The 256,805-nt window shown below is 33.1% G+C and overlaps 7 protein-coding genes and 1 long non-coding RNA gene across 13 annotated transcripts; 3 read left to right on the forward strand and 5 right to left on the reverse strand.

Moving 5' to 3' along the window:
• The first annotated feature begins 1,768 nt into the window (after positions 1–1,768).
• LOC124359463 (BMP-2-inducible protein kinase) lies at positions 1,769–72,736 on the forward strand. Of its 2 annotated transcripts, none has more exons than XM_046812220.1 (15): positions 1,769–2,209; positions 9,230–9,348; positions 12,955–13,088; positions 20,392–20,503; positions 20,749–20,952; positions 21,326–21,458; positions 25,285–25,388; positions 35,333–35,651; positions 35,929–36,091; positions 37,701–37,824; positions 40,301–40,463; positions 40,920–41,009; positions 42,090–42,140; positions 56,934–57,164; positions 62,515–72,736. In XM_046812220.1, exons 1-15 carry the CDS (start codon positions 2,065–2,067, stop codon positions 64,092–64,094), a joined length of 3,672 nt encoding a protein of 1,223 aa, XP_046668176.1. In that variant the 5' UTR covers positions 1,769–2,064; the 3' UTR covers positions 64,095–72,736. The 2 variants fall into 2 exon arrangements, with proteins under 2 accessions (XP_046668176.1, XP_046668177.1); XM_046812221.1 differs by having other exon boundaries at positions 56,937–57,164.
• LOC124359464 lies at positions 27,916–33,913 on the reverse strand. Its single transcript, XM_046812222.1, has 2 exons — positions 33,004–33,913; positions 27,916–28,022 (listed from the first exon to the last, which is right to left on the reverse strand). The coding sequence occupies exons 1-2, from the start codon at positions 33,792–33,794 to the stop codon at positions 27,959–27,961; spliced, it is 855 nt and encodes a 284-aa protein (XP_046668178.1). The 5' UTR covers positions 33,795–33,913; the 3' UTR covers positions 27,916–27,958.
• Positions 72,737–74,089: 1,353 nt separating the features above from the next.
• Positions 74,090–98,595, reverse strand: LOC124359465. Of its 2 annotated transcripts, none has more exons than XM_046812225.1 (5): positions 98,445–98,595; positions 89,430–89,641; positions 88,751–88,885; positions 85,494–85,653; positions 74,090–74,339 (listed from the first exon to the last, which is right to left on the reverse strand). In XM_046812225.1, exons 2-5 carry the CDS (start codon positions 89,624–89,626, stop codon positions 74,100–74,102), a joined length of 732 nt encoding a protein of 243 aa, XP_046668181.1. In that variant the 5' UTR covers positions 89,627–89,641; positions 98,445–98,595; the 3' UTR covers positions 74,090–74,099. The 2 variants fall into 2 exon arrangements, with proteins under 2 accessions (XP_046668181.1, XP_046668180.1); XM_046812224.1 differs by lacking the exon at positions 98,445–98,595 and adding an exon at positions 95,321–95,427.
• LOC124359467 lies at positions 95,489–113,448 on the forward strand. Its single transcript, XR_006922155.1, has 3 exons — positions 95,489–95,637; positions 103,686–103,808; positions 113,323–113,448. It is a non-coding gene; the product is annotated as an uncharacterized LOC124359467 (long non-coding RNA).
• Positions 111,640–130,396, reverse strand: LOC124359466 (mitochondrial import inner membrane translocase subunit Tim23). Its single transcript, XM_046812226.1, has 5 exons — positions 130,228–130,396; positions 126,894–127,137; positions 124,521–124,690; positions 116,687–116,810; positions 111,640–111,823 (listed from the first exon to the last, which is right to left on the reverse strand). The coding sequence occupies exons 1-5, from the start codon at positions 130,274–130,276 to the stop codon at positions 111,811–111,813; spliced, it is 600 nt and encodes a 199-aa protein (XP_046668182.1). The 5' UTR covers positions 130,277–130,396; the 3' UTR covers positions 111,640–111,810.
• A 20,685-nt stretch (positions 130,397–151,081) lies between these two features.
• On the forward strand, positions 151,082–196,007 carry LOC124359468 (protein O-GlcNAcase). Of its 3 annotated transcripts, none has more exons than XM_046812227.1 (17): positions 151,082–151,404; positions 164,495–164,546; positions 165,864–166,197; positions 168,515–168,677; positions 169,564–169,839; positions 170,781–171,112; positions 171,523–171,723; positions 173,901–173,974; positions 174,801–174,981; positions 175,361–175,535; positions 181,277–181,330; positions 185,120–185,205; positions 188,765–188,943; positions 191,938–192,133; positions 192,236–192,398; positions 195,238–195,386; positions 195,682–196,007. In XM_046812227.1, the coding sequence occupies exons 1-16, from the start codon at positions 151,128–151,130 to the stop codon at positions 195,366–195,368; spliced, it is 2,874 nt and encodes a 957-aa protein (XP_046668183.1). In that variant the 5' UTR covers positions 151,082–151,127; the 3' UTR covers positions 195,369–195,386; positions 195,682–196,007. The 3 variants fall into 3 exon arrangements, with proteins under 3 accessions (XP_046668183.1, XP_046668184.1, XP_046668185.1); XM_046812228.1 differs by having other exon boundaries at positions 171,526–171,723; XM_046812229.1 differs by lacking the exon at positions 181,277–181,330.
• Positions 196,008–206,026: 10,019 nt separating this feature from the next.
• LOC124359469 (general transcription factor IIH subunit 3) lies at positions 206,027–249,948 on the reverse strand. 2 transcript variants are annotated; one of them, XM_046812232.1, is made up of 8 exons: positions 249,712–249,948; positions 236,676–236,853; positions 234,838–235,047; positions 232,126–232,249; positions 227,710–227,838; positions 226,817–226,952; positions 206,400–206,436; positions 206,027–206,173 (listed from the first exon to the last, which is right to left on the reverse strand). In XM_046812232.1, the coding sequence occupies exons 1-8, from the start codon at positions 249,722–249,724 to the stop codon at positions 206,104–206,106; spliced, it is 897 nt and encodes a 298-aa protein (XP_046668188.1). In that variant the 5' UTR covers positions 249,725–249,948; the 3' UTR covers positions 206,027–206,103. The 2 variants fall into 2 exon arrangements, with proteins under 2 accessions (XP_046668188.1, XP_046668186.1); XM_046812230.1 differs by lacking the exon at positions 249,712–249,948 and adding an exon at positions 246,180–246,354.
• On the reverse strand, positions 248,704–249,705 carry LOC124359470 (ADP-ribosylation factor 2-like). Its single transcript, XM_046812233.1, has one exon. The coding sequence runs from the start codon at positions 249,469–249,471 to the stop codon at positions 248,929–248,931; it is 543 nt and encodes a 180-aa protein (XP_046668189.1). The 5' UTR covers positions 249,472–249,705; the 3' UTR covers positions 248,704–248,928.
• Positions 249,949–256,805: the final 6,857 nt, after the last annotated feature.

The following is a 256,805-nucleotide window of genomic DNA, read 5'->3' on the forward strand; positions in this document are numbered from 1 at the left end:
AAGCTGGTTTACACGACTCTTTGTGATTTAGATTTGCAATTATTGAAAAAAATGTTTTGCAAGACAATAAAAAAACATAATACAGTACTACAAATGTTCAAGTGATTTATCACATGATCTCTACAGGTCCATTTATACTATTTTCAGAGTATTGAGAGACACCAATACGAGCATGATTGGTTAAAATAGCAATCACCAATACCTTGTCGAATTAGAATGCTATTTATTACAAAATATTTTTAAACTGTACAGCAGGTCTGCAATGCTGAGGAAAGGCTCTTGCTGTTTGTTCAATTATACTTTGGAAATCCTCTGCATTTCCCCTACACTATTAAAAGCTACATGGAGATAAACCAAGAATGTTTCCACAATTACATAGTTTATCTGTTCATTAATCTATTGTTGATGTAATCAGTTTTCCTTTAGGACAATATTGGTCCTAAAAAAAAAATCATCTAGTAAAAGTCCATGGCATTTCCACCGGGAATTTCATAAAGCAGTATAACTACACTAGTCGATTGGTTTTTAGAACTGATTGGTTCGGATTTAATATTGCTTATTAAGCCCGGTGAATGTTTTGTGGCATGCACGGTAATATCCTCCATCCGTATATTCTTTCGGCAAAATAGCATTAGAATATTTGAGGCTATGTGTTTTTCGAGCTTTCAAAACACTGTGACACTTTTTTTATATTTTTCTTCGGAAAATAGATTTATTTTTCCGTCACTCTTGTCACATACAAAGCAACGTAATTGAGCTCCTTCTACTTCCATGATAGTACTTTTTCACAAATGCACCACGATTTTAATAACAATAAATTTCTTAAATAATAATACACTTATTATACGCATACCCGTTCACACTACTATGTATTCAAACAAACGTTCGGAGTATAAGACAGCTAATGCGCAGTAAAAGATCGCCGTAGACATTACGTACTATCTCACTTGCACCCGCTTGTATGTATATCTCTCGCGCTCGCACCTAGAGTAACTTTTGAGGTGTCTGGCTGCATGAAGGAACCATAGAAAGTGTCTGGGAACTGAGAAAACATCTTTTTATAGTTCCCCTAATAACATATATAAATTTCAGGTTTTATAATATGACGAAAGTACTATTTTTATTAATCGTACTTTAGGGGTGTCTGGCAGGGGGTTGGAACTATACTAAGTGTCCGGCATCGCACATGCAGCTTTCTATCGTTGTTTAATGTTGAAATGTATAAAAACTGAGCTTTACACTATTACGAATTTAAACTGTGATTTCACTCACCTTTACTACCTGTTACCTGTCGAAGCCACCGCGACCCAGGCTCCATACTCGAGGTACGTTTATACCTGTATAGTACTCGTATACTGACAAGTTGTCAGCTTTTATGAAATAACGAATGTCTGGGCGTCGCGGGCTCTTAGACTAATTGAGCCTGATGAAAAGAAAAGGCTGGATGACATATGAACTTGATTAGATATTTTACAATTATGGTCTGGCATGGCTTAATTATTATCTTATGATAAACTAAGCAATGGGGTTGATTGGTCAATAGAATAACCTCCTCACCACTACCCTAAGAATATATTCAATTCAAATTTATTTTAAAGATTTGGCGTTGATTTGTAATAATTAAATTTTTATTAAATTTAAATCCTAATCCTTTTATGCATACTATATTGAGCCACGCTCAACGGTGCCTGGAAACTGTTTATGTTATTCTAAAGGCTTTGAAAACATATGTTTCAGTGATTTTATTTGACACTTGGAATTCATTTGGTGCTCTTCACTTCAGTGGGGAAATTATTGTAACTTCTACTACTGAACCAAAATGGTTGCTGTTCGTGATTTTGAGATTTCGTGTTTTGTATTTTAATTATTTATTTATCATAATTATCTGATAGTTTAGTCATTTAAGCATTTCCAACTCTTTTAAGTTAAATCTAATGAATTATTTTTCTTATTCCAATCTTGCGAAGTGGCATGCTGAGTAAAATGTAGGGTATCCATCTTCCAGAAGTGGTTTACATTAGTCTGTGTAAATTACATTAGTTTAAAAATTTTTGTTGAAATCACATGTTATTCACACGACAGAACACTCCAAAAATGAAGAAACTATTTTCTAAAATCGACAATACTGCTAAGGAGCCTAATAGTTATGTAGGGAAGGCCTTCACTGTGGGAAGGATGACTGTTACTGTTGAAGATGTTTTGGCTGAAGGTAAGTGTTTTACTGAGATATTCTACATGTCAGTATCTCAAGTACTCATATTATTAAAAAATGTACTATGTCAAATTTATGTTGTGTTGATTACTTGTAGAAATATGTTTTAAATATGATCTTACTGTATTCAGGCTTACAGAATAGGCCTAGGGACTAGATTTATTTTTGAAGCTTCGTTTTGTTACTATTTGACGTAATACTCATCAGCAACCCAAAGAACCAATTTGACAAAATAACACTTTTTATTAGTACACTCTAAAAATTGGTATTGTCGTTAACTTATATTAAATAGCCTTTGGAGTAGCTTAGACATACTGTACATTCCTTCATACTATTATTTATTAATATACATATCATTTTTATATAGGTTTGTTATTGTAACTCTCTGGTAGGTATGCAAGCTACATATTAATCACAGAGTAAATTTCATTTTTGTTGTAGCCCTAGTGATGAGAGAATCGAATTGTACTTGAATAATGCATGGGTATTCGCGTATTCAAATAGGCCTAGCCTACCTTAAAATGAATTTGAATACCTACTTTTGAATTGAAAACAAATTTCACTGAAAGAATTGAATTAAAACCTGCAGTATTCGTTCATTCGGTCTAATAGTATTAAAATAAAATATACAAGAGCTCCATTCGTATTCATTGGAGGTTTTGAAGTGAATATATATATATATATATATATATATATATATATATATATATATATATATATATATAGGTATATATAAAATATATGGAGTCTGAAAAGAGGAGATTCATAATTTGGAATAAATGAATACAAATTTTCAAAATGTATAATTGCACAACTATTCAAGTAAGAAATAAATTTGTAAATAATAAAGACAAAATTGATGTTTATTTCATGTTATTGCGTAAAAACAAAATATGTTTGAGGTTTTTGGCTTTAATGTATTTCTATGATCATCTAACATTCATAAATCATGGGTATGATATGTTTATAGGAGGCACAGAGACATATGATTTTTAAAGGAATGAAAGTTAACAAGACCATTTTGAAATAGAGGAACAGTTTTCTTACAGTAAAGGAAGTTAAACCCAAAACAATTAGTCTTATTAGTCTATCAGGTGATTAATCTGCCCATTTATATGCCATTATTCCATCAGCAAATTCGGGAAAAATAAAATATTATGAAGTTATATAAGATCAACCTATCAACAACCTATAAATATGGCCAAGTTATAGGATTAAATATTCAACTACAAAGAAGAATCTGGGTGATTCACCTACCAGGACCAAAGGGGAGAGCTGAGGTTAAGACTTGTTGATTGTTTCTATTCTTTTAGTACAGTAGCGGTTACTTCTACAAAAACATATAGTCTCCAGTAGGCCTATATATCTTATTAAGTACAAATCCACCCCAGGTTGAAATGCTAAAAGGGTAGGTTGTTTTGGAGTTTGTCTTTGTATTGGAATGTTGTTACTTTCAGGGAGATTAGACCAGCCGGAAACACTATGAACAAATTTAGGATTTCCACAGACTATGGTGCTTTATTTATTTCAATGGTTTCCCATTACACGGACGTTATTCAATATTATCCAGTAAATAAACTTAACTCCCTCCGGATGAAACATGGCAACTACCCATTATGGTAGCTCCAAAGGCACTGCACGGATGACGTAACATTTATATAACTCTAGCCTTGCAATCCAGTTGAATTGAGCAGCAACAGCGGGTGAGCTATCTGCACATGAAGACATCAAGTCAGGATGGCTGTGTGGTCCAAGGCGCTACTCTCGGGCGCAGGAGTTAGCCTAGGAATCGTGGGTTTGATTCCTGCATCTGACGTTAGGGATTTTTGCAGTCTGGTATACACTTATGGGAGTCACTGGTCTGCGGTAAAGCTGATGGGAGAGCTCACCTTAAATTAATGGTGGTTAGTGTTTAAGTTGACGGAATCTGTGATTTTCTTATATAAGTGTACCAGACTCAAAACACCCGTTTTGCATTTTTGCTTATTAAAAAAACCACTTTTTAATATTTATATTATGCTCTATGAAGCATTTATTATTGAATAATGACCATAATAATAGTTTTTAAGAGTTAAAACGCCATTTATACTACTTATACAATATAAGAATATTTAAATACAACCAGATAGAGAAATTAGCACTTTTTAATGAGTCCCAAAAGGGTTAACAAGCAAAACAGCTGGAGTTGTTAATTCAGTGTGACGAATATAGTTCCTGTAGCATTCCTCTGCCAGTTCATCGCATTGTGCACGAACTATGCCAAAATGATTGTTGTCTGTGAAGTTTAAAGTTGACTTGTATGTCTTGTGTAGGACCTTCTTCAGAATTACTAATTGCTTCAAACCATTAGTGAAACATGGTGGAAAACTGGATCTGCAGTAAATCCTGAGCGGGGTATTGAGACAAATAAAATTATGGAGCTGATGGGAAAAGTTCATCAATAGTATTTCAACGTTGCCTTGTGAGCTTATTATCAGGTAGTCAACTCTAGAAGCCAGCAAAGGACCGCTTTGATATTGCATTTCTTGAAGTCGGGTGTCTGCTAGGATACATGTTCTGGCCTGTAAGTAGTAGTTTTGAGAGAGAAAGTCAAGGCAGTGATCAATTGCTAGTAACATGTCATAAGTAACAGAAACTTAGGAGATGGGAGAGTAAATACTAGGTCAAAAATGGCTCCTCTGAAGTTAGTTAAGGGTAGAGTATGATAAGCGGATCCAGTGTTTTGTATCGATTAGTACAATCATCAATACTACATTTTTCATCGATCTGATTCATTTATCGAATATGCATTTATAAATCATATTAACATATCTATAGTCATATTCACGATCATATTTTAAATTAATATAACCTAATATAATGCACATAGTAACAATCTCATATAATAAATGAGCTCTAACGATCAAACAAACGATTAGAACTGGAAGTAGGAAAACCTCATATATAATAATGATAACAACGTAAAAAACACTTCTAACAGGAAATACAGAATATGCTTAATTATTTACAGGTTTTCTTCTGGGTAGCAATGATTAACCGTTTTTGAGAAGTTGTTGAAGCATCTTCTCTAAAAACTGTACTTCTCTTCTGCACAAATAGTCACAGAGATGATCTGCAAGCAGGTCGCCTGATATGCCACTTTTTAAACTTCGTTTCATGGTTCTCCACGAGCTTTCGACTGCCTGTTATTACCTCTAAAATAAAATATGTTTATCATATGAAAAAATGTTTATAGTTGATACAAGTTAGTTATTGTTCATATATCAGTATCGGTTTGTTATATCGAAAGTTATAATTAAGTAATATTGTTTATCAATATCAATATAAAAAACCAGGTCCGCTTATAGTACCCTACCCTTTAAAATCATAATAAATTGCATTATGAAATAAAAAACAATTATTTTGTAAATAACACAATTTCTGTCTTAGGGGCAATCCTCTTTTATCCACTGAAGTTATAATTATGATAACAATCACCATTATAATGAAATTAAGTAAAGTAAGGATACATAGTGTGTTAGTGATTTTGAGAATCACTGACCAAAAATATAAAGTATTTATAATAAATTGTTAAAAAAACCAAATTTTTTATTTGATTAAAAAAAAGTTGTAATATAGTATGTTGTGTTGCAGGCTATATAAAAAAAGAGCATTTCAAACTGAGCTATATGACACCACTCCCATCTCTCTAGCTCAATAAATTAGAAGAAAAGCTATGGTGATTTCAAAATATGTTGGTTGCGGTTTATTTTGTTGATTTTGAGAAATGCAAAATAGACGTAAATTTGAAATATTTGGAGGAAGATTGGAAAATTTCATAGTCTATATGAGGACTAGCCTACCTTTGTACCAAATATTTTCAAATTCTAATGTGGTCAAGTAAATTTTTTTATTTGAGTGTGTTAATTTCATAAGACGTGACCCTAAGCCTATAAAATCATTCCTGTGCTTTTCACAGTAAACACACTTGTTTTATAGTGTCCAAAAAAGAAAAATGCACTTTGTTTTTGATATCAACTAAGATTGACTATACAGTGGAGTCCCGCTAATTCGAACACGTGTAATCCGAACGTCGGTTAATCCGAACAGGTCCAGGAGAAATTATTTATAACGATAGTGAACAGTTATAGGAACTAATTGCATAAAAAATGAAAATGGGAAAACTTTAATTAAATAGACATACAGTATTTTATTAAGACAAATTGTGTACGGTACAGTACATAAATAATGAAGTTAAATACAGTACCAAATTGAAACTTATAGGTTAAGTATGAGTTAAATTAGGCCTACTGTATTAAGAAGTAAAATCAAACAAAAACTGGACGTACAGTACTGATATTATTATTGAGTACAATATTAATTGTTAAAAGACATAAATTCAGTTATTGTCTTCTGTCGCATTAAAGAGAGTCTATTGGATGACGCGTAGTTTCGTACAACTATTGAACGCGTGGACCCGTACAATATCCAGTACGCTCACATTGCTTAACAATAGAACTCTCACACTAAATACGGTAAATGTGCTTAGTATTTGCAAACACGTTTATTTGTCAAGAAATACAATGCAACAGTCAGAAAACATGTTTTAATAAACAATGTTGATAATTCTATAACAAAATAGACCCATTCTCAAGTTTAAAACCGTATTTTTATGTAATTCTGGCTAATCCGAACAATCACATAATCCGAATAGGGCTCGGTCCCAATTAGGTCGGATTAACGGGACTCTACTGTACAATCGATAAATGATTCTGGACCAGAACAAATGTCAGAAATTGAGTCAAAAATTGGAGTAGGCCAGATGCTGTTGACCAAATGTGTTCAAAATACAATCTCGTTCAGAACACAACTTATGCCAGTGGTTGTCTTCTTTGAATTGGTAAATATCACAATGCATTTTGCATTTAAAACTTTCATAATCCTAAAGCTAAACGTATGACGAGATAATGAGAATTCCTTAAACATGTTGCTTGGATCTCATTAAACCACAGATCACTCCAGATGAAGAAGTGAGCTTGTAGAAATCTAGAAGATGCAGGACAAGAAGTTAATGTCTTCAGGACAATAAAGTTTTGGCTGCTAACACAGTGCTAGGTCAATAGACAAGTAAACAGATAGAAAGAATAGGAAAAAGTATAACAAAAAAAGCTTGTGGTGTGCACTCTGCAATAAATGTTTGTAATTTCATTGTAGTGTCCATTTGACTGTGATTTTATACATAATGTATAGTCCTTTATTGATAGTTTTTCATTTAAATGTTTATTTAATTTTTAAAAGTTTTTAATGTGGCCTAATATTGTAATTAAGTATTGCAGTTTGTGCAAATTATCTTTATATATAAAACTTAATTATTTTATATTACTGTAGATTAGATTAAAAGAGGAAAAAAGGACTACTAGTTCCCAACCTAAGATTATTGCGTACATCAGATTATGTTACTAAGATCAGCCTATCCCAGTACATTTAATGAGATCCAAGAGTATCTTTCCAATACTGATGTTAAATTTATCACCTGTCTGTGAAATTACAAATGGGATTCTTCTCCAATACTTGCCTCTCACAATCTGAAATAATGTGTTTTATACAGTCTCCTCCAGCTAATTGATTAGTATGCTTCAAGGATCTTCAGTAGTGAGTTCTAAGGTGCACAAATATTTCCTTAATTAATCATGTCAGAAGACAAGCAACATTACCTGTTACAAAAAGGCCTTTGTTTAACTCCATCATACAGTTTGTGAACTGGATATTAGTGTCTCTAATGATTCTCTTACCAAATGATTGCTGAGATTTAAAACAACGCTGTAACTCAAAATTGGTACTTCAGTACTATTTGGAGGCTACTATTTTTGAAAGAGTTTCTTACCAGCGACCTTAAAGAACTACATTATTAGAAAGACTATTATTATTTATTTGACTTACTTAAAAATTACATGTCATTATGATATCAGTTCTTGTTTGAATTTTTTTGAGAGGGAACCTTTGCAATCTATGTATCTTAATTTACATTATTCTTCTGTATTATCTACATGAGCAGAGCAGGTGTTTGTTTAAAAAAAAAGTGTTGAAAAAGTTATTTAATCATAAGTTTTTTTGAGACTGTGTAATAAATAGTCTGATACATTAAGTATTTAATGAGCTCATGTTGTTTTAATTTATTAAGTTTAATGCCTTTTTTACATATAAAAAAATGTTTTATAGTGTAAATTGTACATGTTACAGAGAGATTGATTGATTTATTTATTTATTTCCAACGGTAGCAGCCAATTAACAAAGACAAGCAAAGATGGTAGAAATAAAAAATACAAAATCCAAATAAACTTCGGGCATGATTAAATTGCTATCTGGTGGTGAATGGTTTTACTTCGTTTATGAGTCCATGGATAATTACTGGGATAATTAATTGGATTTAACTGGTTGTGCATTTATGTCGTACTTTATGTAAGTCCGATGGATGTTAGTGATGAGATTAGGAATTTTACTTTAAAAAACCTGATGTTATAGCACAATGTAATGTTTTCCTAATTCTAAATTTATTACCAAGCTAATCTTAAATTTCATATAATTTGTCAAATTCTGGTTTGAAAAGAAATTTACTTCAATATTAACAAGTAATCTGCTAAAATAACATTTCGCGAATGAGGGGTTAAAGGCATGTAACTAAATAATTAAATAAGATTTAAAAACTATTCTGTTCATGGTCCAAAAGCTTGAATGAAGAATATTAACCATAAAACTTGCTTGTTATACTTGGACAAAATATCACTTGTTTCCCACTTATTCTGTTATCAGCTATCTGATAAATTATCAAGTGGTTTACCAACATGTGATATATTATAAACTAACTATACCAAGTAAAAGTTTGTTTCATTGTTAATTATAACCCTAGTAATATGGTAAGTTTTATTTTTTTTCTCTCTTTGTACACTGTATTAGAAGACCAATAGCTATAACATTCTATAAATCCCAATTTCTATATTTACTGCCTCACTAAAGATTGTTATTCTCGTAATTTTTCAGGAGGTTTTGCTGTAGTGTTTCTGGTAAAGGGGAGCAACAACAAGAGGTTCGCACTGAAACGCATGTATGTCAACAATGATCATGACTTAAACATCGCTAAGCGGGAAATCCAGATCGCTGTAAGTAAATTATTTTTTATATATATATATATATATATAATATATATATATATATATATATAAAACATACAAAGTGTTTAACAAGTGTTTTTACAAGTGTAAAATATTTATTATTGAACTAATCTGTCTGAAAATTTGTTTGTATGTTTGCAATAACATGACAAATTAAATAAAATTATATCCCACAGGTTAATTAATTGTTTCTTGTTTTATTTCTAAAAAAATTTTAAATGTAACTTTTTCTTTTTTTAGTTTGCACATATGCGTTATTTTACATATATAAAAGTACATACAATTTTTTTAGCCCTTATTGAATTTTTTATTTTTAAAGTACCTTATTCCAAATATTTTAATGTATATAGGCCATTAGCTAGTATATTAGTGATGGTATGATTTTTCAAATGAAATCGTACAAAATCTCTGAAAAGGCCTTGGGGTTTTTAGACAGTTACATGCAAAACTAGACTTGGTAAAAATTTGCACAAACTATATTTTTAGGTCTGGGGCTCAAAGGGTTAAAAAACTAAAAACAGCCATAGTTATATGAAAATTAAGCCAACTGCCAGAAAGTGTGTTGTATGTCAGCCTTTATAAATTCAAAGTAGTCCTTGGCAAATTGTTAAAAGACCAAACATTCTATACAATTGACAAATATTTAGTAACCAATGTTGAAAATCTAAAATGTTAACTTCTGTGTTACCTGTCTGTTTGAAATATATTATTATGTTATTTCAGGCTCATTTTTTATTGTTAAAATTTGTATTAAGAAATATTAATACATTATTATTTATTGTTATTTTTTGTCTGCTTATTATTACTATTTGCTATTTTTAATATTCTTATTTTATTGGACCAAGTAATGTTATTCTTTAATTGTAATAACAATTTATATACTTATTTATTTTTGTTGTTTAGTTATATAGAAATATTTCTATAATTTAATACTAGTTGTGTATGGTGTGCACATAAGAGATTTTCATCATTCTTATGAGTATTATAGACTGATTGTGTAATCTTTCTTCTACTCTACCAATATAGAACAATGTCACCAAATTTTACCATTTTTTTATGCTTATTTTATTTACTTTGATTTAATTTTATTCTACACTTTTATTGTTTCCATGCTGACAAAGTCTATGTAACAGAATTGTTATTTAATGACAAATAAAGAATCTTTCTCTCTCTCTTTCTCATTCTTGAATCCATATTGAGTATTTTCTTAAATCATTCAGTATACACTAGAGTAGAGGTTCTCAAAGTGTGGGGCGTGACCCTCAAGGAGGGCGTAATGAAGGTTCAGGGGGGGGGCCAATGCTTGCTTGAAAAATTAATTTTATTTACACACAAAATATTAAAGCACATCGATGAAGCTACCGATATTCATAGAGTTATTTATTTAATATGTTAGCCTATATAAGATTCATCGATGGTAGTGCGATGCGGGAAGAGTTGCTTTTTTGTGAGACGTTTTCGCAAATACCACTGCCATTTTCCGAATGATGATACATTTTTGCAGGATAATGACATATCTTGGATCAAATGTATAGGGATTTGCACAAATGGAGCTCGGGCTATGTCAGGAAAGTACACTAGACCTTGAAGGTTGATCAGAAAGTTAGCTCCAGAAGCTATATGGACATACTGCATAATTCATAGAGAGGCTTTAACAGCAAAAGGTATGACTTCGAAACTTAATGAATTTTTTCACGTGGTCGTTTAAAACAGTCAATGTCGTTAAAGGGTGGCCTTTAAAGTCTTGAGTTTTTAAGGTTCTCGGTCAAATTATGGGCTCAGAACACACAGCTTTACCATTTCATACTAATGCTCGCTGATTATCGAGAGGAAAGGCTTTGACCAGAATATTTGAGCTTAGACATGAAGTTCTTGCAAATTTGCTTGACGGAAACCACCAAAAACTCAACGTTTTTTACTGACCCAGATTTTTTTTCTGTGATTAGCACACATGTCAGATTGGAGAAAATAAATGTACTAAACAAGTATTTACAGACAAAAAGATGCAAACCTTCTACAATGAACTGAAAAGGTGAATAGTTTTGTAAAGAAGCTAAGTTTGTACGAGGGCGGTCTGAAAAGTGACAATATTGAGTTAGCTATTTCTTAATCTTAAAAATTATGATTAAAGAAATGAATCTAAAAACTATTCCAAAGAAATTCTTTCTTAAACACTTAGAAATCCTCAAATCTTGTTAATAAAATCTTTTGATGAGGACTTGGATGGTTTAACGTGGATTCAAAACACGTTCAAACCATCTGTTGATGAGTGCTCCTACAACATGATAAAAAAAGAAAATCTCATTGACCTCCAGGGTGATACTGAGCTTGAAAGTAAGTTTAATAAAGAATCTTCCTTCTGAATTGGTGTAGAAAAAGAAACACCCAATTTTGAGTGAAAAGGCATTGAAAATGAAAATACTCCATTCGCTACTACCTATTCTTGTGAAACTGGGCTTTCTGCTCCAGCTGCCATGAAGAGTAAATATCGCTCAAGACTGGTTTCGACCAAGGAATTCAGAGTAGCGTTATCAGAACTGACACTATGTTTCGACAAACTATGCGTAAAGAGAAAACAAGCACATCCTTCATGTTGGAGCTTTATTATTATTATTACTTTGAGTTATAAATAACAGTTATATACTGTAGTAGCTAAAATAAATTGTAATTGTTTGTATAGAATTTGTTGTTTGATTACGATTAAACTTATTGCCCCATTATGCTCTAATGTAGTTTATATAAAATGTTCAAAACTAAGCAAATAAAAGTTGGTGTAAAATTTCAAAAGCGATTCACTAATATAGTACACTTACATATAGGGGGAGGGGGGACTCGGCTTACAGCTGGATTATGCAGGGGGGCTCGAAGTAAAAAGTTTGAGAACCGCTGCCCTAGAGCGTTTGTCACAGTCAATGTGTTACACTTATGGAACTGCATTTAAATTGCAAACTAGAAAGGATTTTATGTTCTTTAACCCTTTACATATCATGAATCTATTTAGATTTATAATCCTGACAGTATGTTGAGTAGTGGTACACCTTCACTATATAGTGCCAATATATAATAACAGTTTTGTGTAATATATCCTAACATATCAGATCAATGATATTTTGTATTAACTTCAGTGTTTTGTGTGTCTAAAAACAATTGCCTGCTTACTCTGTTATCAAATAAATATTAAACTCATGTATTAGTAAACATACATTTCATACACAAAATCATCAGCATTAATTAAGTTTATATCTATCTATTATTAGTTTTTATTATTTTATCTTTTGATCGTAAAATACCCATGTTTGGTTCATTCAACAAAATTTGTATTAAAGAATTGATTTTATGATGACACCTTAATCAATACCTGTTATATCTGTTCCTTAATAGAAGTAGAATCTCTAACAATAAGTAGAACTCTACTGTTTCATTTCTTCAAGGACATTTATTATGTAGTTTCTCTGATGTATAGATGTAAATAAAAGTGATACTGAAATTGAAACTATTTCTCGTTATGTTTAGGCTATTTATGGCATTAACAATTCAGTTTTATGTCGTAGAATGTATATACCCTCTAGTAATTAGGTCTTGTTTGTCCATCAGAGCAACCTGAGCGGACACAAGAATATTATCGGCTATGTGGACTCTAGTATCACTCCTACAGCCAATGGTGTGTATGAGGTTTTACTGTTGATGCCGTACTGTCGCACTCATGTACTGCAGATGATGAATGCCAAGTAAGTCTGACCTAGTTAAATAATTTTTTTGTGTGTACTAGTGTTTTTCAATGAGAATACTAATCTCAATTATTTGTTGAGTCCTGAGTTGTTGCAGTACAGGTACCCCTGCTGACCAAGGTTTTACCTGGCACTTGATTATTATTGTGCATTACAGTTATTATTTGCTGCTGGAATATCATATGCCTATAAGATTTATTTAGATATTTATTTAATGTTATTGATGTTCCCGCATTTATATATATACATAATTTTATTATATATATATATATATATATATATATATATATATATATATAAATTCATCGAGATAGCATAGATCGTAGCTGAAGTCTGCGTCACGAAATAGCTCGTTAAAAATAAAACCGTCACATCTTGCACAACTGAAAATATCCACTTCACTTTCTTCGTCACTACAGTTAACTCACTAAAATCATGACACAATATTGCATTGATATCTTTATATTAAAAAAAACTCACATTTACGTGAAGCCATATTTGTGTTTATAAACAACATCTGCCGGCTGAAACGTCTCAAAGTTTAGAATAAAAACAGGCTTCTAAGTACTGTAGTGCAAAATGTATTCAGCTGTGAATCCCAGTATATTGAACATCATTTAATTTAGCGAGGTGTGTCTAAGAAAACCCGAAATTAAGAGGTATGCAAGCGGCCGCAACCCTGTGCCGACGGGCCACAACTGCACATTTCTCTTTCCTGGAACTGTGTGGCAGCAGGATCCAACAAGTTAAATATATGGGGTTTTGGTTAATTTACACTTAAATTAGAATTTTTTTATCAGAAGTAAATTTAATTGTAACACAATCTATTTTATATGTTGACATATATAACTTTTGTACACAACCTGTTAATTAGTTTACACAACCTGTGTAAACTAATAATATTGTTAAATGATATAAAAATATTAAACATATTGTAATTAGCGTTATAAAATTTGCTAGAACTATTCAGTTATTCAGAAGAAGCTATCAACTCATTATTTTAAACAATCAGCAATAAAAGATTAAAACAATTATTTGGTTAAAAAAATGTTACAAATGATTGAAAAATATTTTGTTAGTCTTTAAAACTATGTATTTGCACTTTACCCCGTTCATTGTCACTCAGTAGCACATTATAGCGAGGGTGACAATCTAAATTGTTATCTTGAGATTAAAAAATTTTAACATTTTTAATTTTTAGTAGATAGGTAGAAGTATAATTTAATTAAAGTTAAGTTGTAGAATAATACAAATTTGTTAAAATAAGTTTGAAATCAGTAACGGTTTAAAACTATGCGATTGGGTGTGAGCTCAGGCAATAACATCAATATTAGTCTTCAATCTCCAGCAATAATGCTGTAAAAGCATCAGTAGGCAGACCTCCAGTAAAAGATTTTAAATTCGTTTCATCATCTCAGAAATGTTTATAAATTTTGATAAATGTTCTTTTTATATTTAGCATTAACAAATGCTACAATACTTACTTAATAATATTTATTTATACATTGAAACTCAACTTCAAAAAGTTGCACTGAATGCAGTGTATTAGACAGAATGAGAGCAAACCCATTTAGTCTTTTCTATAGTATGTCCCCTAATATAGAGAGCTAACAAATCTGTAGTAAGAATTTAAGAAGCTGTAAAAATGTTTATTTTATGTTTAAAATAGGGAAAACTGCTAAAATTTATTTAAATTAAAAAGTAGACAATTCAGATAAACAAATTAAGAAACATTAAGTAGAAGTTTGGAAATATTATTATCTCTCTCTCTCTCTCTCTCTCTCTAAATCCCTCCCTCCCTCTCTCCCCCTCCCCGATATCATTATTAAATCACCAGTATTTCCCTACAAGAATAAATGCATTCATATAACTCTCTGATATCATTATTAAATCACCAGTATTTCCCTACAAGAATAAATGCATTCATATAAGATATGGTGATAAAACTATCTTAGCCTTTTTGTAGTCTTGAATTTGAGGGAAAACTATTTCCTGCAACAAATGTAAGTAGGTTACACCGTTCAAGTTTAATGTATAAGGTCCTATAACATGGCTACCTACAATTCCTTCCTAAACGTTAAATTTCAATGGATACTGAGTATTGTTCTCACAGAAAAAAGAGGAAATTTAATATCCCAGTGCTAACAATTGTGTTGGTTGGCCAAAACATTTATAAAAAAATTCCATCACTAAATGTTACTTGGTGAAATTGTTGTTAAGCCTTCAGTTTCTTCTGAAAACTGAAATAGACTGTTGGCTTCAGGCATAAAATAAGAGTTTAATTATTAACACACTGTCTTATGTCATAGACTCATTCTGGCTGAACATTACAATTAATAGTATATTTATCTATCCTTGGTGAAATTGGTTGAAAGGTTGCGAAGTAGATAAAAGTGAAGCTTAATTTTATCTATGGAACAACTGATGGAAATTTGTTTAAAACTGAAAGATGGTTTAATGCACTTCACACGGACCTGTGACAGTTAGACACACACACACATTATTTAAATTTTTTAAGTTGTCCCCCACTCATCCATTTTGGGATAAGGGGAAATAATTTTAAAACTCACAAAAAAATTCATATTATGTTTTTGCTATTCCCCGAAGACTTTTAAAAGTATTCTATCATTCAAAAATTTACAGTGAAGGTTTACTTTATTTGTATACTATATATATATATAAACATTGAACATTTTCTTCTATCCTGATTCTTTACACGTTCGAGCCCAGCCCTATTTCGGGATATAGCACGTGATATCCCAAACATTTATTTAGCCTATTCTCTTCATTTGCATTATAATTAGGGAATATAATCACTTTTATGGAAAAATATGTATTTTACATTTTAAAAAACTTAGACGTCATCGGTACTAACGGTATAGACACGTGTCATCAAATGACAGAATATTTGCATTGAAACTACTTACATTAACCCTAGATTCGTAACCATCTGATTTGCCTGCAGTTATTCACAACCATTAGTCTACGAGACTACTCCAGGAAAAAATACAAAATATGTAATGTAATAATAATTTTATTGCTACAACTGTTTTTTATGTTACTACAGAACTTATTAAAAGTATTTAAAACAAAAATATTTAAAATATATGTCTTGTTTAAGTAATATTTATGAGTTTTGTTCATATAATAAAATAAAAAGTACTTATGAAAATAAAAACACGTTAATAACTATGTAAACTTAATAAGTAGTTGATAACGACTGGGTTTTACACATTTTACATTCTTATCTACTTTATAACATGAAGTAAATGTATAGTGTTTTAGCGTTTATTAATAGACAAAAAAAGAACAAAAGTCATATTTAAAAAAGTAAAAAAGTAAAAGTAAAGAATGTCTTATTTTACCAGGCGAAGACATTCTGATGGATATTTAGTTAGTGATCATGAATGTGTTTAAAATTAAATAAGTGGTAATAAGTAATCAAAGTAAAAAGATAAGTAATAAGTAAATTTAAGTAACATAACATTGTTTTGACCTGTTTTGTTATTATTGTGATTCCTCCGCACAGTTAACACAGATTTTCGCCTGGTGCTCAAGGCACATGTGATGCTGGCAGTTATAACACACATATTGTGTCATTCTTCTTTTTTTTTGAGGGGCAAATAGAACATTTTTTTCTTTTCCATGACGATTTCTTCGACTGGAGGTAGAGCATCATTAGCTGGAACTAGAGACGCGGCATCAGCGGCTGGATCTGGAAGTGCGGCTTGATTGTCTGGGCATGGAGGCACGGCATTACCGGCTGGAGGAATAAACGATACATTTGCAACTGGTTCGTGTTCCCCTAGGATTTCTGATATTTTTGTCTTTGAATTTCTCGGTAACGTTGTAATTGTAACCCTTTCTTGCAACCATGGTTTCATGAGCTCTTTGCTGAGTCCTTTAGCAAAGTCACGGCGATGAAGTGGTTTCTCATTTTTCATAACCATCATGGACACATACAAAACATATGCGTCTACCAAGGTACTGATCAACACGCCATAAAAGTAGCATAGAGAACATCTTTGAGTTTTCCTACTGCATGACATAGTACTGGACATTTCGTCAAATGTGTCAACTGCACCTTTCGTTGAGTTATAAAATTCAACGATATCTGGTTTCCCTGATTCTTCAGATATGGTGCCTGACTCATGACAAGTTGAAAGTAAATAGACCATCTTCTTTCTTTTGCCTTATATGAAAGCAATACTACTAGCTCATTGTCATAACAAAACATTGAACTGTTAACTCTTCTAGACTTTTGGTCTGTCAATTCAGGGGGAATCTCTTTCTTGTTGAGCGCAAAGTACCAACAATAGTCAACTTATGGTTCCTCAGCATGTCCTTAGCCAGACCAACTGAAGTGAACCAATTATTCATAGTTACGTTCCTGTTAGAACCACGGATAGTTTCAGTTAGGCTTTTAACAAAATACGTTCCAAGAGGAAGCCTGTTAGTGTTAGTATACTTTCCTAAATAAGGCATGGCATCAATCATATACTTAGTCTTTACATCACATAGCATAACTATTTTAATACCATATTTATTTAGTTTTGAAGGAAGGTACATCCTGAATGGGCATCATCCTCTGAAACCTAGCAACTGTTCGTCAATTGTTACGTAGGAACCAGGAATATAGTTATCACTGCAAGCTTGAACAAACTCTTCCCATATCTCTCTGATGGGTGCAAGTACATCTTCAGAATTCCGTGTAGCTCTGTGGTCAAATCTTAGGCAGTTTAACAAAAAAATCGATTTCTGCTCATGACACATATGTACCTTGTGCCTCTAAATGAAGGATCAAACAGCTCTTCCGCTGTCAAATGATTGTCTTTCATGACTGCAGACATCACCAAGAGCCCCAAAAGAGCGCTAATCTCCTTAGATGTAATAGGCATTACAGTTGCTTTGGTACTTTTGACATATTTCAATAGTTTTTGTTCAATTTCTACATTTGTATGAAATACTATTTTATCCACAATTGATGGAGTAATAAAAATCTTAAAAGAATCTAATGGAGATTGAATGTTTTTGGCATTATTTACAGGTCTCTGACGGAAATTAATTATGTTCCTTCGACTACACCTAGAAAAACGGGTTTTTGGTTTTGAGCTCCAAATGTGCCTATTCTTACCTTACAAAGTCCTAGTTTTAGGGAGAACTAAGTTTCTATGACGCTTGAGATTAGACAAATATACTGGTTCATCAGATCTATTTGATACAACTTGAGCAGAAGAACTTCTGATAATTTCCATTACTTCTTCAGTGTTTACTCCAGTATCACTATGTGGAACAGATGAAGAGGAACTTTCTTCATCGGACATTTCATAATTAGGGTCATTTGATTCTGAGTCATAAAAATCAATTGACATTATCGTATCAGTTTGAACATTGGTGTCATAATTGTGAGACACATCTTTACCTTCTACAGGATCGTTTTGACGAAGTCTATTCAAATTATTATCGCTAGTCTCAGAAGGAAATAAATGATGTGTTACATTACATTTGCTTGTAGATGGTAAACTGAAATCATTACCTGGCCTTCCTTGTGAAACTGAGGTATCACGGATTGGTTGTCGTAGTCCTACCCCGTTTTGGCTGTCATCATCTTGAAGATCAGCAAACAACTGAATTCTGTCCGTGTCTTCTTCACCTGAAGGATAGAAGTCGGGGTCAGCATCCGTGTCGTCAACAGTCGTGTCACTTTTTTCGTGTCATATAAATGTAATGAATTTAAGACAAATAAAAAACATATTTAAAACAAGAGTTCATTTTTCCATGCCGCCCTTTTACTAACCATTAGTATACTAGACGACGAACGAAAAATATTCAGTACATTTTATTCGTAACCATTAGTCCACCAGACGATGTTCGAAAACTGTAGGTAACATTACTCGTAACCACTCGTCCCTGAGATTACGAATGAAAATTAAACTGACATAACCTCAAAACTATCAATGATCTCAGGTCAATCACATGAGAGCAACTGAAAGGAAGTAGGGGTGGAGGAATAGGAAGGGGTATCAGGTTCCCCACTCCACTTAAATATACCTAACCTCGCTTTCCTGGAAAATTGTGTCGTCCGGCAGACGAATGGTTACGAATCTAGGGTTAAACACACAAGGCTTTTGTATAGTAATAACATTACTAAATAAGATAATGTTTCTCAATAAAATGTTACATTTTACATAAAAAGTACTATGACGCCATTATGGTACTAATGATGTTGACATGTCATACTTACCTCAAACTCACTCAATTCCTAAATAATAACGGTGAACATCTGAGAAAATAGTGGGAATCTGAGACAGCTAATAGCATTAGAAACATGTGAGAAACTGGCCGGAATCGAGTCATCTAATCAGAACAGCTGACTAGAAATCAGCTAAAACTCAAGTTATGATCATTAAAAAATAATCACTACATTGAATACTCATTTCCGGAAACCAAGGTCGATTTTGTATTCTTAGACATCTAAATAAACAATTAATATAGCAATAATTACGATTTATTATTAAATAGTAAAACATTCAGCGGCTTAAAAATACCCCTTTACTTAATGCCACTGTGGTGTCATCAATACTAGTGATGTAACATGTGTACGAAACCACTGTGGCGTCACTGGAGTTGAACATATTAATAAAAGAATTCAAAACAAAAACTGGTGATAAATACCTGTTATTGTCTACGGAGAGTTGTGCCTTTCAATATGCCGCATTTATTTTTTCTGTATACAAAATCAGTACAACAAAATGAGATGTGACAACTATTTATTAATTAACTGTGCAACGCAGTTATTTCTACTACTATATACCAATTCAGTTGTGCTGTTTCAAGTTTGTGCTTTTTATTATGCAACAATCACCTGTTCTGAAATGTGGGATTTTGAGTTATAATAGTTCATGCTATTTCAGATTATATCTTTATGCGCTGGTATTGATACATCTTGCACTGCTTAAATATTATTTACTCCTCATGAGTATCTAATGTGGTAGGTTATTCGTTGGCCATCTTGTTATCTTCACCTCACATTCTATCTTGTCATACTGTACCATGATTGACTGCAATTTGATTGTTAGATAACTGGTCCTGATATTATAAAAATTCATGTAAATTCCATATGATATACTCCATAGGTACTTACAGTTCCATGCCAATATGTATCACAACCACAGTATTGTCAAGCAGTCCCTGATGTTCCATATTAAATAACAGTAATATAGTTTAATAATATGTTAAATAATGATATAAATATGTGACATGTATGGATACAGTTAAATAATATAATTTGACATTTTGGCAGATTACAATCAGGATTTACGGAGGCGGAAGTACTTCAGATATTCTGTGATGTGTGTGACGCTGTGTCCAGGCTACATCACTGTCAGACTCCCATTATACACAGGGACCTTAAGGTGAGTTGAGCTGTCAGTTTCTAGACAAATATTATGTCCGGATCACCGTTTAGTGTAACATCAGATGTTACGTGTTTATACATAATATCCTTATGTTGGTCAGATCCTTCTCTGGAAGAAAAAAAACTCAAAGTATTTGGAAGATACAGAAAACATTTTGTGAAAGATGAATGACACACTTGACAGGTAAATAAAACACGGATTCAAGGAATCTACATTACAATGAAAATAAAACTTTGTTGCAGGTGGAGAACATTCTATTGAGTGACAGTGGCAGTTACGTCCTTTGTGACTTTGGCTCGGCCACAGGGAAAGTGCTGAACAGTTCCAGTCAGGGTGCTCCAGCCGTACAAGAGGAGATACAGAAGTACACAACACTAAGCTACCGTGCACCGGAGATGGTGGACATATATTCAGGCAAACCAATCACCACTAAGGCAGATATCTGGGTAAGTGTCATAGAGTAAGAGTGCTTTGACTGAAGAAATTACAAATATTCAAGATCTAATATTTCTTTTTATTGAAAAATTACCGTTAATGGGGTTTATTGGCAATAGTCAAGATAAAATAAATAATGAAAACACTCTTATTCATCTCTGTTTCTTATTGGACACGATTTAAGTGGTCCATTTAGGGTTTTTTTAATCGGATTATTTAAATATAAAGATAAATTTATAATTTTTAAATTGCAGAATATTTAAAACTTGTAATTCTTTTTAATAAAAGGTATATTATAGTAGTTTTAATTCACTTAAATTCATTTAGTAACATAACAAATTTTATTAATGCTATTTTACTAATGTATGAGTAATTCTGTCCCAGGCACTGGGCTGTCTGCTATACAAGCTGTGTTTCTTCTCCTTGCCGTTTGGTGAGAGTACACTGGCCATTCAGAGTGGCACCTTCACCATTCCTGACAACTCTAAGTTCTCCAAGGGGATGCACTGCCTTATCCGTAAGTGAATATTCCTAGTTTTTACTCCTGTGTTGTAAATAAAGAGCATTGTCAAGGAGTCATATAGAGTAGAACAAACAAGGCTTATTTAATCAGTAACTATAGTTTTGATATATACAAAAATCAAGTAAACTTTTTGTAACAATTTTATTTTCATAGGAAAACCCACACTTTTATCTACGTTTCTTTATAATTGCCATCAATTTTAAGACACTTTCATTTTTAAAAACAACCTTTTGTATACTGTTGTCATAGAAAATTGCCCCCTCGACTAAAACGTGATCATTTTAGCACTATTGTCTTCATTGTAATACTGACCTTCAAAATGCTTCTTTTGATGAAAAAAACAAAGGGTAGTCACTGGGTACTAGATTGGGGCTGTTTTGGGGAATCAAATGTTTCCTAGCAAAATTCTATGATAGATCTTGAACATTTTTGTTGCATGTCGTACAGCAAAACACGTTTTGCGATTGTTTAAAAAAAGCATTGTTTAAAAATGTCATAGAGAACATTTCTTGAAACTTGAAGAAACTCTTCTGACAATGAAGAAATTGTAAAATGCCTGTTCATTTTCTCTTTTATCATTCACTTTCTGCACCAAATCTTTCGTGATTATTGAGTGTCATCTTATAACAAATAAGTATGTTTCTTATCATGACCATTCTTTTGGCCATATTTTAACCCATTGAGGAAGCAAATAATCTAGCCACCATAGGATTTAATTTTTGAATAAATTTTGGCAAAAATGCATGCATGTACTAAAATATTAATAGAATGAGTTAGGATACAGATAAATTAGTCAGATTATCAGGACATCTTAGTCTATTTTGTTGCTCTACAATAGTGTTTGTTGCTTTCTCTAAATCATTTTTTATTTAATTTTATTAGTATAAATTTACAAATTCTTTAATTAGAAAAATAAAAAGCAAATGTCAATATTTTATTACTTTTTTGTTTATCTGTTTTGATAATTTTTAAATTCAAAACACCATGATGTTTTTTTTACGTGATGAGATAAAACTGTTTGTTACATTCAATTGTTATTATTAAAATGATAATTAAAATAAACTATTTACAATACATGCAATGAACATTCATTTACTTTTTATAATTCACTTTGGTGTTAGTCTTTGTGAGTAGCTTTCATAACTAAATATCACTGTCCAAGTATCTGTTTATTAGACTTCTGAAGTACGCAAATTGTCTTCTTCCAAGAGGTAGCGAAAGAACTAAAAACTCATTCAACAACTATAAACGGTCAAACACAAAACATTAAAGAACACTATACATAGAATGTAAGCAGAACATTGAAGTGACGAAAATTGAGCATATGGAAAAATATAAACAATAACAAAACAAGCTGTTAGTTGTGGTTCTAGTGTGCAAACATGACAAATCAAAATGGAATAATAGCATATAAGGATGCTCAAAAGCAAAATACTGTGTTCTAGCTGAAAAGCAAACGAATACGTGATTGTTAGCATTTAGAAAGAGCACAACTAGTGCCACTCGGATAAGATTATTCAGTCCTGCTTGGCTGCAACGAGTGATGTTCGGGCAAGTTCCCCAATGGGTTAAAGCTATAACCTACAATGTTTATTGTAATTAATCTATCAAGAGATATAGATTAGGTTGAGGTTACACTATCCACATATAGTTCAACAAAGTATTATGCTAGATTTATATACTGTGGTTTGTTTGAACTCTTTTAGATGAAAAGATTGCAAGCCATGACATTGTAAGCCATTAATTCCATGGTGACAAAACTGCATACTGTATAGTCAATAAAACAAGAATTATTTTTTAAATAATATTTTATAATGTATGTTCATGAATGTCTTTAATAGTTCATCCGAATCAATGTATTTAAAAATACAGTTATGAAAGAAATCTACCAAAACACAGTGCTGTAACTACATGTGTATGATGCACCATTACTATCACTATAATTTTGCCGTAGGAAGAATCCAATACAATATGAGCTATGTGTTCACTTGGTTATTGGTTTTGTCTCTTACGCACTCCATTTTAAGGATATTTTTTAGTTTAACATCATCTCTATAATGGCGATCTTAATCAAATTGGAGATCAGATTTGTGGTGTCTGCTACAATTTAATTTTGTTTGGCGGTAGTGGCACCGAATCTTCTTCCTGATCCTACCTACAGCTGGTCATGTCCGCCAATTCTGCAAGCTTCTAGTTACTGTTTTAGTGGTTTTTTAAATTTCTAGTTATTAGGACCTTCTGTCTTTTAGTTTTTCCAGTCTGAGGTTTAACTAGTTCTCTTTTGCCTTTCATACTGTAGGGTGTAGTTGCTTGCTGAAAAGTGAGGTCAGAGGCATATTATTAAAGCTGGCTGCCCCACTCTCTTAACGTCCCGGCACAGTATAGTAGTTCTAACAGTACCTAGCCTCTATAAAAGGTCCTTGTACCCCTACCCCTGGTATTAATTATTTAGGTTCTCAGTACTCTTTTAAATTCACTGATTACAGAAGTTCTGAAACAACAGTAGACCGTCCCCAACTTTTAGAGTATAAACATTCAGGGGTAACAATTGTTCAATTTACATAACAAGTGTTCTATGTGATATTTAGTTTTAAGGTCTATTCTATGACGTAGTTAGTAGTAAAGACCCTATTTTCTCTAGATGTAAACCTTTTTAGTGCCATTAGATCGTCTAACACGACCCGGTGAAAATGCGCTTGATCGTGTTAATCGACCTGCTAAATTTGTACAAGAAGTGCTAGAGTCGCATAACGAGACTTTTGGAATAATATTTTTAGAGTATTTTAAATGACTATGATATTGGCTGTAATCATGGAAACTGCTTTCTAAAAGTTTGAATTAGACATTTTAGTCCTCCATTTGCGTACTGTCTGTAGACGACTTAATACCCATCTGAAAAGTCTGTCTCAAACCTCTCTCTTTCATGCAAATAGTGTCATATTGTTTACATTATAAATTAATGAGCTATAATTATTTTGATTGTGAATTAATTATTTTTTATGTTGTGATTGGAAAGTTATAGAATGACTGACAGTCAAATAATGCAACCTAGATGAAGTTAGTGCCGACTGAGAAACAACTGCTGATCCAAATTTTGATGTGAAAAATGTTGATTTTGTGGAGGAAGACATAGGTCTAGTCGATGTTCAGACTTTAACAAAAAATCATTGGAAACTCCTAGTTTAGAGCCGATTGTTGGGAAAATATTACATCAGATATAGACATTGAAGTATCCGGAACCTAGTAGCCGTGTTTTTCCAAGAAAAGCGAATTTATCTTAAAGGCCTAATTTAAGGTCTAATTCAGACAGTGACAGTAGTTTGGATTTAAAAATTTGTAAATATCATGTTAAATATATCAATTTTCATCATATCGTTCTGATATATTACAAGAAAAGCTTACTATTTAAGATAATATACTTTTTCACATAGTTGTTATTTCAGTTAAAATCTCAATTTTTTCCAAATAAAAATTCTTTAATCAAACCTTTTAGCAGAATATTTTTAGTTTCTATAAATCTTTTCATGCACAATTTAAGAATGTTTAAAACAATTCAAAGCGCATTTGGATATCTTCATAATAATATTTTTATACAGTATCCCTCAAACCCTTGCATTCTTGGCCAAAAACCTGTGGCACTTCTTGCATATTACCCATAAAAATATTTTGGCATTTCTTAGCATGATAAATTTTTCACCTGTGGCACTAAAATGGTTAAGTGTAAAAGAGTTGACGTTTTTCAGATACAAGAATAGGAATTAATCTCAACTTTAATATCAACATAATTTTATTTCTACATTGCATGTGCTTTGTTTTATAGGGTACATGCTGGAACCAGACCCTGAGAAAAGGCCTGATATCTTCCAAGTTTCATACGTAGCATTCTCATTGCAAGGAAAGGAATGCCCAGTTCAAAATTTATATGTAAGTTTTAGTTTTTGTAAGTTATTCAACCTTATGATTTATTCAAAATGATATTATATAGAGATTTATTAAAAAAGTTTAAGAATTTGAATGTTTAATGTTATTAATATACATTACAGTAAAATAAAACTTGGATTTGAACTTTGTACTATCCTTGATATTTGTAATGTTGGATCTGAATCTCTGTAGAATAGTTCTTACACTAATACAGTGTTACTTTCCTATTGGTTAAGTCCATCATATTTTGATATTTGCAAAAGATTTATCAGGGAATCCTATTTCCTATTTTTTTTTTTAATTCTGGAGTAAATTGTAAACTTAAGTTAACACTTTGACTGTAGCATACGCTTACGGCACAGAAGAGGGGCAAGTATAATTAGTCTAACCCAGGATAATGCCCAAGTGAAGGTGTTTGTGGTGTCAGGTGATCGTGTTTGCCAATGGAGATCGCCCCTTATGGAGATAGGGCGTCCTGAGAAGTTTTGACAAAAAACTGTGCTGTGGCACCGTCCTGCTGGAACCACACATCTCTCACATCCACCTCATTGAGTGTTGGCAAGAAAAACTCCTGAAGCATACGGATTAATGGTCACAATTCACTGAAACTGCCTATGCCTGTTCGTTTTCTTATAAAAAACACCCATGGACCAATTATCCCATCTCTCAAAAAAAGCACACCAAACAGTAACACGTTGTGAATGTAGACGTTGCTAATGAACTTACCTTGGGTTTGCAGGGCTCCAATAGCGCATGTTTTGTTTATTGACACATCCTGACATATGGAAGTCAGCCTCATCGTTAAAAAAATCAAGTGTGCCTTAAGGCATGTCAAGAAGCGCCTCACGCACATATTCTTGAGCAACAAAATCACATAGATTAAGTTTTTGTCTAAGGAGTGTCTAAGGATGAAACTTTAGTTCTTCATGAAGATTTGCCTCACAGAACAAGTAGATATTCTTACATCAGCTGTGTGTTTGGGCAGAGCACTAAGGGAATCGAAAAACAGATAGCCTTACCATGTCAATGTTTTGAGCTGTTTTCTTGACATCACCCAGTTTTGATGAAGTTGTTTACTCATGAAACAATATACTGACAAACAGGAATACGACCACAGGGTGCGATATTAGAGCGGGTACAAAATGCATATTGTATGACAATGATTGGGCATGTGTTTGAAAAGTACACTTTAACGCACTTCAGATTCGTCCACTCCATGATACAGACCAAACTAAGTGGATCAAAAACTTATGACCCTCCCTCTCGAATGCGCTTACACCCACCCTTCTCGGAATAGCTACCATTTCAAGGCACCCAATTCAAGTAAGCAAGTTGCTCTGCCTCACCCTGTATATGGTCTCCCTTTACTAACAGAGAGTATTGCACTTTATGACTGAACCTAACGTTTCTTTTTTTTTAGTTTTATACAGCTGTTTATATAAACTCTATAATCAGCTGAGCATTTCAATATTATGGAACATCACATCTGCTGTTGTTTATTACTGAATGACTCATGTTTACGCTGTCTCCTGGTTACCCATTGTTTTTGCGGTTCGTTATATGAAATGTAGTCTATCAGCCGGAGGTAACTAGTAACGCAACCGAGTACCTGGTGACGGACGGTTGCCGGGCTTGATCATAGACTGGGCAACATTTATTTACCCAGAAGTGTTCCGGAGCATTGTTTTAAATGTAGTCTATTAGCCAGAGTCATTGGTGACACTGTTTCTGTGTGAACATGCAAAATCAGCTGTTTCACTCTCATTCTCCCAAGCGTACACTCTGCTTATTGTTTACTATCCCAATCTCAAGTCAAAACCACAGTATTTTAGGTTTACTAAAAATGAGACCCGTTGAAGTATTAAAAACTAAAAATAGATAATGAAGTTATCAACTAATAAAAACAGTTTAGGGACATATTATTTTCTTGTAGTGTAGCAATTTATGAAATTATGGTTTGAACATATGAAAGTAAAATAATACACAAATGTGCACAGACAGGTCATAAAATAATGTCTAATATAAACCTTTGCTTAATCTAGAAACTAAAAATGTATGTTAACGCATTTTCCTAACTCTTCTTCTTTACTTTTTCACTTGCAGAACAAGTAGCAGAAGCTCTACGTTCAACATAATTTTTACAAAAAGTCACACTTTAGGTCACCCTGATGACCAGTGATGGAGCACATTTTTCATGTAGTAACTAATTCCGTCATTAAACAGCCCCTAATTATGCCAACAGTTACCTTCTGCAAATTGGCCTAAATATTATGGTTTTAAAAGTACATCTTTTAGTACTAAAATAAATATAATTTGTTTCGTTAGCCTATGCCTAATCTTTTATTTATTTATCAACGGATTAACTGATATATACTGCAATCACATAATTTAAATAATAATAATAATAATAATAAAGCTAATGTATAATAGATTGTAAATACAAAGATATTGATATATTAATTGTAATGCAGAAGGATGTTAGGCTGCATTATGAAATTCTACAACATAAATATGATATGTTAACAACTAATTGTGCTAAACAAAACAATCTTTATTCAGTGAACAGAACATTATCAATTTGTACGACTTTGAGTGTTAGTTCCATTTTCTGCACTTGGCTGTTCTAGATCTTGTGGTCTGCAACAGTAAAGAAATATAAATTAGTAACAAAGGAACATTGTCAATTTGTACGACTTTGAATGTTAGTTCCATTCTCTGCACCTGGCTGTTCTAGGTCTTGTGGTCTGCAACAGTAAAGAAATATAAATTAGTAACAAAGGAACATTGTCAATTTGTACGACTTTGAGTGTTAGTTCCATTCTCTGCACCTGGCTGTCCTAGGTCTTGTGGTCTGCAACAGTAAAGAAATATAAATTAGTAACAAAGGAACATTTCAATTTGTACGACTTTGAGTGTTAGTTCCATTCTCTGCACCTGGCTGTCCTAGGTCGTGTGGTCTGCAACAGTAAAGAAATATAAATTAGTAACAAAGGAACATTGTCAATTTGTACGACTTTGAGTGTTAGTTCCATTCTCTGCACCTGGCTGTCCTAGGTCTTGTGGTCTGCAACAGTAAAGAAATATAAATTAGTAACAAAGGAACACTGTCAATTTGTACGAATTTGAGTGTTAGTTCCATTCTGTGCTCCTGGCTGTTCTAGGTCTTGTGGTATGCAATAGTAAAGATTTATAAATTAGTAACGGAGGAACATTTTCAATCTGTACAACTATGTGTATTTTTATCTCTCTTTTCTCCTGGATATTGTAGGTCTATGGTCTGCAATAATAAAGAAGTATAAATTGGTAACAGGGAAACATTGTCTATTTGTATGACTTTACGGTTTATGGACAAAGTAAACTGATAAAATTACAAAAGAAAACTAAAATAAAGAGTGGGTAGATGATGAAATTGTTAATGAGCATGATAAGCTTATTGACATGCATCAGCAGTATAGGAAAGATAAGAGTAATATAAATATAAAAAAAAACTATGAAAGCACACAAGAAATATCTTAAAAAAACAATTTTATGTAAAAAGAAAAAAACATTTTGATTTAAGAATATAAAAGTCCACTAATGTTAACAAAACAATTTGGAATATCATTAATAGTGAAACAAAAAATTAAAAAGAAAAGCAGTCACCTAATATTGTACTTAAAAAGGATGGTATTCTCATAGAGGATCTATACAAAGTTGCAAATATTTTTAATAACAATTTTGTTGAAATGGTTGATACTCATGTTATCCCTAATTTACGTAAAAATGATGTTCAAACAGAGGATTCAATACAGCAAGTAACGGAATCCAGATTTATTTGTAACACAATTGATGATAAGACTCTATATCAGATAATTGATTCAATGAAACCTAAGTGGTCAGCAGGGTATGATGACATACCCATGAAAATTGTTAAGGAAGCGAAATTACCACTAAATAAACCTCTTTTACATGTAATTAATGCATCACTCATAACTGGAATATATCCTTCTCAATTAAAAGTTTCAAAAGTAATACCAGTACATAAAAAAGGGGATTGTACTGATCCTCTTAACTACAGACCATTGGCTATTCAACCGTCCTATCTAAAATATCTAAAATATTTGAAAAGTGTGTGCTGATTCAATTAGTTGACTATTTTGAAAACAATAAATTACTTGACATTGATCAACATGGATACAGGAAAAATAGATCCACATTAACAGCATTAAGAAATTATATTGAACACATTTTAGAGAACTTAGATGAGGGATACAACATTGTTGGCGCCTTCCTAGATTTGACCAAAGCATTTGACAGTGTTGATCATAAAATATTACTAGAAAAATTAAAAAGCTATGGTATCATTGGTAAAGAGCTTAGCTGGATTAAGTCGTACTTGGGAGGCTGTCAACAGTTTGTTAATGTTAAGTATTTGAATAAAAATCAGCATGATGTTAGGTCTCATACAAAAAATTTGACCTACTCTGTCCCACAGGGGTCAATATTAGGCCCTTTCATGTTCATGTGCTACTTGGGGGGTTTACCTAATTTTTTATATATAATTAAGAATAGTAAAATTTGTTTGTATGCAGATGGTATAAGCTTGTGCATTGCCGATATGGAATTAGGTACAACTAAGAAGAAATGTACTGTCACGAATCAGTTTCATTGTTAAAAAGTGATTTAAATAACAGAAATCTTCTACTCAATGATAATAAAACTACTTTTATACAATTTACTTGCAAAAATGTTGAATCAAACAAAATTAATATGAAAAATCTGGATAAAGAAACTAAATTTTTAGGGCTACATTTAGATAATACACTTAATTGGAACATTCATGTAAAAAAAATATGTAACAAAATAAGTTCAGGAATTTTTGCACTAAGAAGGCTAGCACCTTTTTGTAATAAACAAACCTTGAAATCAGTGTACTATGCCATGGTTCATTCACATAGCGCATACGAGATTGAAGTGTATGGGGGAACAAGTGCTGTAAACCTGAATAAAATTTTACGTCTACAAAAGGAGGCAATTAGGGTGATTCTAAAACTCAAAAAAGATGAGTCATGTAAGTTATATTTTAAAGAGCTCGAGTTTATGACTGTATATAGCCTCTATATATATATAGAACAGTATTATATGTAAAAAATAATGAGACTAAATTACCATGACAACTACATGTTCATGATTATAATACTAGAAACAAAAATAACTTTGTAATAAAACAACATAACAAAGAAAAATTTAAGCAAAGCCCAACTTATGTGGGAATCAAGTTTATGGGGAACCTGCCAGGTAGCATCAGGAATGAAAACAATAGTGTTAGATTCAAAAATAAATTAAAACAGTTTTTAATGGATTTATCATGTTATAACTTTGAAGAGTTTTACTCCCAGAGCCATGTATTTTGATTTTGATTTCTGAAGTCTAGTGGAATTAATTATAATTTGGTAATAAAAACGATTTCAATAATATTAAACCTATTTTCAACTATGTTAAGATTTTGAAAATAATTTACATTAAAAGGATTGTATATATGTGCAACTAATATAACATCACCTTGAATTTATTTATTAAGAATGACACATTCATGTACATTTTATGTATGTCTTGAATAAAGATATTATTGATTGAGTGATTGATTGATTGATGCTAACACTCACAATTGTTCAAATTGACAATGGTCTCCTGTTACTAATTTATACTTTTTTGTTTTATAAAATTTTTGGGAAAATAAAAATAATAAGTAGAAAACTAGACAAAATTACTACTGTAATAGCGCTTGAAATACGAGGCATGTTTTTAAATTACGCTGCCGCCGCGCTGCAGTTGCCGTTTAGTGCATGCACGTAGTGTAGCTACATCAGTTGGGAAGCCACAGACGCCATTACAACGCCGTTTGATTGAGTCTTTGTTTATGTGATTTTAAAATGCCACCTACTATCGAGAATCCCGCCGACTGTGAAGTGCGTGCTGTGATTCGTTTTCTCTGTGCTCTGTGCAATTGACATTCATCATCAAATCAGAGAAGTTTATGGTGAAAACATTATGAGTGAAGGGATGGTGCGGAAATGGGTTAGGGCCTTCAAAGATGGCCGCACAAAAGTTCATGATGAGGAACAAAGTGGGCAACCTTCAGTCATTACCGATGATCTCATCAAAAAGTGGACTGTAAAGTGAAAGAGAACAGACGGTTCACAATTTCGTCCTTAGCTGAACAATTTCCTGCTGTATCAAGAAGTGTTCTCTATGAAATTGTGTACGAATGTTTAAATTATCGGAAACTGTGTTCATGGTGGGTACCGAAAATGTTGAATGATGAGCACAAAACCAAACGATTGGGCAGTGCATTGAGCTTTCTCGAGCGTTACAATAACGAGTGTGATGATTTTTTTAAGCCATATCGTTACAGGCAATAAAACGTGGGTAGCCTACGTTACACCAGAATCAAAACAACAGTCAGTGGATTGCAGCATTCAACATCCCCTAGGAAAGTCAAATTCAATCAAACAACTTCTGCCCAGAAAATCATTGCACTGTCTTTTGGGACAGACAGGGTGTGTTGGTGGTCAATTTTCTGCCTCGCAGTGAAACGATTAATGCAGCCGCGTACTGTGAAACTTGAAAAAAACTGTGCTGCGCAATTCAAAACAAAAGGCGTGGCATGTTGAGTGCAGGCGTCGTTTTGCTCCACAATAATGCTCGTCCTCATTCAGCAAATCGAACGCAAGAGCTCATCACTTCATTTGGCTGGGAACAATTGGACCATCCTCCATATAGTCCCGATCTAATGCCTAACGATAACCATTTATTTGTTTCTGCACTTAAAGACACATTTGGCGGGGAAGCGTCATTCCAATGGTGAAGAAGTAAAAACGTCTGTGCAACAGTGGTTGTCCAGTCTGGCGGCAAGCTTCTTTGATGACGGCATACAAAAGCTGGTCTCAAGATACGACAAGTGCCTTAATAATAATGGAAATTATGTAGAGAAGTAGAGGAAAGAATGCTCTTTCAGGTAAATTAAGTTTTGTTTGAAAAATTTACTTGTTAATTTTTTTATATCAAAACGGTACTTATTTTAAAAACATGCCTCGTAAAAAAACCAACATAATTTAGAATGTAGTTTCAATATGTAAATATTTATTCATTTTACGGCAAAGTACTTTTTTCAGTACAGTGCATATAGAAAATAAAATTAAACAATGTTGTGTTACATTTAAAAAGTTATCAACAACCAAGGGTATTACTTTAATTTCTATTTATAACAGTGACCTTAATGCGGACTTAATATAAATATTCAATGAATTATTAAAATTTCAAATACAGGATTGCTACTGTAATAGATTAGTAGATATCCACTAGTGATGTCTTTATCAGAAAAAATTAACTGGTTGATAAATTCCCTGTTTCTGCTTGAGTTTTTTATGCTCGGTATTAGTTTTGTTTCTTTACGTAAACATCACAATTGGAATATCTTAAACTTTAAATTGCGGATATTCATTTAAAATTGAATAATAAACTGTCATTTATATTCTATTTTAAATTCTGGACCTTCACATTTTTTTAGTGTTCTTTAGAATTCTCTATAAACTTTAATAAAAGATGAGTTTCAAAATGAATAGAGATGTTCAATCACCTGACAATGAAGAAGACGGGAGGCCATGTCAGAAGAACAAGTAGATCCTGGATAGTGATCCCATAAAGAGTGAAGAGTGCCATGGTGGACAACATCATAAAGAAGATGCCAAGATAGCGTTCCACTGCTGCTCTATACTCTGGCCCGTATCTGTTGTTGGCAGGCACCCCCACCTCTGTTATGCTTCGTTTTTCTCTGGTTACATTCACATTCCCTTCAATACTTTTAAAGTGATCAATGTTGATTGTTATTTCATCAAAATTTGGCAAATTAATGTTGACGGTCTGTTGCTCTGTGGTCAAGTCATTGAGGAACATCTCTTTGTCTTCTACCAGAGATATTGAGGTGTTCTCTACCCGTGGGCGTGGAAACATGTGTTTTGCCGTGAAACACCAGTCAAATATCCACAGAGTCAAGGGGCACCGACCATTGATGGATGAGTATTTTAACGTTGAGGAGTTCCAGACAGAAAATATGCAAATGGTGAGAAAACCGATCCATGTCAGGAACCATATCCAAAATGCCATCCTTAACATTAGTGCAATGCGTTTCCTCATCCCAAAGTATCCCAAGGAGACGAAGAGCAGCATGCCACTGACCAGGAACATCATCAGGAGATAGCCAATAGTGAATTCATGTGGGGCATCCACAGTATTGATGGTGACTATGGGTAGCATGAGAGCTATAAACACTATACTGAGTACGGTCAGCAGGTGGTGGCTGGGGATGGAGCAGGTGTAACCTGGTGTGGTTTGAGTCAGGAATGGAATGCATATCAAGAGTGGGATCATATCTGATGAATTTAGGAGAACGGTTTGTGGTGGGAATTTTCTAGTTATTTAGTTTCTTAGCAACATATTTTCTTATTAAGCTTTCACATTAAAATAAATATTACTCAGAAATAGTAATGAATGTTCTGTTTGTTCTAATAAAATACCCAGTTTATTTGAAATGAATCAATATCGCATAAACAGAAATAATAGTGGCTTTTTCAACCTCCGATAAAATATAAAAAGACAGTTATGATTAATATATTTAATTTTATTACTGAAAATGAGCTAAATCCATGGTTACTTTTTTGACAGGTTTAGCTTTGTACTCTATAGAGGAATTTGAAAAGGGTATTTTTTAATAATAACAATTGATTTTTAGATTTAGTTTTGGATGTAGTCTTTATTTTATATTATTGAAACTTGACACTATTCTAATGTAAGAAATGTACTATATGTTTTTGAATAAAGAATATTTGACTATTGAAAAAAAAAAAAAAATGTAATCAGCATTTGTTGTATTGATGGACAATTTTTCCAATACTCTCTTCATATATTATGTATGTAAGTTATCTTGGAAATTGATCAGACAGTTTACTTGTGGTGAACATCCATTTTTTTTCTTTTTCTTGGTCAACTTGTTAAATAAGATTGTAACAGACTTGAGAACTTATTCCTTTTGGTTATGTCTAGTTATTCATAAAGTCTGTTTTTAATTCCCTACCAATTTTGCACAACATCCTATCAAGTTTGTTCGCAATAGCTCAGTCTGAAAAAGTAAGAAAGCAGACTTGCCCTCATAACATCTGTAGAAAATACTTGTCATCATTTATACTGTTTTGAAAAAAAGTTGCAATTCTTAAGCATGAATTTCTTCCTCCGACACAATTTTCAAACTTACACCTTCCCTTGGAAGGCTTGAAGTCTTCTATTTTCCTTTTATCTAGTCTCTGTCTGTTGATTTTCACATATGATCAAGACCTATTGTCCCTATTGATTCCATGAAAGCTGGAGAGATTGGTGGCCATCCTACCACAATCTCTTCCAACTCTGAAAAACTATTAGTTGGAGTGGAGAGTTAACTCTACAGAGGTCTTTGGAAGCATTGGTATATCATTTGAGAAATGGTTATATAACACCAGGAATTAAAACATATATTTTACTGTGCATTATTTTTACTTTGTATTTGTTTATTTCAGTAACTTTTTTGGTCAGTTCTAAAGGTATGGTTAAAACAACTCATATGAAATACATATTAACTTGGATTTTAAAAAGTCTCCTTGATACTAAATGGTAAATATATTGAGTAATGAATATTTTGTTTCTCTATGCACTGTTCAGCCATCAAGGAATTTCAGTGAATGCTTGGTTTATAAATTTGTTCCGCCTGAACAGTCATTTTATGTGCAGGTCAACAAAGCTAAAAACTTGGTTTGTCTCTTTTTGTTTAGCCAATATACAGCAAAACTGCTCACTTTTCTGTGGCATATATTTTAATTGTATAATGTTATGCTAATAAACTCAAGAAACTATCACCAGTGTTGTATGTTATACCATAGAAAGTGCCAGTGCCAGTGTTGGACCAGTTGGTGTGTCCTCCTATGGAGAGTGAAGCGGTTCGGAGACAACCACTCAAGTCCTCTACTAAACCTGCTATCTCTACCCCTGCTGTTGTGGAAGGTACCAGCGTCACACCACGGCAGAGGCCCAAACGTGCCACATCTGGTGGCATCCCACCCCTTATCGGAGCCTCCCCCACACCATCTCGTCCCTTCCCCGCTCCCACCACTGTAAGCCCACCCCCAGCTACCGCTCTGCAGCCTCCTCCTCCACAACCCCCAGCCCTTGACTCCTCCGAGACTCTCTTTCCTTCTTCTGGTAAGTAATATATTAGGGATAGGTTCCAAAAGTTGGGTTACAATTTCGATTCTAGCATTGTTGTGTTTATTTTGAATATGATTTAAATTTTGTTACTAGTAATTATAAAAAAAGCGTATTAAATTATTTTTAATTGATTTCAAATGCTTCTCTTAAAATTTGACTAGGATTTTATTCTAGCTCTTTGCTACTTGCAAAGTCTATTCTTAAACTTTAGTCATAGTTTGAAGTAAATCAAGTTTGAATGTTAAAAAATTCCTTTATTGGCGTTTTTCAGGTTACCCAGATCCTTTCCGAGAAGAAGAGAATGTAAAAAGGTCTCCACCCACTCAGTCTGTATCTCAATGTCCAATAGTGGCTGAACCATCCCCTCCTCTTTCACCCTCTGGCCACCATCCCTCACACCGCCGCAACGTCAGTGATACCTCAGCCTTCAATAAGTGAGTTCAAATCTCTTATTCACTTGTAAATGTGACTCATCATTTTCTATACATGGTAGTTGTTATAACTTTATTAATTTATAAATGCTCCTCATATCACATTACTACTCTATGATAGAAAATTTAATCAAGACTGTAAACTTATATTTAAAATTTTTTTTCTTACCGTTAGCATTTAGAATTTTACTATTATATATTTCTTTAAATGATACATTTATTTGAGTTATTTAAAATTAATTTTTAATCTTAAAAGGTTGAAGTAAATATGCTCTTAATTCGGTGCAGATTTACACCATATATTGGGTTCTTGTGATGTCAGTGTTGTATTACTTAACTTAACTCATAAATATAATTATATGTATGAGTGTTTATAAATTATACAGTCAATTGACGAGTCAGGTTCTCACCACACAGATTGATAAGTATGTCCATTATAATGAATTAGTGTAGTTGATTCAAACATGTGAAATATTAACATAAGATACAACAAGATACAAGATATTTTTGTTATCACTAAGCACAATTATTACAAATCATACTATTGACAAAGTCAACAAATTGTATAGCATATTATTTTTATAATAAAATATAAGCCATTCCTTCAATGGAAGAAGAGAAATGATTAATAATATAGTTTATAGGAACATTGTACAAAACAATTAAATGTGTATGTTAAATGTACATTTATATAAAAACTCAATTAAAGCAGGATTAAAAACTTGAAGTACTAATATCACAGGCCATGTAGTTATTTATCGAGTAAAAAGATTGGATTGGATACATGTAACCTCCTAACTATCTCAATACATACAACATCATTTTACAGTGACTTGGTGTGCAGACTTTTATTATTTAAACAATGATATGAAACCCTACTTAATGAAAAAATCTGAATAATTTGGTGTGATATGTCAAAAAAGAGTTTGTTTATAGATTTTAAATTTGGCATAAAACTTTATAGGGAAGAATGAGTTCTATGATGCATGATTTATTTGCCAACTTCTTTTATTTACAATTGTCTGTCTGTCTACAGCCCACAGAATATCTCAAGATGAGCAATAGATTTGAAATTTTACATGTAATGTCTGTGATGCCTGTTATGACAAGTCCTGCTGTGGCATACTTCTATCTTTATTGTAATTGTTATATAAAATTAATGAAATTGTATCTAAGCCAATCATACAAAAACATAAAGAAGTCATGTATTTTTAAGTGTAGATGTTAAGCTGTAAAACTGTTTTAATACAATTCTACTATTTATTTTCAAAAAATTGTTACATACCGATTTTTCACATGTTATTTAAATAAGTCCGAGTCTCATGGGCTAATTGAATTAGATTAGAGACATCTATTCTTTTTATAAATATTTTTTTTGTGAGTGCCTAAAATTTAGAATGTCAATACTGTTTTTTAAATCTAATGACTCTTGTCATAATTGTTACTAACTGTCTTCTAGTTATTTTAATAAACCATTTATGTTTTTTTAAATCACCTTAGCTTTAGTTTTTTAACGTTTATTACTTGTTGTTTTATGTTAAGTTTTTTAGTTGTCCTGCAATTTGGACGCCAAATGAAGGCCAATACATTTGGACATAACAATTTGTTGCAGGGTATTTGCCAATGAGACCAGTCAGTTCCTGGCCCCATATGACTCCATGGTAAAGTCTCAGTCTGGGGCTAACACACCTCCGGAAGTGAACATGGCTGTCACCCACAACATCTCTACCTCACATGTAAGTCCATAGCTGTCCAAGTGATCAATATATTGATAGATAACTTGTACATTTTGGATGCGTACTGATTCATACGGAGATCAAAATATGTCAAAACTTATCAGTGATAGCCTGTTTAGTATAAACTGACTGGACCACATCTAACGTAAACAATTAATAGAGTAAAAGGGTAGACATAAGGATAGGAAGTTTTATAGTAATGATATGTGAATTAATATTAAGAATTTACTAACATATTGAGGGTTTGCCAGTTCCTAGGGTACTGGAGGGCTACTGCTTTTCAAGATAGGTTTCACCTGTCTCAGGACACAGTTAACAACTTGGACAATCGTAGATACTCTTGAACTAAAGGTTTCTGAGAGATATGGTACGCAGTAGAGTTTGTCTTCTAATAACCCTGTCACAGGACACAGTTAACAACTTGGACAATCGTAGATATTCTTGAACTAAAGGTTTCTGAGAGATGTGGTACGCAGTAGAGTTTGTCTTCTAATAACCCTGTCTCAGGACACAGTTAACAACTTGAACAATCGTAGATACTCTTGAACTAAAGGTTTCTGAGAGGTATGGTACGCAGTAGAGTTTGTCTTCTAATAACCCTGTCACAGGACACAGTTAACAACTTGGACAATCGTAGATACTCTTGAACTAAAGGTTTCTGAGAGGTATGGTACGCAGTAGAGTTTGTCTTCTAATAACCCTGTCACAGGACACAGTTAACAACTTGGACAATCGTAGATACTCTTGAACTAAAGGTTTCTGAGAGATATGGTACGCAGTAGAGTTTGTCTTCTAGTAACCCTGTCACAGGACACAGTTAACAACTTGGAAAATCGTAGATATTCTTGAACTAAAGGTTTCTGAGAGATGTGGTACGCAGTAGAGTTTGTCTTCTAATAACCCTGTCACAGGACACAGTTAACAACTTGGACAATCGTAGATATTCTTGAACTAAAGGTTTCTGAGAGATATGGTACGCAGTAGAGTTTGTCTTCTAATAACCCTGTCTCAGGACACAGTTAACAACTTGGACAATCGTAGATACTCTTGAACTAAAGGTTTCTGAGAGGTATGGTACGCAGTAGAGTTTGTCTTCTAATAACCCTGTCACAGGACACAGTTAACAACTTGGACAATCGTAGATACTCTTGAACTAAAGGTTTCTGAGAGGTATGGTACGCAGTAGTGTTTGTCTTCTAATAACCCTGTCACAGGACACAGTTAACAACTTGGACAATCGTAGATATTCTTGAACTAAAGGTTTCTGAGAGATGTGGTACGCAGTAGAGTTTGTCTTCTAGTAACCCTGTCTCAGGACACAGTTAACAACTTGGACAATCGTAGATACTCTTGAACTAAAGGTTTCTGAGAGATATGGTACGCAGTAGAGTTTGTCTTCTAATAACCAATTCTTGTATTGCAGCATAGTTATTTCACAATGTTGTGAAAGGACCATAGGATATGAAGAGTTCAACACTAGTAAAAAAGTCCACTGTACAAATGTGGCAGAGACAACAGAAAAGAGGGGACGCCACACTGCAAACTGACTAGAAATAAATAAAAGCAGGGTACGGAAGAGAACAATATTTACAGTTAGAGCCTGGGACCAAGAATGGACAAGGAGTTAAACAATGCTATCCAAACTACTCTGTCGCGGAGGATAGTAGAGAATGAGCCATTACTAGAGCATGCTGTAGAAATATAATTTTGTAGAGCCACTGAGAACCGGTGAGCCAGATGATGTTTTTTTTCTTTACTCAGTTTGACAAATTAGTTATAAATATTGGAGATGTTAATTTTGTATGAAATATTTCTATACTCACATTTTAGATGTTTATAAATAATATAGTATTACAACAAGTTTGGCAACTGGCTTGTACATAATTAAACAATCACTATGGACCTCAGAAAAGAATGAAGCTAGCAGTAATTGGCTGGTTAAACTAGTAATCAAGCAGTATTAGCTGGATAAATTACTAAACTAGTGGTAATTGTTTGGGCGAACTGCTGATCAATCAGTAATTGTCTGGGTGAACTACTGATCAATCAGTAATTGTCTGGGCGAAATACTATGTTAGCAGTAACTGGCTGGACAGACTGTTAGTCAAGTAGTAAATAAGTGGGTGAACTACTGAGCTAATGGTAATTAGCTGGGAAAACTTCTGATCTAGCAATAGTTGGATGGGCAAGCTACTATGCTGGCAGTAACTGGCTGGGTGAACAATACTCTAGCAGTAACTGGCTGTGGGCTAACCACTACTGTAATAGCTGGTTTGATGAATTACTAATCAACCAGTAAATAGCTGGACAAATGACTTAAGTTTGCAGTAACTTGCTAAGTGAACTACTAACCTATTTTGATTAACTAATAATTAAGAAGTGGTTGGCTTGACAAAACCACTGTGATTGGCTGATGGACTAATTACCTGGGCAAGGTACTCGGTGGTAACTACTAAGTCAATATTTGTTGTGGTAGAGTGAACTACCTGTGGGCACTGCTGTGACTCCAGAGGGAAGGTCTCTGTCTGCAGCAGGTCCTCAAGGGTGGAACCCTTTTGAGGATCCTCCCTTCAGTCAGATGACAGAGGACCACATCTTTGGAGCAGAATTTGACCGGATCAAGCGAGGCTCCCAAAGTAGTAAGTACTCCTTATTAACTTAATTTGCAAAAATATTAAGTTGATATTGACAAGAAAACAGAATTAATATTTTAGCACAGTTTGAGTTTGAATAGTTAAAAAAAGGTGTGATTTTTTTGTGGAAGTAAGGGTGATTTTTCTTCGACTTTTCTTTTGTATATTGAGTTTTAAGTAATTTTTCTTTTTAATAAATTTGTTTCTAATTTTTTAAATTATTATATCATTTATAATTATATTGTTATAATATGAATTTGTAATGTTGTTTGTATCAAGATTCAATGCACAATAATTTATAAGTTCTAATGAAATAACACATACTACCTGTAATTTTTATATTTATTCCTAACGTTTACGGGTACTCTATAGAGCAACTCAGATGAATACAAAAAAACTATCCATAAAAAATATCTAATTATAAATGTTGTAGAAGTTTTTTTAATATTTTTCCCACCACAGGTATTTCAAATGTGAAGAGTCGAGAAAGTCTGGTGATGGCTGTTTCCAACAATGATGATCCCTTTATCTCAGCCCCTTTTACATTACCTGGTGAGTCTTAACATGTTTTTTTCTGTGTATAGTAATTCTGAGCATTAAAGAAAGTAAATTAAACTTTTTTAATCCTGGATCCCTCAGCTTTATAATGCCAAGTTTATTTTGGTCTGTTTACGAGCTTTTTGTAAACAATTCCTAATTAAATACATCTATTACACAAATTATATTGTATTTGGTATTGTTTTTGAGTGTAAGAAAACAGAACTTGGGTTTATTATCATTATCATTATCTTGGGTTTCATTAGAATGAAAAAATCGGTTAGACAAATGTTTTTTCAATACAACTTACCACACCGGAAAAGTGGTCATATAAAAATCTAAGATATACAAAGGGATATTTTTTATATTTATTTTGGCGCATCGTCTAGAGTCTGCACTGTCTATTGTAGACGATCGGCAGTACGCAAATTACCGATTGGTGAATGAAGTAGCGTGGTATTCTTAGGCTTCTCCCTCCCTCAAAAAACATAAATTAAGTAGAGTTCAGATGAAAGTATTTGGTTTATTTCTCGATTGTACTGAACTGACCTTGTGTACCGAAAGCACGCCCACCGCTAAACCTCTGACCCGCCATACTGAAGTGCAGTCTGCTCCATGGTAGCGCTCTGTTGATATTTATTTGTTATCTTTGTATTTTTGAATTGGATACATGTATTTTCTAAACACCACAGAAAGAAAAGTTATTAGGTATACACAATGTTATGTCGACACATTGAAAGACACATAGATAAAACTTAAGAGCTTAAAATAGGTGATAGAAAATTGTCACAGAATTTCTCGCATATCACTAACATTGAAATGCTAGAGCACTGCAGCTTTGTGTTATTTCTTGCAAATACTGCTAGTGACGATAAACTGTCATTGTTGCACTTGGCATTAAGGTTAAGATACGGTATCCCGGAAAACCGGGAAAAAACGGGGAATTGAGCGATTGAGAGGTTTTGAGCGGCCACCCTGATAGAATCATTAGTACTACTGAGGTCTACAAGTTTTAGGTCGACTTTATTTAGTTGAAACCATGAAAATAGTTTTTAGTACAATCTAGAAATAATACAATAATAAATTTTGTTTCAGTTTCACGTCAGAACTCAAAGTCAGGCAAATCATCATCAGCGTCAATCATAGGTAAGACATGAGCTGTCGAATTTCACTCCATTGTACTTTAGGAGCTTCACTATTTCTTTAACCAAACTTGTACAGTGTCAGAGGTGGATTGGATGAGTTTATCAAATCTATTCTGACTGTTAGTCAAATCTTTGTTCATTCACACTAAAATGTAAATTAAGTAAGCTGCGGTGCATAAAATTAAAAAAATATATGTGTTAAAGAAAAACATAAAAATGTATTAATATGTTTGAATTACGAAGCAACTTCATTGTGGAAAATTATTCTAATAACTTTTGCAAATTTGAATTGTCTGTTGTCCTATCCATCTCTGAAACTGAGCATATTCTATCTAAATATAAAAAGTTATGATTGCTTAAAAGCCAAAATAATTTGTTTATAAGACTACCCCTGTTTAGCAGTATGTTTTATGGACCTCCCACTGTGTCTATAAAAGTGTAAAACACCAAATAATCCCCAGCCTGTGTACGTATATATGTAGCCAGTGATAATTTCCATGACACAGATAAATACAGAAAGCTAGTCAACTCTGGAGCATGTACAAACTTATTTTGGTAGCAAATGTAAATATTTTTGTTTGGAATGTGATATATATATATATATATATAAATACACTTGGTGTGTTACTTATAGCATAAGATACTTAGAGACTCATCATGTTTAATGGAAAATGCATATTCTGTTTAAAGAGATTTATTAGTGCAATGTACTTTATATGAAAGTATTCGCTTAATAATATTTATAAATATAAGAAAGATTTACATTTCAGCTAAATATGTAAACAGTATGAAGTTGTGTTTGATTATATACAGGCTTAGTGTAACTAGTTAAATAAGTGTTATACAATGTTAATCGAAGCTTGCAAACAGGTACAGAACGTTCCTGAGGGATTAGTAGAACTTTTCTTTAGGAAGTAAAATTATTTTTTCAACATCTTTCTTAATGTTCAATATATATTGTTTTCTTATTAAATATATAGCTTTATATAGTGTTAGGTCTCTGTTATTCTATGGTTTACTTTTGTTGAGGATTCATATCTGTGTATTGTTTCATCTTGGGTAGTAATGTGTAGATTTAATTACAGAATGTTGTATTCAGAAACAGCAAAAGTGGTTTCTGTGTTTTATAGTTAGTGTGAAATTATTAAGGTGCTCAATAAAATTAGAGATTGTAGAGCGTTTTGACCAAAGAGTTTGATAAAAGGTTGTTGTTATGAGCTCAAATTGTGCCACAAGGCTGATCTGTGAATAAGTGGAAATTTGTTTTGTGTCAGTTCAAAATACAGGGTCATTGAGAATTGTGTCTAATTTCAGTGATAAATTATAGAATTTATATTTATCAATACGCAGAAAGTAAAATCACTGGGAGAATGCACAGATTTCATCCTGATACTAGTGTATTTGCTTAAGTCATTGCACTACAAATCCCATAGTCACTTACTTCTCTAGAATAATATCAAATTGTGTACATTGTATAACTGGTCAAGCTAATGAATATACATGAAGTGTTTGAATATACATCTACTTAAATATGCCAAAAATTAAGATAACCAATTTAAAGTCTGTACTACAAAATGGCGTTCTTCTCTGATTTGGTTAAATTATGCCATGCATTTGTACAAAATATACAATACACAATTTCTATTAGTTCTGTAGTTGAACATTGGTTTCACAAAGTCTGCTTGTTAATTACTAGTATAATTTATACCTAAAATGAACAATACCTTTTCCATGACCCTGGTATGCATTAAATTAATATTACACTGGCTGTATAAAGTTAATAAAAATACATTGATGTAACAAATAGCAGTGGTTAAACAGTTATTCTGTTATTTAAAAACTAACATAAACTTTATAATTTTCGGTTCAAACATTTCCAGGACTTTATTTCATGTCCTTACAGAGTTGCTTCCATAAAATTTCCACTTGTTATTATACTAAAGGTTACCAAATGAAAGCCATGGAGTTAGTGATGTTTGATTTTGGAACAATTTAATATTCCATTATAGTTAGGTTTAAGTTTGTATAACTCAGTTAAGTATAAACGTTACCCTACCTACCTTCATTATACATAAGTTATAGCAATATTTTTGAAGTTTTTTGTTATGTATAAATGAAAGAGAAACTATTAGTTTATACAGTGTGTTAAAAAAAGTTAACACTCAGTTGCTTATTATATTTTTATTTGTGTACATTAGTTCAATTTACAAAACTGTACACAACATTCAGTTGTTTCTAAAATTGACCATATGCCACACTTGTTTGTTACTGAATTGTATTGAGCAATCTATTTAATATAAAATATATGTACATAATTTATTTCCCAATATTCACATATACCGGTAAATAATTCTAAAATGGAATAATTTAATTCAGACTGTATTTAAAATAAATTGTTACTTTATAACTGATAATTTATAGCAAATGAATCGTTTACTAAACCGTAGCAGTTTCTGCAATAAAAGTTACATAAAAAGTAATAGTATAAGCATTATATTGTTGTTTTACAGTAATAGACATTTTAATTTCTAGTTACCAAATAAACTACCATCCTATTTTCGTATTGAATCAGTCAGTTATTTGTATATTTTTTAAACCAAAACCACATTTTAATGAATTTACTTAATTAAAAAGTAAATAATATAGTTTGCAATAAAACTCATAAACCTATTTATGAGACAAGTAGTACCATTAAAAATTAAGTTGTACTGTTATAGGTATGAAAAAATAAGAACTACACTGAATCTATTGAACACACAATCAAATAGTCCTCTGCAAATATAGATCCCAGCTAGAAATATATTACAGGGTGATAAAGTTTTAAAATATGTAATACTCATGCCATAGTCTTTCTTTAGTTTCTATTTGTTAGGAGATGTTGGTAGTGGCCATAACACAGGAGGTTTAATTATTAAATATGACTGTGTTATTAGTAGGTTACTTGATTTATTTTTAACATGAATGTTGTTGGACATACTTATTGTTAAAAAAATATATGTTGATTCATAGACATATAAATCATGTATTTACTATCAACTTTTACATTAAAACTAACCGCTCCTTAACCTAAATTTTATTATTCACCTTTTATAAGCATTTTATTTTTCCAACAATTGTTTAGTTTATTAATGAATGTCTTGCTTTTAAATAACTACTGTTTTAAGAAACATTATATAAATACTCAATTCACTAAAAATATAATAATACTAATTACTTCATGATCAGTTATTATTGTTTAGAAATGAATTAATTATCATAATTTTTAATTATGCTTATTGCTTTATTAGTCTTTTTGTGCTGTTTTTTTACTTTCTATGTCTACATCAAAATATCACTTCCTTATTGGTTTGTTAAGTAAATATTTATTTTTAAACTGACTGACCTAATTTTGCCCCAAATAAAATGAATTTTATACAGTTTATGTTCCAAGTGACTAAATAGCAGAAAATGAAAATGTTATCTAGTGAACCAGCTGTTCAATATCCATAATAATTGTTTAGTGGGCTAGGTATCTTATTGCAGTTGGATGCTTTGTCACATAATTCCATGATCTTTATTCATATACTGCATATTGTATGTAACATTTTTGTTTTGTTAGTTTTTATTTTGGATATATCTTAAAATTACTTTTGTTTACAGGTAATTCTGTAAAATTTTTGTATTATACTGAGCTAAAAGTAACTCGTTTCACCTATAAGATACATTACTGTTAAATAGTACTATTTGACATAATATTTTTTGAAGAAACAAAATGATTGTTTATTTTCACATTTTTCTTATTCTTGAAAAGGGACAGTAGTAATTACAGTTAATACAATTATTTATAAAAATTCCTAAAAACATGCCTAACTTACTTATTTGGATCCATACTATAAAAAGGTGAATAGTATTTTGTTTGTAGCTCTATACTATACATAGTTTTTATTTCATAATATGATACTATATATAAGCAGAAAATAAAATGTTAACTTTGATTTCTTTTTACAGAGTTGGAAATTTGTTATAACATTTTACTAAACAAATCTTATTTGGAACAAGGCTGTTTATAATTTATTTTTACACACTTCGAGCATCTTGTGGTTTCTCTAAAATACTTTTTTATTAAATTGTGTTACCTTAAAGGGATTATGTTCCATTGATCTAGAGAACTTCTCAACATTGCATTTTATTTACTAAAACAATGTGAAAATTAAATTTTCCAAGCATTGTATGTTATTGTAATTGTTATGTATTTTTGATGGATTAAGCCAGCCTAGATAATCAACATATTAACCTAATATTTGCCTTAACATAAACCAAAGTATCAAGTATTAGAAAAAAGAAATGTATGAGAACTATATATTAAATGTTATTTTAGTACTAGCACATGCCCACGTCTTTACCTGCAATCTCTATGCAAAATTCTGTGTATTTTTTTGAATAGCTCCCGCAATTTCAGTAAAACTTGAACTATATTGAATCAGTGTAGAGGAACTCCAAAGTTTGATTCATATCAAGCTGTAATGAAAGGACCATTTTTAGTAATAATTAGTAACTTCCTGTTAAGTTAGCTTTATTCATTGTCTATTGTGTAATGTATTCTTATACTCTTGGAGTACAGTATGTACACTACTTACCATGCCAAATTTAGTGGAATATTTGTTATATTATTTAATTTGCTTTCTGGCATAATTACAACTGAATACTGTACTATATAGTTAGGCAAGTAGTATATTGTATAACACAACACATACTCATTTATTATAATTTATGGATTTCTATTTTTAATTTTAATTTTATTATATAAGGAATAAAATATATAGATATATGCAGAAATATTTCCTATATTGTAGAGGACATCAATCATAAATGAGATGGAAAAGACTTAGGAATGGCTAGAAATTGAAAGACTGCAAAATCACAAATTAAATGAGCTATTAAGTTTTAGCTGTAAATATAGTTAATGCATGAAAATTTGATTTTTTCTAATAAGTTTTTTTGACATTAGAATCAATTACACACATAAAATGAGATATCTTTGTGTACAACCTTTTATGAAATTGTGTAGAACCCACAATGGCACACTTAGGTTGTGAACAAACAAAAAATCCATTAATAAAAATACATGTCATTTCCTCCAGTCATCTTTTATATAAATACTTTTAAACTTTTATATTCTTATCTTCAACTGTTTTTATTTTCATCCGATTGTAAGGATGCCTTAAATTATATGTTAGATGCTTTTCAATTCTCATTGAATTATAATAAAAGTATTTTAGTTTATTATATTCTCAAAAAATGTGTTGAAAGCTAGAATTTGTTTTAAAATAAAAAAAAAATATTGCATTGATAACCGGTCGTTTCATCTTAAAGATAGGTGTCATGCAAAAATGTTGATGTTTCCATTAAACACATCCATTTTACATTTAAGATGACATCTTATAAATTGTATCTTAAATATTTCTATATTATTTAGGTCCATAAATATTTACAGATACTTTTTACAAAAAAAAAAAAACAATAAACTACATTTATTACATCAGAACTACTACAATTCCATAGAGTTTTAATGAAATATGGTATAATAACATTATTTGTATACACCCTTGTGCGAACAAAAAAAGGGTTTCAATGACATTTCCGTTGATTTCCAAAAGATCTACAAATTGATTTTTGAATGAGGGTAAAATCGGTAACCTCCTTCTTGTGAATTTATGCTTATTTTATACAAACCAACGCACAAGAATAAATTCAGCTTTGACAACTATAGAGAAAGCACTCTCGACCATAGTGAGTCTGCTACTGGACATACGCTCACCTATCTGCGAGTGTGTTCTCCGTTGTGTATGTATGTTCTCAACTAACTTCACATAGAAACTGGAGTAGGCACTCACAAATTATTACCAAACTCATAATATGGGAGCCCTCTCATGTTTGGGGTGAGTCTGCATTTTATTAAACTGAACCTGAGTGGGTACTCGCAAAATACGAGAATTTGGATAGGGTGCTGTCTCACTTTCCACTCCATATGCTGCTTACTATGCAGCTATGAAAACAGATTCCCATTGATAAACCCTTTAAACTCAGGTTTTGAAGTCCACTTGGCTTTAATCAAAATATTAGTTTTTTGTGTATCTTAATGGCAATTAAAAATAATTTGTCAGGTTCAATTCTGTTGTGTTCAGTGTGTACTTAGTAATTATTGGCACATAGCTCCATTGAAGTTCAAAAAAATAGTACATAACTTGAAAAGCATTTATGTATTTTGAAATAAAGTACTCATTTAAATACCCATCTTGGGTGATAATTTTAATAAATTTGTCAACTTGAAAGTACATTAATTGTATTGTATGTGTATATATATAATGTACTTCCAAGTATATATATATATATATATATATATATATATATAATTTCAATAAACATTGAATCGCAAAAAGTACTTGCTCCGCCGGGACTTTCTTTATTGAAATTAAATAAGGCTATTGCTATTTATACAAATTTAATGTATATATATATATTCTAAAATGTATAACTCAAAAGCTTATAGCATAGCAAATATAGTTAAGAAAAACTTAAAGTTTATTTTAGTATGACTTATCCATATGAGCTCTTTTATTTTGCCTTCTTTTTGTTTGATTTGATTTAAATTGAAAACTTTCAAGGAACATGTCAAGGTGTATTCTAATAAATAATTATATTTTATGTTTATTGTACAACAATACTGTAAATTTATTTCTTAAAGAAATACATTTGGTATAATAATCTCCGATAGTATATTCAGGTAGTTTATTGTTTTAAGTTTTATGCTGTTAAGTTGGAATTTTATTTTTCACTGTCAGATTTTGTATTGCTATTTATACCCTCCGAGAAGGTCTTATTTGTGTATTATATGGCACAGTTTCACCTCACACTTATAGATTGCATGCATGGTGGTGGTAGTTATGAATAACTTAGTACAGTAACACAATGAATGTGATTGTTTTGGAAATATCGGTAGACTATATTTAGCAGTCCAAACCACAAGTCTCATGTAACAAACCCCAGAGTATGATGGTTGTCATTTGAAACCATTTTATATTAAAGGACATATTTTAGTAAATGATATAAAGGTGTAGTTTGTAAATAACGTACTTTCTGATTGCAGTTTAGTTATAATTAAAAACTTATCTAGGCCTAGTAAATTTTAAAACAGAGTGTCCTTGAGGTTAAATAAGGTAATTCCAGAATAAACTCCATAAACTCACTTAATCTACATTTTGATATAAAACCATTAGTAAATTTCCATGTCCATGTCATATATTATATTAATTTCAGGAATAATGATGCATTTAAGAGTTTAACTCTCCGACTGCCATTTACGGTTATCCATTGTTTATTTTCGTTCCTATAACACCAATCAATGGATATCAGTTAATTTGGACCGCCTGCTAAATTTTGTTATAGTAAGTAAACAATTCAGTATCGGCACGTTTCATATACCATTGGAAAGGCAAAGAATTGCCGAACACAGAACTGGTTTATTTATTGTTCTATGACAGCGGAGTCATTTTAAAATGACATTTTCGCCTTTGCATAACATGCATAAAAAATACTTCCAACCACTTTTTTGTTTTGTAACAAAATATTAATATATATATATATATATATATATATATATATATATATATATATATATATATATATATAACTAAGCTAAAGTTTTTACCTTTATGTTATTATACAATTTTACAAAACCCAAAAACATTATTAGGATAATTGTTTTTATCAGCTAATCATCTCTTTTTTTAGAAACATTATAAAAATGATGACTTCTATTAACCATAACAAATAAAAACCTTAGGTTTTCTCACAATATTTATTTTTATAGTTTTTTCTAATTTATTGTAAATCAAATGGTACCAAATATAGTTAGGTTTAGAGTTAACAATAATTTATTAATATTTTTACAAATTTATGTGTTTTTGATCACGAAAACCATGCTTCTTATACTACTTACAGTTCTTGCGCTAAAACTAATTTATTTTCCCAAAAACTCATACAAAACTATACATTTTCTAAAACTAGAGTAAATTTTTTACCTTTAAGCTGTCTTGGAATTTGAAATTTATATACTGAACTATATTTTTCAGATACACCCCTCCACCTTTTTTACATGCAAATAAAAACAATTTCCCCCTTCGCCCCAAAAAATTCAAATGAAAATATTTACCCTAATTACTTATTATCATTGTATTAAACTGTTTATTGTGAACAAAATGATACGAAATACAGTTAGGTTTGCAGTAAAAATCAATTTTTTACAGATTTTAGAAAAATAGCATGCAAAACTGGGTAACGAATGGTTGGCGTTCAAGGAAAATACTAAGGGGAGTCGGAGGGTTAAGTTCAAAAAGGACCAATAAAAGCAGATATTTCTTCTTAAAATGTTGACAAATGGCAATCTCTTGGTTTATTAATTAGATTGACTTTATAAAAATAATCTAGTTACTAGGTGTTTTTCAAGTTAAGAATTTGAGGCAAATAATTCATATTTTAAAGAATTGTTATTTGTTCAATGTTGTAATCAGAACAAAAAATTAATGGTGTCTTTAATACATGAAACAATAATTAATTAATTTAAAGTTTAAATTATTTATACATTTTTCATGAATTATTCATTGAAAATTCAAAAGTCATAATAAAGTCAACCTTTTACCCTGACAGGTATCTCGGTTTTTGTAAAATTTGAGTTGAAATTAATTATACATTACTTGAAGTTTTGAGCACTTTATGGCCAATCCTTGACATGCTCCTTAGAGGTAGGTACCGTCTGGAACAGCCGAGTTTGTTAGTGTCAGGTTTAAGCAAATTGTTCTGTTTATTGAAAACATTGATAATTTGGTAACTGTAAGACACAAGAGCTCAGCTAGTGCTACTGTTGTAGGCTAATATAGACAATAATGTTGAAGCTCATATTTGGTTGACCCAGTCAAGCCGCAGTTGTATGTTCTGTACTGTATGTGATCAGCAATAAACAATTGAACAAACCATTATCGTTTTGTTATTTACCTAGACACTCACTTCCTCGGATTGTTCCAGATTTTATATACTAATCATTTCTCAATGGGTATCAAGTTAGTAATTCCAAGAATTGTCAAGATTCTAGTTTTTGGTCAATTTTAGGAGATATTATTGGGGACAACTACTGAATAGGTAATTAATTATTATTAGCACCAAACTATGGAGTGTATATAATGTAAAACAGTCAAGTTAGTTTGTAATTTTAGCAGGGAACACGGTGTCTTTATGGTATTGTGATTCTTAATGTACTGGTTGCTTGGTGAGAAGGGAGGTACTGTTCATGTCATAAAACCTATATTAAAAACGTGTTTTGGCTATAGAGAATACTATAGAAAGAAACATATTTCTCAGGATTTTGAACATTGCGAACACTTAGTGACCATTTACACATTTTACATGTTAAGTAATTAGATAAGGTAGGTAACATTGACAGTATAAAAGTTGGATCAAAGGCACTATTGATTTCAAATTATGTTGAACCTCAAACCACAATGATTAGTCTGTGTAATTATAGGTTGTAGAAATCCAGTTTTCAAGTTGAATTGCAACAATTAGTATATGGACAGTTCTTAGAAGCTCTTTGTCATTCTTAAATTAATTTCATAAAACACAAGATTAATAATAATGAAGTATAGTTGATTCCATTATCAGCTGCTATTCTCAAAAATGTTATTTTTCTGACTGATATGAATTATCAAAGAGCTTTCACAACAAAAATTAGTGCCCAAAAGCAAAAATTACATACATATGAGGTGTAAGTACAGTGTACAGATTCATATCCAAGTAGTTTCTAACCAGATAAGGGATTAAAACTTGTTTAATGGCAAAGAAGAGAGCGATATCTACACTCAGAGATATTTCTTTTCTTAATCAACGTTTTATTCATATTGTTCTTGTATCTGTAGTACTCTTATGTAATCAAGTATGTCCAGTGTACTGCTCTTGTCAAGGCAGTTTTTATTCACAATAGAAACTGGTAATATCTTCTACTCTTCATCACATTTACAAGTCTTTCTGTGCAACCACATATGTAATGCTCATTTGTCGTTTTTACCAACTAACATGTCATCTATCTGATGGGGTGCCATTTGCACTTTGCTATTAGTTGTTTGTTGTTGGTGGAAAAACTAAATGTATATGATACATGTATTAAATGAATTTTGATAAAAAGCTTTCTATTTTATAAAAAAGCATATTAGAACCAATGTTTTGTGCAACAATAATTTTTTATTCTTACCATATGAAAGGAAAGCCGTAAAAAACTAACCTAATTTTATATACCATTATTTTGTTAGTGCAAAATAAAACATAACATAATAATACAACCAAAAGTAAAATTTTACTTTAGTGTACAAAGATTTAAAAAAGATTATTGTACAATAATTATTCAATTATTTTCTATAGTTTTCTCATTATTTTACTGAGTTTTATATAGTTTTTTTAATGGAATACATGAATTATATTCAGTTTTGGTTTTAATCCATTAACCACTTATCACATTACTGTCTGGTTATGGCTGGCGTGGTACCAAAAATGACAATCACAAGAAGATACCATGATGATTTATTACTGTATTTTATTTTTTTGATGTTTCTGCATTATAATGTATGGTTTTGCTAAACAAATATGGTACTGGTTGACGTCCTTTCTGTTTTGTTGTTATTACGGTGGTGTAATTTGAATTTTGTGAACATGGCAGAGCCTTCTACTGAGTTTGTTTGTGTATTCTCAAAAATTAAATTATATTGTAGCCTGTTTCACTAACAGTAGCTCAGTCAGCCAAATCACAATGAAATTGAAATTTGTATGAGTTTTACCAAATTCTTGCTATTTTTCATGTTTGCTAAGATTTGTGCAAGAACGCAAATGTCATGTTTTACAAAACTCTATATAAAATTGAAAAAAACTTAAGCTAAATTAATGAAATAAAATGTTCCAGCTAAAGGATGAAATTTTCTATAAAACTACACAAAATATCATGGATTATAATTGTATTTTATACTAAACAATTTTCTTGATTTCAAAATTTACAAAAAAATAAAATGTTAAAAAGTTAGAAATGAAAAACATCTTATATACTTTTGATGCGTATAAATTATAGTATATTATAACCTGTTTCATTAGCTAAAAAACTATATCTTATCCAACAAGCAATAAAATTGAATTTTTTATAATATTTTTGCTAAACCCTTGAATTTTTTACATACTGTATGTAATTAGATTTGTACAAGGAGGTTTGGTGCAGGTAGTGGGTTAGCTCAAAAATGAAAAACCTTTTTTTAACATTAATGGCATCCCTCTATTTTAATAAAGTTATAGCTATGCTTAATAAGAAACTTTGAACATTTAAATAACATTCCTGTACAATATAAGTTTCTAAGATATAAACAATATGGCATTGCAATATAGACTCTAAAAAATATAAAACAGTACTTAAGTCTATTGCTTATAAAAACTAATTTCGTCATCAGAAATGTTTTATTCATTCTTATATAATTACATTACATTCTTATATAATTATTCCTTATTCATATATGAAAAGAATGTAACCAATGTTCATACAAAACTTTATCAATTTGCAATAGCAACCCAATTTCACTTGTGATTATAACTAATTTATTAAGTTGCTTTGCTACAAAGAGTATTACAAACACATATTTTTTTTACAAATATTTGTTCGGAAATGCGGACAACAATTTCCTCATCGATTACTTGCCTAATTTATTATTGAATATTCCTGAATGTTTATTGTTTTTTAGATAGTTTTATCTAAGAAGTGGTTTATGCACGATGGGGCACTAGCCCACTACTCTGATGCGGTGTGACAAACTTTGCATAAAGAATGCCCCCAAAAATGGATTGAGAGAGATGGACCAATCAACTACCCACCCGGATCCCCGAATTTAACTTGCATGTACTACTACTTGAGGGGAAGCTTGACCTTTTAAGTGACACGTTTTCAACAGTCCATCTATTATTATCAGGTTTATTTGGTGTGTGTTTCTCATCCACCATGATGAACATCTTCATTTACCAAACTGCTGCCAGAATCTCGAGATTCATCACGTCAGATCGTGGTTAATAAATTAAGTCTTTTGATTGCCATCATTCTTAGAAAATTACACACTGCTGAATGCTTATCTCACAACAACGCATTTGGACAAATCTAGAATTGATAGAATGTCCTTGTCAATATTCATTATAATAAATAACTCCTGCCATACTGACTGAGACACAATCAAAATAGAGTATAAAAAAATTAAAGTTGCAACTTCAAAATGCAATTGAAAAAAAGTAGAAAACCACATTCTGTTTCTAACGTAAAGTTAAAACTTCTCCATTTGCTTTCGTGATAGTTCCATAGTTGCCTGTCAAGAGTGTAGTAGCAATTAAACAGCACTACTGTGGATTTGTAGTAGTTCAATATGCATCATCTCACGGCTGCCAGGCGTGGCAGTTAAGGGGTTAAAAGACTTAATAAGGGGTTATCGTGAATGAGCATGATGCGAAGAATTAGAGCTTCTGTTCAATCAATAAAAGAAGAAGAAAGGGCTATAGAAAACTTCAGTTCCAGGTTAAAACTCTGTTTGGAAAACAATATGTTACAGTTTGAGCTTCTGTAAATAAGGTAAATAATAATTACTTAAATTACAGCATCTAACAGAGGAAAAGTTAATACAAAGTAAAAATATTAAAAATTAATTCATTAAGAACCTATGGTAGAAGAATTCAATGCAATGAAATAATGCAGCAAACATCATTAAAATTTGTATTTTTGGTATAATTTCTCAACCATCTAAGATAAAGCTAAACTTTAAATACCAAAAATTTTACTTTTTTGGAGAGCTCTTAACAGGTTTTTCATAATAATAGTATATACTAAAGGGTTTTTCATTTTGGGCGGGTAGATGTTGGCAGCCTGTGGCGGCCATGTTGCTTTGGTGTCAGCTGTTTCATTAGTGTACTTTTGTTCAGTGAGTGCTGCCATTTCATGACAAGTTATATGATTGAACAGCACGTTCAGATGATTTAAACTTTATTATCAAAATGAGTGTTCACTAGTTAAAACGTTACGTTTTAAACATTTTACCGCAGACATGGAGGCCCTTCAATGTCAACTCTTCAACGTTTGGTAGCTAAATTCGAGAAGATCGGTTCGGTAAACAACCAGCCTACACCCAGACGTCAAAGGAACAGCAGATCTATCGAGAACGTCACCGCTGTCCTAGTTACTCAAAGGGTTAAATCACAAGTAACTACCCACTCTGAAGATAGTTCTCCTTATCTTCTATCAGGGAAACACCTGATATGAGACTAGCAACTCCAAATGGTCAGAACAAGCCTTAAACAAATCCTAATTAAAGAAACATTATGTTTTGAAGACTGCAATATGTATTCTTCTTCTGTTGTCAAATATTAAAACAAAGTAGTAAACGGTTCAACTAGCTGTTGGTGATAAACACACCAAAGTCAAGCAAGACGACTCAGGCTCAGTCCAAACTGAAGATTTTGGTGAAGATATGTAGATGATACCTATTGTTTTTCCTTTAAACTTGAGACACTAAACTAGACGATTTTTTAGAATACTTCTTTCCATCCACTTCACAATGGAAGTTGAAGTCCAAAACAAACTTTCTTATTTTTTGGATGTGTGTATTATTTTAAGGGATGTCCTTAAGACTATGGATTTAAAAAAAAAAACACTCACCAGAAAGTATTTAAAATATTGTTTAAACCATCATAATCTGTTAAAGAACCTGCCTACTCATTATTTTGCACAGTGAGTGTTCAGATAAAGATTGATTAAAACAAAGTTAAGAAAGTAGAATCAGATCTTAAGTAAAATGGATATTGTCAGTCAGTTATAAATAAGTGATAACAAAACAAGAATTGTCCACAATTCGGAGAATAAAAATAGAGATAAATTTGCTCTTAGGTCATAACTTATATATTATCGGAGAAAATTAGGAAAGGCAGTGAAAATTAAAACATTAGAACTGTGTTTAAAATGCACAACACTCACAGTCTCATGAAACGAAAGCATTTAGTATACCAAAAAGTGTTTATAGGATAAAATGTAGTTGTAACAGGGAGTATACAGGTGAGACAAAAAGGCCATTAAAAGTTAGAATGAAAGAATATAAAGAAAATATGAGAACAGAAAAGTCAAAAATTTCTCATAAATTACAAGAAACATATTGTGTTAGATGAATCCAGATATCTCAATTAATTTAAAACATTTTATTGTTCTGGGATATAATTCTTAATTATTTGTTTGGTGTACCTGATAAGTACACCTGATAAGATAAGTTTAAAGGTAAATAATATGCCATTGTTACACTTAAAAGCTTTCAAACTAATAAAATGTTTATTTTACAATCATCATTCATTAAATGGCAACTATTTACTTTTTAAATTCATACATATCAACGTCACATGGGAACACATTTAATACCATGATTATAAGTAAAATTATTTTTAAACTATGTTGTTAATTCTTAAATTTGAACACGACTTAAATATGTGACGTTTTCTGAAATTTTAGAGTTTCTTGAAATACAGAATTTTTTTAAATGAATTTATTCATTTAGTAATACAATTAGAAAAGGTAATAAAATAAAATCAAGCACTTTATTATTTTTCCCTTTTATTTCTTGAAACTTTTATTTTTTTTTATGTTTGGTTCTTTATTAAATCAAATGCTGTGTATGAAAGAAAAAAGTAATGTTCTGGCAAGAAACTTATCTCCCAGCAGAAGTGAAGAAGAGTCATGCAGAGGAGTGGAGGAACTACCTCTCCACTAATGGGCTGTGTATCAGGCCTCAGGTTTCCGAAGACGTGGAACTGCCAGAGCCTCCACCACCTCCACCTCCAACATCACCACCCTTTGTCCGGGCCCCCATTGAAGATCGCTCTAAGTACGAGAAGCTCACATTCAATGTTGATGACATCTCTTCTGACGACAGTGATGAAAACCTTCAGAGTAAGTGACCAAACACTATAATAAACCCTCAGCAGGACTTGCTTGTAGTGAGAGGTTCCTCATCTATTTCTCTTGTTCTTTTTCATTTTTAATGTGTCAGTAAAACTTTAAATTTATTGAATAATATATATGTTTTAACTGCATGTCTTACCCTAATTGTATCAATCAATTTCCTACTTCTTATGTAGACATTATTGTTTTGCAGATCTATATATCATCATCATCATGGCTTAAAGGTTTAGCCATTGCGTTACCTAAAACCTGTGTTGATATTCAAAGTAATTCTACTGAGTTGATTCTAAAATATTGTAGGACCTCCAAAAAGATTTAATACATAATTACACAAATTGCAATTGTAATAATTATTTTAATAATTAATTTAACCTGAGCACCAAATACTGTTGTTGAAGCTTAACGGACAGAATGAATATTTTCCTGTGTTATATAAATAGTTTTGGTATTGATTAATATTGGTATGTTTTAATTTTTCTCCATTCTCTCTACCCGTGGGACCATACAGAATAGTCATCTTTACTAATGAATCTGATATTTAAGTGATCCTTATCTGATCTATATTCAAAAAAGAAAGTCTGCCTCAATTAGTTACAGCATTTGTAACTCAAGAATGGTTGTACTGATTATAATTATTTTGATTTGTTGAATTCTTCTCTGCCCGAATGGCAGAACAACTATTAAATAGTGGAAAATGTTATGAAAAAATTAGGTAAATAGAAAAAGAAAAATATTGTATAATAGTATGGATTGAAAGAGCTTGTTAAATATAATAAACTGTTCTGTGTAAACATTGTTTTATGATAGTACAACCATAATTAATTTAACCACTACTTTCCATTTGTTTACATTTATAGGTCTTGAAAACATAGATTAAACTTTATAGTAACAACACTTCTTATTGCAACCTTTTCTGCAACCACTGTTGAGCACAGAGTAAGACAATATCCAGATAAGAAAATTAAAATTTGTAATAAAAATATACTTTATTTTTAGCAAATATTAAGTAGTATATAACAAAGACAAAGTTACTATCTAACATTTCCTATAAATTTAAAGACTGTTTAATCCAATTTTAGTTTTTTTTACAGAAGTAGGCTTCTCAAACCTGTATATGTATATATTTCCTTGTTAGTGAAAACAAGGTAAAATTGACTATTGTACAAAAAATACTAAGCCCAGAATAAATTACTGTGGCCATAAATATACACTTTGACATATTTCCTTCATCATGGAAAAAGTCAAAATCAACTATGGCTTAAACAATACTAAGACCAGAATAAATTACTTTTTAACATATTTTTGTGATCTTGGTAACAAGGCAAATTCAACATTTGCGTCGGAAATATAATTCACTTGAACCAGAAGTACTCACACACATTCAAAGCACACAAAATTATGAGTGAAGCTGTAAGAAACTGCTTGTAGTTATTAAAACTATTGGGTTTTTTTACTGCTGTTATTGGAGATTACTTTTGTGTGTTCTGAGTACATGTACCAGTTATCATACTCACCAAACTCATCTTGTACAAGGTCTGGTTAGAGAGTGTCTAAAATATTGATGCAGTAATGTGCATTTGTAGACAAGTGTCAGTCAGTGTAAATAACATCGCACTGAATTACCAATTTGAATTTGTTTTTCTTTTGTAGTATGATGAAATGTAAACTGACCTGAACTTATAATTGTAAAAGATTCTAATATTTTCTAAGCTTAGTATATTTTTTTTCTTTGTTGATTTCCTAATAGGTAATTTATGACTTTTTTTTCTTTGAAACTCTAAAAAAATCTTTGTCGTCTGTATTCTTTTAGTGAATATGTAGTGAAAATCAATTTTTTGTTATGTTGTCTTTAAAAGGTTAATAAAGTCTAAGTCTTACATGGCATTAACAACTTGAAAGATATTGTTGACAAGACATCAGGAACCTCAATTAGATGTAAGGCCAAAATTAGGCATAAAATTCTTCAAATTTATTAAAAAAACATCAAAGTATTTGAGATTATGTTTCCTTTCAATTACACCTGTTATTAATTAATTGGTGTTTTAGAAACAATACACAGGAATCCAAAGATACCAAAGTACTAAACTCAAAACGGATTAAAAAACATATGAATGATAAATACCATTTTAAGGTAATATGAATTTTTTATTTTTTATTTTTATTTTTTTTACTTTATTGACATGTTCTTTGAGAACAGTACATAGCGTCAGTTATACAGGTATAAGGTAACAATTTTTAGCTGTTTGTAAATTCTTCTTCTGTGTAAAAAGGTCTCTCTTGGAGCCACAGAGTCAGTTGTTTCTTGAAGCGGTGAGGTGGTTGGTTCTTTAAGTGCTCTGGAAGGTGGTTGAAGTAGGCGGCTCCTCTATAGGATGGTTTCCTCTTGTATAGGCTCAGATGGTGTGGGGGCAATGCGAAGTCCGAGGCATGTCTAGTGTTGTGCTGGTGCAGATCTGAGTGTCTTGGCTGTGATGTTTTTACAGTGTGGAAGATTACTTCTCTTATGTAGAGTGATACGACTGTCAATATTTTAAAATTTTTGAAGTGTTCTTGGCAGCTGTCACGGTAGTTAAGGCCTGCGAGGCATCTAATTGCCCTCTTCTGGTTGATCAGAACTCTCTCAAGGTTGGTTTTGGATGTTCCTCCCCAAGTGGCAATGCCATATCTCAGGTGTGATTCGAAGAGAGCAAAGTAAGCTACCTTGGCCGTGTCTGTGCCACTTATTTGTTTTATTCTACGTATAACATAGTTTCCTGCAGATAGTTTTTTTCACAGTTGATCTATTTGTGGCTTCCATGACAGTTTATCATCAATTATGATACCAAGGTGTCTGGTGGTGTTTTTTATTTCTAGGTCTGGGAGCGTCAAGTTAAGGTCTCTGCGTAGATTGCTGAAGGTCATCTGAACTGTTTTTTTATTATTTAAGACAAGGTCATTTCTGGTACAGAATAGTTTTGTTTTATTGAAAGTGGCAGTTGTGTTTCTCTGGAGTATTGCTATTGATTTATTTGCTATTGTTAGTGCTGTGTCGTCTGCATACATGACGGTATGACAGATGTCTCCTAGCCAGTTGGGCATGTCATTTGTAAGTAGGAGGAACAAGACTGGCCCCAAAACCGATCCTTGTGGTACGCCCCTTTGTGTGTCAGTGGTTTTTGATTGACATTTCTGTAGTATGTTGTTTTCAGTGTAATTTACTTCCACAAACATCTTTCTATCAGTCAGGTAGCTACGGAACCAGCTTTGAGCTTTTCCTCTTATACCAAGGTTTCCTAGTTTTTGGAGTAGTTGTTCGTGATTTAGGCAATCAAAAGCCTTACTGAAGTCTAGGAAGAGGCAGGTTGCTGTGCAGCCTTCTTCCAGTTGATCTATAATGTATTCTATGAATTGTATTAAGGCTGTGGATGTTGATCTGCCCTTTAGGAATCCGTGTTGTTGGTAAGTAAGAAGTTTGTTTTCCTCAAGGTAGTTTAGGAGTCTGTGTAAGACAACTTTTTCTAAAATTTTTGAAAAAGTAGAAATGAGTGAAATAGGTCGATAGCTGTTTTATAGAGTGACTAACCATTATATCCAACATGAAGGCTTTGCCACTCCTTACCTTAATGGTTTCTCTTATCTCAATTCTTAGATATTTTTAGATGTAGCTGAGAATCTTCAATTAACGTTTGAGATAAGTTTAGATTGTTTAACTACTGTTCTCACAAGGATTTAAGAAAAGATCTTAATACTGATGGACCACAGACTTTTTCATTTTGAGGCAAGGTACAGATACATTCCGATCGCTCACATTGCTAAATTTGTGGAAATCATCTGGGCGTGGCAAATGGTAGGGGGCATAGACATTGGTTCTGTATATGTTATGTAACTCACCCTACTCAGTCAGTATGATAATAGGCGGCTCATTCACACAGTTATAGTGTGACAGTTGTAGCATAAAACAATGCATTTATATGTTGTCATTTCTACTTTTAGGAATTCTATTTCATAAATATTGTACAATAAAAATTACCCAAAACAATGACAAGCACACCGTATAAAATGACACCTCATTTTAAAGGTGTAAAAAGAAGGAGAATGGCACAAACTAGAGGTTTTTAAATGTTACTCTATCAAATTTGGTGGCCTATTAAAGTGTGAATTTTTTATAAAACTCCCACAGTTTAAATTAATTTTACAGTTATTGTAAAGCAGATAAAACATTCACTCACTAGTTATTTTGAGAACTTATGACACAAAATCATAAAATAAGTCATTACAAGAATCAAGAAATATCAACAACCATGATTAACATAGCATTTATTAGGTTTTGTCTTGTCTGCCCAAAGCCCGTTAGGAAGTTGTGGAAATACCAATAGCTGGTTTAACCATGTCATCTCTTATTGTTTGCCAGTTAGTATGTGAGACACATTCAGTCTAGTTACTGTGTCAAAGTGGTCTACCCATTGACTGTGTTTGCGTGTTCCGAGTAGGCACCAGCCGCGGCAAATGAACAAAACCTGTTTAATTAAGTTAAAGTGGTGTTAAAAACTATAGTTTTAATTTTGTTTACAAAAATAAAATATTAAAATAAATTGCCTTTAAAACAAAAATGACTAAAAGCTCAATAATGTGATGAATGCTGATTTTTTAAACCGAACCCGGCTGAGAATAAAAGTTTAAAATTTATTTAATTCAAAAATTCTAAAATTACAATCTACAAACTACAATTGTACACTTCTAAATAGAGTCTTGGCATCTATAACTAGTATTGGAAATTTGAGGTTATGTTATAGTCAGATTTTATTTTGAAATGTTGGACACTGTGAAAGGTTAAGCATAACCAATCTAAGCAATTTGTTAATGATAAGTTACTTGTTTTATACAAAATAACCAAACTGTTTAATTTTATTTTCTATTTTAAACTGAGAGAAGACTTGGTTTTTTTATATTTTTACAATAAATACAAAAAAATTATTTTCTAACTATACTGCTTTTAATAAAAAAATCGTTTAACTATAAGAGGCTTAAAATATTTTAACAACAGTATATTTATTAATGTAAAGATTGGTTCTGGAGGCTATTAAAACTAAGTATTATAGAACTGCAAACTGTTTTTCCATAAGTATTGTTGTAATCTTCACAGAATACCAATATTATTAATAAGTGCTACAAGACAAACATTTTTGTTAAAATCTTGAAGAGCTTGTAGCATTTTTGCTATGAAAATTTTCATCTCAGCTTAAGCCCTAGTTAATGCTAACACTTCATTGATAAGTAATTATGTCACATTTATACTTATAATATTTTTGATATCTAGTAGTCATTAATCCAATTATAGTAATAAAATTTAATATTTCAGGTGACAGGAAGAAGGACATCTCTCGGAATGCCAAGCTAGAGAGGAGAAAAAAGGTAATGTTGAAAGGTAGTCGCTTGAAAGGAGTAAGGAGAAGAAAAAACAGCAAGAGGTCAGGAGAGATGAGTGGAGATATTTCTGATGATTCTATTGGTTCTGCAAGCGATCTAAGAGCAAGAGAGGAGGAAGAAGAAGAAGATGAAGAGAAAGAAGAGATGGGAGAGACAGAAACTATCAATGACAGCGTGTTGACTTGTGGATCATCTGCTTACCATGCGGAAACAGAGAGCATGGCACTGGAGGAATCTATTTCCAGGTGTCCTAGGGTTCCAGAGCTACCAGAATCCGAGGGAGATTTACTGTTTGTGGGCCATTCTTACGGAGAGAAGCCTCTATTAGCCGATGATGAGCTGGATACTGAAGATGAGAATCACCCATCATCACCACCTCTACTGATAAATATCCAAGAGGAGACGCCTCCCAATGATGTTTTTGCACTTGCCCCATTTCAGAAACCAGATTCAAAAAAGAAGGCGAAAAGGGAGACTAACATCACACCTGACTCTCTGCTACAGCTGTCCACACCCTCTCCTCCGTTGCTGGTTGCAATATCTCCTGTTGTTGCTGAGGGCTCTCTGGTGGACCTCAGTGATGACAGTAATGAAGTTGCTCAAGATGTTAAGGACTCAGGCTTTAACACTTTCTCAGGGGATTATGATTCTAGTAAAACGTTTCCTATTTTCCCACAAGATACTGTAGCTCATGAAGTAATTATTCCTGATGAGAAAGATTTGTTTGGGTCATCTCCATTTGCTAAGCATAGTAACAACCCGTTCACAGATAGTAGTGAGATTATTTCTACAAACAACGGACTGTACCACAAGACCTCCATAATCATCAGAGACGGAGACACGAGGTTCAGCTCACTGGAGGATCAGAACAGAGCGTTTGTGTATAATTCTTTACCTCGTGTTTCCAATGTGTTTGTTTCAGCGACAGTTCCTACTAGGTCTGTAGATAAGGACCTCTTTGGCTCTTTGCCATTCGACAGTGTATCAAAGAGTTCGGATGCTAAGTACTTCCCCCATAGGCCTACAACGCTACCTGTGAATACAGACAACATTTCGGGAGAAGTCACCAATCATCTCTCTCAACGAGTGGAGCAATTAGGTCTGGAACTGATGACGGATACTTCATCTCCGGAAGCACTTATGTTGCCTGCTGATTCTGACACCAACAGTACATCTAAAGCTAAGAAAGAACATCACAAAATCCATAGTTTGTCAGAAAAATGTAAGTACCACTTGATAGAAGAAAAGCAAAAGTCTCCACTTCAAGTGAAACACAAAACGATAAAATCCTCTGTATCGAAAAAGACTGGTAAAATATCTAAGAAAATTGGAAAAATTTCTAAAACTGGCTTTAGTAACATGAGTTTTGAAGATTTTCCAAGCGACGAAGTTGAAGAAGCACTGGATCATTCAAGCTCAGTTCCTTTTGAAGTGTTGAGAGATGAGAAGACTCCTGTTGAAGGCGATCGCAAATATGGCTCATTGAAAACACGAACAAACCCTTTCTCTTGAGTGCAGAAGTTGCGTGCGTCCACAACCTATCGGGTGCTACACGCGTGCAAGTGACTCGTCAAACGCAAAACGCAACTGTTCGTCTGACATTCCTCTTCACCTCACAATCTCGCTGCTTCACCTTTAAGTCTACAGTTTACCTATAAAATAGCAGAATCGTAGGCTTTGTAGTTTTTACCAGTAGTATAAACTTCCAGAACCAAAATGTTTTGTTGCAGAGATAGATAGTTTGGAGGAACACGGCGTTATATACAGTTTTAATGCTATAAGAAAAATTATTCCAATGTTTAAAGTTTTTAACAAAAGCTTTATACTATAATGTATTTTTCTACTTGATCGAGGTAAGAATTAATGTTGAGATTGGATAGGATCCTAAAACAAAATAATTTTGTATGCAAGTTTCTTCAGTTATGCTTGATTAATTTTGAAGTTAATAGACATATATCAATTATGCAATCAAGGATGTGTTCACTGCCACAGAGGAAGCACTGGAAGAGATACATTTAATTGTAGAATATTTTTAATTGGCCTAATTCTTACTGGTTTAAGGAATACTTCACTTTATGTAAAATTTAATACATATGCTTTTTATATAACCATCAAGTCTTCCAAGACAGGTATTTGTCAAAAACTTCTCATTTTAATTTTAATGTATAAGTTTCTATTCTGTTTCCACCTATATTTCACAAATTATTAACTGCTAATCTGAGAGAAAGTATCTAGCCTAAAATTTAAACTTTTAAGATGACTCATAAACAGATTTTCTAATGTTACTCATCAGTGTCTATAATTTTGAGTGTAGAGTTTACTTGCAACTTTAATAGTATGTAAAGGAAAGTATATTTTGTTATATTGTAAATATATATAGAGTGTGTACAGGTTACATTGGAGAAGGTTGTTAAGCAATCGCACCATAATGCTGTGATGTAGGTAGGAAGACTGAGTTGACATAAGAAATTTTCTCCCTTCCCTTTAATCCACAGAGCCACACTATTTTTATGCAACAATTAATATTTAATGACAATTCTTTTTATTCCATGTGAGAGTGTGTTAAAATGGATCAATAATTGTTAATTTGGTAGTTTATACTAATTTCCACAATTTTCTAATTTTCCCTATCTAAAATATAATGAATCCTAACCAATTAAGTAACAAAGTGTTCTTAGCAGTTCTACTCTTTCAATTTTTGTACTCTTATCACCAACAGACATGCCATGTAGGCATTTTGTTAAACAAACATTGTACAACAATATTGCCAATTTGTGTAAGCAATTAAAAAATGTGTATTTATTACTTATCTGCTATAATTTTCGTACAAAATATATGCTTTACAGTTTTTATCTCATAACATGCAACAAATTAACAAAGCATTTTAGGGCATTTATACCATAAAACGTGTAATATTGTTGAACCTCACCGAATACCATTTCATTAAGTATGGTCAGCTACATTTTTTATCTGGACAGAATCTGTTTAAAATAACTTAATTATTAGGTGAAACATGGGTTGTTATGTTTAAAAACTAAAGGGATCATGTTTTATAAATATTTAGCAGATTTATAATATTGTTTATAAAAATATATTTCTTGTGAATATAGGCATCAGTGAGAGTGGTACTCTAAAATGTGTTCTGTTTTAGTTAATAAAGTATTATAAATATTATGACAGAATGAAAATTACTTTAACAATAATGAATCGCTAAATATATTTGTAATCTATTTTTTTTACTAAATTTAAAATTAAAATTGAAAAATGTAAAAAAAAACGCTTTTTAGACATATTGATAGATTGAATTTTCATATTGCTAGCTCAGACAGTTACATTTATTTAAATAGATTTTAAGAAAATATTACAAAATTATCCATAATTTAGAGGGATATTTAAAATTGTTACTTTCAAGTTAATTATCTTACATAAAAATTAAGCGTGTCACTAGCCTTCACATGTATTGTGAACACACTTTACACACTTGCAGCTTACATCGGACATTGCCACTGCCACAAATTTAGATCATGCAATTACTGAAGTATTTTAATTTTAATCTTTCTCTGCTTACGTGTGTTCCATGACATACTTAACATCACACCTGATATTTATAACATACTTATAATGCTCTTTTAGTTATGAAGAATAGAGAATTTAATTAGATTGTAGGAGAGAAAAAGCATGGTTATACTACTGTACATAAATATTTATAATTTGTGGCAGATAAAATATTGTGGTGAATGCGGTATGCACCCATTGTATACATCAAACATGTCACGCATGTTAATTGTACAAACATTTGACAACAAAAGTACTAAGATATATATATATATATATTTAGAGCAACTAGAAACTATGAGCATATCAGTTAAGTTTATAGGTTGGTTTATTCTCAACTATAATATAATGTTAAGTCTAACAGCTTACTTATTCACTATTGCTAAAAAGTCACTTTTGCCAAAGTACTGATGTGCATCTATAACACATGGAGAGATTATGCACCAAGTGCTGATCAGTGCTCAGCACAGCAAACGCAACATTCAAATGTAAGATAATTAACTTTATTGTAACAAATTTTAATACCCCTGTCAACTATGCGTGTTCTTGTTCAGGATTATTAATACAGAATTGACTCTTTCTCCTGCCAATATCCCATGGAACAGGATCCGTGGATGGCCTGAGAAGTAATCAGTCTCAGCCATTGTAAAAGGAGAGGATGATACTGTTTAGTGAAGGAAACAGGATTTTTCCGGACATTTGCCATCGTTCACTGTTTAGGTTCGTACTTGTTGAAGTAGCAAGAGAGACATGTCAACCCTGAATATGCTTGCTAATAACTTGTGGCATTGACTGACACTTATTCATTTAAATCATCTATGTATACTTTTGTGAACATTAACTAAAAATTGCACTTACATTATTAAAATAGTTTTTTGGCTAGCTTACTAAGAGTGTGTAACAATTCAATTCTTTGAATACTTCTACAATCCACAACATTTTTTAAATTTTATATATTATGATCTGGAAATTAATAATTTTGATAAAAAACTAATATGATCCCCCAAACATAGCTCAGGCTTCTGGCCACTAATGTCATGGATCCACGGTCCACCCGCTGTTTTGGTCGCCCCACCTTGCGCTTCTAGCTGTTGGAGCTGTGCAATTGGGCAGGGGAGAATGGTGGGGCAATATCAAGTCCCACCCCACCTGAATCTGAATCTGAAGGTTTATTGACAGCAGCTCCTAACAGCGTGGGTGTAGGAAGGAGCAGTCCTTCACTGTGGGAGGCTCTTTTGCCATTGTCGGTTGTTCTACATGGTAGCATTAATGGTGGGAGCAGTTCAGGCGAGATAGGAGAAACAGAGCGAGGTCGCTTGATCCTCCATCGTACTTCCGTCTCGATCCTTGGAACCTCTGACATCTCCTGCCTTGGCTTACTAGGTCCCCGTTTGGTTGCACTGAAACTGCTGCTGGTTTTGTTACTAGAGCCGCTGTAATTTGGCCAACCTCTCGCATATCTAAGGTTGCTGTATCGCACTGGCTCTTTAGCCGGTAGGTAGAGTGTTGTCAACCTGTGATGGCTCTTTGTTCCCCAAACCATAAACATCCTACCAATACCTTAAGCATCAATTATAACTCTCTTATGAAAATAATTTTGTTTACAACTGTCTAACACACCTTATTAACAGATTTTATTCCTTCAAACTCAGTGAAGAGCAGCGCAGAATTGCTCTTTTTCTCCTAGAGATCAATCTCTTAATAGTGTCTTCACATTTTTTAAAAGTTGTTTTCCCAATAGTTTTCTACTAAAAATCAGTATATTCAGATTCTATCATAAGTTTAATATAATAACCATTAAAAACATAAATTTTGTGTAAATTTTGGCACTGGTGTACTGTGTAAATATGTTGAATTTTGTACATACAAATTTATTTAAGATATATTTATAAATATCTTTCCCCGCATAATGATTGCTAACAATGAAAACAAACCGAGAATATTCTATGACAAAAGAAGTATAAACTTTTATTTTCTTTAAAAACAGAGTGAGGGGAGATTCTTTCATCAAAATTTTCTCTTGTTAGGGAAGTTTAATTAACACTGTACTCATCTCACTAACTTGTACATACTGTTATAGCATGTTTCTCCCTTCAGATTAGTTTTCAAAATATGTTCTCTGGTACTTCAACTTAGTAACATTTGTAATTTCTCTAAATGTTTAGCTTAACTTATTCAAAAAAAGAAAAGTATATTATAGAAATGTTACTTTTTTTAAATCCGTTCTAAGTTAATTTTAAAATATATTCTGGTAGTCTTTAGATATTTTGGTATAACTTCACTTTAAAAAGTATTCTAAACATTAAAAAGGTAATGTTGTATGTTGATTTTGTAAATTGTTGTGAAATTGCATTTGTGCATATTTTATAAATTAGTTTGTGCTGATAATGCTTTCTTTTAGTAAATCATGTCTGGCAGCTAGTCAGTTGTATTTTAATGTTATGTTTTTTACAGGTGACTTTTATATTTATTTATTGTGTTATATTCTTTGTACTATGTAATAAGTATAATTAATGGATAATGAACTATGTGAATTTCACAATGTATGTTGTAGTCAAATTTGCCATTAAGGTAAAGGAACAAGGTTGTTACCACTGTGAATTAGGCGATTATGGTTGTGTTAGATTATTTTGTAACAAAATAGTAACTGATTCGATACCATACAGGTTTTTTACTTAAAATTTCTAAAATTTGCTTATTATATTTTCTCTTAAAATAGTTCACTATTTTGTTAACACTTTCGCTGTCGCCTCCTATTTTTGACAACTTTCTTACACTGCCGCCCGTTTTCATGTAAAAAAAAAAATGTATAACCAAAACTATGGAACTTGCATTTTCTTAAAGCTGAGTTCTTCCTCTTTCTATGCAAATGCTTATGCATAGATATTTTCAAACAGAAAGGCTTGTTTTAAAACTTAAAAACATCATGTTTTTTGTACAAAATAAAAAGTTTACCAAAAACATCACCATGTGTACATAACATAAATCTATAACATAATCTATAACATAAATATATTTCTCATTATTATTTGCTGTATTCAGCATTGTTATTACTGTCATTATAGCCACACATATTTACAATTGAAAATGTCTTGAAACATGGTTCTTTGCGCATGGCAATTTTGCACTCACTAATGTCTTTTCTTGCAGCCTTGCCTCATCGTTTTTTAGTTATCAAAGAGTATAATGAAGGTTTTTTTTATTTTGTTTATATTTGTTATTTGAGTCAAAAAAAAAAATAATGTCATCAAATTACTTGCATCTCCAAAAAGTCTATAGGTAATAAAATCAGAATCATTATCTACGTGATCTTGGAATAAATCATCACTTTCACTGTCACTTGAAAATCTCTTCTATCACTTGATTGTCTTCAATACTGTCATGATTCATTGTATTTACTCACAAAACAATTGTAGTAAACTAAAATAATAGCAAGCAAAACAATAACAATGCAGACGACGCATTAGCAGAATGAGAACAAACGGCCGACACGATGATGAGTCCATAAACAAATAACTTTTTTCTGATATTCATAATCATAATCATTCATTTCATAGATCATAATCCATAGAGTACGAAATAAACATGGAAATAGCGAATGACTATCAATGCCACAGTCTAAATTCGTTTAAATGCATTTTTATTACTGTAAAAGTCAGCACCGTTAAAATGACGTTGTCGATAGTGAAAGTGTTAAATGATTACTATAAATTTACTACATAACTGCAAAATAAATATTTTTTAATATAAGACTTTTTGTAATAAAAGATATGTCACCAATGTTTCTCCTAAAAATGGGAATGCATGCCAGTTTAACAAAAGAGATTGTTCCATTTGTTTACTGAATAAACTAGAGTCTTCAGAAGATCCTGAATCAGGTGCTGGCACCACCTAGTGAAGTGTTTATTCTTCTATCATCCAGCAAGAAGACGAAGATGTATAAAATAACCAATTTTTCCAACTTACTTTTCATCTTCTGTGCATCACAATGACCTCTCTCGTTTTCCCCCATCAACAACATATTAATTTCCATAATTAATATGGCCATATCTTGTTAATCCATGTATATGAATCAGGTTGTTAAAACTTTCAAAAATATAACTGTCTGGAACAATTCTGTCTTTCCACAATTTCATATATGGATCCTTATAAAGAATTGGACTGTGAATACTTACTAATAATTTTGTCATAATTTTATGGAAAACTGTAAATTGAATCTGATGTTACACTTTACTACCTATTCCTATTATGGGCCAAATAAAATCTTAAAACCTATCAAGGTAATGTATTCACTGAAATAACGATATAGAAAAAAACAGAATGTAAATGGAAAACATAGTAATGATTGTGCACTTAAGGATGCATTGTGTAGTGTATTTTGCATCAAGTTCGTGCAATTCTTTATATGAAAATGCCACTCAACATTAACTGCAAATCTGCATTTGTCCACTGAAAATATTTAATAATCCAGGAAGGAGTGGTTGAATTAGGTTAAAACTAAAATTGTTTTTTCTATGAATTTTAAATGAGATATATATTTTGTTGTAATTAATAAAACTAGGTTCCTGTTCAAAATATTGTTGTTTTAAAAAATGTATTAATGTAAACTCGTTATAGAATTATAACTTACAAATCGTTAACAGTATAATAGCAACTAATTGTTTTGCTAGTTAATTTGTATCTTTTCTTTGCCATTGTTCTGTGAAACGTTTAGTATTAGTGCAAACAACAGTTATTTAAAAAGAGTGTGCTGGATATTCTTTGTTTGTTATAACCAACATTAAAATTTATCTAGAATCAGGTTTGCTAACTGTTTATATAATCATTATTTTAAAATATCCTTTGTTAAATATTCTTTGTTTTGCTTTCTTCCCCATGAGAATTATTGAAGAAAGTAAGGTTATTTAGAAATGTCACTTAAATTATATGTTTTGGAATCTCTTAAGTTGAAAAGAGAGTCTCACAAGACTCACTTATGTGTAAGATGGAATAACTAATTTTATACAATTACTAAACTTATATATTTAGTAGCCTATAGTTATACTAAAATTTAAATGTCTTAAAATTGTTAGTTATTTGTGACTAAAGAGTTAGTAATGCACTAATAATTTTTACCATTTAAAAACATTGGCGTTATAAGGCAGGGTTGCATCAACAAACAGATTTAAAGCTGACAAAAAATATATTGTACTAAGTACATTTTTTAACACTGCTACTTTTTATTCAGTTTGTTATTAGACTTCATTAATTTATTTTTTATCTAAATGCATATTAAACTCAAAATATATTTTAAATTCTTAGTGAATCAACAATGTATTTCATTTTGATAATTTATCATGTAAAAACCTAGAAGAAGTATGAATGTTTCACTTAATCTTTATATAAAATTTTTTAACAAAGAGTATTCAGTGTCTTTAGGTGTAATTTTATAAAATTGGTCTTAGGCCATAACTGTATCTACCATGTAGGCCGGGTTTGGTGCCTTCTTAGCTGTAGTCTCAGACCTGAGCTCCTGCTTACACGCGTCGCACGCCTTCGCCCTTGTACAGTACGAGTGGTATGGAAGACTGACTTTCAACATAACGTTTAACGTTATCTATGTTGAGTATGGAACTACTGTTTAAATAATACTGTTTGATGCATTGCTTGCTCTGAGCAACAGTAAAAACTAGCTCAGGCATTTTAAGAAACACTTCAATGTTGACTTTAGTTGTGTAAAATACTGGTTAATTTTTTTGTGTAATCAAAACTATGTGTTGCATAATATACTCAATGGTTAGTTCTGAGCTAATAACTACAGGTCACCAGATCAGTTCTGCCGCAAGTTGAATTGGTAGATATTTTTTAGTTATAAATCCATAACCCTTTAATTAGCAAAATGTTTTATTTCAAACCTGAAAAATTTGTTATATCTTTAAAATATATTACAGCCACTGGTAGTATTTGAATCATACTTTCTGCTGTAGTAAAAATCTGAATTCTACAGTTATCAAAGTAACGTACAGAGTAAGCAGTCAAAAGTATTACTTAAACTTATGATTATGTAATTGTGTTCAGTTTACTTTTAATACCTTACTGAAATTTGTTACTTTTTCAGTTGTTTTTATCATAATTGTTTGAATGTTCTTAGTAATTTTTAATTTTATAACTTTTGATTTTTTTACATGTTAATATATCTCGCAATTTTATTGTTGCTTTATTCCGTTATTATTGTGTTCATCAGACATTCCGAATAATTTGTGAGAAAGACAAGCGTATTTGTTGTTATTGCAACAGTATTTTGGGAGGTTATATATACGTGATTATAGTACATAATTTATTGTTGTGCTTTTAGATTTGGTCAGCGCCTTTTTAAAGAAGTTTTAGCTTTATTAAATATTTGTAACATTATGTAATCGTTAATTTAAGCAAATTTTGATTGCAATTCAATTTACAGTATTAAGGTAAGTATGACCAGAGCGCTAATAACTGTATTTTTTGCATTTTATTGTTATTATTTATTTAATTTTTGTTTGTTGTTTATAGTTATTGTTATTAAATGTGTACCTACTACTTCCAACTGTATAATTTTGTTGAATAAAAGTTCTCTAAATCTTTCAGTGGTTGTTCTTTATTCATAAATCATCCATAAATTTGTTATTACTTTTAGTAAAATTTGTAATAAAATGTTTTAGCAATAGATCTCGGAATTATAAAATATGTTGGTGCACACTTGAGAATGTTTTAATCTCTCAGTGAAATGAAATAATATAAATATAAAAGTATATGAGTATTGAAATTGAGTATTTTTTCAAATTGGTCTAATATTTATAGCATTGTTGCAGTAAATATATCAATTGTCAATATTTATATTTTCATCAGTATTAATGATACATTATAAAATAAGATTAACATTTTAATGGTAATCTTACTATAGCTAGTGTACCTTGCAAACACCTTAGATCACTGCAAGTACTTCATAATAGAATAGTATGGATTTTAAAGTCTTTTGTTCTGAAATTTGTTTTACCTTTCATTCATTGGTAAATTATAGTTGTAGGCGAGAATATTATGGCCATAGCTCAAAGAAGCTAAATCGCTCTAATTTTATTTTACTTTTGTATCCAGGGAAGTTATCTTGAAGTACTTTAAATTAACATAAACAAATATTTTCTAAATCCAAAATTGAATGCACCACCTTAGTAAAGAAATGAATCAATTTTGTGGTGTTCAATTACAAACAGTTTGTATCAATTCAGTCCTTGCTTCATAACAATCTCATTTGAGGAAGCCTCGTAACTTATTGTTGTCTGGTTAGGTAAAGTGGTATCTTCATGTCATCCACAAGATGAATTACAAAATATGTACGATCGGGGAATGTTGCAGCCTCAAAGGTATTCCTAAAGAAAGACTATGTCCTTGACTTGTGAACACTTATTTTAAATAACCTACAATGTAAAAAGTGTTGTAACTTGACGCTAATACTAATCTACAAGATTATGTTAATAAAGATATTGTCTATTGTTATGAAACTTTTTATACGCACCATGATCACTATAGGGGACACATCAAACTACTTGATACTGGTACAGGATGATATTCATGTGTGCATATGCTCACACATTGAGGCCTGAGTAGATAGGTTACAGACAGAGGTGTGAAAATAATTTTTTGGGGGAGGCTGACACAGTGGGTGGTTTAGGTTGTATAAAATACCCACAAAAAATAGGGGCTCGGGAACCTTCTCCTGGGAAATTATTGAGCTGTAAGACCTAATAAATGTTGTCTAGCTTAAAATAAACTACTGAGTGCATTTTTAATGTAAGTCTCGAAATTTTTGGAAGAGCTTCAGTCCCATGTGCTCCCCCTTATATATATATATATATATATATATAAAAGCTCCTTTGTATATATATATAAGCCCATGGCTGTAGATAAGTTAGATAGAACAAGGAAGAACTTTGAAGCAAAACAAGGTTTTTACTATGTTTTATTAGAGTTGTATGCAAGATAGGTGTTGTATGCAACAATCACCAACCAAACACCACAATCGACCCAGGAGGATGCCAGAGCTACCTGCAGATAATAGGCAGTGTGGATGGTGTAAGTGCGCCGGTAGCGCTCAGGTAGCAGTGGGGGGTCAGGTTGCAGGTAGTCCAAGAAGTCCATAATAGTCCCACAGGACATTCGTTCGAACACCAACTGGGCCAAGTTTCCATTAGCCTGGCAATAAATTATATCTTATTATAATACAAATAAATACATCTGACATTAATTTCTCACTTTATATACTCAGATCTGATTTATAATAATACTTTTAAAAACCAAACTGAGACATCAAAAGTATCTGTTGTACAACACAATCTGCTATCGACAATGTCATTTCAAATCTTCCAGATGTCGCAGTGTCTTTGATCAACACAGCAATCATGGATCATTATGCCAAGAGGCTATAATCATAGGACAACAAATCGAGGGGGAGTCCAAAATTGATAAAACAATAAGATACATAAGGCCTAGCAACATTGCTCTCCTAAATACCTCTCATTTAATGAACAATGGCATTTTCGAAATTTATGCTGTCCTACAAAAACAATTAAAGTATGCCAAAAAAGGCAAGAAATACTTGGGTCACAAAAGAAATATTGGTTTCAAAGATAAAGTAAAACTCCTTGCTGAAATTTATAGATTAAATTCAACTGAAAATTTCAAAACATTTCCGTACTACACAAAAATTTACCGAAAATTGATGCAAGCTGCAAAAATGGTGTCTCAAAAATATTCTTTTTTATAATAATGTTTCCAAACCGTTTGGAACATTATTAACAATAAAAACAAAGCTCAAAACAGATAAAATTCAAAATTGGAAATAACTTGGTGTAGAGTGAAGCTGGGATCGCCCATGAGTTTCATAGATTTTTCACATCTGTTGCTGGTGTGCGAGGACCTCGGCTGTTAGAACCCCAGATTACTCACACGCGAAGACAGAATCCAGTAGAATCAATGATGCTAGCACCTGTACTTGAGGAAGAGTTGAAAAAATTATTCAGCAGCTCCCAGCCAAAAAATCAACCGATCTACAGTATATTTATTGATTGATTGAAAAAAATGTGCCAAGCATATTGTGAGCCCTCTGACTCAATTAGAAAACTTGTCTTTCCAAACAGGAGTTTTCCCCTTTCTCCTGTAAACTGCTAAAGTACAAACCTATTTAAAAAAAAGATGACTCATGCTCCCTTAATAACAACCGGTCTGTCTCTATTTTTTCAACTATGAGCAAAATTTTAGAAAAACTTTTTTACAATCATCAGTTCTTTATTGCTTTTAGACAATATATAACATTGTATAGCAGTCGTCATATATTCAAACAGCAAATATTCTACACACTCACACACAGTCAGACTTACATTTCAATCATTCACACTAATTCACACTACTTTGGATCCAGATTTTAATATTGGTATAATTTTGGTAATTTAAGATATTTTTAGATATCCCAGCGACTCATCATAAACTCCTCTAGCGAATAAAATGCTTTTGACACCAACAGGCGTTTGAGACGAGTTTTGAATTGGTTTTGATTAGTTGCATTTTTTACACTTTCAGGGAGCTTGTTGATTAAGCCGACGCCAACCTGATGCGGTAAATGCTGAGAATACCGCCAGTCTATGACTATGGACTCTAAAGTTGTCCCTGGCTCTAGGTCTCATACTGATGAAAGTCCCTGCCCCGGACTAAAGTGCACTTTCGATTGACAGTACAGGATTACATGAAACATGTAGAGACAGGGCAATGTCAGCAAACCTAGCTCCCTAAAAGAGTCCCTACACGACTCTCTGTAATTCAACTATTGCAATATAATTCTAAATTGCCTTTTTTTTGAAGCCTGAAAAACGCGTTCCATCTTGTGTTTGGCACAGCCCCCCCACAGTCTCAAGCCATACGCAAAGTGCGGATATATGAGACCGAAAATATGCCGTCATTAAGACTTCAGGGGAACAGTATTTAGCTAGGCTTCGCAAGGCAAATATGCCAGAAGTAATTCTAGCACATATATTGTTAACGTGGTCGTCCCAGGTCAGACCTTGATCAATGTACATCCCCAGGAATTTTGTGGATCCAGTTTCCTCTAAAAGGACATCGTCCACAAATACAGCAGGTTGCCTTGCAAATTCCCTTGGTCTTAGGCAGAAATTGATGACAATTGATTTTGATTGGTTCGTTTTCAAATTCCTGTCAGTAAAATACTGAATGCATGAAGTCAGTTCCACAAATGATGTGATTTCCAAATCTTGTGTAGTTTTTTTCCTTTGAAGCAAAGAGTCGTGTCGTCGCATACTGAATCAGATCACCATGCTGGATCACTGAGTTAAGTCTACAGACGTAAACTAAAAAAAAGAATAGGCCCAAGAATAGAACCCTGAGGGACACCGTGGGCTATTTTAATTTTGCTAGAGATGACATTCGAAAATCTGCACGCATTGATCCTCGATTCTTAAGATAAGAAGCAAGCCACGCGTTTGGCAGACCCCGAACGCCACATTTTTGTAACTGGTGCAACAGTGTTTCATGATGCACACAGTCAAATGCTTTGGATAGGTCAAGAAATATGCTGAGCACTTGTTTCTCGAGCCTTTCCAAGCCATCAACAACATTGTTCAAAAGACTGTTTACAGCGTCAATTGTTTGATCTTTTTTTCCTGAAGCCAAATTGTTCAGGATTTAGAATTTCATTGCTTTTCTAGAAAGCTTTCAAGTCTTTCACAGAAAACCTTTTCAAAAATTTTGCTAAAAACTGGAAGAATTGAAATTGGACGATAATTGCTGGTTTTGCAAGGATCGTCTTTTTTAAAAATCGGTATAACTTTAGCTGTTTTCAGTAGACATGGAAAAGTTGCAGATTCAAATGAAAAATTTAATCAATTTTGTGAGTGGCCTCAAAATGTACCTAAAGCAACGTTTTGAGTAACCAAAACTGACATCCCGTTAGCGTCACACGATTTCTTTGAATTCAACCCCTGTACGACACGGGCTAACTCCTCCACACACACAGGGGCCAGAGCCATGGATGCAACCGGTTCCCTAACACCAATTTCATGATATCGAGGTTCTAAAATTGACGAATCAGTCGAGGCCACAGAAGAAAAATAAATTATTAAATTCGTTGGCAACCTGCAACTGATCATCAATTACGCGTTTCATTAATTTTGATTGATATAGACTCAAGGTTTTCGGTCCCAAGTTTGATTTATGTGCCGATTCATTGATTATATTTTCCATGCAGTTTTAGAAAAGTTTTCACAATTTCTCAGGGCTCTATTGACGTCATGAGCTTTAGCAGCTTGAATGACTTTTCTATAGATCCTTCGATATGATCTGTAAAATGTTTTAAAATTTTCGTTATGTGTTTTGGACAAATATTGAGTGAAAAAATTTGAGTTTATCTCTGGAAATGAGAATCCCTTTAGTTAACCAGTAATTATTTTTGGGTTTGAAATTGTTTTTTGGTTTTTATAAAAGGACACGAAACGTCTAAATAATAAATGAAACGGTCCATTGAAAGCTTGATACATGTCATTGACATTCTCAAAGCTGTTCAAAAAGCTCCAGGTTTCATTTTTTACTAAATTGTTCAAATTGAAAATGTTTTGGAAATTGAAAGCTCTTTTAATTTTAACAGATGATTTTTGAGTTTCTATTTTACATCCATGGTATCACAACCTCCCTGCGCAAAGTGATCGGAGACAGCCGTATTCAAAACAGAGACCGTGACGTTAGGAATGTTTGTAATGACGTTGTCGATGGCAGTACTCGTCATAGCAGTCACTCGTGTTGGGGAGTTCACACGGACCAATTTAGATTAAATGAGCTTAAAACATCCCGCAGCCGCTGGGTCCAGGGGGTCGGTGGGATCCAAAACGTTGATATTTAGATCGCCAATTATAGTAAAATTTCGATGAGTTTAAGAAAAGACAATTTATAAGATTTTCAAGGTTTGTAAAAAAAGATTCAGCACATCCATTGGGTGATCTATACAACCCTAACGATTGAATATTTTTCCAAGAGTGTTTAGATATGATCTTAACACCACTGGCCTCAAAGTTTAGATCGGTAATGTGATTAATTTTAAAAATTTTCAAACTCCAATGGTGCTTTCACGAAAATTTAACAACCAATGTAACTTATATGGAAAGGCCGAAGAACAAATGACTACTATGGTCTACCAGAAATAACTCAAGATAATGAAGCAAAGTATCTTGGTATTACAATAGATGACAAGCTATCTTGGAATCCACATATTGACAATCTCTGTAGTAAGCTTAACTCTAGTATTTATGCTCTTAAAAGAGTAAAAAGTTCTTGTAACCATGAAACTACAAGAACAGCTTACTTCTCTCTAGTTGAGTCCCATCTGAGGTATGGATTACTAGAATGGGGCAACTCCTCAGCAAGAAACAAGGACCGTGTTCTAGTTCTACAAAAAAAAAGCTATCCGAATACTAGCAGGACTGACTTCTCTCGAATCATGCCGTCAAGCTTTTGGAGAACTTAAAATCTTGACAGTGGTCTCACTCTACATCTGCGAGGCCATCTGCTACACAATAACTCAGAAACCTGAACACCTAGGTAACAATCACAACTATAACACTAGAAACACCTATGACTATGCCCTACCTACACATCACCTGACCCTGTTTGAAAAGAAACCTACCTACATGGGAAGCAAATTTTTCAACCAACTCCCGGAAGAACTGAAGAGAAATAGAGAAGACAAGAACTTCAAGAGATCACTCAAGACCTGGCTGCTACAGAAATCATTTTATACTCTAGAGGAATTTTTCAATGCTTGACCTTTCTGACTACATCAAATATCCAATGTAACTTAACTACTTTATCTCATTGACTCTGTATCTTTTTGTAACCTTTTGATTGTATAATGTTTAATTGATTAAGTGTATGATTTTTTTGACGCCAAAACTGTACTCAATGTATATGTTAATAAAGAATTTTTGACTTTGACTTTGACAATAATGCTTTGTTTTCTTAGCAAACACAACCAGCTCTCTGAAGATCAATTTGGCTTCAGAACGGGAAAATCCATGGTAGACGCAGTGGTGAGTCTGGTCAAAATAGTTGTGAAGGGATTGGGGTGTCAGAATCTGACCATAATTGTGTTTCTCAACTTAACCAAAGCATTTGACTATACAGGGTGTCCAGCAACCATTCGAACAAACTTTGCCACATTGTTCAGCAGGCCAAAACTAACAAATAATGCAATATAACAGGTGCCCTATTTCACTTCGTTTAGCGTCTGTCTGTCTGTATGTTATTATAACCTAAAAAAAATATTACTATCATTTTTGTTCCATTTACAGTAATCAATGTGTTACACACACACAAATATAAAAGAAACAAACTATTCACAATGCTCTTAAAAAACAATAGCATAATATTACATGAAAACAGCTGACCAACAATCAGCAACCAAATCAGGTGTTTCAAATGAAGAAAAACTAATAAACAAACTATCAAGACATTGTTGAGCAAGTCTATGTTTTGAACGTGATTGTCACTGTTTGAATGTTCTGTTCTTCTTTGTAATTCCTGTTAGTTTTTCCTGTTAATTTAAATTTCTTTTATTACTTTGTTTCTTGTACGATATGAACCGTTTTACTTTTGAAGAGTATGCTGATATTCACTTTGTGTACGGACTTGCTGGAGGCAATGCCAGATTAGCTAGCAGATTGTAAAGAGAGCGCTTTCCAGATAGGCTGCACCCAGTTCATAGCGTCTTCAGTGCCGTTCATATTCGTCTTAGGGAAACTGGACATTTGAAAAATGTTGTAGAACGGGTAAAATCCGTACGGACTGTTGATTTTGAAGAAGAGGTTTTATTATTCGTAGAAGAAAACCCCTCCACCAGCGTTCGCGCTATTGCTCATAATTTGGATGTATGCAGAAGTTCTGTGTGGACAGTGTTAAATGAAGAACGTTTGTGCCCTTACAGACATCAGAAAGTACAAGCCTTAGAACCTGCAGATTTTCTTCTCAGGGTAGACTGCTCTCGTTGGTTCCTTCACAAATTAGTTGATGAACCCGATTTTTTAAGGTATGCTCTCTTTACTGACGAAGCGTCATTTACTCGAGATGGCATATTTAATAGCCGAAACAGCCATTTATGGGCTGAAGAGAACCCTCATGAAATTGTGCAACGTAAGTTTCAGCACAAATTTTCTGTCAATATCTGGGCTGGAATAGTAGACGGATATTTGATTGAGCCACACATTATACCAAACAGACCGAACGGACCTACTTATGAAGTTTTTTTTAGGGAAATCTTACCTGAGCTGTTGGAACATGTTCCTATTGAAACTAGACAAAGAATGTGGTTCCAACACGATGGAGCACCGGCCCACTTTTCCCTGATTGCTAGACAAAATTTGAATGAAGTGTATGGAGATCGTTGGATTGGACGTGGAGGTCCCGTCCCTTGGCCTCCACGGTCACCTGACCTCACACCCATTGATTTTTACTTGTGGGGACACATGAAGCAATTAGTGTACACCACTCCCATACAGAATGAAATGGATCTAGTAGCTAGAGTTGTTGAGGCTGCTGCAGTTATTCAAGACAGTAATCCTTTTGAAGGGGTGAGAGAATCGTGCTTACGACGCTTCAGAATCTGCAACGAGTTACAAAGACGCCACTTTGAGCAACGATTATGAAAGTTTTACAGTAATGTAATCATTGATTTCTTAATAAAAAATATCATGTTCAATTAAATTTTTCAAACACATTGAATTAATTACGCTGTTTTACACAATTGCCATGTAAGAAAACCCTATACCCACCCAACCATAACGTAGCCCTATTAACATTTTTTTTAAGATTTAAAAACCAGGATTCACAATTGGTTAAGAACTTTTTTTAAATTTACCTTAAAACAAATTTTAAAAATAAATATTAAATTTCAGGTTATAATATTGTTCACTATTTTAATAAAGAACCTTAAAAAGTTTATTCGTAAAAATCCACTACATTTTTGTATGTAGGTACTTGCAATGCATGGATTTAACCTGTTTTTACGTTTGGTGCTGTAACTCAGTTATTTGTTATTCAATCTTTTTGAAATAAAAATTGTTGAATTGGTAATAAAATATGCTGAAAAGAGTTATCCTGGTGAATTTGTTGTCAAAGTAGCCGTTTAAAAGCTAATACGATTTAAAAATTTTGAACGGCCGCCATTTTGAAATGCAATGAGATATTTGTTTTATTTTTTTCACTGAAAAGGACCAACACTCGGTTAACATAACTGTTAAGTTTGAATTCTGTATCTTAAATGGTTTTTGAGTAGTAATTTTTTCCCCAAAAAACACATACAGACAGACAGACGCTAAACGAAGCGAAATAGGGCACCTGTTATATTGCATTATTTGTTAGTTTTGGCCTGCTGAACAATGTGGCAAAGTTTGTACGAATGGTTGCTGGACACCCTGTATTGATAATAATACACTGCTTGACAAAATGGAATCCCATGGCATAAGAGGTGTGCCTCTGTCATGGATTAGATCATTTCTAAGTCTCATTACACAGATTGTCCAAATTGCAAATCACCGTTCAATGGATTTGAGCTATGGAGTTCCGCAAGGCTTCATCCTCAGCCCAATTCTTTTTCTGTTATATGCCACCAATGACAGTCATCACTTATGTACAGGAATCTCATACAGTATGCCGATGACACGAATATCTGTTTCAAAACCAAAGGAAGTTTTGAAACAACAAGGTTTTGTTCATCTAAACAACTGTGTCCAACACTTCTACAGCCTCAACCTCATAACGAATACTATAACATCCAATTTTCTGAATTTAGCCCTGTGACCGATTGACTTTCTTTGAGTGTGGGCCTGCCATCATGCTGGGAGACTCCATACTAGAAGTTCACTCCTCCAAATTCCTTGGAGTATACCTTGATCAAGGCTTGATATAGAATGTGCACATTGAGATTTAGTTTGTTCAAAATTAGCATCTGGCATTTATGTTTTAAGGTCTTTAGCCAAATACTGCCCAAGTCAGGTATTGATGGCGGGTATTACGGCCTGATCTACTCATACCTTTCCTACAGAGAGGTTTTGTGGGAAGTATGTTCAAGCAATCAAATTTCGGGAATTTTCAACCTTCAAAAGAAAGTGATCAGAGTAATTGCTAACATGAACTTTAGAGAGTCATGCCGACCACCTTTAAAAAAGTTGCATTTGTTGACTCTGCCATGTCTTTATATCTTGGAAAAAGTTTTATTCTGTATGTCAAAATGTGCCCTGACCCTCATATAAAGTGTAAATGAATTGAATTCAATAGAATTCTTTTGGTTGTATATGGTTTAATGATTGCTTGATTTCACCCCATTGGTCATATTCAGGTTCAATATAACTGCGTTTATAACCATTAACATAATTATGATGGACTTCAAACATTCATCTTTGTTTTATAAACAAATATTTGTACATAAATAATGTTTAAATTTCAACCTACACAGTGCCCATCGTCTACTAGTAGGCAATAAAAATGTTAAAGATATTCCTTGAGATATTGAGTTATCAATAATATTCCTTCAGTCAACAAAGTCACACCTTCATGTTACTCTAAAACACTTGAGTGAGTAACATGAACAAATTTTATATTGGATTCTGTGGCTTCTGTCTAAAGGAAATATTTCTACTAGCATTCAAAGAGGATTTGCAACTCTATTCAGCATTTAACTTATATTACACATCATTTAATTAAAAACTATTAGAATCTGTGTACTCTTTTAAAATGGTATATTGGACCATGCCATACTACATTTCTGGTCTGAAATTTATGTACACAGTGGTTGTAACTATATAAAAATAAAACCTACCGTAAACCAATAAATTGCCTTGTTTGATTACTTATTTCCTTACCGTATAAGTTATGATGGAAAGTACGAAAATACCTTAATGACTTTAATGGTATTTATGATGTAAAAGTTAAACTTTAAGCATCCATGAGGGACTTTGGTTTTACTCCCTGAAACATTCTGCAACTTTTAATATGGCATATAAAGGAAAATCTAACAATTCTTCACAACTATTTTAAAAAGATCAATTTATAATATTATATGGATAAATTAATTTGATTGTGTTCAAAGTTTACCAGATTAATGAAAAAATAAAACTTCTATTAGTATTGAAATCCGTAGTATTTTTAAAAATAAGAAAAAACATTTTTGGGGCTAATCGTGGATAGAAATTAAGCTGGAACGGCTGTGTTGAAAAGATTATAGCAAAATTTTCTTTAGGGCTGTATGTAGTAAAAGGTACATTTTCCTGATCATAAAAAGTGTTTGTTTTTTATTCATCCACTGCATTATTGCTTTTTGAATTTGTTTGTATGGCAAAACTTCCATCTAAAAGAAAAAAATGCATTAAAATAATTTTGAAGGTAAATCCAAAAACTTTGGTTAAGGAACGCTTTGCCTTATTATATATACTAACTTTTTATATGTATATTTACGAGACTATATTAAAATGTAATACAAAATTTTAGTAATATGAAATTATCAGAAGATTTACATAACTACCAGGGGTCACAACGCATTGGTTGTATCTGCTAATCATATTATGTATTGTACTAATTTATATAATTTTCTATATTTTTATAACAAAAAACACATTATGCAGGATCTAAATTCTATGTGTCTCTTCCTCAAAACATTAAAATGGAACAAGATTTAAATACTTTTGAAAGGAAAGTTAAGAAATACATAGTTCTAAAAGCTTTGTATTCTTTTGATGAGTTTTTCTTAGTGGAACATATAATTAACAAATAAACTAAGGAGTTTCATGAATATTAATATCAGTACTTTAGTATTTTTGTTGTTAAGTACCGTTTCATGTAACTGCTGATATATTTATTCCATTAAGTACAATGTGGGTCAGGGAATTATTCCTACTTTTGAGATGGTGTTGTGAGAAGTGGGAACGTGTGAGAAGAGGAATGGAGGTAAGCTCAAATGACACTGGGCCGTGGAATTTCCCGTTGTACCACCATCACTTGTAGACATGGCTTGGTTGAATGAGCAACGTGCTTTTGCAGTCTAGACGTATTTCTCTCAAAATAAGTCTATTGTTGCAGTGCAGCGTATGCTGCAAACATATTATTAGATTCCCCCTCACAATGCTGTTCCTCACCGCAAATCAATTTCTTTTGGATGGAGAATGTCTGTGCATGTGATAGTGTAGTGGAAAAGAGAGTTAGGACTCAGAGGACCATTTGAACTCCAGAAAACATTCACCGTACCAGAAAATATATCTTCCAGTCTCCTAAACTTTCTGTCCACAAGCATGCATCTGCCCTGATGTTGCCTAATTGTACTGTGCTTTGTATTCTCAACGAGGAACTTCATTTCCATCCATAAAACATGGTCATCATTCAAAACTCATACAACGGGACTGGCAAAAATGAGTACAGACTCATGTGAAACATTCATTGCTGACTTGCCTCATGAAGCACGCGTTTTGTTCAGTGATGAGGCACATTTTCATGTTTCTGGAGTAATAAATACATAGAGTATCCATTAATGGAGTGGTAAAAAACCCTAGTATAGTTCATGAGATGCCTCTACACAGTGAAGAGGAGCATCAATATTGTTACCATCAATTCTGAAGTATTTAAACATCGATCCAGGACCCTAGAAGCCTTGAAGCACATGACAACAAATGCTTTGCAGTTATACAGAACTTCAGAACCAGACTACAGCAGTGTATTGACAATGAGGGAAATCATTTGAACAATGTAATTTAAAATAAGAAACTTTACTATTAAAATTCACTTTCAGCTATACCCTTTTGATGCCACAGTAAAGGTTTCATCGAACATTTTTTGTTATTTTTTAATTGCCTTCAAAGTTTGAGATACTTCCCTGTCCCACTCTGTACAATACTGTAAAAGTGACACCATTTAACATTTAAAGAATAAATAAATATATTTGAATTAAATTGAATCAAAATGTTTACCATTTTAAAGACCCTGATAAGTGAGAAACAAAGATATAACAATTTTGAAATTAGTATAACCTGAGTTTATAACCTGAATTATGATGCTATAAATTTCAAGTTATACCAATTTTAACCAAACATTATTTCTATGTGGATTCAAAATATGGTTTTGGATCTGAGAGCAACATTAACATTTTAGGACTTAAATAGTTTCCTAAAAATATATTTGGATGTTTTATATGATCAAACAAGGGCAGTAATAAAAAATTATAAGTTGTACTACTAAGTATGAAATTAAGACTGATGTGTGGATTAAGTGTAACAGTTTTGTCTAGTTTTGTTACTATTTAAAATATCTTACATTCAGCATTTGGGAAACACTCTTCTTGTATGTGCGACAAGTGGCGAAGTATCCGCCTGTGATAATCCAAGCTTGGGCCAACAAAGACACTGTTACCACCAGAGCCAGCACCGCAAGGACAGAGTACCTGGGAGGGGCTCGTCTTGTGACAGCAGGCTTCCTGGATAAATAGCAGTTGACTCGTTATGGTTGTTAGTTAATATGAAACAAATAAATGAAACCTTATCATGTCTTTTTACTTAGTCATTTTAAAAGTTTAAGTACTACTCTCTCGTTCAAGACTTTGTTAAGGACAGATGCCCTTGAAGCTGGTTGCTGTAAAGAAAAATCAGTTCCCTTCACTAGTGCTATCTTATTCCTGAACATAATTCCAAAAGGATTCAAAGGCTGTACTAGCTGAGTCAAAAGACAGCAAATTAGAATATGGCTACAAGAGAGATAGGCTACCACTGTACACTATAGATTAGTTTATTAGGAGCCAGCTGTACTGGTGACCATCTACATTTTGGCCCCTTAATAACAGTGTTAAATCTCATGCACTTGTACACCCTCATTTTTGTCATAGAATTGTGGAAGATCTCTCATTATAAAGATATAAATAATACAAATCAAATTTGTTTTGTTTTTTTACATTTTTATAGGTTAAGAAAAAATATTAAACTTTTTTATTTTATTTTTAAATATTCAAAACTTAAATAGATAAATAAAAATTACTATTTCTTAAGTGTTTTTCAGTTCATAACTGTTTTTCAGAATAACTTGTGTCAAATTCATGCTATATGCCTAATAACTACTTAAAAACTAAATAATAACAACCTACATCACAACACTGGATACATTTAAGTTTATTTAAATTGATTTAAGTATAATATATAACAGTTCTAAAACGTACCAACTAATTAATAGACAATAGACAAGTTTCTTTATTGACATATTCTTAAAGAATAGTAATAGAGTCACTTATTATTACAAAAAGTTAGCTTATGATGAAACAAAGTCAAGGTTTTTGTAGTCTCCATTCTCCATTGCAGGCGTTCAGGAACTCATCCTGTGTACAAAAAGGTTGATTTACTAGGAGGTTTACTAGGAAATTACTACACATTTTTGTTTACTAGGAGGTTTACTAGGAAATTACTACACATTTTTGTTTACTAGGAGGTAATAAAAACTTAAGTCCCTTAGTAGCGTCTGAGTTGCTGCTGATGTTTATATTCTTTATTTTCTTTTTAAAAGTGCTAACAGCATACGTCTTTAAGGTGTCTGGGAGGTCATTATACATGTTTGGACAAAAATAACTAAAATTTCTCCTCCTGTCCTCAAACCGCACTTGAGTAAAGTGAGGTTTTCAGTCTTGGCGGGTGCTCTTTTAAGTGATCTTTTTTCCCAATATGACAGTTTTTGGCCACAATACCAAGGCTCTCCAAGGACTTTGTAGAGTAGGGTCAAACCGACTTTCTCTCTAAAAGGGAATACATGTGCCTGCCAATTCAGGCAAAAATGAACCTAGCGGCAGAGTTTTGAACTAAGCATCTCCTCTTGAAATACTAGTTCTGTATGCAGGGTAGCAGTAATAAAACACTGAAAATACATGTGACTGCATGATCTGCAGCTTTGCTGAGTCTGGAAGCATATATCTAAATCTATATAGACCCCTCAGTCTAGCCAAGGCATGCTGTGTAGGATATGTTATATGGTCACTAAAAGTGAGGCCTGAATCCTTTACGACACTCAAGGTTTTCAGTTTTTCACAAACTGCCAGACAACTGATCTGTAGGTTGTTCTCTCTGAGGGTATGTGGGGGGGGGGGGGGAGGGACACGTGAAGAACTGTGCATTTGTCTATGTTGAGCTTAAGGCCATCAGTTATTGACCACAGGCTCACACTGAGTAAGTTAGAGTTGATTTGACCAATGGCCTCGCACAACCTGTCTGGGTCGTATCAAAAGTACAGTTGACAATCATCCATGAATAAATGAGGAATACAATATTGCATATACCTGGATATGTCAGAAGTATACAGATTAAACAATACAGCTCTCTTGGGAAACAACCCACAGACAAAAAGTCTAAAACTATAGTAATTCATCTTAGCCACCAACATATCATGACTCATAAGACTCAAAGCTTGTGAATAATAAGGCAAAACATTAGAGCTACCTCTGTCCTTTCTATCCACAAGATATGTTCGTGAGGGCAATGCAGTTACTATGGTTTTCTAAATCCAGATTGCAAGTGCATCACTCTGCATTCCTGACTCTCTATCACTCTCAACTCCAGTTCCACTATCTCCTCCAACTTCACGTCAGCCTCCAGCACCTCAATACTAGTCAGAAGACAATTCTGTTCAACAGACTAGGTGGCTAAATTGTCCTCACTATCTTCTCACAGTCTGACCAATTCTAAAATTATGTCTTGACTGACATATTGCTGCAGTTTCTGGTTCTCACATCTAAGTTGTTGTAACTGAGACTTGAGATCATAGTTCCCCCCTACATATCTATCTTTAAGCTCATTACACTCCAGACTTTTCTCTTTAAAGCTGCTGATTAAGGCAAACTTCTAAACAAATCTATACACTTTACAAATAAACTAAAAAGCATTTGGAAGCATATTAATTGTATATTTAAAATGTTACATCTCTCACAAAGTACATACACCTACGATAAAAAGTAAGGGTGTAACAATGCATGAGTTTTAATATTGTTCTTATGGGGGGGGGGGGGACTAAAGATCATTGTACAAGTGTACAAATGGCAAAATTTTGTAAGTGAACTGAAATAATTCATCAAACAGACGTGCACTCTAATTTTGTTTTGCAATGTTCATATAACAGAATATTTATCCTGAACATATTTTTATATTTGGATAGTACTGCATAACTATTTTTAAGCCTTATTAAAAAATTATTGAAATATAAATCCCTTATGTGCTCAATTCCTATGATTATTTTATGTTGAAATAAAAATATAGACTTTAATAACTTAATTTTTTTAAATCTTTTCATTCTTCTATTGATATTAATATAAAATTAGGATTTTAACTACTTGGTTACGCTTGTTTACCACTAATAATAGTGACTTTCATTTAAACAGTTGTCAATTTGGAAGTCACATAACAATTTGTACCCAGTTAATGTTAAGTAGGATTCTTTTAGCTGCACCTCAAATTTGGCTTAATATGTTTAACTCCAAATTTTAATTAAGTCACTCCCCTGGATATGCTAGAAAGGTGGCAACCCTGTAATGATGGTACTCTGACCTGGAACCATCCTCATTGAACGTAACAGTGCGTCTTCTAGCAGGAGGCTTAGCAGGGACACAGATTCGATAGGCGTGGAAGAGAGCAGCGGCGGTAGCCCAGAGCAGTACTGGCAACTGGACAAACACTGCAAATCTGTCCAAATAAAAGCATACTATTTATATAAAAAATGCTTCCATCTTCTGATCATTCACAAATAACTTACTAGTTTTCAACTTTTAATGAAAGTAAATAATTTTGTGTGTGTATGCTTAACGTTATATTTTAGGAATTGTGACCCCTGAAGAATAGGACAGATCTGAATCCTTGAAATGTACTGTTCTATCTTTGTAACATATAAGGATCCAAAATCATATTATGTTTCCTTTTAAATCAAACATGGTCAATAACAAATTTAAAAAAAACGTAAATGCTGTACAAACAAAAACCACAATGTGTTTGTTATTGTTAAAAGACTTATTTCTCAACTCAGCGACTGTCACCACCATCATGAGTGGAAAATATAGATTTTATTTTTATATAAAAAGTATTTTAATATATTCACTTCTGAAATATATATCTGGTTGTAATATCAAAATGTAATGATTTGGTTAATGGTGAATATTTTGGTCAATTTAGTTTTATGTTATTACATCAATTTAACAAATTACATAACTATTTAACAGAATGAATCAATAACCTGCAGAGCCAGCCAGCTCCCCCCACGAGAGAGCTGAAGGTGACAACACTGTAGAGAATACAGCCACAGTTGATGTTGATACAAGTGTTCAGCGTAGGGTCCCAGTAAAGCCATGGGATGGCTAGACTGGCAGACGACACCAGGCCACAGAAAAATGCGATTATGTATATCACAAGCAGTCTCCGCTCCGGGGCCATCAGTCACTCATTGTTCTGTCCAAGAGAACCTCGATTAAATCATTGATATCGGTGACATTGCTTGTATTATTGAGACTGAGATAAGAAAACTCTTTTACTGAAAGTTAAATACCCATGTTCAGAAACTTAGAAAAATCCTTATTCTGAAAGTTTTAACAAAAGTTCTTCAATAATTTCATGACAATTTTATTGACATGCACAAGCAATATAAATAGCCCTGTGGTAAAGAATCAATTGATTCGAAATCAGTGTCACTAATTACTGAATGAGAGTAGTTCTGGAGTATATAATATTATGTCATTCAATTTCTTAGCCACAGAAATTATTACTCTATAGTTACAAGTAATATACATGTATCTTGTCACCAAGCTATTACACCCTGGTCTATCCTTTCTTAGATTTATCAAAGAAGCTATTCATACAAAACTACTTCATCACATGTGATGGTAAATAACTGAAAAATATAAATGACATAGATTATGCATAATTTTGGAACAGATTTGCTTATTTTACTTTTTATATCGTCAAAATACAGCCTTTAACTATTTCAGTTATACAAATTTTGCAATTTTAAGATTTATTATTATGAGGGCTATCCAGAAAGTAGATTACATTTCGCTCTGTAGTCCCTAGGGGCGGGACTAACGTGGCCATTATGATGTCAGGGCGTTTCTCCGCATTCTCCGCTCAGTGGGTATCCAGCCATGCTAGTGAGAGGTTACTGTCACTCCTAGTTTTACAATAGCAATTTAAAATGTGTCACGCAATTCAGTTGTGAGGTGTGGTCGGTAATATGGTTTTTATTGGCTAAGCACAACAAACCAATTGAGATTTATCGCCAACTCTGTGAAGTTTACGGGAACGATGTGATTACTGAAGGTGGAGTGCGTCAGTGGTGCATTAGGTTTAAAAATGGCTGCATTGTGACCGATGAAATTGGCTCTAAAGTCAATGAGAAGATTAAAGAAGATAGCCGATTCCAATAACAGAACTTTCACTTAGTTCTCTTCCTATTTCAAGGAGTTTGTTAGACAAAATTATTATGCAGAAGTTAGGTTACCATTAACTTTGTGCAAGATGGGTAAAGAAAATATTAATAAAATCAGTGTATGGCTGCTTCATTGACATTTTTGGACACTTATGTAAAAGATAGTGGCTCGCTGATTGATCAAATCATTACAAGAGACAAGACTGGGGTAAAACACGTGAAATCAAATTACAGTATATGAAGTGGGGGCACACACGCTCCCCAAAAAACTAAGAAAATACATGCAAATGTGTTTCAACAATTACCTTAAGAGCCCAGACCTTGCACCCAGCGACTACCACCTGTTTACAGTAATGAAGCGGCTTGCAGCACTGTGCTTTGATGACAACATGGAACTGCGGGGGGGTGTGACTACCTGGTTGAAGTCTCGACAGTAGAATTTTGTAACGCTAGAATTTCAAAACTAGTTCACCATTATGATAAGTGCCAAAATTTGTATGGTGACTGTTGAAAATAGTATTTTTGTGTCACTTTCATAGGTATTTAATAACATTTTTTTTCTTGTATTTTGGTATTTTTCTTTACATCAAAACGTAATATACTTTTGGATAGCCCTCCATGATATTAAAAAAGTATGAGCTTTTCTGTGGTAAAAGCTAATTTTAATTGATTTCTGATGCCAAAATGCCCTTATCTAAAAATATTTCACTAACATTTATATGAAGATTATGAAACATATGTAAAAAAAGTTACAATAATAACATGTTTATAAAAAGCAACAAACCGACATTCTTCATTCTACCTAAAATTGAAATATTACCGTACGTGTATTATTTGAAAGTGTTTACAGCTGTTGATATAGATTATTTGTTCAAAATAATTATTCAGTATCGATTGATTATATCGGTGGTTATGATTAAGTAATATCGTTGGTATAAAAAACCGGGTCCGCTTATCGTACCCTACCCGAAAAATTGTATAACAATAATATTTAATAAATTGTTTTATTTACTAAATTTCCACTTTATGTTGAAAAACTCCGAGGTATATTCTAATTCTGCAAAGAAAGTAAACTACTGTACCTACAGACATGAAGTATGGTTTGAATACAGGTAAACTGATAAAAAATGCTATGATCAGTCTAATTGAAACAGTTAAAGGTAAGACAACCTTTACTAAAGAAAACTCTCAACACTCTTTTGAACAGAAGTCCTAAATTTTATAGAACAAAGATTTTGATTGCTTGAGCCATAATCTCATTATCACGAAAAAAATTACAAGAAATAGTAAAACAAATAGTGCAAAGATAGTGAGGATCACAATGGTTTCTCTAATAGGCATTTGAAAGATACTTTAACTATTTTTTTATCTCCATTAACAGTTTTAATTAATATGTGCATTACGCAGGAAAAGTTTCCCAAGGTTCTAAAAGTCACTAAAATTATTCCAATTTACATAATGGAGAAAGAGATTATTTCAATAACTATTGGCCCATTACTATCATACCTACACTTTCTAAGGTTCTAGAATTGGTTATTGGTAAACCATTGATAAATTATTTAAAACTTTAAAAAGTTAATGATTAAACTTATCAGTTTAGCTTCAGAAAAGGATTGTAAATCACACATGCATTAATTGGTGAAGTTTTAGGTTACTTTGAGGGAAGAAACCTTGCTGAGGTCACCTTCTGTGATCTCAGCAAGGCCTTTGATTTGTGTTTCTCATGATACTTCTAAACAAGTTGCAGTACTATCATGTAAAAAACCAAGTAAACAATTTTCAAATCCTACCTATATGATCATTACAGTATGTCATTTTTAACAATCTTTATTCCATTTGTCTGAATGTCTCTTGTGGTGTGCCACAGGGCTCTGTCCTTGGACCATTGCTGTTCCTGGTAATGATTAATGACCTACGTGACTATGTGCCATCGGGGGTCATTTTGTATGCTGATAACACCATTATTATCAACAAGCATTTAAGTTGCAGCTAAGAATTGGAAAATTCAGAATTTAGCTCAAAATTAGTTGGCTGCAAATCAAGTGTTGTTAAATGAAGGAAAAACAATTACTTTTATATTTGGTACAAAAGAAGAATATAATAACAATTTCCCCAAAATTTCTGGGCCTAACTCTTGACGCAATACTTTCTTGGAACCAACATATTATTGGCCTCAAAAAGAAACACTGTAAGATTATTTTTGCTCTGAAGCGCCTTAGTAGTAAATTTGATGACAAGGCTTGATGACTTTGGACTGTTTCAGACCCACATTAATTATGCACTGATTGTTTGGGTGGTGTTTCCCTGTCACAAGAAATATTTTTAGTACAAAAAAGGTTTAAGAGTCATAGCAGGAGCTGCCAAATTTGAACATTGTTGAGAATTATGTAGAGATCTCAGAGTTAATACTTTGTTTTCCCTCTGCATTACTAAATATTTGTTATATTTAAAAAAAGTACCCTAAAAAATTTTAATTATGAAATGAAATACATTCTTATGATACTAGGTTTAGTTGTCTTGTTGATGTATCATCTCATAGGTTAAACAAAAGTGTTAAAAGTCATTTGATCATGTCCGCAAGTTATTCAATAAATTTCCTTCAACTGTAGGGCAATTAAATTACGTTGTTTACGAACAGGATTGGTCCATTTTTTTCTAAACAAGCATTTTACTTAATTAGTGAATTTGTATCTGAACAATGGACTGAAGAAGACTTCTTGTCATAATTCTCAATGTTGCTTATTATTGTGACTTGCTTTATACATTTGTAATGAAATGTCTCTTTGGCCAGTAAGTATTCTATTCTATCACAAAGCTTCACATTGGGCATACTGGGAGAAACAAAAGAATGGTTTAAAGCTACCTAGTGGTTAACAACTGATGGTAGAGCTTCATCACACAAAGGAAGGTATTAGTTTACAGATATAAAATATTCCTGGGATAAAGGTACTCAAGGAATATCTGTGTAGTAAAAACAGTATACAAGGTTGAAATCTGGAAACAGTTATTGCTAAAACTGCTTGATGTATACATACACTCCTGTTTGATTCTATTAATTCTACTATGTTGTGAATTAACCACCCTGCCATGGGTGCCATCGTGACATTTTCATTGATTGTCAAGGTTTCACCATGATTTAGATAAAATAACATTTAAGGTATAAGCTACACTGACTAATCTTAAATCGGAATACAAGTTATATACAAAAAGATCTCTAGTATTTTATGACTCTTGAAAACAAAAAGATTGGGCGTTATTATCACGTCATTCTGATAAGTTCAATGAGGCATGTCCAGAAGCCCAGGTGGTTGTGGTTTTGCAATAGGGAAGAAGAGACGAGAGATGTAATTGTAAGTTAAGGTATGGGGAGGAGTGCCTGTCTTTTCTTCTTTCATTGTGCTAGAAGTAACTAGGATCAGGTGCAGCATGCAGGTGGATTGATTTGTTATAACGTTATCATCTTAAGTTAGCTGAGCACGTGAAGTACGCCAAGTCTAAAAATCTGCCTAGCTATTTATGATGATTTATAAATACATAGAGATTCGTTTACTAAAATACACTGGAATAAGTAGATTAGAAACCTACCTTAACACACTGACTGCGGTATATGCAATTTACTACTATACCAGCGGTCCTAAAGTCGGTACATGACTCGTTTAACAGTGAAGGAATTAAAGGCAAAACTGTAGTAATGCAACATTAAAATGCAGGTAAAATAATTTTAACTCCTATTTCAACCTCCACTAAAATTAGCATTGCTAACTATTAATTTATTTCTTGGGAACAGTTTCTCTGTGGATTTCACAAAATAATAAATAATAGAAAATAATTTTATAACGTGTAAATTGGCTACTGTGTTATGGAAGGATAAAAATCTTCACATTAATCCATCCAAACTTGCACATTATAGTATAAGGCAGGAATATGCCACATCATGTGTTGAGGCTTTGCTTAGATTATATGCAAAATTTCAAGTCTATAGCTCTTCTCATTAAGTTGCTATGTCACATATAAAAATTCATATGATTGTACTTAGTTTGTTATTTTGTTTTATTTATTTTGCAATTTCCTTGTTGCCAATATGATTATTCATAAGACCAATGTAAATGTTCTCTAATGCTCAGTCAAATCCCATCGAACGATATGCACCTGCATCAAACTCAACGTTTCTTGCACAGAAATAAAGCTTCATGCAAAATTTCAAGTCTATAGTTCAGTTCACTCTCAAGATATTATGGGGACAAACACATGGAAATGAAATGATTCCAGCCATTTCAATGATAGGCTTATTATAAATCATTTAATGGTAACACATTTTATATACTGGAATATTTAAATACTTGTATTTAATCAAGTTTTGTGTAATCTAGAAAAATAATTTACAGTCAAAATATATTAATTTACAACAACATTTTAATGATAATTTTAATACGCTTTTAACTAGTCTGTAATAAAGCTGATTGTTACTTAACTAAATGCAAATGTTAAGATTGAAATGTAAGACATTGTTTATTTTGTGCCTATAGAGGATTTTGAAGTATCTCTTGGTGAATAGATATTTCACAGATATTCAACAATTTATTATAATATAAATAGTGTGATTTACAGAAATATGAAACAGCGATACAGTACTGTCTTAACTACATATGTTTATTATGTATTTTTCATAACAGCTAATATGTTAATTAATTATTATTATTACTTACATTTACTTGATAAAAAGATTAATTCTGATGAATATGGCAAAATTTGGATGAAAACATGGCTACAGAACGAAATTGCTATCTTATCTTTCAGTTTATTATGTTTAAGGAGGAGTCTTGTGTTTAAATACTCTTTTGTTTATACTATCTAACTTTTGGTGAGTTAGATAGTATAATAAATTCTAGTTTTATTTGGAACCCACAAAACCATATTACTCTAAGTAAAATAAAAGAGCTTGTGTTTTATTAAAAAGTACTGTAATATATATGTTACATTTTGCTGTTGCTAATTATTAGTTACATAAGGTTTGAAGTCTCGGGTAAGTTTATTTTTATTAATATAAACCATTTCATAATAATGGATCCAATAGATTCCCAATATAATGATTTCATAACAATTGTAAACCAAAGAAATGAAAATAAAATAACTAGGAAAAAGTGAGAGCTGTAATTCTGCTTCTTATTTTATACAGTACAGTATGTTGTAAACAATTTAAATCAAAAAAATATAATTTATTTTCTACATGCTAATGCTATTACTTAAATATTTAAAATAATTTTTATTTTTATTCCTAAACAATCTTTGGTATTAATTATGAATATTCTATTAAAAATTAAAAAAATATATTTATGTACTAAACCCTGTTTGTTATCACAATTTGTTATAGTAATATAAATGTTATAATTATTAATAATACATAAAATTTATATGAATAATCTACTAATTTGGATTCAGTAATGACTTTTTTTTAATAATATCAAATTTTAACATTGAGTGTCCTATTTTGAACTTTTGTGGTCTTTCAAAAAAAGTTAAAACTTTTTACAATTAAAACATTGACTAACAATTACAGGTTTGAAAGCAGTGATGCTTCTTATTTACTCGTATACCAATTTTACAATTAATAGAAACTTATTTCAAAGTGTTATTTTGATAAATATTTAGTTATTAGAAGGAATATTTAAAAATCAGAGAAAATCTTGACAACAGATGGTGTGAGAGGCAAATACCTTCAATTCATTCAGCGCATGTAGCTGATGCAACTTCTGAAATTGATTAATCAAATGCTGTACAATTTTATACAAATTTGTATGTTGTTTTATAGGCGCTGTTACCAATTCTGAGGCTTTGTGCCGCTACTATTTAAAGTTTGTTTATTTATTTTTATTTCATTTCCAACGGATAATCCATTTAACAACTTGAATTTTTATGTAATACATAACAATAATACAACAAATAAAATATAATCTTATATATATAAAAATCTTGAGTCACGATGTATGTTGCCAATAAACTCCAAAACGACTGAACCAATTTCAATCAAATTTCACATGTATCCGTAATTTAGTCTAACTTAGAAGATAGGATAGTTATTATCTGAATTATTCGCTTATGTCGTGAATATAAACGAATAAAATGAAGAAAAGTTTTCAAAGCGCCTGCACATTATAACCTGCAATTACGAGATAGATACGTATATTAAACAGTGAAACACTATTTGAAGGCGCTAAGTTATGATGTATAATTGTCTAAACTAAATTTTTGGTTGAACTTAAAGGTTGAGTGGTAGACCACTTTGTAATAAAATACATTATGCATGTACAATACATTTTTGACATATTTTCTTGATCGTGACATCAAGGTAAAATCTACATCGGGGTTGGAAATATAATTTACTTCAACCAGAAATGCTCATACGCGGGCAAAACTTACGAAAAGCGTGCGAAGCCACGGGAAACAGCTAGTATGGTTATAATATTTTAACAACAAACATTGATATAACAATATTAACACAATAACTATAGAATTGAAGAGGGTCGATTCTTACTGGAAAAGTACAGCAAAAATATTTCAAATTAACAATGATTCACTACCACGAACCAGAAAGGTTGAACATAGATTATCTGTATGTGTGTGAGAAACCCAGTTCCAGTATTTTACAGGTTATTGTGAAAAAAGTCTACGACTCCTTTATAAAGTTGCGAATTTATGTAATCAGAATAAATACTGGAACATTAGTATAGGCTAAATACATGCTACTGGTGCTGTTGTTCTTCTGTGTCTGCAAAATTCCAATTTGTAATTCATTTGTGTTACCTCACAGCTACTCACTGTGAATTGGTTTTGCTCTCTCATATGTGGCTCAACTGCACTGCCTTTAAAAATTCACCAGCAACTAAAATCTCAGAGTCTAATCAAACAACTCTTATGACATTTTGCACAGACATTCATTGCTAATAGATGCTCATAAAGAAATTGCTTTTGACTCTAGGTTTAGGTACATATCTCACTGTTATTAAACAGTTCAATTACTGATATTTCAGCAAATAAGTTACTACTCTCTAATTAACAATCACTTTTCTCAGGAATTATATTTAAAAAAGGTTTGCCTTTTAAGGTATTTTTATACGTGATCGGGGGGGGGGGGGAGATTGTAGCACAGAACAAATCTTACTTCAATTATTGTCACTATTGTTTTGAAGGTAACTTACATAATTATTGTATTACATATAACGATATGAATTAGTTTATTAGTAAAATGGTGCATAAAATAACTACAGATAGAAATTGTTGTCATTTGCATTAATTGTGTAATATAAAATCTTCAATATTATTTTTAATTTTTAAGACATGAATGAAATAGTTTATTTTAAATCAACAACTGTCACATTGAGAAAGCATCTCTATTTAATTTACTATAGTTCTTAATAATTACAGGTATTTTGGAACCAATTTAAGTTGTTTAAGGTATGCCAAAACTCAGATTGCAGTTAGTTATTACAACATTTTAACATTATAACTATGTCTGATAAAAGACATCAAAATTTGAGCTTAATATTTTAAGTCAATAAAAGAAACCACAGCATATGAAGGTTAAGGCAGCTGTGAATTTTGTCACTATGAGTCATTTTGTTTCCAAGAAAAGTAACATTCATTATGCACACATAGCTCAGTAAGAGAAATAAACAGTAAATGTTAAACAGCTTAAAGGTTCTCTTATAAGTGGCTTTCTTAGTACATAATGTATCAAATGTAGTAGCAGTTTCAAAATCTTACTTAAAGACTAAAAATAATGTATAAGATTATAAACATGATTTTATCCAATGTGAGCAGATTGAGACTTACCTAAAATCGAAGCTACACTGCTACATAGGTGATAAAGTGATAAGTATGCCACTGATACCTGGCTTATCACTAACTCACTGATAACACTGGACAGTGAGAGAGAGAGAGCTGTGTAAGTCCCTACTCACTCCCTGCTGAGATATTTAGCACATGTTTCAGCTCTGTTTGTTTGAGTTTTAAGTAAACTCCTGACTGTAACACTGCTAACAGCAGCAGCTACTACATGGGTAACGTTAGAATGAAACAAATTCCATACTATATCTTTCTATTCTAAATAAACATAGGTCAATTTAACACTTGTTTGTTTATTTAATGATGCTGTTCTATTTCTATTCAAAAGTAAATATTGAAAAAATCTTTTATGCACTTTTGAAGCTTAAAAATCATGAATCATCTTTCTTAGAGACTACAAATTTTGTTCTCACAATGAATGTTGTGCCGTACTTAGCAGAACTGGACGTAGGGTAAAAATTATTACAAAATCGATTAATTCACATGAAATTGATTTAAAAGTCATAGATGGCAACAGGCGTTTAAAACAATCAAACAAGATAAAATAAATAACTCAAATCCAAACTCTAATGAAACTTCTTCAAACCTAAAACCTTTAATAATAATATTGTTTAATTGCCAGAAAAATGTACAACATTATTGACAAAGTCATGGTATACAGCTTATTAATACAGCTAAGACATTAAGTACAAAAAAGATCAAAAATTAAAATAGATAAAAAAGTTTACCAACAAATCGTTAATAACTAAATATTCATATTTTTGGAGCTGAAGAATTTATTTAAATTATAAGTGGATTAGAATGGAATGGACCAGAAATAGAACTGATTTTTTTAATGTCAAAGAGATATGAGCAAATCTTTCTCTCCAAAAAGTTATAAACTCTTAAAGATATAAAAAAAGTTCTCTTAGAATATGTCAATGTAGACTTAAAACAACTTTAAATTGTTTTGCTGAAACAGGCAATAAACTCTACAACTCTCTTCCTTCTCATTTTAAATCTCTTCAATTTAATTTTTTCAATAAAAGTGTAAGAAAGCTATTGACTAGTATCAGCCCACATGATATCAGTGATTATTATGCTATAATTGGATAGACACTTGTTATTAGGCCTAGGCAATGTATATCATAGATAATTGTTTATACTGAATTTGTTTCTGGCACTGCTAAACATTGTAAAGATGTTCTGGCAATAAAGAATTTTAATTTTGAATTTGACAAAGCTCTGTGAAACTCCCCACTCCACAAGAGCTTCTTCTAACCATTTACCATTACTATAAGCCAGTTGCTTGCAGATTATTAAGATACGATTGAAAGAAATTTAGATTAGTCCTTGAAAATCCGTAATGTTTTAATTTAGAAATAAGAATTTTACTATCAACACAATCAAAGGCCCTATTCAGATCATAGAAAGTAGTCTTAGCAAAGCCTTTGTTCTCAAAAGATGAGTGAACCAGTCTAAACAGTTGATCTAATGCGTTAAAAGTTGCACACTGCCAGAGGTTCAGCCACGCTACCAATAATACTTTTCAGTAAATGGTTAGACAAACTGTACATGTTCAGACTATCAGAACAGTTTGTTCCCTTCACAGTGTTTTAAAACATAATTTGCCGTTACAATTGACCACTTAAAGTGGACTAAACCATCATTAGAGCTTAAATCCATAAAATAATCAAAAGTAACTATAAATCTTAATTATAGGGATTAACATCATTATTTTTAATTTCTTCTAGCGATTAAAGAAAAAAATGTATTGAATACATCAGGCTCAATGTTACAAATATCTTGTTTAATATTTGCTTTATTAAACCAGGCAGCTTCACATTTGCTTTTACTACTTTGAATGTAATCTATATCTTTAACATATTTAGCCTTATTTATAGAGTTTTTGTATGTGTTGAAACAAAAACAAGCAAATTGTATACAAGGCGTGCTTGAAAGTAGGGTCTTTGAAAGAGACTTGAGCTAGATTTAATAGATACGATTTAAATTTGAACTTTACTTTAGAAAATGCTTGCAAAAAGTGAATGGTTATTGGCCTAACATCTGGGAAGGTTCACTTGTTGGGATCGTGGTGCCTTATCAGGAGCTTGAGATTGAATAATACAAAGTTCCGCTCTTAGCCAGTCCGGGGGCCCTCCCTACTTATAATACTCTAGTTCAAGCTTATTTGTCAATTCATATCTATTAAGTACTACCAATAAATGGTAATGTGCAATGTGAGGAAAATGGTAAACTGTCTAGGATTGGTCCATGGTTTTGACTGGATCATCATGTTACTTTCAGTGTTATCTTCTAACCGCTTCCTTAAGGAGAACTACCGAGTTTTGTTTCTCAAGGGAACAGAAATTTGATCTAGTTTAAAATTATTGATAAACCAATGTAAAATTATAATAGAAAAGATTTATGGTAGTAAATTGAGTCCATTTAATTTAAGTTAATTTGAGTACTAAGCAGCATCACTACTACAACAAACAAAATATGTTAGTTTTTGTTTGTTTGTAAAATCCATATGCCAAATTAATAATTTAATTTTAAAAGCAATTTAAAGGATGAATTTGTATTGAAATAAAGTCATTTAAAACTGAATTACACGATGTTAACTTACACTTTATATTATTTAATTTTTCCTTCCTTGTTAAATTAAATTCCTCAACAACAGAGGAGTCAACCTCAAAGATGAATAGAAGGTAGAGGAGTAAAATCACGTTAATAGCATTTTAATTCAATATAAAATACCAATACTTAGTGCAACTAAAATTATATTAATATTATTAAATGTCCTCTCGCAACATTTCTGAAAATAAATAAATCAGTCTAATATGTATCCAACTGAAGAATATATTACACTAAATAAAATCTAATAAAATCTTACTGAAAGGAGAGTTATCAGTTTTGATGTATAAGTTGTCCTGTTTACAAGTTTAATACCAAACTTGACATGTTTATTTTCTAGTATAAATTATTCTAGTGATGAAATATTAATTTTTATAATTAAAAGTCATAGCATTATACTGGCTAAGTTATCTAGGAGTTGTTTCTTGCAAATTAAGATGATATGAGGCAAAATCAATAATTTATTCAATTGTTGTCTTTATTCAAGCTGGGAAATGGCTCATCTTGAAAAATATTATGCAGCTTTAAGATAAAACCCTTTATAATACTACCTTTCTGATTACTTACTCATTGCCTAGTACCATTTTCATTGCTTGAAGCTAGTTTTCCAGTCAATGAATTAAATTGCAAAAAGCTTGCTCCATCACATTTTGAAATTTGAAACCTTTGAGTTAAAGTCTCATTTTGGGGAACAAAATAAATGACAAAGAGAAATATTATTTAAGCAGGAGTCAGTTGGACCTATGGAATTTGATTATCATATGTAACAACTGTCAGATATATTTCTGCTCATGTTTGTTGGAACATTATTATAGTAAAGTTACAAATGTTTAATTCAATATATTGTTCAATACAAAACTAACAGCTTGAAATATCCCGAAATAGCTTTTTAGATGAACTCTTACAGATTCTGAGAAAAGCTTTGTTTAAGACTGGCAGCCTCTGGAAACTGGTGGAGAGGCTATTATTTGGTATTATATCCAGTGTTGTGTGCTTGAAGATATTAATAAAAACGTGTGTGTTTTCTTTGCTTTTAGTTAATTTATTAATTTTACATTATAATAACTAATTAAACAGGGTTTGTGATGTAGCAACTATAATGTGGGTTTTAATTAATTTTTCTATTTAAATTAGCAAAGTCATTGATTATTTTCTAATTAACAAACCATATTCTTAATTAATTATGATACAGTAATTTGAATTTAATTAAAGTTCAATCTAACTAACTTGAAAACATGATTTATTCTATGTTCAGATGTTTTAAAAAAACCAAAGATACAAAGTTTTTCAATTCTTTTGATTTGAATATAAAATTCATTCACAAAAAAAAACTAAATGAAGGATTGGCTACCTTATAAAAAAAATTTCTTCTTGTAATAAAATTCATCAAAAAGTTCTTACAAAAATACTTATTAATCTTCTTTACAAATCTCGATCAAAAACTGTAGTCACTTTAAATTTACTTTACTTTAAAAAGATTAAAAATAAAATATTAAAATGGCTTGAAAATTAATTTTAAATACTTGTGAAAATTGCAAGAAATATTACAATATAAAATTTTCTCAAGAGATAAAAAAATCTAAATTTCAAAATGTCAAAAAGGTTAAAGTTCTAAAAAGTTTACAATACTCTGAAAGTCTCCTGAAATCAAACAGTTATGTTACATATTAATCAACTTTTTAAACAGGAAACATCTTATTTTAACATCTAAACATTTTCAGACTCTCAAATTACCAGAAATAATTATTTTAACTATACACTGAAATTAAAAAAAATAAAATTATGTAGTGGAATCAGATGGCTACTTACAATTGATTACAATTGGAGTTCCACCCCAAACGAGTTGCGTACTTTTTACTAGATATATACAAACTTCCCTGGTCTATCATACACTGAGCCAGTTCATCAGTTTGGGCCAGGAGTGAGAACGGGGTCAATTTTATGAAATCATTTACATCATTATCAACCTTCAGAAAGGTTCTCATCTGGCAGGTTTATATATTCTGAAAGTTTTTTCAAAAAGACATTCTACAGGCCTTGCTGAGGTTCCCTTCAGGATACTACAGTTGATAATGATACATAATCTTGATGTAAATGTTAAGTGTAAAACAATAATGTTCGCTGACGATGTAAAATTTATGATCCCCAGTACAACTCCTGTGACTAGTCAAGTAGATGAGGCTGAAAAATGGTACAGAGCCAATATACTATATTTAAACAATAATAAGACCCAGCAAATTAATTTTTCACTGTAAGATTATACACAAGATGGTACAGGTATTCCTTGTGTAAAGCTGCTTGGTGTGTTAATTGATACTAAGTTAACATGGCATCCTCAGGTTGACTGCGTTGAAGAGATTAAATAGTCATCTATCTGATAAGGCATCTTAATATTCAATGACCACTTGAAAAAGGTGTATTTTGCACTATTTCAGAGTATTTTTACCTATGGCCTCATTTCATGGTGTAATGCAAGTGGCGTGGTCACTATTCTTCTCATACAGAAGAAGGCTGTCAGTTGGAGCCGACTACAGATCATACTGTAGACCTTTGTTTGTTCGAGATAATGTTTTAACAATTGTAATAATTATGTACATATTCCTTTGCTTGCAGCATGTCAAAGTCAAACTACCGGATAACGCTAGACAATCAATAGCATGGGTATAGCACCATAAATAGCAATCAAACTTTAGACTCTTTACTACGCTAGCTAAAGTAGCCAACTCTTACGAGGCTGTGAGTATAAAACTTTTTAATAGGTTGCCTATGAGTGCTCAGCATGCTAGTTAAAAAAAATCATATCAAGTTATTTATGGTTGCTTGCTAACCCCTTTTATAAATTACATTAGTTCTTTGAGGCAGGCACAATGCATATAAATTTTCCTATATTAAGCTAACATATCTGCATTAAATAGGCTAATTATACCTTTTTTTATTGGTTCTGTAATTCTAATTTAATTGAATATCACGTTTAACTTAATATAGCCTGACTTGAGATTGCGCATGATATGTTTTACTTTGCATGGTTTGCTCTGTATGCTCATCTTCTCTAATAGCATAGGTGTATGTTTTATTGATGACAAAACTTAATACATTGTAATATGTCATATAAATCAATAAATTTTATTCTGTTCTATAACTGTCAGTGGGATCTAAACTAGATGTAGCAAAGTTTGAAGTGTGCTATCTGGGCAACCCAATGGAGGTTCATAGCATCACTAACTGCAATTCCAAGATATCAAGGCGACTGTTGTAGTGAGTTTGACATGTCCTTGACTGATAAACGCCTGTGTCACACCAACTTATGGAGAGGCTAACTTTGTCTCAGCTGAATATACTGCCTCTCATGTTTATGCTTGCAAACCCCTTTTAAGTAGTCTACTCCACAGCCAGCGGAAATGTAGCGTGTTTCTTGCTCCCCATTGTCAACTTCAACAATATCTTCATTTGTCAAATTGCTGTCAAAATCTCCTGATTTGTTACGTCAGGTAGTAGTTGATAAATTGGTTTTACATCGCGATCATCATCCTCAGAAAAGTTACACTGCTGAATGCCTAACTCAGAAGTACGCATCTGGACAGATACAAAATTAATAAAATGTTCTTGTCATTATTATAACAAGATCCTACTATGAAATAAAGCATAATAAAAATATGAAAACAAAACTTGTAAGAGCAACTTCAAAAACTAGAATACTACAATAACCTTCTGTTCCCAAAGTTGAGGTAAAACTTCCCCATTTGCTTTTGTAATACAGGGTTTGTCCGGAAAGTAATAGGACTGATTTTCTTTTGCCGAGACTGTACTTCGGAGCGTGCGCGCAACGACTGGATTCGGTAGAGGGTGTTCCTAGCTAACGAACAAGCGGCTGGTCAGTTGTCTCCGAGCACCTGAAGAGTCAGAACAGGCATTTTCAAGTGACGTGTTTTTGTGAGTGGTGCAAGCTGAAAATGCAGCGTTCGTTAGAGAAGAGGTACACGATTAGATTCAGTGTGAAACTCGGTAAATCTGCGGCAGAGACATTTGATATAATCAAGCAGGCTTACCCAGATGTTGCTTTAGCAAGAAGTGGTGTGTTTCGGTGGCACCAGGCCTTTTTGGAGGGCCGGGAAGAGGTCGCTGATGAAGACCTTGCTGGAAGACCTTCGACTTCGACAAACACCGACAATGTGACTCGTGTGCGCAAAGTTTTGAACTCAAGACTGTCGACTAAGTATTCATTTAATTGCCCAGATGTTACATTTACCGAAATCTGTCGTTCATGAAATTGTGACGGAGCATTTGAACATGCGCAAAGTGTGTGCGAAGATGGTCCCAAAAGTGCTCACTGGCGACCAGAAATTGCGGCTCACACCGTCTTTCTTGTGAATAGCTACCTGACCAAGGCCGGCATCCCAACTCTTCCACAGCCGCCCTACAGCCCAGATATGGCCCCCCCCCAGACTTTTTTTGTTTTCTTGCCTAAAAAGGCAAGCATTTTGAGACGACAGAGGAGATATAAGCAGCTTGTACCGCGGCTCTCAAGGCTATTCCGGAGAATGGCTTCTGTGACGCCTTCAATGCTTGGAAATCGCGCTGGCAGCGCTGCATCGACGCAGAAGGAGCCTATCTTGAAAGTTTTTAAAGAATTGTAACGATTTGCTCAATACATTTTTTTAATTGACTCAGTCCTATTACTTTCCGGACAAACCCTGTAGTTCCTTAGTTGGTCCTCAGGCTGTAGTAGCAATCAAACTGCACTACTGTGAAGTTGTAGTAGTCCAAATAAGCTGTCAGGTGTTGTAGTGAGGCAGGTGTCTAGAAACGTGATACCACAAGCAATTGAACACAAACCTGAGATCGCCCATTTGTGGAGGAGCTCCTTGTGCTACAAATAAAATCAGCAGTAGGCTATTACAGCAACACTGCACTTAAAAGGGTTTTGCGAGTGCAAATATGGAGTAAATTGTACCACTGAAAGAAGCTGACACCTAGCCTCCACCTCTTCTGGGGAGGCGTGACCAAGATTGTCCTTTATATCAACATCATAGACGTAACATGGGATCTCAACAGGGACTCCTGCCCCTAACCTTACCCATCCTGTCATTCAGGAAGCAAGCTCAAACATGAGGGAGTAAACTAACCCACTGAAAGAAGCTGAAACAGAGCTAGCCTCCCCCTCTTCTGGGGAGGCATGACCAAGATTGTCCTTTATATCACCATCACAGACGTAACATGGGATCTCAACAGGGACTCCTGCCCCTAACCTTACCCATCCTGTCATTCAGGAAGCAAGCTCAAACATGAGGGAGTAAACTAACCCACTGAAAGAAGCTGAAACAGAACTAGCCTCCTCCTCTTCTGGGGAGGCATGACCAAGATCGTCCTTTATATCTCCATCATAGACGTGACATGGGATCTCAACAGGGACTCCTGCCCCTAATCTTACCCATCCAGAATATCCTGTCACTCAGGAAACAAGTGCAAAGGTCCTTTTAGAACTAAGTACTCGTACAATGAGTTTCTCAGCTTTTTGTCCTATGTGAACAACAAAGTCATTATTCAACATTTTGTTATGTTTGCAGTACCAGTCATCTTAAAACCAGATATGTTACTCCAAAGTAGACAGATATACACATCTCTAATATAAAAGTTATAACCTGAAAGTCTTAATCCAACTTTTCTGTTGACACATCATAGCCACAAAGAACTCTGTAGAAATATTCCTTCCAGCAAAAGGCCAGAAGTAGGTACTTTAACAACAATTTCACATTCATCATTAATTTTTCTTCATAATAAAATGAACATATACTCTTTCTTAGTTATTTGATAAATGTATGTATACCAGGTGACAAAAACATGTAGCAACTTTTTAAGTATTTTACTTATAAAGAAACTTAGATCAATAAAATTATAGGTTAGGCTATTATAAAATTAATATGATTTTGAAAACTTGCTGTTATTATGTTACAAACAAATGCAGGTTAAGATTACATGCTTTTGTAACATATAAGGATGGTAAATGTCTGAATGGTAAAAAACAATTATTAGATTATTTTGATAAATATCAAATTCTTTCATGTAGCCAGTTTGGTTTTCGTCCAGGATACTCTACAGTTAAGGCCCTAGATATTGTTGTGACAAAGATTTTAAGGAGTTTTGAGGATCATGAACTTGTGGGAATGACCCTTTTAGACCTCAGCAAGGCCTTCGATAGAATTTCTCATGGTGTCCTTTTGAAAAAGCTTGAATATTACGGAATAAATAACGAGCAATTACAATTTTTTCAGACGTACATGGTATCGGTTGGAAATCAGATTTCATCTGCTAAGGAGGTTCTTGCTGGAGTTCCACAGGGTTCTGTCCTAGGTCCTTTGCTATTTGTACTATATACTAATGACTTGCCTGTTAATTTAGATTGTGATACCATACTGTATGCAGACGACACCTCTATCTTAGTAAATGGAAATTGTTTAAATAAAGTGCTCAATCAAACTAATAGAGTAATTAACACAGCCAATGTATGGTTTGATTCTAACTATCTTAAAATAAATGAAAGTAAAACGGAACATATAGTGTTTACTTTAAGACAAATGCAGATAGATAGTAAAATGACAAAGCCAATAAAACTCTTAGGTGTCACTATTGATCAGAAGCTTTTATGGGAGGATCATACAAACAACTTAATCTCTAAATTGGCACGTGTTTGTTTTTTATTGAGAAAGTTAAAGACCTGTGTAAGCCAAGAGTTGATGAAAATGTCATATTTTAGTTTTTTCATGCTCATTTATTGTATTCAAATATTTTGTGGGGAGGTAGTACTGGTGCGGAAAGTTTTTTTATGGCAAAAAAAGGCAATAAGAATCCTTTTTGGTTTAGGGTTTAGGGTTAGTTGCAAGGCTTATTTTTCTACTCATAATATAATGACTGTACCTTGCATTTTCATTTTTCAAAATTTAATTTATGTAAAAGAGAATATTAATGACTTCCTCTGTTTTAATGGTATCCATAGTTATCAAACAAGAAATGTAAACAACTTAGTCCTGCCTATTCCTAGACTAGAAAAATATGCAAAGAGTCATAAATATTTACAAATAAAATTTTTTAACAAACTCCCTGAATCATGGAGATTATTAGATTTTAATCCATTTAAGAGGCAGGTTTCTAGTTGGCTGTCAAGTCGTGCATTTTACTCCGTAAGAGAATTTTTAGAATATAATATTAGTGACAGTTAAATGTGGGTATTTTAAAATTTTTATGTAATGTATATTAGTATTGGTGTTTGTGTTATTTATTGCACATAATATGTTATTGTTATTGAATATGTGAACTAACCAAAAAATTACTATATTATTATTAGTATTGTTATTTGTATGTATCTTTAAATTAGCAAGCTGTGATATTTTATTGTTGGAACTGACGAAGCCTATTGTAATTTTGTATTACTTAATGGTCAATAAAGATCTTGAAATCCTGCTCTCCTTACAAAGAATCCATTCTCGATTGTTTTTCAGTATTTCGTAGTTGTTATAAGGAGGGCATCTTGTAGTGTCTCAAAAATCTCAAATAAGATTTGAACATTTCCCTTCGAGTGGCGGTATTTTTTTCTCCAAGTAGCGGGACTTTTTTACTGATTTTGTATGTTCGCAAAAGAAAATTTATATAAAATACCGTAAATTATATAATTGACATATCATATATCAATTTAAACTACATAACACACAGAATAGAATGGTAGTAATATGAAACCCTTACCTTGGATTGGTGTAAAAAACCAATGGGATGAACTCCAAAAATAAAAATTTTTTGTTTTATATTAGGCTGAGTAAATGTTCCAAAATTTAATGTTTTAACACAAATCCAAAATAGCCATTTTGTTCAAAATTTAATTCTGAACAATAATATGTATAGTTTATATGTATTATTTATAAAAACAACACACTAGTTGATGATCGAAACCTTTATGTACACGTTTTTACTGCATTTTAGTCAGTATCAGAGCCAACCACATTCTTCCTGGTTCGAGAGGCCTCCAGTAATGTTCCAAGTAAGGGAAACACTCCCTATGAATCCCAAAATTACAAGCTGGGCACCAGAAGTGACTTTTTCCCCCTTTTTTAGTGTGTCCACACAATGCACAAAGTCTGGTAAATGAGCAATCCGATTAGGAAGATCTTAACTCGGTGCAGGAGGTGGTACATTAGGTGGATGAACTGGTTGTAAGGGTTCCACTAGTGCCAGTATATCTAAATACTATATCAAATTAAAGTTCGGAATCTGGTCTTTCTAACCATACCTAATATATAGCGTTTAATTCGCGGCATAACATCGGAAATACCGGAGCAAAAGAGGCTTGCATTAATAGACGCTAGAGCGTCTCTGCCACTCGTGAACGAGATTTAATGGACGCTGCAGTGTCTTTCGGAGGGTTAAACAACCTGCCAATATAGTCTAGAGCGACATGTTCATCTGTTGAACACCACATAAAACTGTAATGTTCGTCTGGTTGCCATTATTTCCTTGAAATATTAACTTATAACAGTTCTCAAAATACAGGCTAACATGTTTATCTCACATAGTAACCAGGCTCCATACCTTACAAGTGACAATTTATAAATCAACAAATTGTACCTTCATTTACAAATTCATATTAGAATACTGTATATACTACGTCTGAAGGTGGGGGTCTCTGTGCCAGTCTTCTTTTTCTTTTTTTTTTTTCCCCCTTGGGGCGGCCTACTGCCATGCACTTAAGCCTCAAGGGCTTTTTGCGCACCCCGGAAACACCATGAGGCCTACCAGTCTACAACTTCAGCAGTTCAACAAATCACCGAAAACAACCTATCAAGTCCTCCTGGGAAAATTCACCACCCCTGTCCAAGCTACCAAAGATGGCATACCGCTCTCTTGCTATTGCAGGGCAATCAAAGAGCAGATGCTCAGCAGTCTCCTCCTGCTCATTACACCTTCCACAGAGCGGATCCTCCTGAAGGATGCCAACTCTGTGTAGATGCTTCCTCAGGTGACCATGCTCCGTAATGAGACCAATGACCTTAGAAGACATTGATCTGTTTATTGAGAGAAGGTCCGAAGCCACCTTGGAGGAAGGTGAGTGTAATACCATTCTACTCACTCTCAAACCCGGATGCAACCTCCACCTTCTACCATGCTTCGCGCGAATCCATTTCGAGACAACCCTAGAGGATTCACACCTTGGAACACCGCAGAACGGTTGAGGGCCCGTCATAATTGTTGCTGAGCCCTGGTTGGCCAGGGCATCAGCTCTTTCGTTCCCAAGAATCCCCTCATTACCAGGAACCCAACAAACGGTTACATTGTTGATTCTGGCAAGGGAGGAAACGGTCTGATAGCAATCCCAAACCAGTTTGGATTTGATTGCGCAAGAATCCAGCGCCATCAGCGCTGCCTGACTGTCCGTGAAAATGTTAATCGTCTTGCCCCTATATCGCAGACGAAGATTCTCACGAGCACATTCCATAATGGCTGCGACCTCCGCTTGAAAGACTGTCGGATACGGACCCATAGGAACCACCAGCTCCTTACATGGTCTCACTCCCAGAATTCCAACGCCTGTGCCGCTTTTTGTTTTGGAGCCGTCTGTGTACCATTCGAGCTCCGCTGGTGGAAGAGGTTTCTTCCCCTCTGACCAATCATCCCTTGAGAGTAAAATAATCCTAAAGGGTTTGTCAAAGGAAAACTTTTGTGGCATCTGATCAGAGATCATGTGCAAAACATCCTCCTGTATCAGAGTGCTAATTCTGCAGTGCCCACCGCTGCAGCCCGACCAGAGTCCCATCTGCTGAAGACAGTAGGCACTCCTCCCGGCCATAGCTCGAATGACAATGTCCAGGGGGGCGAGATTAAGACAACAGTCCAGAGCCGCGCCTGGCGCACTAGGAAAAGCCCCAGTGATAGCGAGGCAGGCCACCCGCCAGACGTGCTACCACCGTCTTGGCTTCCGTTTTTGGCCACCATACTATAGCTCCGTACATTAGTGCAGGTCTGACCACGGAAACATAAAGCCAGTACAAGAGCCTCGGCTTCAGTCCCCAGGGCCCACCTATCACACGTCTGCATTACATTAGAGACCACTTACCCCTGGCAATGACCCTTTCTAGATGAGGTCCCCAGTTTAGAACCCTATCTAGGATCACGCCCAGGTACTTGACCTCAGGCTTCAGCTCAATGGGTGAGCCTTTAAATATAAAGGGACCAATGCCCTCCATCTGTCGCCTCCTGGTAAAGGCAACCACGGCAGCCTTGGTGGGGTTGACGGTGAGGCTAACCTTATCACACCAGTTTCCCACCATGTTCAGAGCAGCATTGGTCAGTTCCGTGATTGTTGTGTTGAACTTGCCACTCACAAGAATCACAATATCATCTGTGTACCCTTGTGCAAAGACACCACTGCTATTCAAAGAATTTAGTGCCAGTCTTACAAAACGTCTTGCGTAAAATAAACTTAACCATGTTCAAACCTTTACCAAAGTCGAAGTTATTATTTTTTTCATGCAGTATTTAATTCATTCCAAGGATAAACATTATTGGAAAATAAAACACACAAGAGTTTGAACAGATTTAAATTTATTTAATTTCCCACTACAGTTACTCATCATTATACTTACAGTCTTACTACATTTTCCAAAAAAATATTACTAAAATCACAGAAAAATTTGGCCGATTTTCAGGAACGTGGCAGTGGTTCTACTTGAATCAACCGATAGTCTCATCTATAAACTCATCTATCTCTTCTGCAAAAAACAAAAATACAACTTCAATTTTTCTTGTCAATAGAAAATTTAAATTGGTATAAATGAAACTATCAGCTGATGCACTATGTCAACACCACAACCACACCATGCTTATTAGAGGGCCTTATTAGATGGTGAAACAATATCACAAGTAACTGAATCATATGACATTAAAACTTGGTTTACGATCAAAAATTTAGTGAACAATTCCTGCACTTAGTTTACGACCTAAGATTTAGTGAACAATTCCTGCAACTCAGATGATACATTTCTAGCTGGCCAGCTACCACCTGGATGTAGTTATTGTTCTGAAATGATTTTCATAACACTTTTGATTAAATTAGGGGACGTGAGATCAAGAACATATTAAATTAACAGTTTTCTCACCTTTTTTGGTTTCTTTATCTATAGTTTGTCCACGTTTTCTTTCATTGTTAATATTCACCACAAGTAAAAAACCACACCAATTATAAATTAGAAAATAACATAAATCAGTAAAAGGCTAGACTGATCTTATGATCTAGAGATACGTGCACAGCCAGTACAGTGAATTTTTAAATTTAATTTGATGCGATAAGTTTATGCATGTTTGATAGCTTTGAACTTGTTCTGAATATTAATAATTTCTAAGGTAGCTAAATACTTTTATGACCTGGAGATTATTATATTCATCTCTGATATTATGTTCGACATGAGTTTTACATGTGGGTTAGGATACGCAGGAACAAATGTACTCTACTAATATAATAATTGGTTAATTTTTATTTATATCACCGTGTAATAGTGGTCTTAGGAATATCAAAATTAAGAGAAATTTTTTCTTAGGACTAGATTCCACACAACAATAAATAACAGACACAAAGTTTAAAATTAATTTGCTTATTTTCTAAGCTGCACAATTTAGAATCGGAATAAAAGATATTAGTAGTGACTACATCATATTAATGGTATAGGTACCTGTTTATGTGATGCTTTTATTTCCTCCCCACAATGAAAATTTGTTGTGTCAAACCTATTTTTGCAAGTTTTATTCCCAAAAATAATGAAGGTTATTTTTTTTTATCTCAATATACTATTTTGGGTGGAGTTACATTTTGCAGAGGATGAAATAAATATAACCAAATCAAATACTTCTCATTTAGTAATTCTGAGTTTTTACCATCAGAGTCAACAAACTATACATTTTTTTAAGGATTATCATATTTTTAGAAAATTACAAAGCCACGTCACAGGTTATTTTTTTCATAACACTTTTATGATCATGGCTATACCAAACAAGTCATAAGTTAGTATATATTTATGAATTTTACAGCAATGTAATAATGCCAACATTATTTAATTCAGTATTATACAGAACTTTATATTGTTCAATATCACTATTTATTGTTATGTTAATGCAGTATTGTAAGATATATATTTAATAAGAAAGTATTAGTGAAAAAAATTATTATTAGTTATTGTTGTTGGAATACAATTGTTAATATTTTCTTTCTTTCTAGGCCTAAACAAGTTTAACACGGTTCTTCTGGGACAGTTACTACATCAGGTTATGTGTTAGAGAAGACCTAATGGTTCCAACTTCAGCAATAGAAAAGATTGTACAAATCAATAAAGAATATTAGTAATACGGCTTAAATTATTTACATACAGTAATCAACAAGCTATGCATATTTCAATTGGAAGTATGCGACACAAATTTTCACAGTATAGGCTTGACTCCAGAGTATTTTATTTCATATTACATAAAAGAATCAATTAGATTTTTTCTCTTAACAATTATTATAGCCAATAAATAAACTATATCGAGATAATAAATCTACATTTCCAAAAACAAAGCAATAACAGTACACTACCAAAAAAACTTACACAAAATTGGCAGATACACAAGAAATTATACAAATTTGTGAAACTGAAAAACTAGATTCCATTTTCTTTTCAACAATAACTAAAGGAATATTATAAATTTATTTTTAATAGAGTTGACATTCATACTGACTTTCTAAGCTGTGCTTTAGTTATTGAACAGAACAGCGAGTCTTGAAAGATCTCATCAGCACAACAAATTGACTGTTTTAGAACGTAATATGATTGGAAAAAAAAAATCGTATGACAAAATTAGTCTACTGACTCTCAGGTACTTGTGGTATTATACCGATTACACTTACTGTTTGTATTTTCTGTAGGCAAATTAAATAAACATATGGAATATGAATAAACATTTCCTTGATGTATTGTTGTGTGGTTAATAATATCAACTGGCAAAGGTCAGGCGGACAATCTGTAAGTATGGCAGTCAGTCAGGCATCCTGTTGGCATAGAATTGGCCTAGGAAGGCTAGGTTGACGCACATATGCCAGGTAGTTAGGATAGGTACATTTTTGTTTTTTGATCTCAAGATCAATAGGCCTGGATAGGACACGTTTAAGAAGCAGGTACAAGTTAAAATATGGTTGGGTAGATTATAGAAAAAAGTGGAGGACAGCTATGGTTAAACGTAAGTTTTTGTTATTTTTGACCAAAAACATAACAGATGAAAATACAATTAAAAAAAAAAAAAAAAAAAACGGTTGAGATACTTATGAGTCTAGAAATTTACTTTAAAATATTAAAATCACTTTCTTTTGCTAGGAATTATCTCATAATCCAGAAATAAAATGACTGGTAATGCAACACACCATCTAATCTTTCTAGTGCATTGTGCAATTATTATATGGTAAAAATTGATCCATAGTAATTGTTATTAATAAATTCTAAACACATGCAAAGTTTGAAATCTCTCCTTTACATTAATATAGCTATATACCAAAAACCACTGTTTTTAAGCATGTACATTGCTGATCAACAATTGATCAGTTTATAACGCAACTGTTAAAGATTTTATTTTATGTGAAACAAATTAAACTTTTTTTTAAACAGACCATTACCACTTATCAAATCAATGAATGTGCCAGGCTGTTTTTGTCAAGTGTTTGAGAAACAAAGCTACTATGCAACAGATTTATATACCTTTTTTCAACAATAAATAATTGAGGAATATGACACATATCACATTATGGTTGAAATAATTCATTAAGACAAGTGTTTTAACACAAATGATTTCTGAAAATGTTATAAAAAGTGCAAGCAACATTTGTATATATTTAATACATTTAGAATGTTTAGGATTACACACAAAGTGAAAGCATGTTGAAAACTAACCACACGTATTTTTCTACAGAAAAATAACAATACAATTCTAGATATAGAGTAAAATTTTACTTTAAAATGCAAAAATGTGGGAAAAAGTTATTGTAAAATACCTACCTATATCAGTTTTTATATTTTAATCATTGTTTTATAAGGAATCATTTATAGAAAAAGAGACACACATTGCAATGCATTTTGTTAAAAAGTGTGTAAACAAAAAATTTCATAACTATTATTTGATAATAAATAAGTTGTTTACATCAAATAGCATTTAACAATAATAAGACATTTCTACACATAAAGGTTTGGGCTGATTTGATTGATGCAAATGTTGAGTTTAGCTCCAGTTCACCTTCCTCTTACGTGTTTGTTTTGAACTTCTTCATTCTTCGTCGCCAACTATTTTTGGATCCCTTCAGACGAACATGACTCCAGATTTCAGGAGTCAATTCTGCAACAGCATCAGATGCTGCACGTAAGAGGAAGGTGAACTGGAGCTAAACTCAACAATATATTTCTGTAATAGATTATTTGTTTTCCACAAAATTCTCAGACATAGGCACATGAGTAATGATACGAATTCTGCATGAACTTCACTACTGTCATCAAAACATTGTCAAAATACCAACAGACCAAAATACAAAACCGTTGAATTTTTTGATAGTTTAAGTTTTAACGAATACCGCAATCCTGTTGGATGTCTGAAGTAACATTGTACTGTAGTTAATAATATTGAAATACAAACTGTCAAAATAGTGAAGGAAACAAGATTTTTCTGGCCATCGTTTAGTGATACAAAAAAATCAGTAATCAAATATCAGATTGCATATCTCGAAATGTAGTTTTACTGATATTTTTTGTATCACTGAATGGTGACAAATGTCCAGAAAAATCCTGTTTCTTTCACAATCCTTCCATTGTCAAAAACTAGATTCGTATAAAGAAGTGTCAAAATTTGCAAAGCTAGCACTTTAAATGCTTTTTGCACCATCAAAATTGTTCTTGCTGCAACATTCAAAAGGTTAATTTGTTCAGTTTCTATGTACTAAATAAAAGAAAAAAAAGCAAGTATCAGTAGATATTTAACTCCTCAAAACATTAACTAATATGCAAAACATTTGACTAAATATTTTACAATCATTCCTGTCCCATGACCATACATATAGTAATTTTATTATATAATGTTCATTTACCTTTAGTAATAAATTTTAATATATATTATTGAGAATATCCATGAAATTTCCTGTGTCTGCTTAATCATTTTGGAATTATGGCTTACCCTTTATTAACACTACAATTGACTTGTTTTTATTTTTAACCACTTTTAACTACTACACACGAGAGCTCACCAACTTTTGTTTATTGCTTACTTTTCATAATCCGCATTCCCTTTAGCAATCAACTACTCTTAAAAAATAATGTTTTAGCTTCCATTTTTAATTTTTGAACATAATACAGGATTTAGGACTCAAATTGAATAAAGTATAATCATGTGGTTTCATAACTAATTTATTTGGAATTGTGACAGTCAATATGTTAAGCAAACCAGCTTTCGACATGGTTTATGTTCAATAACACAACAAAAGACCCGTATGTACAAATAATCTCTACAGAAGAAAGAGCGTTCCTGTGTTCTAAGTTACGAACCCAGCCAGGAGGTAGCGTAAGAAAGCTTACAATGATGGAAAGCTGTTACTCCGCTGCGAGAAGGCTGATATTCTGTCTCTAGACGTCCAAAGACAATAAAGTGAGGCAAGACCCAAACCAACTGCTCCTCCAATCGCCGAGGCTCTTAGGCCAGCTGTAACATATTTTATTAATAACAATTGTTTCTTAATAGTAAGAACAACCTACATTATCAACACACAAAACTGGTTTAGGTAAAATAATACAGATTTCTTAAAATAAAAGACAAAGATTATTTTCAATGTTTTAATTAAAGTTTTAGGGTATACATGACAACAACTGATTGTTTTTGGGATTGGAAAACATATAATTTAAAAATAAATTCTTCTAATCTACTTATAATTACATTTCATTCATTTAATTCCAAACAGATGACACCATTTAACAGTATCGTTAAGTTAGCAAGATGTTTAGGTTACACAATACTCAAACATCAATGCAAAATTTCATTTCAAGATCGGTAGCCATCTCTAGTTGCTATCTTTATAAAAGCATCTTAAAATAAACATACGTACATACATCTTTATGTATGTTCAAATCTAAAAATGACAGTTTATTTTACCCTTTTAGGACTATACAGGGTGATTCAAAACTAAACGCCAATCTCTCGAGAGCTTATTCTATAGCTAAAAACAAGTAAAAAAGTTCATATAACCATATGCCCGGAAACGCTTCGTTAGCGAGTTACGCCTAGCGAAAGATTTCGCCCGGATTTCAGAACCCTTGGTGAAGTCAGGCCGTATACAAATGGTAAAGGTAGTTACAAAGATACAAATACGATTGTTTTTTATGTTTTTATATCTGACAAATTTATTAAAATTCGTCCCAGAGCTGTAAATGCAATACTTTCAGAGATATCTTACGTAAAACACAAGAATTGGTGCAAAGAAATAACACATTTTTGTGTTTAACGTAAGATTACTTCCATAAATGTTAAATAAAGGTCATTTTTTTCTTAAACAGATTTGTAGAACATTTAATTCTGAAAAGATTCATGTGAATTACTTAGGAAAAAAATTAATAATAGGTATTGAAATTTAGCTTTATTTAAAAATAAAACAGACGCACAAAAATGCATATTCTTATCTGCATAAAATATTAACTAATGTTTAGGTTGTGAGTAACAGCTGATAATTTATTCAACACTTTTTATCGTCATATTTTCTTTGCAAAGGTTGGCAATATCAGCTGATCAACAATTAAGTTCATGAAGTAATATTTGAATAACCTTTATGCAGGTTTTTGTATTGTGGCGTGTGAAGATTGTATTTTGTGAGATCCTGTGATTATTTGGAAATATTTTATACAAGTGTATAAAATATTTTATTAAATATTTATTTTTAAAATATTTTATTAAATATTTTTATAAAAGTGTATGTAATTATCTTAGTAAATAATGGCAGATAATGTAAATGGTATGTATTCGTTTGAAGAGTATACGGACATGATACTGATTTACGGCAAATTTAACAAGAATGGTTTAGCTGCAGTTCAGGAATATCGTGATACTTTTCCACATCGAAGAACACCTGATCGCAAAACATTTGAAGCTGTGGAGAGACGACTTAGAGAAACTGGTAGCTTTAAACCGAAGCGAATAGATACTGGTCGTCAACGTAGCGCAAGGAACTATAATAATGAACAAGCAATAATAAATGCTGTAGAATTATCACCAACCACAAGCACCAGACGATTATCACGTCAGTTAAATATTTGCCAGTCAAGCGTATGGCGGACACTTCATGAAGCACAGTTGTACCCATTCCATATAACACGTGTTCAAGACTTATTACCGCAAGATCTTAATAAACGGAAGATGTTCTGCCGCTGGTTAAGAAGAAATTGTTTACGACATCAGTATTTTCTTCGGCGTATTCTCGTTACTGATGAATCCTGTTTTACTAGAAATGGAATTGTAAATTTTCGTAATACCCATACTTGGGCGTACGACAACCCACATGAAACTGCGACGAGGCATTTTCAACATACATTTTCAGTCAATGTATGGCTTGGTGTTCTGGGTGATAATTTGATTGGTCCATTTTTCCTCCCTAATCGACTTAATGGAGTAGCGTACTTAAATTTTTTAAGAACAAACCTGCCTACCCTCTTGGAAGATATTCCTGTTCAAAACAGAATAAATGCATGGTTTATGTACGACGGAGCACCTCCACATTTTTCTAATGATGTGAAAAACTATTTAAATGATACATACGGTAGACAATGGATTGGTCGAAATGGACCAGTAAAATGGCCACCACGTTCTCCTGACCTCACGCCAGCAGACTTTTTCTTATGGGGTTGGATGAAGTCAATTGTTTATTCAAAACGGATTAACACCATAGAGGAGTTACGTAATCGCATTACAGAGGCGGCAGAAACTATCAAGAATGCTCCAAACGTTATGAAACGCGCTAGAAAAGAGTGGATTCGTCGTGCGAAAACGTGCATTGCTAACAACGGAGGACACTTTGAGCAACTATTATAGGTGATTATTACAGTTTTATAAAGGTAAATACATTTTATGTTAATGTTCAGTCTAGAATAAATGATCAGCTGTTACTCACAACCTAAACATTAGTTAATATTTTATGCAGATAAGAATATGCATTTTTGTGCGTCTGTTTTATTTTTAAATAAAGCTAAATTTCAATACCTATTATTAATTTTTTTCCTAAGTAATTCACATGAATCTTTTCAGAATTAAATGTTCTACAAATCTGTTTAAGAAAAAAATGACCTTTATTTAACATTTATGGAAGTAATCTTACGTTAAACACAAAAATGTGTTATTTCTTTGCACCAATTCTTGTGTTTTACGTAAGATATCTCTGAAAGTATTGCATTTACAGCTCTGGGACGAATTTTAATAAATTTGTCAGATATAAAAACATAAAAAACAATCGTATTTTTATCTTTGTAACTACCTTTACCATTTTTATACGGCCTGACTTCACCAAGGGTTCTGAAATCCGGGCGAAATCTTTCGCTAGGCGTAACTCGCTAACGAAGCGTTTCCGGGCATATGGTTATATGAACTTTTTTACTTGTTTTTAGCTATAGAATAAGCTCCCGAGAGATTGCCGTTTAGTTTTGAATCACCCTGTATATTGGCAGTATTGCAGAACAGCATTGAGGACTAGCCGACAATATTGCAATAGCACGTACTTTTCAGCTTTGAATTGGCGACATGCTAGCTAATGTTGCCAGTTCAGTATTTTTAGTTTTAACTACAGTTTAGAAGTTTTAACTGAACAATGAATAGTAATCAAATTAACAACTACACAAAATAAATGCAGTTTCATCTTGGTTTATATATTTATAAACACTTTAACAACAATATTAATGAAGCTGGCCTGGCTTGGTAACTTTGTACCCTTATGTATATAGTGTGAATAGTAATGATGAGCATTTTTAGAAAAGCCATAAATTCCAAACAAACTAAAAGATTTTATTTTTTTGTTTACTTTATACTCTAATTTTATGTTCACTATTAATTTGTCTTGTTATGTTTGTTTTTCTATGTTTGTTAGAAAAAATTTTTACAGAAATATTTTTAAATTTAGTACATTTATATAAAACAATATACCTAATGGACAAAATAAAACTAATTCTCACAGTAAAATATACCTTGATTGCCTTCACATTACATATGTTCCTTGTTTTAAATCTTTTCAGATTTGTTGAAAAAGTTAAAACTATTATTTTTTATTAAAGGAATTTTATTTCTGACATTTTGGTACCAAAACAGCTTTCTATCTTAATTGAGCTTTTTGTTTTGTTTTTATGAAATTCTAGGAAAAACTTTTGCTATTACACCTACCCCAAAAATGGTGATATATAATTTTGGAACATAGCAATTTTTTATTCCTGGTCTCAAAAGGGTTAAATGATTTTAAATCACTAGGTTTAAGATTTAAAAAGAAATATACAAAAATATTGTGTGTGTTATCAAACATCTTTAACCCTTCAACGCACTATTTAATTTGAACTGAACACCCCCTAAGTGGTCCACTTAATTTCTTGTTTTTCACAGTTTTGTGACATTACCTATACATACATTAAATGATTTTCTGTTAAGCCTATACTTGTAAAAGTGATTGTATTGCTAAAATATAAGTATACCCATACAAACGTGTACAAAATACCATTACAAAATTTTTTAAGACATGTTTACTGGAATTTATTTGCTGTACTTATATTAAAAATTTGCAACTGTGTGTCTTTCAGTTAGGCGCATTGGTGGAGGCTCAGTGGATGGTCTGCCTTGAACTGTTCTTGGTACCTCTTGTTGAAATCTTTCCAAAATTTCTTTTACTAGGCCTAATCTAAATGTTAAGTGATCAATATTGTTGTGTTTTGACTTCCAAATGATGTATGAGTTCAGAATTGTAATGTTTAGCTTACGCTTGAAGACTTTCATGTACCATTTACTACCTCTTTTCCTTTCCAGTAGATAGTTCTCTAGCATTTGATCTCTAAGGTCCACACCCCCCCATATTCTTATTATATTCTACTACAATACCAAACATAACAAAACAAATAAACAGCTAAACACAAACAATAACATCGTCATGCCAGCAGACAAAGTCGTTTCACAGTCAATTGCGTAGTTAGAAACAGCTGACAGCAAGCGCCACCTTGATCGATGTTTATCGTCTACTATAAACTACATGTTGAACGGCTTTCGATACATAGGTATCAATACACTGATAGTTCATTTCATCTTCTTTCCAACGATGTATAACTCGAATGTATTACACCGAAAATAACCTAAATATATTCGTTACAAGATCGGACTGCGCGATGCGTACAGCGTACGTCGCGGGCCAAGTTCAGTGGTAAACACTAGACGTATGGCATACGTCCCGGTGCGTCGAAGGGTTAAATGATTCTTGCTATTAGTAACAAAATGTTGAAGACTAAACCAATTTCATTTATAAACTTGTAATAATTTATACTTTAGTATATACAGGAGTGCTGAAAATCTTGAAACAGTCCAATATCTTCTGTACTCGTAAACGTACAAACATAAAACTTTGTACAGTGACATAGGGCATAAAATTGACCTTTTGATGCAATCAGCAGCTCTTCACCACCTCTGGGCAATGACCCATTAGGAGTCGGTAGGAAAATCTTAAATAAAAGCCATAGGTGCAGATAATTTTAAAGGGTTAATCAAGCAAAGAATGCCACAAACCACAAAAGCTTTATTCATAACAAAATTGTTCACTATTAGGAATTACAGTAAGGCAAAGACGTTGGATGTCTTACAGACATTTGTTAAAGACACACATAGCTCTATTACCTCAGCCGCATCAGAACACGAAATTAGTCACTTTGCAGTGAGTAGAATTTTGTAACAAAATAATTTTAAAGGAGTGTTTTCCCAGGGACACAGCTAGACTAACTTCTGGTCCGTATATTCCGAATCTCACCTTAGAGTGAAGGCGCGAACCATCTGTATAAAACTTCTGTAGTAGGGTAGGTCTCCTTTTTACTCCATTTCTTCCTTTCTTCAATAGAGACTGTATGTGGTTTTTTAAAGGAGTATTTCTTAACCATTGCTTCTGACACTTTCAGCCTCAGGAAATTTCAGAGTAATTTTCATATTACTCTTCATCATTAGGTCCGTTCTCCCTAAACACTCACTGAATGACCTTAGTGCAAAATTGGCCTCTTATGACTGGGACAATATAATATACCAAAACAACCATAGTTTACACCTACTTTTCAACAAAATTTGGACTGTGCTTAACAACGCTATATCATACTTTAAAAGACTTACTAAATTTGCCTTAAATCTGCCAAAAAAATATAAAAAATGAATGGTATAAACCATGATTTGGTTAAAAAGAAGAACATTTTTTGTATTATAACAGTATATAAAAATATTGTTAAGACAGAGCTTTCTAGCCCTGAAAAACACGTACAGAGAAGCTATTGCTTCAGCTAAGTGCCAACATAATGAAAACTACATAAACTAAAGCAATAATAAGTGTAAAGCTGGGTGGAAACTTATCAACAGCAACACTTATCTTTAAGGTTACTCCTGATATTTTTAATGATTTTTCATTAACTCTGTGTTAGAAATTAAATACAGTTTGGGCAATTCTTCTTGTGCTGCAAGAGAATGTTTACAAAAAACTAACTGTAAACTACCACCAGAAACTTTAAATGGACAGATATCAGACCCGAGGGTAAAATCATATCTGTTAAAAACCTAAACAACTCTGACAGTAGTGACATATACAACATGTCCAATAACAAGGAAAATTATCCCAGATATTGTTGTCCCTCTTACAATACGTATTAATCTCTGTTTAAATGTAAGTTATTTTCTTGAAGAAATCAAAATCTCAAGAGTTTGCCCAGTGTTTAAGACGAGTTCTAAAAATAAACCTGAAAGTTATCACCCGATTTCTATAGTTTTGGTTGTTGGTAAACTACTTGAAACCCTGGTTTATAAGCAAATTTTTAATTATTTTAAACAAATAACCTACTAAATTCTATGTAATTTGGTTTTAGGAAAAATAAATCTACCTTAGAAGCCCTAGAAAAATTAATTAGAGACATCTCGCAAGCCTTTGGGGAGAAGGCAATTGCTCAGGCCACTTTATGTGATCTGAGCAGGGCTTTTGATTGTATGGACATCAATGATCTTCCCATGAAATTATCATACTATGGGTTAGACAGTGGACCTCTCTCATTTCTAAAATCCTATCTAAGCAACACAAAGCAAAAGGTTTATAACAATGGTAACTGGTCTCAGGAAGTAAATGTCACACTTTCCCTCAGGGATCCATATTTAATCCTCTGTTATTCTTGGTCTGTATTAACACATTAACGGTTGACTCCATAAATTACGTTTTAGCGGTATAGTGCCAAATTTTTTTAATGTAAATTCTTGGAACTTTGGATTTTTTCCTCTTTACTAATAACTGCGATTTCATGATTTACTTATCAATCATGTTTATAAAGTGTAGTTTACTTTAGCCCGACACTACTATTTACATATAAAATTTTTACTAAAACACGTACCTGTTGGGCCATTATATACAACGCCTTATAGTAGGAAAATTTTGTTTTCTTTGTTGGCAGCACGAATATTATTTACCTGTTTTTAGTCCAAACTGTTTTCTCGCCATTTAACGGGTACCTCACATTGTTTTTCTTTCTGCTAAGTGATGTTACTCTGATTGTACATAGTGCTCAGTTACTTAGTAAAATGAATGATCAATTGTGTTCATCTGAAACTGATCGAATGACTGATAATCCTTTGCCACCTTCGATTTATATGGGGATATAAGTGACGATGGTAGTGTCGAGTCAATGATAGTTAATGATGTATCCGACGAGATTTACTTGGACAAAAAATAAATAATTTAGTAAAGTATTGTTTTATTAACATTTAGTACTATTTCATTTTTTTCCAATTGCTCCAAGAGTCTTCAATAGACTAATTTGTACAATAATTATAAAGACCTTGAGATTATTAAAAAATAATAGTCAAAATTTGTTAACAATCCACTCATCAAGAGACAGTAGGAATATTCAAAGATAGAAAATTTTTATTGAAATTTAGGAAAACCAATAGGCATAAATATAATCAATTTTAATCTCACTGTTATAACATGTTAATATATGCAAACACAAGTTATTACTTCACATTACAGTATTAATTTTCTAGATTTGCATTTAGAAGAGTTTTAGATACTTTGGAAGAATATTATTTCATAGCCAATCTCAGTGATCTCTCTAGGGGATAAACAACAAACATACATATATGCCTAGAATATTGAATGGGTACATGGGTATGGTGTACCTGTTGATCTGAACAGCATGCCAGTGGTGGTGGCAGCTGCTACTGTGTTGAGTTCATCCTCGGTACCTCTCAGCCAGGCCAGAATGACACCGAATCCACTGTACATGACAGCTATTGAGCCCAAAGTATTAGCTCGAGCTGCACCTTGCTTCATCACGTGATTCAGTACTCTGAAAACACAATATACATTTAGTCTACCAGGTTGTACATGGCCCAATTAGTTATACAACACAATCGTAATGGATCTCTGACAACACTTAAGCTTATTTTATTGTGTAATTGAAGTTCTAGTTTACATTGCATATAGTAATTAAGTATGAAAAATTACTATACACTAGAGATCAAAGAGTGTTTTATAGTTGTGAATATATTCAAGTAACAGTAATATAATGAGAAATTGAATATTGTAGCCTATTATAATTACCACTGTATAATTCTTCAAGACTGGTATATTACTTACAGTAAACCCTCATTAATCCAGGCCCTGTTAATTTGGGTCACATAACATTGGGGTAATTTAACAGTAATTTACAAAATTGAGTAATAAATAAATATAAAAAATATATTTTATTGTGCATGTTCATCAATTATTTCTGGTTTACAGAACAACTCAATGGCTAAAATCATTATTGTGACTAATATAGTAATATACAAGGGCTATCCAAAAAGTAGATTACGTTTCGATATAAACAAAAAACAAAGTACAAGAAAAAATTGTATTACATACATTTGAAAGTGACACTAAAATATTAATTTTAAAGATAATCACCATACAAAAGTAGGCACATCATATTGGTAAATTAGTTTTGAAATTTAAGCGTTATAAAATTCTGCCACCTGAGTTTTCAACCAGGTAGTCAAACCCTCCCGCAGTTCCACTTCGTCATCAAAGAGCTGCATAGCAAGCCAGGTCTTGATTGCTGGAAACAGGAAGTAATTGCTGGGTGCAAGGCTGTAACACGGATGTGGAAACACCTCCCACTTAAAAGTATCCAGAACTTCTAGAGTCCGATTTGCCATGTGTGGTCACGCATTATCATACAAAAACAATATTCTTGAACTTATCTTTCCTCTGTGCTTGTTTTGTATCAGCCCTTCTTAACTTTCGCAAGGCTTCACAATACCTCGCAGAATTTATGGTTATGCCACATTCTAAGACATCAACAAGAACTCTTCCTTTTCTGTCCCAAAAACAGTTGCCATAATCTTCCATGCCAAAAATGTTTGCATGCATTTCCTTGATTTTTTGTAGAGGAGTGAGTGTGCTCCCACTCCATACACCATTATTTTATTTCACAATTCACATGTTTTATCCAAGTCTTGTCTCTTGCAATGATTTGATCGAGCAGCGAGTCACCATCTTTTCCATAAGTATAAAAAAAGCAGCTATATGCTCATTTTTACGGGTTTCTGTTAAGATTTTCAGTACCCATCTTGAACAAAATTTATGGTAACCTAACTTCTGAGTAATAATTTTCTGTAACATACTCCTTCATCTTCTTTAACCCTCTCCCGCTCCCATTGTTTCCAGGCGCTCACGGTGCTTCTAACCTCAATTAATTCGCTCTGCCGGTCGGGCTCAGTCAAAATACACGGCGTCTCAACTTACATACGTTCTGTCATTGTAATTAACTATAATTATATATATTAATTATTTTACTATATATTGGTTCAATGAAGTTGACTGTACGAGACCAGGGAGGGGGCACACGGACAGCAGGGCGCCGGGTTGTGTGTTGCGCAGTTACTTGGTGAAGGTCATTGTCTGGCTCGCCGTCACTGCCCCTGCCACTGTGATCACTCCGAACTACATCCTCAATGCCACCAACCACTTCACAAAGCTCTGGTACATCACTACACTCACTTGAATCGTCGCAATCACTACTAATAACGAGATCTATTTCACTGTCACGAAGTGTACGACTACAACCCGCCATTGTTTCTGCACAACTAATATAAATAGTAAAATAATGAAATAAATCTACTGTAAGAGTAAAGTAAATGGTCTCCTGATAGCAAACAACCCATAGTAGTACAAATTATTGCTACTCGAGAGCAGCACTTATCAGCTCAAGATATTATTACGTTATTACGGGGACACAGACAGAAATTAAATTTTTTCAGCCACGCAAAGTCTAGGCTTTGCTAACACTCAGGCAAAAATGCAAAGAAATTAGCTAAGCCACCCACAACATAGAGAATCATTAGATTAGTTGTTGCAACTAAAAACATCAGCGAAATACTTCAAACCGAAATTAAGTACAAGTTCAACAAGGATCACATATTACCAGTATTTCTGTATCCAGTCCCAACACACCAACATAGCCATGCAATGTGTTAATCTAATGACAAAATAGTCTCTAAATAACTTACTGAGTCCGTCGTAACTTTCCAGTTTGGCCAGCCAGTGAGGTGTTTTTTAGTCCATTGTAGAAGCCACCACTTCCTCCAACCATTGCTCCAATCATACAAGAACCTCCTATTTGAGAAAAAGCCAGTTCAAATCGTCCACGCTGTTTGCTTGCTCCCTCTAGTAATATGTACTCAGGCTGCGAAGTGGGTAGATAGGCCGGATCAAAATTTAGGTATGGAGATGATATACGAGTTTTAGGAGACACTGAAAAAAAGGATTCAAAGGTAAAGAACAGACAAGTGGCACGTGATCACAATGCATAAATTATAGATTTTAGAGAAAAATATGCAATCATATCCCAAGTCTTTTGAAAAACTACTTTTTAAATAAATTCATTCATTCATTCAAAATAAAACGTTACTCTATAAGAACTTATGGTACTTTATCTGGAGGCCACATGGTCCTGTCCACTATTAGGGATTAGGCTATATAAGTAAGTAAATACATGTGTACATATTATAAATTAAAAAAATTAAAGTTACCAGTTACAAAGCACGTGCCCACGTGATCTGAGATTAAATTTAGGTACTATATCACTGGATGTTTTTATTTTTACTCAAAAAGTGTGGGCTGGCACTAAAAGCATTGCTGAAGCCGCACTGATGACCAGGGGCAATTTCCATCTGTACTTTCACAACCTGAGATCATGTCCCAGATTGTCCAGCCTTTTCCGATGTAAGATCACGTTGGACAATTGAAAAAATCTGATAAAGATAGCACCCACATTCAAGCTCAGATAACGTGAGTGCTTCTAAGGGTTAACTTTAACTTTGGTAATAGTATTAACATATTTATAATCACCAGAGAGTTCACTTATGGCTGGTTTATACCCTCCAGTTAAATCCACACTGGGTACAGCAAATACTGATGTTTTATACTTAAATCTAGACAACCTAATGTATGTCCAGGTGCGGCACATCACTAACCGCAAATGTCGAGATTCTGGGGCGCAAGGGTAATTCGATAGGTCTAGTCTACTGCGGGGGGTGACTGTTGGAGTTGGTAAGGTTCGTTCCCTAAGAGTCAAAAGGTTTTTGCCAGTTTAGACATAAGAATGTGCCACCCCCTCCTGCTTTGACTGAAGAGGCTGGTTCAGAGCTGGCTTTCTCTTCTTCCAAGGAACATGACTTGAGGTTAGTGGCCTAAAATTTTCCTCATTAATCTCGACAGAAGGCGGCACCTACACCCAACCTTATCCATCCAGAGTATCCTGGCACTCCGGAAGCAGCACAAAGGTCCTTATAGGACTACGTGCAGTTTTCTAAGCTTCTTATCCAAAGAGAACAAAAAATATATTTATAATAACCTAATTTAAACAAATTTTCATCACGTGAGAACAATTAGTAGAGAGGGACAGAGTGGTCTTTGAATAATATGAAAGTACCAAACTTACTATTGTTTTATCACCAGTTAACATATTTCAAGCCCTCTAAAATAATATACAACACAACATATACTGTACCTTTCATGATTTATTATAACATAGCTTACAGAGTAACAAAACAGATGTGGCATTACAGCTACATTTCTGTTTGCACATATAAAGTTAAGCCACATTACTTCTATCATTTTTCTCAACAAATCCATACAGAGACAAACAATTTTACTATTTTTAGAGTAAATTAGTCCATTCAAGTGATAACTCAAGGGATGTTTATCATTTGCTGTCAACAGTGATGGGTAACACTGGGAGATATTTGAAGGAACAAGATTAGTGTTCTATTTTTAACCCATTGTGGGTTGGTTTTATAAGCACACGTGCCCCAAGAGTACAAATTATTTAACTGCAGCTAGGCAGCTACACTGCAATGGCGTGTAGCAGGACATCAATCACAGTCTTCATTCAAAACTATCTTTAGAATGAAGTATATTTTTGATATAAATATATTACTTACGCCTTTATACTGTATACCAATATTACTATACATAAATACCATTGTATGAGACATTATTATTAATATATTCATGTACACTTAAGGAAAAAATCAAATTAAGTAACACTTAACCAAATGGACAATATTATAAGCTCAATTAAGTGTTCCAATTCAATATGAGTATACAGTATACTAGTACAATTTGTTGGGCAGTTATAGTAGTTTTAAAACCTTCGCTGTGGCTCTATACTGAGTAAGACCAACTAGTACTAATGTGATCGTGCACAGTAGTAGGTTTGTCACAGCCAACATGTTAAACAGTAGTTAACACCTTTACTATTGCTCTATAGTAAGTGCTCTCTTTAGTATTGCCGAATAGTTTCAACCTGATTATGCGCCGTATGGCATCCATCAGTTAATAAGTTTAAAAGGTAAAACAAAAGGTAATTCCTTTTGGAAAATGAAAAAGACTGGTGAACTCTGCAACCACGTATTCCCGTGAAGTCTTATAAATAAATACAAATTCATATCACAGTGAAAAGACTTTTCATCTTCCTGAAATGTACGTCAGTGGTGAGTATGGTAGATTGCTAACAGGTTACATAACAACGAGGGGTAGTTCTTGCATATTTGATCCCAAACAAATAGCATGACTATTGAGAGGCCTGGCGCTAAACACAAACATTTTAAATTGACTTAAATTTGATCAACAGCAAAGGGCATTTTACTACAAAGGATGTATGTAGCCTATGTATGTATGTATGTGTGTGTGTGTGTGCGTGCGTGTATGTTGCTTTTGATTTGACCAATACAAGCGACAACATTTGACCTTCTACTGAAGGCACTACCTGCAGGGGGTTATGCCTAGGTTGACCTACATATCTGAACTTCAACAATCGACACACATGAAGTTGGGGACTCACGCTGCACCAAACTTCTACATTTGGCACAAACAACATGAAACAAAATACTATTCACATTTGACCAACACCCACGACGTTCAACAAATGGTACAACCAACGTTGGGCAATTAAATTAACGACATAACTAAAACTACCATGTTATTTTTTTCTGGTTGGTTAGAATAATGGTAATAAATAACAAAATATTGATTATTCTACATATACCGATGTTGTTTTTGTCCAGAAGTACTAGGTTACATAGACTACGAATAAAGCTTATTACAATATTACAAATTAAAAACTAAACTATGTTATTTTACAAAATAATTTAATCAATATAGAAGCCCAGATAATAGTTAATGTACTTAAATATGCTGTATCCTAACATCTAGTAACACAAGACTACAATTTCAAATGTGAAATGTGACTTTTCAATTAATAATTTCACATGCAGAATAGCCTATTACATAGGCTTGTATACATTACATTTGTATTAAGAGCACTTGAATAATACTTACCCGAAAAATTGAAATCTTCATTTTTATCCGGATATGAAGGAGGATCCATTGGTTTATTTAATGGTTACACAGTAGGTTTAAATTATATTAGTACTATTCAAGCTAGAGGTAATAATACATCATACTAAAATGTGTAAGACAGATCAAGGAAAGAAAAAAATTTGGAGAACACAGAACACCAACACCAAGACGATAATTCCAAAGACCAAACCAATGTTACTGTAACTATGTTAGGCATCTCTCTTCGGGAAACTTAGGCTTAAATTATCCATGAAGCTTCGGGGTACAATAACATTATTTGAGTAGGCCATTTCCAAAACCTGTTATTTAGAATTTTTGTAATTTTACAGTATTCAATAAAAACATTATTAATTAACATATCTTTTTGATTTTTTCACCAAACATTTTAGAAAAATGTCCTTTTTTTATTTAACAAAGTCTGTATAATCACAAGACTTTTGTTTTTTAGTAATTAAATATTGAGTTTTGGATATAGCTGGTTTTGGAAATGATAATGAATATAACTGGTTTTGGAACTGTACAAGAAGCCATTTTGTTTTTTGGTACATTTCCAAAACCAGTTAAAATGATTTTAATTTCCAAAAACAGTTAAAAAGGGTTTGAATAAATAAATTACCTGTGACAAATTTTAATTTTATTCATATTTATTAATAAGTACAAAAGACTTGATGATTTTATTTTAATAGTGCCCTTTCATGGTTGTGAATACTTAACGACAATATAAAAATAAAAAGTAATTAAAAAGAACTTTAACCAACAACATCATGAAAATTTCACTTTACTGTCGACAACATCAATGTAAAAAGGTTTCTATGCAACCACTTCATCTTCATCCTCCATTAAATCGAAGTCAATATCTTCATGCTCAATAGGTGTACCGGTATTTAAGTTGGCTTGCTGAACAAATACATTTGAATAGTATTGCAAAAGTTCGTTTTGGCTCCATTCTTCTCCAAAATGAAGTTCTAGAAGTCGTTTCACATCATCAAGTTTGGCGGATTTTACAGGAATTTCTTTGCTCACCTTTTCTGATCGTATACCGTATTCTTTAAAGTTTTTCCTCTTTTGCATAGAGTTTTGCCCTTCCCACTTTCAAAATTATAAAAAGGTTCTCCTCGAACCAAAACAGTTGTCAACGTTTTGTTTCTTCTAAAAACAATCTTTTTTGACTTTTGGAATTGAAAATGCCAGTCAGTCGTCCTCTTCAAAACTTCATCTGAAGACTGTTTCCAATCAATAACCTCACAGTCTTCTCCAAGTTGAATAACTGTTGTAACTTTCCGGAACATTTCAAGATATTTATCAGGATTTTCAATAACACTATTACTTTTGAACTGTCGCTCAAGGATTCCGAAAACCCTGTCAGGTGGGATAAACGAATGGCCAACGATGGGAAAAAAGAGAACGACTTCTTTGACGTGTTGTGGGGCTGTATTTAATAACCAGTCAGACAGCATGAATATTATAGTGCTATTTTTATTTTGGCCACCACAAGCGTCGGAAAAGAGATGGACAGATGTGATCCCATTCATATCTGTAGAACATAGTCTATGGTTCAGGGCAGAAGCAATTTGAACTGATCCCTTAGCATATTAATTTTCACACCATACATAAGCAAAAGTGTTTTCCTTATTTAAATTGGCTTTTGAATCTCCTTCAACAACTGTGAAATTGTACAAATACATCTGGCGTCGATAATATGCTTCCTGATCTGGTATTTTAGGAAGAACTAAATTTTTTTTGGTAGTCATAACTTAAGATTAACACATTTTCTTTCTTTTCTTGCAATGCTTTAAAAAATGTATCAGCTCTTCTTTTGTGAGCAAGAAGTTGCAGCTTTAGATTGTCTCGTTCTTCTTTGTTGCGTTCTAAGTTCAGCATATTCTCAAGACTAGTGCAAGTAGAGCATTTGTCACTATACGGGGCATGAAAATTAATATTAAAATTTTCATTGAAAACATTCCTAAAAAATTCATATTCAACACAAAGATTTTCATCTTTTTCCCTAGCTGTATACATCTCCCACATTTTTTTACTGATAGTTCACTTGGTAGATATTGACGTATTTTAATTTTCCCCCTTGAGTAATGATTCTGAATCGGCTGGAATGTTTTTATAAAGTCTATTACAGCTTCCCTTTTTTTGGGACTTGTCAACTTGACGGGCACCTCCTCGTGTTTCTTGGGGAACCTCACCTGTTTGCAAATATTTTTTACATAACCTTTGTAAGCGATCACGCCCTTCTTGTATTATTCCCAAAAATGCAGTTCTGCAGACCCTTATTTGCTCGATCTCTCCTTCACGTTGTTTGGGTAGGAAGTATGAAGTGCTTACCAGCCGTTCACGAGAGCTGCCTGCATCATTGGGCTTACCTCTTTTTTGGCAGATGAGATTGATACATGCCGCAGGATAAAATTTTTCTTCATATCCAAATTTGCATCTTTATAGTACTTTTGATGAATTCTCCGTGCATCCTGTAGTGATACTTCATTGCATCTAAACATGCTAGTTCCTCCATGTTTGCATTTGGGTAACTCAGGGAATCCTTTTGGTAAATGCCTGAAACAACAAAACCAATTATTAGGTTATTATTATTATTATTGGCTTAAGACGCTGACTTCAAGACAGGCGAATATGAGATGAATGGTGAGTGTAGAATGAATGTGGCGCGATCTTGTAGTTTTGTTACTAACTAAGGTCGACATTAACCTTAGAGAGGACTGTTAATTAATAGCCCAACAGCCAATGGAAACTTACGGGACCTACAGTTTATGTTAGGTTCCATCTGGTTAGGCTAACAAACGACCAACTCATAGCAGTTTGGCTAGTAAACAGAAATTATCCAAATACTGTAGATTATGGTTAAAGTCCAGTACATATGGATTAGAAAAACAAAACAAAAAAAATCCTTTGAAGTGTTCAGACTATGAATTGGCATGTTGTGCATTTATTTTGTACATAAAAGAAATCCATAAAACAATAGTTAGGCCTACTTATTAACTTTAATAATGTTTCGAAATGCATTATAGCTACAAGGGTTTTAGGCCTAAATAAAAATCAGTTTAGTTACCGGTAGAAAACAACTAATAAATATAATGTTTACAGAACTAACCTTGCTTTCTTTGCAAAGTTCTTCTGCCAATCGTCGGGGTACCTTTTCCTTTTCCTTGCTAGTTTAGGCGTTGTCGTTTGAACATTTTCCACAATATCAGTAGGCCTACTATTTTGTAGATTATCTAAGACTGTATCCTCAGATTCCATTAGATAAAACTTAAAAAACAAACTAAATAACTGAGAACAATATAATTTTCAACTTAACCACAACAAACAATAAACGCTGTTATAGATCTTGATGTTGGCGGCAAAATTAAAGCACAGCTGGTAGAAAAATACGTTAAATATTTTGTTTCTGCAGTATTGCCAACACTAGTAGTAAAATATTTCATAAGTAAAACTCAAATAATTATTTTATAAGAGTGCAAAAAATTCATTTTGAAATGCGCCTAATCGTATGAGTGAACAAAATAGCTGGTTTTGGAAATGTTTTACTTTGACGCCATTTACATTTATTGATATACAGGGGGGTGCAAAAGTAGGTATACAGTAATTAAATATGTTAAAGAATAAGTAGGTTTATTTCTACAAAAACTAAACTTTTACAATCTATTTTAAGAGCGTTAAGAAACAGAAATTAACTCTTAAAAGTGTTGTACTTCACCAATACACTTACTTCCTTTTGTGTTCAAATTTTTTGCCTTCACAGTCAACACACTGCTGTAACCTTGAAGTTACGCTTAAACACACTTTTCGGCAAAGTTCTTTATTTTCATCTATGTCTTGGCAAGCTTGGCGAATGAATTCAACCATCTGATTAAGATCACGAGGTTTTTTCGAAAAACCTTGTCTTTGACAACTCCCCAAAAGAAAAAATCCATCGGTGTCAGATCGGGAGATCTTGCTGGCCATTCAACCGATTTTCTTCGACCGATCCACGAGTTAGGAAACTCCCGATTTAGTAGGTCACGCACGATTGTCGCATAGTGGGCAGGAGCTCCATCTTGTTGGAAGTAGAATTCCTCATTACCCTGCTGGATTTTGATTTGTGGTATAACGTCAGTCAGCATGTTCCTGTATGCATGTTGATCTACAGTGTTATGAAAAATGACAGGTCCAATGACACCTTTACATGAAATGCTAGCCCAAACTGTTACTCCAGGTTGATTTAGCTGTTCTTCGAATGTCAAGTGTGGATTATCAAAACAGTAATAGACACAGTTGTGTCTATTGACTGCACCTGAAAGCTTAAAATTAGCCTCATCGCTCCAAACAATTTTTTGAATAATTCCCGCACCTTGAAGTTCCTCGTTTAACATTATCTCGCAAAACTGCAGTCGACGAGCAGGGTCGTCCTCTATTAGCCCATGAATAAGTCTTGGAATGTACATTTTCAAACCTAACCGTTTCATTAAGCGTCCTAAAGATCTGCGTTCAATGCCCAGTTCAATTGATGCCCTTTTTCTTGACTTTTTTGGGCTTTGAACATAGGTCTGCGTGACAATCATTTCGTTTTCAGGAGTAGTGACAGTGATTGGTCGTCCAGCCTTTGGACCATTGCAGATAGATCCTGTAAGGTTAAACTTATCTCTTAGTCTATAAATACTTAATCTGGTTGGTGGTGGTGTATCAAACTCTTCTCTCCATCTCTCTCGAACTCTTTCACAGTTTTATGTCTTCCAATATTCTTTCAAAACCCACTTTCGTTGATCGTTGGTCATGTAACCAGCCATGACGACAGAAGTGTAATAATAACAACAGTAACAATGAGAAAACATTGCCAGCTGTTAGTAGCAAACGTATTACACAGCTGATCAGGTGGCTAACTTGGGTATTACCAACCAACTAAAACTGTATACCTACTTTTGCACCCCTCTGTATAACAGGCTTTGGAACAGTAAAGATGGATGAATAAATAACAGGTTTTGATACTGAAGCTTGAGTGTAAATAACAAGTTTTGGAAATGAAATCAATTTTTAAATCCAATTTTCTTGCTGTTTTAGCAGGTTTTGCAACTTGAAAATATTTCAAAACGGTAGCAAATTCACTAAAGTTACCATGGCAACCATTATCTCAATTTCGATTTTTTTGACGGAAAGCTGGTTTTGGAAATGGACTACTCATTTATAAGCTATGTATGAAGAGAGAGCTAATTATTTCTTTTTACAATAAATTTTGGTTAATTATTTACGCGTAAAACAAACTAATGACATATAAACTTAAATTGATAAACTTTGGCTTTATGTGTAAATCTTTGATGACAGCCTGAGCTCCTCATATTTTATATATATATATATATATATATATATATATATATATATATATATATATATATATATATATATATATATATATATAAAATATTCTGTATTGTAAATTTTATTGTATGGTTTTGAATTGCAATTACAATTAATTTAAACGCCTAAAATGCGAATTGCATAATTTTAATTTTAATGTATTGTTCATTTTATGTCGTATTTGGGCATTACATAATAAGATTTCAATTCAATTCAGATAATTAAATAAAATATATTAAATAGCATAATGTTTTAGAACATATGCAATAGACAACTTTATCAACCGTTTAACAAGTAGCATACATGTAGTAGGTTTAGTTAGTAGAGGCTAAAAAAAACAAACATGGCTAAAACTAAAAACCAAAGGCTATATAAAAACCATGCAGTATTAATAAATACTAAAAGCAAGCACTCCATGCATTAGAAGTAAGGGTTAAAGTCACTCTGAGATAAGGCAAGAAACTCACTTTGATTATAGAATGGGTTTACCAAAAAGAAAGCAGTCAGTTTGTTTTTAAGTTGTGATGTCTTCAAGGTTCGAGTTGAGCCTGGAAGTTTAAAATATAATACCTTGGTGATGCAGATTAGATTTGGATTTAGTGAGCCTTTTGTATGGAATATCAATAAGACTTCAATTCCTAGTTTTATATCTATGGACATCACTTCTTAATATTAAGCTCTCATAATTTTCCTTAATAGTCATGATGACATTTAAAATATATAGATTAACCACAGTAATGATATTCTGGGGTATATACAATGGTCTACAGCTAGTACTTGAGTTCATTTAACAAATTATTATAAGAGCTTTCTTTTCAAGTATTAAAACACTATTTACACCAGGACTGCCTCACCATAGACTGAGCCCACACTGGATTAGGCTTTGAAAGATACTTAATATGCTGTATTAACATATTCAATAGGGACGCAGTCCCTTACTTTTCTCAAGAGATATATTACTCTAGATAACTTACTACTTAAAATATGTACATGTTTATTCCAAACTAACTTACTATCTAGGGCTATGCCCAGTAGGTTAACACTATCTTTAAAATATTTACATTACTCAAGCTAAATATCATTTTCTGTGTTTTATTAATGTTAAGCATAAAAAGTTTGGCTCGGAACCAACTCGAGACAAAGTCAAATGAGTCCTGCATCGATATGACCAAGTCATGTATATCAGCTTTGACATCCATCAGAGTGTTGTCATCAGCGTAACAAATTAAATCAGAGTCGGTGTTACAAGATATGTCGTTTACCACAACAAGAAAGAGTAATAAACCAAGAATGGATCCCCGTGGGACTCGGTGTACAACAGTAGCTACCCGAGAGCTACGACCATTTACTGTAGCAATCTGCTCTCAGCCGCCCAAGTAAGACCGGAACAATTCTAAATTAGTGTGATTTATACCGTAGTGCCTTAAGTTTTCAAGCAATATATCATGTGATACACAATCGAAGGCCTTACTAAGGTCACAGAGTGTTAACCCCGTATTCAGCCTATGCTCAAAACCATCTAATTCGCCACTAACCAGGTGAGAGACTGCACTTACCGTGGAATGGCCTTTCCTAAAGCCGTACTGGGGATCCGAGATCAAAACACCATCCTCGAGAAATATTTGGAGTTGAATCTTAATAAGAGACTCAAAAACCTTCCCAAAAATGGGAATATTATAAACAGGCCTGTAGCTCTCGGGCAGTGACCTATCTCCCTTCTTAAAAATTGAAGTGACCCGAGCAACCTTTAACTTACCGGGAAAGATACCTTCATTTAGACATGAATTAAAGCAGGCTATCAAGGGTAACAAGATATACCCAACTACTGATTTATAAGGCTATTCGATAAATAATAAATGTCCTTACTTTTACTGTCCTTCATCCAATCAACCGTGTGCAGAATCTGGTCCACTGTTATAGATGTCCACTACATGTCTTCCACTGGAGCATTAGCTCTTCTGGCCATGTCCATCGGATTGCGGGGAGCAGCCTGAACATTCTTAACAGCCTCTTCCGCAACGTCGAGGAAATATTCATTAAGTTTATCCGGTGTAACCGAAACTGCCCTTATATTTGTACCCGACCTTTCTTGCTTAATTACCATCTTGGCAGCAGAACACTTGTTCACTGCACCTTCAATAAAAGCCGCATTTGTCTTCAGTTTAGCTTGTCTTATTTCATACTGATACGTTTTTCTAGCAGCGCTATAGACTTGCTTAACCTCAAAGTTTCCTGTTGCCCTGGCAAAGTCCCGTTAAGACATTAGTGTCTCCTTCATCACTTTGAGTTCAGGGGTGAACTATTTAGGTCTAGTAGGCCTATTGTTCCGAGCCCTAAGAATCACTTTCGGAAAACCAAAATGGAATCCATTTCTAAAACTTGAAAGAAGTCATTAAACCTTGTTTCAGCGTTCTTGACAGAGTTTACCACACTCTCCCAGTTAATCGTTGGGAGATGATTAATAAAATTGCATCATCTATCAGGTGTGATGGGTCTACCAATACTAACAGTTTGATTATTCTCATTGACAGGTATATTTGACAGGCTAGGTCGGTTATTATACTATCAAAACACGACAGTCCTCTTATAGGATTGTAATTCATAAAATACACGTTTAATGCTTTAAATTGATTTTCCAGCCTAACTGTATTAGTATCACGCTTGGCGATATTTACATTAAATCCTCCACCTATAGGAAAGTTACATTTATGTTTTTCCAAAGACAGAATCATACTTTCGATGTTGGACGTAAACAGATCCAGGTTACCATTAGGTGATCGATAGATAACTATTACAATGATCTGAAATGTACAAAGTTTTACAGCAGCAAATTCATTATGCAATTCTGTACAGTAATAGGAAACATCAATAGCTTCATAAATACACTGGAATCTATCCAACAAGAAAAGAGCAACCCTGCCATGTTGTAAAGTACTACGAGCAAAAGTGCTTATAAATTTATAGCCACTCATGTTAATTAGGCCAACTTCTTATATTCCCAGCCAGTATTCCGAGAGAGCTAATATATCAAAGGTACACTCACTTCTAGGTTGTGAGATATCCATTTTACTTAAACTTACGTACTCACCAGTTACTTGTGATATTCTTTCAACTTCTTGGCCACAGCTTTGGAGTTTAAATTATGCCTAAACTAGTCAACAAAAGCACCTCTAGGCCAGAAGTCTGGCTGAAAGGCCTTGTCACAGTCTGACTCTAACATACAGACCTTAAAATAAGAATATTCTGGACACAAACATAAACACTTTCTTGTCCACAAATTTTACGTTATGGCAATCGTCAGAATTGCCGACAAAAATGTGTTACTCTGGCGTGCACCACTGCCCTTTCGTACTTCTTGACAAGTACTGTTTTCAGATTGTTTCAATGCTCTACGCCCATTAACAGCAGACATTCCATGTTTGATAGCTCCCACCTGACTTATCCTTCTGAGACAGCGTCAGATACCAGACGCTGCAATAAAATGAAGGTGAACTGGAGCTAAATTCAATTAAAAATTATCAGTTTCATTTTTTCAGGTTCTGCGTACTTGCTTTAAGAAACTGCTAAATAAAAAACTAATTGGTTATGTGAAAAATTAACAAAAATGCTGTCCATATCGTGCCTCCCCTGTCAGATCTCAGATTAATGTCTTTAACAATGTGTCTAAATGCGGCATTAGGGGCTTTGTTGTAACTGGTAAGACGACATTAAAAATCGCCAACAAACAGAATAGATTTATTTATCGTCAATTTATATTCGTTTACATTAATAATTTATTGCTATAGGTATTTACCGATCGCTAAAACGCGTTTAAATCAAACTTTTTGTATAAAAAACAAACAATTATATTACCAAAGTAACGAAATACCATGCTTTAAAAAAATAATATTTAACTTGAAGTTCATATTTTTTATGTCTGTATTTGTTTATCGCCGAGTCTCTGCTACACTATGCGCAATGCTATGAATGTAAAACCTGTGCACACACAATGTTATTACTAATTTCATGTATTAAAATGTGTGTTGTTACATACTAAATAAATATGTCCTATATAAAAATACATGTCCGATTCATATCTCAATATTTATTATCAGGGATGGCATGGATGTTTAGTGCAAAATATATATCCATTTCGTGAGCCTCAGTTATTCTCTATAATATAGTCTTTTTTTAATTATTTTGTGATATCGGGTAATCTCCAAAAGAATATATTTTAAGTTATCGCTGTTTTGTAGAGTATAAAATAAGAATAATATGATCTCAAACAACTGCCAAAATAACAATTTTTAATCATTACCAATTATAATATTCCAGGAGAAACTTTTATCGCACTCCAACTTGACTGAAAGGTACAAAAATGTATAGGATAGCCCGCCTCATTCAGTCATCCTAGATACACTTATGCGCATTATTATGCCTAATAAGCCCACTTATTTTCCTAAAACATTGCTACCTAATGTATTCATAATTAGTATATATTTGAGTATAAATTTATACACAGTTTTAGTTTGTCGTAGGGCGCTATTAAATTCTCTTTCTTTATATTAGTGTTGTTATACCAAGCTTTAATTCCTCTGTAACATTTTGCTTTCGAGTTTTTCTGTATCTCCTGGTTAAATCTATTTGTAAGTTCTTTGTTAGTATGCCTTAAAATCTTGCTTTCAGGCAAACATTCCTCTTCCTTAGATCGATTAATTACAGCTCGTGTAGATAAACTGTTTACTACCTCACTGTTTCCTTCATCCCTGAGTGTCCTGGTATCCACTGGCAAGGTAAACTGAGATTTCCCTCTACCTCTGTTTTTAAAACTTCCATTATTAAAACAAACAATTTGTTACCTTTACTAACCTTTTGGAATGTGACAATCGCTGCATTTGAGTCAAAACATATTACAACAGTCTATATATTAAGCGAATTTACGTACTGAATTGCTTTGAAATTGCATAAAGTTTAACAGTATAATTAGACTTATAGTTATTTAATAAATATGTTCTACTGAGTTGTAAATAAGGATGCGCCAGTCCCTCTTGCATCTCCTGATTCTCCTGTGTAAACAATTATGCTGTCCTTGTAGATTGTACAGAGGCATCTAATGAAATATTGTTTATAGCATCACTATTATTGTTTGGCTTTGAAATCTCTTTGACATTTATTAATTGAGCTATTACATTGCAGTGTTGCCTCATTCATATACAGTGGCTTGTTAAATTCGCTTGTTAATGAACCGTTGTAGTTGACCTTCCTTCGGCAAAATTAGGATGTACCTCCTTCGTGGTTTTTAATGCTGATACCAATAAAGGTTTTTTATTTTTTGTATAAGGCACATCACATTAGTAACTAACTTTTTCATAGGCTGGAAGATTATTTCCGTTGTATAATACGTTTTGGAATATGTTGCGCCTTAAATTTATAGGTAAGGAGCCAGTCTTATATTAGTCTTTGTAAGTTTTTTTAAAATTGAAACTTACTTTTGATCGTGCATTTCTCATTAACATGAGTGCCTGTTGTATTTTTAATAAGTAATCTCATATTTTTATCTTCCATATATATATATATATATATATATATATATATATATATATATATATATATATATATATATATATATATATATATATATATATATATATATATATGTTGATCTCGCTTTTGTAAATGGAAAATCTGATTGGGCTTAGGACTCTTCTTTGCGGTAGTTCTATATTTGAATGTCTTGTTATACTGTATTCGGAATATGATGGCATTTATACCCTATTTAATAGCCACATAATACATACATACATTGTAAATTTTGTAGCGATTCTAAGAGTGTACATTTTATTGTATAAAGTAGGCAGATGAACAATACTATAAGCACTAGCAATTTCCAGAGATGCTACAAATGTTATTTCATAGTGAGATAAAACACTACTAAGTTCAGAAACAAAGATAACCCACACATCCTCGCATTCGCCTAAATCCATACTGCGTTGTTGGTATTATATTGAGTTGATAAACTAGCTCTATGTCAGCGAGTTAGTGGGATTTGAGAGAGGGAAAGATCTCTAGCGGGCTTGAGAAAAGTCTAGAGGTGGCAGCCAATGAGAGAAAAATAAATCTTCTGTAGGGGCTCCCATAGGTCTAATGAATGTAAAGTCAATGTTACCTTTATTTGTATGAATATATTAATATCTAGAAACTGAGTAGGAGCTGGGATGAAAAGTTTTATATTTGACCAGAGAATTTTCTTTTGGCTACCGTGGGTGTTAGTTAACAACGGCTTGTAATTTTTGTACATTATGTAAAATAAATTTCTATTATTTTCAGACAGAAAAACTCTCAAAAGGAACAAGGATCAAGATGACAGTATTGGAAGTGGAATATTTGATGGTGATAAAGATGGCGTTAAAATGACCGGACCATCCAATTCTGTGTCTATTATGCAAGAAGGAACTATAGTTATCCTTCACCACTACAAGTAGCTGTCCCTGGAACATCTAAAACGATTGAAGAGTACAATGACTACCATAACAATAGCATTAATTGTTATGTTGGTCATACCCTTAAATTGCCCTAAGAAAAAGAAGGAATTGCTTACAAATACCGAGGTCCCACTATCAAAGTATGATTTTTGTTCTGAAGCTTCTTCATAAGCAGATTTAACCGCCACAGATTATATCAATATACTCCTTCAGTAGTGTACTAGTATGAAAGGTGTTCCATGTATGCACTGTGTTCTTGTTTCTCCTAGTGTTGCTGCAGTAAAGGGGTTATTCATGATAAGATCATACATGATGTTTAAATATATACATGAAGATTGCACAAAATACGTCGGCAATTATTTCTACAAAAGTTCAACATCTGCTGCTAAAACTTTCTTTGAAAATGTTCCAGTTGATATACAGTTACAAAGTGGTCACAGGAAGATATTGAAGAAAAGAAATAAATATTGTCATCAATTATTTCTATTATTTACATCACATTTTATGAAATATGATTTGCTATTTAGATGAAAGAAAGAAATGAGGGCTATTCTTTGGCCTTTTACATTCTAGAATTTACTCTGGTAATGAGGAGCTAGAGTCACTTGGATACAATTTAAAAAGGATATAGTCGACATCTTACCAGATATTCAAAATGAGATTATAAGATTATGTGGTGAAGTTTGCCAAAGAAAGAATTATTGACGATTGTACACAAACAAAAGCCTACGCGCTAATTACCGATAAAACAGCACACATCGCTGGACAAAAACAGCTTTCTATCGGATTGTGATTTTAAGATGATAACCAAGAAGAAATCAGAGAGGAATTTGTAGGATATGTTGAGCTGAAACCTCAATATGTGCTTACAATTCCTAGCGTAATTCAAAATTGTTTTAGTCGATCAGAATCTTTCAGCAGAGATTTGTGTTGGATTTGGATTTGATGGATGTTCTGCGATGGCTAGAAAAGAAGATGTTTTACAGGCCATTTTGAAGAAAAAGTATAATAAACTTTTATTTTTTAATTGCTCTAGCCACAAACTAAATCTTGTGGTCAATAGATTAAATTCTATTAAACTATCAGAAATAAGAAACTTAATTGCAATGGTTAAGGTTACAATAACCTTTTTGTAACGTCTAGTAAGGTTTGGGCTCCTAATCTATCAATCTATCTGTGAATATCTGTGAGATCAGATAGTCTGATAAATACATTATAAATTTAAATAAATGTTACATTAGCAATAGTCCATGCGCTAGGACATCTCTTGGTTATAGAATACTATACCAGGAGAGAATTATTTGTCTATTTATTGCACTGAAGTGCACTAAACCAATTTTCATTGCAAGCTTAATTATGATTACAAAGTACTCTGCGATTTGGAACCCGTTCCACAAAGTTACAATATGGATTTGGTTATGGCGAGAAAACATAGTGGTTAAATGTTATGAAGGATTAACAAGAGATTGAACACATCTCTGATAAATTACTTAAAAATCACATGATGTCGCGGAGAATGTTGGCATTGCGTTTACAGTTACATGAATTGTTCAAAAGCAAACGCACAAAAGTAATCCACAATGTAAAACTGTGATTAAATAATGGAGACAGTCATTGATCCCTTATCTTTATCATTGAATGTTAGATTCTCATACAATAAGACACATTTTTCCTTATCCTATCTTCATTTTTCATACGTGCTAACAATGACTTCAAAAGATTTGGGAACAAGTTTAAAGTCTTTTGTGGAGTTTTTTTTTTTTAGTTTGGCGATAAATCTGCAGAATTAGATGGTATAATATGTGGAAAAAGAAGCATTTAGCAGGATACAAATTAAAGGCTATCGAATTGGCTGCGTTTATGGAAGAGACTTACGTTTCCCCCCTGCACAAGGCATTCAGAGAAAATATAAGTGCTTTCCCATTCACTACGGCCATTCTTTCAGTACCCTTTGAAGAGTAAAACTCTAGCTGAGAAGTACAATTGGAGAAGACAGATTAACTTAGATGTGTTTGATGAGCGTCCATCGGAAATGTCATAAGAAAAATCTAACCATGATTGAAACGAGAGTTTCGAGCAACTTTTCTACAAATACAAAAATGATACTAGAATAAAATATTTAATTAGAATGCAAATATTTTTCAACTAAATTATTGTAATAACATAGTGAATAAAACACTGTTATAATTAAACACAATCTTATACATACATTTTAAACTTTTCTAACTTTTTTAATTTGGAATTTGATTTGTTTTAGTGCTCAAACGATACATCCTGAACGACCATGGCTAGCTCCCTCCCTATTTTTGACCCTGGTTACGCCCTTGTTAATGTTATTACATCTGCTACTTTTAGGGGACAATTTGGAAGTATTTTCTATGCTGTCACTAGGGATATACGTATGTTTCAATCCTTGGGTTTAAAGATTCATGTTTTGCATTCTTTCAAATTCATCACAGCACCTCTCTCCCTAGCCCTCACCAAGGCGGAACCGAGGCGGTATCGCTCACATTAAAGCAGTGAGACAGGCCTTATTATGCGGTTCTGGCATATCTGCAGAATAACATTTTCTAATCATATCACAAAGGAATTAGCTAAGCAGTGTATGGTTTGGTCTCGGCTGTCTTTAAGATCAATATCAATTTAGCTCTTTTAGCATACAACACCATCATGCTATGACTCGGATGTCCACCGCAAAAGGGTTAATATACAAGAACAAGGTTGAGAAACTAAATTACAAGGTAGTTAAGCCGCATTTACAACTATTTAAGATATTAGGTCAAGATCATCACCTGAAATAAACCTTATAAATATTAGGCGTAAACCTAATAGATGAAATTTTTTATAATTTGAAAATCAAACGGCAACATTGTAGTTTAGTGGTAAATGCTAATATTAAGACGATGTTCGATTTGTCTCCTATCCCGAGTTAAATAGTAACATAGCGTCAGTATATTACCAACTCTGAAACAGTCACATTGTTATTTCTCGTACTCTATGTAGGCTCCATCCAAAGCAAATATTACTAATCCAATCCCGATCCAATTTAGTTCTTGTTCTTCTTATTTCGTTGTTGAGGTTATGACTGCAATGCTGTCTGTCCTTGAACTGTGCACGTTTTCTGTGTTAAGTGTTAATAATTATTGTTAAATGTAAATTTATGTTTTGCTGTTTTTTGGTGAGTGGTTATTTATGTGATTTTCTCACTCTACTTTGGTGGTGGTTTCAATACTTAGTATATAAGCAACTTTCAATTTTAGTAATAGCTGGGTTTGGGCCCGTCTCAACGGGTCCAACCATAATGGTTGGAGGAAAATCTGATCAGGAATTACAGATTGCTGTACACAGCATTATGGAGGTTAATGATAGTAATAAGGATGATCAGAATAATCCGAAAAATAATAAACGTAAACATGACAGTGAGTCTGATGAATCTGGTTAAAGATGATAATTTAGTCCCTAATAACAAAGATCAAACAAATCAGACCAAAATGTCCAAAAAGACATTTGATCAGAGGTTATATAAAGCTTCTGCCACCGGACCTTTTGAGGTTATAGTTAGCTCTACTAACAGGACCAAGGTTAATCCATTCTACGGTGGGTAAGTTGCTTCAGAAAAATGAGTCACTTATTGATTGTATTAATCGTAAGGGTAGAAATGTAGCTATATATTGTAAGAATTCTGAGTCCGCAAATAAGCTGATAACCAATAACTCACTTCCAAACTACCATATCTTTATCCCCTCTTACAGAGTTCGGATAACAGGCGTTGTCTATGCAGAACCCGATATTGACCAAAAATGAATTTGTTAACCATGCTGCAGTACAGTACCTATCCTGGAAGCCTATCGCATTACCAAAAATTCAAAAGAGGTCCATACAGGACTCATTTTGTTAAAAATAATTTTTTGAAGGCAATACATTACCAGAAGAAGAATTATACTAAAATCATGTTATTGTACCTGTTGAAAAATATACTTTGCCAGTCAGACAGTGCTACAGGTGCTACTCGTACAATCATGTAGCCAGTTCTCCATGTCAAAACGAGAACTTGTGCGGAACATGTGGTAAAAAGGCACACGGTGACCACTGTGACAAAGACCCTAAATGTGTAAACTGTGATGGTGGACCATGTAAGTTTCTCGAAAGATTGTCCAATGTTTAAACGTCAATTAGCAATTAGAAATAGAATGTCAGAATATAATGAAGATTTTTTCACAGCTTCTCAATACTTCCCAAATCCAAAACAACCTTTCCACCAAAATCGGTACCATAAAACCTATGCCTCAAAGTCTCACCAGATGTAACTAGTTTAACAGAATTCCCTCATATGTTGGCCAGACCACACCCTACTCCAGTAGGAAATTATTTTGACCCCTTAAGTTATGCTCAAGTAAATGAAGAGAATGTAGGGCAGTCCTCTATATTCAGAAAGCCAAGAGATAATTATAGGCCTAATGGAAACAACACAACTAAGCAAAAAAATTGTACACAACACACCAATCGCTGGACAAGGAACAAAAGTAACAAATCTGATAAAAATGAGAGGTTAGGTCTCTCTATGACTTCAGAAAAACAAGTAGACAGTGTTAAACTAAAACAGTCACTTGAAGACTTTAAAGCAAAGGCTTATTTTGAAAAATTGATGTTGGATGCATCAATAGCCAATCCTGAACCCTCTAGAGATGATCAACATAGTACTAAGGAATATAAAGAGTATACTTTTAGACTTAAGTATTGGCACTACCGTAGACACCTCGCCCCCTGATGGAAGTACCCCCGGCAGCTCCAATTAAAATACTGCAATGGAATGTTCAGTCAATCAAATCAAAATGGGCTGAATTATCCTTTTTTGTGTGTAAGTACAATATTAAGGTTATTGTCTTACAAGAAACATGGCTAAAACCAAATGAAACAATATTGTTTAAAAATTTCTCTGCTGTGAGAAATGATAGGTTTGATGGTTATGGTGGGTCTGCAATTTTAATCCACAAGTCGCTCACGTGGAGAGGTATTGACTGTGAAGCTGTTTTGGGTTTGGATGCTCGGGATCCAATTCAGGTGTCTGGAGTCACGATCCGGGGCCTTTCAAGGCCTCTTCACATATATAGCATTAATTGTTCTCCAAAAAAGGTAAGGACAGAGTTATGGAAGAACAATTTTTTCCAATAAACAAGATTACTCTCTACTGTGTGGCGACTTTAATGGTAAGCATCCCTATTGGTCCGCTGACTTACGCCAAGACACAAGGGGCAGTCATATATACAATGCGTACAGTGACTCTCCACTCATACTTTTAAATGATAAGTCCTTCACCACCACTGGATCTCCTGGCAGAAGACCTTCAACTTTAGATCTTACTTTTGCCACTGTGCAATTAAAAGATAAAATATCGTCTTGGGAAGGTAATGAGTGATTCAATGGGTAGTGATCACTACCCTATTATTTTAGAAATAATGGTAACAAATTGTGCTCACAAACTGTTTTGGGCTCAAAAAAGTCGGGTATAATAAGTTTCACTCATAAAAAACTTTAAAAAAAGCCAATTGGGGTAAGTTTTCAGAAATAGCTGATAAGACTGCATCCAGTATACTCTCAAATAAGAAATCTGATGATATAAATATTAAGGATCTCAATAAGATATTAAAGGTAGCAATAGAAGACTCAGTCCCCAACTTCTGTCACCAAATAAGGGAGATGGCAAGTTTTTTAACGCAAAATCTTGGTGGACACCGGACTGCTCTAAGGCAGTCGCTATAAGAAGAAGAAACTTCAAACTCTTCACAATGAAAGATGACTCCCTAGCATACAGGCAATACAGAACTACCACTATGAGGCCGTGGAGGTGATCCGTAAAGCAAAAAGACAAGCTTGGGTAAGTTTCTGTGAGAACATAGAAAATAAAAATAATACACAAATTTGGAGCACAATTAGAGGTATTAGAAGTGGAACCAAAGATACTTATAACAAGATTTTGCTCAATGATAAAAACTTTAAGTTATAGCTTTTTAAAACTTACCACTCCAGACTATGTTCCTATGAAATCTGAAAATCAATCAACCGATCTTTACAAAGGCTACAAACCAACTTCCATTGGAAGAAAAATTTAGTCTAGAGGAATTAGATATGGCGATAAAATCTAGAACTAAGCTAACAGCTCCTGGTTTGGACGGGTAAGCTATTTAATCTTAAAAATGTTACCCTTTTCAGCTAAAACTCTACTGCTTAATGTTTTTTAACAACATCTGGTCCGGAGCCGAGATTCCGATGCAATGGAAAACCATCAAGGTAATAGGCATTCTAAAACCAAACAAAGAAAAAAGGTAAAGGAAAGCTCATATAGAACCCATCTCTCTAATGTCATGCATGATAAAAATCTTCAATTTAATGGTAAAACACAGATTGGAATGGTTTATCATTAAAAACAAACTAATACCAGACTACCAATTTGCCTACCAAAAAAAGAGAGGTTGTAATGATTTCCTGTTAGCATTCATGGCTGATATTTCATGTGAATTTAATGCAAAAAATAGGATTGCAGCTGCTGTCTCGCTGGACCTGAGCAGTGCCTATGATAACGGTTTTCTCTGCCCGCTCTGGTGAGTAAGTTGTTTGTCCTGGGTATTTCCCACAGATTTATAACTCATGTACATAAATGGGTAAGCTATAGACAATTGACTTTTGTCGGAAGCCAGCATACCCTCACCAGGTCTACTGTCAAAGGACTACCCCAAGGTTGTGTGCTCAGCCCAATCTTGTTCTCACTTTATATATCTGATGTGGGAATATCAGTTACCAAAAGAGATCCAACCCTTTTTATATGCAGATGATCTCACATTAGTCTGTAGTGGTACACGGTTTGACGGTGTTGATGCTCGGATGCGAGAAGCCCTGTCTAGTCTTACCCAGTACTGTCAACTGCTGTCCCTGGCAATCAATGTAAATAAGTGCAAAATAATAATCTTTAGCAGGAAGAGGCAGACAACAAACCCAAATTGGACTGTAAATAATGTAAGTATCCCAGTTGGAGATTGCCTCAAAAATTTTGGGTATCATTTTTGACAAAAAAACTGATTTTAAACAACATGTAAGCTGTTTGGTGAGAGTAAAACTCTTAAGGACCTAGACATTCTTAAGTCACTGGCCTGCGGAAGGAATGGTGTACACCCTCAGCTACTTTTAAAAGGTATACTGCAGTATAATCAGAGCTAAACTAGGATTATGGTGGCTTTTTGTTTGGGCATTTACCAAATAGTGTTTTGAATAAACTAGACATTATTCAAAATCAGGCTCTCAGGTGCATATTGGGTGCTATGAAGTCAACCCCAATTTTAGCTCTTCAAATGGAAGCAGCAGTACCCAACTTGCAGACCAGAAGGAAAATGTTAAACTGAAAGACTAGTTTTCAAAGTACTGTCTGAACCTAACCATCCAGTTTATGTAAATTTAAAGTAATTTAAGTATGGCAGCAAATCATCACGAATACTGGGCCAAGAAGACCACACCACTGTATATAAAATCAGTAAGTACTGTAGAAAGGATAGTAATCCAAACCTGTGTCAAAGAAACTAGACTAATTGACAGTCTGGAGAAGCCAATTACTATGCTGGATTTAAAACTTATGTTGTGCAGGGTAGATATTAATCGGATGGAAAATCCAAAATCCGAAATTCCTCCTGAAACACTCAAAAAATTATTTATAGAACAAAATAAATGAGGAATTTTCAGACTACATAAAAAATTTACACAGATGGATCGAGAAACGCAGAGGGTTCTGGAGCAGCTGTATTATTACAAGGTAGGCCTAATCATCTTAGTTATAAATTCTGTATTACCCAAAATAGCTTCCAGCTACACAGCCGAACTTTACGCCATAAAGAAAGCAATCGAGATAGCGAATCTTCAACCAGGTAACAAAGTACTAATTTGTTCTGACTCAAAAGCAGCCATCCATGCAGTCAAAACAGCCTGTAAACTTGATTATATTGATAACATTACATCCCAAATCGTGGAGGAGGTCCTTTCTTCAGAAAAGAAAATAACACTTCAGTGGTTCCTGGTCATGTGGGTATTACACCAAATGAAATAGTAGATAAGCTGGCGAAAGAGGCAATTCAGACAGGAAAAGTAATCAAAGATCTGGTCCTTCCGATGGGTGACTTTGTCAGCCATTTAAAATGTGAAATGACATCCTTATACAAAGCTGAAGTAGAACAAAGCAATAAAGCAAGATGGTATAGGGATGTGCAGCGGGACCTTCCTATGGTCCCATGGTTTAAGAATGCTAAGATAGGAAGAAGTAAACTAGTCACAATAATTAGGCTAAGACTGGGTCATGCACAGGTAAATGAAACTTTATTCAGAAATAAACTGCTACTTTACTGAAAAATGTCTCAAGTTGTACATTGAATGTGAAAGAAAGTCTTCAGCACCTAATCTTTGAATGCCCAACATATGATAGCTTCAGAGAACCATTAATACAACATTTAAAGGAAAAAGAAAGTAAGGCCACCATTCTATCTCAAAGAGCTGTTGGGTCTGAATCCTTTTCGGAGTAGAAAGTCGCCCTGGAGGACCTCAGGCGTGAAGAAAGTCTGATCAGTGGGGCCCAACCATTTCCATTGATCCTGTAACCTAAAAGCCTTTCCTATAGCTTGTCCCCCTCTGTGTGTAAATAACTGAACACTACAGGAACAATTGATTGATAACAAAGTCAGGTTATAGGCAAATACTAACATTTATGTGGAATTGTAATTAACTTCCCCTTCCCATGAAAAGAAACAGTGTGAAAGTGAAATAAAAAAAAAAAAAAAAATTAACACCCTCACCACAAATCAGTTAAATGCAATACATACAGTGAAAAGTGAAATAAATAGTAAGGGTTATTCAAAACATTCAAAGTGCGATAAAAAACAGTGGAAAGTGAAATAAATAATAAAGACTATTGTGGTTCCATGCCCATATGGTAGCAGAACCAGCTACATTTTGGTAGCTAAGAAAGAAAGAAAAGAAAAGTTCTTGTTCTTCTTCTTGTGCAAGTAGAGTTGTGTAATGGAATAGGATTGTATGAGTGTATTTTGTTTAAATTCTACTGTTATTCAAAGGCAGATTAGTTTATTATTCGTTAATAATATCCGTAAAGGCTTCGTATTTATTTGGTGTTCTTTAAATGTGATATTATTCCAAGTTAAAAGCCTTTTTATCAGAAGTTGTAATCGGTTCTTTAGTGTGCGTCAGTTCCAGTGCTCCTGTCTGCACAGTAGCGAGAAAATGGCGGAGGACAGTCCTACTATTGATAATTTGAACACGAAGAATGGCAATTTTATTTGTGGTGTTGTTGAAGGTAATTAAGTAATTTTCATATACCATACTTAATATGATTATCCTCTCAAATCAAACTTAAAATTGCTTGAAATGAAAAAATTCAAGGTAGCATAGAAACCAATTTATTTGGTGCCAGAACATATAATTATACTGGTGGTAGGTTATAGGCCACTTGATCTATTATAGCAATTCCAACCCGTTTTCATTAATAGTTAAATACTATGGCTGGAGTATAATAAGCGGCCACCAACACAATCGGATTATGATAATCGAATGATTCCAATCATTGATATTCATTATCCAACGAACTAAAAGCAAACTACTGTCAAAGACTAGGCTAAAAACAAAATGTCACACCAAATAAAATAACATTATTTATATTTCAAGGAACAGTATGGTTTCGCTTGTTTTCAATCTTAGAAATTAACGTATAAATATTAATATTATTTACAAATTAAAATATGGCCTAATAGGCCTATATAATTAATAACATTTAATTACCTTATGTATTTTCAAGGACAAACGTGACTGCTTATGAAACAAAGACATGGGGTACGGTCCAATAAGCGGACCCGGTTTTTTATATCGAAGAATGTAATCATCGATACCTAATATTCGCATATCGAATCATAGACTATCAATCGATATAAAAGTAATAACAATCATGTGTTTAAATTAAAATGTGAATTTAATGATAACAAATAATAAATGAACATAACCAAAATCAGGGAAACTCATAACTTTAACTAAATGAAACAGAACGAAAACGTTTTTACTAAAGTTGTGTCCACCATTACCTTCTTTTTTTGCATCTGAAGACGACCATGTTAGCTCCTCTGACAGTTACATTTGTTACCTTTCCACAAATATCACATAATGGATTCTTAGGTACTAACCCAACATCCTGAAGCCATAAAAAACATATTTTATCGTCTTTTAAAGCAATTTCGTGAAGCTTCCTAAGATTGACGGCCATTTTAATACACAATGTTACGTGAAATTTAAAATATTACCTTAATTGTATTATTTGAAAGTGTTTACAGCTGTTCATATAGATTATTTAAGTTGTTAAAAATAATTCATCAGTATCGATTGATTATATCGATGGTTATGATTAACCCTTTTACTGCCGACGTGCGCGATTGCGCACGCTACCGTTTGTGCGAAAATCGCCAACGTGCGCTATAAAAGCCGTCTCGTATTTGTTTTATACTGGTTTTCAATGTTGTCCCAATATGCATCGAAATTCAGCTGTGTTATTCATTACTATATGGACAACACACAGAAAACAGTTTTATAATCTATGGAAGCCATTTTTGTTACTGAACTTCTTTGGTTATAGCTCGAGTTTTGGTTTGATGAGGTTATGGTCGATCTCATTAGTTGTGAGTTCCACTTGTGTTGTTTCGTGTTTTACACTTTATTTGACATTTATATTTGTAAATCTACATATTTTTATGATTAATAAAATGAGTACTGGAGGGAAGAGGAAGAGAACCAGGACTGTCTGCAAAAAAACTGCAAAAAAGGTGTTCATCCCACAAGTATTGGGGAACACAAGTGCTAATCAGCAGGCCTATGAACCTAAAAATGTATATATATTTTTGTAAATATTGATCAAAGTGCCTTTTAACTTTAATTTTCTATTATGTATTTATATTTTCATATCAATGGACAGTGATTTAATGTATTATAAAGTGATTTATGTATTATAAAGCGATATAGTGTAAAGTTATGTATCAATAAACGTGTTATCTTGAAATTCGAGGATATTGCACCAATTTCAAAAATTCATCACAGCTTCAGTATTTTTCAAGGTATGTTCCTAAAAACTTTTTGGGAATGTTTATATATAATTACTATAAAATAAAAAAATTTATAATTATGGTGGTGGTTTAATATTTAAATATAGTTGTTAAAGTGCAAACTCAAAAAATAATTTTTATTTATTTAAAATTTTTGTTTTCATGACATAATATATATATTTTTTTAAGGACAGAAAATGTTTAAATTATTTTTTGTAGCAAATTACAACTTATAAGGAAAAAAACAAGATAAAGTTTATCAATTTATGATAAAAAATAATGAATCCATGATTTTTTAATTAAAAATCATTACATTTTAGTCAATTTCAGCCTGGCATTTTTCAACAAACTAAAAAAAAGGTGTCCGGCAGTAAAAGGGTTGGTAATTCTAAGCAATATATGGGTCAACCTCGATTTTTCTCATATTACAATATATTGTTCCAATAGTCAATTAGAGAAGGGGAAATGACTAGAATTTCTTGCCGGAAAGCAGTTATAGGGAGCAGGCAAACTGCCCAGACGGTCATATATTGCTTAGAGTTACCTATTAGTGATCAGGGGCACTGACGTGATCTGGGCTTCAAATTTGGAACTACTCGAGTTATTTTTTTTCTAAAAGAGCAAGCAGCGCGAAGCGCTGCGCAGCGGGCAGGCATCGTGCGTGATCCTTTTTTTTTATTAAAAATTTTTGATAAATTGTTATTACATATTACAATATAATGTAGGTAATTGTATGTAAAACAATTTTAAACACATAATTACATGCTGGAAAGCAAAGTAAACCAATATAATCCGCCCAATACAAAATCTCCGTAAAAATCTGGTGAAAGTAAGCTGTGTCATTCTTTTGGCCTGAATCAATTCAGTATAGACGAAGATTCACGCACGATGCGTGCCCGCTGCGCAGCGCTTCGCGCTGCTTTGCTCTTTTAGAAAAAAAATTAACTCGAGTTAGTTCCAAATTTGAAGCCCAGATCACGTCAGTGCCCCTGATCACTAATAGGTTAATTCTCGCGGTTGCTGCTCCCTATAACTGCTTTCCAGCAAGAAATTCTAGTCATTTCCTTTTCTAATTGACTATTGGAACATTATAATGTAATATGAGTTGTCTGCTCCCTATAACTGCTTTCCGGCAAGAAATTCTAGTCATTTCCTTTTCTAATTGACTATTGGAACATTATATTGTAATATGAGAAAAATCGAGGTTGACCCATATATTGCTTAGAATTACCAAAGGGTTAAGTAATATCGTTTGCCAATTTCGATATAAAAAACCGGGTCCGCTTATTGGACCCTACCCAAGACATGTAAGTCACTGTTCTTGCCGCCATTAGTCAATAACGAAACACATGATTTTAATTTTAAATGTTTTTTTTTTATTTCCAAACACAATTTTAGCCTAAGTACTTTGAATTAATTTTGAGCGAACTGATTTAAGTTTTATGTTTTTTAAATCATATTATGGTGAAGCTATACTTTTATATGTAAAATATTATTTGTTTATGTTTCAGATTGCATAAAATAACTAAAGTACATTTTTAAATGACATTTGAAAAGTGCAGTACTTAAGATTACTTTAGCCAATCTGAAATGACATTTTTGCAGGTACTGATGCTGTCAAAAGTACATTCATTAATAATTAAAAGTCACTGTTTGATTTGATCTAAGATAGTTTACGATTTTTAATTATATTCATAATACCAAATTTAGAATGTTCAGAAATGTCGTCTAAAGATCGTTTTTAGACATGTCACCTGTTCTTGTAATTTTCACCTTTAAGTCTAGTTTTCATCTCGTCAATGATACAAACTGGACAATTCGGATTTAAGCAAGGTCATTATCTCGTAACCATTTAAAACATTGCTCAGTGTTTATAACATTATTTTGAACCAATATCTGCATATTCATCGCCATTGTGCCTGTCGCCACTAACCTTCTCCTACATAAACGAAATAACAACAGCTGGTAATGACGTCGGCTAGGGTACGATAAGCGGACCCGGTTTTTTATATCGAAATTGGCAAACGATATTACTTAATCATAACCATCGATATAATCAATCAATACTAATCAATTATTTTGAACAATTAACTTAAATAATCTATATCAACAGCTGTAAACACTTTCAAGTAATACACGTAGGGTAATATTTCAATTTTACATATGTAACATTTGATTATTAAAAATGGCAGTCAACTTAAGTAAACTACATGACATTGCTTTGAAAGATGATAAGAAATGTTTTTCGTGGCTTCAACATGTAGGACTCGTACCGAAAAACCCATTATGTGAAATTTGTAGGAAAGAAACAAATCTAACTGTGAGAGGAGGAAATATGGTCGTCTTCAGATTTCCTAATTTCGGTTATAATAATTTGTTTCATCACCGTTAATATTAAATTCACATTTTAATTTAAAACATGTGTTAGTTATTGCGGACTATAGATACTTTTATATCGATTGATAGTCTAAGATTTCAGATGTGAATATTAGGTATCGATGATTACATTCTTCGATATAAAAAAAACCGGGTCCGCTTATCGTACCCTACCCAATGACGTCACTATCAACAGCTAGCAATGATTATTAATGAATATTTATAGGTCAGCTATAGGCAGAATTTACTATACTTGACCATAAATTATCATCCCTTATGAATCTGTGATTATTTTGTCTATCTCTTTCAGTATTTAATTGATCATTTCTTCATAAGGTGTTTGGAATGCTCTCTGAGATCGATGGTTTTGTCGATCTCGTCTAAAACGAATGTCATGATTAGTAGAAGATTATTATCTTTCTCTTTGCGACAAAATTCTTTCTCTAGCATTTGATAGTCGCATTTCTCTCTCTTCTTCATGTTCATTAATACGTCGGAAATGCATTTCCTGCATTCTATGTGCTACGCCTTCTTTTGACACATAGTGCACCAAAAGACAACAAAAATAAACAATTTTTTCCTGACTGCAACTTAAGATATCCCAACTTGATATAATTAGTGTTGCAGGTTGTTTACATAATGCAGCTCTGCTCTAAGTCACGCTGCTGGTAATTAGTTTATCCATTGTTTGAAAACTAATATTAGAAATGTAGTAACACCATAATTTATTGTTTTTTTTTTATTATTATTATATTTTTTACTTAAATTGGCTTTTAATCATCAATATATCTGTTATTCTAATTAATAATTCAATAATGAACTGCAGTTTTAAATTAAATTAAAAACTACAATACAAAAACAAAGCAATACAAAATGAATCGATTATTTCAGAAACCCGTTAAGTGCACTCTTATAAACTTTCGGGAAACTGAAAAAAAACTGTGTAAATTTGATTATTATGAATATTTTGGTTTCAAAAAAATTGTGGCATTTGTTAGCATCTGTTTCAATAGCATGATATAAGAATTTTAGTTGTGTGCTTTTGCTTTTACAATCCAAACATTTTAAAAAATTTTGCAGTTAGCGGGTTTCTGTAATAAAATGAGTTTTTACCAAAAAAAATGTTAGTTTCAGATTATGTTAGCAACTTTTTGTGACATTTAAAGCTTTGAAAGAAATATAAACCATAATACAAATAATGCTTATTTGCTTATTAAAAGTAAAAGAAGATGTCGTAAGTCCATCGATGAAGTCTTTGACAACGACTCTTCCTTGATTGGTTTTGCTGAAGTTAAATTGTTTATAAGTTGACACTTTAAACGGCACTCTTTTGTCTTTTGGAAAACCTCTTCCAGAGGTCTCATCTGAGAAAACACATTTCTTGTAGTGCTGTGGCCACCATGTCTTGAAGCTCAAGATTGTGTCGCTCGTTACGTGGTGAACAGCCAAACGATTGGTTTTGCTGGCTTTGATAATCAGGTCTGCATATTGGTCTGGGGTGTACACTCGGTCAACTTTTCTTACAACGCGTTTTATAGATCCAAAATCACGATCGCAAGGTAAGAAGGAGTGACCCCTTACCGGAAAGTACACAGATTCAAACATTCCGCTATCACAAAGATACATTTCAAACCACACAACTGTGTGGTTTTTGTTTTGGCTTGATGGGCCATCACTAAAGAGAACTAGGTGCTTGACCCCCCACTTGAAACTTCTCTTTTTAAGTAATCCAGTAACAGTGAGCATACTTCATCAGGGAACTTGTTAGCTTCTCCCTCGTGATAAAGGTAAATGTTAGCTTTGTTTGTTTTTAAGTCGTGTATACCGAATATGTTAAGCCAAAGCTGACGCATGTAAAACACTTCCTGAACCGGTATGTTCGGAAGAGGCAGGTTTTGCATAAAGTCAAAGCACAGAGCCACTGTGTCTTCATCTTTGTTTCTCACTAACTCTTCAATTTTTATAAAAAACTTTTTTGCCCTGTGTTTGTGAACCAGCTGCTCAGCAACAACGCTGCGTTTCACGTTTTCAGCTAAAGAAGAATCTCTAAGCCTTGCACTGAAATATTCACATTGGCTGTATACGTCAACCTGTGGTCGCCCGAAAGAATCTAGTTAAAATTTTCTTCAAAATAATTGTAGTAAAAATGGTACTTGTCTTCTTCCTCCATTTCAGGATGTTTACTTAAAAACATTTTATGCATTTGAGTTATGCTCAATCTGCATAAATATTGTTTGGGTTTTCCTCCATAGTGAGTTTCTTTCAATTGAAACTGGCTTATATGTTCATTAATAAGGGCACATGTGCTGCCTTTAATGGCATTTCCACTACGATTTTTCCCTCTCATATCAACTGGTGTTTTGTTTTCAACTAACAGGTTAAGCATGGCGCACACTGTAGACGCGCCGCGCCGCGCCGAACCGCGCCGCCTTTTGGAAATAATTCCGGCTTAATAGTTTGCATGTGTTCAAATGGGAGTGCGCACACTAGAGCGCGCCGCGCCGCGCCGCGCCGCGCAGCCGCGTCCGCCGCGGAATAATTCCGCTGCCAGAACTCTTGGGAGAAGTCGAGCGGAATTTGTTCCGCTGGGGCGGCGCGGCGCGGCGCGGCGCGTCTACAGTGTGCGTAGGCAGCGGAACCGTTTCTTAGCCGCGGTTACCTTCGGGTGTCTTCGTACTACCTCGGCCATCGTCGGTGAGGTATAGCAGTCGACGTAAAAATCTAACATTTCCAGAATAATTCATGATGCAAAGCTAGAGGCCATTTCTGGGTCATATAACACCGCTCATTCATTTCTACGCTCAGATCCTACACCCACAGCACTAGTTCCTTTTCGGACTACCCAATATATGCCGCAACTACCAACTCCTATTGGTCAGATGGGACAATACCCAGGGGCACAAGAGGGACGGTTTGCTGTTTCACCTGATGGATCCAGTAACTGTCCATACACCTCAAACTCAGCAGGGTCAAGTGATACAACATCACATGATAAAACTTATTGTAATATGTAGGAAGTACTGTATGCATAATTTGTGTGTTATTTTTGAAACTATGCTTTCTTACAGATAAAATACATTACATTTTTGAAACAAATAGCCTATTCCTTATTAAAAAAGCCCTGACCAGCGATACATTGTTAAATAATAATTTATTACTGAAAACACATTTGATGTTATGTTTTCTAACCGAAGAAGAAAAAAATTAATGAGTAAATTGTGGTTTCAGAAAATATTAAAATTTACAAAACATTATTTGCATATATTTAAAAAAACGACTTTATTGTAAGTTTATCCATATTTTTGTATTTAATAAAGACAAAATAAAAACAGATCTTCATCTTCAGAGCTGCTCATCGTGTAAATTATTAAACAAAACGACACAACATAACCATACGACTGCACACTAATTGATAGCACTGCAGCTGTGGTGAGGGAAGGAGTTCGGCGCGCCCAGCGCGCCCAGTATGTGCGACGGTCAGCGGAATTTTCCAAAAGGCGGCGCGGTTCGGCGCGGCGCGGCGCGTCTGCAGTGTGCGCCATGCTTTAGTCAGCCTTCCAACTCTATCACGAGAAACTCCATGGATTTGTAAAAAAACATTTTTGCAAACTGGAGTAAGAACGCCTCTGATCTTAACGTTGTACACAAATGAGGTTAGATTTTTAGTTGTAACAGCAGTGCTGTGATCCTTTTGCTTATTTTTTTTCAATCTACGCTTGACTTCTCTTGCCTCTATCAACGTTTGCAAATACGTATCTTGATTGTTTTTAGTATCTAGTGAGTAGAAATAATTCCAAATCAGGGTTTTGGTTTCAATATCAATAGCTGTACTACATTTACCTGGACATTTACACAGTATTTCAGCAGGAACAGACTTGGCAAGAACGATTTTACCCTTATAGTTTTTATAGGTTTCACCTTTAACCCTTGATTTGCGTATGACGTTTCGAGTGTACTTTCCTCCATTGGTGATACCACGCTTCCTTTTTGGTTGAGGTTCATCATCAGAACTACTATTTGACATCGTTAAAAACAAACTAGGCCTAGGCCTATCACAAACTAGTCAAACAACAACCACGGAACTAAGCACTTCACAACACAGCTCAAATACACTTAGTCAATAATGATTTAGCTTGACTGCTACTAATAGTAGAGTACTCAATTGTTTTGGAATGTAAACAAAACAACTAATAACAGGTGGTGAAACATAAACAAACACTGTTACCAACCACGCCATTGATGAAGAAAACCAGTTTATTGCAGAAACACGGTAAGTGACTACGCTTGTCGGATTTCTGCACTAAACTCAATATTCTTTCTCAGATTTGAACCATTTAGGAATATGGCAGTTACCAGCTTTCTGCACTAAAAGGTGTCTTTTCAGTTAAAGATAACGAATCAACAAAAAAACGATTCTACCAAAAAGTATCTGTTGACGGGTTTCTGAAATAAACGATTTAAATGTTTTGTGAAAGTAATAGAACATTTTTTAAAATACAATTTCTATTAAAAATATACCAGAATTATTCATCAAACCACAGAATTTTCACTGTTATACGAATAGTATATAAGTTAAACAATATATACAGAGCTCATATCATTTTATAACTATACTAGCCGAGGCTGCAGTATAAGCGGCCATTTTTCCCTGGACTTGCCAGAAAGCCCATGGCGATAAGGGACCGTAGTGCAGAATTGAGGGAAAATACATCTAGTTTTCTTATTTTTGAAGATAATTTTTTAGGTTTTTGTTTTAAATTGTTCACAAATAAGTGTACTCTTAGATGTAATAGTTAAAAAGTACTTTTACAGAATGATTTGTTTTTTTAGCGTATTTATAAATAAAAAAATTTTTTATAGTTTGGACATACATAAAGGGTAGAAAAAAAATTGTAGCCCCTGAAAAATGAAGCAATTTTGTTGTACACATATCTCTTACTACACACACAAAATTTGAAGAACTTTCCTTGATAAATGCAGGAGATATATCCAATTAATTGTATTGCTGCATAAGCACTTCTTCATATATTTCCACATGTACACGTCAGTAGAAGTATACAGTTATGTATACTTGTTTTTGCACTTTTGAAATAATAACAATTGTAAAATAACACGGTACTTTGGGATTATACCGACCACACCCAGACATGAATCGTTATTTCACATTTCGTTTCTACTGATTACTAGATTAGCGTAGAACAATATTTCGTCAATATAAAACAGGAATTGTCTTATCGCAAACACCTCCCCATCCTCAGACAGAGGTCAAAGTCGAGCGTCTAGTAGATAACGTGATTGCAGAGTCTCGCCGCCCATTCAGCTGGTGCATCGCTTTGTTGTACTTCCGTGTTTTACCTCTACATTTCTCCAAACACAAAAATTCAACAAAAACAAACATTTACCAAACTAAACTTTTTATTAAAAAAAACACTCAAAAACTTGTTTTTATTCTTGATCACATTCCGCCACCCAAAATGCGAGTGCCTCCGGCCATCAGCGCGGGCTTCGGCAGCACCTTCGGTGCTGCCCCGCGCTGATGTCGACGAAAGAAAAACATCCCTCGAGATAGTACCTATCAGTAAAATATCAAATTCTAGAGGGGCTAATCAGAAATATAAATTGAATTGTAATGGAAAGGCAATGATGTACCGTGCAAATCACGTGATGCCGCGCGGCCTGCCGTAATCAGGATTCTCGAGAAAGATAAGATAACAGCGACAACAATACCGATCACAATACCTGGAAATGCTTGTAAGTTTGTAATTTTGTAATTGAAGAGTTGTTTTTTCGTTCTATCATGTTTGTTTCTATAAATTTCTATTTTTGTGTTCTTCATACTGGTGTGGTCGGTATAATCCCAAAGTACCAATAACACAAACTAATTGTAATGGTTTGTAAGACTAAAACTTGTTTAATTTTTCAAAAAAGTAAAAGAAATAATATTTACAATATATACATTTTATATAAACAACTCAATTCATTGACTTCAAAAATAGCACATTCACCACTAATAATAGGGTACTTTGGGATTATACCGACCACACCAGTATGAAGAACACAAAAATATAAATTTATAGAAACAAACATGATAGAACGAAAAAACAACTCTTTAATTACAAAATTACAAACTTACAAGCATTTCCAGGCATTGTGATCGGTATTGTTGTCTCTGTCATCTTATCTTTCTCAAGAATCCCGATTACGATAGGCCACGCGGCATCACATGATTTGCACGGTACATAATTGCCTTTTCATTACAATTCAATTTATATTTCTGATCAGATCCTCTAGAATTTGATATTTTACTGATAGGTACTATCTCGAGGGATGTTTTTCTTTCTTTGACATCAGCGCGAAGGCATGGCACTCGCATTTTGGATGGCGGAGTGTGATCAAGAATAAAAACAAGTTTTGAGTGTTTTTTCAATAAAGAGTTTAGTTTTAGTTTGATCATGTTTGTTTTTATTGGATTTTTGTGTTTGGAGAAATGTAGAGGTAAAACACGGAAGTACAACAAAGCGACGCACCAGCTGAACGGGCTGCGAGACTCTGCAATCACGTTATCTACTAGACCGCTCGACTTTGACCTCTGTCTGAGGATGGGGAGGGGTTTGCGATAAGACGATTCCTGTTTTATATTGACGAAATATTGTTCTACGCTAATCTAGTAATCAGTAGAAGCAAAATGTCAAATAACGATTCATGTCTGGGTGTGGTCGGTATAATCCCAAAGTATCAATAATAGTGTTTATCAAAGTGTTTTCACTCACTGGTAACTTTTCTCTACGACGTTTACTCATGTTTTTTTACTAATAATACAATAAATCAGACGAAAAACAACCGCTTTCAATCACGCAAACTAATTGAGGTTATACGTCAGCATACAGCAACAATGCAACTGAAGTCGTCTGACAGCTGACATTGACAAATAAACTACGCTCAACGACGACGAAATACAATGCCAATTGGAAGGTTTATTGTTTTTGCGTGTAGCCCGTTTCTTCACCGACTACTATATCGAAACTGATGGCATTTGGACATATTATTAGCCAGCTACATTAAATTCTCGAGACGTCCGGTATATCGGACGTTGGGCATTTTAGCTAGACCACCTCTGTCCGATATATCGGACGCCGGGCTAAAAGGGTTAAAGCAAACCTATTTGGTCAAAATTAATTTTTTATAGTAATAATTTGTTCAAACAATTAAACAATTAAACAATTAAGAGCACAAATTTTGGTAAACATTTCAATTTATAGTTTAAAAACAAAATACAACATTGACCATATTAATTCATTCACTGGTATTGTTATCTGAGGTCAAAACCTCTCAAGTGCTCCACAAAGTATGTTACGGCTGCAGTATAATAAGCGGCCACCACCTCAATCTAATCATGATTATCGATTAGAAACATTAAAAGTATCAATACAACATTTGATCTATTTGACTCATAATTAATCATTGCCAGCTGTTTTAATTTTATTTACATAGTTAGTAGGCTTAGTGTCATCGGTAAGAACAATTGGAAATATAATTATTGAGAAGACTTTTTTTGAACATTCTTAATTTGGTATTGTAAATATACTGAAAATCATGTGCTATTTTATTTAGAATCAAACTATAACATTTTAGCGAATTAATGCAGTTTTGATAGCGTATGTATCTGCAGAAATATAATTCCAGATTAGCTAAAGTAATCATTGTAAGTACTATGTTGCTTAAACATAGTTTAAATTAATTTTATTATTTTCTGTAATCTGAAATAAATAAATTTTTTACATATAACAGTATAGCTTCACTATAATACTATAAAAGCTTAAAATTTAATCCAGTTAGACATTATTGCTCCAAATTAATTCAAAGTAAAATTATATGTTAGGTATTTGACTAGTGGCGGCAAGTACGATGCCGATATATGTGTGTTCTTTGTGTTACGAGTCAGACAAGTTTATAACACTGTTATAGTCACTTTCGTCTTTGATCAGAAGAAAATATAAACAATCCAAAACTCATTAACAACATATTAGACAAAAATAAGTTACATAGGCTCTGATTTTGTTTTATACAGGACATTGATTTCATGAATTGAGTACTATGCTATTTGGAGAGGGAAAGTGATTAATTTGCATGTGTAAACCAGGTGCTGAGTTCCGTGGCCCGCACTGTACTTTCCATGATATCAGTATCCTTGAACACACCAAAGTAACCAGGGTACTGACTTGGGAGCCAACCATTGGTTGACCAACTTAGCGAGGTTGTCACAAAAGCATTCTAAATGTACTCTTGGCAACATAGACATCTTAGTTGTATTCGTGTTGCATTGTTTCGGAAACAACTAGCCTACAAAAGAGCTCTTGTCTGGTTTACCCAGTGTGATCTAGATGGAGAGGTGTGGCGTACTCATTGGTCAACAGGTACACAATTCAGTGCACAGGTGCACCAACTTCTTCGTTACCCGCTGGTTAGGCTTTATAGTATGAGTTTGCAAGATACAATCCTTGTTTGTAGTGCAAGAAAGGGCCAAAATCTGTACATCCTTATATTTCCTGTTCTTTCACCCTTATAAATACGTAATTTATAGGACAGTTAAGTTCATTCATATCAACTGAAGTATTTAATGTATAATTTTATTACAATTTTTGAAGATGTGTTTGTTATGTAACATTTTGAAGATGTGTTTGTTATGTAACATTTTGAAATTTTACATTAAATTATTACTGTTATCACACTGTACTTTTATATTCTATTATTTGTTATTACGTGTTTATTATCTATTTGAATTTGGATCTTGTGTGTTGTTAATGTTTTGTTTATTGATGTTCTCCTGTTGTTTATTATACTTGTCATTCTGTTTTTAATTTTCCTGCCGTTTATTTTGGAAAATGGTGTGTGCCTTTGAGAGATATATAAATGTGAATTATTTTATAGGATTCTATGGAAGACCTTGGACTACAGATCAGAGAAAAGACCTCTTTCAGAAGTAAGTATGAAGTTTTATCTAGTTTTACAAATACTTAAAAACTTCATAGCTTACACCAACTTTTTGCATGGTATGTCAAAAACATTTTATAAGCTCAGCCAATGTCTTGTGGAAGTAATTTTAATCTACTAAATAAATAAACATTAGATAATAAAGTAACTTAAAATATACATTCATACAGTAAATTTCCAGACAATGAACATTTTTCATTCTTGCTCACCCATGACTTCAGATAAACTGACTGTGGTTGAGTTAAGTTGAGTGCCCTTTCAATTCTGTACTTTGCAAGTTCCCACTTGGATTTAATTAAGTAAAATGGATATACTCACTTCAAATGATTGATTCTTATTTTTTGAGTTTGGTAATTATTCAAAATTAAGTCGAGTCTGCTCATATAACACACTATCCAGTAGCAGACTTACCAACGCCAAGAATGCTTTCACTGTAGTTGTCATGGCTGAACTTCTCACATCTTTTTCCACAAGAAATTCCCATTCTATGCCACTTGTACTATCTAGAAAAAAGTGTCAAATCATTCTCAAAAGTAGAGTTCTGGAATGTTGTAAATAGTACTACACGTACTCTATGGAATAATTATGTTTGTGACATATAAAAATATAGTTTTTTAGTACTGATTTGTTAGTCTAAAATGAATTTCTATATGAAAAAATCTGTTTGGACATTATCATGTGTTAAAAAATGAATATGTAGGTAATATTTTTTAATTAACATGTAATATATGTTTAGTGTATATATAATTAGCAAAACAAGAAAATAAAAATAATTCAATTTGCAAAAAAACTAAGAAATTAATTTCTTTTTATATTGTGCACATTTGATGTTTACAGAAGTTAGAAGTTTTATTGTTCGTTAAACACAAAAAATGTGTGATTAAGAAAGTCACACTTAAATGTATAAAACATTGTATGTCTATTCTGTTATAAAAATATAACAATGTCAAAATATTATAGACTGACTTAAACAGTATTATCACAGACACTTAATAATAGTTATTTTATTTTATTATTTTGAAAAATATGTTGTAATTTAAGTGTGAATTAAATAATGATTTTCAGTTTTTTCAACAAGCTTAACGTTATTATTTAGTTAGTTTAAAATAACAAGGAACAATAACAAGATTAATGTTATAATTTAGTTAAAATTTAAAAGAGGAATAAATAAGCGTTCAAATCAAATTAAACATATATTTCATGAAACAGTAGTACTACCGGCATGTAAATGGTTAAAAATACCACAGACCTGATTATATTTGTTAATATTTTAGATTTTTGTGACTGATCTCTGTGTTAATACCAGAATGAAGAAGTGGGGAATGGATTCATACTTGTATGCGCCGAAGGATGATTACAAACACCGCGCCTACTGGCGTGAGTTATACACAGTGGAGGAGGCAGAACATCTGACTGGACTGATCAGTGCAGCACGAGAGAAGGGTATCCACTTCTACTATGCGCTTAGCCCCGGGTTGGACATCACTTACTCCAGTGTCAAAGAAGTATCAGCACTCAAGCGGAAACTGGAGCAAGTGTCTCAGTTTGGCTGTGCTGCATTCGCCCTTCTCTTTGATGACATCGAACCTGAGATGTCTGAAGCGGACAAGGAAGTGTTCCAGTCATTTGCTCATGCCCAGGTCTGATAGGAAGCAATTTTCTTTTCTTTAATGAACAACCATTGTATTACCTCACTCTAATCAATTGTATATTTATAATAAAGTAGCATCTGTTGTGAGATATCAAATTATGAGGAATGTTTAAAAAGCTTTAAATGATTTTATTTTGTTTTAAGGTAATAAAGTTTCTAAAACAAAATAGTCTTATTCATTGTCGAATATATCTGTAATAATTTTAAAACATCCATGTAGGCTACCAATATTATGACACATAAGTAACATTAAGTGTCTTTTTACATTTACGAAGTTGTGATTCGAAATACAAATTACTTCTTAGCCATATTAATTTTATTTAACTCTTTATTTGGGTTGACCTATTTATGACATCACTATAAATGTATGTAATCTAAAGTAGACGGTTATAGTCTTAAGATTGTTTTGCTTATTTCATTGATAGATGTGAACTATAATAACCACATATAATAAATCTGTGATTCTCATTATTCTTAACTAAAATAATTTATCTCCTTGCTCAGAAATGTAGGCAAGATTGGAGAACATTCCAAAACATTTGTATTAGCTGTTATCTGCAGCTGTATATCTCCCTCATTACAGCAATGGTATTATAGGTACACAATCATTTGTAAGATGGTGGTAGTTATTTAGATATATAAGCATCTTTGAAACCACTTGTGGCTCAATGAATTTAAAGTGATGCAATATCTGTTAGAGAGAGTTAATATAAAAAATAAATATCTTTCCTGAAGACAAGGAAAATATAAATAAGTTTGTTGTCATTCCATGAGTAATAATTTATTGTAAGTGTTAAAAGTAGTGTTTGGGGTATCCTGCAATCATGCCCACCAAACAATAGCTGTAAAGAAATTATGAAATTTTGACAGTAGTGTACACAAAATATAACTAAAGGGGTTGATACATTTTTCATTTTACATGTACATAATTTCTGTAAGTGATTTTTTTGAAATATGTAAATTTATTAATTTGTATGTTATTAAAAAAAAATACATCATGGATGGTACATTTAAGATTTCCCCCCAACTCCCACTGATTGCATAAAAAAAATTTATTTTATGCGTTTTGTCATCGTACAATGTTTTATGTTTGTTTCAAGACTTATCAGCACCCGTTTATATAGTTTTTTCTTAAAAATAGGTAAGTAGCCTAAAATTTCTTTTTTAAGTCCTTATAGTGGGATCAAATACATTAAAAAATGTTTTTGGTCTTCAGGAAGTTGTTTTAAATTGACTCTGAAATAATCAAAGCACAAATAAATATAATAAAATACTATATTCGTATTGGAATCGAGTGAAAAGAGCCATGGTATCGGAATTGACCCTCTCATTAATTTAAACAATGCTATAAAATTTATATTTTTTTAACACTATTGTGAGTATATGTAAGATAATTAACGTGTTCCTTTAACATTGTGACAGGAGTATAAACCTTAGCTGAAGGAATAAAAATAATGTAGGGAATCAGGCACTAAAACGATTCAACTAGCCATTTTCTCCGTAACAGCATACAAGCGTAGCGAGCCTGTGATCATTGGAAACAGAATCATATAGCAAAGCATCACACACAAAGTGTATTTTTTTAGGACTGAGAAAACTATAGAAAAAGTTGGGATTTGCTATTTACTGAAGAGGGACCCAGTATTAGTTATATAAAAATTTATTTCATTCCTACACTAAACCAAGAACAAAGAATAATATATAGAACAGATATCAGAAACCAAGGACTTTTACAGTGATGTATCAGGTGTACCTATATTCATACTTTACCTGATGAAATTTGCATTAACACTGAAATGATATGTTCCTCAGATATGCCAATTTCCATTTCAAAATTATCATAGGGTTCCAGTGCTGTCACTAAGAAAGCTACAGACTTTGACCTTAGGATTCCTCCACACTGGTTTAAAATATTTTAGGTCTTAAATCGTTGGAAATGTTAATAATTAAATATCATGGAATGCTGCATAAAAATTTTAGTTATTTCATTGGTGCTTATAAAAATTATTTCACTCCGCGATATACCAAGTATGATGGCCCCGAAATACTGTCATTTACATAAGTAGTTTTGATGAATACAATTCTTTTAAAGTAAATGAGAACATTTCTGCTAACCATAACTAACCTGAGAATGCTTGGTATGCTAAGGATGTGTCTATGATGTCCATGTTATTTAGTAGGAAATTGCATTTAAAGCCATGGGTATTAATTAGTATATTGAACTAGTATTTTTTTTTCTTCAGGAAACAGAATAACAGAAGTAATAATAATCTATTCCTAGTACTGTATATTCTATTGATTTTTAGGTGTCAGTTACAAATGAGATCTACCAACACCTGGGACAACCACGATTCATGATCTGTCCCACACAGTACTGTGCAGCACGTGCCATGCCCAACGTCTCTAACTCTGAGTACCTCACCACTCTGGGCTCTAAGCTGGCTCCAGAGATAGACATCATGTGGACAGGTTTGTTTACTTTTAGGAAATAGTCATCCAGAAACAAAATAGATTGGTCTTTTTCTTCGTCAGGCTGGGTTTGTGGCTGTTATTATAATTAAACATGGTTTTTGTTTCTATATTAATTTTCAAGTATTTTACAATGTTGGAGAAGTAATTATACGCACTTGCAGAAATGTTCTTGTATTTTCAGAAATATTAGTTCTCATTAGTTGGATCATCAAATTCAGAAAATTGTAAATTAGTTGTGTTTTATGGAATTAAGGTTAGAACGTGTTTGGAAACATTCATTACATAAATTTAACATAATTAGGAATGGCCGGGAGTAATTTTCTGGATTTTCCATTGAAAAACTTAAGATCTTTCCAATCAATCTGTGTTTTTAACAATAAGTGATTTTCAAGTAAAAATATTAAAAGTAGTATTGGGCATGTTTACCTGTTCTTTACATTGTGGAAAGAAGTGAGGGTATCATTTTGAATTCTTCTTTGGATATCTACTGTAGTTGAATGGTAGTTTTAGAATGTAGACATTGATTTGCTACAGTTCTTTTTTCCCATATCATTTACATTGTTGTTATATTAAGCAATAAATTTAAATGGTACCTGATCTTACATTTTTCTTAACTTATACTTTATAAACAACTCGTATCAGTATAAACAGTTCCATATTACATTACATTGTTTCCAAAATTTAATGATGTTATGTACAAGTTTATTTTTTTTTTAGATTTTCTCATAATTGTATGTATTCAGAAAAGAAATAGGAGTGTAGTATTTTTAAAATACAATCAAGTAAAAGAAGATATGTGGTGGAAATCAGACCTAAGTAAACTACATGTAAGAATTAAAACATGATTGTTTACCCTATTCTATATGTGATTGCACGATTGTAGGTAACAAAGTTATATCGCGGGTGGTGACCGTGGAATCCATTGAGGAGATAACGGAAGTGCTGAAGAGGCCGCCTCTGATCTGGGACAACCTGCACGCCAATGACTATGATCAGAAGCGGGTGTTCCTGGGCCCATACCAGGGTAGATCTCCTGATCTAATCCCGCGGCTACGTGGCGTTCTTACCAATCCCAACTGTGAGTTTGGTGCAAACTTCGTGGCAATTCACACACTTGCGCAGTGGTCCCGCTGCAATGTGGATGGGCGACGTGATATAAGTGAGTAATGTGTTTAAAGCTCAGTGTTGATGATGGATATAAGGATTTTAGATATTTCTATACTTATGATATGTAACATAAATTGAATCAACATTTTTATAACTGGTAACTTTCCCTCAACTTCGGGTGTCATCTAAGACGTGGATGAATAAATTTCTCTTTATCTTATATCTTGGGTAATGACAACTGAGAGAGTTATATTCATTTTCAAAATGTTAGTTTTAGTAACTTAGTGATTGTATATGTCATATAGATATGAACGTTTTAACAAAAAATGAAATGGGAACTATTACTTAACAACTATTGAGTATATTGATTGTTAATTTAGATATGGGTAGGACTTAATACGGCTAAAATATAGTAAGGAAATTTTGGTTGCTAAAAAAGAAGCATTCGTTGCATTAGTGTACATAAAACACTACTTCCAATATTATTATACCATGAAAAATATTATAATATTATTATTATTTGTCATGAAAAATACAATACCAATACTTATAGAGGTAAAATGCAATCATTCAATATTTACTGATTGGATTCCTAATAAAATATTTTTGAATGTGTTTGTAACAGACAAATAAGAGATTATGCATTAAAATTCAATAATTAATGTGTTCACCTAGAATTAAAATAGATATCAAATAAGTTGGGGATTAACAATTTAGCCAAATAGTTTGTGACACCCACTACCTTTCTGAGAGTTAACGCCAGGTCCTGTGTTGAGACTCATTAAGAAACAGTGTATTTGCTACAAAACCAGTCAGATGCTAGTTGTAACAGCATACAGTGGTTTCCCATAGCAGTGGATATCTCACAGTAACTAGAGTAGAGTAGAGTGGTGTTATCTGTAAAGAGTGAAGGAGTACTATTTATTACAAAAAGAATTCAATTTAATGAAATTTTAAACCAACTAAAGTATAATTCTGGTAATGTATTGTCAGATGACAGTGTGTCAGCCGACATCAAGCTAGAGACAGAAACAGAAGATGGAGGAGTAGGGGAGGATGTGCCTTCGTCTCTCCCGGCCAACATGTACCATCCACGTCGTGCACTGCGCAACGCTATTACAGAATGGCTGCCAGAGTTCTTCCGTGTGAAGCAGGCATGGGGACCCATCACGAAGCCCCAACCTGCGCTTCCATTGCCTCTTCCTCTGCCAGTTATCATCCCGTCTGTTAACACGTGCATGTCCGTCACCACCACCACCAACACCTCTGCCACTACTGGTCAAAACAACAATCAACTGCAAGCACTGGCTGAGGTGTGCTCATCGGTATGTAATGTTCTCAAGCTGGATTTAATTTGTGATTCATTCTATAGTTAACTTATCCTAGTGTTATCAAGAGTACACGTAAATAAGCTTATTGTTGCATTTATTTACAGTTCACCTTCCCTTAATGCAGCATCTGGAATCTGTTGACTTCTGGAGCCATGTTAGTCTGAAAAGATAGAAAAAGTTGACAACAAAGATGCTCAAAACGAATAATGTTTCGACATCAGAGATGGAGATTCAAGGCGCAGCATTGAGGGGAAGGTGAACTGGAGCAAAACGCAGCTTTCATATTAAATCAACCCATCCCACCATGGCTACATTGTGTGTAATAAGCTTATTGTTATACTTTTAGTATGAAACTAAGTACATAATTAAATTTACTAGAATTCAACTAAGAATACATATTAAAGCAGGTAAATGGCAACGAGAGCATGATGCAGCCAACAACCGGTCCAGTGGTGATGAACTCTTTGATCTCTGAGAGCAAAGTGCTGAGTGAACCCATGGACTGTAACTCTACCCCTGCCAACTCACCTGCTTCCAACTCTCCCGCCCACTCCAAGACAGGGTTGGGGACAGCCTCTGACGTTCCCATGGCTGACACCAACTCGGTGAGTACTGCTGCACGATAACTTTTAAATATTTTAAACTTTGTTTGACCACACAAAAAATGGTTTAAAAACATTAAATTCTACATCTAAACCATTATGATGTTATTATTTACATGAGTTTGAAGTGCTTGTTAAAAAACACCTTTTATTTGCCTTTTATTGATGTGGTTTTGTCATTTGACGAGTTTATTTTATTATGTTATGCATTTTGTTATCTAAACTAAATTATGTTGCATGGTAATTACATTATTTATTGAAAATAAATGCCAGAAATATTTTAAGATATTATGCTTTCAGACTTCAAAATTGATGCTACAACAATTTTGTCATAACAACAGTAATGTACAACCAATGATTTATCTATATTCATAATAAACTGATTCTATTTGCTGCACAGGAGGTAACAGTGAATGTATCAGTGGTTGATAATTGTTCAATTTCTCTATAGTGACAACAATAAAAACTAATAAAACAAAAATTATTGACGTATTATAAGTAGTAATGCATAAAAGAAAAAACATACTAGTCTCACTGAAATATAACTTTTTAGCATGCTGTTTGATGGCTGGTTCTGACACTATCATTGACAGAACCAATTGCAGTAATAGCAAATTACTGGCTAAAGTTAGTAAGCTCAGTTAAACACCTGAGTGCACATTGTTCTTTTATTGTAACTAGTAACTTGAGTAAAACCAAATTATTTTCAAGTTATTAAGCAGTGAATATAGTACAGGGTGGCCACCCAACCGGGAATCGGCCAGAAATGTTATGCACCGGAAATCTCCTTGTATAAGAGGGAAAATCTTAACATCAATTTTTCTGTTTCTAAGTACTTTTGTAATCGGCAATTATTTGACTCCTTGAATCAGTAGTTGATGAACCTCAAATATTGTGATTTGTTAAACTCGTGTGGGTCCTTCAAGATCATACCTTGCCATAACTTGTCCACAATCCTGGCCGTAGGGTAGCAGACATTAGGTGTGATGTTGGCAGCATTGCCACCAGCCACCACAGGCAATGCTGCTTGTTCACCTATCAGCAGCCAGCAAGTGTTCCATCAGTGTAGACAACACCTCGGTCTGAAACCTTGCCTGCTGACTCACTGTAGATCCCTCAGGGGCAGCCTCCAACACCAAGAGCAGGGGTAATTTTGGCATTAACTAGAAGAGACAGAGAGTCCACCACGATTACCATAAAAAAATCCATAACAAACTTGTGAGCTGGATGTTGCTGAGGATGCTGTCTTGAACTGTGATTGAAGATCGATGATGCAAACCAAAAGACTGCACTGGGCTGGGATGTCGCCGAATTGTTAACAGACTTCGTGGACAGTGCTTTGTTATTACGTTCTAATTCAAGCTTTCACTTATAGAAAAGCATGAAGAATGAGTGTAATTTATATACAAATTACAACATCATAATATGTAACCAAAGTGTAATGTGTTAAAATTTAATACTGATTAAAAAATAACTGATATGTTAATTAAGGGGAAGTTTGATTGTCCACTGCCCTTTGATATTATCAATCACTTTTGAAAACGGTTTTTCAATGGTAAAATGGTATTTCCCCCTGGAAGTAATTAAGCACAACTGTCTAAATTAAATTGCATGGAAATAAAAATCATATTTTAGAAAATTATGAAGTAATTTTTTTTTTATTTTAGGAACATATCCATTGACAGTGACAACAGTATACTAAGCTGTTTAGAATGGTATCTTTTATTACAATAAATAAATAATTTTTAGTTTGTTTCGTGTTATAATTGTATTCTGAAATACTTTTTTCTGAAATATTTCCGATCACTTCATCTTTTCTTTCCCAGTTTTACTTTTAGTACTTATCAGTATCTATTGTTCAGGAGCTAGGTAATTTCCTAAGGTCCTCAAGTTTAGATCCTGAGACGAGGATTTCTTCATGTAGTATAGGAATTTAATTGTGTATTTCCCAGTTAGAAATTACAGTGTGTACTTTTCAGTTAGGATTTTCTCAATGATTCATTTTAATAATCACTGAACAAAATCTTGATTATACTTCTTTCCTGCATTGAATTACATGGCTCTGCAAATATTGCTTTAATCTTTTTACAGAAACAAAAGTCACTGCTCTCATAATAGAATTGTAGCATAATCTGGTAGGTAAGAGCAAATGACTTTACTAACTTGTTTTGTGATTGCAGGGGTCAGGTGCACTCAGTAACTCTAGCAGCATGACTATGCAAGTAGAGCCGGCTGTAGATGTTGCTCCAGAGCGGTGAGTATTTATGAGTAATTTTTGTTTATCCTTAATTATTCTGTGCACTCCCAAGAGGCATAACTGTAAATACCTTTCCTTGACACAAAGGACCTTTTAATAGTTCTTGCCCGTGCCATAACTATCACCAAGGTAAAGAATGAGCAGAGCAATTTAGGGATCTCAACATCACTTTATCAATCAAATATATTATGTTAAGAAGGAAAATAAGTGCAAAATTTTCAAAACTGCTAATGTTTCATAGGAGCTCGCATTATAAAAACAAGATCCAAATGAATACTAATTAACCTCTGATAACTCAATTTAGTTTTTGAGGTAATGCCAAGGTAATGTTACTCCCCTAAATCTGACATCTGAGGAATAATTGCACTACCACCCAAGGTGAATGAGGAAGTTGTAACTGTTATGGCTTTATTAATTTCATCCATCATGCTGCCACCTCAACCTGTTCCTGAGTGTATTTACCACCTTTACTCAGCAAGCAAGAGAAGATAGTGGCTAAAACCAACCAACATCTTGTAGCTCACATCTTGAGTTGAGATAAACCCCTCAAAAACATCCATAAAACAAATTGGCAATTACAATTCAACCTGCTGAAATGATTAAAAGTATAAAGGTCGTAGCGGTGTGCTCTTTATGTCTCTTTCATGCTTTATTCAATTGCAGATAGTAGTCATCTTTGTCCATTAGGCTTTGTCTCTGGTCACAATCACGAGTATAAGCAGACCAAACAGTAAATCAGCATTCATACTCTAGTTGAAACTCAACATAATTTTGTTTGTTCCTTCTACCTGTAAGATACAATGTTTGTTGTGTTTGCTCCTAGGCCACGAGACTTAGATAAAGAGCTGACAATAGAGGATTTGGCACTGTTGTGTGATCTGTTCTACCTCCCGTTTGAGCATGGTAGTCAGGGAGTACAGCTGCTGCAGGAATTCAACTGGCTCAAGTCCAATGCTCACCTCATCGCACTCCACAACCACAAGACTCCAGAAAAAACACCAGAGGTGAGATTCGCAGTTAATTTGATCTTTATCTTTACATTATCAGGAAATGTTTAAGGCTATTAATGAGTATAAATAACATTCTTGGCTGGAGCCATCAGTCAGTTACTGAGTTTGTTGTTGGGAACTGCAAGAGAATAGAGCTTGCATAGTACTAATTCTAATAGGAATAACCCAAGAAAATAAAAAATAAAAGGGAATATTTTATAACCTTCTCTTCATAGTCATTTTATGCTTAGGTTTTTCAACTCATTGTGACAACCCAAGGCATATATCACTCACTGCTTCTCATTGGCTGGGATAAAATGGTTACAATCACCCCTTTCCTGTTGGTTGGTAGGACCCAGAGCCATAGATAATGGACTGTTGTTTGTGTACGTAGGTGGAGGAGTGGCACGAGCGAGCAGCCAAGCTAGAAGAGATCAGTCAGAATGTGAACCGGCTCTTTCAGCGGATAACCTTCTGCAATAACCGAGAACTCCTGTACGACTTGTATCCCTATGTGTGGGACATGAGAGGAGTCATCTCTCTGCTCAACTCCTACATCAAGTGGTTAGGTCAGTACACTTATCTATGTGTGGTTTTAAATGGCCTGTATTTTAACACACTATTACTGAAAGACAAAATATTAAATAGGGACAGTTTCCTATACAAACCAAAACTACTGAATATAGTTTTGAGTTCATTGGTACAAGAAACACATAGAATTCATAAAAGAAATAATTTCAGTAGGAACTATTATAAAGTCATATTAAAGTAATGTTTACGGCATTTCACTTAACTTCCACTTACCTAAATACTCATTACAACATTTTGGCACTATACAGAACATTTGACAGTGACGTTGGTAGTTTTATAGATGGTCCTCGACAGCTATTATAACAATGTTAGAACGTAATAAAAAATGCATTTTACTAGGAGACATGAATAGTAACCTTTTTGCACCTGACGATATTACTAACAGATATTTAAACTGCCTTATTGGTCATGGACTTGTACAATGTGTGGACAAAGCGACTCGGGTGACGGAGCACAGCACGACCTGCCTGGACCACGTGTTTGTGAGATACAACGACATGCAGAGTGTGCAGGCCGCCGTGCTGCACACCGCCGTCACTGACCACTACAGCACCGGCCTCAGGATCACGGTCCACACGCGACTGCCACTGACACACCACTAGCACCGATTACGTATACTGACGAAAAAACTGTGTTTACCGAGTGTCTTATCACCTCAAACTGGATCCCGTCCTGAATTGTTATGATGTCAACGAATGTTCAGCCAATTTTTCGGGCGTGATTACTGAATCTTTATCTATCGCTAAAAAAGAAATAAAACATCCACAACACGGAAGAAAAAACTTAAGCCATGGATTTCCAATGACTTAGTAAACTTGATTCGTAAAAAGGGATAAAATTAGTAAAATCTTAAAAAAAAACAACCTTTTTAATCGTGATCTTAGAACTTATTATAATATGTTAAGACGTGATTTAAGCAACTCAATAAAATCTACAAAGCGGGATTACTATAGAATGAAATTAAATGACTGTAGAAAAAATGCTAAATTGTTTTGGGGAAATTATTAACGAATTAATTGGGAGGAATAAATGTAGGGATAACTTTCCTATTCAAAGATTTCTACCAGGTGCACCTATATTGAGCAAGGAGGTTTTAAAACAGGTTGCCAATGATTTCAATGATTTTTTTTTTCGGCTGTTGGCAAAACCCTGGTCCGACGAGATTGATTCAGGGGGGGATCCCGGTGGTACGTGACTCTGATTACTGGCTGAACACTGAATTCTCACTACAGACTGTGACTGAACATGACGTAATACGCCAGGTCAATGGCCTGAGGGGTGGTTCCGCACCGGGATGGACGGGGTCTCGGCTAACCTCTTCAAGGCTAATATCCATGTTATTTCTCAACAGTTAACACATTTAATTAACTTAAGTATCTCAACTGGTGTATTTCCCGATAATTTTAAGCTAGCAAAAATCTTTCCTCTTTTCAAATCTAATGAATTTACAAACAAAAACAACTTCCGTCCCATCTCATTGTTTAAGCGTTTTCTCTAAGGTTTTAGAACGAATAGTTAAGGGATCAACTCGTCTCATTTTTACAAAACCATAACATTTTAAGTGAGTGTCAGTATGGATTTAGGCCGGACAAAAAAGTATCAATGACGCATTATTTGATATCAAACAGAGATTTTAAACAAAAGTATTTCAAAAAATAATAGGTGCATGCTTGTTTTTTTTGGATTTAAAAAAAGCATTCGACTCTGTGGATCGCACTATTTTGTTAACAAAATTAGAAATGATAGGAGTCCGCGGCATTGCGCTAGCGTGGTTCCGCAGCTACCTGAGCGAGAGGCGACAGGTTGTGTCCATCTGCGGAGAGAACAGTGATCCTCAAAATGTGGATTATGGTGTGATTCAAGGTAGTACATTGGGACCTATTTTGTTTTTAATATATATAAACAATATTTCTAAACTAAATCTGTATGGAAAACTCTTTTTGTTTGCGGATGACAGCTTAATTTTTATTTCTGGTAACAACTGGATGGAAGTACAGGAAAAGGCTACAAAACGACTTAATGATTTTGAAAAAATGGTTAGATCTAGATCAAAATTTTCTCTCACTAAATATATCTAAGACAAAATTTCTACCTATTTCTTTGAACAATAATTCAGATTACAATTTAAATAGTTTGAGAATTCATCAATGCGGCAATTCTGCAAATTTAACATGTGGATGTAAAAGTATTGAACGTGTTACAAGTTACAAATATCTAGGTGTAATTTTCGATCATCGCCTTAAATGGTCTGATCATATAGCCTATATTCAAGCAAAAGTAAAGAAAATATATTTTCGCTTTCAGAAGATTAAGTGATGTTTTAAATGAAAAGGAAATTAAAATAACGTACTGCGCTTATGTCCAATCTCTTCTTACATTTGGTAACATTGCTTGGGGCGGTGCATTAAAATCATTTTTGGAGCCCCTTTACATAACACAAAAATGTATCTTAAAAGCAGGATTAAGGAAAAATAAGCGTTATCCTACTGACACTCTTTTTCACGAATCTTCACTCCTTTCCTTGCGACAGTTGTACATAAAGCATCTTTTAATTCATATTTATAAATATTACAACATAATTTTTCCCAGAAACATCACATTCTTATAATACCAGGCATGCAGTTAATGTCGGTATTACCTGTTACAAGGTTAGTTAAATCAGTTTCAATAAACAAATTCCTTTTATATTTCCCATGTATTATTCAGAAACATTTGCAAAAAACTTCAGTCACTTCAAATTAATTCGAATCAACTTCAATTTCAATTTTTAAGAAAAACGTTAATTTTTTTCCTTCTACAGATTGGCCTCGAGGGAGCCGAGGCCCTAATCTTATCAGAATATGGGCGGGCTTGACCTTGGTCCTTTCTCTCACCCCTCCCCCCTCCGATATCATCTGTCATTCATCTACATTTCAAAGTGATAACTATTTCAAATAAATTATATATAAATTTTTTGGTCCGGTTTTGTATAATTTAATTTATTATTGTTATTGTTGCTCTTTCGTTTGCGTCTGAACCATACCCGGCAAAACAAACTAACATTTAATTTCTGTAAAAGATAGCGTCTCTAGCCTACGCACAGGCTGCTTGCCCATGTAGGCTAATTTCCTACAAATATATATTAAGAAATTACAATATTTAAAATTTCATTGTTAAAAAAAATTTGCAAACGCATTTGTAATCTCTGTACCTATAAGAAGATTGTGGAAATAAATTTATATTTCATTTCATTTCATATTTCATTTCATTTCATTTCAATGTATGTTATAAGAAATTATAAAAAGATGTACCACTATATTTTTCACAATTTCCATTAATCCACCACCTGTTAATAAACGCTCTATAACATTACACCATGTTCAGCATATTTGTGAGCTGATTATTTTTAAGTGGTAAAAATATGCTCTGTGCACATATAATTTAATTTTTTGTATAATATTTAAGGCCATTAGATGTTGTATAAAGATGTTTATTAGTTGCAGTTGTTATTATTTGATTTAATGTCATTAGTGCAATACTGGATTATCCAAAATGATGGACAGCACTCATACAATACTGCTTGATTTGGGCTTGGTATGTCAAAGTGTTTGTTATTATGTTATTACAATCACATATAAATGGAAACATCTTTTTAAACAACTGGAAATTACAAAAATTGTATACCAACTTCAAAATTGATACACTATCTATGGCTGCAAAGCCCTTATAGTTTTATAATAAAATGATATATGTATTGTAAACAATTTTACAGTGAATTAAACCAAAGATACTTAGTACAACTCAAGTAAAAAGTAAAGTTTAAAAAATGTTTTAATTGTTCAATGTTTATTAAATTTGATGTCACAATAACCTAATTCAACAAAAACAACAATAGGATTAAATGTGTTATTATTGGTTTATAATTTACACGTATTAATATAAAGCTACTACGTTTCTCTTTATAAAAATGTACAAATTACTTACCAAAAGCACGCTTTAAAAAGTTGTTATTTAATTGTAGGAAATTGTTTTTCTGTGAGTCTCAAATCTCTTTGTAGAGGAAAAAGGGTTTTTAAGTTAAGAGAAAATCTATGTATATTGAGTCAGTTACGTAGAGTAAATTTTGTTGCATAATATTTTTAAAAAAATATTACCTTTCACTCCTGAATTCCCAATCTAAAATGCTGCAGTATCTTGAGTGATTATAGCTCTGGCCCAGATCCTAACAGTGAAAGTTAGTGATTAAAAATTAACTAAAATTAATATTGAATTTAGCTCCAGTTCACCTTCTTATGTGCAGCATCTGAAATCTGATGCTGTTGCAGACTTGACTCCTGAAATTTGAAGTCATGTTCGTCTGAATTAATCCAAAATTAGTCGGTAATGAAGAACGAAGGTGCTCAAAACGAAACCCCCCCTCCCCCCGCATTGTTTCAACATCAGAGGCACCCAGACTACGAAGACTATTTTTGGATCCCTTCAGACAAACATGACTACAGATTTCAGGAGCCATATCTGCTGGAGACTTCAGATGATTGCAAGTAAGAGGAAGATGAACTGGAGCAAAATTCAACATTCACATCGAATCAGCCCTTCCCACCATAACTGTTTTATATGTAAAAATTAATAGCTAAAATAATAATATAATTTTTTGAGTGTTTTAAATTTGAAGCTACATGTAAGCTTTTGAAAGTATAAATCTGCACATTGTCTAAGTTTAAACATCCTAATTTACAACATGGGTAGGCATTTACACTTATAATAAGAGAAAATGGCCTTTGCATAAATATTGTCTTGATTCTTATTTAACCTCTTGTAAGAGATTCAACAAGCTAAACCCTTTTATGCTGACATTAGTTTTGGATCTTTTTTATTGATAAAATTCATTTAACACTGTCAACATTTGTTCTCTTTTAATTTTCTCCCAAAAAGTCATCATTCTTAACAGAAAGTCCTATTTTTTTTGGAAATTTTTACTACTTAATTAAACTGGCTAACCCACTTATATACCATTCCAACACTTTTTGCACTTCCACCATAAATATCTGTAAACTGGTGATGGATTGTTATTGCCTTAACAGTTCTTGCATTCAAAAAGTGGATGACTGAATAAATCTTACTGTCAACAGGATTATCGATTGTTTTGGGCTATAAACATAAAATGTAGGACTAATCAATCATATTGGCATCTGCTAACATACTACTGTAGGCTAGTCACGAGACGACCCCTGATCTCTTTGCATAGTGGCAAATTCAAGACATTAATCACCTCTCTTGAGACTCCTATTTATAATCGTGTGCACTAATGTTTCAGACGTCATTGCTGACTTAAGTGCCTGCAAAAGAAGGTGATACCGCTACAATAGCGGCACCATGTACTGGGCCAGAGGTCGTCTCGTTGCTCACTTACAGTAGTAACACTGCGGAAGTATTAGAATGAAACAGTATTTCCAAACAATTAAGTTTGAAAACTGCCAAAATAGACCTTACATAGTGATCCAAATTGCAACTTCTTTAACAATTCATTCTCTTAGCTTTCAGAAAAAAGATGAATGTAAAAAGTTTGTTTTTACCAACTATAACTCAAATCAATAATACCAACAACACTTCTTAGTGTAGTATACTGTTGTAATTTCATTTTAGTTATTCCAGACTGTAATATTTCAATTTTGTTGGAAAAACTATTAGTATAGTAAAATTAATGTAACTTACTAATGAATTTTGTTTTTATTTTTCACAGCGAGCGGACATTTCCCCCAGATGGTTTCCAACTTCACTCTTGGCAACTACACCTGTACGAGTCTAATCTAACCTTCTCCTACCTAAGTATAACTAGCATGTGCTGCGCACTGCGTACATTCAGCGTAAATTGTCGCTTGGCATTTATGCTGAAATTAGAAGCAATGGTTTTTGGCCGTGAGCTTTTAACAGATGGCAAAGCGAGCTTAGGCACTCAATCGCAAGCGTTTAATCTTCTTTGCGTATACATCAGCAAAAATGTCACCAACTCATAGAAATTAATTTTCAGTTCACCCAAATGATTTAAAACCATTCTCTCCAGTGAGTTTTGTTTGGTTCCTGTTATTTAATTTATTATGTTATTTTTAACTTATTGCTTGTGGCAAGATTAGTTTTCGAGTCTGAAAATGTATAATTTTTTTATTTTAAACTGAAAGCACGAGAAATATATTAGGTTTGCTAATTATGATTGTTCTCAGTTTTGTATTTTCAAACTTCCAATCCTCATTAATTTTATATTAATTTGTCACTATTCTTGTATTTATATATACAATTGTAATTGACATAAGCAATAAGTGAACATTTCTGTTGATGGTGACATTTTTGTGTGAATATCTGCTCTAGCGTATTAATTTTGTTTGTTATTCCAGAGGCCCTATGATTTTGTGTCTGTTTGCAGGTGGAAAGAAGCTAGGCCAGTTAAACAGGTTATGGCCAGTTGCTTTGAGGCGAAGCAACTTGTTTAACTGTCTCCCAAATATGCATTGGCATCTTCTGTTTTAAAATTCAGCACTGAAGTTGATTTTTATTTGCAAATTAGCTTGTGTCGCGCGGCATAGGTAGGAGATTATGTGCGCAGGCGTATTTTATGTTTGATTTGTGTTTGCTGCTGCATTGTGAAAGTTTCTGTCGAACACGGTCAAAAACTATTGGTTCGTCTATTACATAAAATAAGGATTAAGTAACAGTTATGTTGTTTATTTAGGATCTGACCTATGAAGACCATGCTATGATATTAATTATTTTATCTTTACAGCTGAACCTTATTATACATATTTTTTGTAAGACATTAAAAATTGAATAAAAAAAATGGGAAGGATTTTTCATTTTTTTTTTTTTTATTTAGGTTTTATTAACGTTTTTATGAATTGGCTAGTTACAACAAATATTAAATAGTTTAGTTGTTGTACTTGGTAAATTTTTTATAAGAAGTAAGTGGTAAATACACTTCCAGTAGGAATGGCTGTATTAAGAAAAATCAGCTTTACGTGGAATCTATTTAAGTCGGATCTTTTTGGTTGACATTTTCTAATTTAAACACAATTAGGATGCCTAATATTACTTTTTGTAGAAAGCCTTTAGTTATTCTCTTATCACTGAGTTATTCCAAATAATTGGCTGCTTATTTTCTGAGTATAAACTTGTAGTGTACAACAAAAATTCAGCACATTTTAAATTTATTCCTAATCATGTACATTTTTTCTAACAATTATTCAGTTTATAATAATTTAAGAATTTTTTTATTTTGTTGTAATATAAATATAAAAATTCAATAATATTAACATTCACAGCCTATATACTGTGATACTAAACTTATAAAGATACTTGTGTGAAGTATTGATGTGTCGAAACCGAATCTGAATATAGAATGCACTGAATCTTCACACAAAAATTCTGTTGTACTTTGTGTTTTAAAACCCGTATATAGACAACCTAATTAACAAATTAGTAAATAATTTTTGCTTGTAAAGTTTTGCAAAATGTTACAATGATACAATGAAATAAAACAATATTTCATTTTAAAATTACATTACATTTACAGTTGATTCTATTACGGTTTTTTATCTTTATTCATACTAATTATAAATAAGTAATTTAACAGTTTCAGTCCAGTAGTAGACTTATTTGGTAACTACTACACATTTTTGAAATACATGTACCTATGCAGTAAAATCCACGCAAAAAAATATTTAAAAAATAAAAAAGGGATGCCCTTAACTAATATATATTATTTATTTCTAATCTTTAATCTATTAACCCTCCGACTGATAATAAGAAACTTCCAGAATAATAAACTGGTGTTTGTCTTTGTGTAGTATTAATATCAGATATTTAAAAAAATATACAGTAAATGATACGTAATAAGCGTTATATATTAATTTTTTTGTTAGAAACCAAAGAAAAATAATTAAATATGTGCACTTATTACAGTATTTTTTATTTGTACATAAATTGAAAAATGTGCATTGTAAATTTTTTTTATAAGTTTCACTCCTTTCATATGACTTGAGATAGTAAGATACTGTAAATGTACAAAATTACACAGTTTCGTAGTGAAAAAAGTATGTACTACTTTTTTTGCAGTACGCGTATCCATATTGGTGTTTGATGAATTCTTTGGGCAAGAGGAATATCAGATAATTATGAATTGTTGTCATTGTCAATATCGATTTTTTCATAACCCAACTCACATTCCACCGGTTCATAATCATTCAGACTACCTGATAACAAATAAATATCATCATGCACTTCATTGGTGTTTGATGAATTCTTTGGGCAAGAGGAATATCAGATAATTATGAATTGTTTTCATTGTCAATATCGATTTTTTCATAACCCAACTCACATTCCACCGGTTCATAATCATTCAGACTACCTGATAACAAATAAATATCATCATGCACTTCATTGGTGTTTGATGAATTCTTTGGGCAAGAGGAATATCAGATAATTATGAATTGTTTTCATTGTCAATATCGATTTTTTCATAACCCAACTCACATTCCACCGGTTCATAATCATTCAGACTACCTGATAACAAATAAATATCATCATGCACTTCATTTGCCGATATGTCACTTTCATCATCAGAACTCTAATATTTTCATCATCCAATAGTTTACGTATATCATTTGAACAAGGATCGCCCATTTCACAACATAACAATCAATCAATCATAAACAACAGCCTACATAATAACCCAGTAACAGTAGCAACAAATAACTTCAAGGCTGTGCAGCGCGACACCAGCTGTATAAGTCAGCTGTATGCCGTGCGGCCTTTTGATTGATAACAGCTTACAACGAGTAATATTACGAATATAAACTATATAAAATGAATTGCTGTTTATGGTAGAGGGTTCGACTGGTGCAAGTAATGCCTTTATAACTTAAATGGTTTTCGAGAAATAATAATGGTTTTCGATGGTACAGCCGTCAGTCATCAGTTGGAGGGTTAATCTTTATCATTTCCCATACAAAAATGTATGTTCTTTAATATTTTATTAAATATGTATAGGCCAACTTACAAAAATGTAACCAAGAAAATTGTACTAAATTCAAAAGTATTTATTATTTGGATAAGTGCTTAAAAAGAATATAGTATTTAGTAGTATATTTTATAAATTGATTATAAAAATAAAGTACATGTCATGTAATGTGGCTCAACATATAAAAAGAGTGCTTTTGCTCTGCCAGCATGGCTAATGGCAAGTGCTGACAGTAATAGAGCTATTTATGTCTTTTACATGACATACTGTATATAAATCAAAAGTAATTTTGTATAGACATAAATATGTATTAATTATGTAGGTATCATATTCGATTTCAAGAAAATTCTTATATGATATTTAAACATCAATTTTCTAATTATCCAGTGCATCTTTTAAGCTTGGAAGTAAAACTATCCAATAGATGTGTTTTTTATTTGGAAAAGATTAAAGATGATGTTTTGCATTTTTAATTCTATATAATTGAATGTTCTTATTCCAAGACCCGATGATTGAGTATGCTGTGTTGTTGCCGTTTTATGTTAATTTAATACTTAAACTTGTTGGTTGATCCAGGGTTTTCCAAAGGCTGGAAAGAAAGCTTCATGTCTGGAGATCAGGAACCTTGGGTTTTCAGGGGCGGACTCACGGCAGACCTGCAAGTAGGTAGACCAAGCGCATTGCGAACGCATTAACAGTTGTGCAGGCGGCATGCGGCGCAGCAGCTAAAGCAATGCAACTTTTATTGGCATACAATATTTTTCCTTCCTTATTTTTACATACACTTTTTTTTGTTAAATCGTTTTCAACATTTTGTTCTCTAAACATTCAGTTATTTTAAAATGAAATAAAAAGAAATGACGAATCTTAACCTTCATGATACTACCCTCCCAAACTCTACTTGAATACTGTAATTAAAAGGTGCTTAGAATCTTCTTGTGGCTTCTAGTAACGAACAATCGTTTGTTTTATTTGCGTAATCATTTTACAAAAAACATTCAGTGAAATTTTACATTATATTATTATTTATTGAAGGTAACAAGTTCTGTGCAAAAAAACTTGTTTTACTAATTTTAAAATGGTACAAACCTTCTCAATAAATATATTTGTATACATTAGAAGTGTATGCCAGTAAATGTTGTTGATGTTTTACTGTAGTTGTTTCAGCAGTGTTGATTTTGTTGTGCAATAGCGGCAGCGAGCGCTTGCGGCCGGGGCGATTTTGTTTTACATTATCTCTTGCTATGTATGTTATTGTCTCTGTTTTAGATTGGGTAGCTGAAGAACCCCATCCTATAGGTTTGTTTGATTTAATTACAATATTTTTGTATTTTCTTTGCTTAACTATATGTCATTGACAAAAATAAATACTATTTCTTTTTTTGTTCAGAGGGGAGCATGGAGTACATTTTAATCCAGTTGTTTTTAAATCCATTGGATACAGATGCTAAAAATGTCTAACAAAACAAATGAAAAATTAAGGCAAAAAGGATTTAAGAGTACATTTTTTCAGTTTTATTTTTTGACTTTTATAGATTTATAAATATACTGTCCACTCTGAATTATACAGTATAGTTCCAATTGGCTGTTTGAGGAAGGATTATTTTTATCAACATTGATTTATGATTGTGTGTAATATTTTCTTAAATTATGTGAGAAATTCCAATTGGATTACACTAGTTGAAGCTCACCCAATTACAAAAGCTATAAAAATTGATGTTGATTACAATTCTTTTATCCTTTCAGACAATCATCAGCATAAACAAATTATTAACTAAAATGCATTAGTTGAATTTTATTAATGAATTATTAATATAACTTCATTATAATAACATGTTGCTTCCATTAGGTTTGATCTAATTTATCTGCTATTATATCTAATATATCTTCAATTTAAACAATGGTACATTAATAAATAGCTATACATATTGGTAATTTGTTTAATAGTCCTAACACCTAATATAAAAGCTCTTTTAAGAATTTGTGATTTTATTTGAATATTTTTCATTTTTGTGACTTTGTCAGAAAATGTATATTTCTAAGATACTAAAAAGCTGTAAACATTTGTGCAAGTAACAATGCTAAAATAAGTATAAATCATTTATGTTAATGAAAAATCATACAAAGAATAAAAATGTGACAAAAAAGTTGGAACAGTATTTTGTCAGATGACAGCTGATATTAGATAACAGTGAGTTCACAACAATAAAGAGTGATGAATGTTTTCAAGTAGTTCAGAAAGATCAATATATTGTAGCACACAGTGTAAGGAACTAAAAAGCTGTGTATATATTTTGTGTACTCACAAACTAATGATCCAATAAAAAGTGACAAGTAAGAAACAGACCAGGTGGAACAGGTGAGAATCTTAAGTTTGCACATTTCTAGCTTAACATAGCCACTTGATAATTGAAAGGGTTAACACATCAAACTTAAAAAGTATTCAAACTCAGAGTGGAAAATATGACAAGTTATGCATTTATAGAAAAGCTAGAGGTTGCTTATTTAGTACATGCACCTTTAGTCTCAAGTAAACTGAAAATTAAAAAATGGAAATTTGTTTATGGGAAAGTCGAGTTAATATTAATTCTGGCTTAACTTAGTATTGGTTCTCAGATAATATGTTTTATTCATGTATTTGACCACTAAGTGTTGTTTTCATTCTTAAAAAACAATTGCCCTGGAACTGGTAATCAAATTATTCTCCGTGGTAAAACATGTTGTACTCTGTACACCATCTTGTACTTATTTATAATTATATTATTTATAGTACAAGATGTACAATTCAAATTGTTAATTTTTACCAAAATAATTAATATAAAATAACTAAACTACACAAACATTATTGCATTTAATTTTAAGTTAACACAATATAACATACACGTTTACAAAGGCTTTCAAAATCTTAACTTCTCCATGGTCCACCTTTGTTGTGTGATTATGCCATTGACATGTAACCTGTAATAGTTCAGAAATAAAAGCTATTAAAATACTAAAATATCTATTTACTAAAGTTTTCTGATGTTTTTATTTATACACGAAAACACATTCACGCAATATAGGATAGACATAATCGCAGGTCACTGGAACAATTGCAGAAATGATCTTTATACATCTCATTAAAATTATAAATAACCTACGAGATAACAAAATAACCACCATGAACATAAACAAATACTAAAAGGCGTAATAGCAACATCGACTGGAGACTAATTACAGTGCTTTTGCAGCAGTCTGTTTATGCAGTATGTGGGAGAATATAAATAAAATGCTGATTATGATACATAAAAGTTTAATGGAAAATTGAAATAATCAGGGAGTTTATTACTTGTTCAAATTAAACATTACTTAAATATTGAAAAAAATATTCAATACAATATTGACATTCAATACATCGATTAGTATTGAAACAAATTCTTTTTAGGCCGTACTCAACCCACCATTCTGAATTGGCAGCATCGTCTATAATAAAATTACATTGACAAAAGTAATGATAAATTACAGAATACCTTCAAAAGAAATAAGTAAGAAAAAATTGGCACTCTTGTTAAAATAAGTTTAATATTAATTATGTAAGATGAAATAAAACAATAAATATTTTCTTTTACTACGTGTTATAAATTTTAAAATATTTTATTTACAATATTTAAAAATTTTAATATTTAAAAATTAAAATATTTTTTTTGCTTTATCCAATTTTTTTTTTCGTTGGCTCTATTCTCTCTGGTACCATTGGCTGTTTGATATTTATTATATACAAATTCTTACATTGCTTCTCATCAAACACCCAAGGTTTCAAAACTCATGAGTTCTTTTTCACTGCTATCTTTGTCATCTCTGTATATTCAACAGGAAGTACTATTCGCTCTTCCAGTTCTTCTACTGACGTGATCTTTCTTTTACTTTTAAAGTTTCTTGGTGTAATCATATCTTGTCTGTTATCAAGGAAGACCTCTTCATATTGGGTTAGGTTATATCCCTTTATAGGCCTTAACTTTACTGTTTGGATTTTATGAGAAAAATCCATATTACAAACTTAAAGTGTCAAAGTTTTTTATTTTTATCTCTTGACTTGCAACTAATAAATAATAATTACTAGTTTGTAAAAGATTACGTCAGGTTTTTTATAACGTTCTTTCATTTAATTGGACCAAAAACCTAATTGACGATCAATCAAATGAAAGAAAAGTTTTGTATGATAGTTGTTTGTTGTGTTTGTAGCGACTCATACCAGTGGATGCAGGCTCAGACCTGTTTGTATACAAAGCGCCAGATGTCCCCTGCAGCAAGATTTACACTGTTCGGCCGTACCTGTTGGAGGATGAGCCGGGGGTGTACAATGTGTGCCGCAAGACCTTTATGTGGTCTAGTCCCTCTCTGCCTAACCTCATACCAGACAGGTAATATATGCGATATATATATCACATGTGAGAAATATACATCCAATTTCTCACATTTTGTCATATTTTAATTTTGGAATACAGTACAACCCCGATAAGTCGGCCCCCGTTAACCCGGAAGTCCGGCTAATCCGGACCGATTTTCAATTAAAAAATAAAAACATCAGACAAACATTTCAATAATAAAAACGTAATATGTTTGAGTGGTATAGTATCCGTGAATCTATTTTGCCTCAGTATTTGATGGGACTGTAAGACAGTAAGTGTGTGACTCATGGCACACGGCGGCCGAGTGGCGGTCATTGTCCCGGATTCTCGGAAACAATAACAGATGCGTATTTCCCTAAATCCTCTCCCACGCCTGGCCCCTCAGTACCGTTCCTACCTCGCTCCGGAGGTCATGGAGATGCAGTGACCAAACTAAACGAACTAATGGTTTATTTCGAGCGGCAGGCAGAAACATCGCCGGCTGAATTGCTCATGTTGAAGAGACTGCGGGATCGCACAGCACGCAAGCGGTAGACGACATTGGCACAACCAAAGCTGACTGAGTTTTTTACCAGGAAATGAACAGTTATAAATGTACTGTAAGGATTAATAATAATTAAATATGCATATGTTTGATGTTTTTACAGTTATAATGGGGTTTATCTATAAGTATACCGTATTTTATTAATTCTTCGGCTAACCCGGATTTTCGTTAACCCGGATCGGCCGCGGTCCCGATTAATCCGACTTATCGAGGTTCCACTGTAATAAGTATTCCACCTAATCAACTTATTTTTATGTAAAATGGAGTACGCAAAAGTACAGTTTTCGACTACTAAGGTTACATGCAGGAAATGTACACCTATAATTGAGTGTGTAGGAAGACAACGTATTCTACTTCAATACAAAGAGATTTTTCAATAACTGAGGGTATGGACAGGTAATGTACACCTATAACTGAGTGTGTAGGAAGACAGTGTAATTCATCTAATCAATGTGTATTCCATATATAATCAAGCATGAAGAGTTTCAATAACTGAAAGTGTATGTAGGGAATGTAAATCTATAATTGAGTGATTAGGAAGATAGTGTATACCATCTAATCAATGTGTATTCTATACATAATCATGCACGAAGAGTTTCAATAACTGAAAGTGTATGTAGGGAATGTACACCTATAGTTGAGTGATTAGGAAGATAATGTATACCATCTAATCAATGTGTATTCTATACATAATCATGCACGAAGAGTTTCAATAACTGTAAGTGTATGTAGGGAATGTACATCTATAATTGAGTGATTAGGAAGATAGTGTATACCATCTAATTAATGTGTATTCTATACATAATCATGCACGAAGAGTTTCAATAACTGAAAGTGTATGTAGGGAATGTACACCTATAGTTGAGTGATTAGGAAGATAGTGTATACCATCTAATCAATGTGTATTCTATATATAATCAAGCAGGTAGAGTTTCAATAACTTAAAATGTATGTAGGGAATGTACACCTATAGTTGAGTGATTAGGAAGACAGTGTAAACCACCTAATCAATGTGTATTCCATGTACTGTACTAGGTGGTATCAGAAAGTTCGTGAACTAGGTCTGCTATTTCTTGTTTTCTTACGTGGGCTGTTATTAGCAGTTATCCTCTTTGAAATAAGCTCCATTTGAGTAGATACAGAGCCCAGCGTTTTTGCCACAAGTGGAAAGTGTGAAAAAACAGTTTTTCCAGAAAGCTGTTGAGAACTTTCCGCGTATTGTTTGTTGTACGTTTTTAACACTCAAAATGGTGACCTTTTATAGGCATTTTAATTTTTGGGAAGAGAGAAAAGTAACAAGGGGCTAAGTCTGGCAAATATGCAGTATGTGGGACAGTAGCCATGTTTTGGCCAAAAACTATGTTGTTTTCATGGAAGCATGAGCTGGAGCGTTGATGTAATGCAAAGTCTTTCTACAAACCAAGCCTTTTTTGACGCACATTTTCCCTCAACTGCCTCTAAACATCACTATAAAAATCAGGCTTCATTGTAATACAAGGTGGCATGAACTCATGATAGACAATGCCGCCTTTAACGTCATAAAACCACGGGCATTGTTTTTGTTGCACTTATCACTTGTCTTGCTTTTTTGCGGTCTTGATAATTATGGACATTTCCACACTGATGATTGCAGTTTTTGTTTCACTTGAAGTTCTGCCAGCTTTGAAACAAGCGTACCACTCAAAAACCTGTTCTGCTCAGTAAATGTTCTTCAAAAGCTTCTTGAAGCATTGCAAAAGTTTCCGTTGGTGATCTCTTAAGTTTAAAGCAAACCGTAATGCAAGCCCGTTGCTCATATTTATCAGCCATCACAAAAATTGCTACGTAATGATAACACACAATAAAGCACATCTTGTAGACATAACCTAACCACTCAAAATAACGAAACGCGGCTATTGTGGCAGAGGCTGCCTGGCGTGCCGGCTTGTACAGTTGTGTAAAAATAAAAAATGGCAAGTACAGTCCGGGAAAATTCTGATACCACTTCATATAATAAAGTATGAAGAGAGTTTTCAATAAGTGAAGGTGTAGGCTGGGAATATAGACCTATACCTGTGTGATATTCTTGTAGTACTCCCAATAGCATCTGCTTTTAAATAATACTTGCTGAATAATCACTTGATGAACAAGAGTTGTTTTCAATGCAATGATGACATTTTCAGATTTTCACAAAACATTTATTCTAATATTGAACAATTGATGTGTTATTATATGATGTGTTTCAGATCGTACACATTATAAATTAAAACAGTAGTATAGACAATTATTCATACATAATGTGTGTATATTTATAGGTTTGTACATAAATTTAATACATTAAATTTCATTTTCAAATAATTTCACATTAACTTAAGTCAGAAGTATCTAATCTTCCCACAGGCAAGTGAGTTTTTAGATTAGATATTTTTGACCTCACTAATTGGAAGGTTAATAGAATAAAATTTTGAATATTAACTGTGCAGATTGGTGGGAGCATTCCTGACACTGAGTCCCGAGCTGAGTTTGGTGGTGGAGGATGAGACAGGGGTGGTAGGCTACGCTGTGGCAGCTCTGGATGCCCGACAGTTCTACAGCAAGGTACGGCTGGCCTGGCTACCTGAGATGTGTCAGAAGTATCCAGCCATACCCCAAAGCTCAGAGAAACTGTCTGCTGAAGAGGTACTTTCAGTAATTAACATACATTTTAGTTGAAATTTTCAGCTGATTTTCTTAATTTAGATGAATAAAAACTGTTATTTAATAAGTAATGTTTGACTGTAGGAGATGATCAACTGGTTCCACTCACCGAAGCTGGAGGATGTACCTGACAGTGTACACAGTCAGCACCCGTCTGTGATGTCCTGCTCTTTGCTGGCTACTGTGTTCGACCAGTCAGTGGCCAAGCGGCTGATCATCTGTCTGCTGGCAGCTCTCCGAGCCAATGGCAAGTGATACACTCTTAATGTTGTAATTGAGTACTTGCAGACTATTTAGATGATTTGACCTTGTTAGTTAAGGATGACATTGTCTTCTAGGTTGCACTTACACATTTGGCTGCTGCAAAAATATGAGTTGTATAATGACGTTTGAGTGTCAGAAATTTTAGTTATGTAGTACATTCGGAACCTTAAGCATTCAATGGCTATTATTATTGAAGCTCACAAAGTTTTTCTGGTTATTGGGCCATAAGTATTTATTTCTTTCAAATATATGATAAAAATACAAAGACCATCAATTTACTTATCATAAATCTTATAAAAAGTGACTGAATCGTTAATAATTTGATTGAGCCATTAAACAATATTACATGTGTTAGGCCAGGTCATTTGCCATTAAATACAATGTCAAGCAAAGAAGGCTACTTAAAGACAAATCACCAGATGTCCAAAGGCGGTTTAGAGTTAAAACTAAATTAAAATCAACAACTGGAATTAAAATCAAAAACTGGAATTAAAATCAACAAATAACATAATCAACAAAATATTAAAATCCACAAGAGGAAAATGTACTGTTCTCTTTAAAAAAAATGACAGTGATAATACTAGTCAATATTATCACAACCCCTCCATTGTCAAAAACAAACTAACCATTTCAAGGTTTGTCTGAAAAGTACCTGACCTCCCTTAAAAGACTCAAATATAATTTGTCTGTCAGTTAGACAGGGACAGAGTAACCTAATTCTTGCTGGCATTGTTTCCTTTTGGGAGCAGAAAACAAGAACCAATTGTCATTATAACATGTAATTTTCACAGTAAATCAGTCAAAGTGTGTTCTATCTAAAAATGTAGGTTGTTAAGTCCCCGGTAAAAAAACTTTCAAAAATAGTGGCCTCCAGATAATACCAAAGTACTTGTAAAATTATACATTCATTTCCAATCCGCCCACATATAGTTTGAACTAGCTGTTTCCCGCGGCTTCGCACGCGTCTCTTAAGCTTTGCCCGTATATTTCTTTGCCTTCAAATAGTGTTTGGATATTTTAATATACGTAACTACTGTGTTGTAATTGCAGTTTATAATGTGCAGGCGCTTTGATAACTTTTATATCTTGCAGTACAGCCTGGTGGTTAGTTACATCAATGGGCATTGCGTATAAACCTTCTACATAGAAAAATACAAATTTTCATAGTGATCGGTCCAATAGTTTCTGAGTCTATAAAGGACAAACACACAAACATTCATTTTTATATATTATGATTGCAGAAACAGTTTAAACAAAATTTGTCGTTTCTCTTAAGCTTACTCTATGCTTTAAAACTATAAGTGTAAAGAAATTTATATATAAATATATTTTTTGTCGCATTATATATGTTTACAAAGAACAGCTGATTAAAAATTTGAAAAGACTCTTTCACTTAATAACATATGTTTGCTGCAATGCATTTCTTACGGGTATTTCTGTAACCAGTGGGGCGGAATCCTGAATCGGGAAAGGGATAAAAAGTATCCTATAACCTTCTACAGATCAAGACGAACAAATTAAAAAAAAAATTAGGCGAATCCGTCCAGCCGTTTGTGAGTGATGCTGGTACACACGAACAGTTTCATTTTTATATATATAGATTTCAGAGTCCATGGCATCTGCAGACATCCGTGGTCATTATAGATTCTGGTGTGAAAATGTCTTTTCGTTGATATATGTACTCTATGATTGTTGAGAAGAATTTCAATCATGAAAGTAAATAGTTGTTTTGATTCTTGGGTTCTTTGTTTGGGAAATGCCATTGTGTGTCGGTCAAACATAAAATGTTGTGGTGTTTTTATGGAATTATAACGATGTATTAGTTTAAAAAAAATAAAAGTTATTATTTACAAAACTTTACAAAGTTTTTTTTTAATCTGTTACATTTTATACAATAGTATTTTTGGGGTTTTTTCTAATCTTTTCATAAATAGAGTTATCTCTGGCACTTGTGGCATTGGCACATAAGTTGAAAATATACGAGGGCTATCCAAAAAGTTTTGATGTAAACAAAGAATAAGAAAAAAAATTGTACTATATACATTTGAAAGTGGGTCAGAAATACTATTTTTCAACATAGTCACCATACAAATTTAGGCATTTATTATAGCGGTGAACTAATTTTGAAAATCCATTGTTATAAAATTCTGCTGCCTAAGAATTTAATCATGTGGTCACACCCTCTCGCATTTCCATGTCACTATCAAAGAGCCCACTCCATAGACGAATTTTGTTTCGCAATTCACTCGCTTTACCCAAGTATCGTCTCCTGTAAAGATTCGATCAAGTAGCAAATTACCATCTTTTTTGTAAGTGTCCAACAAACTTTTCAATTGAACTCCAGTAACCGGCTTTTAAACTAATCCTACACATGTTTGCACATGCTATAATTGCTCAAATGTAGATTAAGAGTTGCTCTTTCAAGTGTTTATAATAAAATAGCTGTAAAATTAATGAGGATTTATTTCTTTATTCAAGCAACATACTTTTCAAATAATTTTTGTATTTTTTTACATTTAACAAATAATTTTTGTTTTACTTTTTAAATTCAAAAAGTAATTGTAAAAGTGAACAAATAATTTATTAAGTGGGTTTTTAGGACAGAGTTGTTGCAACAAACAGAAATTGTGGTGTAGAACTAAATTACCGTTTGTGTCAAGGTCATGTTTCGGTTATTAAATACCTCAAATATTTTACACAGATTTTTATATGTATTCTAGAGTTTGTCTTTTACAATGTAGATGTGTGGAAAACATTTTAATATTAATTCTTAACAAAATTAATTATTTTCTGAATAACTGTAAAGTTATGTGTATGGATAGGTTCGTTTGGTGTGTACGTGGTAGTGAGCTCTCAAGACAGACCTCTGATAGAATTCTACTCCAAGTTGGGCTTTGTTGAGCTGTCTCAAGGTTTGGCACCAGACACAATCTACCTTGGTAGGATATTCTGAACAATTCCTCCGTCATAGGTAGGTCAACTACATAAACATTTGTATTTAAATAGTTTAATTATTAAAAAGTAACCTGTCTATTATTATTTTATTACTTTCTACTTGTGTTATGCTCTTGTTGCTCCTACTCAATGGTTTGGTCCCTATACTCCCTGCTTCCTCTATTACCAACTGTACATATTATTTGTGTCCTTTCTTTACCTGGTGCCATCACTCTCTTTTCTCTATCAGTCTTTTCTTTTTATGGTGTTGAAAATATGTATAAAATACATATAAATTGAACCTAATTATTGACAGATTGTTATGTTTCCAGGTAACCTGTACAATGCTCAAAATATGAACGTTCACTCCATCTAAAAGAGGGCCAGCAACTTGTACATAGCCTTTTTGTATATTATTTACAATATACAGATCTTGTCTTTTACATAAAAACTTTCAATGCCTAGTATAATTTCTCATAAGTTCTTCACTCCTTATAGAATTGTTGTTAATTAAATTGTACAGTTAGTTAATTTAGGTTAATCGTTAATGAATCACCTTAGAAATTATTATATAAATATGTTATATAGTTAATATGTAAATGATTTATCTGGGATTCATCACATGGATGAGCCTTAATAAATATACATAAATAATATGCATCCATCTTATTTAATATATTTTATCAGCATGTAATCATAATCATAGTTTTCATTATCTATTTTATTTAACTGATCACTGTGTCATTAGTTTTAGTTGAGAATCAAGAGTATTTGTATAACATATAATACTTTTGTTTGACATTTTAAATTTACTATAATAAAATGTTAATAATTAGGAACTGCCTCTGTCTATGACAAAACTCTGATAGATCAAGGTTAACCTTTTACACTCGCATTTGAACTTAATTGTCCTCTCAGCTCGCCGGGCCACTATGGATGGCCATAGGTGTTCTCTCTCTGTCAAGATTAGAGATTTATGATCACATCCTGCCCCTCTTTTACTGACCCTTGCTGTTTTCCTGTGTCAGCTCATTAAGCCAGTATTGTGACCCATTGCATTGTGCAGTCCAGTTCAATTCTTATCAATGTCACAAATTGTTGCAATATCTGTGAAACAAGGAACTAAATTAATATTTTTCTATTTGCATTACATACCATAACAAACACAGTTTAGAGTTGATTATTTAATCCCAAGTGTCAGTGCCACTGTTGGTGTTAGAGTGTATATCAATTTAGTGCATTTGGTTGAGCGAAACTTCAAAATATGAAATTTTAGTTTGTTTTGCAAATAAAAATACTTGTAAATTAATTAGGTAAAACTTAACTTAACTTAACTAAACTTAAATTACATATTAGTTTATAAATTTACTGGAAAATAATAAATAACTAATAAAAAAAGGTTTTAAGCTTAAGGCTAATAAACTATGAAAGTGTACTGACAATTGTCTTAAAATCCCAGTCTTTTGAAGGACGAGTCAAAGTGACTCACGGTTACGCAATCGCATGAGTAAAGGAAGATACAGAAAACAGCCAGCTACTAGTCGTAGCCTGCAGAGCTGAGAGAACGAGTTACCTGTGCGAGAGATCTGTATGGCTACACTTACTGGCCTGCCGAGTGCAAAGGGCTTAAGATTATTGTAGTACAATATTTTAAAAAATATATCCAATATCTCAACAATTATAATTTATTTCTTTTGTTAAGTTCATAATTTTTTAAAAGATTTGGTTTCATTATTCTGTCTTTATGACACTTAAGTTAACTCATTTTAAGGGGAGGGGGAGATTCATTGGAAAACAGCTCCTCAATAATGTTAATTAATTGTTATTTTTGGAAGCATGTGACATTCTTATTTAATTTTAGTTGTTTATGTATTTGGTATCTTGTTAATGCATGAGATCTTATTATTACACACGTTTTGTTACTGTTTTATTTAGGTATCCAATGCTTGAATTATTTTATTACATAATAAAGTACTAAATACTTAAAGTGTTTCTTTTGTACAAAAGATTTAAAATGTTTATACACTCTAAACTAATTCTCATCAGAAGTATTCTAAGTTGCAAATTGTCTTTTAATTTTTTATTTTTGTTGTGCTAATTACTATTAATGTACCACTGTTATCGTAGATAAACTAAGCTATTATAACTGCCCTATCTGTACTTAAATGTAAATATTGCAAGTTTCTGAACTCTGCATATTCTGGCTTAAAAAATGGTAGTTTCTTAAACAGCTATTTTTGATTATAATTTCTAATATAAAAGATAACTTTATAACTAAAAAACTATAGCATCTGGTGATACATAATGCTATCTGTATCCGTTAGCACCAAATATCATGCGATAAATTCATATTATTTATAACACCGTTTTTATAATTTTTTTACAAAGTAATTAATTTTAAGAGTGTATTGTCTATCAGCTGAAAATTTATCTATGCATAACCTAATGATCTATTATATAGATAAATATGTTATATTATCCGTCATTTCACAAGTTAGAGAAGGTCCTTTGCTAAGAAGGTAAAAACATTTTAAAAGGTTATCAACAACTCATCTCACTATTTCCCTTTCAAAATGTTTTTTCCATGTATTGTACTTTTCTAGATTATTTTGAGCTTTTAATTTTAGTTTTTTCAAATATTAATTCTTTCAAACCCCAGCCTAAGTATGTACTGAAAATCCCGTAAATTTTAGTTAGTGGTTCTACTTAAAATTTAAACTCTTTTGTTCCACTTCGCTGAACTTAGCTAAAGAATAATAAATCATCTTTAAATTTTTTTTAATCTGGGTGTGCAAAAAATGTAATTTTTACAATTTGTACTAGTTTTTTTTCTTTTGTATATAAAAGTATTTATTTATTAGATTATACTTCTTTATAAATAAGTTTTTTTCTCACTGATTACGATTATAATATTAACACAAGAGATTATTTACAAGTGCATATTCCAATACTCTATAATAAAGTCAGAGAACAATAAACTGCAAGAGTTGTTATGCCTGATAAATTTACTATGCCATGCTGATTATATAAGTGTACAACACCAGTAATGTACTATAAAAAGTGTTGAACAAAATTTAATTAAAAATAACATTTTTCATTGTGGTACAAAGCAATTTAAATTGTGGTTACGTTATATATTTTGTAACTAGTGTCATGGTAACCTCCGTATAAGATCATACTGCGTTTTTATGCTGATATCTGATGTTCTTTTTTACGCTCATGTACATAGAGGTTTGGGATTGAAAGGATTAAAATCTATTTCTTGCATAAAAATTGTGCAAGACTTAATTTTTGTCTTATAATTTTTGTATTATAAGCATGCTTTGATGTTAATTTGTATATTTTGAAATGAATTGATCTAAAAATGCCATAACTAAGGATTAGTTTTACTTTTTTACAAACAAATAACATGGAGTTCCTTTGTTGTCATTATACCTTCTGTGAAGGTTTGTGTGTGATTGACAGTAAGTATGTCTGTATGAGTCTGGTGTAAGAGGATTACCATTAATTACTAATGTACAAGTATATTTGTTTTTGTTTTAAATAAATGTGTACTAAATAGCGTATATTATGCTGTAGTCTATCTAGAAAATCAGTATTACTGATTGTAACGTGTAAGATTTGTGCTTTAATTTTAACTGTTACTAACATAATTTTGGTTTTGGGCACAATCTGTTTAATTATATTCAGTTCAGTATCGTAACACATAACAATTTTTTTAACTGTAGCATTTTTGTATTTTAACTGGAAGTCATTTTGTCGTAACTGGACAATGAAATAGTTTTAGTTGCCTCTTATTTAACAATTATGAGCACAAATAAATATTACTGCCCATCTGATCACATTACATTAAACATTTAAGTGTTGAATCTTTGCAGTGGGTGACAGAAATGCGCTGTCAACTAAGAGAAAATAGCTTTAAAGTTAGAATTGAAGAAAGTTCTTTGTTCACAGACGTAGGCACTAAAAATCTCTTTCATTAATTTGCAAAGTTTGTATTTTTAGCACTTTGGAGCAGTTGTCTGTTTTGTATAAACATCTGTTTAGGGTCTTTGGAGTTGAAAAAATAGTTTTCCCACACAATGTGTGTTCCCCATACACAGCGTGTGGTGTGTAGTATGTGCATTGGATATGACCAAACGGAAGGGCCTATTTTAATCAGATTTGGCATTTAACACGTTCAATGCGGTTGCGGTAGATCTACTGCACAGCTGCCTCGCGCCAGGCGCGCATGACGTAGATCTACTGCACAGCGCCATTGTTTAGAAACCCAGTCAGTGTGCTCTCAGCACTCGTCGTGTATGGTTGTCCGTTTTGCAGCAGCGAACGTGTTAAGCGTGGTTAGTGAATACTAAAAATCGTTTTTAAAATTTTCCAAAATGTATCTAAAAATTTATTTTCCAAAGTTACAAAAAGCTTGAACTTTAATTAAAAATATTATTAACACTTTATAGCGATCAATTGTTTGATTTTCATAATATTATGCACTTATATATCTATAAATTTGAAAGTGCCTTTGTTTGTTTTGTTTTCACGCTTAACTACTCAACCGATTGTACTAAAAATTTCACATGGACATTCTTGTGGTTCCTAGATTGGATATAGGTCTATTGTTATTCTGAAAATCCCTCTGGGCTATGCACCACTGGTCTTTAAAGTAGCGATAAATCCCGTCTTTGTCTCTTAAGTTGTATATGAGCCTAATATTAATTGAATAAGCCTGTCAGATGTAATCAACTGTTCTGTGTAAACATTGTTTATTATTTTCAATTTGTTTACATTGTGAGTCAATTTTATAATAAGTAACCATACATTTTAATGCAGTTTTACATTTCAGCGATTAGGTAAGTACTAATCTACCTTAGAAAATGTTCTAAAACATAAATAAGGTCAGAATTTGAATCCGAAGACTCCTTTGAAGCAGTGGACAAGAACTATGCTAGATGAAATTTCGCTGTTCTGTTCTTTTGAACTAATGTACCAATTTCAGCTCTAAATGTTCTAAAATATTTTAAAACTTTTACTATGAATTGCAAGACTGATATAAACCTGATCTAAGTTCTCTTTTGATTGAAGTAGCCTTCTCTGTGTTATATAATTTCTTGATCAGGAAATAAAACAAAATCAATGTAAATTACAATGGCCAGAATTGTCAACTTTTTGACGTGTTTTCTTGATCGTGGCAATAAGGCAAACTCAAAATTGATTTCGGAAATATAATCCACTCGAATCTGCAGTGGTCATAAACGTGCAACACCTATTAAAGTGCGTGCAGAGAAGCGGGTAACTGCTAGCAGTGCAGATATATTAGACAATGTAGTCTAACTTTTACTATACATTTAAAGACTGTTATGAAACCTATCTAAGTTGTCTTTTGACAAAAGTAGGTTTCTCAGAGTTGTGTATGTATGTATATATATATATTATATGAGTTTGTCTTCTTTTCACGATCAAGAGAATATGTTAAAAAGTATATATATATATATATATGGTCATTTAAATTTACTCCAGTCTGTGTTTTTGTTCCAAAGCTGATTTTGCCTCTCCAGATCAAGAATATATTAATATATATGTGCATCTGTATCTAAGAACTTAACTTTATTAGCTGTTTTCTCTTATGAAAAGGAACATTGTTATTCAACACTATTCTGTAAAATGTCTGTGTAATAAGTGTTGGAGGGCAACTAGAATCTTTACAACCGGTATTGCACACATTGATTTTCTTTGTGAATTTATTGTAGTTGTAAGTTTTATCTGGTATGGATTTTTTTTACATTGGCTGTGTGTCCTCCGCACTATGTAACAATTTGATCATAAAATAAATCAAATATAATAATTCAGCAGTTTTTTAATGCATCCTATGTCATATCCTTTTTATAGTGTTGGCTTCAGTTGTATGGAACATATTTAGTTACCCTATATATTGCATTTGCGAGCGAAGTCATTTTTTATAATATTTTACAAACATCTAAATTTATTTATTATTTTATTACTAAACTGTAAAGTAAATTTTAATATACAAATTTATGCACATAGAGCCTTTTTTAATTAATTAATATACTAAGACATTATATTTGGAATGATTTTCACATGTTTTAGAAAGAATTTGACAAAACTTTCATATGTAATATTTGACTTTTAAGTTATTTTCAAATAGCACTGAGTTATTTTCTGGCACACAACCTCTTCGTACTTGACACACTCTTGTTAGCAACGCTTTTTTAAAAGACCCACAAACTTCATTACAATATAGATATCAGTAGTAATATTTATTGTCGGTATTTGTACATTATTAAATGGGGGACTAGGTGTTCTACCTTATAGGAAGGAGGTTTATAACCACAACCTGTCTCTCAGCTCGTCGGACTAGTACATGTGGCCCACTTAATTGTGCAGGTATATTATTCAATCCTTATCCAGTTATAGCTAGAAAGTGTTGCTAGGCCAAATAAGTAACTAAAGTAATATTACTTACAGCTCATACCATAGAAAACATCCTTTAGAATAGTTTTTATTGGAGTGTCAGTGTCACTGCAGTTGCTATACTGTATTCTTTCAATTTATTAAAATGTTAGTGCATTTGGTGAAGACGAACCTAAAAATGTGAAACGAGTCTATAATCTGTTGAGACTTGAGACTAATGGTACGAGGGTTATCCAGAAAGTAGATTATGTTTTGATATAAATAAAGTACAAGAAAAAAATTGTAGTATATACATTTGGAAGTAACAGTAAAATACTATTTTTTTAACGTAGTCACCATACAAATTTAGGCATTTATCACAGCGGTAAACTAGTTTAGAAATTCCTGCATTATAAAATTCTACCATCTGAGACTTCAATCAGGTAGTTAAACCTTCCCGCAGTTCCACGTCATTATTAAAGTACTGCGTCGCAATTCACGTGTTTTACCTGAGTCTTGTTCAAAACTCAGAAACGTCCCAGGAGGGTTCACTTCTGGCTAGTTTATACCTTCCAGTACTGTCGTGTCACTTAAATCTGAGCAACCTTATGGATGTCCAGGAGCGGCACAGATCTAACCACAAATGTCCAGATTCTGGGGTAATTCGATAGGTCTAGCCTACTGCGGGAGATGACTGTTGGAATTGGTGGGTGTGTTTCTTAAGAGTCAAAAGGTTCTTGCCAGCCTAGACATAAGGGTGTGCCACTCGTCTGCTTTGACTGGAGAGGCTGGTTCAAAGCTGGCTTCTCCTTCTTGCGAGGGGACATGACTTTAATTTAGTGCCCTAAACTTTTCTTCCTGAATCTTGTAGATGGCCCCTACCCCCAACCTTACCCATCCTGTCACTCCGGAAGCAGTGCAAAGGTCCTTATTGGACTAGGTGCAAGTTTCTAAGCTTCTTGTCCTAAGAGGACAAAAAAGTAGCCATACGCTGAATTTTATAAGTTTCTATTCAGATTTTTTGAACACTTGTATACCATACTCATCTTGCACAAAATGACTGGTAACTTAACTTCTGTGTAACAAACTCCTTAAAATTTGAGGGAAACTAAGTGAGAGCCCTGTTATTGTAAATCGGCCCTTCATTAATCTTCTCGACTTTGGAGACAATTTCATTGCTCACAATACTAGCCATCCACTTCGTTCGTCATCTTGTCCATTAGTTCAGCCATTTTTAAACCTAATGTACCACTGACACATTGCACCTACAGTAATCACATTGTTCCCATAAACTTCAGAGTTGGCAATAAATCTCAATGCGAAGACTTTTTCAGGAAGTTTTTAGGTTCAGTTTTATTCAGCCTCGTTTATAGTAGAGAAAAGTACATTTTATTTTGAATTAAATTAGAAATTGTATTTGAGTTTATAAGAAAGTTAAAATTTTAGTTAGATTTTATTTTTGAAACAAGGCATTAATTTAATTTGATAGAAGAAAACCTTTTAAAATAACTTTTTACAACAAGTGGTTTTGTAACCTTTTGGAAATTAAATCTAAATATCTAATAATTACAAGGATTGTTCTTTTAAGTCCAATTTAATTTGAACTTAATGAACTGCTAATTAATAAACCAGTTATAAAGTGATTTGAGAAAGTATTCTCCTGTCTATCTACCCTAAAAAATATAATTAATTGTTTTTTTAAATTTGATAATTAAATGCAGTTAAACTAATCAAAAATGATAAAGGGATTTTGTGAAACTACCAGATCTCTCTACAGTGACTTCCAGCTCATAATGATTTTTTTAAGTATTAGACAAAACCATGGGATTAGGATTTAATCTTGTTATTTTATCAGTGTAGCATGGATTAATAATTGGACCAATTTGTAATGACTGCTGTTTATCTGTACCAGTAACTGCAGAGTCCTGAAGACCGAGTCTAGCGGCTGGTAAGTCCTAAAGACATGGTCTAGTGGCTGCAGATTCCTGGAAGCTGGGTCTTGGTTTGATCTTGAGGAATATTTTCTATATTTCAATGAACAGCTGATTCCAAGACTATGCAGTCAAATACCAGTCAGGTTTACCAACTATCCTAATTTTAGAATAAATATTCCCTTCACACAGCTATACAAACGGAAAGAATAACATATAATATGATATTTGTGAGATCGGTAAGAGATTTATTTTCTTTTTATTAAATAAAAAAGGGTCATTGCATTTTTAAAAATTCACTCGAACCGTACACCTTCTGCTTGAAACATTTTAAATTATGATATTTAAAAACTATTAGAAATTTCATGGAGATTTATCCAAAAAGCAATAGAGGTATTAATAAAAGAGCTGTAACAATTTTAAATTTTTTACAAAAATCAGTTTTTTGAGTGCGGCAAGTGAACGACGTGGCCAATAATCAACGACCACATTAATTTGTTAGTCTTGTTATTACGTACAACTTTGTCCATTTAATTTTTGCTGCATTCTCTTATAGTTTCCAAGATCCCTTCAGTGTACATAAAATTTAAACTGTTTACATAACACATTTGAAGATGATGAGTGTACTCTTAGACAAAGATGGCACAAACACTCAAAAAGCTGTGTTTACAGTATAATATATTCTTGTAATAGGGAATACATAAACAAGAGAAACAGACCACTACATGTGAGAATTAAAGAACAAAGAAAACGCGAAAAAAGATTTAGTGGAAAGTCAATTGCTCAATATAGATGGTCTGAAAATCAACACATGGAATAGAAAGAAACCAACATAATATTCCATGAGGAGAATCTCTTTAAATACCAATTTATTGAGGCTTCATATATAAAATTAGCAGACCAACTGTTTAAGTCAACCTTCATTTGAAATTTGACCACTTTGCATACCAACATTAAAAAAAGAACTAACTAATAAACCGAAAAATATTTTATCAATCACACAAATTATTAACCCTTCATCTGTTAGATGACTAGTGACTAGTCTCTAAAAGATGTTTCTCTAAAGTTGAACAACTAGTCCATGTCGATTTTGCAGTCATGTATTTAATCAAAATTTTGCTATAAAAAATAAAGCTTAACTAAGACAAATATACCAAATTAATCATGATGTTTCACTGATTAATTTGATATATAGTATATTGAATAATAATGTGTTATACGTATGCACAAAAATTATAAAGATGCAATACAAATGTTGGTTTGCTGTGTCTTTTTTCCGGGCCTTTTTCCTATACTTCTGCCACGGGAAACTTTGTTTAGGAATGAGTTTGGCTACATCACTGCGTTCAGAATTTCTGTCTCAACAAGACCATTTGCTTCAAACATCTGTTCATTGATATATGCTGCGAAGAAAGACCTTGGACGCAACCATTGTGACATTTCTGTGATTTGTTTGGGAGTACCGATGGCCGAGCGGTCTAAGTAGTTGGACTTTGGGTGTGAGTTAGAGATAGCGCAGGTTCAAATCCTGTCTGTGACTGTTGCACTTTTTATCAGTACAATCAACCTCGTACTGTATTGACTCACCCCTTTATTCTGTTTGATAAGATCCTTGTGGCCCATGAGGACAAACAGAATAAGGCTTAAAAGGGGATCGGCCTCTCCTTTTCATTAAAAAAAGTTAGACACGACTAGTTTCACTTGTGTTAGTATCAAACGACAAAAACCTTTTCCTTGTGAAATTTGCCATCTTGAAAAAACACTTCTTAGGATTTGTAACTAACATTTTCAGATATAAAATACAAAAATATATTTTTATTTTCAGAACTTTTATGTTCTACAACATAAATAAGATCTCAAAATATAATAAGCATACAGAAAATATCTAAAAATGTTATTATGTGAATATGTCATTTTTGTAAAACCACATTTTATTATATACCAAAAACTATTTACAAATTTTGGGAAAAGTGGAATTTTTTAGATGTGTTGCATAAAAAATCTTTCTTAACACATTTTGGATATTTTGTTTTACTTTTTTTTTATTTATAATGAAAAACAAAAACCTACATTTAAATAAAAAAATTAATCCCAGCTGCCATAAACGTTCCTTGTTTCATACTGAAAAATAAAATATATGGTATTGTATATTTTACTTCAATAGTAAACATTCTACACAGGTTTGAATGAAGGTCTGCACAACTAGCAATATAGTGCCTGCCATTATAGGAATTTCAACTGCCAGATCCAGGGTAATGTACAAAAAAAGATTAAATTATAATTACTAATAAAAGATATTACAAAAAACTATGATTTATTTGATTTAAATAATAAAATGCAGAACTTAATTTATATGATTTATTTTTTTAGTAAAATAATAACAATTAGATATATACAGTTATGTTAAGTTTTCTTCTTGTCTTACAAACTCATTTTTGGTTTCTTTTTCTTTGGCTTTACAGGCAATGCTCCTGGAGTCCTAAACACCGCACTGAAACAACATTAAATAATTTATTAATAATGGATTTAATTTACTATATATCTTTCTTATACTAAATTAAACAACATTAAATAATTTATTAATAATAGATTTATTTATTATATATCTTTCTTATACTATCTGTCAGAAACTGCACTTAATTGATAAACTTACAGCCAAGTTAAATTTTAATGATTTATAACAATTTTACTGAGCTTTATTAAAATATTAAACTTACTGGCATGTTGTGCAGATGGGACTGAATTTGCAGAAAACTGAAACAATAACATTATATTTTAAATACAGTTTTAACTTATTAAATAAAGTTCTTTGAACCTTTTGTAACATTTTAGTTTGTGTAATATTAACTAGGAATTAATTATACTTGGTTTGAATATAATTTATTGTTTATGATCATGAAGACTGGGTTTAAGTAAGCTACTGGTTAAATTTAACTACAAAAGGACATTTTACTAAATTCGAATATGTTCAGTACAAATAAATGTAAAGACTTGTACAACATTTCTAAACATAAAAACATAAGATGTGAAAATATTGTACTATATATCTAAAGTATTGATAAAGTACAACACTTTTTCAATTATGTACAATTATGTACACTTTTTCAAGTGTCATTGGTACAATTCTGAGCTTCAAAGAATCAAAGATAGATTAGATAATTCTCTACCATTTTTCAAAAGAAACGAATATTGCATGGTACAAAAATGAATATAATACCTTGAAAAACATGTACTGAAGTAAAATTAAAGAGGCAAAAAAGCATGCAAATACTAGTTTAATAAATAATGCCAAAAATAAAACAAGGGCATTGTGGAGTATTGTAAATAGAAATAAAAAGTGTAAAACAAAGGAAAGTGTAAATAATTATTTTAAGCCTGATGATTTTAATGAATTTTTTATAAATGTTGCCAAGGAATATGTAAATGTGAACCAAAATAATTATAGTTTTAAGTATTATTTAAGTCAGAAAATTGTGCCTCATGATACAAGCTGTTTTATTTTTAGAGGTATAACAGACTGTGATATTTTAGATATAATAAAACAATTAGCTCCTAAAAATAGCATGGATCAATTTTGGTATGACGAATTGTTTAGTTAAACAAACAATAACTTATTTTGTAACACCATTGACTGGTTTAATTAATAATTGTTTTTAAATTTAGGAATATTTCCTGATGTTTTAAAAATCACCAAAGTTCATCCTATTTTTTAAAAAAGGTAAAAGGAATGAAATAGGAAATTACAGGCCAGTTGCTATTGTGCCGGTTTTTGTCTAAGGTCATGGAATTAGTCATATGTAAACAGTTATTACAATTTTTGGAAATGGAACATCTGCTTTGTAGAAGAACAATTTGGATTCCGAAAAGGGTTATCAACAGCTCAAGCTGTTATTTCTTTGGTTGATATGGTTCTAGACTGTTTATGAAAAGAAAGACTTTGCTGCTATAACTTTCTGTGACCTTAGCAAAGCTTTTGACCGAGTGTCTCATAAAATTTTGATTAAAAAACTAGAACATTATAATATTAAAGGGATAGCTTTAGATGTACTTAGCTCTTACTTAAAGAATAGATCTCAATATGTAGTAGTAGAAAAAGATATATCTCTGTGTAAACCAATAACCTGTGGAGTCCCACAGGGCTCTGTTTTGGGGCCTTTGCTTTTTTTAATTGTAGTGAATGATTTGAGTGTAAATGTACCTGCAAATATTGTTTTTATACGCTGATGATACCACTATAGTAACTACAAATAAAGATTATAACAAACTCTTAGAAGACTACAAATTGAATATTAATCTTGTAGAGAACTGGCTCACTGCCAACAACTTGATTCTAAATAATGATAAGACAACTACTGTAATATTTAGCCTCAGAGAAGATCCTAATGAGACACAAAAAGATATATTTCCAAAATTTTTTAGGTTTGACTTTTGATCCTAATTTAAAATTGGTATCAGCAAATTGTAGGGGTTAAAAGTAAACTAAGTAAAAGTGTTTTTGCAATTAAACGTTTATGTGGTGAACTTGAGGAGAAAGCTCTTATACAATCTTATTTCGGGACTTTTTCACTGTCACTTAAATTATGGTTTGATTGTTTGGGGCTCTTCTCCTTATGCAAATGAAGTATTCATCATCCAAAAAAAAAGTTGTCAGAATATTGGCAGGAGTCAATAAATATCATAGTTGCAGAGAAACTTTTTAAACGTTTTAGAATTTTGACATTATTTTCTTTATATATACAACAATGCCTACTTTACCTCCGAGCTAATTTAGAAAAAGTAAACCTAAGGAAAAATGTTCACAATTATGAAACAAGAAGTCGTAACAATATCAACTTACCTCAAACTAGACTAGCTAAAACCGACAAAAGCCCAATGATGATGGCTATTAGACTATACAATAAGTTACCATTAGATATAAGGATGCTAAGTGATATGGAATTTTAAAGCTAAACTAAATTATTTTTCTATGTAAAAGATCATTCTATTCAGTGGAAGAGTACATCTCAACAGTGTGGACAAAACAAGACTTTTAGAATATTCATTGTATTACAAAAGTTGTAACATTTGTATTGACGTGCCAATGTATTTGTGTGGAATATTTTCTGGCAGAATAAAAATTCTTATTCTTATTCTTATTCTATAATTAAATAATAGTTGTGTTTTCTAATTCCATAAATAAAGTTATATAGAATGTAAAATTTATTTTAATAAACAAGTACAACTTATAAGTCACTTTCTACATTGTTCCACACATATTAAGGCACTTTTTCATAGTAGCAAACAAAATTCCCTAAGCATGCCTTTCAACCATCTGCAGATTCGCCTTGAACCTCCTTATCATTGTCCAAGTGAACTCCACCTAAAAACTCATTCAGCTTTGGAAAAAGGTGATTATCACTGTGGAAGATCAAGACTATATGGAGGTTGATTGAATGACAATCTATAATAACAAACTTTCAATCAGCTCCTATTTTGTTTGCGGATATACATTATCATGAACCAAATATTCCTTTTGGTAACGTGGTTATGGAAGGTGCATCCAAGTCCTTTGAGTGTCAAGCACAAGAATCAATCATTTTGAGTTCACCTCGGGCATGAATTTACATAATAAAAACATGGATTAAAGACACTCCTAAAATGGCAGCCATTAGTTCGCCTGTAAAATGGGTTTGTTAGTACTTTTTCGGTTTTGAAATTGAATTTGTGTGATATAATTCAATTGATTGGCATTACATCTCAGATGTTTAGTGTGATATCCAAGTTTAATCACCGGTCACTGATCTCACAACTATCCGGCATTTCATCACTTCTAACACTACTGTCTTAAAAAACTCAATTCATCTGCTTTTGTATAATATTGTTATCAGTCAAAAGGTGTGAGACCAATCATGCACAAATCTTACTATTAACCAAATGATTGGTAATGATTTCTTAGATAAGTGAAGATGAAATCATGGGAAATGGGTCACTAAGTTAATCCAACGTGATACATGGGTTAACTTCGATGATTTTCAATTTATGTTTTCTGATCTTTATTAATGAGGAATTGGCAACAAAATTAGTTTCTTAAATGTTAATCCTATTTGAATTAAACAGTCCATACTACTTCTGTACTTATAGTGTACTGAATATTCTGATTACTCATAATATTCAGACCACGCACTGAAAGAAGTTTACAATGAATTTCAATAGGAGTCGCATGTTTTAATTTAAAACTGAAAAATTGATTGAATTTCACAGTTTGCAGCATTTGACATGAACACATCCATCCAGTTGACAACAATACAATGATGAAATTCTGTAAACAGATAGTGCAATATGTAATTATGTATTGACTATATGGGATGTTGGCACTGAAGCCTATTCACGATTTTCTGTTTTTTCACACAGCACTTTTGGACAACCACATGTTTAAAAAATAACAAATTAGCATTATGTTATTCCCAACGAAAACCAGTTCAGAATATTAGAAAAATCTTCCAAAGCTCTCTGACTCATCAAATGCTATTTTCACCTGATGGGATGGGGAAGACATTTTAGAACTTGTCCAGATAAAGAAATATATACTGAAAACCTTTAAAACAATAATTTTGATGAGAATCAAGATAACAGCAATGGCAGTGCAATGATATATTTGGGCACTTCACACATTCATAGCTTGAACTGAGGTTTAACAATTGGTAGCGTATTCAAGGTTTCAATTTTTTTCTTTTGTATAAATCTACTGAAAACTGCGTAATACATTTCATTTATGAATGAGAGACATATGTTACTGAGACAATATTGTTGTATAAAGTAGAAAATTTGTGTATAGTTCCAAAACTTTAAATATACACTCTCTCATAGATGCATACTTTACAGAATATTTCCTGAGAATTTCAATTAATTGTGGTCATCTTTGGTTTAGCAAGTTAAAGTATGCACAAAGTCTAAACTTTAACCCTCCGGTGGTAAACTATACTAGAGGTGAGACAGTATTTCAGCAATCAGTATTTTGTAACGGTTATTTTTATGCAGTATCTGTAATGGTTACTGAGAACTAAAAATACTGCTGACAGATACTTTGTATCTAGTACTCCATATGGTTACAAGATACAATTACTTTACTTGTCCTGAAGTACTCATATCCTCACTGATACCGAATACTAAAATACTGATTTGAGGCCGACAAATATCAAATAAATACCGTGATCATAACGCTCCAACTGCAAAATATTGCTACTTCACAATGTAAATCACTTATCAACCCCGGTGTCAAAGTGGTATTCTTGAATTAGTTATTGAGTAATAAATAATATATTGTTTAGAAAACTAAACAGTTTATATAATATATTGAGTTAAAAGTGTTTAATTATGTGAACGATGATTTTATGTTTTTACTTCAAATTAAATTTTTTCGTAATACATAAGTGCGTTAATGTACCAAAAATGCGCCAAAGAAAATTAAAACTACTTATCAAATAGAATTTTATTTTCATAACCTTAAAGAATACCCAGTGTAACAGCCCATTTGACTCTATTCAAAGAAGCAGAGATTCAATTTATTGTACAATTCATTAATTACATATAAAAAAATATAATATTGTTAATAAATTATGTTTATACATTTTTTACATAATTATTTACTTTTGAATACTATTAATTACATCAAAGCATTTACTAAACTATGTGTTATAAGAGAAAATACTCAGTATTTTAAGCATACAAGTAAGGAAATACTGATTTAAAGTCGCCTAGTATTAAAAACGTTACAAATACTGATTTAGAGTATCTAGTATTTAAAACGTTACCAGTACGGAAATACTGATTTCAAGTGTCAAGTATTTAAAACGTTAGAAGTACAGAAATACTGATTTCAAGTGTCAAGTATTTAAAACGTTACCAGTACAGAAATACTGATTTAAAGTCTCCTAGTATTTAAAACGTTACAAATACTGAAATAATGATTTAGAGTATCTAGTATTTAAAACGTTACAAATACTGAAATAATGATTTAGAGTATCTAGTATTTAAAACGTTACCAGTACGGAAATACTGATTTAAAGTCTCCAAGTATTTAAAACGTTACAAGTACGGAAATACTGATTTCAAGTGTCAAGTATTTAAAACGTTACCAGTACAGAAATACTGATTTAAAGTCTCCTAGTATTTAAAACGTTACAAATACTGAAATAATGATTTAGAGTATCTAGTATTTAAAACGTTACAAATACTGAAATAATGATTTAGAGTATCTAGTATTTAAAACGTTACCAGTACGGAAATACTGATTTAAAGTCTCCTAGTATTTAAAACGTTACAAATACTGAAATACTGATTTAGAGTATCTAGTATTTAAAACGTTACAAATACTGAAATAATGATTTAGAGTATCTAGTATTTAAAACGTTACCAGTACGGAAATACTGATTTCAAGTGTCAAGTATTTAAAACGTTACAAGTACGGAAATACTGATTTCAAGTGTCAAGTATTTAAAACGTTACAAGTACGGAAATACTGATTTCAAGTGTCAAGTATTTAAAACGTTACCAGTACAGAAATACTGACTTAAAGTCTCCTAGTATTTAAAACGTTACAAATACTGAAATAATGATTTAGAGTATCTAGTATTTAAAAGTTACCAGTACGGAAATACTGGTTTCAAGTATCCAGTATTTATAGCATAAGAAGTATGAAAATACTGATTTAAAGTTTCCTACCTATCAGAGAGGGGTATTTGGTAAATCAGTACCTAAACCAGTATTTGTACTCAGTATCGCCAAGTAAAAGTTTTAGGTATGTACTGATTTAGCCCATCTCTACACTATACTACTCATGGGTCGTTGTAAAGCTTTTATTCAGAAATCCCTAAAAAATATATATTATACATAAACAATATTATAAATAAATTTAATCAGAAAAGTTCAATAAATGAAAATAAGTTTAAAAAATTGTATCATTTATTTCAATTTTTTTTCTTACAAATTTATAATGAAATTTGTAATTTTATTTTTAATGTTCAAATTTAGTCACAAAATAAAAATTTCACCCTGAACAACAATACTAAGATAGCCATTTTGTTCAAAATATTTCATAGGAAAACACATAAAATTCAGCACAATACGTTCAAAATATAAAAACTATATTGTATACAAAACATTTGCTATTTCTGAATGGGCTATCTCTCGAGCCTGGGTTCCTAACCCTAAACATAGGCCCTATATGTATTTCTGGCTCGGGAGGATTTACTCTAATCCACGGATTCTGAACATTAGCTAGAGGCATTCTTTGAGCTACAGGAATATAATAATAGGTGATGGAATGTTGCGAAGGCAGTATAATGAAGAATGGACAAAATGTCCATGATGAAACTTGATGTGGGAGGCCATGTGTTGGGAATGAAGGCTTGGCTAGGGGAGTGGATGAGGAAATTAAAGAGAACAAACAGTTTATAATAACAATGCTTTTAAATGCATTTCACAAGTTTCAAGATCTGTTATGCATGATATTGTAGCCGACTGACTACTTAGGTTACCACAAACTGGGTTGTCTTCACTCATGGGATTTCTGTTGTTGAACATTTAGATAACTGGTAACCAACTACTTCAAGTGCCTGAACAATAATGGAAATTATGTGGGAAAACAGTTTAATGTATGATCTTCCATGTAATCAAAATAACATAATACAAAAATTACTTTAGGTTTTATTAAAAAATAGTATATATAATAAATACACACAAAAATACAATTTTAAATGTTTTAATCAACAAATTAAGTCATTTATTATTGAACTACCAACATTAAAATGTTGAAACAATGCACCAAAAATTGATCAATTATTGACCAATAACCCAAATGAAGTTTTTCTATATGTGCATCGCGCATCACATTGTCATTACATACTATATAATTTTTATTATTTAGGCATTAATGATGAGTGTTAGCAATGCTTGGCTACACAGGATATCTTGAGAACAGATTGACGTATAAATTTAAAATAATGCTATCACTCAGTGAATAGGTGAATTTCAATTTCTATGACTGTCGGTGTGTGTTTATTTTCTGCAGGATATCTCGAGAATGAATAGAGCTGAGGACATCATTATTGAATGTAACATATATGTTAATCATGTTAATGATTACGTTAATCATTAATGTAAACATATACTGTTAATCATGGAACTCTAACAGAGTATTAGCAAAGCCTAAGTCTCCACAGGACATTCCAAGAAAAAATGTATCTATAGACTACAAATGTTGCATGTTCATTCCTTTATAAGAAAGATCCAAGTTGTCAAGTCATGTCACTATCATCATGTTGTAAATAAATCCCTCTAAGACAGTAGTTGTACCATTCACTAGGAAAAAGAACCTAGAGTCTCTTTCCAGGCTGAAACTCGCATCCACACAGCTTGAGTGGTCAAAGACAGTCAAATATTTAGGACTGACTCTAGACCATAAGCTTACGTGGAATGATCATCTTAACAATATCCTGCACAAAGCAAAGTGGGCGCTCATGACGTTTAGGAGACTTGCAGGAATCTCATGGGGCATAAAACCCCATATAGCACTATGGCTTTACAAAGCAGTTGTAAGGCCTCAAATCACTTATGGTTCATTAGTCTGGTGGACAAAGGTGAATCAGGTAACTGCTAAAGCCAAGCTTGAAAGCTTACAAAGGCTTGGCACAATCTTTGCAACCGGAGCATTTAGGAGCAGTCCCTCAGCGACCCTCGAGGTGGCTTTAGGACTTCTGCCTCTTGATGTCTACATAAAAGCTGAAGCGCGCAAGTCAGCTTATCGGCTGATGATTGCTGACTTGTGGAGGAATGGCACGTCTAAAACGGGCCACGGCACCATCACCGAAGCTGTAAACCCAAACGCTATTCTCGAAATGGTCTCAGACATAATGAGAACGGAGTTCGTATTCAATAAGCCATTCTCTGTTGACTTCTACTCCAGAGATGAGTGGAAATCGCAAGATAACATCCCAACAATAAGAAAGAGCTTTGTCTGGTACACGGATGGCTCGCTTATTAAGGGCAGAACTGGATATGGAGTGTTTAGTCAATCCCCTAGAACTGCCCTTTGCGGCAGTTTGGGACGGAACTGCTCCATATTTCAAGCCGAAATCTATGGTGACCTAGGCCTCACCAGAGGGTACCAAGGAAAGAACATCTGCATAATGTCAGACAGTCAGGCAGCTCTTAAAGCTCTTGACTCCAACAGCATTTCATCCAAGCTTGTGTGGGAGTGCTTCAACACTCTCTGCAAGCTTGGATCACGCAACTTTGTGCGTCTTGGTTGGGTACCGGGCCATACAGGCATAGGTGGCAACGAATGCGCCGACAGGCTTGCCAAAAGCGGAGCAAGCATGCCATACACCGGTCCAGAACCGAGTTGTGGTATAAGCAAGTCAGCTGCTTACCAAAGTATAACCAAATGGTCCAGGAAGACACACCGCTTGCGGTGGCAGAGTCACCAAGGACAAGCACTCGGCAAAAGACTGCTTACTGATTCTAGCTCCGGCTTCACCAGATGGCTGATGGGGCTGGGCAGGGATCAGGTTAAGCAAGTGATTGCCTTGATCACTGGACACAGCCACTTCAGGAAACACCTAAACACTCTAGGTTTACGAAATGAGGACTCGGAGTGTAGACTCTGCAATAAGTCTGAAGAGACTGCAAAACACATAATACTGGACTGTGAGAGACTGGGAGCAAGGAGAAGGGCTCTTTTCGGCGATAAACAACCAGGCGACGAACCAGATGCTAGTATCGGGGAAAAGCTTCTTAGTCTAATTAAGGGCACAAAGATAGGCTTACCCCTCTAACATCAAAGGGGCACACAATAAGCTCAGGTTGACGTGTGAGGATCTGTGAATCCACCCCAATACCCCAACGCAAAAAAAGAAAAAAAAAAAAAATTCATGTTGCATGTGCCTCTGTAGGATTTGGCAGAATGTTAGCAAAACCTAACTCAGAGCGATTCTTCGAGGATGAATTGATCCAATAAAATTAACATTTTTTTATACTTACCATTTCTCAGTGGGCCATTTGTCTTTCACAATACATTTTGAGAACAAATTACACTATAATAGACTTGAACTGTTGCATAAAATTTTGTTTAAAGCAAAAATGAGTTCAATGATGGTGCACGTTTTTCAATTGCATTTAGCACAGTTTTAGTGAAGTTATCACATAGAAATATCTTGAAAATAAATTGAGTAATATAATTGATATTTTGCATAAAATTTTATTCCAACATGGGCAATACGAGGTATGGCTATTAAATAACGGGACTGATATTGTAAAAAAATGTATTTTCATTTTAAACATAATTACTTATTATCACCTTCAATATACACCCCTTCTCTATCCCTGCAACGCTCCATGCGAATTTTCCATTGTTGGAAACAATGCTGAAAGTCATCTTCTGTCAACTCTTTCAGGAGTCATGCCGCTTTTTCTTGAACAGCTTCTACGGATTCAAATCTCATACCTTTCAATGCAGATTTCACCTTAGGGAAAATATAAAAGTCGCATGGTGCTAGGTCTGGCGAGTAAGGTGGATGTTCTAACACTGGGATGCTGTACTTGGTCAGGAACCGCTTGACAGATAACGCGGAATGAGCTGGCGCATTGTCTTGGTGCAAAATCCATGATTTGTCCTTCCACATTTCGGGTCGTTTTTTTCTTACTCGTTCACGTAGTTTATTAAGTACCTCAAGATAGTAATGTTGATTAATTGTTTGACCTTCAGGAACCCAGTGAAGGTACACAATCCCACGAATGTCGAAAAAAACAATCATCATTGCTTTAAATTTTAACTTGCTCATTCTTGCTTTTTTGGCTCTCGGTGAAGTTGAGGTCTTCCAATGCATGGATTGGCGCTTCGTTTCCGGATCATAAGTAAAAAACCACGATTCATCACATGTTATTATTCTTTCCAATAAATTTGGGTCATTTTCAATGGCATTCAAAGTGTCAGTACAAACATTTTTACGAGCTGCTTGTTGATCAATCGTAAGAATTTTTGGTACCATTTTTGCACACACTTTTCACATGTTCAAATTGTCATGTAAAATTTGCCGTAAACATTCTTTATCAATGCGTACAGATTCAGCAACTGCACGAATGCTTAATCGTTGGTCAGACCGAATCAAATTAGCAACTTTTTCGACATTGTCTTCCGTTTTTTATGTTGAAGGACGACCTGGCCGCGAATAATCTTCCACGTCTTGTCGACCATCTTGAAAACGCTTAAACCATTCAAAAACACGAGTCCGCAATAAACATTCACTGACATACACTTCTTTTAGTAATTTATAGGTTTCGGTAGCGGTTTTTCCAAGTTTAACATGAAATTTAATAACAATTCGTTGCTCTATTATTACGCTAACCATTTTTCCGGCAAAACAAAATAACAACACTGCGGCGAGTGCCGCTACAGTTTTGAATTTTGGCGCGCGTTATCCGTCTGTTGCCGCGAACGCTATAGCCAGCTGCGCCGACCTCTAGCTTTAGCTCAAACAAATAGGAGCCTCCTACCATCCGGAATTCTTCCGGACAGGTTCTGGTAGGATGGTTCCTGCTAGGTTTTCAGGCTGTGTCCGGAGGTTGTGCACACGGTGAGTCTTGGTGCAGCTTTCGAGCAGGGGTGGACCGGGAGAAGTTAGCGTGGGTGGTCTAGATTGTTAAATAGTATTTTGTTAGGGAACCTTTCGGAAACTATACCCAAATTATTAGTATTTATTTAGTCATCAAAGCTGGTTAGGTTTTGGAATAGACGGAATCTAGTGGCGGATCCACGGATTATTCCTCTATAAGGTCCCACCCTTCCGGTCGCGACGCCACGAGGTCGCAGATATTGGTAGCGCGAGCCGTCCGCCTCGGATTCCCAACACCATTCCTAACCAGCATTAATTTTAATTTCACGCTTTCCGTCCATTTTTTTTTTAGTTTTCGTATTTAACAGTGGTAATTTCTCAAACTATGGCGTAAATCACCCCAGGGCAGCGACCGACGCCACGAGGGAAGCAGCGACCTTCACCAACAGAATCAGATAACTAAATTAGTTCTAGTCATTTAAAATAAGCTTAAAGTGTAAAACCGTTATTACTTGAATTAATTTAAACATTTATTTTATTGTTCTCAGTTTAACTTTAATAGAATTTCATAGTTCAACCTTAATAATTTAATACCGTACTTTTTTGCCCTTTTTATAAAGTATTTCTTAAATATAAATATATTCTTAAATATTCCTTAAATAGTATTTTTTAATAACTAATAACAGTTAAAGTCTCATTTAAGCTTTAACTAAGCAGAGTTACGACTTGTTTAACCAAGTTCTATAGTTTTCTTTTATACTAGTAAACCTGAAGTACACTTTGTATTAGACTGTAACACCATTTTTTTTTCACTAATTATAGGTGTTATGCAGTATTTTTCTTTGTTGACTTTAATTTACATAACTGTCCATTTATTATTTATTACAGCCACCAATTCCTTTTTCAAGTTTTTTCATAAGGCTTAAGTCGTTTAAAATTTATTATCACGGAGTTCGTAATTTCCGTCTGTCTGTCTGTTTCAAACAAGAATTTCTCGTTTCGTTTTAAGACAGTTTAAAAATTTAAATTTGACATTTTTCCTTGTAATTATACTTATAGTTCTAAGCTCGCAATTGTTATAATTATTTTTACTTCATATTTTTATCCGAATTAGATCTTCTTATTTTTGGAACTGCAGTAATATTTTTCGACACAAGTTTAGTCAGTTTGCCGTGCAAGCACGTAATTGCGTAAGCAGAGTTCCTCAGATCCGGTTTTTGTATCACTCCGTAGATAACGAAGTCTAATTATTTTAATCTACATTATAGATTTTACTACTACAGTTAAGTACGAATATCTTATCATTTCCGGTCAATGTTTTAAGGTACTACGTAAGTTATCCTTGTAAGTAAACGGTAATTTGTTTTCGTTTTCACTTAAATAAATTGTAAACCGAATGATTTCTTTAAATTATTTTACGACTTAGCCTTATATACGTTTAGATGTTGGTTATATTAGTTAGTGTTAAACACATAATAATAACTGGTGCTTTTTGTTTTGTGTAAATTACAGCTTGCGACGATCATTTGTAAACTAACCTTGAGTTACGAATACAGGTAAGGTAGTTGGTGACTTTGTTATTTTTGTTATAGCCAATATTTTACTTTCGGTAGAATCTTAACCTTTGTGTTCTAAATTTCACTTCGCTTGGAAATATGTTTAATGTTGGATACGAGCGTTTGTTTCAGGTACTTTAACAGTTGTTACAATAATTATAAGTCTAACAATGCTATGTGAATATAACTTTTTATTTATTCAAAAGAGATATACAAGCTAATTTACAGAGTAAATTTTATAAAAATTAAACTACTTAAACTTTTTAACATCAATATAAAACTAATTTATAATTTATTAAAGTAACTACCTGATTTTTTTTTCCTCCCAGTAGGTGTTGGTTTGCTGTATTTTTCTCAAAGCTAGGTCAGCCCAAGTTGTTTGAAATAATTGTTTTTTTACTGTTATTGTTTTCAGACTCCCTCTAGTCTAATAATTACAAAGTGAACATATTGGTACCAGTTTTTCCCTTGTATAGCTTATTGTGTTTCTTATTTTCGCTCTCTTTAAATATGTATAAACCAGACAATATCCCCAAAACTGTAGCGTGGATTAAAGAGTTAAAAAAGCAACTCAGGCCCGGGATCAATGCTCTCTATTGGGCATCACACCAGCAGGTACACTTGAGGGAATGAGAGTTCAGCTTCGTGCTTATATTAAAGAAAAATATAAATTTAGGTGAAATCGACTCAGACGAAAATATTAATGAGTCCAAATTAGAAACTACAGCAGCCTCGACTGATGTTACACCAACAGTCACACAACAATCTGAGGGCCAGTCCAACATAACATACACACCTTCACAAACAATAATAGATCCGAATATACAAAATTTGATAGTGGCTATGCAACAACTTACACAAACAACAGTTGAACGCACTACAGAAGTAGTGTCTTCACAGATTGCCGAGTTATTCTCAAGCCATAATAGAGATAGTGATGCGACATTTCCTTCTGTTGTTCGCGAAATGATTAGAGCCCTGCCTATGACTTCAGGTTCGTCCCCTCCCAGACCTCGTACAATTTGTAATTAAAGCTACAGAAATATTCAACTTGAACCTTGTAAGTGACAAACTATTTATTACAAATACTATTCCGCGGACTAAGGGTAGACTTCGTGGCATATGGTTAAAATGCTATCACGTCTAATCTTAGTTGGCTCTCACTGGTCCAGACAATACGTACTTCACTCTTAACTGATAGAACACTGAGGGAAGCTCAGAATCAGTTTTTGTACCGTCAGCAAACTAACTCAGAGTCCTTAGCTGACTATGTACACAACATTAGTGCCATGTTTACATTTTTAAACCCTACAGTAGATAATGCAGTTGTCTTTACTACTATTATGGCAGGTCTCAATCCCTCCACTAGAGCCTGCTTATCAGGACTTATAACACCACACTGCATTAATGATCTTTTAAAATTGGCCCCCACAGTAGATGACTTACGTCTTACATAATTACGACACTCCCACAAACAACCAACGTACCCCCACCTACATCCCTTCATAGTTCCATACCATATAATCAAAGTTTTCAACAAAACAACAGATTGTTTTACAACCGAAGCAGTGGCCACTCTAACCATACTAACGGTCAACACCACTACCAAAATCACCGGTCACGTAACTTTAATCAATATAAACCTCAAAATAGTCGTAATGGCGGTCATTCACACTTGGAATCAGGGAAATAACCATTCAGGCCCAACATAGTACACCAAAAAACAACACAAGTCAGCGTAACTACCTAAACGGTCAACAGAATAGGCAAGCTAATTATTCTGGTCAGTCCAATTCCAGGCTGAAACATTTTAAACTTCCCAGGGAGGCATTTTTAGACAGGGGAAATTGTCTCCCCTAAACCGAAGGTGAATCGCCCTGTCCGCTCTATGGCACCTTCCTTGCCCAAAGTAGATCCCCTTACTATCTGGCTATCCATAAAAGAAATCAAACTTGAAGCACTAATTGATACAGGCTCCACATACTCAATAATATCTGGGTCAGTCTTTAAGGATCTACAGAAAGGTAAAGGGTTTTACGTCAACTCACTTAACACCAGAACTCAAGCCATGACAGCGAATGGTACTTACATGAATTTCCAAAAACAGATTAAATTGCATTTTAAAAATTTTACACCTTTCCTGGACTTTTCCTTTCTTTGTATCAGATTAGCCTACCGGTGGCAGTTGTTTTGGGTTTGGACTTTGTAGATCACAGTAAAATGGTGATCCAATGCGGCTCAGAGTAAAAATAACTTTTTCCTTTGACACAACCTTAATTATTAATCAATTCCAGGATCAGTCAGCTCAACCCAACATAGAATCAACTCATACAGCACCAACATTAGGAGAAAACTTGAACACAAAAAACAAAAACACATTTTAAAAAACCTATTGCAGCAGTACCCGGATACCATAACACCATGCCTTGGCAAAACCAACTTAATATATTATACCATCCGTATAACAACTAATAAGATTGTCCGCTCAAAACCTTTTCATTATGCTCCTCCCAAACTGAAAGAGCTAAACAGCCATATTAAAGACCTGTTGAGTAAGGGTATTATTCGTCCTAATGACTCTCCATATTCAAGTCCGGCGTTTTTAGTCCCGAAAAAGAATGGTAAAAGTCGCATGGTGGTAGACTACCGTCTCATAAATAAGATGGTTGAGCTGGAGAACACTCCCATGCCAACGGTGGAGTCAGCATTCCAGTATTTAGGGAAGGCTTCTCATTTTTCCCACCTGGACCTTGTAAGCGCTTATAATCAAATTCCTCTTGATGAGAATTCCAAAAAATATACGGCTTTTGTCACAAGCACAGGTTGTTACGAGTATAACTATCTGCCCTTCGGCTTAGCTTCCGGTGGCATGGTTTTTGGCAAACCTACTTGACAAAGTCTTTGGAGATATAAAATTCAAATTCCTTTTTGTTTATTTTGATGACCTAGTTGTCTTCAGTAACAGTTTCAAACGAGCATGTACAGCATCTTAAAATCGTTTTAGACAGGCTTAGAGATGCTGGTCTGACTGTTAGTCCTGAAAAAAATGGTTGTGGCATCCCTAGAATCGAATTCCTGGGTCACATATTTCATAATAGTAAAATCAGTCTAAATCCTGACAGAAGTAAACCTATCGACTCCTACCCAACACCTAAGAATTTAAAACAACTTTCTAGGTTTCTGGGAATGTGCTCATATTACTCGAGATTCATTAAAGGCTTTTTTTCTCAGATTTCGGAACCTTTAAATTCTTTAAAAAGAAAGTGCGTTCCATACATATGGGGACCTTCTCAGGAGGAGGCATTCAAAACACTTAAGGCAATTTTTAGTATCTTCACCTGTTTTGAGGCTACCCGACTTCGAAAAACCCTTCACGTTGCAGACCGATGCCTTTGGCACGGCTGTGGGTGCGGTCGGGGTCTTGTCCCAGGAAACTTTGGATGGCAGCCTAGCAACTGTTGCTTACGCCAGTCGTGCCCTGAACCTCCATGAAAAGAAACTACTCAAACCTTTGAACTGGAGGCTCTCGCTGTTGTGTTTGCTTTGGAAAAGTTCAGAACTTACTTAGAGCATAGAGAATTTTCTCTTTTTGTGGATAATAGTGCTCTTTCCTGGTTGCTGAACCACCCCAGGCAAATTGGAAAAATAGCACGATGGATTGCCTTAATAAACACATTTAAATTTCAAGTCAGTCACATTAAGGGCAAAGAGAACGTTGTTCTGCAGACTGCCTCTCTCGTTTGTACGAGGAAGACTCCACAACTCCCCAACAAGATGACACAAGTTCAACACCTTCAACAAACAAACCCAAAAATCCTACCTCAAAATGTTTAGTTCTTTTCTCTCTACCAGAAGCCTTCCAAGACATAAAAGAACATCAAGCCCTAGACCCAGAATTAAAAAATATAATTAAGTCAATTAAGTCTTGGACAACACCCCCCAAACTATGAAATAATTGATAATGTCTTAGTCTATAAAACCCCTTCCCCAGAGCAGACCGCGTGTTGTTGTTCCCAAAAAACTACACCACATGCTATTTTGCCATGTATCACACGTCCCCAGTTGGAGCACATTTGGGAATCTCCAAAACACTAAATCGGTTAAAAAGAATATTTTACAGTTCTGATCTTACTGCAAACAATAACTAACATGGTTAAATCATGCTTGCAGTTGCCAGCGCTGTAAGCAAGCCCCAAACACAAAATATGGTTATCTATCGGTCTGATCTAGCACAAAGACCTTTTGAAAAGATCATGATTGACTATGTTGGTCCTCTCCCTAGAACAAAACGTGGTCACCAGTGGCTACTAACCATTGTAGACGCGTTTAGCAAATTTTCTGTCATGATCCCAACTAAGAATTCAACAGCTTTAACTACAGTAAATGCCCTTAAACGAGGCCTATTTTCCTACTTTGGGTTTCCCCAGTCTATTGTCTCCGATTCTGGCAGTTGTTTCAAATCTCATCAGTTCAAAAACATGTGCGATGAGCTTGGGATTTAAACACATTAGGACTTCTCCTTATTACCCGAAAAGTTCGCACGCTGAAACGTGTGAACAAAAACATCGGAGTTGCCTTGAGAATTTCCACCACAAAGACAATACTCAGTGGGATGAAAAACCTACATTATTTTCAAACCGCCTTTAATTCTTCTAAACACGAGAGCACTGGCACTTCACCCTCTGAAATATTTTTTGGGATACACTATCCGCACTCCTTTGGAAAATAAATGGAATCTTGACCAACTTCTAGAACCTAATTCTGAACCAAGAAACATGGAACAGAGATGGAGTAAAGCTCTAGACAATCTGATCCGTGCTAAAGGATAAAGTATCCAAACAGTATAATAAAGGTCGAGCACAAGTTCCCTTTAGAGTGGGTGATACAGTAATGTATCGAACTATTTAACCTGAGTAAATGCTCCCAAACACATCTCAGCCAAGTTGCAGCCTATGTGGTCTAAACCTTTGGAAATTGAGACCTTTACCTCCCCTGTAACAGTTGCCTTGCGTGACCCAAAAACCAAGAAATTTGTTAGGTCAACACATGTATCCCATATTAAAAAGTGCATTCTCCCAACTCCTCGACAATGATCTGCCACTAGATATTTCCTCTATTCCGAAAAAGCCATTGTGATATTAGGTTTAATTTGAGTTTTATTTTCATTCTTCTTTCTTTATTACACCTTACAAAATAACATTTCCTTTTCTTTTTCTACTCTTCAAATTGGGACCCTGCATTGGTGGCTGTGCCTGACACTGAGGTGGATTTGGCTAAGGAGTTCACCTGCGCGTGCTCTCCTCTTTGCTACCTGGTGTTGGGTTTGGCAATTCTGATGTTTGGTCCAAACTGTCTAACTATACACTTACACAGGGATGGGTGGTTATGAGATCTGCCGTTTAAATTTTTTTTTTGTTTGAAGTATTTACAGCTTCCTTGATTTAGCATTTATTTATATATTTTTTCTGTAATCAATATTGGGAGCAGCGACAGTCTCATTGCCTCCTAATGCGCAACCCCAAACACACTTCATTAACACATCTTTAACTATCTCTATCCTATTCTATTTCCATTTATTTTTTTTTGTTAAGTTATAACTTAAGGCAATTAGGGATAGAGAATAATTTGTATCGATAAATGCTTTAGAACCGACATTATTTAGCATTTCCCTTATAGTCGACTTTTCAACAAAGTTTTCTCCTATATTCAACTAGGCTAAAGCTATAGCGAAGCACTCACGCCAGTTAGTCAATTCGTTATTTATTGCTATAAATGTTTATCTCTGTGTAATTTAGTGTTCGTGTATGGTTTTTCGTGATAGATATTACTTTGTATTTTCGAGCATGCGTGTTACGACCTTATAATGGTCAGTTATATGTATATTTATTTGTATGTGTTAGTTATACAGAGTGGTTATCCTATCCACATATTAATGGTTATTACCAATCATTTCCTGGCCTACTAACTCTGAGCCAACAGGAGTTTTTTTTTTCTCTTGAGTTATTGTTTGTTGGCCCATTCCTTCTCGATCTGAACACTCCATTTAGGGTATACTACTCGGCCATATGTCACCAAACAATCTTGAAAAACTAATAGGGTAGATAAGTTTTAAAGAACTTGTTAGCAGACCAATTCTCCTCTTTCCTTGCCTCTTATGACTGTAGTCACTGGGAGACCTCATCATTTTAGATTTGGATTTATTTTTTCCAATGGCCATTTCATCTTTTCACCACCTTTCCTGTATTTCAAATATTGAAAGAATATGAACAAACAATTAATTATATATGTTCTTCCAGAGAGGTCATGGGGACCTTTCACGCCCTCTCATTCTGCGTCCGGTAGATTGGCTTGTTGGCAGCAGGCTTGTCTCCCGCTGCGGGAGGGGGGGAGGGAAGTAAGGGGAACAGGACTAGGATTATGGCCAGCTACGATGGAAGAAATATTCTATGAGTTACACAAGAATAAAATTTCCTTAACTTCTCCTTTCCTACTTGGCCTATTTTTGGAGGGAAATCTGAGTCTGATGATGGGGCTGAATGAAGGTTGTGATTCTCAGTCTCAAACACGGTTTCCAGATTCCTGATTCCTTTTACCTAGACTACCTTCTATAATTTAATTAAACTTTTTAAAGAAGCCCAACCTTAACCTTGGAAGAGTTAGAAGTATTTAGCAGGTATGTGACATATTGGTGATAGATAGATCTTAGTTGCTTTCCACTAAATCCATACTTTCCATAAGGGTTGAAGTTGTCTGTGGTTGAGGACTGGAGCTGTTCAGCGAGGAGAATGGGCGCGGTTTCTGCACCGCCTTTCTGCATGGTAGTGTTATTTGAAAAAATTTAGTAAACTCTGCGTTCTAGTTTAAGATTTTTGGCTCAATTTAACTTTAACTGGTTCACTTCCAAGTAACTTTCCTCTCACCCTTTCTACCACTCTTAATGGCTAAGCCTTTCGAACTCCTCGGAGAAGGAGGGGAAGGGATGCGGCGAGTGCCGCTACAGTTTTGAATTTGGCGCGCGTTATCCGTCTGTTGCCGCGAACGCTATAGCCAGCTGCGCCGACCTCTAGCCTTTAGCTCAAACAATAGGAGCCTCCTACCATCCGGAATTCTTCCGGACAGGTTTCTGGTAGGATGGTTCCTGCTAGGTTTTTCAGGCTGTGTCCGGAAGTTGTGCACACGGTGAGTCTTGGTGCAGCTTTCGAGCAGAGGGTGGACCGGGAGAAGTTAGCGTGGGTGGTCTAGATTTTAGTAGTATTTTGTTAGGGAACCTTTCGGAACTATACCCCAAATTATTAGTATTTATTTAGTCATCAAAGCTGGTTAGGTTTTGGAATAGACGGAATCTAGTGGCGGATCCACGGATTATTCCTCTATAAGGTCCCACCTTCCGGTCGCGACGCCACGAGGTCGCAACACTTACATAAATGAAGGTTATGACACAACGATGTTGTTTACAGAAACGAGACTAACTGCATTCTGAAGAGGAAGTCTCAAACTACACAGCTGTTGGTCATTGTTGGTTGGCGCATGCGCACTCGTTCCACTGCAGCGTCAGTCCCGTTATTTAATAGCCATACCTCGTATTTTGTATGATGATGGTGCATGTCCTTTTATGCATTTTGGTTGAATGTTATCCAAGCCTGTAATTCAGGAGTTTGTCAAAGTTGCTGTTCTGTCTGTTTATTTATCTGTCTAGTTAAGATTATATCTCATAAACAATTATACTAGATTATATTTACATGAAAATTTATTTTTACAAATGTAATATCAAGTTCTATTCTTAGTGAAGCCTATTACAGAACACTTGGCCTGGTGTATTTATGCCTTGTTTATCTTAAATGATAAACAAATTAAAGTTTGTTTCCATACTAGTTAATTGGTAGAGGAAGCCACCAGAGAAGTTTGTCGGGTTACTTGTGGGACACCCTATATGGCATTGGGTTCAATAGGAATGAATCAACAAAATTGCAAATGAGTAATATATCTTACTGGATAGACACACGGAGCAGACGTAGCCGATATCTACCAACTGTCGGTGACAGAAGCATGCTGCTCTGTAGTCGACCTTGACTGGAGGAGGCAGAACCAGCTTCTTCCTGATAGGTGGTTCTGGCAGGAAGACCCACTTCAAAAAAATCATATAAATTATTAATTGGAGTATTAAGTAAAAAAGTATGTAAAATGAAATAAAAATAATAAATGAATCATTACATATGAAATAATTATACTTTTATATGGTAGCTAAGGAGTTGTCCTTTATCGATGAAAAGTAGTAATAGAATATTTTTTTTATCTCAGGGTAATTTATTCACAGACCTCTTTTTGTGTTCATATTGGAAAATATCATTCTGAAAATTGATCTTACTAAAGGAAGAGTAAACCTTTGAATTATTGTGAAAAAACTGGTTTTGTTTAAATGTAATTTTACCACAAAATTGTATCCCCAATATGAAGATTAAAATCACTTTGGGAACAGAATTCTTTGTTAAATCTAAAATTAAATTTATTTTTACAATTATTTAGTTCATAACTATGGAAGATTTGCAATGTCATCACATAATGATTTTATGAGAAATGTCTCACACTAGTATTGTATATTTAAAAACGTCACTGTCAATGGTATTTATAAGCTACTATGGGGCTTTGATGAAACAATACTATGAGAACAATAAATTAAAACCAAACAACAATCACATTGATTTCATTTGAATACTGCATTTCCAGTAACAACTTGCGTTTAAGTTTACTTTAAAAAAAATTAAATTAAAATATAAAAATGATAATAACAAAACTGAAGAGCTTTCTAGGATTCCCTTACAATGGATGATATGAATTACCATTTTATTGATTAGATGTATAAATAAAGAAGATAAAATGTTTACCAGAAGATACTCTAAGAGGCCAGGGAGTCGAGCCACTGTCAGTTTCAGGTAGAGTCCTCCTGTTATGTCACATCCCTGCTGTAGCAATCCCAGGTTCTGGTCCAGGCTGCAAACGTCTAAGATAATGTTCTGGAACACATGATCACATCACACGATTACTACTATATAACTATATACTATATATATACTACTATATATATACTATATATACTACTATATATATACTATATATACTACTATATATATATATATATATATATATATATATATACTATATAACTATATAGTAGTAAAACTACTCATCTCTATTTATTTTACGGTACACTTGATTTACAAACATTTACAATATGATAAATAACAACACTAATTGAAAACAAATTTCAACATGCTCTAACAAGTTATTTAAAGTCAACAATGATAATAACAGATATTTAACTATTTGAAATAATAACAATAGATGGCCAACCAAGCCAAAAAAGTAAATATATATATATATTAAATATCAGAAATAAATATAACAAAAATTCTATGTTATAAAATAAACTAAGTGTAAAACAAATAGTTTAACCTGTACAGATGATTTCTGAATTTCCTAAACATTTATCTCATACAATTACTTAATTGCATTTAAAGGTTTTTGGTTACTTTACTCTTATCTCACCAAGATATTTCTTAGATCTATACATTTTTAAAAGTTCAAAATGTCTATATACAGTATTTCTAATTTAAAAAACAACATTTTTAAGACTATCTATTCTTAAGACAACAATAAAAGGTTTAAGATTTTTTGAGTTTAAACTGCAGTACCCAATGATTTTAAGAGTCGACTGTTGTGAAACAACCTTAACCCATTGGCATGCTGCTTTTTTAATTAACACTTAGCACTGAGGAAATCCTATTTTTTTGGCCCCTCGGGTCTGGGAGTTAGCCTACTTTCCATAATCCAATTTATTTGAAATTTTGCAGGTGTGTACCTGTGGCCAATATTAAAATTATGATCTAAGTTAAACCCCCCATCACTCCCCCTTTAGGGGGGCCCAATGACCCCCCTTTATAAAAGTTGTCAGATTTGTACAAATTTTTTTCTAAAATGTGTGTTTTGATGTCTACTTTAGGAAAAAACAACCGACAATTTTTTAACTCCCAATTCCTTTGGGGGGGGGGGGGGTTAAAAACCCCTGAGAAGTCATAAAAAGGAGTGTGGGGGTTAGCCACTTCCTATAATCCATTTTTTTTAGAAATTTTGCAAATGTGTACCTATGGCTAATAGTAAAATTGTGATCTACGTTTCACCCCCCTACTCACCCATTTAGGGGGGCCCCTTGAACCCTTATTATAAAAGTTGTTTGATATTTACAAAATTTTGTAAAATTTTCTACTTTCAGTAAAAAAATAATAGAGAACTTTCTAACCTCCCCAACTTACTTCATTCATCAGTAAATGGCAAAAAGTATTTTCAAAATCAGACAAATTTCATAAAAGGGGTCATGGTACTGCCCTAAAGTAGGAGAGTAGTGGATGATATTTAGATCATAATTTTACTATTGGCTACAGGTTGAAAAATTACAAAAAGTTGGATTATGGGATGTAGGCTAACCCCCAAAGCCTGGTGGTTACCCTATTTTTCTTTAGTTTGGTTGTTTTGAACAATAAATTTATATAATTTGGAACTACAAGAGCTATTATTATGAAACTTTACCAAGCATATTTTATATAGATATATAAACATGTATACTATTCTATTGTACAAGTACATTACCTACCCTCCACCATGATAATAAAAATGTGTCCCATGGGTTAGGTTGCAAAAGTTTTTCTAAAACATCACTAATATGAAAGTATAAGGCTAAAATAGTTTACAGTATTTACAAGATATAGTACATAGGTCTACACTGACACTAGGAAGTTCTAGTAGTTTACTGAAGTATGATATACTTCAAAGCACCCGTCCAAGTGCAGTGGAACGAGGCACTGCTTACACTGAATGCGGACTTCTTTCCTCAAACCATGTTTCAAACAAACACAGCATCTCTTGCTAGGGAACTCTTTATATGCAGTTGCTGGGATCGTCATTGGAAAGTGTTTTCCATGTAACCTTGTTGGATTGTGAGCAGATCTCCTGCCAGTGGAAGACTTTGGTCTCAATTCAACTCTCTCATTCAGTTGTTCTGCCAAGTTAGTTTTGAATTCAGAAAAATGTTGCTTTTTCTTATTACTTACAGCTAAAACACAACATGTGCATTGAATAAACACATCTCAAAAAGATAAAAAAATATTTTCTTATATCCTTTCACATATCGCCTCATAATTGGATTGTAGGAAAGTACTTGGTCATGTCTGTCAACCGCAAGCATGCCATTATTATAATCCATAATGGCCTGAGGCTTCATGATTGCTCTACGGGGTTGTTCTGGTGTTTCACGAGTATATTTTCCAGTTTCCTGAAAGTTTATGTCCTCGTGTCTTGAACTGATAACTAGGACCTCCTTTTTGTCCATCCACTTCAAAACTAACAGGCCTTCTCCACTTTGGCGTATTGCCTCACCTCTCTCTAGTTTTGTTGTTTTTATTTCTGCTGGCATGTTTTTTCTGTTTGTGCGTATTGTTCCTACAGTATAGGTGTTTTCACCCAAAAGACGACTAAAAAGAGAGGGTGAGGAATACCAATTATCTAAGTGACATATGTACCCCTTCCCTAGGTAGGGCTGCAATAATTGCACAACAATCTCCTCACTAGCCAAACTCCCTGTTGGTAAGATCTTCTTCCCAGTATAGATCTCAAAAGCCGAGCAGTAACCAGTTGCAGCTTCACAAAGTTTGTAAAATTTTATTCCAAACCTAGCCCTCTTACTCTTATTGAATTGAATGTAGTGGAGCCTATCCCTGAATTTCATCAGGCTCTCATCAACTGAAACATTCCTGTTGGGAGTGTAGTTCTTCCTAAACTTTTCATTCCAGTAAGTCAAAATTGGCCTAATTTGTTTTAGTTTGTCAGAATCATCAGTGTGATTATTATCAACAAAATGCAAAAATCGCATTATTGCTTGAAACCTTTTCAGGGTCATTACATTGCCAAAAATCTTGGTTTCAATTACTTTTCTGGTCGACCAATAGGCCTGGAGATTTGGTTTTTTTTACTATACTCATAATAATGCAAAGAGTGAAAAACGTTTTGATTTCATTTGGGGTACAATCAGTCCACTTATTGTCTGATTTTAGCTGTTTTCTAGAAACATCAGCAAATTGTTGTTGTGCATATCTGTTTGTTTCCATGGCTATCATATCAAACAAATCGTCACCAGCAAAATGTGAAAAGCAGTCAATTTCAGATTCTAGTTCTTCAGGGTTTTCAATGTTTACGCCCACATTTGGGCCAAAAAATAGAATATTGAATGGTTCATTGGACTCATCTTCCCATATGTATGGTTCAGCTAAATCTAAATAGTCATTAGGTGCTTCTAGTCCCAATGACCCGACTGCAACATTCTCAATAATATCGTCTAAATTATTGTTTATGCCTAAATCTACCTGGTCGAACTCCTCGTTTTTAAAGTTAAATTCGTCTGCAGAAAGCTCCACTTGATCTTTCAGAACAATGTCATCCAGGTCTATATCACTAGGAACAAAAACACTATCACTGTCACTAAGTAAAACGCCATCTTCGTTTATAATTCGATCGATTTCACTGCTGCGTAATCCTGCCATTTTGCGCCGCCGACTACGACTAACCTCCGTTGTCAAAACAATAACAAACATCAGCTGGCTACAAATAAAAGCAACATGTTGTTTTACGAAGTTTAGCCAACTCAAAACATTGAATATTTCATTCAGAAGGCTATGAACAATATTCACGGACTGTTTGGTGCTGCTACCTAGCGGACAATAGGCCAATTACGTAGTCAAAGATAATGGCGGAAGCGTTCCGTCACAGCGCGATTGTGGCCACATTTCTACCGACGGATCGCTTCCGTCACTGCATGCCAATGGGTTAAGTTATTCCCCATAAGAACAATGTTAAATTTCATATACTTTTTCACCTTTATTTTTTATCACAGCGTTATAGGAGGTGTCCCATTTTTAAAATCCTATTAAAGTGCATCAAAATGCTTTTTAGTTTTTCTTGTTAATTTTATACTTTTTAATATTTAAAAGACAAAATACAAAAAAGTTTTAGATTTATTTTAATAACTAATAAGTATTTTTTTTTAACTGAATAGTGTTTGGATATGTATTAATTATATCTTTAAAATGAGACATCTTCAATAATTGTATAACAAAAATAATGTTGTAAAAGTGCGTAAGGTTTAAGATTGATTTTATGGGCCTAAAATCAAAATGGCCGCCACTACAGCCAACTCTTAAAGTAAAATACTAATTTCTCCACTTAAAACCACTCAAGAAGCAAACAGTACATACATGTTTCTGGGCAGTAAAGAAGACATTCATATAGTTCATGTACTGGGATGCACTGTCTCCACTACCCGTAACCACCAGGATACGAGAATTCATCTTGATTCCAGCTGCCAGTTCTCTCTCCAGCCTGCAATGAGCAACAATGTTGTATAATGGCCTGATTGGAATTGCACAAACAGATGAAAGAAAATTATATTTTTCAAAATATCTGTATAACAAATATGCATCTACTTCAAAATAAAAATATTGATTGATTTTCAGACCTGAACCTTTCTTGAAAAATCTGTAGATTGGAGATTTGACTTTGACATATGACTAGTTATTATCACAATGCCATAAAACACATGTTTTAATTACAAAAACACCCTGTTTTTATATACTTTCAGAAACATTAAAAATATGTACAATGTTAAAAACTTATTCCTGAAAAAATGTATGTAGCTTATATTTTTTGGCCAACAGATACGGCCAAATACAAAATAATTGAATCATAAAATGTAAGGGTACTGTGGTCTAGTGGTAGCAAAATTACCTGGCAAGTGAGAGATCCGGGTTCGAGTCCCGGCGGAGCGAGTACTTTTTGTGATTCAATGTTTATTGAAAAATGTAATTAGGCTATTGCCATTTATACACATTTAATATATGTATGTAAAAATATGTGTGTGTATATATATATATGAGTTTGTTACTGTAACTTACTACTAAGACATTGTACTACGTTGTTTACGTTGGGTATAGCTTCTGATATTTAAGTTTCATAACTTTTCACAGCATTCTGTTTGTTGCTTAATATAGACACGTACACACATAGAGTAAGATATTACGGATAGGCACAGCTATTGCATTAACACCTTCACTGCAGCTCTATCTTGAGTCATGATAAGTATTTTAATAAGACAGCATGCTAGGACATCTGCTACAGTCAATGTGTTAATATGTGACTCGCTGTGTTTTTTGTCTTAAATTAACTTCTGATGTTATAAAGTTATTCATCTATGTAAATCTCAGGTATCTTACATAAAAGTACTCATCATATATTTCTGAGTACAAAGATATATTAATTACGTTATAACCTATATACGGATGCGAATAAATACAACACTTGAAAAACCTTATTCCAAAAGACTTGCTACAAGTCTTTAGCCAGTTCTACCGTTAATCACAATATAATAATTCCAAACTATTGAAAGTTAAACGATATTATTAATAATCTAATCAATCGAATTAATTACTCATATATATATATATATACACATGTATATATATATATACACATGTATATATATATATACACACACACACACACATAGAAATACTTACCTGTGACTTCACACACAATTAATTACCTTCTGAAAAAATAGGGACACCATGAGCATTTTAATTTTAAATGACACTGTAAACACTCCTAACATTAGTGTTAATCTCTGAAAGATATTCCAATGTCTTTATTCATTTTAGATTTCTTTGAATATGGGGTCTGGAAATCGGGAATGAAACTTTTTTTATAAGTACCTGTGAAAAAATTTGAATTTCTGTCCAATATTTAATGATATTTGATTTAATAGTTTTTACAATTTCAGTCACAATTGAACTGTTCTACGCCAATGTGGAATAATCCTAAGTATAAGCCCTTAGCTCAATTAACACACTAATGATGTAATAAATGGTAAGGCTCCCTGTAATCTTGAAACAGAAGTAGGCATAGTTTAGGTACATATTACATTATTGTGTTTATGGTTAAGAGGTTTAGACATTAATAAAATTGCTAATCGTTTTATTTCAGCTTTCTTACATCTGGTCCAAATGAATTGTATTTCTGGCAACAGAGTTAAGTTTGATTTATTGCCCCGATTAAGAAAATATATAGGCTACATACGCAGGACTGAGAAGTCTACTTTTGTCAAAAAACAACTAAGAGGGAGGGGTTTATAACACTCTTTAAATTTGTAGCAAAAGTGTGATAGTAACTTTATCTTTGATATCTGCATTACACTACTGATCATTATACATAATTAATGTTTGCTAATTTATAGTCAAAAGTATATTTCCAGATTCTTTGAGTGTCATTGGTTGTGAGTAAAATCAGAGGAGTACGTATAGGTGATCGAGTGATGAACAAGCTTCACTTAATACGTTACATGCCCTCATTGTGAACATTTCATTTATTATTTTTTATTTGAAATTCTGTTGTCCATCAATATGTTTCATTACTTTATGTGCTATAATGGCAGAAGAATAAGTCAGCAACAAATTGCTAACGTTGCGTGTAGTTGCGGCATGAAACATTTACATTTGCAATGTTGAAGGTAATATATATTGTTTTAATTCAGAAAACTATTTCTACGCAAAATAATTTAATTGTTAAAGGCAATGAACTAACAGAGAAACTTACTCACAATTTGCAAGATTAACTTAATTTTCATTATTTGTATAGCTGTTCATAATGTGAGCAAATTGCCATAGGGCGTGTGCTTGTGCATAAACAGCGGGACGTGTATGTGTTTAAAAACATTTCAAGATATACTAAGCAACTCTCTTATTTTTTACTTTAGTCTGCTTAATTGATAATTAAATTTGTATGGTAACTTAATTGCAGTATATATAATTCTATATTAAAACTATGATGATTATTAGAATTTGATTCCTGTTATATTAAGTTGTTTGTAATATGAAACAATGTTACTAAATGTATCGCTTCTTTATTAGTAGTGCTACCTGTGGATATAACAGAGAGCCATAGTAAATGCGCCTGCTAGCAGGGATTCTGCTACCAGAGTCTGTGTATGCGTATGCCGTGTACTATCCAACACAAACCGTTGCAGGCCTTGGCGTATTGTGCGTTCTGTGTGAGTGAATAGCTCATACTGCCCATCCTGCTGCCGGCACGTCACCACTGAAGCATTCTCGTCCGGGAAGACAAATTCACTGTAAAAATCAATTGTAATAATCTTAACTTTTTATAGTGAATTTTTGTTAGCCGGTTTTAGTTGTTTCTTGTATATTATGTGGCTAACCTTTGATTTTTTACAGTATAAACTCTCTTGTTAAAAAGTTAATTTCTGATGGTCAGGTAAGGATAAAAATGTAAGACGAGAAAATGATTTCTTTGGGGACTAAGAGTCCAATTGGTATTGAATTAAAGATGCAATGTCTGATTTGATTTGAAAACTAAAAGCACTCAGATTAATAGAAGATCCATCACATCATATTTTTAGTAATCATACAATTATGTATGTCTCTCTATTCAATCTGCACAAGCCAGAAACTTTTCAAATATTAGATAACAGTCTAAGTCTGTAACAATATGAGAATTAACCCTTTGTATCCATGTAGCCTATTACTTTTTTTAAAAACTATTTAATCCCATCCTGTATAAAACAATTCACTAATATTAGCTGGGTTCGAGTTTGTTACTGTAACTTACTACTAAGACATTGTACTACGTTGTTTACGTTGGGTATAGCTTCTGATATTTAAGTTTCATAACTTTTCACAGCATTCTGTTTGTTGCTTAATATAGACACGTACACACATAGAGTAAGATATTACGGATAGGCACAGCTATTGCATTAACACCTTCACTGCAGCTCTATCTTGAGTCATGATAAGTATTTTAATAAGACAGCATGCTAGGACATCTGCTACAGTCAATGTGTTAATATGTGACTCGCTGTGTTTTTTGTCTTAAATTAACTTCTGATGTTATAAAGTTATTCATCTATGTAAATCTCAGGTATCTTACATAAAAGTACTCATCATATATTTCTGAGTACAAAGATATATCAATTACGTTATAACCTATATACGGATGCGAATAAATACAACACTTGAAAAACCTTATTCCAAAAGACTTGCTACAAGTCTTTAGCCAGTTCTACCGTTAATCACAATATAATAATTCCAAACTATTGAAAGTTAAACGATATTATTAATAATCTAATCAATCGAATTAATTACTCATGAATCAGCCAACTGACTCATGAATAGCAATATAGATAGACATCTGCCAGCAATCTTGAGCCAAAGGCTGACGCAGCACAAGGTTTTTTTGGTTGTGAAATATGTTGTTGTCTAACTTTAATACCAATTGCTTCATGACATGTGGTACCTTAATCTATGCTCTACAAAATTCTATATGAGTCAAATTACTTAAACCAGATATTATACTGTATATTTGTTCATTTTGATTATGTATCAAAGAATGTATTGAGTATTTTAAACACATGTGAAGGAAAGCAGTGAGAATACTATAACATACAAATGTATCAAAGGGTTAAAATATACTGTTAGAAATGTATTATAATACCATAAAGAGAACAATAGAAATGGGAATGAAAAAATGTGTTTGAAAATTAATTAAAATTTCCTTGATTTTTTATTTTAGCAAAACAATATTTTAGTTTAGTATTGGTTTCAAACCCAGCCCATATGTTAAAGTAAAAAAAAAATAAAAGCCCTAAAATAAAAGTACAACGAAATTACACCTTCCTCTCTATATAATAACAAGTATTTCCTGTTTCTAATATTTGTGTTGGTCGTACATTGTAACTTACCTGCTTTCAGCATTACAGGCCAGCATAGCCAGCTTGTTGGTAGTACATAGCATCAAGTGGGAGTTGGCAAAGGCTATGATGGCATCCAAGCAGTGAGTCAGTTTGTGACGGTGCTCCACAAGAATACGTTGTGCAGGATTTACATCGACTACGATGACCAACAGGCTAGTTTCCGTTTCTGTAACAGTGAAGAGAATAAAGCCACCAATGCAGCTACACTCAGGAGAATTAATCCGTTAGTTCTCAATCTTAATGTTTACATTTTCCAAGAACTGCCCTCATATATGCTCAAAACATCACAATGAGATAAAACACAATAGCTAATAATGGATCTTCCCCCCTTATACTGTGTCACGTGAATAACCTTCAACTTCTTGCCTCAGTAGTGTAGACTACTGATCTGCTTTCTGTTGTCTACTTTACTCCTGGTATCTTGTGTCTAGGTCTGTCTGAAGAGATCCAAAATAGTAAACAACGAGGACATTACAACGAACTATTGCATCGATCAAACATCAGAGACACCTAGACTACAAGCTAGACACCCGACTAGCTCTGTCGGGTTTACCCAGCAGCCACCCAGTGTAATCTAGATTAAGAGGTGTTCTTATTGTCTTTGAAGGTGTCTATAATAATATGAGACTGCTTCTCTATTAGATTTTGGGAATGGAATGTAAAATATACTGTGCAAACTTGCAAGTTTTGAAATGTCTCACTTGAACCATAGAAGAATCTGATAACTTATTATTTAGAATCGAGATACATATTTAAGATTCATATACGTAAGTATAGTTAATAATCTGCTTATGGTTGTAGCTTCAAACAATATATTTAATAATTTAGTTTTGTGTAAAAGTATTAATAATTATGTCATATTATTAATATTAGATATAAATACTGATTGAAGATTAGAAGCCGGTAGTAGATAGGAACAATTTTAAACCTCTAAACACTTTGTTACATCATTATTTATAGTTGTTATGGGAAGTGTCTCGGTTTAAAGACATATTTAATACACATCAAGACGACTAAGTATTAATAATTATGTCATATTATTAATATTAGATATAAATACTGATTGAAGATTAGAAGCCGGTAGTAGATAGGAACAATTTTAAACCTCTAAACACTTTGTTACATCATTATTTATAGTTGTTATGGGAAGTGTCTCGGTTTAAAGACATATTTAATACACATCAAGACGACTAAGTATTAATAATTATGTCATATTATTAATATTAGATATAAATACTGATTGAAGATTAGAAGCCGGTAGTAGATAGGAACAATTTTAAACCTCTAAACACTTTGTTACATCATTATTTATAGTTGTTATGGGAAGTGTCTCGGTTTAAAGACATGTTTAATACACATCAAGACGACTAAGTATTAATAATTATGTCATATTATTAATATTAGTTATATTATGAACTCCACATTATAGGGTTATCTTTATGTTAGAATAATAATAATAATAAAAAATAATAATAAAAGGGTTTTAGTTTACTATTTATTATTCTATTAATATTAGATATAAATACTGATTGAAGATTAGAAGCCGGTAGTAGATAGGAACAATTTTAAACCTCTAAACACTTTGTTACATCATATTATTAATATTAGGTATAAATACTGATTGAAGATTAGAAGCCGGTAGTAGATAGGAACAATTTTAAACCTCTAAACACTTTGTTACATCATATTATTAATATTAGGTATAAATACTGATTGAAGATTAGAAGCCGGTAGTAGATAGGAACAATTTTAAACCTCTAAACACTTTGTTACATCATTATTTATAGTTGTTATGGGAAGTGTCTCGTTTAAAGACATATTTAATACACATCAAGACGACTTTACAAGAAAAATCAGGTGAATTATTTATCTACCATGGCTTTCCTGGATTTATTTATATACTGTATAAACAAACAAAACACTGTATTAATCAAGAAATATTGCTTACTGTATAATATGCCTTTTCCATTCAACCTTGGAACTGGCAATCATAATTTACTATTTTTCCCACCGTTAGTATGGACTTTTTCATATTATAATGTGGGTGTTATTGTGGTATAAATGGTTTTTAAAACTCTTAAATGCTCCTTATAGTCATGCATTAATAACATATGCCTCGTATAATATAAATATATAAAAATAATACATATGCGCTCCCTCCAATTCAACTGGATTCCTTGCCAGTTGTAGGACTAAGATATATAACTCTCAGGGAACAGTAGGCTACAATCTCAAAATTATTGTTGGCAAAAAGACGTTGAGATTATTGTTAAGAATGTTTCTAATTTATTCTCTGTACCTTATCAAGATTAATTCAATTTATAACCATATGACTTAAGTTTATAAGTGTATGTGTGTTTATAGGAAAACAAAATACGTCCCTTCAACTTTAAAGCCTACAATTTACTCATTTTTCAGTAACATTATCATAAGCATGTCTAATAAAACTAAAAACAAATATTATAATAAATAAGTTTAGAAACACATTAAAAACAACAATAACATGTGATTTAACAAAAATGTTGGCATAATCTCTATTTTCATATGACATTTTTTATATTTGTTCAAATATTGTATATTTTATAATTAGGATTTGTTTATTACAGATGTTCTGTAAATGACTTGCCATTAAGATTTCATATAAGATCTACAGGGTGGTTATAAATTATTGTACACATTTTAAGATTGAATAAATAAATAACCAATCAACTTAAAAACATGGAAATTGTTTTATTAAATAGCAAATTTAAAACAGTTTTATTACCAATGAAGGACAAAAAGATTACTGTTACTCATACTTTTACAAGGAAACTAAACTAATTCCACGTGCTCTCCGAGGTTTGCACGCAAAGTTTGTAGTCTAAATTCAACCTTACACCATGTGTTTCTGAGCATTGCTGGAGTTATGCTTCCAATAACCTCTCGAACTCTATTCTTGAGTTCCTCAATATCTTGAACTTTTTTGGCGAAGATTCTGTCCTTGACATAGCCCCACAAAAAAAAGTCTAAGGGTGTAATGTCTGGGGAACGTGGAGGCCAAGGAATTGGACCATCCCGTCCAATCCAACGACCAGGAAACGTGTCATTTAGGTAGTCACGTACTATCTTACCCCAGTGTGGAGGGGCACCATCTTGCTGCCAGTAAACATTTGGTTGTCTATGCTCAATTTGCGGTATTGCAAAAAGTTCAAGCATGTCAAGGTATACCTCTTTAGTGACTGTCGGTTCTGCGAAGAAAAAGGGTCCTATCACTTCATCTATAGCCAATGCACACCAAACGTTTATTTTAGGGCTGTCTCTTTCTTGTTCTCGAACATTATGAGGATTTTCAGTACCCCAAATCCTACAATTAGTGTCTATTCACCTTACCAGAAACATGAAAGGTTGCTTCATCAGAAAAAATTACTTTTTTCAAGAAATTGCTTTCTCCAATGTTTATTGTTTGTTCTTCGAGGTCAAGTAATCTAACAGCAAAATCGTAGCGTCGAGGTTTATCGTTAGGTTTTAGTTCATGTAATAACTGAATTTTGTATGGATGGAGCTTAAGGTGTTTGTGCAAAATTTTTAAGACTGTTGATCGAGGTAATCCTAATTCCAAACTTGCACGCCGAGTAGACTTACCAGGGCTCCTCGTAAACAATTCTCTTACTTGATCAACAATAGCTTCAGAAACTGGAGGTCTACCAGCACCTTTTCTATGTTGGACACTTCCCGTCTGTTCAAACTGCCTATACCAGCGTTTTATAGAATTGTTACTCGGAGGATTGCGGCCATACTCTAAACGAAACCTTCTTTGAACAGTTATTACAGATCTGCTTTCATGAAACCAAAGAACACACCTTGCTTTTTCTTGCACACTAGCCATTTTGATACTGAAGTTAGTTTAGTGTTTGTTTAGTCAACTGTAATTAACAGCTGGTGTGGAAAGATCCATTGTTGACCAGCTGACTATGTCACAACACAAGTCATTAAGAAGAATCATACCTTACACCCACAGTTTAAGTGACATTTTTACTTTCTTTTTATAACTACTTTTTTACTTTAAGTAAAATAATATCTATTTATTGTAATGTCCAATGTGTTGTTTATTATAATGTTTAAGTTAGGCCTGTTGTAATTTATAAAATGCTATTTTGATTAAAATATTTACTAGTATTGTAATACTATATTGCTGTTATTTATATTATAGGGCCTACTGTAGTCTTAAAATAGTCCATTGGCTTAGGTTATATTTATGTAAACAATGGCTTGTGTGTAGAAATATTAATCTCATAGTTACATGACTTGCCTATGTATTCTATGGAATATCTTGTGGTGAATAAAGATTCTATTCTATTCTATTCTATTCTATAATTATTGTAATGTGTACAATTATTAATTTTCAGTCAGTATATAAAACTGTTTTAAATTTACAATTTAATAAAACAATTCCCATGTTTTTAAGTTGATTGGTTATTTATTTATTCAATCTTAAAATGTGTACAATAATTTATAACCACCCTGTATTATTTGATTTTAAGGCTTGTATATGTTTCTTAAATCTTAAATTAAAATTTGTCTACTTGTCTGGCCAATGTAATACTCATTGCAATTAATTTGATTAACTTCAGAACTTTTGTAGGAATTATTTTGTTTTTTTACAATGTTTTATTAATAAGATTAAAACCCTTATTTCTTGTTCTATAACTTAAATATGTCAAATGTAGATTTTTGAATCGTTTTCCTTGTTGCCTTATTGCAAGTGGTGCTAAAAAGTAGACATATATATTCTTTTTCTTGGAAAAAAGTGTTCATAACTGTCTACATTTTGGTTAATTTTAGTCATAGTTTAGACTGTTCCCATTATACTAATAACAATAACAACATACCTTCGTCAATTAGTTCAAGCTGTAGTCATACAATGCTATAAGTTCGACTTTTAATAAGTCATCTTCTGGTGTAAAAAAGTTATTTTTTTGTGTATTTTGTCAATTAAAAGCGAGGATTATCCATCTGTTTCTGTCTTTAGATGATAAGAAATGGACTAGATGGCTTGGTCTGATGTTGTACGTATACGGTAAATACCATATTCAAAACTATTGTTGCATTTGTCTAGGGTGATGTCTTAATAATTCAGTTAATTTAATTTTTCTGTTTTAATGTTAAAATTTATATTAGGGGCAATGATGTTTAAATATTTATTGAAAAATATCTAACTGGACATTACCATTAAACGGTACAATATTGTCATCTACATATTTATAGTAATAACACAGTATTTTATCCTGTATTTATTCTGATCAGACATTATGTATTCGTTTTCTATATGATTGAGATTTAAATCTGATAAAACACCAGATAATGGGGAGCTCATTGCCAATCCTTCATGTTGCATGTAAAATTTACCATTAAACTCAAATTAGTTTTGATTCAGAACCTCTTTCAGAAGAATTATTAGTTCATATATTTTTTCTGGCAACAAATTATAAGTCTAGATGGTTATTTACTATATTTAAAGTTTCTTGAATAGGTACATTTGTATATAATTTGTTACCAAATGATGCTAACATGGTGTAATTTTATTTTTGTTTTCTTAATGAGGTCAAAGGAGTTTTTCAAACTGAAAGTATTATTTATTTTGATGTGAGTTCTCAAGATTAATTCCAGCTTTTTAGCTACTTTAAAAGATGGTGCTGATTTGAAATCTATGAGGGACCTAATGAGGATACTATTCTTATGAACTTTAGATAAACCACACATGATTGGAGCTGATGGATTTGTCGTACACAGGTATTTAATAACATCTTCAGTGAAATAAAGCTAGCTACTATTTATGAGATTTAAAAAAAATTTATTTTATTACTGGTAGGTTCTTTAGAAAACACCCTATACTACCGTTAATGAATTCCTTGACCTTGGTCGTATAGTCAAGATTATGTTAGTGTTACCCTTATCAGCTTTGCACTGTATTGTATAATTTTCTTTAATTCTCATCGACGTCAAACAATCTTGTATCTGTAAATCAGTATTTTCAGAAATCAGAAAGCTTTATTCATCAACATCAAGTACAGAATAAGTGTCAACATTTCATATGAAATCAGATAAAAAAGTTAATAAAAATACATGGTTATGTGTTTCTTTGAAGTTCTTTAGTACAGGACAAAAACTCTTCTAGGCTGTAAACAGGTTCCCCCAGTAACCTCTTTAGAATTTCTGGGCTGTCTTCCTTCATCTTAGGTGGGAGTAGATTGTAGAATTTTGCTCCTGTGTATGATGGTTTTTTAGACAAAAGGGACATTCTATGTATTGCCAGACTGAAGTCTCGGATATGTCTGGTTTGAAGGCCATGCAGATCCCCATTTTTGGGAAGTCCTTGTTTTAAAGCATGTACAATTACATAAATAGCCACAACAATCAATATTTCTAGTGCTGTAAAAGCTTGCCTGCAACTATCTTGCCATTGGAGCCCAGTCATGATCCTAATAGCTCGCTTTTGAATAAACATGATACGCTGAAGGTTCTTTGCTGATGAACCACCCCATAGTATCACTTCATATATGATGTGTGGTTCAAAGAGTGAATGATAGGCTATCTTTGTGGTCAGTTGTGTGCTTACTGCTTTGGTTCTTATTAAAACATACAAGGACAAATTTGAGTTTCAGGCACAATGAGTCAATATGAGCATCCAATGAAAGTCTGCTATCAAAAATCACTCGAAGATGCTTTGCTGGTCAACATTATCAATGTTGTTTATTCCAGAGACGTTGCCCTTGAGTTTACCCAAAATTATTTGAGTTATTTTTCATTCATTAAAAGCAAGGTCATTCATTAAAAAATATGTGGCAATTCCCAAAGCATCAGCATTTTTATTGTTTAACAGAACAGTGTCATCAGCAAACATAATTGTTAGATTATATTCTAACAATCATGTTCATGGAACCTTATAAGGTTACATGAACATTGAAAGGTCACAAGTGAAAAGAATAAACAAAACAGGTTCCAACACTGAACCCTGGGGACTCCTCTTATTACTTCTCATGAAGTAGATCTTGTGCTTATTGTTGCTCCATCAACAGTTTACTTTATTTCAACTATTTGGCTTCATTCACTAAGATACTCTTGAAACCACTGAAGTGCAGCATCTTTAATCCCCAAGTTGTTAAACTTAGTTAAAATTAAACTATGATCAAGACAATCAAATGCTTTGCTTAGGTCTATGAATATTCTACTGACTGTGTAAAGAGAGGAAGAACCAGTTAAACCCTGACACAAATGAATGAAGCCAAAGAATGTTTTAGCCCACACAAGAAAATCAAATTCAAAACCAAATATTTTTCAATTCAAACGTAAAACAAAAAACTCCAGAAAAAATCTAAATATACAGCATCAAAATATTTGTAGATTGGATAAAAATTTGATAGATAATCCCTTTCTTAATATCATAGATCCCAGCCTATTAGTTCTTACTGAACACTGTATAAAAAGAATGGTAATAGACAGTACAAAACTTGAGGGCTGCTCATTAATATCTAACTACAGCAGAGAAGATCATAAGTTATATGGCGTAAGACATTAATTTATTCCAAAGATGCACTAGCAGAATATAGTAGAGAAATTACTGTGTCTTACCATACACAAGAAGAAGACACCAACACCAGAAGATGGCTTATTAAAAGTAGAAACTATAGTAGTGTTATGACTAGTTGAACTAAGTTTGAACTGTTTGACAAAGGTACTTCGCTATTGTTACTATACAATCCACAGTTCAGGGCTATATAATATGAAAAATGGTACCCATATTTTGCAAAATTTATATTTTTTGTATTTTTTGTCAAAATCAGACATTCATTGAACTTTTTTATAACCTATTCACCATTGAGTTAAATGCTGTGATTATTATGATTCCAAGCATGATGAAAACATTTTGCGATAAACAGGTCTGTTTGATATGGTTTCCTGAATATTTTGAATTTATGATTACCATTTCTGTTTGTATTTATCAAGTCAAGAAACTTGATCTATGTATTTGAATTTATTTTTTTTAAATTTAATAATGTTACAAAATTAATTAATAACGTAAAAAAATTAAAATAAAACACCAATTATCAGTGAAATATTTGGGACTTCAGGTGGACGATGACTTGACTTGGCATATAACCAACATAAACTTAAACACATAAACTTTGTGTCTATTTGTTGGGACATCTTCCTACCTAATGTCCCAGTTTACAAAATACAATCACATTCAGTCATTAAAAGTAATATACTTTGGTTTGGTTGAGTCACGGGTGTAATATGGACTTCTTGTTTGGGGCTTGTACTTGCTAAAAAGGGTTCTGGCATATATTGTAGAAGTTAATGTAAAATTCTATTTAAAGAGCACAGCATTTTGACTTTCCCCATCACTATACATGACCACAATACGTGAGCCCGAGTGGACCTGCGACAAACCCAACATCGCTCAACTCAGGAGTAGGCTGCATTAAAACTCAGGAGCTACGTTTTTTGGAAACTCCCCAGTCATTTAAAAAATATAACAGAATAAATTATTTTTATAAAAACAACTAAAATAATACCAAATAGAGGGTTGTTTTTACTTGAATGGGGAGCATCCAGCCTAAACTGTATGGGATGAATCATTTGTATTGATTTTATTACTTTATATAAGTTTAATTTCTTATTGTTTTGACTTTTATTAATATATTCTATTTTTATATTGTAATATACAATAATGTACTATTGACTTTTGACATACATGTAATATATGTCTAAAACAGTAAAAAATATTGAAATTGGGAAATAAATTAATTTCTTATTGTTTACTTTGAAAGATATAAAATTACATCCACATAATTGTGTGTCAATAAAGTACTTGTATTTCATCATGAAATGGGTTATCTCTATTGATCATGTTCTTGGTTTCTAATTTGTGCAAAATATGTTTGTTAATAAACCCCATAAATAGAAACCTATAGCTATTCCACTTTCTTGTTTATAAAATTTTGAATCATATCTAAAACAATTTTGATATAACTTCCTGTAATTTATTGTTGTCAGTTTAATTTTTTCAGTAACCTTACATTTTGTCAATGTGTTATTTTTTTAGTCATTCTTCAAGATGTTATTTTTTATTTACTGGAATGTTTGTTTACATGTTTTTAACATTAAATGATACAAATGTTGCAGTTTCATGAATTTTAGTGTGTTTGATTTGATTTATTAAATTAATGTGTTGGCAATGTGTGAATTCGTTAAGCATGTGCTATTTTTAATTTTCGTTATGTACAGACTTTGTAGGTACAAACAGTAAAGGATTTTGGACTTGTTTTGAATTGAGTGTCTCATATTATTTTAAAACATAAAAAATAACCATTTAATAATCAGCAAACATAATTTTTCAAGCTAATTCACAGCCCGTTATAAGAAGCAGTCACATCTGTTGGTCAGTCCCGAGGCTGCCTTTCCATTTATTACGGATTTGATGGTGATGTAACTTCATGGATAGGATCGTACCTTGAAGACAGGTTGCAGATACTGCATCTTGGGAGTTAGGCATCCACACCCCTTGCACAGCTGTGTTGCATTGCCGGTCCTTTATACGCTGTACACAGCCGAATTAACTAGCTCTGAGCAAAACTGTACACCTCATTTGTATGCAAATGATTCACAGTTGCATTTTTCATACGAGCCAAGCCACATGACAGAAGCTTTTGGTCAGATTAATGATGACCTGAAGAACATAGCAAAGTGGTCAGAAATTAATGGTCTAAAACTCAACTCAGACAAGATCACAATTTTGCACACTGCGCCATACAACCTAGTGCAGACCCTTAAAGAGTGAGGTGAGTGTTTCACTTGTAGGTAGGAGTCTGGCTGTCTGTGAAGACTTGGCGTCATGATCGACCATGGACTTACCTCCACTGAACATGTCACACGTGCCTCTCAAGCACTGAGGGGGAGACTGAGAGGTCTGTAAAGGTTTAGAAGTTTGCTTCCAGAGACCGCTAAACTTCATTTAATGCTGTTAATGATACTTTCAGTATTTTACTACTGCTTCCCTACATATAGCAATAATATTCCTAGGGAGGACATGAATTAAAAACCTTACCAGAAATAAAAACCTTATTGATGAAAAATTTGTACGTCTAAGTAAGACGAAAAGTAATTACATACATATTGGCATAAAGCTTTTTAACAAATTACCTCTAAATGTAAAGTCTTTGTCTGTAAATAGTTTTAAATTAGTTCTTAAGAAATGGTTTTTAAAAAAAAGCTTTTTATAGTTTAGACGAATTCTACAATGTTTCATTAGATGACATAATATTTTAGGTTTAATATTTATATATCATAATTTATTCTCATATTTTGTAATTTTTTTATTATTTGTTGTATTTATTGATTGTTAATTTTATTAATTGTTATGTTTGTTAATTGTTATATTTGTTCATTGTTATATATTGTTAATTGTTATATTTAGATTAAGACACATTGATAAAAAACAAGCTATCTTACATCAAATTTGCACTGAAGTCAAATGTCTATTATTTTATTTATATCATTGTGCTACCATTTAATTGACTAATGTGACAAAGCCTATTGTAACATATGTTATTTAACGGCAATAAACGAACTGAATTGAATTATATCCAGGGGCTTCAAAACTCAGCCATTTGCTTTTTTACTTGAGAAGGTTCGACCAAGTATCTTCGTACTGGAAAAGTTAATAATGCTGCCCATAGATGCTGTATGCAGGATGTTAACTTTCTACATGTCACATAGTATTTTGAAGCCCGACTACTTTTACGAGAGGCTCTCTTCCCGTATCAAGGTGTGAATTTGTGCTCCCTCTTAAATTAGGAGCTTGTTCATTAGTATCTTTAAGATTATTATCTTTTGATTTTGACAAGTTTTTACATTTCAAAATTACATTGTTTATCTGTAATTGTACATACATGAGTATGATTTTTTATTAGTATTTTTAATCTATCAGCTGGAAAAAATGTTTGAACTTATTCATTATAATGTAGTATATTTAGTTAGCTTTGGTAATAATGGCATTGTTTTTATTTAGTTTTGCTCCCTTAATAAGGAAGCGATGTCGGTGAGGATGCCACTCTATCCCTATCTACTATTTGTTATTAGGCCATATAAGTAGGTAAATACATATAAACGTATTACAAATAAAAAAGTTAACGAGAACTCACGTGATCTGAGCTCTGATTTTGGTATTATCTTGAGAGACGCTTGAAGTTTGGACCACCGTAGCTCACACTTATGGCCCGAGGAGCATTTCCAATAGGTACTTTCCCGACCTCAGATCACATGCCAGATTGTCCAACATGATCTGACGTCAGAAAAGTACTACCCCACACTTCTAGCTATAAAATATACATCCTCGAGATAGTACCCAAAATTAAGCTCAGACAGGTGAGTGCTCATAAAGGTAGTTTTTAACTTTGCTACTACTACTAGCATATATATTTATATCGCATAATAACAAGTAATGGAAAGGGATAGAGTGGCTTCCTTCTTGCCAACATCCTTTTCTTTTGGGAGGTAGAAAACAGTAACAGAGATCATCATAATGACATAATTTTCACAGTAAATTAAGTAAAGTCTGTTCTTTCTAATATTGTAAATTTTTTAGGTCCACAATAAGAACATTTTAAAAAACAGTGACCTTCAGATAATACCAAAGGACCAAATTAAGTCCTGCCTAATCAAATATTAGCATTTGAAGGGGATGATATAAAGATAAAAATAACTTAATATTTTGCCACTTAACTCTAAATGAGTACTGAAACATATACCGTAATTTGTCATCTTTGTTGATAGCAGTATAATCCCAAAACGATGTGCAGCTTATTCTATATTTTTAGCCCTTCTGTTGCAATATAACATTGAATTAACAACCTTCTTAATGCTACAAACTATCGGAGAAGAAAGATACTGGCAAAGTGGATTACAACCCAAAAAAACGTAGGGTCTAAACTATGAAGATTACATTAATTAATAAGCCAAATAATAAACATTATAATAAATTGTTAGAAAAAGAAAACACGATTTATTACACCATAGGGAACAAACCAAACAAACAGTATAGAACAAAGATGATGGATAATATTGAAATCTAGAAAAGTAATTACAATAACTTTTAAATCATAGGTAAATTTAATTTGTATTACTATAACATGTATTATATGTATGTAATCAATTGTCTTGATATTCTTCTATTATTATCCTGTAAATGACTGCACTTATTTTATAATTTAGCCAATTGGTTAGAGAGCCACTCAAACCCTTCATACAATCCATGACATTTAGACGCAATGGAGGGTTGAACATGCCAAATTCTATTGGTAACATTGTTCAATCCCAACTTGATAATGAGCTCATGTGATGTCACCGCATTTGGCAGGTCTTGTTTATTCGCGAATACTAACAGTACAGCATGTTGAAGCTGTGGCTCTTCTAATACAGTCTTCAGCTCTTTAGCAACATCTGGCAATCTATCTAAATCATTGCAGTCAACCACAAATATTATTCCTTCAACATTGTCAAAATAAAATCTCCATAAGTGGCGTATTTTTTCTTGTCCTCCAATATCCCAAACAGTGAAAGCTACATTATTGTAATCAAGTGTTTCAACATTAAATCCTACTGTGGGTGTGGTACTAACAACTTCACCCAATTTTAAATTGTACAAAATAGTTGATTTTCCAGCTGCATCTAAGCCCAACATAAGTAATTTCATATTTTTTCTTTCAAATAACTTTAAAAATAGATTTGAAAGCGTTATTCCCATTTTTCATTAAGTCAAAATGGACTAAAAACAACAGGAAGACTTTGCATAGATCAGACACTGAGAAGTCTATTAATGCACTGGTTACACAAATGTTCCTTGTAATCGTTATAATGTATAAACTAAATAAAAGAAAATGTTGTCCTTCTTGACTTTAAACTAATATAAAACAATCAATTATATTAATTATGTAAAGGAAAACTTTTTAAGTTTGTTGATAGTTATATAGAAATTATACAGTACCATCAGATGCCATCGCGTCCCTTGTAGTTAAAGAATATAACTAATTATTGTTTATTAGTTCAAAGCTAAATAATAATATGTAAATGCCGAATATTGTAATCACACTAAACGTTATACCGATCACAAAACATTACACACATAAACATAACCTTAATCCACTCCACTGTGATTGTGATATATTTGTGTATGCAATAATACGCAACGCATGCGCGAATATGTGAATATTGTAGAATAACAATAGAAAAAAAGAGATTGGATCATTTCTATTTTTTTATTTACAGCAGCCTAATGTGTACTTTGAACATGCAGCCTAAGAGCGTGTCAGCTATCACAGTCCTTTGACATTATCATAGAAAACGTTATGCTATAATTTACGTAATCAAAATTGATCTAATGCCTGGAAAACTATTAGAAGTTTTGTGGAAAAGACTTATAGAAAAGTCGCATTCCTATTCAGTATAATGATGCTTGGGCAGAAGCTTTCATGGACAGCATTGTGCCAACCGGCATTCCGGAATGTTTATTTATTTATTTCAACGTACAACACCAATTTTACAATGGTGAGTATTACTATATACCAATATTACTATTAATAAAAAAAATCAATAAAGCATGCAAATCACTTATGCAAATAGACTATTAATAAAATAATATATACACAATATCAAGCTATAAGCAACATGCATAATCAACGAGAACAATCATATAATTAGTAGTATGGATCATTGAAAAAAAAAAACAATTTGAATGAATAACAATGAAATAGAATAATAGTAACAGGTAACAGTTATAAAGATTTTAAAGACCTAATAACAAATAAATTAGAGGAAACATCATAACATCATAAATATTTGAAATAAATAACAGTATATACATATCACTAGAATATCATGGCAAGAATAGTAAAGATCCGAATGAAACCAACAATAGATAATAAGTACAATAAAACAAAACAAACAAAACAATATCAAGGTATTTTAATATATAGGAACTAATTGTACAGAGACTGTACACCAAAAAAGAAACAAACTGAAATATCATGGTGACTACGTTGCTCATGCACCACGCATCACTTCCAGCCTCTCAGGAAACCAATAGCAACCGTCCGGAAAGAAGAACTCCCGAAGAAATTGACGGAGGAAGAAACCGCTTCGCCAGTCCTCAGGAGTTTGGATATGCCGTGGTTGTGAGTGTAATTAGTTGGCTGGAAACACCTACTGAAAACTGACTTCGAGCGAGTCCCTCTCGGCACAGTAAAAGTTACAGCTCCCAGCAGGTCAGGACAGTCTATATCGCCGTTGACCAGCCCTCGCAGAAAGTTGAGGTCTTGATAAGCCCACCGCAAAAAGAGTGGTTGGATGTCGAACAGTTCCTCCACGGTGTGTATTGGGGTGTCCATGTACTGATACCCAAGCCTTGTTCCCAGAGCTCTGATGAAGCGGACTTGCACTCTGTTGAGCATTTCAATGTGAAAGGCTTGATGAGGTGACCAAACAAGACAGCAGTACTCCAGCAAAGGACGAACTATGGTTTTATAAAGAATAACAAGGGCATGGGAAGATCTGAGTTTTTTAGTAGAGCGGAGGACAAAACCAAGAAGGGTAGAAGCTTTTAGGGAAATGTTTTGGAGATGAGGAAAAGGAGATAAGGAAGGAGCAGTGATGACACCCAGATCCATCGCCTCATCAACCGTCTTCAGCTTGTTCCCATTGATTGCGTAGCCATAAGAGAAAACCACTTCACTGTGGCTGAAGTGCATCATGACGCACTTTTTTGAATGCAGCTCCATTGCATTCACCTCACACCACTTGCATATACTATCGAAGGAACGTTGGAGTTCATCTTGATCAAATGAAGAAGTTACTCTGTTAAACAGCTTGATATCGTCTGCAAAGAGAAGGAAACGAGGCTGCCACACTGCTGATGTCGTTTATGAAGATGTTGAATAGTAATGGTCCTAGTTGAGAGCCCTGAGGAACACCAGACAGTACAGGAAAAGGGCACGAGTATCCTCCATCGCATTTCACAATGAGAAGACGATCACTCAAGTAGCTTTTAAGCCACTGAAGCAGCGATCCACAAACACCATGGCCCTCCAGCTTTGTAATCAGCAAACAATGGTTAACGCTATCTAAGGCCTCGCTGAAGTCTAAATAAATACCGTCCACCCGTGAAGAGTCCTTGAACGCTGCCATCACAAACTCCTGAAAAACCACAGGTTGGTGGCCGAAGATCGTCCACGAACAAAGCCGTGTTGTTCAAGGGAGATACGATTGTGCAGTTGAAAGTATAAATGGTCAAGGATGAGACTCTCGTAGACCTTGGATAAGACTGACTGCATGGCAATGGGTCGGTAGTTTCTCACGTCACATATAGCACCACTCTTAAAAATGGGCAAAAGATGTTCACGGGTGATACAAAAGATCCACCACATTTGACTACTAAAAACAAGCCAGGCATGACAGATATTGAACCAACCAAATTGCACAGCTCAGAACGAATAAAACATCCAGTCATTAAAATGGGCTTGTAAAAATATATCGTGTAATGGTCACAAAATGTTTATTGTGGGGAAATCTTTATAAATAACGTTATAACTATCAATGAAAAACATGGTACATCTGTCATATTATTATGATTATTATAAAGCGTTGAGTACGAGCATATAAGCATTTAGAAATAAAGAAGTCACATTTTTTTTTTAAAGCACAATTGTGCTTTTTATTGAGTATTAATAATTTTCGTAAATGGTAATACAGACCATAAAGATTAAGCTATCTGAACTAATTCAATCATGCTTTCTTAAGTGCTTTTATAGTTGTTTGAGAGTCGCTGTAAATGTCGGCGTTGCTATGAGTGTTGTCGAACAATGAGTTAGTACAGTATATGTTTTTAAATGGCAATTAATTCTGCCGTGCAACTTTTAAGTTCTTAATAAACTAATAATTTACTTGATTTGAATTATTTAGCAGGCAACACTGGTTAGATATATATTGATATGAATACATGACTACTGTTTTAAAACATTCATACTATTATCTGTTTTGTTTATTTTTTCCTACGGATTGTGTACACGCTTTTATTACGTATTAAAAGTAAAAGGTATTAGTGAATCTTATATTACGGTATTAATTACCTGTAGACTTTTTTAAAATCAGGTATAATTTTTAAAATTAAAATTAATTTCAGAAGTGATTTATATTATATTAATACTGTAATTATATCGTATCTTTGATGAAGGGAATTGTTTCTTTCGTTAATACTGAAATTTTTAGTTTTAAATCTCCAAATAAATTTATTAATGCTAGGTTGGATTATTATTTTTGTACTTTTTTATAAAACATCCATTAACATTCTCCTTCTTGTATTATTGGTACAAGTTTGTATTCAGCTTGTAAAGCTATGATGTATGTACTTTTCATAGCTTGAACTATGTTCTTTAAGCTTAATGAATTTTGTATTCGATATAAAGAGGTGACAGTATTTTCCCACACATTTTGCCATCGTTCAATGAACGTTCTGACACGATTTATTCATTTTAACCTAAATGTAGCTATGTGATAGGTTAGTTATCCACTTGAGGAAGAGATGTGACTGCAGATCTAGAAATGTAGTGTTACTGATTTTTTGTATCGCTGAACGCCGGAAAATATCTGGATAATACTCTTTCCTTCAAACAAAGATTCTTAGATATAATTTCTTAACTCTTTTAGTCGTATTGTTTAAAACTACACTAATTTATTGTAGGCCTTAATAATTCGAAAGCTAAACGTATAGATGGACCCTGTTTTTACCCACGTCGAAGATTTCATAGCATTAATGTGTTTTAAACGCCTTACTTACATTTTGAATGTGAAATCTTAGTGTAACTTATTGACTAATTTGATTCCCAATATTTTACACTATACCCTCTGCAAACATAGCAAAGTCGTATCTGTTTGGTAGATCATTATTTGTGACCTGTTGACTTTAAGACAGATCGACACTAATGAGACAAGGCAATGCTATGAGCCCATTTCTTTACCTCTTTCCACCAAAAACTATGCCCCATTACGTTATCCCTGTATGCCGACGGTGTCATGTTTAGCTCTCACGACGTGTGGCCTGTTTACGCTTGGGGCGTAATGCAGCTGTAATTGAACAGACTCTCCCCATACCTCAAAAAATTATGAAATGTAATTAATAAAGACATTTATCTCAGAAAAAACAAGCAATGTCTAGGTCATTTATATGTCCTGTTACTCTCAACAACAAACCAATAGTGTCGAATAGGACGTTAAAGTTATTGGCGTTACTTTTGATTCCTGCTTAAAGTTCTAAGTTATAAAGCACATTATAAACTTATCGAGGTGAAACGTGTCATGAGCTAACATTATGCCACTACTTTCCAGAGATAGTCGCTTTCCGTCGGCTTTAAGTTAACATTTGTCCTCCTCCGTAGACTAATGGTTATAGTCTCGGCTCTTTAACCGAGAGATCACGGGTTCAAATCCTGGGGAGGTCCAATCATGTACGTTGTACTTTAATAAAAAAACCAGTGCACTTCGAAGCCGGCATAGCTGACGCTGAGGCTTATATGAGATAAAAAAATTAACATTATTTTACTAATACTGTAGTATGATCTACTCTGCTATATGAATCTACCACCAGACAGACTTTGTGGTTGTACAGTACAGTCTGACCAATATGGGGAAGCTGGAAACCCTGTGTTATGTTAATATATTTTGAGGCGGCATGGGATTTCCCGAAGCCTATTAGCCTAGAGCTAACAATTAGAGAAGAAAAAAATGTTAATATATTTCAGATTAATACCTCGGCTACTGGACAAAGTCCAGTTACTAATAATCGGCCAAGATGGCATATCGGGGGTAATTGTTTAGTGCAGTGGTTCTCAACCTTTTCAACGCCGCGACCCCCTTTTTAGGTTGAGAATTTTGGCGACCCCCTTCTTGTAACATCGTAAAGTAAGCCTTTGTATGCAAAAAGACAGCAATAATTAGTTTTAAAAAACATAAAAAAACACTACTCAAAACTATATAAAAACGTTAGTGAGCACTAATTTCTTAATAATTAATAAACGATCCGGTAATAAATGTAACGAAAGTAATTTTAATCATTTTCAATTCTTCAATATCAAAGCAGGCAAAGACTGTGCGCAGTGTATTTACAGAACTGACGCGTGGTGTATTTAAAGCCGCGGAGACAGCCTGACATGGAGCTGCGCGCGCAGCCATCGCACGGCGCAATTCGTCCTCCGACAAGCCACTGTGCCAGTGTGCCAGTCGACTGCCTGACGTCTTGAGAAATAGTGCGTACTTTGATCTTCAAATTGAACACTCAAGTTTTAGTATTAATAATGGATAAGTTTTTAAAAAGAGAAGCTTCATGGAGCAAAGTAGTCTCAAAACCAAAATGCCGAAAGTATGATAATGCATATCTACAGTTTGGTTTTACTGAACTTGAAAACAAACCTCAGTGTGTTGTTTGTAGTGAAGTTTTATCAGTTGAAAGCATGAAACCTTCAAAAATGAAGCGTCATCTTGAAACTAAGCATTCTGCGCTGAAAAAACAAACCAGTCGAGGTTTTCCAGAGAAAACTGCTGTCCCTTCGCAGTCAACAGGTAAATATTAAAAGTCATACTGATGTTAGCAAAAATGCCCTCAAAGCTTCGTACGAGGTAGCGCTAAAGATTGCTAAAGTGGGGAAGCCACATACCATTGCTGAGGAATTAATTCTTCCTGCCGCAATCGATATGGTTTCAAATATGATTAATCCTCAAGAAGCTGACAAGCTAAAAAAATCCCACTATCAAATGACACTGTGTCACGACGAATATCAGACATGGTGAAAGAAGTTCAGAACCAGCTAAAGATGCAAATAAAAGAAAGCACGTTTTTTTCGATTCAATGCGACGAATCAACTGACATTGCTAACTGTGCTCAGTTTTTGTGTTTTATTAGGTATGATTGCGGTCACTCTATTAAGGAAAATGTATTATTTTGCAAATCTTTGCCAGACCATGCCACAGGTGAAAGTCTTTTTAAAGTGTTCATTGAGGCAACTGAACCATTTGAAATTGATTGGAACAAGTGTGTTTCAATTTGTAGTGATTGTGCAAGAGCCCTTTCGGGTAAAAACAGTGGATTGATTGCCAGGTTGAAAACGTTAATGCCAAATGCAAACTGGGTGCATTGTTTTTTTACATAGACAAGCTTTGGCAGCTAAAGGAATGCCGGATGACTTGCGTCAAGTTTTGGCTGAGGCTATCAAAGTTGTTAACTACGTCAAGAGTCGACCATTGCAGAGTAAATTACTTGAAAACTTGTGTGAAGAGGTAGGAGCCCTGCACAAACATTTGCTATTCCACACCGAAGTGAGATGGCTGTCCCGGGGTAACGTGTTGAGTAGGCCGTTTTCATTGAGATCAGAAATTTTGCTTTTTTTAATGGAAAGTAAACATGAACTTTCCCATTTTTTCAGCGATGAAAAATGGTTACCTAATAAAGCTTGCTTACTTAGCTGATATTTTTTCTCATCTCAACATTTTGAACTCATCCCTACAAGGACCAGAAACAACTATTTTGTATGCTCAAGACCGAGTAAATGCATTTGTAAGAAAACTTACTCTTTTTAATACAAGAATAAAAGATGAAGACTTTGAAAATTTCCAACTTAAACAAGAATTCAAGGAGTATGTCTCAAGTATTGGTGACACATCCATTGACACATCATCTCTCTCATTACTCATATCACACCTTGAAGCCTTGATAAAGCAGTTGAATGATTATATTCCTGTTAAAGATACAAGTGGATCTGTGTGTATAACAAAACCATTTTCCGAAAAAGCTGTTCAAATAGCTGAATTGAATGCTGGCCTCCACGATGAACTGATAGATATATCAAGTGATCAGTCATTGAAACTAACTTTTGACGATGTTTGTCCCGACAAGGTTTGGCTAAGTATAAAGAAGGAACACCCAGAATTGACCAAAGTAGCATTGAAGATTTTGATACCTTTTTCTACTTCTTACAATTGTGAAAAAGGATTTTCCACAATGGTGAATTTAAAAACCAAATCAAGAAATCGTTTGGC

This window comes from Homalodisca vitripennis, chromosome 4 (assembly GCF_021130785.1).
Source record: "Homalodisca vitripennis isolate AUS2020 chromosome 4, UT_GWSS_2.1, whole genome shotgun sequence".
Classification (NCBI taxonomy): domain Eukaryota; kingdom Metazoa; phylum Arthropoda; class Insecta; order Hemiptera; family Cicadellidae; genus Homalodisca; species Homalodisca vitripennis.

What these genes read in the sequence shown, in the direction of transcription:
- LOC124359463 (XM_046812220.1), top strand. Translation starts at nt 2,065, where the DNA reads ATGTTATTCACACGACAGAACACTCCAAAAATGAAGAAACTATTTTCT. An exon ending in TGAAGATGTTTTGGCTGAAG is followed by an intron (nt 2,210 to 9,229) that starts GTAAGTGTTTTA and finishes GTAATTTTTCAG; the next exon opens with GAGGTTTTGCTGTAGTGTTT. An exon ending in CAGTGATGAAAACCTTCAGA is followed by an intron (nt 57,165 to 62,514) that starts GTAAGTGACCAA and finishes TTAATATTTCAG; the next exon opens with GTGACAGGAAGAAGGACATC.
- LOC124359464 (XM_046812222.1), bottom strand. Translation starts at nt 33,794, where the DNA reads ATGATCCCACTCTTGATATGCATTCCATTCCTGACTCAAACCACACCA. An exon ending in CCCGTCTTCTTCATTGTCAG is followed by an intron (nt 28,023 to 33,003) that starts GTGATTGAACAT and finishes TTACTGTTGCAG; the next exon opens with ACCACAAGATCTAGAACAGC.
- LOC124359465 (XM_046812225.1), bottom strand. Translation starts at nt 89,626, where the DNA reads ATGGCCCCGGAGCGGAGACTGCTTGTGATATACATAATCGCATTTTTC. An exon ending in TTCAATGAGGATGGTTCCAG is followed by an intron (nt 85,654 to 88,750) that starts GTCAGAGTACCA and finishes CTATTTATCCAG; the next exon opens with GAAGCCTGCTGTCACAAGAC. An exon ending in GTGTTTCCCAAATGCTGAAT is followed by an intron (nt 74,340 to 85,493) that starts GTAAGATATTTT and finishes ATTTATTGCCAG; the next exon opens with GCTAATGGAAACTTGGCCCA.
- LOC124359466 (XM_046812226.1), bottom strand. Translation starts at nt 130,276, where the DNA reads ATGGATCCTCCTTCATATCCGGATAAAAATGAAGATTTCAATTTTTCG. An exon ending in TGAAGATTTCAATTTTTCGG is followed by an intron (nt 127,138 to 130,227) that starts GTAAGTATTATT and finishes CCTTTTTTTCAG; the next exon opens with TGTCTCCTAAAACTCGTATA. An exon ending in CATGCTGTTCAGATCAACAG is followed by an intron (nt 116,811 to 124,520) that starts GTACACCATACC and finishes AATATGTTACAG; the next exon opens with CTGGCCTAAGAGCCTCGGCG.
- LOC124359468 (XM_046812227.1), top strand. Translation starts at nt 151,128, where the DNA reads ATGAGTGTATTTTGTTTAAATTCTACTGTTATTCAAAGGCAGATTAGT. An exon ending in CACTCTTGGCAACTACACCT is followed by an intron (nt 181,331 to 185,119) that starts GTACGAGTCTAA and finishes TGGTTGATCCAG; the next exon opens with GGTTTTCCAAAGGCTGGAAA. An exon ending in GACTCACGGCAGACCTGCAA is followed by an intron (nt 185,206 to 188,764) that starts GTAGGTAGACCA and finishes TTGTGTTTGTAG; the next exon opens with CGACTCATACCAGTGGATGC.
- LOC124359469 (XM_046812230.1), bottom strand. Translation starts at nt 246,222, where the DNA reads ATGCCTAACTCCCAAGATGCAGTATCTGCAACCTGTCTTCAAG. An exon ending in GCCTCTTAGAGTATCTTCTG is followed by an intron (nt 226,953 to 227,709) that starts GTAAACATTTTA and finishes ATTTTTTTGAAG; the next exon opens with TGGGTCTTCCTGCCAGAACC. An exon ending in CTGCTCCGTGTGTCTATCCA is followed by an intron (nt 206,437 to 226,816) that starts GTAAGATATATT and finishes TTATTGTTTCAG; the next exon opens with TTTTCTGCAAATTCAGTCCC.
- LOC124359470 (XM_046812233.1), bottom strand. Translation starts at nt 249,471, where the DNA reads ATGGGAATAACGCTTTCAAATCTATTTTTAAAGTTATTTGAAAGAAAA.